We start from the raw sequence: 288,358 nt of genomic DNA, 5'->3' as shown, positions 1-288,358 counted from the left end.
CTTTATCCAGGGTAGGTTTCTGCTCCAATAACAGTTTTTCTTGCAGTTTGGAGCTGTTTGTTTTCATAACAATTTGATCCCTGATTGACATTTATTTACACTTTTTAAAATGAGAATGTACATTCCCTACAGAGAACAAACATTATCATATATATTATACAAATATTTTGATATTTTGATACCTAGCTCAGTTATTCCCCACTGGCAACTCAATTATTGTTTATTTTACAAGTAATAACAGAAGTAAATTGCTGTATTTCCAGATTCTTTATTTGTGATGTGGTGTCTTCGGGACACAAATAAGATCTCCCTTATAGTAAAGAGCACAGGCATCTGTTAGTGTTTTTTTGTTTGTTTAAGACAAGCAGATCTAGGATGCAGGGATGCAGAACAGAGAAGGGGATCACTTCTGTACTCCAAATCACCCCTCAAGTTGTTTTTTGCTCCATGGGGTTCTGTTGGATCCAATGCTCTCTGCTCTCTTTTATGCGTTAGATAAACACTGACCCCTTTCAGCTTGTTTCTTACTCTCAACCCCTTAAAGGGACAGTACATTAAAATCACATCACCACAGGTTCAGAATGTGAATTTTGGAAAGCAGGAGGAAAAATAGCTTGGGAGGGTAAGCATGGAAAAGAGTTAACACTTCTCCCCCACTTCTCCATTCTAAATTATCACCTACTGAAATTGCCTTTCTTTCTTTCTTTCTTTCTTTCTTTCTTTCTTTCTTTCTTTCTTTCTTTCTTATAAAAGAATCACCTCTCTGTGTTTGTGCATCACCTTGTTTGGACTTTTTAACAAACTGACAGTCCTCTCTCTCTCTCTTTCTCTCTCTCTCCTCTGAGCCTTCAATTTTCCTTACTAATAAACAGAAATGTCGCCTCATTTCATTTTCCACAACACAGATAGCAGCAATGCACACACTTCAACAACCACATCTCTTTAATTCCAATTGCTGTAGCATTTGTCTAATGTTATTCACACCAATGTCAAAATATGTTGCTTTACTTCCCTAGAAAGAATATTGACCTGATTTTCGAATATATTTATATAATTTCTGTAAAGGAAAATTAGAGGCGTCAGATCTCATCATTTCCCAAGGTTTTAGCCACTTTCTCTCTCAGGGTAAGGAGCCAAAACAAAGAGGGCAAACAATCCCAGCCTTCTCTCACATTTCAAAGTTTAAATTTTATGGACTTAGGAAGCGCTCCAGGTTGACCCAGCTATGCTCAGTTAAGGAGCAGCCTGGTAGCTCCCTTTGATTTCTCAGCACCTCTCAGATTCGCAAGCCAGGAATCTGTAAAAAGCTTGACCTGATTATTAAGCTACTGTTAAAGAACATAGACAATTTTTTCTGGTCATTTGGAAACTCAATACCCAGTCTGATCCTTGACATGATCCAGTGTATTCACTGTTCTTCCAGGCTTAATATATTTCTTTTTCTATGGGAGAGAGTGACAAGAAGGTGTTAGATATATTTTGAAAACATGGAAAAGAAAGCAATAATCCTGCCCAGGTTAAATGTGAGAGGCTTTAGACTTTTTTTTCTTTGATCGTTTTCCCCCCTTTCCTTTTTTTATTTTAATCCACTGCTGCCAGACTCTTCTGCCCTGCTCCGAAAGGGCCCTAAAGCTCCCAGACTCTCCCACCTACATCTCAGGGTCTGAGCCTCAGGTGACCTGGCAACTCTAAGGACAATGTGTCAGGATCCCCTTGTCAACAATGCTTTATCTAGTCCTACACAATCCTCCCAGTGTGAAGGAGCCATTTTAGTGACTTAGGAGAAGCTCCCAGTTGACCCAGCTATGCTCAGTTAAGGAGAAGACTGGTAGCTCTCTTTGATTTCTCAGCATCTCTCCGATTGACAAACCAGGAATCTGTAAAAAGCTTCGCCTGATTATTAAGCTACTGTTAAAGGACGTGGAGAAGACCAGACCATTTTTTCTGGTCATTTGGAAACTCTATGGGAAGGCCAGGATTCGGATATGAACCCAGCTAACTGAGATCACTGGAAACCCCAGTTCCTTCTTTCAACAGGAGCAAAGAAGCAAAGGCTAGGTGAAACAGATCTCAGTGCAACAACATATTTTATAAGTATTCTTTCAACTCATGAAATGTAGTCAAAGGAGTTCTCATTCATTACTGGACCCGGGCGCTTTCCAGATTAGTCCCTGCAACGGGGTCACGTCAGATATTGGAAGTGTGCTTTCACACTTCCTGCGTTGTGACACCGCAGTCCCTACCTGAACAGCAGGATGCCGTTCACATTGCCAATGCCTTGTCTCAAATTTGATCTCTGCGATACAGAGCGAAGACATCATATATCCGGCATAAGGAAGTTGCTGTTTTTTCAGGTTAGTTCCTGCAAGACTGCTCCCCCTGCTGTTTACATTTGCAATGTGACTTGCCTGAATGGAGGCATTTTGCTGCTGTTGATCAGCTAGTCTAGAAATCACCCTGGTGAAGAACTTCACCTATAGCAGTCAAAACATACCAACAGAATTGAAGTTACTCTACTCCTATTCTCTTCCTAAATCTGACTGATTGCTAGGGCACATGAGAAGGTGACTGAGTTAGACCATTGGTCCATCTAGCTCACTACTGTCTACACTGACTGTCAGCAGCTCTCCAAGGTTTCCAGCAGGAGTCTTTCTACTCCTACCTGAAGATGCCAGGTACTGAACCTGGGACCTTCTGTATACAAAGCAGATGCTCTACTACTGAACTACAACCCCATCTCCTAAGGGAAATATCTTACAGCAGACAGTAATCACCCATCCAAATGCAAACCAAGGTAAACCCTACTTAGCAAAGGGGATGATTCATGCTCCATCCCACAAGACCAGTATAATCCTCCCTTTCCTCCAACTTTTAGAAGGAGCAAATGAGCTAGACAGACTTTGCAATCAGTATAAACCCTGATTCTGGAAGTACTATCCCATAACCTGTTGGGGGTGGGACAATTCTTTTAATGATGCACCTGCAGGGTAACTTATATATCCAATTTTTGTATTAGCCCAATGTCCATGAAATACTTTGGAAAGAAATTGCCTTCATTCAGTTCTGCTCAGTCCTCTTAAACTGAATTCACAGAAGGAAAAAGGTTATCATAAATTTCTGCAGACTCAAGCCATCAATATTTATAGCATCTCTTTCAAGAATAAGTAGAGTTGCCAAGATGTTGGACTGTGGGGACACTGATAAGAGAACACTTTGGAAGAACTGCACTAGGACCTTGTCTCTGAAATGGATAGCTCTGAAAATTAGGTCGAGAGCCTTAGAGTTATTTCTCTGGATTGCAATTGATCACAAGCTGAATATAAGCCAGCAGGGTGATGCAGCTACAAAAAAGACTAATGCAGTTTTAGGCTGTGTTAACAGAACCATAATTTTCAAGTCATGAGAAGTACTAGTTTCACTCTGTTTTCCTTCTAGTTAGGCCTCATCCAGAGAACTGTGTCCAGGCAGACACAGTTCTGGGCAGTCACCTTTTAGGAATGTTCTAGCTCTGGATTTCCTTCACGATAAGATTTCTGGTTTACATATAGCAGTGGTAGACAGCTCTTAAGCCCCTTTTAAAGCCATCCAAGCTAGTGGCCATCACTACATCCCGTGGAAGAGAATTCCATAGATTAATTATGTGCTGTGTGAAAAAAACACTTCCTTTTGTTGGCCCTAAATTTCCTGGCCTTCAGTTTCATGGGATGACCCCCTGGTTTGAGTGTTGCGAGAGAGGGAGAAACATTTCTTTCTGTCCACTCTCTCCATTCCATGCATAATTTTATACACCTCTACATTTCAATTAGACTTAAGTACTTTTCTTTGCACCCGGACCAAAGAGGACATGAGCCAGGACACAGAGCTAAAGTCGGTGAACTGAGGAGGAGGATTGGCTCCCCATCCACTACAGTCTGGAAGCTAGAGTCGAGCTGCCAACAGGCATGAGAGTCCCCCTTGGATCCAGGCAGCATCAGCCCCATTGTGGATGCTGCCCTTCTTAACCAACCTAATGTCAAGCTACCTTCGTCATGGATCACCAACCCTAAGTTGTAAAGCCTTTAAGGTTGGTGATTCCACAGCAGGATAGAAGAAGTCCCAAGCCAAAGCTCCTTGAGCTGTAAAGCATCAAGGGACTGCCAAGGATGATTCCTACATGCCAAGCATGAATCTCAAGGTGCTCACTCACCCTACACTAGCCATTAAGCCACACTGTACCTTCTATTGTGAATGGGAGCTAGCTAACTAAGGGACAATAGTGTGATGTGGGCAAAAAAGACCCTCAACCAGAGCCAATTTGTTGGGAGCCAAAAAATTCTTACCCAGCCCCCACAAGGGGTTGCCAGACAAAGCCCCACACTATGCCCAGAGACTGGAGGGAGGTTGCTTCTCAAACATCGACTGAGGGCCCAAATACCCATGGGCAGCAACGTCCTTGATAGCTCCACCGCAAAGGACCCTCAGCCAATCAGAACAATCCCCTTACCTCATACTTATTTGAAAGAGGCTGGGGCACATAGCCCCATTCTCTGGATTGGGTCCAGGGTTTGTTGAACAAACTCACAAAAGACAAGAATAACTGGAACTGTTTTGCTTTTTTCCTTGAGGTTCACCAACATCATAATCCTATGCATTACTTGGAAGTCACACTGTGTTCAATGGAGCTTACTCCCTAATAATGTCATTTAGGAATTCAGCCCAAGGCCCATCATGATTTTAGGTAAAGGTAAAGTATGCCATCAGATCGATTTCAACTCCTGGCGCCCACAGAGCCCTGTGGTTTTCTTTGGTAGAATACAAGAGGGGTTTCCCATTACCTTCTCCTGTGCAGTATGAGATGATGCCTTTCAGCATCTTCCTATATCACTGCTGCCCGATATAGTACCAGCGGAGATTTGAACCAGCAACCTTCTGCTTGTTAGTCAGGCATTTCCCCGCTGTGCCACTTAAGGTGATTTTAAGATACCTCTAAAAATAATGTGAAGTTTCAGTGACTAAATCAAATTTATGAAACTTATCAGCTCCATATAGCACATTGCATGTATATGAGAATATCTGGCAAAAGAAAAATCAGATGTCTGGCAGCTCTGTGGACAAAGCCACTATTTTTAGAGGCAATAATTTAAATTTATTGTCAGAGAAAGTATACTTGGACTCTAACCCCATAATTTGTCTGCCTACTGCACCTTCAGAGAAGATGGCCCTTGAGCAAGACTTCACTATTATTAACAGGCTGCATGTCAATGCCTTTAAACATTTTAATATTGGAACACACACACACAAAAAGATGACAGAAGCAGCCGGAAATGATGAATAATGCGGGGAAATGTTATTTTGCATATTCCAGAATGTCATTTACCAGCTAATAAGCAGCTTCTTAAATCAGATCTGGATTCCCCTGGCAACCAGATTAACACAATTTCATCTAAGTCTACAAGAGGAAAAAGGTTATATTTAATATTTTTCATTACATTAGCAATTTGATGGAAAATGCATGAATGCCTCTGCCATTTCTGGTACATTGGATCACAGTCAAACTGTGATTTTTATCTGTACTTTTCAGTTGTTGTTCCAGCCCAAAGAAATGGATGGTGTTGAGAAATGTGATTTAAAACAACTTTGTTGAACAGGTGTTGTCACACCACAGAGACAAAGAGGGGAATAATTTTTACATATGTCTTTCACATAATGTGTTCATGGTGGGCTCAGTGTGTCTGTGGCAGAAGGCTCTCAGGGATGCAGAGCATCCTTGACACAGAGACCAGGTGTCCTGAAGCATGGCACTGAGGACCAGCTGACACACTGTCTCCGATGGCAGGCTGGGTTTGGCCTCACAGAAACAATATCCACAAGGGCAGCATTTGATTTTCATTTGGTAGTGCTGGATTAACCTAGCAGCAAAAGTAGCATTTGCTACGGGCCCTGCATTTTCAAGGGCCCCGCACGGCTTCCAGCTTGAATGCCCCTTCTGCTCTCTAAATTGCACCGCCCGCCCCCCTGTGCCACTTCTCTCTTCATTGTTGCCCATTCTCTCCCGAGTTGGCTGCCACTGCCCGATTCCAATTAGCTGCCTTGCCCTTCGCCCACATACTTCTCATGGGAGGGGGGGCTGATAGGTGTGGGCAGCCTGCCCCACATGCGCTCCCTCTTCATGCCTGTGCAACCTCCTTTATTCACTAAGCGACACGCGCATCCTTGCAATCACCCATAAGAGCCACGGGAGCTCTCTCTCTCACCACCCCTCTTTCCCCCTCTTGTTTCGTTGGGCTGGCTGGCTTTATACTCACAAAGACAACAAGTGTGTCTACCCGCCACTGCCCGCCATTCCCGCAGGGTGCTGCTGAACCTTGCACTAACCCACCCCTCAAAAAATGAATCCTCCTCTCTCCTTTCCTCGCCATGCAGGCAAAAGGGAAAGGCCAAAAAAAAAAAGGTGCATGCTCTCCTTTGGTGAGGCCATCATCCACTCCACTGCCATGCAAGCCAGCCTGAGAGGCACCCCATGGGTGAGGTGGCTGGGCTGGCGGTGTTGGCTGCCTGGCAATTGTGCGAGGCCTTCTCTTCCCTGGCTGGCTGAGTAGGCTAGGACCGGAGAGACCCGAGTTCAAATCCCCATTCAGCCATGGTACTAGCTGGGTGACTCTGGGCCAGTCACTTCTCTCTCAGCCTAACCTACTTCACAGGGTTGTTGTGACAAGAAACTTAAGTATGTAGTACTCTGGGCTCCTTGGAGGAAGGGCGGGATATAAAATGTAAAAAATAAAAACAACCTAAATAATTTGGGGATAGAAAGAGAATGATGCAGAATGGGGCTTGATCTTCAGAATGGTAACTCTGCTTATTTAGTTCTTTCTTTGGCCCATGTCAGAACCTTTAGTGGTGGTACAAGCAGAGCTGGCATCGAGGGCTGGCATCATTGGGCAACTGCTTAGGGCCCCCTGCTAATCCCTGAGTCCACCTCTGTGCCCATAGCACAGAGTGGCATTACATTGTGTGGTGGTGGCAGAGCAAACTCTTTCAGGGCCCATCTTCCCCTGAAAAACCTGAAGTCAGCCCTGAGTATGAAAATTGGAGAGTGTAAAGAGACATCACTGAGCTGCCTGCATTGGGACTATGTGCTGCACTCCAGCTTAGCTCTGCTGTTCAGCAGATGCACTTGCAAAGCACGAAGTAGGCTTTCATGCCTCAGATGCCTTGCAAGATATCTCCACAGCAACCACTTGTGATGTGTCACGCAGAAATTACTGTCTTTACATGATGAAAAAGAAGCAAAGATAAGTTAAACTCCTTAGTAACAAAAGCGTTCTTCTTTCAATGCTGTTAAAATGGTTCCCAGCCATTTTAGCGATAGTTCTCACCAATGAAAATTTGTTTTCATTCAGAACCATAAGGTCAGCACTCCTGAGGGACAGCCCATGTATGAATGGATTATAGACTGACTGGAATCCAGGGCCGGCCTTTGGGGTGGGTAAATTAGGCAGTTGCCCAGGGCACCTACCTGAAGGTGGTGCCAAGCTGGGCTTGGTGGTTTGCTGTTTGTTGAGTGTATTGTCTGCCGAAGGCCTGTTGAGACTTCAATGAGATCCTAGAACTAGAGTGGGGCAGCACTGGCAGCAAAGTAGCACATTAAGGGGACGCTCTGGGCCCTTTTCATGGGCATTCATGGGAAACCTGAAGAGAGTAGAAGGGCCTGTTATACTGGCTTGTTATGCTACAAGGTTTTGCAATCCCACACAAGCCATAAAACTTGGCAACACTGATAAACTAGCCACAGTATTTTTTTTTCCAGCCCACCTACACAATTAAAAGAGGGACACACCGAGAGCAGGCCCATCCTGCCATATTTCACAGACATTGTGACATCCCACCAGCATGTTTCTTTATCATGTTGTGGGGTGGGGGGACAGTTCATCTGAACTGCTGGTCGACACATGGCCCAAGTACTAGTTTAAACTAGTATTTGGCAAATCTTGTAGCTACAATTTGCCATGGGGAGGAAAGCTCCCATTGCCATCAATAGAAGCTTTTTTCCTCCGCAAAGAGCAGTTGCGGGGAAGGGGGAAATCCAGATCAGGAACACAGTGGAGGATAGAATAAAAGCTTCCTACCCCTGCCATGGTTCCAGTCCTTGGGAGCCCTGATCTGACTGCAATTTTATATTTTAAAAACAAACACACACTTCCAGGGATGTGCTTAAGTTAGTGAGGCGGGTCTCATGATCCACGAGACCCGCTTTTTTAGAAACTGTGGGGAGAGCGGGCTAAGCCTGCTCTCCCCGCAGACGAGCGGGCAGGGAGCCTTGGGCGCAGCTACTCACAATTGTAAAAAGCAGGTTTGCGGAGCGCTCGCTCCACAAACCTGCTTTTTACCAGGGGTTCCAGAGTGGGTTACCCGCTCTAGAACCACCAGGTTCGCAGCCAAGCCCGGTGGTTCTGACATTAACAAAAATCGTGAGAATAGCCCCAGTGTCTCGTTTCCCCCAAGTCATGAGAAAACAAAGGATCCCCATGCCTGTATGCACTGGTCCTTATAGACCTCTTTGTTAGATGTAACAAAGCCTGTTTTCTCTATAGGCATTCCCATACAGGGACCATCTTCTTCTACTCTTGGGAGATCCAGATGAGTTTTGTCCTAATCATCGCAAGAACCTTGCACAAGCCTTACATTTGTAGGCATTCTTCGCTGCTTGTTTTTGGCTCTAGCCAAGCTGCCCCTGCATCAGTGCAAAGGACTCAAGAAGCCAGTCGCAGGCATTTACTGTCATCCTGACTGGCACACTTATATCATGTTATGGTTGCACTTGGATCATTTGACTATAGGGCAGAGTCCAGGAGGGTCACCTGTCAGCAATGCACAATTCAGGAGGCTGTCTACGTAGCCCTGGGCGAGCTCTGCTAGCACATTCCTTTGCCAAAGAAGTTTAACAGAAAGGCATTCTCCTTCATAACAAATGAAATGCCATTTGTGGCTTGGGCCAACTTCCAAGGCTCATAGGCTGCCTAGAAAGTCACAACTGTCTATTTATGCTGCTACAGGTACAGTCAATCTTTAGGATCAAATTCTTAGTATGTCCCCGGGCATTGCTGGTCTCTTCATCTGTTGTCTGACTTCTCACTCTTCACAGAGAGCAGAGCAGTCAAGGCAGCTAGAATTGTTCATGATCTACTACCAGTAGTAGTCATAGTAGTAGTCGTCGTAGTAGTAGTAGTAGAAGTAGTATTAGTAGTGTCAACCCCAAGACTGGTATCAGAACACTGAGCTGCCTGCTACACTTCTACATGATTGGCTGCTCTGGCCATGCTTTCTTCCAATCAGTTTCCATTGTGGAGGGGAGGGGTCATTCTTGATGTAAGTGCATGTGACTAGATCACTTTGCATGCAGACACTCAGCAGCTCTAACTGCTCTCAGAGGAGGCTGCCCAATGTGTTGCTGCATGAAATTAAGAATCTGCCTTTGACTGAGCAGATCTAGGGATGTGCACGAATCATGATTCGTTCACTAATTCAAAGCACAGCCCAAGCACCTTTAAAAGGAGCAGCTGTGGCAGCATACCTCCCAGCTGCCCTTGCATACTGGCACACACCCCAGCTGCTCACACATGCCAGAGGCACGCACATGGCCTCTGTGCATGCTTGCTGACTATGCAAATGGCTGCCACACATGCGTGTTGTCATGTGCATGCCACTGCCATGAAAGGGCATCTAGGGGGAGCACCACTACCAGGGGGGCACCACCACCACCACAGCAGGAAGCTGTTGCAAGTGGCAGAGGAGAAGGATTGGACCTGCTATCCTCCTTCCTTTTAAAGTGAATGAATCATGATTCATGCACATGCCTAGTCAGATCATCAGTTCATCTGGTTCAGTATTGCCTACACTGACTGGCAGAAACTCTCCAGGATTTCAGACAGGAGACTTTCCCAGCCCTGCTTGGAGATGCCAGGGCTGAATCTAGGATCTTCTTCATGAAAGCATATATTCTACTGCTGAGCTACAGCCTTGTCCCTGTCAATGAAGAGGCACATATCGAACATGGTGAAATAGGCGAAAAGTGGCTCCTCCAAGGGTGGATAGTTCTTACATTATAAGGAAAACCTTTGGGAGCCATGTAGGGACCTGCCTTATACCGAGGCAGGCCACTGATCCATCTAGCTCAGTATGTCTATACTGACTGGCAGTCACTTTAGAGTCATTAAAGACAAAATTGTTACACATAAAGAAGAACAGGCCTTGCTGAAGGAGAACCAGGATGGCTTCTACAAGGGCAGGTCTTGCCTCACTAGCCTTTTGGAGTTCTTTGAGAGTGTCAACAAGCATGTGGATCAAGGTGATCTGGTTGACATAGTATACTTGGACTTCCAATAAGCTTCTGATAAAGTTCCCCACCAAAGACTATTGAGAAAACTTAGCAGTCATGCATTAAGGGGACAGGTTCATCTGTGGATTGGTAACTGGTGAAGGACAGGAAACAGAGGGTAGGAATAAATGGACAGTTCTCTAAATGGAGGGAAGTAAGAAGTGGGGTCTCCCCAGGGATCTGTACCGGGACTGCTCTTTAACCTGTTTAGAAGTTGAGGTAAGCAACCAAGTGGCCAAATTTGGGTAGTGAAATCCAAAACAGATCGTGAGGAGCTCCAGAAGGATCTCTCCAAACTGGGTAAGTAGATGACAAAATCACAAATGTGGTTCAATGTAAGCAAGTGTCAAGTGATGCATATTGGGACAACAAAAACCCAGCTTCACATACACACTGATAGGGTCTGAGCTGTCAGTGACTGACCAGGAGAGAGATCTTGGAGTCAGGAGTGGAGCCACCATTGTGCAAACTGGTTCAAAGAACCCGGGCTGCTGCCAATCAGGGGCCATGCCTCACAGCCCCAGACACACACCCTGCATCTGGACTATTTCGCTCCCAAATGAGGCTGCATGGCCCCGTTTGGGAGTTAGATCAGCCAGTGCTGCATTCGCCAGAGGCTCCCTCCACACCTGCTTGGAGTCATGGTGGACAGTTCATTGAAAGTATCAACTCAATGCTTGGTAGCAATCATTAGGAAGGGGACTGAAAATAAAGATGCTAATATTTTAATGCCCTTATACAAATCTATGGTGCAGCCACAGTACTGCATACAGTTCTGGTCACCATATCTCAAGAAGGACATTGTAGAACTGGAGAAGGTGCAGAAGATGGTAACTCTGATGATCTGAAGGCTACAGCATCTGCGGCTTTTGAGATTGGAAAAGAGGTGACTATGAGGAGACATGATAGAGGTGCATGGAGTAGAGAGTGTGGACAGAAAGAAATTTTTCTCCCTCTCTCACAACACTAGAACCAGGGATCATCCCATGAAACTGAAGGCTGGAAATTTTAGGACCAACAAAAGGAAGTACTTCTTCACACAGCACATAATCAACCTCTGGAATTCTCTTCCATGGGATGTGTTGATAGACACTAGTTTGGATGGCTTTAAAAGGGGCTTAGACACATTCATGGAGGACAGGTCTATCAAAGGCTACTAGTCTGGTGGCTATAGGCCACCTCCAGCCTTAGAGGCAAGATGCCTTTAAACATCAGTTGCAGGGGAGCAACAGCAGGAGAGAGGGCATGCACATACCTCTTGCCTGTGGGCTCCCCAGAGGCATCTGGTGGGCCACTGTGTGAAACAGGATGCTGGACTGTATGGGCCTTGGGCCTGATCCAGCAAGGCTGTTCTTGTGTTTTTATGAGTTTGGAACAAGGATCTGTCCCAGCCTTACCTGGAGATGTAAAAGATTGAACCTGAGACCTGCATGTGCTCTGTCATTTAGCTATGGCCCTTCACCAAGCTACCATTCTTCCTATGAAAGAATGACGTGTGTTTATATTTTTAATTTATAAAATGTGTAATGCATATCGTGTGTGTCAGCTACTCAAAGTCTGGAAACATAGCTTAATAGATTTCCCATCTGAAATCATGAAACAAGCCACATGTAGGTGACTTGTTCTGGCCCTTGGCAATCAAATGGAAGCATTTCTTCAAAGTTTATGAAAACAATTTCTTCTACTGCTCTTGGGACTTTCCTCTCCTCCTTTAGTGCAACCTATAGGTGCTGTTTCAGCTTCTTGAAGTCATTTACCCATTGATCTGTCTACCACATCTCTGAAAAGGTCAAGTACCACAAGAGACGTGTCTAGTGCTCTTTGAAAACACTCCATTCTCCCACAGAAAGGATGCTAACTCTCTCAGGTGACAGGCTAATTAATTAAGCCTTTTCAAATGGGCTGAACTGTGTGACATTTATAATTTATTCTGAAAGGAAAATAGATATAATTCTGCCCTGTTAAAAAGGAAAACAGCACAATTTTCCCTTCCAAAAGCCATGTCTTATAACAATCTATTCAGCTGACACATCAAGTTTCATTGTTATGTTAGCATTCACAGCTTGTTTGTATTCTATGCCTGCCTTGATTTATTTGTTTTCTATGCCTGCCTCCTCTATCTCCCCAAAAAATATGTTCCTGAGGGCTGGGCAGTCCCCTGGGACATACATCAGAGGCAGCAGAGTGGTGGTGGCAAAAAATGCTTGTGTTTATGAAACCATCTAGCACAGGAACAGTGTTACTCTAGAGGCTGCTCAGAGTTTTTATGGCAGATTAATTATCCCTTAACACACTCTGACCACTTTTGGAGTAAAAAATTGCTTTTTCTATCTTTTAAGACATTGGTTTACTTAATGTCTGGAGTATACAAGCAGAGAACAGCAAATGGGGATGGTTAAGGGATGGGAGGATAAAAGAGGAATTTAGCATAATTGTAAAACTTTTAAAAACCTTCCATAAACTGTTGATTTAAAAGGGGGTAGGGATTGCTGGAAGAGAAGAGGAAGACACGAGGCCATAGTATCATATCCCCTGCAAGCCATAGGATAACTTTTCTTGCCATGCCATATGGTATCACCTGCTGCCTTTCCACACCATTTGGGACTGCTCCCAAAATCTCAGGTGCTGGCAAAGAACCTCATTACATGGACTGGGAGGATCCACAAGGCTGCTCAAAGTACTTGTCACAACTGGCTGCAGACAAAATAGAATAGCCCTTCCTAATGTTTTAGAGGACTAAGGCTGTGATCCTATATAAATATCCTATATTATATGATCCTGTATACACTTACATGGGACTAAATACCACTGTTTTCAGTGGGACTTCCTTCTGAGTAGACACACATAGGACTGCAGTGCACTGTAAGCTGCTTATATAATTCAGTCTAATGGTGGATTAGGCTCACCTGACTTAGAGTTATACTACAATGCAAATAATCAGATAAATTAATAGATATATAAATAGCTCATGGATAAATATGCTAACAATCCTTAAATAATTATACTCCCGAAGATACAATACGGCAGGACAGGAATGTAAAACCTTCTATTTCAAATCCCTGCTTGTCAACAACATTGTATGTTTGGGATAAATGGAGAAAATATTTTACACCAAGGATTTCACCAGCTACTACCTTTCTAGGACAGCCATTTTTCCTTCCTAGGTTGAGCACAAAACACTTTTTATTATGGAAAGGAATGGTTTACATCCATTTCATAACTTATTGGTAAATGGCAATATGATAACTCAAGCTGAAATAGATAAAAAATTGGATATTTTGAGGTTAGGGACTTAATACTAAATTTGAAACCCTGTGGAGTTGGAGAGAAAACCAATGGGTTTTGAAAAACACAAATATTTTCTATACAAAAGGCTTAAAACCTATTCTTTACAAAATATTTAATAGATAGATAGATAGATAGACAGACAGACAGACAGACAGACAGATAGATAGATAGATAGATAGATAGAAAAAGGCAAAATTATATGAAGAAGTGGGAGCTACATTTAGATCCAGTTTTGGCATCCAATAGTTGGAAGAAAATATTAAATCACAATCTTTGGATATTAGGGAACTGATTGCGAAAGTGATTACTAGATAGTATTGAACAACACTACACTTATCACATATGTTTAATAATTATTTTTCTTTATGTTAGAGAAAATGCAGTGAAATTGGGTCTTACACTCATATGTGGTATAGTTGTCCAAGGATAAAAAAAAAATTATGGTTCCAAGTTTTGCAATATATAATATCTGTAACCAATATTCAATTACAACTAGATTTAAAGGTAATTTTATTAAATTGTTTAAATTTGAAATTGGTTGGTAGTATAAAGTGCTTGATTATACAACTAGTAACAGCTAGGCCTGTGTAAATTCAAATTAAAAAATTCAGATTTTATCTGAAATTGCCCAAAATTGGTAAAAATCTGTAGAATCCAGGTAGCTGTTGTTTTGAAATTGGACTCGTAAAGTCAGAATTAATTCCATAATATTGAAATTAATTTTGGAGATGCTTCAGGATTTCAGAATTAGCAAAATGGAATGGGATTTTTCTCCATAGAGGTGAATGGGGAATTTAAAAAATCACTAAAAATCACTGGTTGGCTCTAGGGCCTTGAAGCATGTCACACATGTGGGTAAGGTGTTCAGAGCCCTCTATAGTGAATTTGAAGATAATGTGTTAATCCCCTAATTAATGGTGAATTTTTGAAATATTTATGGAAATGACTAAAAATGGTGAAATCTGACTTGTTTCAAGTTAGAACTTTACAAAAATGTCTGAAACTTAAGGTCACTCTTGGACCATCATTCCACAAGCATGTGGAGGAATCTGCCTTCATGAAAAGGGGTAACAGCATGCTCCTTTTGCCCCCTTTTATATTTCCTGAAAGGATGGGCATACATTTATGAAATCTAGCACACATGAAGCCCACATTGGCAGGACTCTGCAATTTTTTTCAAAGCTATGGATCAACCCCCTGATTTTTGATGATTTTTAAATTTTAAAATGGTGAAATGTGGCTTGTTTCAAGCCAGAACCTTACAAAAACTTCTGAAACTGAAGACCCTTCTTGGACCATCATTCCACCCCCATGTGGAGGAAAAAGGACATTCCTTTTATTTCAAAACTGATCAAATATCCAGTATTAGAGCCCATGGAATCTGAATCCGATATTGTCACATTTGGATCAGGTCGGATCCAAATTTTCTGAACACGCACAGACCTAATAACAGCAGCAGAATTTGTTATAACAAGAAACTGGAAGACCAAAAAGCCTCCTTCTATTAGAACTTAGTTTGAAATTATATGGGATCTTTTTGTGCAATACAAATTGTCAGAACATATCAAAGAAACCTTAAATTGGAGTCATACTGATACGATTTTAGTAACATGATTACCATTTTTAAATTTTACTGACAGAAGTAGGATTAACTAAAAGAGACCTGAAAGACTGCAAGCTATTTATATTTTATAATACAACTTAAAATCTGGTTTTGTGTATGGATCAAATGGATCTAATGGGCTAAAGAAAAATATATACATCTTACATAAAGGGGTGTGTGTGTGTGTGTGTGTGTGTGTGTGTAGTCTATAATTATCTTATTGTTTTTGTAGCATGTTCAAACTTGAAAATTTGCAGACTTATAACGGATCTTATTTTAATTAAATTAAATTAAATTAAATTAAATTAATTCAAAATTATTTGAATTGTATATCTGTTTCTGAAAAATAAATGATTTTAATGTGTACACAAACACACAAACACATCTATGGGATAAACTCCATTTTCCTATTGAACAAAGAAATCCTTCATTTTTAAATGAACTGATGGTAACTTGATCATGCCTTACATTCCTAACATTTGACTATATTGTCTTCTATCAGTTTATATTTCAATATTTGCTTCACAAGGAAACTAGCTATGGTTTCACACAGGACACAGAGGCATGCTGTGTTATAATGGGACATATGTGTGTGGCATTTTAGGTCATTACTGCCACCCCACCTTGAGAAGAGGCATGGTAGTGTTCAGGAAAATCCTCAATGTTTATTTATTTATTTATTTACTTATTTACTTATTTATTTATTTATTTATTTAAACACATTTGTATACCACCCAAAACGCAAATCTCTGGACAGTTTACAACAAAACAATAAAAACAACAGATAAAAAGATTAAAACATTACAACAATTAAAATTTTAACACATTAAAACTATTAAAAACACAATTAAAACAATATCTAATTAAAAGCCTGGGTGAACAAATGCCTCTTGACTTCCTTTTTAAAAGTTGTAAGAGATGCGGTGGCTCTTATTTCAGCAGCAAGTGTGTTCCAAAGCCTCAGGGCAGCAACAGAGAAGGCCCATCCCTGAGTAGCCACTAGACGAGCCGCTGGCAACTGCAGACGAACCTCTCCAGATGATCTCAATGGGCAGTGTGGTTCATAGCAAAGAAGATGTTCTCTTAAATACCCAGGGCTCAAGCTGTTTAGGGCTTTATAGGTTATAACCAAAACCTTGTATTTTGCCCGGAAACATATTGGCAACCACTGTAGATCTTTTAAGATAGGAGTGATATGGTCTCTCTGAGATGACCCAGAGACCAACCTGGCTCCCGCATTCTGGACCAACTGCAGTTTCTGGACTATGTACAAAGGCAGGCCCACATAGAGCACATTGCAGCAGTCACGTTGGGAGGTGACCAGCAGATGTACTAGTGTTCTGAGGTCATTTATCTCAAGAAATGGACACAGCTGGCGTATCAGCCGAAGCTGATAAAAGGCACCTCTGGCCACTGCCTCAACCTGGGACACCAGAGAGAGGTTTGTGTCCAGAAGCACCCTCAGACTGCTTACCTGTTCCTTCTGGGGAAGTGTGACCCCATTCAGAGCTGGCAGATCAAAATCATCTACCAAGTTCCGACTCCACGCAATAACTACCTACGTCTTATCTGGCCGGAACTAGTGCAGAACTAGTTGCAATACGTAAGAAATTTAGTAGGGGCAAAGTCCCCTCAGCTCAGTTCAGAACAGGCTTGGTATTTACAAGCTTTTTCTGAAAGCAAGAAGGAAAAGTGTACCTGTTTTCCTACCATTCTCTCCCAGCTTATAATGTTGGTATATACATTATGATGATACTAAGCACATTTGCATTATTGTATTGCCCTGGGAGCTATAGTTTGACTATACCTGCCCTATACCCCTCCCACAGCACCATGGCAAAGAGCCACTTGGAAATTCAAACTCCCCTGAACAACAAGCATACCCAATAACAAAAGGACGTTGTGTTACAGACCAGGCCCGATTGGTATACCAAATATGCTCATTAGCTAGCATACAAAATTAGGTCTGGCTTCAAGTTCTTTTATATTAGTGACCATGGGTGATCTGGATTGCAAAGAAGGAAGGAGATCAAACCATTCAAAGATTCAATGGGCTTTATTGAGTATAAAAAGACTTAATCTAGCAAGGCAAAAAGCAGAACCCTCTGTCAATATTAGCAACAGTAATTAAACAGAACATCCACCAGTATCCATATTCACCGTGCACCTAGCTTATGTATGTGTAATTAAATCTTCCTAGATTCTAATACATTTCAAATATAGGCAGAAAAGGGGGGGTGGAGGCTGAGGGCTGATAAGGTTTTGGGGGAGATCAGAGATTAGTAGGAGGAAAAGGGGGGGGGAGGAGAAGGGAGAAGGAAAAGGGGAAGGGATGAGGGAATTCCAGGGTTGTAGCAGCAGCATATTTACCAGAGACTTGAACGTGGTGAATCTCTTCAGCTGAGGCCTTTGGCGGAGACAAGAGTTGTTGCAGTGCTCAGATCACGGCTGAGAATCAGAGCCCATGGCTGGGGGAAAGCCTTGACTTCTCACTGCTCAGTAGAAGCCACAGACAGTCCCTTCTCCCATGGCAAGAGTTCCTGCTTTTTAGCCCCGCGGCTTGGGCAGCAAACTCTGGGATCTTGTGAGCAGCTTTGCTGTAGGCAAAGATTGCTGAACGCTCTGTCTAAAAAGCCTCATTCTTTATAGTGTATTTTCTCTTTGATCTATACAAATCTCATCTTTTCCTGGGTTCCCCAGAAGGGGTGACAAAGCTGTTACTTTCAGGACAATGTCTTTTAATTACTCAGGATATTGGCCAGTTCAGAGAATTCTGAATCTCATCTTCTGCAATCTGTGCACTCAGGAAGGGGGGTTGGAAGCAAGTGTTAGTGGAAAGACTAAATCTACAGGTGTTCTCCCAGGGTGGAATTTCTATAGACAGCAACTGAGTAATCCCCCTTGGGGCATGGCAGAGCCAATCATTGACAATGATTAGCATAGATTTCTTCCACAGACATTATCTGATAGTGAGTTACATTTTAGCATATTGATTACCTCAGACCCAGCCTTTGTGTTATCTTAAGTATCCAGTTTCACAATGCAATGCTGGAATGTCTCACCCAGAGGCCAAGCAGGCATTTCACCCAGAGTTCAGGTGTGATTTCATCTCTTAATATAAAAATGAAATCAGACACAGGCCTATATTCCAGGCCTATATTCCACAAACTTCTGAGTGGTACACTACAGTTGTCGGTTGTAGATCTGGATTGGGGATGACAACAACATAAAATGTTTGTAAGATGCAATCAAGATTATTGTTCCTAATACAGAATATTCTCATCCAAAAAAAACACCACTGCTTGGTTGGGGTGTCTGGTCACATACTCATCAGGATGATAAATCTCTGCTACCAATACATTAACAGCCTAGGATTCTTACAGATAATAAAATGCCCACTTGATAATACTGCTGTTAGGTGGATTCACAAATGGTTGGACCATATCCAATGGGTGCTCATTAATGGTCTCACATCAGCCTGGAGGTAGATTAGAGTGCGGCAGAGCTCTGTCCTGGCCCCTGTGCTATTCAACATTTCTGTAAATGACTTGGACAAGGAGATGTTTATCAAATCTGAAGCCTATTTGTGGCAAGGGTGGGTGGGAATCACGAACACCTTAGAAGACAGAATCAACATTCAAAATGACCTGGGCAGGCTCGAGCATTAGACCACAACAAACAATATGAAGTTCAACAGAGACAACAGTGAAGTCCTGCATTTGGGTAATCAAAATCAAATGCACAAGTACAGGATGGAAGGGACCTGACATGCCAGCAGGATATGTCAAAAGGATCTAGGTGTCATAGTGGGCTACAAGTTGAACATGAGCTAGCAGCTTCCCCCCCCCCCACCCCAAGAGCTCATTTTAAAAGTGAATGTAATTTTGAGCTGCATTAACAGAAGGATAGTGCCCAGATCATGAGAAGCAATCATTTCAGTCTATGGTGCACTGGTCAGACCTCACTCGGAATAGTGTCTCCAAGAAAGACATTGATAAACAGCAGCAGGTTTACAGGAGGGCAGCAAAGATAATAAGCAACAGTCTGGAAACCAAGTCCTATAAGAAATGGTTGAATGAGCTGGGTATATTTAGTCTGGAGAAGGAACCTGATAGGCAACTTTATGTATCCAAAGGGCGGTAACATAGAAGATGGAGCAGATTGTTCTTTGTTGTTCCAGAGTGCAGGACTAGAACCATACACTGAAATTACAAGGAAACAGGTAAAAGCTAGATATTAAGAATTTCCTAATTGTAAAAGTGGAACAGTCTGCCTGGTGCAGTTGTGGGTTCTCCTTCACTAGAGGTGTTTGGAGTCTGAATGGCCATTTGTCAAGAATGCTTTAGCAGATTCCTACACCAAGCAAAAGGTTGGACTAGAAAATCTCCAGAGTCCCTTCCAACTCTAAAATTCTATGATTCTGTAAACAGAGTGGCTGGACTATGAAGAGAGATCTTCTGTTTCAGATCCTCTCTGTCCCTAAAGTGAACTTTTTTCTGCAGACAGACCTTTCCAGTCCTTGTCACAAATCAAAAACTGAGTAATTCTTCAATTGATGAATGACCCAGACTGATGGCTTCCCCTTAGGCTGAGACAAGATGTACATTTCATTAATTCACTATGTGACTTGTCTTGTCAGGAAGCCATGTCAATGATAAAGATGCTGTTGTACAAAGCGAGTCTCAAACCTTTTGAGAAAATGCCTGTCCTTCATCTCCAGTGTCTTTGTGTGCCTTTTAAAAAAGTACAGGCACTAGAAAATAATATCAGAGAGATAGCAGCGATGTCAAGAAATACATACAAACCGAACAATACTCCACTAGTTACTGAAAGGTAAGCCCTACTGAGTTCAGGTCTGGCATATACTCTTTGCGAGACTAGATCCCAGACCCATATGCTGAGGTCTCTACTACTGAACATATGAAGCTGCCTTCATATGTTCAGTCAGTCCCTTAGTCCATTTCGCTCTGTACTTCTACAGATGGGCAGTAGCTCTCCAGTGTTTCAGATGGGGGTAGTTTGGAGCCCTAATTTGAGATACCATATGCCTAGGAGTGAACTGGGGAACTTCCACATGCAAAGCATGTTCACTACCACTGAGCTCCAGCCCCTGCCTCAATTCTAGGATGTCAGAGAAATTTTGGAACCTTCCTGGCTTTCACAAAACCAAACAATGTGATAACTGAGCTTTCTCAAGCCCTCATTGATTCTTCAGCCTGCCCTTTAGATCAGCTGGAAGCCCCATACAAATGTATTTTTTCCTCCTAACAAGCCCCAACACTTTAGTAAAGTACTTCAGCCCTTTCTGTACCTTTCCCAATCCATTATACATATTCTAAGCATTTTCCCCTTCCATTACGGGTATCTACTTAGCATAAATATAGCATTAAGAGAAAAAGCAGGTTTTTAATTACTTGAAAAGGCTCTGATGCAGGGATGTATCTGAATGGTTGACAGGTTAATAATTGGTTTTAGCTGCAGAGGGCAGCAAATACCAAAGAATTAACTATGAGATCATTAACCCAAGCTATTCAGCTTGAATTAATGTAGAAGCAAGAAGGTGCTGAAATATCACCAATATAACAGAAAGTCATTTACAAACTACACAGGATTTCCAAAATTAGATAATTATACAGCACTGAGAAATAGGGCATTTTTTGTAGAAATTGAACCCAGACATGTTAACTTCAGCTGATCTATAACCCCCTTGATAAAAGGGAACTGCAAGGGAAAACTCGAAATTTCTGTCCTATCAATAGGTTGAGACCTTGCAGAAGTACTGATAGGGACGTGCCCGAACCATTCGTGCACATGTTCGGCACTGCCGAACCTGTGTCGGCTCTGACATGCTGACCTTGTCCGAACCAGTCCAGCTTTGAACCTGTGCTTAAATAGTGGTACAAGGCCAGCTTTACCTCTAGGAAGGTAGCTGCCTAGGAGAATGTTCTGTAGGGGTGACAGGGTGGAGTGAATAAAAAGTCAAAAGGACTCAAGGAGATGAGACAAAGAAAGAGGAACCAGAAGAGCTGAGATAACTGTTCAGTCAGGTGGCAAGGGACCTCAGAGGGAAGCTGCAGCAAGACAGTCCAGCACTCCTCGGGTGACACCCAAGTGACTTTTTGACATAGAAGTACATTCAAATAATGCAGGGGGTGGGGGACAAGACACCCATCCTGTGGAAATTCTGTCCACTTGCTTATCATTTACACTATCTCGAATTGGAAATGATATTAAGCAATTTCAATGTCAGATGAGTAGTGATGAGAGATTTCCGAGCTGTGGTGTGTGTGTTAGAGGTCAAACTCCCCCTTTTTGGAATGGCTCAGTCCAATACAAGGTGAACCCAGATCATTCTGAAGGCACATGATACAGCCACTTTAGTGAAGCTGAGAGGTGGCAAGAGAAAGAGAAAGAGAAAGAGAAAAAGAAGAGGGGTGGATGGCAAGGGGGGGGAGAGAGAGGGGGAGAGGGGGGGCTCAGTGAGGGAAGGCTTGGTTGGAGAAACAGAGTAAAGAAGAGGCTTAGTGGGGGGATTGGTGAGAGAGGGAGAGCGGGAGAGACAAGAGGCTTGGTGAGGGGGCTTGGTTAGAGAGGGGGGGGAAGAGATGGTGGGATGCTTGGTAAAAAGGGGGGTCTTGGTGAGAGTGGGGGCTTGGTAAGAGAAAAAGAAAATAGGTGTGTGTGTGTGTGTGTGTGTATGTGTGTGTGTGTGTTTGAGAGAGAGAGAGATTCTTGGTGAAGAGGGGGCTTGGTGTGAGAGAGAAATGTGGTATGGCAAGGGTTGGTGAGAAAGAGGAAAACAAGAGGCTTGGTGATGGGGGGCTTGGTGTGCATGCGTGTGACAAAGAGCGGGGCAGGCTTGGTGAAAGAGAGAGAGAGAGAGAAGGGAGGCTTGGTGTGTGTGAGAGAGAAAGGGGCATGGCAAGGACTGGAGAGAGAGAGTCCCACAATTGGCTCCGCCTCTTGCTATCCCTGGCTTGGTGATTGTCAATTGCATTCTGAGATTTATTTATTTTTTTTAAAAAACTTTATGTTTATTATATTAATCTGTTTTATTTATTAATCTGTGTTTTTAATCTCTCCCCCAGCTAAAAATGAGGACTCCATTATCCCTGTAGTGATAAGGATGGTGATTCTTCAAACAGCAGCATATGTATTTCTAGAATCATCAAAGTTGGAAAGAACCTTGGAGGTCTTCTAGTCCATCTCCCTGCTCCATCCCTGACAGGCGGCCACCCATCCTCTGTCTGATATCCTCCAGCAAAGAAAAGCCCACCACGACACAAGGCAGGCTGTTCCTCTGTCCAACAGCTCTTAGACCCTGGCTTGATAAAGGGCAAGTTATGCCAGGCTTTGCCCATCCAGTTAGGGAAGGTGTGCAGATCTAGTGCTCCCAATATTTGGAAAGAATTAGTGGGGGCAGGAACCAGTGGAGCTTGAACCAGGAACCCATGGCTCTGTACAGCTGCCCCATGTGGTGAATCACTGGAAGTACAGCTTGGAGCATCTCCCTGAGCAGAAAAGCTTTCCCAGATGTTGGACTGGCTCTGCCCATCGACTAAACTGTCCATTGACTCAGGTCCTAGGCAGGAAGGGCTACAAAGATTTCCTGTTAGGCTGGGACCTTGCCTGGGTAAAATGCTCCAAGTCTTCCTGGTGTTCTCTTCCTCCCTCCTGCTCTGACTCCTGCACAACTGGCTTCATTTTGACAGCTGCCTGCATTTCAGCTCTGATACAGGGTGATGTATCTTGCTGTAAAGAGGGCAGGTGGGAATTCTCCACACTATGTAGCCAGCACAGAAATGTTTATTCCACACGGCAGGTCATTCAAGGTCTTAATCAGCTATATCACTGGTGGGAGGAGGCTGGGGTTATATTTGCTCAGAGTGTTGCTCCTTAGCAAGTATAATCAAAGTCATGCAAGCTTAATTGTGAATGATAGTACAGTAAGAAATTCAGCAGTTTTCTCACTGCATTTATTGTGGTTCCAGCACAAGAAGTTATTGGAGCAGAAGAGATGTGGGGGAGGGGAGAGAAAGAGAGAGCGAGAGAGCAAGTCACCTTATGAGTCAGAAAGGGAAAGAAGAATGTCCTTTGTGCATGAGTGACACAATGGGACAGGTTCACTCCCTGGGCTGAGATCTTAGGGATCACTGAACACTGGTGCTTGTGCCTACATGCAAAAAGCCCTCCGTTCTGTAATATATCTACAGCTGCAAAATAGATGGAACCTGATGTGACTGGGAGAGAGGCTAATGGAGGTAACCAGCCCAACAGAGCTCCTTTTCTTCAGGCTTGGGAAGTCCCTTGTTTCATTTTGCAGGTGAATAGGTTGCTGCAGATCTCTCAAAGCCTCCAAAATACGGCTTGCCATTTTTGTAACAACATACGTGGGAGGATGATCCCAACAGAGTGCTGGCCCGCGGTTTTTCAACCACATTGCCTTGACCTGGTTTCCTGTGCCAGTGCAATACAGGCAGTGGTGCTGTATTGACACATCACCCATCCAGCCTCTTCCTAAACATGCATTTTGTCGTTATGCAGCTCATAGTAATTAAGCCAAAGTATCATCTTCGAGGGCAGATGGACCAAGAAATAGGGAATGAACATCCCTTTAAGAACTGGTGTATACTCCACGCCAATGAAATGCTGCAATTTCCCTCATGTTCACAGCACAATTTAATCTCTCCCCCTTTGTGTTAGCTACTTTAAGACTATATTCCTAGTTGCTCCATATTATGACTTGCAATGCTTGCATAGTTACTTTGGGGTGCACCAGTAGTTCCGCCAACATAATGGCCCACATGATGCACAGCATTACAGCTCGATAACACAGCACCCCAGGGCTGTTGTGGACTCAGAACGCAGCCCCACAATGCTATTAAGAATGGGTTAATGTTAGGGCACCAAATGAAATACCTTGTTGTTGGTAAAATGGGATTCCCCTGCTCAATGGTCTTTCGGCTACCTCTTTGGTATTGATTGCTGGTGCTAACTGGAAGGTGGGGCGGTGGGGGGGGAGAGAGAATCACATTTCCCCAATAACAAGGTATTTCATTTTGCACCCTAGGAAAATGTGATTGATCACAATATAGTGTTTCCTCAAGGGACAATGCCTGGAATGCCTGCAACAGATAAACCATTATCCATTCTTGTAGTTTAGAAGACACATATGTCAATTGGATAAGCACTTATACCAAACATCTGTGTATGGTTAACTCTTAATTGCTTTCAACTGCGCCTTTTTTTACTTGTGCTACTATAATAACATCCCTGCTGGATCAGACCCAGGGCCCATCTAGTCCAGCATCCTGTTTCTTACAGTAGCCCACCAGATGCCTCTGGGAAGCCCACAGGCAAAAGATGAAGACATCTCCCCTCTCCTACTGTTGTTCCCATGAAACCTATTGTGAGATTGTGCTTATAGTCAGTTGCTGCCAATATTCACAAATATAAAACTACCTCACTGCTGATTCATAGCAACCTTTTTTCTCCTTGCATGCACAGAATGAAGATGAAAGAAGCAGATACCTGTAAAGTATTTAATAAAGCTTAGGGGGGGGAAGAAATAAAGGGAGGTGGGAGAATAGCATTTGTCTGAATTCAGTCCCATTTGCAACATACCTTTCTCATAGAAACATAGGAAACTGCCTTATACCGAGTCAGACCATTGGTTCACCTAGCTCAATATTGTCTACTACACAGACTGGCAGTGGCTTCTCCAAGGTTACAGGCAGGAGCCTCTCTCAGTCCTCTCTTGAAGATGCCAGGGAGAGAGCTTAGAACCTCCCACATACAAGCATGCAGATGCTCCCAGAGCGAGCCCATCCCCTAAGGGGAATATCTTACAGTGCTCACACATGTAGTCTCCCATTCAAATGCAACCACGGTGGACCCTGCTTAGCAAAGGGGACAAATCTTGCTTGCATTCCAATAGAAATGCATGTGTTCAGCAACAATTACAGCTATAGAGCCACCCATTTCAAACTTGCCCCTATTCTTGATTTGTTTTGTCCTGTGCTGTCATTACATCTGACACTGAACTATAAGCTTTCTATCTGGCACAATAGCTGTGCATATTACTAAGCCTGAAATCTTATCCACTTTTAGTTGGGCCCCACTGAATGAAGTGGGGATTATTTCTAAGAAAGAATTCATAGAATTGGGCTGCATGAGTCATAGCATGTGGGCGGGGGCGCCAAATGATTCTGTGGCACTCTAAAGTCTAACATGCCTATTGGGACAAGATAGCTTTCATAAAAGAAAGGAAAGATTGTAGTGTAGACTCCTGGTGACCACAGAGCCATGTGGTTTTCTTGGTAGAAATACAGGAGGGGTTGACCATTGCCTTCCTCCCACAGAGTATGAATTGAGATGATGCCTTTGCCATTGTCACTGAAGTGAGTATCTCCCTCTAGCACCTTCATATATCGCTGCTACCCAATATAGGTGGCTACAAATATATTTTTACTAGGCACAGTCTGGTAAGCACACTGGCGGGGATTTGAACTATCAGCCTCCTGCTCCCTGGGCAAGCTACTTCCCCGCTGCGCCACCACAGCTGATAGCTTTCATAAGTAACAGCCTAAGGTACAGCCTAATTCATCAGATGCACAAAATGGCTTGAAAATGTAGCAGTTTTATCTGTAGTGGAGAAAAAACAGTTTTATACATGGGTAGTTTTGATTTAATATGCATGCAATATTGTTTTGTTTTTTGCACAACTATGAGGCTATTCTCACGATCGCCCAAAAGCGGGGTAGGGGAGCCTAGCCTGCTTTTGGGAGATTCTGTGTTGCAACGGGAGCTGTGTGGCTCCCAGCAGCAAACCTCACTGAGGACCCCTCCCCTTAGACGAGGTTAATGGAGCAAGTGCTCCATTAACCTCACCTTTTTGCTCATGTGTTGCTGCAGCATGTGGAGACACACGAGTAGACCCCAGACCGGGCTCAGTGGGTCTCTCCAGGATGCCCCGCATGCTCGCACAGGGCATCCTGGAACTTCTGGGGGCCACGCGGCCCCCGATCCTTGCAGCCCCCCCGGCTCCGTGACAGAAGCTGGCTGTTGCGTGGGCGGCCGATCTGGACGCCCAGGGCTACCTTTTGATCGTCTGCAGGGAAAGCGGGCTAAGCCCGCTCTCCCCGCAAACCCTCTTATGGCTCTTCACACTGGTCGTGTGAAGAGGCTCAATGTGAGCATTGATAGTGAGCATGAAGTTGGGATAGACTGAGGCTCTTCACACAAGCACCCAAGCCTCTGCCCCAAGCCCTGGAATTTACCCCAGGCATTAACCTGGGTTTAAGGGCGCAAGTGTGCCCTTAACCCCAGGTTTGGGGTCATGTGTGAGCCGGGTGGCAAGAGGGCCCAGCTGAGGGAGGATCCCTCAGTGCACTGCATTCCTGGTGTGGTGCACTGAGGGATGCTGGAGGACTTCCTTCTCTGGCTCTCTGCTCTGCTGCTTGCTGTGGCGGAGCTTGTAGGAAAAAAATCAGTTATGTCTGGAGCCTGCTGCCCTGCCAGCCTTCCACCCCGCCAGCAGTTTTGGCCATGTGTACGACCCTATTATGTAAAAACTGGTCCCAAACCATGAGTTTAATCATAAAATAACATGCTTTTTCATTTATTTGCGGCCCCTTCTTCAATTAATTATTATCTAAGAAAGAACTTAAGAATCGTTCTTCTAGCAACACCCTTAGGGCTCAGTCTACACATATTTAGACAAGTCCAGCTGGTTTTGATGGAAGAATTCAGTGTCTTTTTAAAAATCTCTCTCCCATTGAAACATATGGGATTTGTAACTGCTTAACTCTACCTCAACGGTGTCCTTAATTTTAATACTTCAAAATAAGTTAGAGTACAAGTACTGTAGGTATTTTACAACTTAAGAACAGTGATGTGTTTAAATGTCTTTTTAAAAAGGGGGGGGTCTATAAGTTCTACTACAAAAGTGGTTTGGCATTTTCAGTCTATAATAACCCAACGCAACATTTCTGTAACATAAGACCAGCCATTGCCATTATAGCCTAAATGACCATGGTGAATAATTACAGTAAACACAAGATGAGATATCTCAGATCAGAACAAAGAGTCCATCTAGTTTGGTATCCTGTGAGCATTCAGATGCTTTTTGCAAATGGGAAGGGGAAGCAATGGGAAGCTTTTTGCACAAAGGCAAACACCGTGCCTTAATGTTGTCCCCCAGCAACTGATATTCATTGGCACACTACTGCTGAACATGGAGGTTCCATTTAGTCATCATAGCCTCTGATAGATCAATTTGTTCTTTTTAAAGCTAGTGGAAACATTTCTGGCAATGAATTAGATCAATAAATTATGCATAGTTTGAAGTAGTACTTTCTTTAGACTGCCCTGAATTTACTGTTAATCAGTTTCATTGGTTGATACCGAGTGATACTGGAAGAAGGGGGGAATCTTCACTTTCTTCACACTATGCATAATTAAATCTCTTTAATCTCTCCCTGGTCATCTCTTTTGTATAACCTTTTCTCTTAGGGAAGATGTGCCTAAGAGAATTCATTTTGTTGGCCATTTCCTGCACCTTTTCTTGTTTTAGAATATCCTTTTAGAGTTAGGATGTTCAGAACTGTACACAGTTGGCAACATTCAGTCACAACTAAGCCCAATTGAAGTCAATGGCTGACATTCAGGACAACAAAATGATTTCAGAATGAAGGACTTTATGCTAGTACAAAAGTGTTGCACAAACTAGTAGCACTAAGTCTGGAGCTTTCAATCCAGACTAGTGTTATGCAACTTTGAAAGGCCTCATTTATTTCAATTGTTGCAACATTGTTGCAAGAGCACTATTGCACAATAGCTCACAACCCCTGTTTTCAGTGCAACTAAGATAACTTCTTATGCTACCGCCAATTTGCTTGTTCCATAAGCAGGCCATTGCTCTGGTTGTCAGCCAGTGAGATAAGTTAATCATGACTAATTTCAACCTTATTCATTTCAACTGGATGTATTCATGACTAGCTAGGTTTGAAGGTTATCCATTATTCCAAATTTGGTCACACCATAGATTTATATAAAGGTATGATGATACTGGTTAGCTTATTTTCTATCCCTTTCCTAATAATCCTTAGCATGGAATTGATCTTTTCAACAGCTTGCGTACATTGCTTGGATATTTTCACTGGACTACCCACCATGACTCCAAGACTTCTTTCATAGTTTATCACTGCTAGTTCAAAAATTAGTGTATGTATAAAATTGGGATATCTTTTATCCAATGTGCACCACTTTACACTAACAATGTAACTTAGTGTAAAGTCTCACTTATTTGCTATAGGCTGGAGAAATAGAATGGATTTTTCCATTCTAACTCTTTTGTGACAGCTACAAACATGGTCATGTCACTGCTCACCCCAATTCCAAATAAATAAAGTTAAAATGCACTGGTCTTAACAGATCATTGGACAGCCCCATTTCTTTTTCTTGTGCAAATTGCTCATTTGTTCCTACTCTGTGCTTCCTGTTCTTTAGCCATTTAGCAGTCATAAGAGTCATAGTCATATCCACCTATCCCATGACTCCTAAGGAGAATGTCAAAAGTGCTTTGGAAGTCTTAGAGAATGTTCTCAAGTGCATTCTAACCCAGGCTAGGGAAGCCAAGCCTGGGTTAGGCTGTGCATGAAAACCGCCGGGATCACATCTGATCCCGGCAGGGCAGCACTACCTAGCCCAGTTTCTTAACCTGGCTTTTCATTAAGCATCTTTTTACTTGCTTAATAATTTGGGCTTTATCCATCTTTCCCATCAATATACTGGAGCAGATGTTAGGCTGACTGAGCTGTTCCTGGCTTTCCCTGGATGCCTTTTTAAAAACGCCCAGAGATGAAAGTTTGGGGCAGTATAAAAATCTGACAGATTGATTGATAGAAAGATAGACAGATAAAATACTGGCATCGTGTTGGCTATTTTCCAATTCTTCATTAAGGAGGCCAATTTTAGTGGCAAAGTGAGTATTTTTGTCAGGAGATAAGCAAATTCACATTTAGTTCTTTAAGAACTCTCAGATTATTCCATCCAGCCTGGTGACTTGTTAGTTTTTAATTTAGACTTATAAAAGTCTTAATTAGATCAGGGGAGTTGAACTCAATTGGGAGGGGTGGGATGGATTTGATTCCAACATACCTCTGGGGTGGGGTGGGGGTGCACAAAGCACACTGAACAAAAATAACCATATATACTTACAAATGTATTAAGCATATTTATTAAATTACATTTATTGAGAATTTATTATTATTGTTGTTGTTGTTGTTGTTGTTGTTGCTTGAAAGGCATGTTGTACTCAACCAGATGACTAAACTGGGCAACAGTGCACAGTACCAACCTCTGGGTGGTGTGTACAAACTATATGGGATGGTCCAAAGACAACCAGCTACATTGGCTGCAGTATCCCAGTTCCTTGTAATTGTGATGTTAATGTGAGGGATGCACACCTGAGAGCATGTTGTGCATAAACTGACTTTTGGACAGGACAACAACATACATCAGCTCCTAGTGGACAGTCTTCCAATTACAACATGGCTAGACTTTTACAACAAACTTTTAAAAAATCCAGATCATCTTCCAATTTCATCTTTACCTTTAATTCAAACAGGAAACTAAGAACTACAGATATAGAACTGGGGACCAACTTCAGTTTGTGACTGTGAGCATGCACAAAGTGCATTTTCCTCCTGACCCTTTTCTGTGAGATCAGAAAGTACAACTTTCAGGTAGACTTCCTCATTTCAGAAATTAAACACTGCAACAGGGACTAGAAACATCTGAGGTGCCTGGGCAACTAAAACATTTATAGTAGTAACAGATACAAATTTGAATTATTCACCCCAGACTCAACCAAATATAAGCTTCTAAATGGACATAATATTTGATCCATGTTATCCCATCCCATGGTCTCTGCAAACCATGCCTCTCTGCTTGCACTTCATTTCAGTTTTCTCTCTCAGTTTCTGGGGGAGGAGGGGAAAAGAATGAGTTCCAACTGCCCTGCTCAGTTACCAGTCCCGTTTTATCTGTCCTCAGCAGAAGACAGGGGCTGATCACATGGAGGTTTCCTGTGTGGGCATCCTCGTTCACACCAGAATATCTTGCTCACCAGTACGATTACAGGAGGCAAAGAGGCAGCAGTGGGAGTGAGTCCTACTGTGAGTTACAAGACCAGGCAAATGGGTGTTCAGTGATAACAAGGGCACTCAGAAAGGCTAGACACCAAGTAGCTCCGGACCCAGGGAATAGAGGAAGGAGAGGGCAGTGGTGCAGGGGAGGGGTTTCTTTTCCAGGCAGGCTTCTCAGCCATGGAGCCTCTTATTCCCAGAACTGGTCTCCTGTACCAGAAGAGGTCACAATTAGGATTACAACCCTCTGCAGCTGATCTGCATGGAAATAGGTCCCACTGAACTCAGAGAGGGCCCAATTTCCGATGAGATATATCGTGCACTCTATATAACTGCAGTCTCTTTTTCTCAAGCTGCAGTCTCTTTTTCTCACTTTCTCTCCTTTGCCAGCCTCAGAGCGCTTCCCAGTGCTCACTTGCCAAGGTAGCTTCTTGCTGGCGGCTACCTTCTACCGGCCCCACCACAGATGAAGCATCTGGTCCATGCTGCTTCTTGGCTGGTGGCACCAATGGCTGCTTCTCGGCCACAGCAGCTTCTTGCTGCCTTCGCCACTGCCCGCCGCCAGAAGTCTGAAGCTTCTGGCCTGTACCAGTTCTCAGCCACGGTGGCTTCTTGCTGCGGGTGGCACTGCTTGCCTCCGCCACTTCTCAGCTGCACCAACAGCAGCAGCAATGGCTGCTTCTTGGCCTCAGCTACAATGGTTCAGGGCTCAGAGGCCAGACAATGGGGCTCCATGGTCCGAATCTAGACTGCGTGCCAGGGCGTTGACAGCCCTTAGAACTTCATCTCTTATCACCTCTACCAGAGTAATCCGCGTTCTCTACCCTGCTCTTAACCAAGGCAGGAGGAACAAAGAGCCTTCCTACCTTGATCTTCTGGTCATGTGAACTTAGAGCACCTAGGTAATTTTGGAACCTGGACCTAAAGGCCTTTGGAGCCCACCCCCCTGCTGCAAGTTGAGCATCATTTTTTAAAACACGTAGGTTCTCGAGGGCACAAACCACCCAAGACATACTAAAGAGGATTTAGGGGCCCTCAGGGGGTGTGGAGGCCCTGGACTTTGGCCCCAAAGACCAGGGGTAAGAGCACCTCTGTGTGAACTCAATCACCTTTTCTACCCTGGAAACAGGCCTAGAAAAAAATAGAGAGCTGTGGCTACAGGGGCTGCAAACCATGGATGTACCACTCTGCAAAGCACACTATGCCGCTGTTTCAGCAGGGCTGGTCCACCTCATGCTCCTCCTGGCCACTCAGCTGATGTCACAAGGCCTTCCAGTCTACTGGCAATGCAAATCATGCTGGGAAGGCCTACAAGGCCTTCCAGAGGACCCTCTGACACCAGTTTTAGCAATGGAGATCTCACCTGGCTTACTAGTGTGTTCCATGGATTTGGAGACCCAAACAAAGGTTCTGATCATCTGCTGTAAACCGGATAGGAGTTGCCTGAACACCCCCCCCCCCAAAATAGAGATGTGCACACAAAAATCATGAACAGGCTGGTGGGGCAGGGAGCAGTTACCTTAAGGAGTTGGTAAGGAGCTCCTTACCTGTTCACCACCGCCCCACTGTTTTTCCACCAGCAGAGCTTGTTCTAGTAACAGCCACACGAGGTTGCAGTGCTGTTCCCTGCAGCCTCTGCACACCATTGGCAAGCACATGGCCAGTGCACATGTACATCGGCCATTTGTGTGGTCAGCAACACCATGCTGGCCACACAAATGGCCAGTGCCACGCCGAGGCTGCAGGGAACAGCGCCGCAGCCCCACACAGTAATTGCTAGGGTGAGTGCTGCCAGTGGAAAAGCAATGGAGTGCAGCAAAGAAGTTAAGGAGTGTTCCTTGCGGGCTCCTTAAGGGAACCGGTCCATGCCCCGTCGAGCCGGTTTGACCGCCAATGCTGAAGCCGGTTCAGCACTTCCCAGAGGAGGCAATGAACCAGTTGGTGAATCTCCCTACCTCCAAACCACCCCCAAATGGTTGTGTGAACAGGCCTAGTATGTTTTATTGATCATTATCTACTATGTCATGTGCTGCTTGTGCCAAGCAAAACTAATAAAAGGGATTTACATTTTTTTTAAAAAAAATCCACAATATGCTTCAGATTTTCAGGCAAATGTAGGTCACCTGAAACTACAACTAAGGCAACTTCACAGTTCACTGCTTCTTCACCTGGACTTTACCTAAGGGAGTCTGTGATGCTAATGCAAAAGACATATATAAAACACTGTGAAACACACATCTAAAACTCTAAAAAATTGCCTTTGATCCCTACAAAAATGAAAATAGGGAATGTCACAAGCTAATTAAACATAGAATAAGATATTAAACATCTGTAAAGGGTGCGTTTTAAAACGAGAGATTATATTACATGTGGCCTTGTGTTGGGGACACCCCCCTGACCCCAACATGAAACCCAGAGCCACCAACCCAGAATTATATGGAACCCAGGCCTGTGTCTGATTCCATTTTATAAGAGTTCAATTAACCCTGGACTCAGGGTGAACTGACACCCAGACCTCATGAGGAAGAGGCGATCCAGCATTGTATTGTGAAATGGGTACTCAAGGAAGCACAAAAGCCAGGCCAGAACAATCCAAATGCTCAAATGTGACTCACTATCAGCTAATGTCTGTGGAAGAGGCCCTCCCCTTTCCTGTTGCAAGAAGTCTATGTTAATCCTTGTCAGTGATTGCTCTGCTATACTCAATTGCTCTCTATAGAAATTCACCATAGGTACATGCACACAAAGAAAACACCTATAGACTTTAATTCTTACTTTACTAACACCTTTACACCTTTTGGGATCAGGCTAGCAAATCTGGGACAAGAGAAGATGTCCATTTGCAGCTCAGAGATGCAGATTTGCCTTGGGCAATGTCCCCTCCTCAAGATAGCAGCTAACAGAAGATGAGATTAAGATCTCTTCGGACTGGCCAATATCCTGAATAATTAAAAGACATTATCCAGAAGGTAACAGCACTGTCACCCTTTTTGGGGACCCAGGAAAAGATGAGGAGATTTGAATAGATTCTATGGGGATCAAAGGAAGATACAACTATAAAGAATGAGGCTTACTAGACAGAGAGCGAGCAGTCTTTTGCCTACTAGCAATCTTGTGCCTACAAGCAAGATCTGCTCATGAGCAATCCCAGAGTTTGCTGCTAAGCCACGGGGCAACAAGCAGGAACTCTGGCCATGGACAGGAACTGTCTGTGACTTCCACTGCGCAGTGAGAAGTCAAGACTTCCCCAGCCATGGTACCTTCACTCTCTGCCTCGCTCTGAGCAAACTGTATGCTTGACCAGCCTGCTTGACCACCAGAAGCCAGACCACCACTCCCAAGTTCCTGTTCCCAGCTACAGCCTCTCTCCTTCAGCTGAAAGCCCCACTGCTCTCAAGCCTCTGATCCTGGTAATATGCTGCCTTCACAAGCCTTGGATCCCTCTTCCCTCCTCCCTACTAATCACTGCTACCCCCTTCCTAAGCCCTCCCTCCTTCCTTCTTCTCTCTAAATGTTTTTTTAGAATTTGTTAGATTATTAGATAGCTGTAATTACTGATTGCACACACACATGTTAGTTAGGCACATTACACTATACTTTGAATCGGAAACATGTTTTTAATGTGGATTATTTTATCCTGATGAGCAACTTTTTATAATAAAGCCCATTGAACTTTCTGAGTGTGTCTCTCTCTATCTCTGTTTGTGCGCCCAGATCCTACATGGTCATCATCTCCAAGAACCAATTCAGTTTGTGTATGATGTGACTTTGCCTCTTTCCTTCTGAGCATGTACAGAGTGCGAAATCAGGTGTAGTTCACAACACTTGCAATATTTAAATATGAATATATTTCACTGAACAGTAGGCATTCTAGATCAGTGTTTCTCAACCACTGGTCTGTGGATCAGTGCCGGTCTGTGCTGGTCCATAAGGAATTGATCCCAAAAAAAACAATTTCAAGCCAGTGGGGGCCACCACTGCTGGGAGCTCTCCGGAGCCCATTTCTAGGGAGGCAGCCCTCGCTGCTGGGATAACATTCATTTTGAGGAATCAAAATGAGTCTTATCCCAACAGCGAGGGTTGCCTGCCTAGAAATGAGCTCTGGAGAGCTCCCAGTGGCGGTGCTCCCCATTCAGCTTGAAATTGCTTTGTGAAGTGCCTGGGGGTGGGGGGTGACCCCTTTACTAGCTGCTGGTCCTGGAAACTGCCACGAAGGATGTACCGGTCCATGACATTGAGAAACACTGTCCTAGATTATCAAATGAAAATATCTTAGCTGATATCCTAACAAAGCATGTGCATTTAAGAGAACTTCTTCATTATGAATCCCACTGCCCACTGAGATCATCAGGAGAGGTCCGTCTGCATTCACCTCTGGCTCGTCTGGTGGCTACTCAGGGACAGGCCTTCTCCATTGCTGTCCCTAGGCTTTGGAATGTGCTCCCTCGTGAAATAAGAGCCTCCCCATCTCTGACAGTTTTTAAAGTCTTTAAAGACACATCTATTCACCCAGGCTTTTAACTGATACTGTTTTGATTGTTTTTAATGTTGTTTTAGAGCATTGTTTTTTTTAAAAAATTAATTTTTGTGTTTTAAATTTCTTATTTTGCTTTTAACTAATGTTTTAATGTTGTTTTTATCTGTTGTAAACCACACAGAGACGTAAGTTTGGGGCGGTATAAAAATATGTTAGATAGATAGATAGATAGATAGATAGATAGATAGATAGATAGATAGATAGATAGATAAATTAAGAGGGTCTGCAAGTATGTGCTGGGAGCCCTTGAGCAACTTCTGCAGTCCTCCTGGGCTCGTGATGATGTGCAAGAGGGCTAATACTTCTGAGTGCTGCTCGTGCCCTGGAAGTGCTCTGTAAGAACAGAAACACATTGCTGAGGGTCAGCAATACATTTCCACTCTTACAGAGCACTTCTTGAACAGCACTCAAGAAGTATTAGCCTCCTGTGTGACCACGTGAGCACAGGAGGACTGTGGGAGCTGTATGAAAGCTCTTGCACATCCCCACAGACCTTCCTAATGCATGTGCTTCATGAGTCAGGATGCCAGTCTGAGCTTTTGAAAAGCACATAAGCATACTGATGACACCAAATAGTCTAATGATCTCCCCTAGTGGCTCCATGTAGATGTTCCATCCAGCTGCAGAATACTTGTCCTAGAAATGTCACTGGGGCATTTTTCACATAGGGCTTTTCGCTCAGATCGCCTCCAGAACTTTTGACTGTCATTGCACATGCTATTATTTTCTATGTATTCTGCATTGTGAGAAGGCATTACTGTTATTGCACTTGTTATTATTTATGTATTCTGCATTGTGGTTGGTTTGAGTATTACTGCATACATTATTATTATTTTTCTTGTGGAATTATTTAGTTTAGATTCATGATTTTTGTTTATTAATATTATGGATTATTTATTATTGGCTTATTATTTCTGAATATACATTTCCAGTGTTTATATTTTCAGTGTTTGGTCATCATTATCTGCATTTTTTTGTTTTGTAGTCACGGTGGGATTTCCCTTTCTTCTCTTTATCGCTCTTTGGGGCTGGCTGTTCCCTTCTCTCTCCTGCCCCACTCTCCCTCCCTCCCTTCTGCCCCACACTCTTGCCTCTCTTCCCCTCCCTCCCACCCCACTCTCTCTTGCCCTCCCTCCCCCTCCTCTCTCTCACCCTCCCTCTCACCCTCCTGCCCCAGTCTCTCCTGCCCTCCCTCCCCTCCCCCTGCTCCTCTCTCCTGACCTCCCCCCTGCCCCACTCCTTCTTGCCCTCCCCTCCCCCCTGCCCCACTCCCTCTTGACCTCCCCTCCCCCTCCTTCTTGCCCCCCCCCTCCCTCTTGCCCTCCCCCCTGCCCACTCCTCCCCCTCCTTCTTGCCCTCCCCCTCCCCTCTCCCCCTGCATTTTTAAAAGTTCTACTTACCCGGCCGCCGCCACCGCTCCTCCTCCTGGGCGGTGAACTGGAAAGTCCCGCCACCCGGTTCCCTCCCACCCCAGTCTCCCACGGGCTCCTCCTGGCCTGGCCGGTGAGCCTGGCTGAGAGCCGCCTCCACGGCCTGTCCCACCGGCGGGCCCACCACACCAAGTGCTGCCTCCGCAGCCTGCTGTGCCCGCTGCCGCCGCTTGCCAGTCCTTGCGGACAGCGGCAGGCCAGCCACCTCTCCCCCCACCCCCACCTTCTGCCCTGGTATTGGGGCCAGCCACCGGCCATCTGCCTGGCCGCCTCACCGCCTTGGCCCTCAGCTGGGCCCGCCACCGCTTCGCTGCGGCTGTGCTGGGGCCGCCAGCAGCCATGGCTCACAGCAGCCAATTCTCCTCCTCCTGGGTGTGCCAGCCAATCAGGCGCCTCCACAGCCCAGCCAATCAGCTGGGCTGCCGGGAGGCATTTTCCCTGGCACACCCAGGAGAAATATATATATAGATACTTATGGGGCAATACTGGAACTGCCCTCAGACAATACTGGAGCTGCCCTCAGAGAAACACAGATCATCAACTCTGTGACTTAAGAGGTCAAGCAAATTTCTTGCAACATGTGTGGGGCCATTTACAAACTGGAAAGGCTCACAGTTGTCATGAACTTTTGGCACACCTATTGGGACTTCAGCCACGATACTGAGGTCCCACAGAATTAAAAGTGTGGGAAACCTCAACCCCAAGCCAGAGCCTAATTCTATAAATTTAGCTAGGGAGTCCACTAGGCAACAGGGTGAGTGATACATTTGTAGAACCCCTAGTTTTCCCTGGTGCCCACTGCAAAGAACACATATTCACTACCCTTCAGCACCTGGAACAAGGGTTGGTACCTCTACTGACAACAGAGTCACTCTTTCACTAACCTTCTTCCCTAGGCTGGTACACAACTGAATACCCAGCTGGAGTTAGCTCTGCAAAGACAGGCTCTCCAATCCAGCTTTCAGTAATATGCCTGGTGTTTTATGCCATTGTTTAGCTGTGATCTTTAATTTTGTTTTGGCTTTATTAGGTTGTTGTAAACAATGCCCCAATTCACACCTGGAAGTGGTGGAAACAAGGCTTGATCACTAGCCAAACAGTGGCTAACTCAGTCCTTTTTGTGGTGGCCATGTAGGATTTGGAATGAAAGGAAACACAACAACTTTCTTTAGTTCAATGGGCTTTATTAAGGCAGTTGGTTACACAGGCACAGATGCCAATTAATTAAGGCAAGCAAAGCAATCAATTAGTTTCCCAAGTGTAGGGTAGTTAGATCAGTCCACAGCTTATTTCTCAACTAACTTAGATGTTGTGTGTGTGTTTCCTCAGTGGCTATTCTACCTAATACAAGACAGTAATGCAAGCACACAGAGAGAGAAATGAGAGGGAGGGAGAAGAGAAGAGAAGAGAAGAGAAGAGAAGAGAAGAGAAGAGAAGAGAAGCGGGAGGGGGATGACAGAGTGCTGATTAATAGGAGAGGCTGGGACAGAGGCAAAACTTGCTGTTGGAGAGTCATATTACTGGATTTTGTAGTGGGTATTGGACATGGGCAGTGCTGAGGTGCGAAACCGCTATCATCTCTTCAGGTAGTCAAGGCAGAGCTGTCTATAATGGACAGAAGTCACCCTGGTCCCTCACCACATGGCAGGGATCGTCAGTGACTTCCTGTCCATTTCAGGAGCAGAATCTTTGCAACAGGTTCCCATGCTTGCTTTGCTCTCTCCATTTTTTGTGTTCAAAGGGGCCTCCCTTCTTATACCTTTTTCCAAGTCTCTAATCTGGGTCTCCTATCAGAGAGAGATACGACCATCTTTCTCATGTTTTCAAGAAATGTCAACAACCTCTCATCACAGGATCTCTTTTGCCATGTTTGGGTCGAGGATCCGGGGTGTGAGGGTCGTATCTAAAACTGTTTACCGGATCAAACAGAACTGTTTCTTTCACAATGTACTCAAAATATTCCTGTCTCCTCAGGAGTGACAGTCCTGTGGTCAGCTGTTTAAGCAGACCTGAGGAGCCTTTTTGGCCACAGGAATCATTAGTAAGATAAAATGCACAGAATTCAGCATTCACTTCCATGTGTATATATCATTTACCCCTAAAATATGTAGGTACCATAATCTATGCGTTACTTCCTAAGGCCTTTTAAATATGATTATTCTCAACATATGCAGTTTCAAAGCAGATATCATAATTCCACTTGGCACAGCAGAAATGCATAAACACAGAGCGGGGATGGACAAGCTTCTCCCCCTCAGTCAAGCCTTGACCACAGAACAAACAATTTCATTCAGTTTCTTGTGCTCAGCATCATTAAATTCACATTTCAGTTGCTGATTGATCTTTTCAATATGGCAGAGTCAGACACGGGCCTAAACTTTGCCTTTTGAGCTCACAACGCCGGGCCAAGTTCAGCAAGGATGTTCACAAGAAGATAGCATAGAAGCTCATCTTGCACTACTGTAAATTTAGTGATTTGGAGAAACCACCAAATTCTGAGATTTCACCTTGGGGAGAACCTTTAAATTTTCTTGTCCAAACTGTCTCATGAGCTCTATTGTAAACTGTGCTAGCATAAGGGCATACTGCACAGTCCTTGCATAAAGAAATCCACCTATATTCCAGTTTGGTTCTTGAGCTAGCACAACCTCTTGCACAACCTCTTGCACAAGCTTATTTGTGTGCAAATGGAGAACTTCTTGTGCAACATTGACTCTCTTCCTCTAGTGGTGTAACTTTGCAGAGCACTCCAACAATAAAAAGTATTTCTGTTTGTGCCACTGTGAGTGCTCAGTGTTGTATTTTGTAATTGTACATGTGTTTGTTAGTTGCCTTGGACACTGCTGGAAAAGCAGGATATATGTCAGGATAAGAATTAAATGCAAGCCAGATCTGCAGACTCTTCCAAAATTAAATTGTAGACCAGTATTGTTGTAGTAACTGAAGATATGATATTCAAGAGCATTTGCTGAATTGGAAAGGGACAGCTGGTCAAACATTCTGAATTCCCTTGCTTTGGAGTGAGGTCAGGCAAGGCAACTTTCTAAGGGCCAAAATTATATGTGCCATAGGAGATCCTATGCTTTTTTTAAAAGGCCAATACCAACTGTGGGACAGGGGCAATCAGATTTGATCTGTGGCACTGATGGGGTGGGGAGGTGTTTATCTTTTCCCCATGCCATTTGCCCAGTGAAAACCATCCCCTTCCCTGTGGTGCAAAACACAGACATACTTCATATCTATTTATTTTATAATATTTAACATATTCCTATTGGGTGGTTTACCAAAAAAACAGAAAAGTTAAAACATTAGTTAAAACAGATAAATGACAAGAAAGAAATTAAAACAATGGTTAAAATAAATGACAGCAAAAAGTTAAAACATTGCAACAATTTAAAATCTTAAAACGGTATTTAATTAAAAGTCTGGGTGAACAAATGTCTTTAAAGATTTTTTTAAAATTGTTCGCAAAGGGGAGGCTCTTATTTCAGCAGGGAGCGCATTCCAAAGCATTGGAGCAGCAACAGAGAAGGCCTGCCCTCAAGTAGTCACCAGACGAGCCGGTGGCAACTATAGACTGACCTCTCCTGATGATCTCAATAGGTGGTGGGGTTCATGAAGAAGAAGACATTCTCTTAAATACTCAGGGCACAAGCTGTTTAAGGCTTTATAAGTTATAGCCAGCACTTTGTATTTTGCCTGGAAACTTATCAGCAGCCAGTGTAGCTCTATCAAAACAGGAGTAATATGGTCTCTCCGAGATGACCCGGAGACCAACCTGGCTACCACATTCTGAACCAGCTGTAGTTTCCAGACTACATACAAAGGCAGCCCCACATATAGCGCATTACAGTAATCCAGTCTGGAGGTTACCAGCATATGTACCACTGTCCTGAGGTCGTGTATCTCAAGAAACAGATGCAGCTGGGGTATCAGCCGAAACTGATAAAAGGCACCTCTGGCCACTGCCTCAACCTGGGACACCAGAAAGAGGTTCAGATCCAGAAGCACCCCCAGACTGCACACCTGTTCCTTCCGGGGAAGTGTAACTCCATCCAGAACAGGCAGATCAACCTCATCTTCCGAGTTTCGGACTCCAACACCAAGCGCGAGACCAAGTCCGTCAGCTTAGTTAGGGGCTCCGTTGAGCAGCGGGGTGATCAGTACACCAACAAAAGTCCCAATCTATCCCTGGTCCCCAAACTTAGCTACACACATTCGATATGGTCCAGCACCTCAACAGGGATCCTGGTAAGGGAGATGTTATTCTTATAGACCACAGCCACTCCACCTCCCTGCCAACAGTCCCTCACCCGCTCTTCAATAGAGTACTCCGGAGGAAGAAGCTGGGACCAAACCAGGCCACCAGCCTCCGCCAACCAGATCTCCGTAATACAAACCAGAATCAAATCATGAATGGTTTCTGATTTGTTCTGGACCGACCTAGCATTACAAAGAAGCGAGGCGAGGTTCCAAGGGTGGTTGGCACTGCTCCCTGAGGTCAAAGAGCTGACAGGGTAGCCGGAAGGGGGGACAGCGATTACATTTCTGATCCCCCTTCCCCTGTAATTACCAGCTGACCTGCTGACGTTACTTCTTCTGTTCCCCACCACCACCGGAATTGCTGCCCCATAATCAGTGGATACAGCCCCTGTTTCCCCATCTCCAAATAAGTCCAGACACATTATAAAATAATCTCACACAGGTCTCAACTATAAACACAAGCCAAACTATTAAATGCCCCCCCCCCCACATGAGATTACTTGGGCCAGGAAGCCTGGCCCTCGCTCTTCCCCAAAGTGGATCCCCCAAAGGGGCAACCCACTTTGGTGTCATCCCTTCTGTGGCGACCCCGCTGCCACTGGCAGCACCCCATATGTTGGGAATTCTCTCTGGTAAGTGATACCCTTCTATTACAGCAGAGTGCACAGAGACAAAACGCAGCGGAGTCTGCCCAGGCATGCGTGTATGCTGAGAGTAAAAGAAACTTGGAGCCAGTTCATAGTTTCAAATCAATATAAAGAGCCTTTATTAGTGAACTCCATTCTAGATAGTAAAGTGGAGAGATAGGATCTCTAATATAGCTAGCTAGCTGATGCAGAGGGATGGTTTCTGCATCTCTGCACACATGGTGCAGGGAGAGAGGAGCGTGGGCGTTGCAAGGGAGAAGGGAAAAATAGGAAGTGGAAGGCAGACAGGCAGGAAGTCCCTAAGAGTAGCATTCTACATACCAAAGAGATAGTGTCAGAGCAGTAGAGAAGGGATGACCAATGTCTTGACCCCTCTAGCCCTCTGACTCACTAGTCTGTCTCCCTCTGTCATTGAGACATGAGACAGTGCAGAGTCCTTCACTTCCAACACTATATAGCCCTGAGCAGGCAGCTCTAGGCAGATGGAATCCAGAAAAATGCCAAGTCACCCCCCCGCCGGGCCCCAGTCCTGCAAAGCCTCACCTCAGCACTGCAGCCAGTCCTGGGGGGCAGATAGCACACAGGGAGGCAGAAGGAGAAGCAAACAGGCAGGCAACCAGTCCCTCACCCTAGAGTCGGCCTAGGAGCAGATGTTGTCCCTCCTCTTCTCTCTCCTGCACGCATATGGGTCTTTCTAACAGGGTCTCCCTCACAAGCTCCAGTGAGGATAATCCATGAATGTGCAACAGAAAGATTTAGATAATTGTATGCCCTGTATCAAAAAAGGGACAATAAAGCAAGTGAGTTTCATCTGTTACCTAAATTCTGGTGAGAAGCTTACAATATGTGGATGTTGTGCTAGGGAGAAACCCACCAAATATTTATCCTGGTATTTCATATGAAAGTGTAATAACTGAAAAGAACTTTGCTAGAAAGCAAATATGATACACACCATGGCTTAAAGGGTCAGCGGCTAAAGAGGATAAATGCTCGAGGAAAAACACTTACCGCAACTGCTGTACTAGATTTTTAAACCACAAGAGAAATCCAGTCTACAGTTCTGGCTGTGCAAATTGATACATATCAGTAACTACATGCCCACTGACTTCAAAGGGGTCAGTACTGCATGCCAAGCACACCACGCCAACAACTAAAAGGATATTCTTAAAAAGCAAAACCTGCCATAGATTCAGAGCCATTAAAACAGAAGCTGGAAAGCAGGAATAAAGACGCAAGCTGTAACAAACGTACCATTGACATCCATGGAATCATTTGGAGAATGAATTCAGAGTATGAATTCTACATATGCACAACACTTGCATGGATATTTGAAGTTATATATCTGACCCAAATCCAAGATTTGTCTTATGGCATCTCCTTTAACAAGATGCATGTACACAACCACCATAAAATTCCAGCCAATCCGGATACAAACTGTTACATCAGATCTTGCATTAAAGAAAAAAAATGCCAAAGTATATTATTTTAACCTTAAATGTTTTGAAGATACTGAGAATTCTGCTGCTTTCCCCCCTAAACAAATCAAATATGTCATTTGCAGACCCTGGAGCAGTAGAGCATCAGTTTTTATATTACTTTATAGAATAAATCAATAGCAAAGAACAACGAGTGTAGATAAAATGTTTGGGTTACATCTACAGATTCCCTTAGAAGTCTTCCTCCAGAGAAAGGAGTCTTTCCTCTTGAGAAAAGGAACCTTTGGGATGCAACCTATTTCTACCAATTGATAAATCAAATGAAGGAGAGCTTCAAACTACCTAAGAGTTGATTCAGATGAAAGCTCTTTCTTCTTTCGCTATGTCATCATGAGACAGAAGCAGTATAGAAATGGGCTGTGAAGAAAACTAATCATCTTGGCAGTCAGCACATACTTGCATCAAACCAGATTGTTTACAGTTAGTGGCACTAGGATCTTTTAAACAATCTAGTTTCATGGTAATTACAAAACTCACTGGATAGCTTCCAGATTAAGTTAACCATGACCAAGATCAATGAGACATGTTAGTCATTACTAATTTAAATCTATTTAATTTCAATAGCAGTTAGTCATGACTAACTCTGTCTACTATCCATTATGTGGTTGCACAAAAAATTATTAGGACACAATTCATCCCATGATACCCTAATTTAAATGGGAGTGTGCATAACACTCCCCACTCCCTTGGCCCAAATAACTAAGTGCTTAACTTTAACTGGTTTGTGACACAGTCTGATTTTATCCTCACACTAAACTTGGTCAGACTTTACTGTGACAATTTGCAGCTATGACAGTGATGAGCTATGACCTTTAGATGAAGCTGGTTAACATTAAGAGACACTTGGGTTTCACAAGGATCAGCTCATATTAAAAATTTGAGCAAAAGAACATACGTTTTATCTTGCAAAGGACAAAGTGCAGTTTTCCAACTGTTCTACATAAAAAGTATTGATTGATTAAATCTGACAATACTTTGCACAAACTACTGTATGTACCTAAAAACAAAGCATATTTCATGTGAAAATACCACCACATCCAACTATAAATACAGTTTCAGGCAACAGTTCTGAAATATGATTTAATGTTTTTTAAGGACTACACAGAGACATAAATCTTGGCAGTGGGGATTAAGCGCCAAACAGTGTAGTGCAGCATCAGCAACTAGGTGTTTTTTGGGGTTTAAAAAAAAAACTAACTAGGGCATTGTGGATTTATTCCATAACAATGTTCTATTCTGGTTGTTTTTTTAATCAGGATATTAAAGCAAGCAGACTAGATATGTTTAAACTGTACTGTTAAGGTTTTTAGATTGTTCTCTTAAATGAACTTTGTTAAACACAATGACATGTGCTTTCTGAAATGCTATGGAAGCTGTATTTTAATAGCTCCTGCTAACTGGGCAAAGAGATATCTTTTAAAGCTGTGGCTCACTTATATTTAATAGGGGGAGAACAAGTGTTTCTAGCCAATCCAGAATAGTGCTTCTCCTGTAGCTATTGCAAGCGTCTCCTTTGTATTTCATTTTCAACTGGGAATCCCTTTGGGGGAATGATTTTCTAATTCTTTTTCTTCTTTTTTATTTCCTTTTGCTGTGCTTTGTTGAAAAGTACTATATAATTAATGGCTGACCACTAGATAAAATTACTCATGAGTAATCCCACTGAAATTAGTGGGTCACATTAAAGTGTGTTGTGGAGTTGGTGTCGACTCCTGGTGGCTACAGAGCCCTGTGGTTGTCTTTGGTAGAATACAGGAGGGGTTTGCCATTGCCTCCTCCTGCGCAGTATGAGATTATGCCTTTCAGCATCTTTCTATATCACTGCTGCCTGTTATAGGTACCAGTGGGGATTCGAATGGGCAACCTCATACTTGCTAGGCATTTCATTTCCTGCTGAGCCATTAGTAATGACTAATTTGTCCCACTGATTTCAGTGGGACTACTCATGAGTAATTACATCTAGTCAGCCAATAATAAACAAATAATAATAATAGATGACATGAGGAAAATTACTTACAGTAATCCTATTGAAATCAAAAGGAAAAGTTAGACAATATTCTAAATTTCAATTGGGCTACTTTGAGTATCCTCATCATATCATCCAAACAAATAAAATAAATAATGATAATGATGATATAAGATCACACTTCCATTGATTTCATTGAGATGTTTTTCCCAGAGTTCTTCTGAAATCTACCCTCCAGTAACACAGGTCCATCAAAGCTCACCCTGCCCACTGGGGCAGCAGAAAATAGGCCTTTGTCCTCTGCTACATGGCAGGTATTTGAAGAGTGCTGTCATGTCCCCACCAAGTCTTCTCTTCTTCAGCTTAAACATATCCAGTTCCTTCAACTCTCCTCACTGACCTGTTTTCTAGAGCCCATGAAAAGATCAAAACGATATGAACTGACAGAAAAGATAACAAATTTGGTGCCTGGCAGGTCTCTCTATAGAAAGTGTTCCTCAGTCTGGGCACCACATCTGAAAAGGCCCTGTCCCAAGGCATTAAGTGGGCTGAATGTTGCAGAGCTGATTATAACTTTACAGAACCCAAATAGCCAGATTTCCCATGTAATGCTTTTATCAATCAATCTGATGCACAACTTTTTCAGAAGCTAATACCATTAGGTCTTCCCCAAATCAGTTTTTAATGTCACATATCTGCAATTAATAGCACATTTTAAACATCAGGAGTTTTACATCTTTTCTTTCACATATGTCCTGCTAAACTATGAAATAAATCTAAACCCTAAGTTGTAAGGCTACTGGATTTGCCTAGAAACACCACTTCTGAAACAGTAGGCAAGGCATGTTTCTGTGGTGGGGCAAGAAAACTCTGGATCATGATGGGTGCAAAAGGTCAGCTTCTTTCTGTGTTCAAACAGTATAGAAGGAGGTGCTGAACAGAGCAACACAGTAAGAGCATCAGCTCTTAATATTTAAAGTAAAGGTAAACTGTGCCGTCAAGTCGATTTCAACTCCTGGCACCCACAGAGCCCTGTGGTTTTCTTTGGTAGAATACAGGAGGGGGTTACCATTGCCTCCTCCTGCACAGTATGAAATGATGCCTTTCAGCATCTTCCTATATTATTGTGGCCCAATATAGTATCAGCAGGGATTCGAACCGGCAACCTTCTGCTTGTTAGTCAAGCACTTCCCTGCTGCACCACTTAAGGTGACTCTTAATATTAAATGCAGTTGCTATACAGAGCTGAAAAGACCAGACCTCCAAATGCACTTCCCATGTCATTATAAATGAGATGCTTTCAATCATGGTTCATAATGTCCTTCAAAAATTAATGAAGGAGATCCAGAAAACAGTGTGTCTGATGCTATAATTACAGATGGATTCTTAGAGAAGCCTCTATTAAAAGGCAACGGACAGTATCCAGACTAAATTACTCCTGAAGAGTCCAACTAAAATTAAGACATCCTAGAGAGTAACTCCTGAGTAGTACTACTAAGTAACTTGGTCTGAATGTTGCTCAGTGTTTATTTGCTTCCATGTTGTTGAAATGAAACTTGTACTGGGCAATAAATAAATAAATAAATAACATTAATGATGATGATGATGATGATGATGATGATGATGATAAATAAGATTATAATAAAATATTATAAAAGAGTATTAAAGATTATAATAAAAAAGCAGGCTGGGTGAAAGAGGTCGAAAAATGTAACCAACAAATGCAAGATCTAATAATAACACCAGAATTAATAAGTGAAAGAGCAAAGAAAATTAAAAATTGGACTGCACCAGGAGACGATGAACTGCATGGCTTTTGGCTTAAACACCTAACAAGCCTTCATAAACAACTATCAAAACAGTTCAATCACATTTTGCAAGGAGGTGATATTGAACAATGGCTAACAACTGGGAAAACTCATCTCATGATGAAAGACCCAGCAAAAGGTGCAGTTCCAAGTAATTATAGACCGATCACCTGCCTGCCAACCATGTTCAAATTATTAACTGGTATTGGAATAATAGCAGATGAAGTTATGCAACACTTATTAACTAACAAACAGCTTCCAGTTGAACAGAGAGGAAATTGCTCAAACACCAGAGGCACAAAAGACCAGCTGCTGATTGACAAAATGATTTTAGAAAATTGCAAGAGAAGAAAAACAAATCTAAGTGTTGCATGGATTGACTACAAGAAAGCCTTCGACCCATCGCCTCACACATGGATACTAAACTGTTTAGAAACAACTGGTGTCAGCAAAAACATTCAGATATTTATTTTAAAAAGCAATGAGCATGTGGAGTACAAAGTTAACAATCAATGGTGAGACACTTGGACAGGTTAGCATTAGAAGAGGCATTTTCCAAGGGGACTCACTATTCCCTCTGTTGTTTGTAATCGCCATGACTCTACTTTCACAAATACTAAACAAAACAGGCCTCGGATACCAAACATCTAAAATATCAAGTAAAATCAGCCATCTGCTGTACATGGACGATCTGAAGTTGTATGGAAAGTCCCAATCAGAAATCGAATCATTGCTAAACACTGTCCGTATATTCAGTAGCGATATAGCAATGGAGTTTGGACTAAACAAGTGTGCTGCATTAATAATGAACAGAAGAAAAATAACAAAAACAGAAGGAATAAAACAGCCCAATGGAAGCAACATCAAGAACCTGGAAGAGAAAGAACGTTACAAATACTTGGGCATTCTCCAGGCTGATAACATCGCACACACTGAAGTTAAAAGAAAAATTGGAAGTGAATACATCAGGATAGTGAAAAATCCTCAAGTCCAAACTCAATGGCGGGAACACCATGCAAGCCATAAACACCTGGGCTATACCTGTTATCAGATACACTGCAGGAATAATAGACTGGACCCCGGCAGAGCTAGAGACGCTAGATTGTAAGACCAGGAAAATAATGACCATCAATCATGCTCTACACCCCCGCAGTGATGTAGATAGGCTATACCTCCCTCGCAGCTCAGGTGGAAGAGGAATGCTGCAAGTCCATCAAACAGTACAGGAGGAGAAAAGAGGCCTTGAAGAATATATCAAGGACAGTGAAGAAGATACACTTCAAATGGTCAATAATGCGAAACTATTCAACACCAGTGAAACAAAGCAGGTATATAAGAAAGAACAAGTCAAGAACCGAGCAGAAAAATGGAAAAATAAGCCACTCCATGGTCAATATTTGCACAATATAAGTGGAAAATCAGACATCACCAAGACCTGGCAATGACTTAAGAATGGCAACTTGAAGAAAGAAACAGAGGGTTTAATACTGGCTGCACAAGAACAGGCACTAAGAACAAATGCAATAAGAGCCAAAGTGGAAAAATCCGCAACAAACAGCAAGTGCCGCCTTTGTAAAGAAGCAGATGAAACAGTGGACCACCTTATCAGCTGTTGTAAAAAGATCGCACAGACTGACTACAAAGGCATGACAATGTAGCAGGGATGATACACTGGTACATCTGCAAAAAATACAAGCTACCTGTAGCCAAAAATTGGTGGGACCATAAAATTGAAAAAGTTGAAGAAAATGAAGATGCAAAAATATTATGGGACTTCCGACTACAAACAGACAAACATCTGCCACACAATACACCAGATATAACTGTAGTCGAGAAGAAAGGAAAACAAGTCAAAATAATCGACATAGGAATACCAGGGGATAGCAGAATAGAAGAAAAAGAAATAGAAAAAATAACAAAACACAAAGATCTACAAATTGAAATTGAAAGGCTGTGGCAGAAGAAGGCCAAAATAATCCCAGTGGTAACTGGCACCCTAAGTGCAATTCCAAAACAACTTGAAGGGGCCACCCCTCAACACCATGGGGGCCACAGAAATCGCCATCGGCCAATTACAAAAAGCAGCTTTACTGGGAACAGCCTATATTCTGCGACAATATCTATAACAGCAACAACACTGATGATAAAATTCAGCCATCCCAGGTCCTTGGGTAGGACTCAATGTCTGGATAAAACAAACCAGTCAATAACACCTGTCTGACTGTGTAAACAAGAAATAATAATAAACTTTATTTGTTAGCTGCCCCATAACACAACACTAGAGGACAATTTTGAAGCATTTTCACTCTGAGTCCCTGAGGCACAATCCTCAGGAACATATTTTCAGATGGCACAGAGGCTTTTTGCAGAAGGGAAGGTAATCTTAAAAAATCACTATTTCTCCAGTGTACTGGTACAAGTAGTATGGAAGTGCTTTATTCTGATCCTCTCACAGCACCAGTACTTCCTTCGTCAAGATGTCATGCATTAAGGTTGTTCTCATGAGCAGCCTAACCCAGGCTAGGGCAATCTAGTCTGGGTTAGACTGCTCATGTGGAGCACTGGAATCGCCCTTGATCCCGGCGCTCCCACCCAGTCAAGCCCTACTTTTTGATCTAACTCTTAGTCAAGGTTAACATGCGAGCACACCCTTAAACCCAGCGCCAGGATCCCGTGTTTGCTCAGGCTGCTTGCAGCAATAGCAGACACAGAGACATGCACCTAGAGTGCCTGTCTGACAGGGGAACCCCCAAGTGCACAGTGCCTTGTGGGATATATGGAGGCTAAGAAAATGAGTCCTGGCCTCTGTTGATCCATGCTGCCGTGAGCAGCCCAGATAGTGATCCACACTGCTCTGTGCTGCGTTGATTGTGTGGGCGCATGGCAGTGCACCAAAGACATCACTGGCGATAATCTGGCGGGGGGTGGATAAGCTGTATTGTGTCTTCTCCCACTCCCACTATTCACACATGCCCTTGTGAATAGCCTTATTGTTTCTTTTTGTAAGCACGGTTTAAAGAAATGCCTTTTTACAGGTTAAACGAAAAAAGGGCTGTGTAATTCAATTTTCTGTCATAAAGCAGGACTGTCTACTTCCCTTTCCCAGTTCTCCCGCCTTCACAGAACAATTTGGCAGAATGCTGGTTAATCTGCAAAGTGCAATATTATGGCACAGTAATATAATTCATTTTAGCTTATGCTCTGTTATAAATAAGCCTCCTTATGACTGACAATGACCTTCAAGATGTACATGATCACACTGATAAAAGAAAAGCACTGGCTTGAGCACAGTTCAACCAATATTAATCATTTCAAAATCCCATTGAAGTAAGTGTGTTTATAATGATATTTTGGCTGGATCTTGCCTATTTTGTCTATCATAGGCATTCAACAAGCTAAGCAATTCTAGCTCTGAACACTCATATGCCCCATGTTCCTGGAGCATGGAGATTCCATTTTCTGCACCACCTTATTTGACAGCAATTCCATGTATTCCTTCGATTCAATGAACATGGTTTTCCACTTGCCAAGCAGAGTTTACCTCATTATTTCCATAGGTTCCCAATAAAATAGTGCTGCAAATTTCTCACTTTCCTTTTGGTCATGAACAATATTTCCTTATCCCTTTTTAGTATCACACTTACATTACATTTTAGTTTGGTCTCAAACCAGCAGTACTTTTCCTGTTTTATAAATATATTCACTGCAATTTCCCCAAAAGTGCCTTCATTCATATTTAATTACCACTTTCTTGCCAGACCCAGTTGCAATATGCTACAAATTTATATGCATCTTATTAAAGCAGTCCTGCTTTCTTCAGTGTCTATGTGCCTTTGACTACAATATGTCTCAATTATTATTATCCCTCCTTAAGTGGAGACAGACAAAGGATTTATGTTTCCATAAAACTATAGGAAGCAATCATGCTATATTTTGCAACTTCATTAGAAATCCTCTGATTTACATAAAGAGCTCTCTTAAGCTCTAAACTGACAAAACTATGGGAGATATAAACTGTCTTTATGTAAAAATATTTTGGCACAGAGGAGGAAAGTGAAACTGTAATGCAATTTACAGTAAAGAAAAATCCTATTCACATATTATATTCAACTCTCGTATTAATATACAGTGTACACAAGTGCAGATCTGTACACAGTTATAGTTATTCACCCTTTATGTTGAACACAGGTAGAGCAGTACACTTCCTATCTGTAACATGCATTTGAAGGACCTCTTTTAAAATGAACACAGGTACCATCATTCACACAAACACATATCCGAAACTACAGACATCTCTACACACGTACAACATAGTAAGGCAGTTCACATGATTATAATTAGGTATAACATGTGTCCTACCCCATTTGGGGGGCTGTTGAGTTGTGCCAAGTCAGGGTCGACTCCTGGCGACCACAGAGCCATGTGGTGTTCTTTGTTTACCATTGCCTCCTCTCGTGCAGTATGAGATGGTGCCTTTCAGCATCTTCCTATTAGGGATGTGCAAATTGACTTGGGTACAAATTGATTTGTACCTGAATCTAGCTGATTCAGGTGATTTGGAGACAAAACAAATCACCCCTGTGGTCCATTGGCTAGATTTGGGTACAAATTGAATCACGCCTGATTTGATTCAAATTGATTCAAGATTCAGATCCCTCCTATTAATTTCCCCAGATCCCCAGCTTTCTTTTTAAAAAAATAGCTAAGGTCTAGCCCTTGTAGAAGTGGAGTTATGGAGCGAAATGTGCAGTCACTATTTTTCAATAGTTTGGATTCTATGGTGCATAATAACTTTCCTTCAATGAACCCCTATGAGGATTCATTACACACCTTCATTTCTTCTATTCATTTTGATTGTCTTTTTGACAGTGCCAACTGTCAACCGCCATGTGCCAACTACACCCCATTCCCACCCACAAGGCAGTGGGGTACTACTCAGTTTAAGTTGTAGGATTTTTTTCAAGTGTTTAGGCTCTTTGGTGTCTAATAACCTTTCCTCATAATGAATCCCTATGAGGATTCATTATACACCAAATAGTCTAAACACCTCAAAAATTCCTAAAATATAAACTGAGTACCCAGGGGCTTGTGGGTTGCAGGGTAGTTGGAACATGGGATGCCACTAATTCACCACCACCACCTGCAAAGCAGTGGGCTCAAAATGAACAGAAGAAATGAAGGTGTGTAATGAAGACACCAAAGAATCTAAACACTTCAAAAATACCTAAAAAATAAACTGAGTACCGCAGTGTGTGTGTGCGTGGGTGTACAGTTGGCACATGGCAATTGACAGTTGGCACTGTCCAGTGATAGTCAAAATGAACAAAAGAAATGAAGGCGTATTATGAAGTCTCATGGGGCTTCATTATGAGGAAAAGTTATTAGACACCAAAGAATCTAAACATTTCAATAGTCCTAAAAATTAAAACGAGTACCCCACTGCCTTCCAGGTGGAGGTGGGAGGTAGTTGGCACATGGCAGCTGACAGTTGACACTGTCCAGTGATATGGATGTGCACAGAACCACGGAGGTGTGGTCTGGCACTGGAGGGAGTGTGTCTTTAAGGGTGTGGGGGGGTAGTTCTTACCCAGCTGGAGCCATGCATGTGCCCATTGCGGCGTGCATGCGCCTGTTGCCACTGCCGGCGCGCAAGCCAATGGCGGCAATAAGTGTGCATGACATGACGGGCGCATGCATGGCGCCAGCTTTTTCTGCTTGTAAACTTGGAGGACAACGACGGGGGCAGGGGCGGCAGGGAGGAACTCTGCCACCCCAAGAACATTTTAGAAAAGTCCAGTGCCATAGGGGGAAGAGCGGCTGGGAGGGGGGTAAGTTCTACCCCCCCCGCCCTTAAAGACACACTCCCCCCCCGAACCGCCAGATCGTCTGAATTCCGGACCGGTCCGGAGGCCTTTTGCATGGCCCCGGACCGGTCCGTGCACACCCCTATACAGTGACAGTCAAAATGAACATAAGAAATGAAGGTGTGCAATGAATCCTCATAGGGATTGAATGAATCCTCATAGGGATTCATTATGAGAAAAAGTTATTGTACACCAAAGAATCCAAAAACACTTGAAAAATAATGACTGCACATTTTGCTCCATAACTCAACTTCTACAAGGGCTAGAGCTTAGCTTTTAAAAGAAAGAAAGAAAGAAAGAAAGAAAGAAAGAAAGAAAGAAAGAAAGAAAGAAAGAAAGCTGGGAATCTGTTTTAGGGTTAGGATAGGGCAACTTGGAATCCCCATTGTTTCCTATGGCAGAAATTTTCAAAATCAGTAAAAACTCAAAAAAACCAACATTAAAAATCAACCAAGTGTCCCACTGCCTTGAAATTTGTGTGCGAGGTGGCACCCATGGGGACCTACCCACCCCCCAAATTTGGTGCCCCTTGTACCTTGTTAAGTGGTCTGAATTGGTCCAAATCCAAATCAAATCAAAGCAAACACAAATCAAATCTGGGGTGATTTAGAGGGGGTAGATTTGGATACAAACCAAATTGGGGTGATTTGTTTGGGGCACAAATTGAATTTTAAAAACTGGTTTATGCACATCTCTACTTCCTATATTGCTGCTGCCCGATACAGGTGTTTTCCAGTAGAGTAACATACCAGCAGAAATTTGAACCAGCAACCTCTTGCTCCCGAGGTAAGTAACTTCCCTGCTGTACCATTAGGTGGCTTCAGGAGCTGTACACACCACCATTTTGTGATTGTGAAACAGCAAGGTTGGAGGGGGAGGAAATTATTACCTGAAAAAGAGGAGCTGGATCAGATGGCATTGGCTTACCCAGCTTTCATACCCATCATTTTACTGAGGTAAAAGGGATGGCCCTGAAGCACTGATGGCCCTGCAGCAGTCCTACACATGATACAAATATGACTAATATTTATTAGTTTTCAACTTTTCAACAAAAGTTCCAAAGCAGTTTACATAGATATAAATAAATAAAATGGCTGGCTGCCCCCAAAGGGCTCACAATCTAAAAAAGAAACACAAAATAGACACCCACAACAACCACTGGAGGGGTGCTGTGCTGGGGATGGATAGGGCCAGTTACTCTCCACCTGCTAAATAAAGAGAATCACCACTTTTAAAAGGTGCCTCTTTGCTCAGTTAGCAGGGGTAACATGATAGTGTTGGGGCCACTGGCCCCTGCCCTAACATTACTCAGGGATATGCTAACATGATCATGGCACATCCTTTAATCATGAGTGAGGTGTGATCGTCTGAATTGTCCATCTACATGCATTCCAAAGCCCTGTTTAGGAGCATAGGAAGATAGGAAGCAGTCATATACTGAGGCAGACCATTGGTCCATCTAGCTCAGTATTGTCTACAGACTGGCAATGGCTTCTCCAAGGTTACAGGCAGGAATCTCTCTCGGAGAAACTAGAGAGGGAACTTGAAACCTTCTGCTCTTCCCAGAGTGGCTCCATCCCCTGAGGGGAATATCTTACAGTGCTCACACTTCTAGTTTCCCAATCATATTCAACCAGGGCAGACCCTGCTTAGCTAAGGGGACATGTGAGCTTGGTCACAATGTCCAAACTCACCAATCTTGGCCAGTGATGTGGCTGTAAGTTCAGAAGTGCAGCCGCTCTCCATGACAGTCCCCATGGCCATGCCCACCCCAACAGCCAGAGAAGCTGAGAAGTACCAGCACTCTGTCCCTGAGCATACCCCCTCCACTACACCTCTGATCTTGGCATATTCTAACTTACTTGCTTCAGAAAATCTGAGCCCCTACTAACTTAAACCCTAGTTTCAGACTTTGCAACCAATCTTGGCATACCCTGAGAAAGGAAGCAGACACTTGCATGGGGATGGGAGAGAGAGCACATGCTCCCATAGTGGAGGGACATGGGCATAGTGTCCATTGGACAAGCAGGGACAAATGTCCCTGGGCCCCGAGGGTCAGAGGGCCTCCAAGGGGCCCCCAAGCAGGCCGCTCCACTGCCACCCTGCCCTACCACCACCACCCTGCCCCGCCGCCACTTCTTATCTTGGCCTCTGGGTGTGGAGGTGAGCCGAGTGGGGCTGTCCAACCCTTGTGGTAGGAGAGGCCCTCCCTGCCCCCACTTGGCTCACACCCCACATTCCACAGGGGAGGCCAAGATAAGAAGTGGTGATGAGGCAGGGGTGGGGCAGTGGCAGCAGCGGTGTTGGGGGTGCCAAGAAGGTAGGAGCTACTGCAGGGACAGGGCGGTGTTGGTTGCCCCATCCCTTGCATCTGACATCAGATGCAGGAGGAGTGGCTTAGGCCACTGGGGTGCATGCACATTGTACATGTGATGGGGAGCCCCTCCACAGATTTTGCCACCTGGCCCCCAGGGAGTATCACTACACCCCTGTTGAGAGAGGTTGAGTGGCTACCCAGGTTCTATGTAATGTATGAAGCCACCCATAGAATATCTATCTGTCTATCTATCACACTTCTATACTGCCCTATCCAAAGGCTCTGGGAGGTGTATTGCCTGCTCAATGGTGCTACAGTTACCCAGCTGATAACAAACCAGCCCAAAGTTGCAGAAAGAATGGCCAAATATTCCTTCAGGTTAATTTCAAAAACTTTATTTATTTATTTATTTATTTATTTAATTTACTTGAAATATTTATACTCCACTCCTCCAGTTCACCACTGCTCGGGGCTGCATGCTAACAAATTCAATTAAATCAATACAATATAAAACATAAAACCAACAAAATAGAAACAAACTAAAAAATATCAATTAAAACCAATTGTCGCACACTTGCCTGGGATCTCCAACTGCCCCCCTTCCTCTGCTCCTGTTCATAGGCTGTGGAAGCAGCCTCAGAAGTGCTGGGAGGGGGATAATTGTTACCCGATTCCTCCACCAGCTGTCAGGGAGAGGGGTCAGATAGGCATATGAATGAACCCATCCGGAGGCCTTTTTAAGGACCTCCAAACCAGTTCGAACAACCAGCTGTCCGGCTGGTTCAAAGGTGTGTGTGGGGGTCGCACATCCAGTGAGTGTGACGTGTGCACATGAGCACCTGGCACATGCCTGCATAGCAGGTACTTTCCGCTACTTCTGGGCAAAGAGGGGACGGGCGGCAAGGAGGTATGCAGCCGCCCCAAAGGAGCCTTTGTTAATGGAGTGCTGGTGGGGGGAAAGTGGAGGGAGGGGTAGGTGCACCCTCCCCACCCTTAAAGTACAACCCCCCACCTTCAAACTTCCCCCACCCAGTTCCGTGTACATCTCTGGGGTCAGACTGCTCCTTACTGGGTTTCCCTCGGTCCAAGTCACTCCCATCTCTCCAGACCTCTTCATCCCTGGCCATCCAAACCTTAAATAAAGCCCTGCAATCTGGGCAATCCCAACCACCCCCTCCTGACTCTGCCCCCTCCAATATAGCTGCCTGCATCCTCCCTCCTTCAGCTGTTGCCTGTCTTGCCAGCTGTTGAGACCCTGCCTTCTCCTCTTTGCCACCAGGAGGCAACCTGCTGGGCCATGGTGGCCCATCCACAGTCCGTGGGTTCCTGGGTCTCCTGACTCTCCCAGGCAACTGTGCAAAGTAAGTCCCAGTTGGCTTTGCCTATACCCAGGAGCTGTACTGCCTCCATCTTCTCAGTCCCGTGACCAGCTGAGTACTCGGGTGAGTACTCAGCCAGTGAGAAGTCCCGACAACAATTAAAAACTTTTAAAACATGAAAAGTTAAGAGGTTTAAAACCCATCAGATATAGTTACAGCTAAAATGTTAAAACACCTCTCTAAAAAGAAGGGGTTTCAACAATTTCTTAAAGACCCTGAGAGAGCATGGTGGAGCTCTTATGGGAGGGTGTTCCAAATACATCTCTCTCTCTCTCTCCTTTCAGAATGCCACACCTCCTTAGCAACATAGGAAGCTGCTTTATACTGAGCCAGACCATTGGTCCATCTAGCTCATTACTGTCAGTGTCAACACTGACAGGCAATGACTCCCTAGGATTTCAGTCAGAGGTCGTTTCCAACCCTATCGGTCAGAATTGAACCTGGGGTGTTCTGCATGCAAGGCACTTGCTCTTCCACTGAGCTACAGATCACCCCCTCCAGAGAAATGGCCACCTTCCCCAGACATCATAGCACACACTTGAGTTCTATCACAGCTTAATCTTTTTTAAACTTAAGGAGTTTTATTGTAGTTCAAATCCTGTCTTAACTGCAATGGGTGGCAGTTGAATTACTGTTACATGAGAAGGTGTTTTTCTTCCTTGTAGAGGCTTTTTAAGCAGAAAGCCCAGGGCACCAATGAGGGAATATATGATTTAATTTATTGAAATATTTATATCTATATGTCAAGGCAGCTAACAATTTAAAAGCAATTCTGCCTTAAAAATAAAACACAAGCATGAGCTGTAGATTAACATTTCAAAAGATGAAACAAGCAGAAAAGGTCTCACTTCATATACCCGAATGGTCACAAGTCTGGGAGAACAACAACAACAAACATTTTAGCCATCATCAGAATGCTATCAAGGACAAGGAGGGGGCCAGACAGAATTCCTGAGGAAGAGAGTTCCACAGCCTGACAGCTACAGCAGAGAAGGCCCTCTCGCTCAGTGTCCTCAGCAACCACACCTCAAACATTTTTATCCTGATCTGAGTGGACAGGCAGGATCATGTGGGAAGAATTGGTCCATTACATTTCGTACCATCATGATAATTCATTTTATAGTAAATACGAACAATGAATAAGTTGAAGCCCACAGCAGCTTTTCAAGGCTCTTCTTACCTGAAGGAAAGGGTTTTGGATTAAAGGAAACGATATTGCAAAATGTTGTCTGGGTACCGCAGATGAAGCAAATAAAAGGAAAGAAGCGCTCTCTGCCTTCTCCCCACTGCTAAAGAACCAAGGGAAGCTGCACTCTTGTCTGGTGGGTCATGTGGTCAGAGCTGTCCTTAGAGAGCCCTGGCAGGGTGTAGGGCAAATCAGCCAGTGCAGGGCCCTCTTCCAGTTAATTCTAATGGGGGTTAAAAGAGTCGCCCTGCTTGCCATGTCCTAAGGACAGCCCTGGGTGTTGTCTGTTACGGTAAATCATAGTAAACTGCCTTGAGGACCGTTCAGTCGACAGACGGTGTATATACTTTATAGTATGCATGCTTATACTTTTCAGAGGTCCGATATTGTTCTATTTACAATCCTTGTTTTATTGGTTTCATGTAATATTCTAATTTTCTGGGATTGTGGATTTGGGGTTCTCATGAGCTGTACGCCATGATCATCACAATTATAACAAATTAAGGCTTGACTTATCTCGCTTTGCATGTAATGCGTCTATCTCATATATCAGTTTCACCTTTTAATTTGCATTACTGAAATTAATGAACTTTTGCACGATATTCTAATTTTTCGAGTTTCACCTGTACTTCCAATACATACATACCTAAATGTCTATGGTTGATCATCCAGGGGCCTATCTGAATGCCAAATGCTGGAATACCCATACTAGAATGGATACTAAAATAATATCTGCTGTAATGAGCTGTAACTACAAGCACTACCATTCTACTAAAGTGGAGTGCGGGTGGCATCTCTCTCCCACCATACAGGTATATCATATGAGCAATCTCTGAGAATGCAAAAAGTTATGGGATCCTTCGCAGACGCCTGGGCACACGGTGCTCAAATGACCTCAACGAGCATCATGAGCTGCAGGCAGGTGGAGGAAGAGGGCAATTGCTCGCCACTAATGTTAGATGAGACGAGCGAGCACAGGCTAATAGCCACCACCCTACCTGCCGTAGGGACCGGACAGAGAGGAGGGTTGGGCGGAGATTGACCGATAGCTGGCGTGCATGACGTCGGGAAGAAAGCGAGGGCTGACGACAATGTCTAACCGACAGCACCTTCTTTGGGTAGTATTCAGCAGCCCTCCTGCCCCCTTGCTTCCCGCTAGCGCGCATGCGTCCGCAGCTAGCGAGGTTTTACCTCACCACCGCGGGAGGCTGTTTAAGCCGCTTTCCAAGGTTCTGACAGGGGGCGGGGACCAAGGCCAGCATCCGGAAATGACGCCATCGGCACGGCGTAAACAGTTCGGTGAGACCCTGGTAACCGAGTGCGCGCCTCTGTGGCAGAGCGCAGCAGGGGGTGGCTGCGGGAGCAACAGTCGCCTCCTCCACCCCCATCCCCACCCCCTCTTTCTCCTCTGCGGGGCGAGGCAAGGCAAGGGTAGCGTCGGGAGGAGGGGGAGCCCCGTGGGCTCAGCGAGACGGCGGGGGGCGCTCCGCTCGGGCTCCCCCTCCCCTCGCGGGACCTGCAAGAGAGGGTTCCGCGGGCAGCGCTGCTCTGGGAGAAAGTGAGCGGTGAGGGGAGAGGCGAGCCGGGGTCAGAGCCGCTCGCCAGCTCACCTGCCCCGGGGACCAGGGGAAGAAAACGGTGTCAACAGAATCCTCCGAGGCGGAGGCTTAGTTATCGCCTCAGTACACTTGGAGCTGGTCTTTTTCTCCCCCCACCCCGCCCGTTTCCTTCCCCTTTCCCTGGACTGAAAGGGGGCCCTGGGTCCTTCCCCCGCACCCCAGGAGGAAAATGGTGCAGGAGGAGCCAGAGTGACCTTTTGGGGTGGGGGGGCGATATTGTGAATCCCGAATACTGTGTCTGCGTGTGTGTGCCTGTGAAAAGGGGTAGCGAGCTAGCTTGACCTGCCCCCTCCTTTCCTTCCCTCTCCCCAACTGGAGGTTTTCCATCTTCCATCTTCTCTTCTCTCCGGCCCCCACCCGCCCCGCGTTTTCTTGTCGCCCGATCTCTTCCTCCTCCCGGTCCTTGGCAGAGCGGTTGACGGGGTCTTCTTGCTGTGGAAGATGGCGACACCAGGGATGAGCTGGCAGCAGCACTACTACAGCGGCAGCTCCTCGACGAGCGCTGGGAAATTCACCACCTCGGCCACCTCCTCACTGCTCGGCATGGAGTATAACCAGGACCTCCATCTCAAAATGAGCAAGAAAATAGCTCAACTCACCAAGGTAGGAGGGCGCCCTCCATCCTCCAAGTCTCTTTCTCTCTCTTAGTGTCTTCATTTGTTGGCAAATTGGCCATTCTTGGCTTTCTTTCAGCTCTTCTTTATTTTCATATTTTGTTCTTAACCTTAAAAATGTGTATTTTAAAGTTGACATAGTCTGGGGGAAACCTCTGTTCTGCCAACCACTTAAATCTGACAAGAGTCATTTAACAGAAGGCTATATTCACTTCACAATGGCTGTCCTGTCATTTGCAGAGGGTACATTTAGGTTTCCTGGTAGAAGATAGATTGTCTCTGCTATGCTGCTACTTTCTCCGGATCTATTTATGGCAGAGTATGCAACAATAGTGACTTGTTTCATAGTGCCATTTTTAGATTGAACAATTTACAAATATTGTCCTTGGAACAGATGAATGGAACTGATGCTGTAATCTTATGCATACATGCCTGGGAGTATGTCCCATTGAATGTAATGAGATTTACTTCTGAGCAAATGTGTATAACATCAGGATGCACTTCTTCTATTCTTAGAAGCTATTTTTTCATATGTAGCCCTGATCTCACACACCTTAATTATCATCTTTTTCTAGCCCTTGTTTGTCTTTAGCTTGTAAATGCACTCATTGCTTCTATTATTTTAGCCATTGCTTTTTCAAGCTTCTATTGTATCACTTCCTTGCAGAATAGTTCTATAGAATGAATCATTCTAGTTGAAATTCACTGGTGAATTAGTGCCTGTAATGCTTTTTTTTTTTTTTTAAGGAACAAAACCTGCCTGTTACAGCAATCTATGCTTTAGACACTACTGGTGATGAGAGAATCTGTAATCTCAAGCTTGCTGTGCACTAATGTTTTTCTTAAATTACTAGCCAACCCTGTGTAATAAGGGCTGTGGACTGATTAATACATTATCTTTTAGGCCTACACCTAACAGATAACTGAAAGTGAGACTAACATGTTTGGAGATATGCACATATTGGAGAGCCAAGATTAGTTAAAGCTCTTTCCCATTGTTCAGTTGTGCACATAAGTTTGTTTATGTTAGAAATTTAAATCCTGACCTTCATAAAATGAGTCCATAGTGACAACTAACAACAAAGCAATATTAAGTTAACTGTATAATAAAATCACAGAATACAAATGCATCAGCATAAAAAGACCAAAATTTGACTGGATAAAACAGAATTAAAAGACTTTGTGCAATAAAATGTCTTCACTAACCACCACAAGATGGAAAGAGAGGGAACCTGTCGCATTTCCCTCAGAGAGTTACAAAGCTGTGTTCTACCAGCAAGAGGCCCTGGTTTTGGTTTCTGAGACCCAACAAATGGATCTCAGTTAAGAGTGGATCAAATAGCAGTAAAGGGCTTGAGATGCTAAACTAAGGACTGGACAGTTTCATATGGGAGCAGATGGTCTTTAAGATAACTTGGTCTTGTATAATTTAGGACTTTTAAAGGTCAATACTAGCACTTTAAGTTGAGCCTCAAAGCAAGTTAACAATCTATACAGGATTGTTGTAATAACAGCCAAGCATTTTGTTTGCCAGTAACCATCAGCTGCATTCTGTACCAGTTATAGCTTCTGGACTGTCTGTAAAGGCAACTCTGTATAAAGTGCATTGTAATAATCTGACCAGGAGGTAACCAGAGCATGGATAACTGAGACCAAGGGTGAAAGGGCCCTCTTCTGTAATGTTGCCCAAAGCTACCTAGAGAGCAGAGCTCTATTTGCAGAAGATTTCTGGGAATTATCCCCTTTCTGCAGTATGCTGTGCCCCTTCTTGAGGTTTTTACAACATGAGCAGATATTTTTCAGGAGCATAGGGGGCTGAGATAGATAATATCCTTTGCACAAGCTAGAATCCAGCCCATAGACATTATTTTGTCTTCTAAAATAGGTTAAGGAATGTTAGTACTTGTTAAACAAAGCATACAGTGGTCTCATACTGTCCATTAGGTAGACTTGTGTTTTGGCCACTCAAATTCCAAATAAAATGCACCATTACAGCAGTGCCGCGTGGAGGCCAATGTTCACAGTGCAGTCATCTCCATGTACTACTGCATGCTTCTGGAGTGGGGAGAGGGTTACTTTACGGGAAGCTGAGCTTTGTACTGCCCTGGCGGTAGTTGAGATGGTAGTATGCAGTGGGTGGTCAGGGCTGGACTGGGGGCACTGAGAGGGTGGTGGAATGTATGTGGGGAGAGCGCTGGGTTTTGAGCAGAATGGGTAATTAAGGGTGGGAGTTGGGAGATATCCCGTCGGTGGGGCACACCGGGAATATGCCCTGTTTCCCTGTGGGCCAGTCGGAGCCTGTAGGTGGTGTGCAGTGTTCTCTCTAATTTTTTTCATCTGTGTGAAGAATGGGTTTTGTTCTGGGTGGCAGTATCAAGGCAGTGTGTGCACACATGCATTCAGAGTGGGGCCTTCCTGATTTAACCTAAATGGGGTCTAAAATTAACTGAGTGGACATCAGAAAATGTGTGAGCACATGCATATGTGCATACCTTAGAGGGAACAGTGGTGGTGTGCATGGGGAACAATGGGAGTGGCAGTCCCTCCAAACATTTTCCCTGAGAATTCTTGGGGAAAGTGTTTGGAGAGACTAGCCCTCCCATTTCTCCCCATATATCTCCTGCTGCGGCCTACGGGCCATCTCAGCTGCTGCTGAAGTGGTATGGGAACTGGCATTCCATAAAGGAACCTCATATGCACACTGGAAACACGCACAGTGTCAGTTTTGCTGTGATGGTCAGCTCCATGCAGCACTGGTGTGACTATACACTTTATTTGCATTTGGAGTGGCTGAAACACAAGGCCTACTATCCAGGTTCCCTGTTTGTGGGAATGGATATTAAGGTACATGTTTACTAGACTCTGTTGTACACAGTACTAGTCTGTTCTGGTTTAAAATGCTATGGTACATCTGGTTTACTAACTTTTATACAGAGAACTTGCATTTTGGGCGGTATATAAATGTATTAAATAAATAAAATAAATAAATAGTACAGACTGTGTTGATGAAGCTTTAGAGAGTCTAGTGGTGTTGAGCAACTGTGTTTGAAGAGAAAAGGGGCATCACAGAATGGCTGAAAGGTCCAGTTGTACCTTTATTGTAAAGGGCATGTTAACTTCTGCGTTTATGAAAGAAGCTAATGCTTGCCTCTGATGTAGTAATATCCATGTTAATCCCAATGGCAATTAATCTCCAGAATGATCATCTTCGTAGAACCATAGAGCCCTGTCTGATAAAGGATACAAAGTAGCACATGTAATGGAAATACTTTGGAGATAGGTTGCTTGTTACAGGTCTGAACTTAATTTAATTCAGCTGAAAACTAATGTTTATGAAGAGTGTGTTAGCTCCTAATTAAAAATATATATACAAATACAAATCACTATAGAAAGCTACTGTAGTACTTAGTGTACAAGCATCAACTATAATAAAGTGCCTAGGAAGTCAGTAATTTTGTAGCTGCATATTCATGCCATGTGATGTGAGAACTTGGATGAACATTTTAAAGTAGCTGGAAAAAGCAAAATGTTTGACCATTGTGCAAGACAAAATGGAATCTGATGTGCCATGTGGAGAACATTATATTGGTATCTTGTATTGGTGTCTTGTGTTAGAGTTACCACAGAGAAAATACTTATACTCTGGGAATTGCCTCTTTGAAAATACGTTAGTCCTCTTCAGGCATTCAAAAGAAAAGATGCTGTTGTGTACAGCATCTCAAGAGTATGCCCAAGAGCCACATCTTGGCACTGACATGTTCAGAGAATCTGAGTGCACACACCCTTGCGCTGAAAACACACAGCACTTGTCTAAAGAAGCAAGTGCTGTATGCATGGTGAAGTTTATTTGTGTGATTGGGGTTCCTCAACCTTCCAATCAAACAAATAATCTTCATCATGCTTACAACATTTGCTTCTTCACCACCACTTGGGATGTTCCAGATCCAGCATTTCTGCCTTAGGCTAGTTTGCACTCAACTCAGAGTACCCTTTTCAGGGCTAGCAACAGGTTTTTCTGGGTACAGTACATTCTATGTAGATTTTATATTACATATCTCTAGAATTGCAGCTTACCAATATGGATGGGAGGAAAGCTTGCATGTATGTCCATGTGCACACTTCTCAAACTGGTTTGCGTTGCTTCTTGGAAGGCTGCTGAGCATATAATCCATGGTCTCAGTGCAGTTTGTGTGCACACTTCCCCTGTGTGTGAGAGAGAGAAGTCTGCCACTTTAGCTCCAGGAAAAAGAAATACTTGCTTCATGTTCCAGCATTTCCTCTGTTCTTTTAACCTGTTTAATTTTTCTTGCTGATTAGATTTTTTGGGTGGGGGGAGCTGTTGTTTCCCTTCAAAAAGGATTGTCAGGATATGCGTATCTTGCTGACTTCTTAAGAGATCAGGCAGTGTTGTGCTCTTTGCTTTCCACGCTTAGGGTGAAGGTGATGTATCATGACTATCTTGCAATTCAGGTACCTTTTTTTGGCTCACTGTACTTCCAACCTGGTACAGAAGACTTGCTTGTTCCCCTGTTCCTGTTGAACACAGTAGGACTTGTTTCTGCATAAATATGTATAGGATTGTGCTGCACATCTTGCAGCAGTTGCCATTACTTGCCAGGGAAAAGTTGCTGTTGCCAATGCCAAATAAAGGCTGCATTGTTAAACATACTGGCTGACATCCAGAGCAGCCATCAGAGGATGCCATAGAACTGTGTCCCTGCTCAGGGAGGCTGCTCTTAACTTGGTGTAGCCCTCGAGGATATATTTTTGGAAGGCAAAGAACACTTATGGAGGCAGGGGATAGTTGTGGAAATTGTTCCCCTCCCCCATGTGTGTGCTTTGCTGCTCAGCAACACTCAAAGAGTGAAAAAAGAACAGCTTCTCTGCATGGGCCCGATAACTGTTCTGGATGTCAGCCAGTGATTTGGAAGTAAACCCTCTTGAACATAGTGGGACATGGTTCTGAGAAAAAAAGTATGGGATTTTTGCTATTTTGCAAGTGATGGGGAAACATTTTTTTCTTAAAGATCTTCCAAACTGAAGTACTTTACAGCCCTTATCCACAGGTCTAAAACTTTTTAAAAGCATAGAACAACAGAGAGAATAGCCCAAAAGGAAGGGGAAATGAAAAATCTGTCCTGTGTAGATTGCTTAAGTTCTTATTAAACTGTAAATAAGCCTAAAGACAAGTAAAATTACACATATGCACATCATTCTTAAATTATGGAAAGACAGTACTATATAAATATGTATTTTATAAATGTGTTATGAATGTAATTATGCCTGCATTTCAAATGTTGTTCCATTAAAAAAAATTTAAATTTGAAATAGAGTACCTTTTATTCTTAATAGAAGAGCTGCACAAATAAATATATTTGCTATTCAAAGTAAATGTGTGTTAATCCCGCCCCCAACAAACAAATAGACACTAGATTAGATCTAGCAAGAACTGAAGAAAACCAAGCTAATATTATTATTATTATTTCTTGTTTACACAGTCAGACAGGTGTTATTGACTGGTTTGTTTTATCCAGACATCGAGTCCTTCCCAAGGACCTGGGATGACTGAATTTTATTGTCAATTGTTATAGATATCGTCGCAGAATATAGGCTGTTCCCAGTAAAGTTGCTTTTTGTAATTGGCTGATGGTGATTTCTGTGGCCCCTATGGTGTTGAGGTGCTCTTCAAGGTCTTTTGGAACTGCACCCAAGGCGCCAATTACCACTGGGATTATTTTGGTCTTTTTCTGCCACAGCCTTTCAATTTCAATTTGTAGATCTTTGTATTTGGTGATTTTTTTCTATTTCTTTTTATTCTATTCTGCTATCCCCTGGTATTCCTATGTCGATTATTTTGGCTTGTTTTTCTTTCTTTTCGACTACAGTTATATCTGGAGTATTGTGTGGCAGATGTTTGTCTGTTTGTAGTCGGAAGTCCCATAATATTTTTACATCTTCATTTTCTTCAACTTTTTCAATTTTATGGTCCCACCAATGTTTGGCTACAGGTAGCTTGTATTTTTTGCAGATGTTCCAGTGTATCATCCCTGCTACATTGTCATGCCTTTGTAGTCAGTCTGTGCGATCTTTTTACAACAGCTGATTAGGTGGTCCACTGTTTCATCTGCTTCTTTACAAAGGCGGCACTTGCTGTTTGTTGCGGATTTTTCAACTTTAGCTCTTATTGCATTTGTTCTTAGTGCCTGTTCTTGTGCAGCCAGTATTAAACCCTCTGTTTCTTTCTTCAAGTTGCCATTCTTAAGCCATTGCCAGGTCTTGGTGATGTCTGATTTTCCACTTATATTGTGCAAAAATTGACCATGCAGGGGCTTATTTTTCCATTTTTCTGCTCGGTTCTTGACTTGTTCTTTCTTGTAGGCCTGCTTTGTTTCATTGGTGTTGAATAGTTTCTCATTATTGACCATTTGAAGTGCATCTTCTTCACTGTCCTTGATATATTCTTCAAGGCCTCTTTTCTCCTCCTCTGCTGTTTGATGGACTTGCAGCATTCCTCTTCCACCTGAGCTGCGAGGGAGGTATAGCCTATCGACATCACTGTGGGGGTGCAGAGCATGATTGATGGTCATGATTTTCCTGGTCTTACGATCTAGCGTCTCTAGCTCTGCCTGGGTCCAGTCTATTATTCCTGCAGTGTATCTGATAACAGGTATAGCCCAGGTGTTTATGGCTTGTATGGTGTTCCTGCCATTGAGTTTGGACTTGAGGATTTTTCTAACTCTCCTGATGTATTCACTTCCAATTTTTCTTTCAACTTCAGTGTGTGCGATATTATTATTATTATTATTATTATTATTATTATTATTTACATTTATAAACCGCCCCATCCAGAGGCTCTGGGCGGTGTACAACAACTTTTTAAAAGACATAAAACCCACAACTCAAACACAATGCTAAAAACAATATAAAAACAATTAAAAATGATTAAAACTATTTAAAACCAATTAAAATACTTAAAAAAACAAAACAAAAACACTTTACAAATCTTGGAAGGCCAGGCCGAACAAATAGGTTTTTAGGGCTCTCTTAAAGGCCGACAGCGAGCCTAAACTGTGGATATTTGCCGGGAGTGAATTCCATAGACCAGGAGCACCTACAGAAAAGGCCTGATTCTGAGTCGCCACCAGACGTACTGGTGGTAACTGGAAACGGACCTCTCCAGATGACCTCAACGAGTGATGGGGATCATACCGAAGAAGGCACTCTCTAAGGTAGCCTGGACCCAAGCCGTTCAGAGCTTTAAAGGTAATAACCAGCACTTTGTATTTTGCCTGGAAACATATCGGCAGCCAGTGCAGCTGTTTTAAGACAGGCATAATATGGTCTCTCCGGGTTACCCCAGAGACGAATCTGGCTGCCGCATTTTGAATTAACTGAAGTTTCCAAACTACGTACAAAGGCAGCCCCACATATAGCGCATTGCAGTAGCCGAGCCTAGAAGTTACCAGCTGATGCACCACTGTTTTAAGATCGTTCTCTTCAAGGAATGGACGCAGCTGTCGAATTAGCCAAAGCTGATAGAAAGCACTCCTGGCCTTAGCCTCCACCTGAGATATCATGGTGAGGCCTGGATCCAAGAGCACTCCCAAGCTGTGTACCTGTTCCTTCTGGGGGAATGTAACCCATCCAGCACAGGAAGATCTAACTCATCCCCTAAATTCTGATCCCCCACAATGAGCACCTCCGTCTTGCTTGGATTCAGCTTCAATTTGTTATCCCTCATCCAGCCCAATACTGCCTGTGGGCAGGCATTTAGGGAGTGAATACCATTTCCTGATGATGAAGGTGAAGATGATAAGGAGAAATAGAATTGGGTGTCATCAGCATACTGATAACACCCTGCACCAAATCTCCTGATGACCTCACCCAGCGGTTTCATGTAAATATTAAAAAGCATTGGTGACAGAATGGAACCCTGAGGGACTCCATATAACAGCTCCCATTTTGAGGAGGAACTGTCACCAAGCTCCGCCATCTGGAATCTGCCTGAGAGATAGGAGCGGAACCACTGCAAAGAAGTGCCTCCTATCCCCAGTTCCTCCAGGCGATCTAGAAGGATACCATGGTCGATGGTATCGGACGCTGCCGAGAGATCCAAAAGAACCAACAGAGTCACACTCCCTCTGTCGATTCCCCGGTAAAGGTCATCCATCAGGCCAACCAAGGCAGATTCAACCCCATAGCCCGCTCTAAAGCCAGTTTGAAATGGGTCTAGATAATCGGTTTCCTACAAAACTGCCTGGAGCTGGTTAGCCACCACTCTCTCAATCACCTTACCCAATCATGGGAGTTTGGAGACCGACCTATAACTGTCCATCACTGAGGGATCTAGGGAAGGCTTCTTAAGAAGTGGTCTAATACTTGCCTCCTTCAAACAAGGAGGCATCCTACACTCCCTCAGCAATGAGTTAATGATATTAACTAAGCCATCCCCACCAATCTCCCTGCTAGATAAAAGCAGCCAAGTTGGGCAAGGATCCAGAGAACAAGTGGTAGGCCATACCGTCCCAAGCAGCTTGTCCACGTCATCAGTTTCATTGATTGAAACTGATCCAATCTAATACTGCAAGAGGGATTGCTGGACACCACCTTAATAGACTCTGCAGAAACAGTGGCGTCCAAGTTGGCCCGAATACAGGAGATTTTGTCTGCAAAGAACCCATTAAAAGCATCACAGCAAAACAAAGTCGGTTTGAATTGGAAGGAGCCTGAGTCAAACTCCTCACAACTCGGGACAGCTCCTCTAGACGTGAACCCACTGAAGCAATGCGTGCAGACCAGAATTGTTTTTTTTGCCGCATGCACCGCCTCCACATAAACCTTCAAATGGGCTCTATGCTGTGTCCTGTCACATTCAAGCCGAGTTCTCCTCCATTTGCGTTCCAGTCACCTACCTTAGGGAGGCGACTGGAATAGAGAATATTATTTAGGGAATGTTACTCAAATAACTTGCTTTCGTTGGAGTTAGAGGGCTACATAAACTTTAACAGGTGCTGGAAACTACATAAGTTATCTCCTTAGCTTTCTCTACCATGTGGCAGTTTGCGCAGGGATAAACTGTCCTCCACTGACCAGTTAGAGGGAGTATTATTGCTAGTCAGTTTGGTTGCAATACCCAGACTGTTCCATCAGTAGAATGTCTCTTCCATGAATGGAAGGGGTTCTTATGCAGGCACAACACTCCTTCCGTTTATGGAAGCAATATTCTGCTGACAGAACATTAGTCTGGATGTTGGCTAATCTTTCCAAGCATTGCCCAAACAGCAAGAAAATGTTAAATTTGAACAATGGCACATCTCCCTTATAATGGGTTGAATTCTAAGAAATGTGAGTGGACTTTTGCTGGCACTATGGGGTTTTCCTGCTTCTTTCTTCTGATGTAAGCTCCCTGCATTCCTTAAAGTCACTCCAGAATGTGATGTGATGTGTGGAGCCCCACACAGGAATCAAGAACTTCCCTTCATTTTCATGAACAGAAATGCCTTCTGCTTGTGCAAGCAACTCTTGAAGTCAACCCAATATGAACACTGCATTTGTTAATTATATGCTACAAATTTTTTGTATATCAAGCTTGAACAAGCACTCCCTACTATTACTGTCCAAGGTTTTCAAAAATAAAGAGACCTTGTGTGTTGCTAAATTGAATACATGTGGGGATGTGTTCTGAAATACCTTTTCAGTTACAAAGTCTTTTTAGGTTTGCTTAGCTAATATTACTTTTCCCTGTCTTGAGGGAGGAGGGGAGATGAATATATACTCTTGTTGTAGAGGGAATCTTTTTATCGAAGTATTCATTGGAGTGGAAATGCTGGCAACTTGCCTGGAATGTAACAAAATTATTTTAGATTGAAGGGCATGGCTACATGAAAATGCTTTATGATAAAGAGTTCCTTTGTAGTAGAACTCTTCCTTTATAGTAGAACTCAAAAGATTCGAATTTGAATGTGTCTGCAACACCACAAAGCTGTATGGCATCTTCTAGGTTAACTAATCACATCATCAGGATCTTTAATCAAATGAATGAATTGGAGAAAATGGAAGATTCCTCTTGCAGTCTGCCACTTTTCATCTTTCTCAGCAGTTACTGAATCACAAGATTGGAACTCAAAGTTGCTTTAGCAAACCAATAAAAAGCCTGTGTTCCAGAATTTTTGCTCTGTGTAAACATTTTGAGTGTTCCTCATCTTCAAAGTGAAGGAAACCATGAAAGAAGAATCTTTTTCCAGTCTGGTGTTTAGTGAAAGTGTGTTTCAGTTTGAGTACCTTGGTGAAATGTGTGGGTTTTTTTAGTTATGCTGCTGGGATACTAATTTGAGGGGGTATTCCTCAGAAAGGTATTCCTCAGAAAGATATTCTATTATATGCTTGTGTTTTGTACAAGATAAATTTAGTTCCTTAGCTATATGTAATGCTACAAGCTGTATTCTTCTTAAATGTAGACTAATTAGTTACTAGGAATGTGCACAAAATAGTTTTTGTGTCTTGTTTTGAGCTTAAAACAAAATGCAAATACCAAAATGTTTTGCCGAAATGGCTGTTTTGACTAAACAAAACTCAGAATGTTTTGAGTGTTTCAGCCATTGAAACAATGGGGAAACCCAAAACATCCCATTATTCCCCATGGGTGGCTCCTAGGGACACCAAAGTGGGTTATGTGGTAGGGCACAATGGGTGCTACCTACCTACTGACCCACAAAAGAAATTGTCAAACAGGTGATCTTTAACAATTTTCTAACCTTTCCCCAAAACCTCCATAGGATCCTATGGGGGTTTGGGGGGAAATTTAGAGATCTGTTAAACTGCCTGCTTGGCCTTTTGTGGGTTGAATGGTAGGTAGCACCGATCATGACATAGGACGCTGTCTTATACCAAGTCAGACCATTGGTCCATCTAGCTCAATATTGTCTACACAGACTGGCAGTGGCTTCTCCAAGGCTGCAGGCGGGAGTTGCTCTCAGCCCTATCTTGGAGATGCCAGGGAGGTAACTTAGAACCGTCTGCATGCAGATACTCTTCCCAGAGCTGCCCCATCCCCTGAGGGGAATATCTTACAGTGCTCACACATCTCCCAGCATGGACCCTGCTTAGCAAAGGGAACAACTCATGTTTGCTCCCACAAGACCAGCTCTCCCTACCACACAACCCACTTGGGCTGTTTCTCCATTGCTCCCTCTGGTGGAACAAGCTGCACCCCGAGAGAGTACACACAAGGTTTGCATTGCAATTGCAGTGCATTTTGCCCTCCTGCCTGGAAAAACACTGCAAAAGCACACAGTTAATGGGAATCTGCACGTCATAACACAGACCATACATTTATAACACAGACCAAAAATGGCCAAAAGAGAATCACTGACCCAAAATCCATGGCCAGCCACAATGCCTGCGCTGCAATAATGTCATCAGCACAAGTTGTGTTCTCTCACACAATTATGACTTTTTACTTCCTAGGATTGCAGTAGCTGCCACAGGAGCACCTTAAGCAGCAAGCTTAGCCATAAGCTCAACTTGAGCAACTTCACCCACATTTTGACTGAGTACACCTTGCAGTGCAGATTGCAGAGCATAGTGGAGCAGTGAGTGAAGCACAGGTTAGGCTGAAGGCCAGATATGGAGCTCATCACAGCAATCACCAATACATATTTTATATTTATTTATTTACATTTATAAACCACCCCATCCAAAGGCTCTAGGTGGTGGTGGTGTGTGTGTGTATGCGCGCGCGCACACACACACACACCACTGTCTATTTCTCACCACAACACTATCTCACAAACAAAACAAACCACAACTCAAGGAAGAAAGGCACCCAAGTTTTGTCTTTGTCCATCTGAGATCCAGCAAAACCAGATAACTGCAGCAGCAATAGCACAGCATATTACACTCAGTGTTGAGAAAACCACAATCATACCTTCCTTCCTGATGTATCCTCTTCAAGAGAGGCACACTAGAAGGCCTTTCTCTTCTGCCCAATCTTTATTCATGTTTTTTCTTTTTCTTTTTTCTTTTTTCCAAGATCTGAAAGCATTGGCTCTGTTAGCTTCATTTAGTGGGAACTATTTTTGCCCATTTGTTGGATTAAATTAAAAAAAAAAATCTCCCCTGGTCTGTTTGTTTTATGTTTAGACTCTTTTGGAAGAGGGGATAGTTTGTTTTGGTCTCTTTCCCCCCCTCAATTTTTATTCTTGTGGATTGCCTTCCAGAGGTGTGACTGTATTTTAATCAGATGGAGCACTGTTTGAACAGCTGTCTGGCAGACTGATTGCCTAGACTTCACGCCTTTTGGATAACTTGGTTTTGTTTGTTTGTAAAGAAGCAACAGATTATTTTCTTGCTGAAAAACAGATGTTTTAAGAACCCATTTAAATAATGAGTTCTTTTAAAAAGGGGTGTGTGTGGCCTGCATGCTTGTCCAGAAGTGCAAGGACAGGGAGAAACCGTTGAAGAGTGTACAGGGGAAAATGCTGAAGCAAACACATCTGGGTGGATTTATAACAAAAGATAACAAAACAACAAAAGAGACTGTAAGTTTGAGTTCTTCTGTCCTTATGTTGAATAGATATGTACTCTTAGAGCAGCAGGAGCTTGAAGTAGCAACAGTTATTAAAGAAAGACAGCTGCAGGGAGGGGACACCCTGGTAAATGATAAGTCTCTGAGTATATCACCTATACCAGCTGAAGGACTGGGTCTAGGAGGATGCCCAAAATATCTGAAGATTTTCTTGAAGATCAATGCCTGCTAATGGCACGGACAGTTGACTCAAATTTCCAAACCCTAACTTAATTAGCCAGAAGGTTGACTGTATTATGACTTCTATTGATGCCTTGGTGCAAAAGTATCCAGTTAATATAATAAGCTCCACTACACAGACTTCTGTGAACAGAAATGCTGTAGGTAAAGGGAGTAACTTTGGCAAGATGAATGATACCAGGATTTTACAGACTAAACAGACTGTACTGCAGTTAATTATAAACCGATATAATTTGGAGTGGCGTTGGTCCACTTGGGAGGTTTCTCTAAATACACACTAAGCCAGTTACTTCGTTCTCACCCTCAGACTGTTGACATTCTTGCTGTTGAATGGGTGCCATCTTCTCCAAAGTGTAAAAGAATTCAGTTAACATTCATTCAATCTGTTGTTCTCCTGATGCTGTTGAAAATGAGAACTTTCCTGAGTGGCTTTCAAATCCTGCCTGTTTGAGTATTTCAAAATACTTCCATCCACCCATTAATACCCTCAAGGATTAATACTGCAAGATCTCAGCTACCTAGACTGATAATACCTAGCACTGATAAGCTTACTGCAGAGAAAACTTCTCCCCAGCCAGCTGCTGACATGATCTTGCAAAAACAAAATGTGCCGAGCATCTCAGAAGACTTTTTGGATAGTCTCCAGGATGACAGTCTAACTTTTCTCTTTGATGATTTGGTGACGGAGATGCAGCAGAGAATTAATGGAATCAGTGGAAATCTGCTTCGTCTCAAACTGTCTACAGTACATGTGCTGGTGACTGCTTTTGCAAAAGATGACCAGCACCAAGCCGCGAGCAAATTAGCTGACACCTCTGGAATTAGGATTTCTGACCAAATGGCGATTGCAATGCAACATAATCAATTTGTAATAGCTGTCTCCTTAGATAAGGATTTCATAACTCTGAATATATACAGAGGGACTCCTTTTACTGAATATCCTTCCATGCCATAGGATGTGACTACTAATGAGCAGATATATGTGGGAGAGGATATTTTGAAATCTGCTGAGATCTTGGAGAGGTGCTCTATGAACAAAGCAGGGCTTTTAGCAGAATTACAAATGGAGACCATGCATCAAGAGAACCAGGAGATAAAAATGTGGATGGGTCAAATGTAGAAATATATAACCCTACAGTGCAGCAGTTGGAGCAGCTTGAGATTCAGGATGGAAAGTCCTCGGGAAGAACCTTGGCTTCTGATTTATCAGCTATTTCCCTTATATTCTCTGAAAATTATAAATCCCAGACTGGGGAAGCTCCAGAGACCTGAATTGCCTGATCCCTGAGAATTTTGAGAACCTCTTGCTTGTTCTTTCGTGGGACTGCGAAGTGGACTCGTGCTTTCTTGGAGTCTGGTTCACAAAATCTGAAACCTCTGGACCAAGAAATTAATGAGGCGAGTATGGGTCTAGAATCCCAAGCTTTGGGGTAATAGAACATATGGCATCAACTTATATCATTACAATTATCACATGGCAGAGCATATGAGTTTTATTACCTGGAATATTAAGGGGTTGGGGCCACAAAAAAGAACTGAAATTCTCAGATATTTAAAAAGACAAAAAATAGAAATGGTGGTTTTTTGTTCTAACAAGAAACACAGATTCACAGGCTTAAACGGAGCTGGGTGGGCCATGTATTAGGGGCTGATCTTTTCCAAATCAAGAGGGGCGGCAATTTTAGTTCATAAATACATCACATTTAAACCCTTTAATGTAGAAGCAGATCCTCTAGGAAGATATATCACTGTGAAAGCCCAGATTGGGCCCAAAATCTTCCTATTAGTTCATGTATATGCCCCCAATGAGGATTGCCCTTCCTTCTTTGCAGCACTAGATCTTAAGCTTCTTGCAAGGGAGAACAATAATTTGATCTATGGGGGAGACTTTAATGAGGTCTTGAACCCACTAATGCAGGGGTCCCCAACGTGTGGTACTCCAGATGTTGCTGAACTACAGCTCTCATCATACTTAGCTACAATTTATTGTGGCTGGGGATGATGGGAGTTGTAGTTCATCATCATCTGGAGTACCACAGGTTGGAGACCCCTGCCCTAATGGATAAAAGTGTGTTGTATCAAAATCATGTGTTCTCATAAATGCAGTGGTGGATTAAGCCTTTTGCTGCAGGCAGCCTTAAGGTAAAATGGGGGAATTTCCTCGCCCCACACCACAACCCTCCCAGTCTCCCCATTCCACTGCGCAGGGGCATTTTAATGTAAAGGCCGTGGGGGGGACTTGCCCCTTGTCCTCCAGCGCTTCCTGCAGCTGCCACAGTGCAACCTTCACTGGCCCCCATCCTGCCACTGTGGCGGCATTTAGAAGTAAAATGTTGGGCTTCATCCTCGCCACCCCTATCCGCCTCACTGCGGTGGTAGGGCAGCAAGAGGCTTAATCTCTCACCACCACCACCACCAGCAGTTTTAATTTTTTTTTTTTTTAAGAATTAAAAGTTCAAAACAAAAGAAAAAACTTCTCCCCTGTCCCAAGATCTGCTGCTTCTCCAGGATTCACCGCCGTAGGCAACAGCCTCCATTGCCTGTGTGATAATCTGCCATTGCATAAATGGTTTAATGGAGGACTTGTCCTCTATGATGCATTGAAACTATTACATCCCAACGGCAGGGATTATACATTCTTATCAAAAACTCATAAAACAAGCTCAAGGATTGACTTTTGGCTTCTGTCCCCAGCTTTGAGGATATATATAATTGCCTGTGAAATTGGCTCGCTTATTATTTCAGATAATCTACTACTGCATACACTAGTAGTATTAAAAATATGATTGACAGATATTGGAAACCAGAAGCAGAAACAGTGGAAGCTGAATACATCCCTGTTAAAGGACCCTAAATTTACTACAATGTTTGAGTCTGAAATCTAAGAGTTCTTGAACTCCAATAGGACTCCAGGAATCAGCTGTGCACTCCTTTGAGATACTCTTAAGGCATATTTACAAGGCAGGATTATTGCTTTTGCCTCATATATTTATATATATTTTTAAAACTGCTCAAGAGAAACTCAAAGCAGTTTGGTCGGAATATAATGCCAACCCATCTTTTTGTATCTATGCTAATTTCCTGAAGCTATAGTATGAAATAAATCTGATACATGCCAAGCTGGCTGACTTCCTCCTAGTTTGCTCTAGGCAAACATACTGGGAATCAGGAGAAAAAGCAGGCAAACCTTTGGCTTATAGGACCAAACAAATACAGAATTGCTCCCATATAACAGGCACCATGGACAGTAAAGAGCAATTACATAGAGGCAAAAAGGCAATTAATTTGGCATTTGAAAAGTTTTATTCTAAACTATATAATTAGGTCCCCTTCCATGATGGAGAAGAAATCTAGCAATCCAGATGCCAACCCTTACCAAATCACAGTCTGTACTCCTTGCTTCTCCTATATCTTTAATTTAAATCCAAGAAGCAATTAAAAAATAAACCCTCTGGAAAGGCCCCTGGCAAGAATGGTTATCCATTTGATTGGTATAAAACATTATCTGATAAATTAGACCCACTGTTAGCAGAGGTGGCTACAGAAGCCATGATTATGCATGAGTTGCCATGTACAATGTATGAGGCAAACATGTCTCTTATCCCAAAGCCACAAGGGGATCTGCGTCAATGTGATAATTACAGACCATTATTATTAAATGTTGATGTCAGAATGTTTGCCACAATTTTGACAACCCATCTAAATAGCTGTGTACATACTATTGTACATCCAGGACTGGTTGGCTTTATGTCTAGGTGGCAGGGGGTGGACAATATACGTTTAGTACATAATCTTATTAATTTTACGTCCTGGAGGAATGGACAGGCCCTTCTGCTGTCCCTTGATGCAGAGAAGGCCTTTGGCAAATTTATAATAAGTACCATTAAGAAGACAAAGGGAGACGAATGTCTCCTGGCCCACAGTCTCTGAGGTTCCCTGTGACTTCCAATTTCTCTTTTGTCAGTAACAGCGGAGAGTGGCTGCAGAGAAAAGAAAGGCTTAAAGCAGCCTTTGTCTTCTCCCAGCCTTGTCTTCAGCACCTCACCCTTCTCAGCTGGGTGCTAGCTGTTCAAGTGGAAGGGAAACTTTGCAGAAGCAGCAACTCTCACTGTCCCCCCTCTCCCCTGTAATCCACTCAGCACTGCAAACATAGCTAAATGAATAACCACTGGCTCGCTTGCTCTTGCTGCAAAGCCCAAGCTGTCCCACACCTAAGATTTGAGCTTCCTTTGGGCTGTGCAGCTTCAGCGTGCTCTTTGGGGACCCCAGTTGAATGTGCAGTTTCTCCCCCAGTACTCTCGTTGAGCTCCATGAGAGCTCCTCAGAACTGCTTTTCTAGGCCATGTGACTGTGTTGCTAAGAGGCTGCCCTTAAAGCAGGGATCCTCAACGTTGGGCCCCCAGATGTTCTTGGACTTCAACTCCGATAATCCCCAGCCAAAGGCCACTGGGCCTGGGGATTATGGGAGCTGAAGTCCAAGAACATCTGGGGGCCCAATGTTGAGGATCCCTGCGAAAGCAAAGACACAGCTTTTTTCAATTTACTTGCTTGCTTCTGGCTATTTGTTGAGGATTGAACCCTGTAGTCCACACTGCCTGCTTTTGGGCTTGGACTGAACACTGGGAGAGCCAGCCACAAGCTAGAATTTATGCTGTGAGTAGGTAGACCCACTTAGGGTAATTTGGTGCATGCAGTGGGGTGGGGGGAATTAAGGGCCCACAGCTGATCTGAAACTTGGGGAATCCTGCTTGCTGTTTGAAAGCTGCAGTGACTCCTTCCTGCTATGTGAAACATGCAGTTATATTGGGGGAGGGGGCAAATACACACAAGAAAGGAGTAGATTATCTAGTGTTACTGTATTTCTTTAAACATCCTTTGCTGGTCAGTGACCGAATAAACTTATCTGTCTTTAAACATCCCTTAAAAATCACTGTTTGGACTGCTTCAATTCAAATTCCACAGATCATGCTAACATAATTTGGAACTACAGTATAGATTTTTGAGAACTTGCTTTTTGCTCAGACATGCTGGAATTGTATTGTGGGGTGAGGTGGAGTTAAATCCCCAAAGCTGATCTGAATATGTTAAGTTACATGTTGAAATGTTTCTGATAATGCATATATGCATGAATATACTTGTTACATCCTCGCATTCTTGTTCGTCCAATTGCTGTTTGGGCCCTCAAGAAACCGCACAGTATTCTGGAATAGCTGGGAAAAGTGGATTTTATAGTGCTACTGCATTTTTGTGCCATGGAGAGAGTGGGCAGGGGGAGTTTTTCACAAAGCACAATGTTAAAAACTGAGACTCTATCTGAAGTCTGAAGGCTTAATAGACTTGTTTTGCTAGGTTTGAGATGGTCCTGCAAAAGTCTCAAAGTGGTTTGCACTCTTACATATTAATTGAAATGTTAAGGAGCATAGGTGTAACTATAGGGGGGGCAGGGGGGGCACGTGCCCCGGGCGCCACTTGGCAGGGGGGCGCCAAAAAGTGCCCCCGCCGATTTGCCGGAAAAATTTGGGGGGGGGATTTTTTTTTCAGAGCAGTCCCCCGGTCCCGGCGCCCCCCCCCCCCATTGGCATTGCTCATCCAGCACTGGGCGCCGCGGCGTCTTCGTAGTCCAAGTCTCTGACTCTCACTCCCCGGCGCGCCCTGCTGCCCCGCCACCAGTCCCGCATGCGTCGAGAGGAGGACACGCACCAGAGCAAACTTCCTGAACAACTCCCTCTTCTGAACAACTTCCTGAATGCCCGAACCAGTTCCCCTTTTTGCTCATTCAAGTCCTTCCTCCCCTATAATCTAACTACGTTCTAACTGAAAAGGTTCAGGGAGGGGGAGAAAAGGGAAAGTCAGGAACAGAACCAGGGCATGAGGGAGGGGCATCATAATCATAATAATCATCATTGCATCATAATTCCGATGTTTGAGATACAAGCCAACTTCACAGGGTTGTTGTGAGGAAAAACCTAAGTATAATGTAGTATGTATCATCATTGCATCATAATTCTGATGTTTGAGATACAAGCCAACTTCACAGGGTTGTTGTGAGGAAAAACCTAAGTATGTAGTGCATTTTGAAATTTTTGGTAATTTTTGTAATTTTTGTAATTTTTAAAATAAAAGTTTTCTGAAACATGTGTGTCAGTCAGATGTATGATGGGGGGGCGGGGCGCAATTTCAGTGCTTGCCCCGGGCGCTGTTTTCCCTAGTTACGCCTCTGTTAAGGAGGCCCCCGCACATGCTGATTTGCCAGTTTTGGGACTGTCCCACAGTGCAAAGCTTTTGGAGGGAGGTTACTATGTGTATTAATTTAGTGATGGATTCATCTCTTGCACTGAAGGATTTGAATGCAATACTGGGGTATATCCCAACTGACTGGGGGATAAAACCAAGTTCTAAACAATGGCTATGGAGTGGTTTACTAGTAAGCTAGAGATGTACATATCAGGCGATATAAAAATATGATAGATAAATAAATAAATACTGTGGCAATGGAAATCTCCTATTCCCCCCTAGGATTGAGGAATGGGTGCATGACCTGATCGAGTTAGCGGCACATGAAAAATGTGCCCTCATAAAGATAAATAAACCTGACAAATGTCAGAAATCTGGGACAACTTTTTTGAATTATTCTTAGAATAAAAACTTTTGAATCATAAAATAAAATAAAACTCCCAGGCATTTGGGTTCTTCTAACAGGACCTGTTCTGAATTTCATCTCATGTGGAGGCTAGATTATCCTCCATTGAGAGTAGAATCTTTTTGGTAGTGGCCCTGAGTTTTGGAACTCTTTTTAAAAATGAGATTTATATAACCCTTTCTCTATCTTTTTAAAAGTTGTTTAAAATTTTCAGAAAACCTTAAAACTGCTGGTTGAGATAATGAATGGCCATTGTGAAGCTCTTCACGCATGGCTCGCCCAGCAGCTCCAGAGGTTGGGCAAAGGGAAGCGCTGCTGTGTGGCACCCCGCCCCCGGAGCTCCAATAATGCAAGTGCATGGTGCATTACTGGGAGCCCTCGCCCCTGAGTGTGTCCGCCACGGCTACAAGCAACCGTGGTAAACACAATAGGTTTTGAGTTAGTTAAGTGGTAGGCTACATAAGAGGGCTCGCCATTGTGCTGCCACTGGGAGCCACGCATCATGAGCAGCGAAAATGGGGCCGGGCTTCCCTAGCCCGGTTTTTGCTGCTCATGAGAATAACTTCTGTGTTTTGTTGTGCTGCATTGTTTTATTGTCTGGTTTTAATTTTAATAGCTTTGTATTACTTTATGGATATCTTTATTGTTTGTTTTTGATTTCTGATCTACTGCTGTAGAATTTTTCGATGAGCAGTGAATAAAAATTTAAAAAGAAACTCCCTCCTTTTGTGTCCCCCCTCTCTCCTCTCTTCCCCCAGTCAATGGGGCACAGTTCCTCATGACAAAACAATTTGTGTGATAAGCCAACCAAGAAGCAAGGAGATTGGAAGCCAGTGCCAGAAAACCAATCAGCAAGGGAAAAACAGGGCTTCAAAATGGTGCTTGAAACGTCAAAACATTTTGACTTGAAATGGGGTTGTCTTGCTCCGAACTCAAAACAGGCCCCATGTTTAAAGGGCATTTTGTTTCGAGCTCAAAACATTCAGTGGCCCATTTCAAATCGAAACATTTTGATGCCATAACATTCTGCACATCCCTGTTAGTTTTAAATGTACATACTTGTCACCTCTTCAAATTGTTTGCTTCCAAATGCTGTAATCCTATGCAACTGGTGCATGTCAGTAGTAACTGAGATTTGTTAATTCAGATCGGACCTCATATGGATTGGCCCCCTTATCTTTTCTTCCGATTCCCATTACTGTGGTGTGTATTGTTTTGGGGGTTTTTTGCAGAGAAGGTTGGGTTAATTTGGCTGAAGTTTGAAGGAAGCAAAGGTTAGGGTTTGTGGATTGAGGGCTCACCTACTTCTTCCCCTGTAGACTGAATATTTATTTTCAACATGGAACTGTCTGGAAGTGCGCAAAACTGAAGTCTAGCTTGTGCTTGCCAGTGTGGTATTTAATCTCCTCCCCCCACCCCCATCTCTAAAATTTGTGGAAGAAGCAAGCATCTGTAATGTTCTTAGATGTTGGTGCAGTGCTTTCTCTCAGTCAGGCAGTTGTCTTTTGTATATAGTAGGCATGCTGTGCTCATGGATCACTGGTTCAGCAAATGCAACCCATACTGTATCCTGCTACATATGTGAAATGAGCAGATCCAGATTTTTTTCTTTCATTTGTTGAAAGTCTGTATAGAAACCTGTTGCATGCAAATAAGTAGTATGTTTATTGTTAGTATGTTTTGCATGCAAATAACAAATACTGTGTTTATTAGCAGAGTTATCTGTACATCAATTCCTTCATGACCAAGATGTTGTACATGGTTAAACATGCACAATGATCATGCAATATGAATAGTAAGTATTTCCCAGTCTGGTTATTGGTAACTTAAGGGCAAATAGATATGTACTGAAGTACCTAACTTCATCCTATGTTTGTACAATACCCTTTTGTATTGGTATCTCTGGATCAAGTCATTATGTTTCTAGAGTGCTAAAACTGGGCATGCAAAATTTTAATGGGATTGACTGCTACAGATAACTAACTGAAGAAAGTTCAAGCATTCTGGAAACCAAAACTTTGTTTCTATGCAAAGGAGATAAATGGATCACAAAGCATTTTTGTTGGAAGCTTCGAAGTGTTTTTTTAAATTGCTTCTGTTCTGTGGTGAATAAATATTGTAATTGGTAGGATGCTTATTTCCTCAAACAATGGTAGGATTTAGGTCAGACAGCCTTTCTAAGATACTAGTATTATCCTTCTTTCAAATAGTTCCAGCATAGTTGGTAGAGCTGATCATCCGAGTAAGGAGGTCACACTCCCTCTGAAAGACAAAGTCCACAGCTTGGGGGTGCTTCTGGACCCAACATTGTCCTTGAAGGTGCAGGTGGCGGCGGTGTGCAGAAGCGCCTTTTATCAACTATGGCTGGTGTGCCAGCTGCAACCTTCCTTGAAGAAGTCGGACTTGACCTCAGTCACTCATGTGTTGGTAACATCCAGATTGGACTACTGCAATGCACTCTACATGGGGTTGCCCTTGAAGACTGTTCAGAAGCTTCAGCTGGTTCAGAACGCTGCCGCAAGGATGCTCATGGGTACAAGTCACTTCACGAGTATTACACCCATCCTAAGTTAGCTTCATTGGCTACCGGTCCGCTTCTGGGCTAGATTCAAGGTGCTGGTATTGACCTTTAAAGCACTACATGGCTTAGGGCCGGGGTACCCATCAGATCGCATTTGCCCATATGAATCTGCCAGGGCCCTCTGCCCATCATCTCAAGCCCTGCTTATGACTCCGCCACTAACAGAGATCTGGTTGGCGGGGACTAGAGACAGTGCCTTTTCGGTTGTGGCCCCTTGGCTTTGGAACGCCCTCCCTGAAGAGCTTCGCCATGCTCCTTCCCTAGTGATGTGCACGGTCCGGAGAAGTCCGGACCGGCACCGAAGGGGGGCCTTGTTTTTAGGGCGGGGAGGGCTTGCTTAGCCCTCCCACCTCCTTGCCCCCGCCAGCGCCCGTATTGAACAGTATAGGGGCGCTGGAAACCAGCCGCCCCCCCCCCGCCGCCGCCGCGGCGAAATAACCCCCAAAGCCAGCCAGCCAGCCAGCCCTCCCTCCCTCCCAGCTAGCTACCCACCCACCCGCTCGCTCACCCGCTCGCACACTGGATAAGAAACAAGAGGAGCTCCGGCACAGAGCTCCTCTCGTTCGGAAGGCCTCCTGCAGAATGGCGGCTTGCGCGCGCGCGCATGCGCGCGCCGCAAAGCACGCCGTTCTCCGGAGGCCCGGTCTACCCGCCGGGAAAGGGCCGGGTAGACTGGGCCTCCGATCGCTGAGTAGACCGGGCCTCCGATCGCCGGAGGCCCGGTCTACCCAGCGATCGGAGGCCCGGTAGTGCACTGGAGGGGCGGGGTATAAATATTTTAAATAAATAAATAAAAATAATAAATAATTAGGGCAGGAAATTCCAAGTTATTTTTTATATAAAATGAGACATGTCAGATCATCTAGCAAAGCTGGGCAGTTGTACTGAGCCTGTATATATTTGGGAATCCTCAGTCTCTGAGTATGAATCATATTCCAGTCTATCTGCTGCTCTACCAGTGCTTGACAGCCCACTGGGGAGCGTAGAGTTAAGGCTGTTTCTGAAATTTCCTCCTTCCAGTTGCATTGTACTGTATTTCCTAGGGATGTGCATGGTCCGGACCGGTCCAGACCGGCTCCGAGGGGGGGTCTACCTTTAAGGGTGGAGGGGTAGAACTTACCCCTCCCGCCGCTCTTCCCCCTCTGGCGCTGTAGTTTAAAGCGAAGTTTTTGGGGCGGCAGCATTCCTCGCTGCCGCCCCTGCCCCCGTCGTCGCTTGTTAGTCTCCGTAATAGCAGCACGCATGCGCGAGTGGCGGCGTGCGCACACCTGTCGCCGCCGTGCGCACGCGCCGCCTCTGTCACACGCACGCTGCTATTACGGAGACAGTAATAAAAAACTAAACAGTTTTTTTCCTTATCAATAAATCTTATCCCTGGTAGGATAAGCTTATCCTGGGTATTTTGTCCTGGGTAGCTTGTCTCACATAACTGGTGGCCCTGATGTGAATGTGTATTCCAATGTGGATCACAACATATCCAGCAATTTACATGGATCATGGACTACAGTGTGGTAAGGGATTTGTAGCCAGATGTACATTTGCATTCTCATTGACTGGGGTAGCTATTCTTCTGTAGTAATTGAAACATGGTGGCATAATCCATGTTGGAAAAACAAGTGTTGGGTTTAAAAACATTTATTTACATGGTCAAATCAGTGGTTGCATTTTTCTGTATGGGTCTGGCCATTGTGTTCCAGCTGTTGCAGAAAAGCCACCACTCTAGGCTGAAAGAATATAGGAAGCCATTGGGTCATAATGCCTGCAGCAATGTTGCCCTCTCCTGCTGCTCCAAGTGCATTCTTAGGCTGCTGTTAGGATCCAGAAGCTTCTTAGTTTCTCTTAAGACCCAGGGATCCATTTACTCTGGCATTCTGTTCCCAACAATGGCCAGCAAAATACCTCCAGAGGTTCATAAGCAGGGCATGATGGCAACAGCCACCCCCATTTGAGAGGGATTTGGACAAATATTCAGGGATGTGCTGTCGCTGAACATGATTCATTTAACTATTGGTGCTAATAGCTATTCATAGATGTGTTTTCCTCTACTCCATCCACATTATAATCAGTGTTCCTTGTACCACCCTTTGTAATGCTCCTCTTAAACTAAATACACTAGCTATTCCAAGATGCTTGCTCTTGTTTATCATTCTAGTTCACCTCTCCATCCCCAGAGCTCAAAAGTGATCTCTTGTTATAGATGGATAAGGTTGCTGCTTAGCCCTAAAATCTTTCTCTTATATGGCAGACAGAATTCCTCAGTTTTAATTTACTCCAGAATTTGATTTGAACAGCTCTTAATCACTCTGTGTGTGTGTGTGTGTGTGTGTGTGTTGTATGAATAATAGTGTGTGCATTATGAACTGCAATCAAATGCACGAATGTGCTTGTACTGAACAAGACTTGGAGCTCAATTTTACACATTTTTGCTGGAAAGCAAGTCTCACTGCATTCAGTAGGGCTTACTCCCAAGTAACCATGAATAGGATAGCATAATGCTGCAGGCATTTACCCAATAGCTTCCTATATTCTTTCAGCCTAGAGTGGTGGCTTTTTTGCAACAGCTGGAAAGAGTTCCACTTTCACTAGATGTGAAGTACTCTAGGGATAGAGAGAATTCTTTCTGGCAGCTTTATTGATTTAGGGAAAAATTATTAAAAGTCAGTAGATTGACTAATCTGCTTCATATTCAGTATGCAGAGTCCACCCGCCCTACCCTACATCTGTGCCTGATATCAAAGCCCTATGCGAAGCCATCCTGTAACAACTCTGTCGGATGCAGAGATAGTCCCATGCAGAGACCAAAGGACTCCAATTTGCAGGAGCATCCAGTGCAGTCTCCCTGCAGCAGTTCCATGCAAGGAATGCTCAAGGCTAATGATTTCATCTTGGTGATCCTGGACCCATGGTCCAGTGTTCAGTTTGGTGCTCAACAGCCCAGTTTAGGGGGAAGGGTTTTGAGTACACGTTATTGTGCTACCAAAACTAGACAAAGAGAGTACCAAAGTGGAATTGTAATGTCCAGTTCCACTTTAGTATGTTTCATGTTGAACCAAGATGCAAACCTTACTCTTAACGGAATGCCTAAGCACCTTCATTAGTTAGCAGATGAATGTAAACTAATCTGAATTCATTCCAGACAACTACTCTTGGAAAATTTATATGGAAAATTCTAAACATCATTAATCACTGCAAGAAACAATATTTATGCAAAGAGGCACTGGCTGGCTGCTATCCCCTCTTATTTTTGCATTATCCATAAAGCTACTTACAGAAGGAATTGGAAGCAACAAGAAGATTCAGGGAGTATTGGTAGACAGTAGTACACATGTTATAAATATTTTTGTGTGGATGATGTCACAGTGTTCCTCGCAGACCCTGAAAGAGCCTTATGTGAACTAGACAACATGCTGACCAAATATGGTGAGGTTTCTGAATAGACTATACCAAGTCAAAGTTGCTAACAGTTCACCTGCATTCAGAAGCCCAGAAACACATCGGAACATCTTTTAAATACTATTGTGTGGAATTCAGCTTGGAAATGCCCAGGAATTCTAACAGTAGATATAAAAACATTGATTGATTGATTAAATGCCGTCAAGTCAGTGTTGACTCTTAGTGAACACATAGCTAGATTCTCTCCAGGATGATCTGTCTTCAGCTTGGCCTTTAAGGTTTCTCAGTGGTGCATTTATTGCTGTTGTAATCGTGTCCATCCACCTTGCTGCTGGTCATCCTCCTCTTCTCTTTCCTTCAACTTTCCCCAGCATTATGGACTTCTCAAGGGAGCTGGGTCTTCACATAATGTGTCCGGAGTATGATAGTTACTTTGAGCCTAGTCATTGTGAAAAACATAGTGGACAAAAATTACACCAAACTGTTAAATTCTTCTCTACAGATCAGAATACTTGCTATCTCTCATGGCTACAGAGGATACAAAAATGATTGTCCTTTCAAAAACTTTATTCTTTTTCCAAGTCTGAATATTTCCCCAGACTGAATTCATCAATGGCAAAATATACCATATATGAGGACATTTTTTTGAAAAAGCAGCAGGAATCTCTGCATTAGTAATGAAAAGCCCCATTGAAAGAAGAGGCTTGAACATATCAGAACTGCCAACATACTATGAGGCTTTTTATCTTAATTCCTTAAAATGATTGATGACTGCACCCCTAATTCCTCAACTGACATTGAGCATGGTTACACGGAAGGTTATTCTCTTAAGGAGATAATCTGTCAGGACGAGAGAGAGAGAGATTTTGAAAACTCAGGACAACCTATCCTTATCTCACATACTTGCAGTCTGGGATAAACTGAGGCATATCCAAACTCCTTCACAGTCACCAGTGGCCACTACTTTGGATCAAAAACAATTTCCACCAAGCCTGCATTCTGATGCTTTTGCTGTCTGGCATTGTAGAAACATTCATGGATTTTCTGCAATCTTAACTCTGTCCTGGAAAGAAGTTTCTCATCTACTGACAGTGAAAGCAAGTGGTTCTTCCATCTCTTGGTTTGAATATTTATAAGTATAGCACTTAATGCATGCCAAGGATATTTTGACTGCAATCACCAGACCTTGTTCTGAGCTTGGGAATCTAATTGGCAGGGGACTTTTCTTTATGGTGACAAAATTGTCATAACTTTTTGAGACAGATGCTAAGCATTATACACTAAAAATGCAATATATTCTGGGAACTATATAGTGGCTTTCATGTCCCGCAGTTTAATGAGGGTGTTGCACAACCATCCACATTATTGCAAGGCTCTAATACACATGGCAGTGGTGCTACTGGAACTACTGGCCTCTTGGGTGATTGCACGTCGTATCTACGTCAATGTTCCTAATGGAAGTAGCATGCAACATGCTATTACACAAAAGCAAAGTTCCAGTAATGCTCACTTGGGCAGCAGCATTGCTGCATGTGTTAGAGCCCTGCAGTAACGTGGGAGGTTCTTCAGCACCCACATTAAGCTGCAGTAAGCCAGTGTAAATGCTTTCTTGTCCCGAATTGTTGATGGTCTTATAAGTTCCAATCATACCTTTGTTCTGAGAAATTAAAAAAAAATTGAGGGGGGAAATGGTCTTTCTTTTTTAAGGCTTGTTTATGTCAAACATGACTTAGAATACTGCTCAGTGTATATGGAGAATTGCATTTAGCAGAGCTGAAGTGTCACAATGAAATATGGCAACAGTTGTGTGTACTAGTCTTAAATGACTTATATTGACTGTGACATGATGCAAGGTCCCTCCTGCTTCACTCTAGATTTTTTTTTTAATCTGACTTGTGCCAATCTGGTGAATTTTTTTTTATTTTAAAGACACACACACCCCAGAATCACTTGCCCAAATAAAATTCCAGGTAGCTGATGGTGACCGGCGAGTGATTAGGGACAAGACTGATGTTGTCACCATGATTTGACAGAATTACAGTATGTAGATTTGTGATTATAACTCTGTCCATATTTAAGCATAATAGAACAAACATCTTCAAAGGTATTGTATTCCCAAAACTGTTACTACTCGTATACTCTTAAAAATACTGATACAGTTCATCTGTCTTGTGGTGCTCTTTATTATGTGCATCTGCATCAAACTTTAATTACTACTTATTCAATAGTATTATAAACTAACTTCTTAAAACTTATTATAAACTTAGCTTCTTAAGAACCTCAACACAGTACCAGTGATTTTTCTAGAGCAAATAAAAATGGTATTGTGGTTGAGAGGCTTGTGTTACCGTATTTTATGGACTATAAGACTCACTTTTTTCCTCAAAAAATATCCGCCAAAATTCAGGAGCGTCTTATATGTTTTAACAGTTTAATATGTTAAAACTCTGAAAAAGTGGATTAAAATTAAGGTGCGTCTTATAGTCCGTAGCGTCTTATAGTCCGTAAAATACGGTAACTGATTTTTGTCTTTCAAAGAGGCTCCTTTCCCCTTGGCTTTACTACAGTCTTAGCTTTCCTTGCCTACAGGCAGGAATTATCTGGATGGATTGTTTCATGTACTGGAGAGGCATATGAATTGAGATAATCCATTTTACTTTTTCTGAGAAATCATTCAGCTTGATGAATTCACTTTTCTGAGTATCATTGGAAAGGAAGGTGCGTATCCTTGGAAATATTGGCAAGCTTGAATTGGGGCAAATGTATACTGCATTTGTAGCATAAAGGCTCCTTTTTCGTGTTTTTTCATTAAATTATTGTTCTGTCTCTCTTCTGAAGGCTTGAGTAAGTTACACTTTTTAAAAAATCTAATAAATCCCAGTTTAATTTCAGCTTCTCCTCTGAGGTAAAACTGAAAGCCCTGAAAAACCCAGGAAAATCCAAGAATGAGCAATTGTTCTTCATTTGGAAAGGCAATCTGGCAAAAAAATAGAACCTGTATCTGTGTGTGCATGCGCATGCACACTTGTTTTCCCCAACACCTGCATTCAGTCCTAAATTTCTACATAGGCAAACTGAGATTTCCTTGAGCAGCTAGCAGTTGCTCTAATGACTAACTATGCTCTGGATAGGATTAATTAGGAATGAGAATTACATAATATTGGGATTTTATACAGACAAATTGAGACTTCCTTGAACAGTTAGTGACTCTTAAGACAAAGCAACCAAACAACTTGCTAAAAATGTGCTTTATATTGGACTACCCTTGATGATTGTCCGGAAGCTTCAGTTGACACAAAACACAGTAGGTCAGCTTCTTACTGTGCTGGTTTTAATCCATAGAGCTATGCATGGAAGCTTCCATGTGGGATCTGAGGATTTTGAGAGGTTCAATTTTACATTTACAGAATACTTTGGTATAGGAAGCAGGTCTCTTGAAAGCTCCTGTACATTGATTTTATTACTCAACACGTCCTGGAAAGCATTTAAAAAGAAAATTGAGCCATGGTGTCATGATTGTCATCCCAGTACATGCTGAACATTCACAGAATTGGGTCGCAAAAGACCTTTGCAAGACATGATTGTATACATTTAAATTTTAAAAAGGTTGAATAGTATTCATTTGTAACTGCATTCATTTTCTGAGCATGCTTCTTCATGGAATTTAGTCTCTCTTTTTATTGCTGTATGTCTTACTTGTCAACTGATTAGTATCCTAGTTCTTAATACTGGATTTTTTTCCTTAACAGTTTTTGCAATATCATTCAGAGGTAGGAAGATCTGATCCATTTGTGTTACCCAGTGGTGTGAAACTCAAAGCAATCTTGTATTTCCTGGCTACTACAAATTTTGGAGTGAAATATCCATGCTATGTCTCTAATAACCTCCAAATTTGCCAATAACCAAGGGCAAATATTCCAAAAATAACACAAAAATAACTTAACATTCCTAAATAGGCCAAGCTGTTCACGATCTCGGCCTACTTAGCAGACAGTACCCTTATGTCCTTTCTCAGTTTTATGTGTTTTTTGAAAAGGCTATGAGGATATGCTCCTTGAGTTTGTCTTAGGCAAAACATTTTTTTAAAAGATAGATAAAAGTCTTGAATATTTCTTTCTGTTCAAGTACTCGTTGACAATATATTTGTTTAGTTAAAAAAAACACAACTGTGATCTATTGATACTGTTAAGAAACCAAAAGAAATTTTTAGAGTAAGCACCACTGGTTTAGTAGGCACATTGTATGCAAAGGAACAGAATGGAGTTGGGGTGAGGGAAGAAAGAGAATCATGTTTTCTTACACAATGGTTGAATATAGTTGTCTTCAAACTGTGTAGATTGTTTTGTTTTCACATCTCATTTGTGCAGAGAAGCACTGGGATCAGGGCTGATCCCAGTGCTGCCTGCCCCGCAAGCCCAAGTTTTTAACCTTGCAAGTAGGTGAGCACACACAGTCAGGCGTCGAGAGCACCCTACTAACAGGGGCATCCTCAATGCACTGTGCTGCTTGTGTGATGCATTCTGGGATTCCTGGAGGTCAGGACTTGTTTGCCTGGCCTCCAGTGATCTGTGCTGCTTGGAGCAGCATGAATTGTGTAGACGCACAAAGGTGTGCCAAAAAGGAGATTGTAGATCGTCTGGGGGGAAGATACGTTCATCTCTGCCCTCCCCGCCCCGCTCATGGTCATGTGTATTGTATTATCATGGTGTATCAACTTATTGGTCTGTGTCAGCCCTGTTGTTCTCTGGTAGATACAGGAACAGCAGAGCTGACAGACAACTAGGCTGCTACCGTTGCAGATATGCCAGATTTCTCTGTTGCATGCTAAAGAAGAAGGCCCATGCTAGTTAGAGTTGAAATGACATGATTGAAAAGTCTTTGCATACTGTAAAACAGCTGGCACTCCTCCCCCATCAGTGTGTGTATTTTTTCATTATCAGTTAAAATTAACAATGTAATTACTTAGTGTATTTTTTAGTTTGCTTAGTATACCAACAAAGTACATGGTATGGTTAACTGTTTACCACTTCTGTGTACATTACAAATGATATTTTTCTTTAATAACAATGAATGAACATCGTTGAACAGTACAGAATATACTTTTTGACAAGATCAGACATTATGCTATGTATATTTGGTTTACCTACAAAAGAAGACTTTATAAGCAACAGCTCAAAATGTTGTCAAGTTATCGATTTATTAACAGCATTCATAAAACTGTGCCTTACACTTGGGTGTGCAAGACACACCCAACATATAATGGCAAACAGCATCTATAAAACTGTGTCTTGAAACAAAAGCCCAAATTCTTAAATAGAATATGTTGCCTTGGAGCATTTACTCAAGCCACAGTTCAGCAATTCTATTATGCTGATTGATAAAGTTGTTCAATTTAGACATCTTGTTCAAATGTATAAATACCATATTAGATCTCAACTAGTACTTCTGCAAAAGCAAGAAGTTATGTTCGCATAAGGGAGAGGGGAGACTTTCACCAGTTCCCCCATCTGTTGCCTCTCCCGTGATAACTGATAAATTATGCCAATTATTTGCTGTATAAAAATTAATGCCAAAAACTAACTGTTTTGTTTTCTGCAAAAAAGTATATGAGAAATGCCACATACAAAAGACTACATATGGGTGTATGTATCTTGCATGACAGATACTTGTAGGCCGCTAAACATTTCCCAGTAGGCCAGTGCATCCTTTTTCAGTTTATAACCTTCAAATTTAAAGCTAAGCTTGTGGTGAACTGGAAAGAAGTATGACATAAGCAGAAGTGACTATGACACCCGAAACAACTTGCATAAATCTTTCTGGAGAACTGAGCAAATGCTGTATAAAAGTAACAGTTCAGAGCCATATTTACTTAGAGCAATGGGTTTTTTATAGTTTTGCTTGCATAGTATATTATGTCTGAAATTGCATAAATCCCCCAACTATAATGGAAGAGTGTGTGAAACAGTGCACAAATCCATGCAATGGGATATAGCCATTTTAAAATTTACCAGCACTTAAACACAAGCCACCTACAAGCCTTAGTTTCCTTTGTTCTTGAGATTGTTACCCTGTATGGGGACTCCCCTCTTGAGGAGCACTCCTCCATATTTAGAACTACAAGCCTGTAGTTACCACTGTTTGCACTCTGGACCTCACGGGATCGTGAGATCTTCATTTTGTTTTGCCTGTAGTTAACTCCAAAGAGCATGTCACTTTGCCATGTAGCTTGGGAGAAGAAACTCCTAGGTCAAGTTCAAAGTACAAGACCACAGGAGGACCTCCCCACACCCACACTGTCAACCCCCTGATTACTTACAGGTGGGAAGCTGTAGCAGATGTGATTTAATCAAGAGCTATTCTTTAAAGCAGTGTTTCCCAAACTGGGAGCCTCTAGATGTTGCTGAACTACAGCTCCCATCATTCCCAGCCACAATAAATTGTAGCTGGGTTTGATGGGAGTTGTATTTCAGCAATATCTGGAGGCTCCCAGTTTGGGAACCACTGCTTTAAAGAATAAGCCAAGTATTTTCCCTATACTGGCATAGCAAATTAGGTCAAGCTAGCACCTTCTCAGGAAGGAGTGATAAGAAAGCAACAGGTTATTTCGTTTGTTAATGAGCATGCGAATGGCTAGCTCAAAGCCACTGGAAGTCTGCTGGTTTACATTTTAGTTACTCACAGATATTCTGACAAACAGGAGAGATAAACTTTGATGCGTTAATCTGGCCTCTCTTTACACAGGTCTTTTCAGAACTTCCCTAGCCTTCGTCCAAGAAGAAACTCATTCCCCCCAGCTTTTGTCCAAGAATATGGGGTCTCCATGAAACCAGTATGCCCAGTTTGAGTCTGAACTGGACTTGAATGGAACCGGGCATGTTCGGTTTGTGCACGCCCCCACCCCCGGGAACAGACTCCCCCGTTCGGCTCGAATTCATGCCAGTCTGAGGGGTTCAGTGGGAGGAATTTTTAAAAAGAACTCACTGCCTCCAGGAGGTGCTGCCATGGCTGCAGGGGAGGTATCTGGCAGTTCCTCCCCCGCCAGGACTCAAATCGGCCCAATGCAGGCAGTTTGGGGGCAATTTTAGGCTGGTTTTGGCCTGTTCTGGGCCTCTTCATGCTGGTGGTGGCCATTTTGGAGGCCACTATGCATGCACACTGGCCATCTGTGTGACCCTAGACTGCATATGGCTAGTGCGCATGCTCAGCCAAAAACGGGCTGAAAACCACCCGAGAACCATCCAAATAGGGTCAGTTTGAGACGGGGGGAGGCCAGTGGGGTAGGGGGAACTACTGTATTCTCTCCCCCCCCCCCACCACCACCACCATGGCTGTATCACCCGGAGGTGAGTTCTTAAAAAGGAAAATTTTAAAATCTTTGTTAGAACCCCTGGATCAGCTAGTGGGGTTCACTCAAGTTGGAGCTGAACTGGGTCTGATTCAGCTCAAGGGCAAGCCAGGGCGAGCCCTCAAGTCGGCCAAGTTTGATGTTGAACCAGCTCAAGGGCGAGTCGGTTTGCACAGCCCTACAAGAAGAGACTTACTCTTAACTTCTGAAAAGAACAATGTGGTATCCTGTCCTTTGTGCTTATTGTCCACCTTTTCAAGGTGCATTTAGCATAACACCCTCAGTCAAGAATTTTCCTATAATTGTTGAAGACACCATCAATCAGTGCATCTTCTGGGCCACCAGTACCTTCTGTGTACCTCAGAACTACCATTCTTTTCTCCACGTCTTGGCATTGGCGCTTCCATCTTGCCCTTGACTTGTACCTCCATATCAGCTTTTAAAAACCCAGTCTGCCCCGGTACTCATGGCTGCAAGGTCCCGTTCATTTTTTGATTTACTTTTGGTTCCTGGACCCTTGCCTGATCCCTGCTCCTGCCTTCTTGTCCCAAAGAAGAGAAGCCTCTCCATAAAGACTGAGCTGCAAGGTTTTGATGCATTTCTCTTGGAAGGAGTGAGGTAATATATGGCCCCTATCCTTAAAACTTTACTTAACTTTTCCCTGTATTCGCCTAAAATCCAAATCTCTTAGGTTTACTCAAGGCTGGCTAGAGAGAAACAAATTTGAAAACCCAAGCCTTGTGAGCCGTAACTTAGTCTTTATAATTTATTGGTTTGCTAGTCTTGCTAATTAATATTGTTGCTCTTAACCATTATTTTCTCTTCCTGTACTCCAAAGCCCTTCAGTAGACCTCATTTTATTTTGAACTTTAATGTTCAGTTCTCTCCGCAACCAAAGCTTTGAACAAATTTATTATGAAAGTAGGACTTCTCTGTTTAAGATAACTAATTTTCCCCACACAACCTCAAAATGTAGCTTAGGGTCCTCACCAAGTCCCTGGGATCAGTTTCATTAACAAGATTTCATCCAATTTATTCCTCACACTTAATATTCTGAGTCCTTCCAGGAAAAAATCCCCCATCAGATTCTGCTTCCAGAAGACTTTGGAGAAAATAACACACATTCTTGGTACTGTACAGAATATTTCCATATTGGTTGGAAATTTGAACATGCATCAGTTCTAATGTAGAGATTGTACCAACTTGTTATGGGGAAGACTTCTCCTGCTTAAGAGAATGGAGTGAATGTATTAGGTAATGTGGGAACCAGTGAAGCGGTGGCTATCAAAAGGTTGAAGGCCTGGTTTTGGGGGAGATCAGCCATTGGAGGAAGAAGTGTAGTGCACTCTCTCAATGTCACCAGCTTTAGAATTTGTATAGATGACTTACTGTGAAGTGATGAGATAAATTATTCACACAGTTATAAAGCACATAAGGAACTTAAATTTTTATTAAATAAGCAAAGTGTGAAACACATTAAATAAGCTGAGGTTAAATATGCCAAATTAAACTTGTGCATTCTACAGTAAAGAAAACAGAATATGGATAAACATCATCCTAATATTTTTTCCAGTAACAAACAAATAAAATCCACTTCTTCATCTGATGTACACATAGGATGCTTGAATGAATTTGATATTCTTATGGGGGAAAGAACATGCATGAGAAAAATGAGGGGTTATTTATTGTGTAAATTAGCATTGCATTTATTTCTTGTGGAAATGGACTTCCTTCAAGCAGAAATGTCTGCATATCCTTGCAGGTGTGTAGCTTTACTTGCTATACTTCTTGTAAAAATAAAGATCTGTCAGGTAAACAATTGAAGATTAAGCAATGTTTTTAAAAACTCTATGTATGGAATATTTCAGTGTAAAAATATAGGCCTATATTAATAAATTTAAAGAATAGAAACTGTGTTCCCTACTGATGCAAAACTTGTGAGGGAAAGCTTTGGTTTTATTCTGTAATGCTATAAAGGAATGGGAAATTCTGTCTTTATGAACATAGACGATAGTTTATCACTAGTAATGCATGAGGTGATCTGGATTGCACAGTTGTAATAAAAACTACATGTAAGGATAAAATCTTGTTAGAATAAAAATATCTCTGGACTTGAATAGCAAATAATGAAGAAAATATACAAATGTACAATATGTGTATTAGAATGCAATTGATGGTATAGCTAACATTGGTGGCTTCAAAAGAAAGCCTCTGTACTACTAAATAAATAAATGATCCTGATTTATTGCCTTCTGCCCATAGAACATGCTCTGTGCAAAAGGATCCTGGGTAACAGATAAGCAGTACTCCCTGTCCTCAGCACGGTGTGCCATATTCCTTTTACCAGCAGTTGCAACATGTTGGAATATGATCCCTCAGTTGTATGGACTGCATCTGGGCATGGTGCTAGGGAACAGCAGCACATTTCTACTTCCTGCTTAGGAGGACTGCGTCTTGCTCTACATTTGGAATGCCATATCACTCTTAGGCAGAATAACACACAGGATTTAGTCAGGATAAAAAGAGCATGATGCTGTTGGGATTGCTAACAGCAGATAATGGCCCTTGTACAGTTGATCATGCAAGAATATGCCATCTGCTCTGGAGTCAAAATTGTTTCTCTGCCAAAAAAAAAGTGAGTCTTAAGACCTTTAGCTGCAGTGAATGTTAAAGCAAATAAATCACTTTGTATAGAATAATATCTGAACGCACAGCAATATAATGGTCATCATATAAAATAATATTTCTGGTATTAGTTTATCATGCTGTATGCAAGAATTCTACATTGTAACTAGTGAGAGGATGTACAGAGCATGCATTTTGTCAAAAATGTTTCTGTCATCTTAAACTAGATTCTAACAGGACAATTTGGAACAAGTGATAAAATATATTAAAATGCTGAACAGTGTATGCACTGTAAAGCCTGATATACAACAGCAATGTCTGCCTGTTTTTGTTAATCATAGGAGTGAACATAAGAACAGCTCTGCCAGATCAGGCCAAAGGCTTATCTAGTCCAGCATCCTGTTTCACACAGTGGCCAACCAGATGCCTCTGGGAAGCCCACAAGAAAGAGGAGAGGGCATGCCCTCTCTCCTGCTGCTCTGCAACTAGTATTCAGAAGCATCTTGCCTATGAGGCTAGTATGGTGGCCTATGGCCACCATACTAGGAGCCAGCGTGGTGTAGTGGTTAGAGTACTGGACTAGGTCCGGGGAGACCCGAGTTCAAATCCCCATTCAGCCATGATACTAGCTGGGTGACTCTGGGCCAGTCACTTTGCTCTCAGCCTAACCTACTTCACAGGGTTGTTGTGAAAGAGAAACTCAAGTATGTAGTACACCGCTCTGGGCTCCTTGGAGGAAGAGCGGGATATAAATGTAATAATAATAATAATAATAATAATAATAATTAATTAATAGACCTGTTCTCTGTGAATTTGTCTAAGTCCCTTTTAAAGCCATCCAAACTAGTTGCCATCAACATCTTGTGGCATCAATATCTCGTGGCAGAGAATTCCATAGATTGATTATGCACTGTTTGAAAAAGTACTTCCTTTTGTTGTTGCTAAATTTCCTGGCCTTCAGTTTCATGGGATGACCCCTGGTTCTAGTGTTGTGAGGGCAGGGGGATTCTCTCTGTCCACTCTCCCTACTTGGTGCATAATTTTATGCACCTCTATCATGTCTCCCCATAGTCACCTGTTTCCAAACTAAAAAGCCCCAGATGCTGTAGCCTTGCCTCATAAGGAAGTTGCTCCAGGCCCCTAATCATCTTGGTTGTCCTTTTCTGCACCTGGCTTTTCCAGTTCTACAATGTCCTCCTTAAGATATAATGACTAGAACTGCATACAGTACTCCGAATGTGGCTGCACCATAGATTTGTATATGGGCATTATAATATTAGCATTTTTATTTTCAGTCCCCTTCCTAATGATCCCTAGCATGGAATCAGCCTTTTTCACAGCTGCCATACAATGAGTTGACACTTTCAACAAGCTGTCCACTACGACCCCAAGATCTCTCTCCTGGTCAGTCACTGACAGCTGAGATCCCATCAGTATATAGGTGAAGTTGGGGTTTGGCTTGCTTTGAACTGCATTTGCCATTTTGTCACTCATCCAGTTTAGCGAGATCCTTTTGGAGCCCCTCAAAATCTGTTTTGGATTTCACTATCCTAAATAGTTTAGTGTCATTTGCAAATTTGGCCCCTTCGCTGCTTACCTCAACTTCTAGATCATTTCTGAACAAGTTAAAGAGCACTAGTCCAAGTACAGATCCTCGGGGGATCCCACTTCTTACTGATACATATAAAGGCTGTTGTCACGAGCAGCCTAACCCAGGCTAGGGCAGCCCATGTATGTTTTTAAATTTTTGTAAACTGCCTTGAGATTGTTTTTAATGAAAGGTGGTATATAAATTCAACAATCAATCAATCAATCAATCAATCAATCAATAAATGTGCAGTGCTAGGATCCACATGGATCTCGGCCCTGCCTGCCCACCTAATCCCACATTTAAACCTGGCCTTTAGCCAGGGTTAAGTGTGTGAGTACACCCTTAGTCCTAGTGCTGGGATCATGAGTGTGCTCAGGCTGCTTATAGCCCAAGTGCACACAGAAACGAATGCTTAGAGTTCCCATCTCACGGGGGTATCCCCCAATGCACTGTGCTTGTTGCGCGGTGCATTGTGGGATACATGGAGATTCGGTCACATTATCCCAGCCTCTGGAGATCTGTGCTGCATGCAGCAACGCAGATCATGTGGGAGCCCGATCTGCACTTCTCACCAATATTGAGGAATTGTCTGAGGGGAAGATAAGCTTAGTGCAGCCTTCCCCCTGCCTGCCCGCCCGCCCTCCGCACCTCCTGGTCGTGTGGATACCCTTATTATTTTTACATGGAAAAACAAGGCTTTAGTAACAGCACACACATTCATAACGTCTGAAAGGTCAGGTGTGAGTCTTACCCACAACATTTGTAAACCAGTTGTAGGAACATGGAAGTTCACTACGTCTGGTTTATGTATTTGATCACACACTCAATCTCTTACTTCTCTGCTTGCCTTTTAAAAGCAATATAGAAAAGTAACATTTTAAACTGATTATTTTGCTGTATGCTCAGAATGTGACTGGCATTTCCTTGTAGAATTAGAAGAGATAAAGAGCTATTTTATCTCTGTAGTGTTAATCCTTGAAGGATGAGCAGCAAGGAAAAGCAGCAATACTCACACTGGTTTTTACCAGGCAAGCATCATCTTAAAGTATTGTGTTGAGGAGCTGAACACAGGCATACTTGAATACTATTGAACTTGGTCTGATTATTACTTTAGTTTAAAATTCTCCTCAGCCAGGAAGCTCACTGATTGACTTTAGCAAGTGGGTTTTTCTCAGTTCAGTCCCCCCCGCCCCCCGAGGTGTATTGTGAAGTTAAAATGGGATAACCTCCACAAAACTGCTAAAGGTTCTGGGGCAGAAACTGAAATACAAAATGATTGACAAAGCTGAGGTGTGAGAGTTGGCAGCCTCCAAGAAGACTTGGTTTAGGGGACCGTAGGTTGCCAATATTGAGAGAAAATTGGAAAAAATATTTGAGTGAACTTTCACAACTTCTCAGATAACTCTTAAAACCAGATTCAGTGTGTCTTTCCCATCAGAACAATTCTGTTACCTCTTCACAGTTTCAATTTCAAATCTGGAATTGGTTAACTATGGGGATCCTTTCCTAAGGGTACACTAGATGTAATGTGGAATATGTTACTGCATCTAAAGAAAAGTCTCTGGGTTGTTATATGGACTCATTGAGCTAACCCTTTCTCTTTTCATTATTTTCTGGATTAAACTTATTAGAATCAATAGCAGCTTCCCTACTAGAGTAAAGGGAGGACATGGGGAACAATGGCTAACCCTCTTCACCACAGTTCTAATTTAAGTTGCACCTTGTTCAGTAATGAATTTCACTCTTGTCTAGTTTGACCCCAAGACTAACAAAGGAGCCAAAGAGAAGTTATTTAGACTGCCAAACTACTGTCAACAACTTCAATTCTAAACTGAGTTTCCGTGTGTATAACCAGCCATTTGAGTCAAAACTGAAAACATCAAAGTTTTGTTCTACCAAGTTGGCTAGAAAAGCATCCTTAAGCAACTGAAAATTTCCTCTCTAAAGATTTCCTCTTCATAATTATTTTCCTAAGCATTATTTTACATCTTTATATGTCTGCTCATGAGAGTTTGAGTATTCTCTTCTGCTTTCAGATCTAGGTTCAAGTTTAGCACGCCTACAACTGTGTTATACACGTAAGGAGCTCAAGCTTGACTTGTGGAGGTGGTATAGGAGTGATAGATGAGTTTGCTAAATAGCTGAAACCTAGCTTGCTGCCTCTGCTCTTCAAGAATGGGTGGCTAAGGGGTTCATACATACATACAGGTGAAACTCGGAAAATTAGAATATCGTGCAAAAGTCCATTAATTTCAGTAACGCAAATTAAAAGGTGAAACTGATATATGAGACAGACGCATTACATGCAAAGCGAGATAAGTCAAGCCTTAATTTGTTATAATTGTGATGATCATGGCGTACAGCTCATGAAAACCCCAAATCCACAATCTCAGAAAATTAGAATATTACATGGAACCAAGAAGACAAGGATTGAAGAATAGAACAATATCGGACCTCTGAAAAGTATAAGCATGCATATGTATTCAGTACTTGGTTTGGGCCCCTTTTGCAGCAATTAATGCCTCAATGCGTCGTGGCATGGATGCTATCAGCCTGTGGCACTGATGAGGTATTATGGAAGACCAGGATGCTTCATTAGCGGCCTTCAGCTCTTCTGCATTGTTTGGTCTCATGTCTCTCAGCCTTCTCTTGGCAATGCCCCATAGATTCTCTATGGGGTCAGGTCAGGCGAGTTTGCTGGCCAGTCAAGCACAGTACACTGTATACTTTTCAGAGGTCCGATATTGTTCTATCCTTCAAACCTTGTCTTCTTGGTTCCATGTAATATTCTAATTTTCTGAGATTGTGGATTTGGGGTTTTCATGAGCTGTACGCCATGATCATCACAATTATAACAAATTAAGGCTTGACTTATCTCGCTTTGCATGTAATGCGTCTGTCTCATATATCAGTTTCACCTTTTAATTTGCATTACTGAAATTAATGGACTTTTGCACGATATTCTAATTTTCCGAGTTTCACCTGTAGAAGGAAGCAGGCCTGCTGCTGGCATTAATCAGAAGTTGATTTTAATAAACTATTAATTTTATTATTATTTTACTTTAATCAATACAAATGACACACAAAAAACTCAGTTTTTTGTATTGCCCAAAGTTATTGGCTGCTGTAGTTTTAAGTTTTAGTTTTCTTGTTTCAGAAACCTAAAGGCCCTCCACACAAGCAGTCTGAAGAGCCTAAAGGGGTTTTGTGGGGAGAGCGAGCTCGACCCGCTCTCCCTGCAGATAAGCAGGGAGCCCTCCCTGGGCAGCCAGATTGGCCACCCAGACAATTACTGGCTCCATTAGGGAGCCAGTTGGGGTGGTGGGGTTCAGGGGCCTCCTGGCCCCCAGAATGCCCCGTGCAAGTGTGAGTCTCCTGATGTTGGAAGGCTTGTTGTAGCCTCCTCGTGGGGGGGGGGCTACTCGTGAGTCACTGTGGTGTGGAGCCATGCCACGGTGACACACAGCCCTCTAACCCGCTTTTCAGGTGCTCTTGTGCCCAAAACCTGGGTTAAACTGCGGACTACCAAAGAGGGTGATTGCCACCATGCTGCTGCCAGGAGCCACATGGCTCCCAGCGATTCTCACATGCAGTGGAAACCAGGGTGCGCTGCCTTAGCCCATGATAATAGCCTCCTAGTCTTCTTTCCAAATGATGATCCTGTAGAGCGCAGTACCCATGCCCTTCCCTGTTAGAGGTGTGCAAAGTGCAGGAGAGAACATAAGTTTTCTTTGTTCTGGGTCCTTCTGTCTATACATGAGCAAAATCTGAGTCATATGAAACACTGGCCCTGCCACAAATGAAGTTAATCATACTTCTGTGCAACTAACTTTATTTTGAGTGGTCTCTGTCCCTCTTACAACATGACTCTGTGCCTGTGTGGAGAATGCTTTGGGAACCTTCCAAACTTTCTCTTTTCTTTTTGATGGCCTGTATCTGTATTCAATATTTTTTTTGGAACTCTTTTCTCATCATCAACAAAATATCAGTACCGTGTTTAACATTCTCTGCGTGTCTCCTCTTGTCTGTCAATGGGCAGTAGATCAATATCCATGAGAACAAATTCTTGATCTGAATTTCTTCATGAAAATATATTTTTCCAATCTTAAGCATTTTTGAAGAGGGTATTTCTAGTTCATTACTTCTTTTAGGGTGGGTTCTGATGTCACATGGAGTCTCTGTTAATGGCAAGCTCTGTGCAACATCAGTTAACCTTTGAGAGTGTGTGCTCCCCCCTCCCATCGCCACTCAAGTGTCTACTTCCTTTCTAGGATAGGATAATCCGAGATTGGTGATGATGTCCAAGCCAACACAAATCAACTTGTTCTAATCTATTTGCTTTAAAGAACCCAAGATTTGAACCCAAAAGTTTAATGAGTTTTGGATTTTGGATTATCTGAACCAAATAATAACTAATCTTGGTTTATCCTAACAATGAGGCAGATTCTTGTATAGGGATGGAAGGGGGAGCACGTGCTCCCCAGGCCTGAGGAATGTTATGTGGAGCTTGGCAGTAGCAGAGGTTCTGTGTGGCGCCCTTACACTTTTTAGCCCGTTCATTGCAAGGTCTTTGGGCGAGTACCAGTAGTTAAAATAACTTAAAATAATTTGTTTTTCTTGAAATCAAATATAAAATCTATAGTTATATTTTCACACCACTGTTCAGACTGGCATCACTCTTGAAAGCCAATTCAAATAGAAAGGGCATACTATGCTTTTAAATGGATGGGGTGCTGAGTCTCCAGCAAATTGAATTGTGTGGCCATGGAGCAGACATGGAGAACGTCTCCTTACCCTGCCTTTTATATATGTTGATTACAGAAGGTATACATAAAGGTATCCTTAAGGCTAGACCAAATGAAACATGAGAGCCATTATTGGATTTCCAATATTTAAAAAAATCATGAGAGGCTCCACATTTTATTAGATCAGAGGCACTTGGAGAGGGGGATTTAGCCTTCCCTGCACCATTTTCTGCTCCAGAGATCTGCCCACCCAAGCCATTTGCCTCACTGGAGAAAATGTGTGTTTTTCCCAATGGGGTAAACAACAGTTTGGGGTTGTTTTTGATTAGGGAAATGACCTGACTGGGCCTACTATATTGACCCTATCCAACCCCAAGGGTGATTCCTCGCCGTGGGGGCTGCTGGGTGGAATGGAGCACCAGCCCCGTTTACCCTTAAAGAAGCCGCCCGCCCCCCACCAGAGGCGTGTTCACGGCCTGCACCTGGATCAAGGTCCACCTAGCTCAGCGTTTTTTGCAAGAATCTCAGCAACCAGTAGGCACTAGCTATTTTATTAGAAATTAACCAGTGATCCACCAGTAGATCAGGATATATCTGCTACCCACCCCAGATTAAATGTATCCATAATAATTGAGTTAGGGCTAGGAAAAACTATTCAGAACATTTTGATCTTGCTAATTAAATGTACTCATTTTTAATATTAATATTAATATTAATTTATTTATTTAACATTATACACACACACACATACATATTTAATATATTCATTGTATTTGCAGACATTTTAACATCATTGCCAAAAGAGTCTGGCAAAAGTGCAGATGAAATTTCACTTTTAGTGAACTGTACATAACATTCTAAGGCCACAAAATACCCCTTGTTAATACTTGAAATACCTGAAATGCTTTTCTATGAGTCTGATGGACCCATGTAATAAACATGTATATGTTTATATGTGCAGGTAATATATGCTTTGAATACAAAGAATGATGAACATGAAGCTGCTATCCAAGCGCTTAAAGATGCTCATGAAGAAGAAATCCAACAGATTCTTGCTGAAACCAGAGAGAAAATTCTTCAATATAAAAGTAAGGTTTCTGAGGAAATTGATCTGAAAAGAAAAATTCAGGTTTTAGAAGAATCGTTGGAAGATCATAAAAAGATGAAGCATCAAGCCTTAACAGAGTTTGAAGCATATAAGGACAGAGTCGAGGATATGCAGCTTTGTGCAGAAGCTCAGCATGTTCAGCGTGTAGTAACTATGTCACGAGAAGTAGAAGAGATTAGAAAGAAGTTTGAGGAGAGGTTACGGAGTTTTATACAACTACAAGTGCAGTTTGAGAAGGATAAACGTTCAGCTCTTGAAGAGCTGAGGGCTGCACATAGACTTGAAATCCAAGAACTTATGAAAACCCATCAGAATCAGAATGCTAGTTTAAATAAGGGACAGGAAAAGCTAGAAGAATTGCACAGACGGGAGGTGGAAGACTTGAATGCCAAAGTTGAAGAGCTAAGATTGGAAAGAAAAAAGCTAATTGAAGACTATGAAGGTAAACTCAGCAAAGCTCAATCTTTCTATGAACATGAACTTGATACTATGAAAAGGTCGCAAATGTTTACTGCTGAAAGCCTGAAAACGTGCAAAGAGAAAGAAGTGGAATTAAGAAGGGAATTCCAAAACCAAGAATCTATTTTACGAAAAAACTTGGGAAAGCTTAAGACTGAATTGCAGATGGTACAGGATGAGGCAGGCAGTCTAAGAGAAAAATGCCAGAAGCTTCAAGTAGCACTAAACACAGCAGAAAACAATGTACAGGTAACATAAGTATCATTACACTATTAATTTCTTTAGAAAGAAAAACTAGTATAAGGTGTGAAAAATAGTGATTAGCTATTTGCATGTGTTTATGTTTCAAGTCTATGGCACCATTTGACTGGTAGTTTCCCCTTTGGTACCTTAAAAACAACAACATTGTGTTGAATTTCCTAGCCAATTCAGACATTAAGCATTTTCTGCATTCAAAGTGCTTCTGTGTAGGAAAAAAGCAGGAAAACACTTGTATATGTGATGTGCTGACTTTTCATTATGTACGTTGAGAGTACTTTAAAATGTGATTGTTTTTGTCTCCACTATATTGTAAGAATAATAACTTTTTAAAAGACTCCCTGGATTTGAATCTCTCTTGTGTGAGTGGAACCCTGCTCATGGTTCTCTGGATCCAAGTCATTGTGAATACTTTATCTGGCTCTTTCACAGAGATAATAGACATTGAGCTTGTCTGTCTATTTAAAGACATGATGACGTGTTACTGTAAAGGAGGGTATTCTGTGATGAAAGAGAGTATATTTAAAAATCTGTTACTGTCTTTGAAATTAAGTTGTAGGCTGTGCGGCGGAGGCGGGGGGTGGGGGAGGTTTTTGTAGGCTTTTGTTCTGTGTTGAATCTTGCTGTCTTCTGCTGAAATCAACAAAACGTTTCACTCCAAAATCTAAAATAGCACTCTGAGTTCTTTCTTTTGCATTCACATGGGTTATCTGGCTAATTTCAATGATTACATATGAAAGTCCCTTCAAGCTTTCAGGCTCACAGTAGAATCCTATGCACGCTCATTCAGAAGTAAATCCCAGTGTGTTATGTGGGACTTGTGTTCAGGAAAGTGACTGACATCCTGAGTAATGAAGCAGGTGCACTTCAGGGGACTGCCAAGATACACTAGGAGCCTTCGTGCAACTCTCCCAGTCCCCCTGTGTGCGCACTGTTGCACCAAAGGCCTAGGAGTTCAGAGTGCTCCTCGTGCTCTTGAGGCACTCTGTAAAATCAGAAACATTTTGCTGAGGGTCAGCAATGTATTTCTGATTTTACAGAGTGCTTCTGGAGCACAGGGAGCACTCTGATCTCTAAGGCCTTTGGCGCAACAGACTGTGCATACAGGGGGCTTGGAGAGTTATGTAAGGGCTCTGGCAGTCCCTCAAATTGTGCCCACTTCATTGGTCAGTATGTCAGCTAGTGTGCATAGGATTGAGCTTTAATCATGAATACCATAAGTTCTTGATCACATTTTAATAATTGTCCATGCCACTTAATATGCTTAATCAATCCCCCTGTATGCTACTGATAAGAAGCACATATCTATGTTTGCGGGTTGTTTTTTTAAAAATCTGATTGCCAAGTTTATTTGCCTTATTTTCTTACATATAAATATTTCTAGAATGTGAAAAGTGAGGGACTTTCATTCTTCCTGTGAATTCAGCAAATATTGTTGTGCTAAATAATGCAATCATTAATATTTAGTACAATGACATTTTCAGTCTTCTGTCTCTATGCATTTTAAGCACTTATCAATTTTCTATGACTGTCATCCTACATAGCTTAAGGCTTGAAGAAAGGATAAAAAATGTATATTGTTCATGCATAATACATGACAATGATTTGCAGTCGGTGACAGATAGCGTAGTCACTCCATTTTTCTTTTTGCTTGTAAGATACTTTTTGAATTGACATATTTTTCTTTCATTTTTTAAAACTGGGAATATCTTGCTCTAATTGAGCTGCATTTTTTCTTGTCGTTTAAAATTAACTTTTCTTTGTTAGGTCAGAATGCCGACGTGTCTGTAGTCCTAGTATTTATTATCACTTGTCTGAATAGTCATAGAATTTTAAAATCATAGCTAAAGTGAAGGTGAAAGCAAAGGATTGCATTTATCAGGGCCTTTCTGCATGCACAAGGGGGCTTCCACTCAGAAAAGGCTGATCTGTACTTTGCTCAAGGAAGTGAAGCTAAATCCATAAATGTCCTCCTGCATATGCAAGCAAAAGCATGGGAACTGCTATGGAATAGCATAGTTTAAACTCTTCTGCAAGCTTTTGCAGAACATATAGTGACTGTTTTCCTTCTTTGGATAGAGAATCTCTTTCTCCTTCTTAGCCCATTATGTGGAAGAATTTATTAGCCATCCGTTGATTAATTTCAAGTAATAACAACACTGTGATCAAAATCACATATACATATTTTTACAAGAATATAAGTAAATGTTTATCATAAAAAAAGTAAAAGTAAGTTCAGCAAATGTGTGTGCAAAAGCCACACACAGCCTGTGGAAATCACACCATGCTAGAAAAATATGCAGGCTGATGATTAATTCTCTTTGTATTCTAAATTGAGTAGTAATATTTCCATGCTCAAATGCCATCTGCATTGGTAAATTTCATTCGTTCTTGCTCATTTTTTAAAAAAAAACTAGTTTATCATTTTAATAATGTATTCTGTTCTCTTAGGCTCTTCAAAAACAGCTAGATGATGTCAAAGAAGAGGAGATGTCATTGTTAAGCAAACACAAGGAGGTTGAAAGTGAGCTAGCAGCTGCTAGGGAACGCTTACAACAGCAGGCCACAGACCTTGTACTGAAAGCCAGTATGTTTATCTATATTTGTATGTGCTTAGTATGTAATCTATCCAAAACATTTATTCAAAATGGCAGCTTATGTTCAGTTTTTTAATTTAAAATATGTGGCAAGTTTGATACATATCCTATGAAAATGTTTTTCATTTTTTGTTTTTCTTGAACATAATTTGTGGCATGGTTTCATTTTGAAATGTTTTATCAGTCTCAATTTCCATTGTTTTTTGAAATATCATTTAAACTTTTAACTGAAAAGCACAGCCCAAGAGATAAAAGTTCATAGCATAACTCTTCTGTTTTGTTCTAGAAGACATTTCATACATGTCTTCCAGAACTTATGTTAAATATACAGCAAAATGCATATTGGGGTAGAAAATTCCAATTTCACATATACACTGATGGGGTTTGAGCTATTGGCAGCTGTGAAAAAGGCAAATTTAATGCTAGGTATCATTAGGAAGGGGATTGAAAATAAAATGCTAATATTATAATGCCTTTATACAAATCTGTGGTGCAGCCACATTTAGAGTACTGTGTACAGTTCTGGTCACTGTAATGTATAAAGGACATTGTAGAGCTGGAAAATGTGCAGAAGAGGATAACCAAGATGATCAGGGCATGAGAAATCTTCATTATGAAGCAAGGCTACAGCATTTGGGGCTTTTTAGTTTGGAAAAGAGGCAACTATGGGGAGACATGGTAAAGGTATATAAAATTATGAATGGAGTAGAGACAGTGAACAGAGAGAAAAATTTTTCCCTCTCTCACAACACTAAAACCAGAGGTCATCCCAGGAAATTTAGGACCAACAAAAGGAAGTACTTTTTCATACACCACATAATTAATCTATAGAATTCTCTGCCACTGGATATGGTGATGGCCACTAGCTTGGATGGCTTTAAAAGGGGCTTGGACAAATTCATGGAGGACAGTTGATGGCTACTAGTCTGGTGGCTAAAAGACACATCCAGCCTCAGATGAAAGATGCCTCTGAATACCAGTTGCAGGGGAGCAACAGCAGGAGATAGGGCATGCCCTCACCTCTTTCCTGTGGGCTTCTCAGAGGCATCTCATGGGCCACTGTGTGAAACAAGATGCTGGATTAAATGGGCCTTGGGCCTGATTCAGCTTGGCTATTCTTATGTTCTTATATTGTTAAGGCTGTAATAATAAGAGACAAATGTGCATATTAAGTGAGGGCATGTACAAAACATTCTGGCTATAATAATAATATATAAAATAAACTTAATTGGTCTCTGGGTGGTTAACAACAGTGGATTAAAATATACAATAAAAACACATAACACATTAAACCATAACAGACAAAAGAAGAAGAAAAGAAAATACAAAATATAATACAAAGCAGCATTAAAAACTCATTTTAAAATTATTTTAAAATCAGATAAATCTGAAAAGCAGAATTTAAAAGGCCTGAGTGAACAAAAAGGTCCTTACCTGGCATCTAAAAGAACAAAGTGACAAAGCCAGGCAAACAACACTGGGAAGGCTATTCAATAAACAGGGTGCAACCACCAAAAGGCCCTCTCCCTGGTAGCCACCCACTTTACCTCGTTTGTCAGGGGCATCCAGAGGAGGGCCTCTAAAGAAGTTCTTAAGGCTCAGGTACGGACATATGAGGCAAGACACTCTCTCTGGTAACCCGGTCCCAAGCCATTTAGGGCTTTAAAGGTTACATCCAACACTTTGAATTGGGCCTGGAAACGGACTGGGAGCCAGTGCAGCTGACGAAGCACTGGCATGATAAGATCAGAACATCCAGGCCCAGCTAATAATCTTGCAGCCCTATTTTGTACCAGCTGCAGTTTCCAGACCATTTTCAAAGACAGCTCCACGTACAACCCATTACAGTAATTTAAGCGAGAGGTTACCGGAGCATGAGTAACTGGCCAAGCTATCTCTGTCCAGGTAAGGTTGCAGTTGGCGTATCAGCCAAAGCTGATAAAAGGCACTCTGAGCCACAGAGGCCACTTGAGCCTCTAGTGACAGTGCTGGATTGATGAGTACCCACAAACTGCAAAGCTGGTCCTCCAGGGGGAGTGCAACCCCATCTAGAACAGGCTGAACACCCAGGCAGAGGAACCACCATCCTGCAGTACTTCTGTCTTGTTTGGATTGAGTTTCAGCTTATTCACCCTTATCCAGTCCGTTACCACATCCAAGTACAGAGTCAGGACAGTCTCCACTTCACCTGCAACTGATGAAAAGAGATACAACTAAGTGTCATCTGCATATTGATGACACCTCAAGCCAAATCTCCTGATTACTTCTCCCAGTGGTTTCATGTAGATGTTAAACAGCATAGGGGAAAGAATGGAAACTTGCGGAACCCCATAACATAACTGCCAAGGGGTTGAGCAGTAGTCCCCCAGCACCACCTTCTAGGAACGGGTCTCGAGGTAGGAGCGGAACTACCTCCAAATAGAGCCTCCCACACCCAACTTGGCCATCCTATCCAAAAGGATACCATAGTCGATGGTATCAGAAGCCCCTGAGAAATCAGAGAGAATTAACAGTTGCACTCCCGCCGTCTCTCTGCATAGCTTATTCCACTGAGCAACCAAAGCAGTTTCTGTTCCAAAGCCAGGCCTGAAGCCTGATTGAAATGGATCTAAATAGTCCATTTCCTCCAAGAGCGTCTGGAGCTGGTCAGCCACTACATCTCAAGCACTTTGCCCAACATTGGCCACAGGCCTATAGTTGTTTACATCCTCTGGGTCCAGTCTGGGTTTCTTTATGAGTGGTTGTATTATAGCTTGCTTCAGTGAAGCTGGGACCACTCCTTTCAATGAGATGTCTAGAACCTGCTGGACACAGCAAAAAAATTCCCTTCTTACTAGATGTAATAAGTTATGAATGGCAAGGGTCAAGCATGCATGTGGTTGGCTGAACTCGACTGAACATCTTGTCCATATCCTCGGGCACCAATGATTGAAACTCCTCCAGCAAAATTAGACCAGGTTTTACTCTGAGCACCTCTCCAAGTGATGCTGACTCGGCCATAGTGTTCAACTCATGGCGAATGCGAGCAACTTTAGCCTCAAAGTGCTGTGGAAATGTGTCACAGCGTGCTACCGAGGGTTCTAATGCATCCCACCCAGGGCCAGATTTCAGAAGGCCCCACACAGAAGAGCCCCACTGGATGACACTGAGAGGAAGCAATGGTGAATGGGGAAAAAGTGTTTCTTCTGTTCCATCACTGCCTCAGAGTAGGTTTGATAATGAGCTCTAACCTGTGTTCACTCAGACTCACTCCGGGTTTTCCTCCATTTACATTCCAGCCATCTCCCAGGTTGCTTCATTGACCTCAGCTCAGGTGTATACCAGGGTGCTGCATGGGCTCTGCTTTGTGGGAGAGGGCACTTGGGAGTGATAATGTCGACTGCCCAAGCCACCTCTCCATTCCAGAGAACATCTAGAGCTTTGACAGGAGCACCTGCCATACCAGCTGGAAAATCTCCCAGAGTCCTCAGGAATCCATCGAAGTCCATCAGTCTCCAGGGGCAAACCATTTTTATAGGTCCCCCACCCATGCAGAGAGATGTAGTCACTAAGACTCTAAACCTCAGAAGGAAGTGATCTGACCATGACAAGGGCATAGATAACATATCTCCCAAAGGATATGACCCACCCACGCAAATGGCCAGGGAGCATGTGTTGCGGCCTCCGAAATGGCTGGCACCAGGAAAAGGGCTGGAACGGCCCAAAAACAGGCTGAAAGGGCCCTTGCAGGACCAAGGGGAGAGGGAGACACTGCGGAGACACACACAAACACCCCTGTGGCCATGCCAGCACCCCCCTGAGACTACTGCTAACTGGGCAAAGAGGTACCTTTTACCGTGGTGATTCTCTTTGTTTAGCAGGGGGAGAGTGACTAGCCCTGTCCACCCCCAGCACGGTACCTCCGGTGACTGTTGCTGTCTGTCATGTTTCTTTTTAGAGTGTGAGCCCTTTGGGGACAGGGATCCATCTTATTTGCTTGTTATTTCTCTGTGCAAACCGCCCAGAGCGATTTTTGGAATGGAAATCGAATAATAATAATAATAATTAATAATAATAATAATAATAATAATAACCAGCTGTTGTAAAAAGATCGCACAGACTGACTACAAACAAAGGAATGACAAGGTAGCAGGGATGATACACTGGAACATCTGCAAAGAATACAAGCTACCTGTAGCCAAAAATTGGTGGGACCATAAAATTGAAAAAGTTGTCGAAAATGAAGATGTAAAAATATTATGGGACTTCCGACTACAAACAGACAAACATCTGCCACACAATACACCAGATATAACTGTAGTCGAGAAGAAAGAAAAACAAGTCAAAATGATCAACATAGGAATACCAGGGGATAGCAGAATAGAATAAAAAGAAATAGAAAAAAATCACAAAAAACAAAGATCTACAAATTGAAATTGAAAGGCTGTGGCAGAAGAAAACCAAAATAATCCCAGTGGTAATTAGCGCCCTAGATGCAATTCCAAAAGACTTTGAAGAGCACCTCAACACCATAGGGGCCACAGTAATCACCATCAGCCAATTACAAAAAGCAGCTTTACTGGGAACAGCCTATATTCTGCGATGATATCAATAACAGCAACAACATTGACAATAAAATTCAGCCATCCCAGGTCCTTGGGAAGGACTCGATGTCTGGATAAAACAAACCAGTCAATAACACCTGTGACTGTGTAAACAAGAAATAATTAGTAACTAGGGGGCCCGGGCACAGAGCATCTGTGCCTCTAGCTGGCCCTCCACCGCCGCCTTGCCTCCGCAGCCGCCCAGCCAGGCAATTCTCCTGAGTGCGCCAGGACCAATCAGGCGCCCCTGCAGCCCAGCCAATCAGCTGGGCTGCCGGGATGCATTTTTCCTGGGCACACCCAGGAGAAATATATATATATAGATACTGGACCCACAAGGTGTCTGTGTGTGCGTGTGCGTGTGTGCATGTGTGTGTATGTATGTAGCATATATCTATAAAAATAACCCCTCCAAACCAGCTCATATTCGAGTCGGGCTGGTGCAGCGGGCTGGTGTTCAGTGCCACAAAACCAAACCTGCTCGATTGGGTTCAAGTCTGATTTGGACGTGAACCAAACAGGGCAAACTGGTTTTGTGCACACCTCTACCTTAAGGATCCCTTTGACAGATTAAGGATCCCTTTGATACATTTGTTGTATCAAAAGTTGTCAACATTTTGACCCAACATTTTAACAGATACTTGATCTAATATAAACTTCACAAGGCCAAATATGCTGATGTTTTAATTATGTTCCTGACTCTTGGACATGGATGTGATTCTGCTTTCTTAGTCCCTGTTGTTTATACTGAAGAGGTTTTGAGACAAAGTAGTGTTTCACTTTTTAAAAGAGATAGTGAGACAAAGTAGTATTTCGCTTTTTAAAAAATGAAGTGTCTCACTGATCCTTTTTTTGGATTAGCTGACATGATGAGAAAAATTACTCAGAGTAGTTCCATTGAAATTAGAAGTTAATAAGGTCATTCACACAACCATTACTGGGGCGGCGGGGAGGAGGCAAGGTCGAACCTACCTTCCTCCCAGATGAGCATGAGTCTTCTGTGTGGCACACGACTCGCACCCCTACACGATTTGCCCTGCTCTAAGCAGCATGGACCGCTGGAGGCCGGGAAAATGAAGCCCAGCCTCCAGGTATCCCTAAATGTACTATGTGAGGAGTGCAGTGCATTAGGGGATTCCCCCCTCAAACCAGGTGCTCTAGGCGCCTGGCTGTGTGTCTTCTTGGGCTGTCTGGAGCCTGAGCATGCACACAACCCAGGTAGAAGCCTGGGGAAAAATTCCAGACTACCAGGGGAGGTAGCGCCGGGATTGGCCTCGATCCCGGTGCTTCACAAGACCAGAGATGCAGTTCGATAATTTGGGAGCCTGGACCTATTGAGCTTACAGCGGAGGGCTGGGGGGTTGCAAAATAAGTATCCTCTCCACTCTCACACACATGCATCATGTTTCACATAGCATTCTTAAGCACTCAATTTCCACAGTTTAATTTTTTTAAAACATTCAAAAATTAAAAATCAATTGATAGAATGGATCTGAATGCTTCAGATTAAATATACAGAGCCCTCTCATCCTGCCCTACATCTGTTCCAGATATCAAAGCCTTAGGCCAAGGCATTCCAGGAGATCTAAAGGGTTGGGCAGAAAAGTGGGATCCTTCACCCTTTTTTATGAAGACAAAAGGCAGATTCTTCCACATGGGGGGTGGAATGTTGGTCCAAGGGGGGGCTTCAGTGTGAAGTTTTTGTAATTTTCTGCCATAAAACAGACCACTTATATGCCTTTCATGAAGTTTACATACCCCCACCCCCCCAATAAAAATAAAAGGATTGGCCTATTTGCTTTAAATTAAATATACATCCATCTGTACCAAATATCAAAGCCATAGGCCAAGCCATCTCAGAAATACACAAAGTGGGGGACAACCCATAAAAGTACCATATAAGTACCATATAATCCCACAGTTCCCACCCATGCACCTTCTGGGTGGCTCCCACAACGAGACAGGCACAGCACACAGTGGCGGGGGAGGCAGAGCAGAGGGCTTGCACAAGTCGGGGGGCAGCCAGCACTGTCCCCTTGCCTCTCAAACTCAGCCAAACCTCTGCCTCTCAAACTCAGCCTCTGCTGCTGGGCAGCCTTCATCCCATGCTGCTGAAAAGCCATGAGGCAAGAAGATGTCTGCATGCTAGCCCTGCCCACCCGGTGGCAGGGCTGATCAGTGGATGTGGGGAGTAGGAGCAGCAGCCTGCTGGGAGGCAGGGAGAGAGTGAGGCAGGGAGGCATTGCAGAGCCCATGACATTGTTCATGCGGAGAGAAGATTCTCAGTGCTGGCCGCTGGCAGGCTTGCTGCTGGTGTCCTCCAGGGTAGCAGGGAGGCTGGGGCTTCGGACTTGCACCCCAAGATCCGGGCCTAAGGGTGCCTCTGTGCCCAAGCATTGGTAGGGCTGCTCGTGTGAAGAGCCTCATTGCCTAACGTCATTTTCATTGGGACTACTTTGAATAATTTTCCTCAATATGTCTGCCAATGACATCTGTAGAATCTTATCCTACTACTTGTATCGTGATGATGATGCCAAGGAGGCAGCTGATCTTCAGACCCTATCTGGTTGTTCTGGATTGGATGGTGGCAAACAAGCTGAAACTTAATTCTGACAAGACAGAGATACTTTGGGTCAGTAAATCTGGTTTGGATGGGGTTGCACTTCCCCTGAAAGATCAAGGGGTTCTCCTGGATTCAACACTATCTCTGGAGGCCTAGGTGCTGGTGGTGTCCAAGAGTGCCTTCCACCAGCTTTGGCTATGCCAGCTGCAACTCTACTCAGAGAAACCAGAACTGACTGCTGTTACTCATGCATTAGTCACATCCAGATTATACTACTGCAATGTGCTTTGGTCAAGCTTCAGCTGGACCAGAATGCTGCTGCAAGGATGCTAATGGGCACTAGTTGCTACACAAGTATTATCCCTATCCTGCGGCAGCATCATTAGTTGCCAATTTGCTTCCAGGCTATATTCATAGTGCTGGTTTTGACTTTTAAATGCTTACACAGTTTGGGATTGGGTTACCTTTTGAACTGCTTATATGGATCTGCTTATATTTGTCTGCCAGGGCCCTCAGATCATCCAGTTGAGCCTTTTTCTCTGCCCTACCATTGACACAAATCCAGTTGATGGGGACCAGATGTTACCAGCTGAGCTTATTCTGCTCGCTTCCAGAAGCCTCCCTGGTTGCAACTGCATCTCCAGGCTTGGAGATGCAGACTTTTGCTATGCTCAGGAGCTGCACCACAATGTGAGCTCCCAGTCTATGTTATACATGGGGACAAGTCGCTTATTTGGCAGTGGACTGGTCACCCCTAGATTTGGCTGCAAGCCCCACAAATTGGAAAGGGGATTAGATCCACACTCCCTCGCTCTGTGCGGGGGCCCTGGCTAAGCAGACTCCAGAACTAGGTACTGCAAGTGTCTGTCATTCAAGATCATTTCGGACTTGGAATGAAATCTAAACTCCCCTCTTCCTCTCACAAGAGAGAGAACACCTGTTGTTAACGAAGCACTCAGGCCAGCAAGGCAAGGAAGATAAGACAACAGACTCCATTACAATAGGGATGAGTCGTTGATATAACTTTGAAGTGGTGCCCATCAAAACTCTTGATAGAATTATTGGGAAGCTCTTCCCAGAACAGGCTATTCTTTAAACGCACCTGCACACTCCAATTGTCCTCATAATCAGCCTAGAATAAAATAGGTGATTCACACACCTTCCTACTTAGGAGGGAAGATCAGACGCAGTGCATTCCAAAAAGGTTGTCTTGGTTCCCCTGTTCAACAGAGCAGGACAAAAGAAATGTGCCCCCAAGGCACATTTTGGGATATAAGTATCCCTGACTCCATTACCCAGCATGCTTCCTCGTGCATCCCACTGTGAAACATCTCAGTACCTCTCACTCGGGACCCCATCAGACTGCAACAAGAAACTCCAGCAGTTTGGAGTTCTCCTCTCCACCTTGGTGTTCTCCTCTTCAGGACAGGTGATATAGCCTCTTGCCCAGCTTCTTCAGGGTTGAACTTATCCCTTTATCTTATTTCTGAAATCTTGCCCCTCTGTCTTAAAGTACCTATCTAGCCCGCCTGGGAATTTACACATAATTTGGAACTTTAAGCTAAATGTGTCTTACCATAGTCTATTTTCAAACATATTTGCATTGCTTTTATGTTAGGACCACCTAGTAAATTATATTTATTTCAATAAACTCCTTTTTGTTAATTAAAACCTCTCTCTCAAACCAACTTTCTTGAGTTCATACTGTTGCACAAATTAAGGCTGATTGGACCTGTCTCCCGGTTTGAGCTTAATTCCCCACATTTGCCTGAACTGGGGGTGCCGACCAAACACCCTCGAGGCAGTTTCATCAACACAGAGAGGGCTTTCTCAGTAGTGTCCCCCAGTCTTTGAAATGCCCTCCCAGAAGGGCATTCCTTTGTCAGTCTCCCTATTTGCTTAGTTTTAAAAATAAAAAGAAGCTTTTAAAGACTGGCTGTGATAATTGAGTCATCTAGTTTACTAACCTTGCGAAGACAGAACTCTTGCTCCACACTCCTAAGGTTGCATTGCATGTCAACCATTGTTTCTATATTGTAATAGCATACAAATACTTGGGGTGGGGAGATGGGTTTACCTATGTCTGAGTGGCATTTGATAATTATGGGTTTTGTTTTGTTTTTGTTTTGTTTTTTAATAAATTTTTAATTATCAATACAAAATGCTCAATCCAAAAAATGTGATACAACATGCTTTCTAAACAATCATATTGTTTTGTTTTTACTAGGATCAATGTGTCTACATAACACTTGAACTGTATATGTGCATCTATTCTAACACAAGAGGTGCTGGAGGTATGTGATATTCTAAACTAATACTTGATGTTTACAGGCCACATTGGAATGCTTCAAGCTACTCAGATGACCCAGGAAGTTACAATAAGGGATTTGGAATCAGAAAAATCCAGATTAAAGGAGAAGCTGACTCAGTTAGAAGAGGAAAGAAATCTTTTGCAAAGCAAAACACAAAGTCTGGATGAAAGACAAAGGCAGCAAATTCTTGCACTGGAAAAGGTAAAGGAGGAACATCCTTTCCAAAAGAAAAAATGTCTAAATAAAATTATGTATCAGAAAAATGTGAGCTTCTGAACTGGCAGCCACTGTGAAACATAGGTAGCAGTTAAAATGATATAATTTTTCATGTAGTAGCATCTGCAGTGGTGAACAGTCTGGATTATCTACATTAAAAATGAATTATTTCACTAAGTTAGGGAAGAAAAAAGAGAAAGAAGGGAAGTCCTGCAGAATAAAATCTAATTAGCACATAATAACATCCGCTGAGTTTTGATTTTCATTCAGAATGCACTGGAAGTAACAAAAATTTGAAAAACCACAAAATTTTGTAAATGCAACAGTAAAAGCATCAAGCTAAAATTTGACGTGAAAGATTAGTACTTTACAATCTAAAGGTTGGCAGTAGAGAATATCACAGAGTAAGAAGAGAGTGATAAGCCGAGGCAATATGTGCTTGGATTTGTTTGTCGTTGAAATTAAGACAAAAACATATTAGGAAAAGTTGGTTTTGAGAAGGGATCTAGAGGGGGAAAGATTGGGCATAGCATATGTTTAGGGCAGGAGCTCTAGCCATAAGGGGGTGCAGCAGGGAATGGGTAGAGTACATTAGGGAGCATAAAGCTTTAGGATAGCTGAAGATGGTAGAGATGCCAGAGCAAAGATTAGGATTAGGACTACAGTAATTAATAGATGTAATCGATCCTAGTGCATGTGATTTCTTGAAACTTATTCATTCAGTTGGCACTGATGATCTTAAAAAATGTGCATTATTTGAACAGAAAGTCAATGAAGCAAGAGAAACACAACGAGAATATTATGAGAAGGAGCTGATAAAACTACAAGCAAGGCTAGAAGGGGAGGCTGCACAATTAAATGAGGCACATTCTAAAACCTTGGAGGAATTGGCATGGAAGCATCACACTGCTCTGGAGGCAGCACATAGCAATGCTAACAAGGAGAAAAGGAGACTGCAAATGGTAAGAGAAATCTAATGTGAGGACCATTTCTGGTTTTGCTATATAAACATATTTTAAAGTATAATTTTTAACTAACTAACATATGTTGATTGTTCCAGATGTCTTTTTCACTAAAAGGGTTGGTAAAACCTTCAGCTACACAATTATTTTAGAAGAAGAGGGACTTTGTATATTAATATCACTTCAGTAAAAGACAGACAGATTTCTCATTGGTTGTAATAGATACATATCAGGCTGCCTGGCCCAGTATTGGGTTCCTCTTGCCCAGTTCTTCCTACTCTGAATGGCATCAGCTCTCTGGGGTCTCACGTAGAGATCTTTCCCAGGAGCTGCTGCCTGACCATTTTTCCACTGGAGAGGCCAGGGATTTAAGTTGGGACATTCTACATATAAATCTTGTGTACTACCACTAAACTGTGGCCCTTCCCTAATTTATTTATTTATTTATTATTTTTATTTATATTTATTACATTTATAAACCACCCCATCCAGAGGCTCTAGGCTGTGTACAACTTTTTTAAAAGACATAAAACCTGCAATTCAAACACAATGCTAAAAACAATATAAAAACAATTCAAAAATGATTAAAACCATTTAAAACCAATTAAAATACTTTTAAAAAAACAACACCACTTTACTAGCCTTGGAAGGCCAGGCCAAATAAATAGGTTTTTAGGGCTCTATTAAAGGCCGACAGTGAGCGGTTATCTGCGGATATCTGCCGGGAGTGCATTCCATAGACCAGGAGCAGCTACAGAAAAGGCCTGATTCTGAGTTGCCACCAGATGTACCAGTGGCAACTGGAAATGGACCTCTCCAGATGACCTCAACGAGCGATGGGGATCATACCGAAGAAGGCACTCTCTAAGGTAATCCGGACCCAAGCTGTTCAGAGCTTTAAAGGAAATAACCAGCACTTTGTATTTCGCCCGGAAACAAATCGGCAGCCAATGCAGCTGTTTTAAGACAGGCATAATATAGTCTCTCCGGGTTACCCCAGAGACCAATCTGGCTGCTGCATTTTGAACTAACTGAATTTTCTGAACTACGTACAAAGGCAGCCCCACGTAGAGTGCATTGCAGTAGTCAAGCCTGGAGGTTACCAGCTGATGCACCACTGTTTTGAGATCATTCTCTTCAAGGAACGGACGCAGTTGTCGAATCAGCCGTAGCTGATAGAAAGCGCTCCTCCACCTGAGATACCATGGTGAGGCCTGGATCCAAGAGTACTCCCAAGCTGCGAACCTGTTCCTTCTGGGGGAGTGTAACCCTATCCAGCACAGGAAGATCTAACTCATCCCTTAAATTCTGATCCCCCACAATGAGCACCTCCATCTTGCTTGGATTCAGCTTCAATTTGTTATCATTCAGCCCAATACTGCCTGTAGGCAGGCATTTAGGGAGTGAATGCCATTTCCTGATGATGATGATGAGGAGGAGGAGGAGGAGGAGGAGAAATAGATTTGGGTGTCATCAGCATACTGATAACACCCTGCACCAAATCTGATGACATCACCCAGTGGTTTCATGTAAATATTAAAAAGCATTGGTGATATAATGGAACCCTGAGGGACTCCATATAACAGCTCCCGTTTTAAAGAGGAACTGTCACCAAGCTCCACCATCTGGAATCTTCCTGAGAGATAGGAGCGGAACCACTGCAAAGCAATGTCTCCTATCCCCAATTCCCCCAGCCGATCCAGAAGGATACCATGGTCGAAGGTATTGAACGCCACCAAGAGATCTAAAAGAACCAACAGAGTTACACTCCCTCTGTCAATTCCCCGGTAAAGGTCATCCATCAGGCCAACCAAGGCAGACTCAACCCCATATCCTGCTCTAAAGCCAGTTTGAAATGGGTCTAGATAATCGGTTTCCTACAAAACTGCCTGGAGCTGGTTAGCCACCACTCTCTCAATCACCTTAACCAACCATGGGAGATTGGAGACCGGCCTAACTGTCCATCACTGAGGGATCTAGGGAAGGTTTCTTAAGAAGTGGTCTAAAAATTGCCTCCTTCAAACAAGGAGGCATCCTATCCTCCTTCAGCGATGAGTTAATGATATTAACTAAGCCATCCCCACCAATCTCCCTGCTAGATAAAAGCAGCCAAGTCGGGCAAAGATCCAGAGAACAAGTGGTAGGCCGCACCGCCCAAGCAGCTTGTCCACATCATCAGGCATCACAGATTGAAACTGATCCAATCTAATACTGCAAGAGGGATTGCTGGACACCACCTTAATAGACTCTGCAGAAACAGTGGAGTCCAATTCGGTCCAAATACAGGAGATCTTGTCCACAAAGAACCCATTAAAAGCATCACAGCAGAACAAAGTCCCCAGGGATTGGTTTGAATTGGAAGGAGCCTGAATCAAACTCCTCACAACCCAGGACAGCTCTGCTGGACACGAACCCGCAGAAGCAATGCATGCAGACCAGAATTGTTTTTTTGCCGCACGCACCGCCTCCACATAAACCTTCAAATGGGCTCTCTGATGTGTCCTGTCACATTCAAGCCGAATTCCTCTTGCAGTATTAGATTGGATATCTGAGAAAACAGATAGCGGTTTTCAGTCACTTCCAGAAGTGATTGCAGAGAGTCCCAGTCCTCCCTTTAATTTTTGTGTATCTCTCATTGAGGACTGCAATAGAGAGCGCATGTGGGGCTGTGGATTACAAATGCTGAGACTTAAAGCTGGTTGCAAATCCTCATGTTCTTGGCCACATAGTAGTACTAATATGTGGTCTGAGTATTAGTTGCCTGAATAATTAGGATCTGTATGCCTAGAATGATGGGTGAAACATTTGTGGTTTGCCTTCTTTAGACAGTTGTATAACATCAGTTAAAAATGTGAGCTTTTATACTCCATGCCAGTCTCATTCTCCTGGTCTCTTTTGTCTGCCTGTTTACCCCTGTGGAGACATTGTTTTATTCTTGTATGCTATGCAAATGCAAGGGACAGAGAGATGAGCTTACCTATGTCTGATCTTCTAGGCACAAGTCAATGTATATATGGTAGGATGGGAGCTGGTGTTCATCCTTTACTTTTGTCTTCGTACTGCTGGTTTTTGTTTCATACTGTATATGTTGGTTTATTCTGGTTTTAAAATGGTTTTTATGATAAAATGTTATTTCCTTTTTTCCATTTGTAAGCCACTTTGAACATCCTTTGTGACATGAAAAGTAGCATATCAACAAATATAAATTAAAATTATTTCCAGAGTAATAGATGAACACCCTTATCCAGCAAGAGCATTGAAATAACCTTCAGATCCTTCTTCTGGATTTGGATCTGGATCTGCATTCACAAAATATCCTTAATTGCAGTTCTCGCACTGTACATCCAATATTTTGGCTGTTCCTAGCACCAACAGGAACAACAGCAGCAATAGCTGCTAGTGTTTCTAAAACCAACATCCTGGGAGATGGGCAAGTTATTTTGTTTTAACCATTTTTTCTTTTCTGTTGTTATTTATTTACTTACTTACTTCTATTTCTATACCACACTTCCAAAAATGGCTCATGGCAGTTTACACAGAGAAATAATCAATAAATAAGATGGAACCCTGTCCCCAAAGGGTTCACAATCTAAAAAGAAACATAAGATAGACACCAGCAACAGTCACTGGAGGTACTGTTCTGAGGGTAGATAAGGCCAGTTACTCTCCCCCTGCTAAATGAAAGAGAATCACCACTTTAAAAGGTACCTCTTTGCCAAGTTAGCAGAAGTATTTATTTTGCTTTATTGTAAACCACCCAGAGACATAAGTTTCGGTCATTATAAAAATAGGTTAAATAAATAAATAATAAAAACTGACAGCACTAACCATTGTTGAGTAGCTGGGTACATAGAAGATCGCATAGATATTCCACTGCTGTACACATTTATATCTGAATCACAGCCTATAGAGAGAGAGTAACATCCTAGTTTTGCAGTTGTGTAAATTATGTTGCACTTGAGTAAGAATGCAGTGCACATCAGGCGCGTAACAATGATAGGGCAAGGGGAGACAGTTGTCTGGGGGCCCCACTGCCTGGAGGGGCACCCCAGAGGCACCTCATGTGACTCCCCATTGCCCCCTGCCCAGCCCCAAGGCCCCTCAGCCCCTTGCCCTCTTCGCCGTCTCTCCTGCTTGTTCTCCTGGCCGGCAATTGAGGCAGCAGACAAGCTGCAAAGAGCTCCTTTTCTCCCGCCTCTCAGCTGATCGGCGGGTGGGCGGGGCTTCCACGGAGGTCTGGTATAGGCCTCTGTGAAGCCTGAACTCCAGTAGGGCCCAAGCCAGCCAGGAAGGAGGAGGCAGCCAGAGAGGCCTCCACTGTTCTCTGCAGCAGAAGACCCCCTGCTGCCAGGTAGAGTGTGAACTCCTTTTTGTGGTTACCTTCCCACCCCCCCACCCGGATATATAGGGATCTGCTTGCCATAGGGCTTTGATATGGGGGGGGAGGGACTGAGAAGTCTCTGAATATTTATTTTTAAACAGCTTGGAAAATTTGCTGGCTTAAAAAAAACTATCTAAAAAGTCCTATAAGTGGCTTGTTTCATGGCAGAAAATTACAAAAACTTCTGGAAGAAACAGTATTATATTTATTTTATTCATTCATTTATAAATGCACTTATGTTCAAGATGTTTTGTAACCCAGAAGGTCTGAGTGAGAACTGTGAAGCATGTCTTCTGCTTTTATTTTATTTTATTTTTCTTGTGTGTGAACTGCTCCCCAATAACTTGCAGGGACTTCAGGGTAAATCTGGCCAACATGTGAATGCAGCACCTCCATTCCAGAGGAGATGTGTGTTAAAGGGCTTTAAAAGCCTCCTGTGAAAAACCTCCTGGAATCGAACTTGACTGAATTTGTTCAGAATTCTGAGAAAACAAACATAGGTTCACCCTGCATGGTTGAAAGGCTCCTTGGCTAATCTGCAGCGAGGGGCCCATTTTAATCATTCATCTTTCTAGTGTGTTCTAGGCATTAAAAGTAAAACAAATGTATAGTACTCAATGTATATCACTATATATTGTGACGTGTGCGTGTGTGTATTCAGTGAAATGTATTTCCGGGCAGCATACTTATTTTGGAATATCAGACTTAAATCCTTGGGGGCCTGCGGTGTGTGGAGGCCCTGGACTTTGAGTGGGGGGCCCCCATTTTAAAATCTTGTCTCTGGGCCCACTCCAACCTTGCTACGCCCCTGGTGCACATCACTGAATGAAGAAAATAACCTCTGCTTCCGACTAGTTCTTGACTTAGCACAATTGTTGTGCAACTTCTTACACTGGGCCAAGCTCATATATGTGCAAATGGAGAACTCATTGCACAACCTGCATTTGTGTGGTTCCTCTTCCACTAATGATAGTACAACTTTGCAGTGCCCAACAACTGCAGTAAGTCTCTGCATGGGTGTCACTGTGGACTCTACCAAGAGGAAAGAATCTAATGAACTGCTTAGGCTCACCCAAAGGTTTAAATGAGGTCCTGGAACTTTTTTGAATGGCTGCTATTCAAATGATATCACAAACTACATCTGAAATTGTCTTGCTTTAATTTTTGAATATCATTTTAATTTGTCATGGGATGTTGGCAAGTATTGGGAGAAGAACCAATCTAAAGTTGTTTTAGACTGATGAAATTAGTTTTTGGCATTTTGAATTCCAGCTAAACGTTTTAAGTTCTGCTTGAATGGTTTGGAACTCCCTTGTAACATGTTCGTTATAATATTTCTTATTGTTAGTAAGTCTCCCACTAAAAAAATTCTGGGAGGCATGTACTGGTAGGGAATTATTATTTTTGCTGCATTGTTTTTATCAGGCTAAGGTTAATACTTAGCTGACAGTCCTTTTGAATTTATGCAAGGCTTCAGGCTCAGTAGCATGTAAGTAGCATGGCTATCTTAAGCATCCACACTCCCTATCAGTGTGTTTTATTGAGTTGTCTCATCACAGTATAATATTTTGTAACTAAATACTTTTATTAGATCAGAGTTTTTAAAATCATGTATGAAATTTAAATTTGGGTCAATTGTTTGTTTTTTTAGAATTACTCCTATGATTAAACTTGCTATATTTTGATAAATGTATTAGTGTGCTGTCACTTAAGGGTGTTGAAATGAGATATTTGAGAAGAAAAGGAGACTTGACATCTATAGCACTTTGACTTTTCTTTTCTTTCTTTTTTTATAAATAATGACTTATGTGAACAAGTACACAAGTGATACACTGAACAACCATGGCCACTAGAAAACATGTCAACATTATCTGTGTTACAACCCCAGCACAGCATCTTTCCAGTGGCTGTTGCTGGCATCTACATTGTGTTACTTTTTGGACTGTGAGCCTTTTGGGGATAGGGAACCATCTTATTAGTTGACATGTTCCTCAGTGAAATGTGGATTGTTGTGAACTGCCTGCACTGCTGCAAGCACCTAAAGAAAACACCAGCGCTCTTGCGCAACAGCACTCTCATACAAATACTTAAACTTGTGCAATCACAGTTCTACAATGCTACTTACATTGGAAATAATGTAAGTAGTGTTGCAGAAGTGTAATCATACAATCGCAAGAGCACTTGTGTCTACTTTAGGTGCTTGCAGTGATGCAGGCAGTTCACAGCCACCCACATTTCACTGGGCAACATGTTGGCTATTTTTCCCCAATGAATTGCTTTGAGAATGTTTTTTTGAGAAAGCAGTATATAAATCATGATAATATGGAAATGATAATGCAGTGGAGTTCTGCAAGCAAATGCTTTGTACAGTATTTTTATAAGCATATCTTCAATATGTAATGAATACTGAGCAGCATGAAATTTTATTCTATTTTTCATTGTCTTAAGGAGCTAGAGCAGCAATTTGAAAAAGAAAAGCTGCATTTGGAAGACGAGAAGAATCAGCTTCGACAGCAGTTAGAAAACCTGAGGGAAGAACTGACAACCAAGCTGGCTTCATCCAATCAGGAGGCAAGAATCAACTCAGTCATATCACCTAACTGTCATGTGTACTAGACCACATTTAATCAATAATGATATTTTTCTTAGTTGACATTTTAGAATTGTATATTAAGATTTTGTCTGTGGTGATTTTGTACATTAAGATTTTTGTCCACTCGTATTCATTGACTCTCATCTGGATTTTGGGGTGGATTTCCACCCCCAGCTGTGTAAACAAGCAAACCACTGCACTCCCAGAAATGCTCATGTTGGTAAACTCTTACCTGAACTCTAGTACATGATATATCCACAATTATGGCCCCTCACCACTTATGATACTTACGTTATTAATAAAAATATGACTTAGGATAGAAAATTACCCCAAAATGAATGGGTTCACAATGGTGGGGTGGTTTCTGTCCCATTCCCATGTTGTCATTTGGGAGAAACACCACCCCAGAAATTAATGCGCTTTTTATGGTGGGGTAGTTTCTATCCCATGCCCATTTAAAGCCATTTGGGATGGGAGAGAACATCCTGTTTCTCTTTGGAAACTTCAGTTTTGTTTCCCATGATGATAGTATCTCAAAACCAGCCTAGACACTGCTCCTGAGGGCAGATGAAACTAGCTCCTCCTACAATGTCAGACTGTGTTTGGAACAAGTAAAACATTCAGAAGCATCTGACTTCTGAGAGAGATTTTAACCAGCAGTAGCAGCCAATGAAGCAGTCTGTCAGGACTTCGGGGAGAGCGGGCTTTGCCCACTCTCCCCACAGATGATCAAAGTGCAGCCCTTGGTGGTCGGATCAGCCGCCCACACAACTGCTGGCTCTGTCATGGAGCCGGTGGGGGCTGCGGGGATCAGGGGCCACGAGGCCCTCGGAAGTCCCAGGGTGCCCCATGCGAGTGCACGGGGCATCCTGGAGAGACCCCAAGCCCGGGAGGCTGGCTGCAACCTCCCGGTTGGGGGTCCCGGTCAGTGGCAACACACAAGCAAAAAGATGAGGTTAATGGAGCGCTCACTCCATTAACCTCATTTAAGGGGAGGGGGAATTAGGTGGGCTAGCCACATTGGGAGCACCGGGCTTGCCTGCGAGCCTGGTGGTTCCCATAGTCACTGGGAAGCGGCCTAAGCTCCATTAGCCTGCTTCCCAGTGATCGTGGGAATAACCTCAATATATGTCAGCTTCATTATGCCTGGCATTCGTGGATCAACCATCCTCAATACACCTCTGGTCTTTCCCCATTTCTCCTAGTGAGATACAGCCCAGAAGGGGTGGGGTTGGAGCTTGGTTCCAGGTGAAGAGAGCAAGATAAGGTACTATAGAGATGGGATGTGTGGCAGTGATCAGTCTCCTGAACCTTACTCACTTGCCAGTGTAGTTACCAAGATAGTGGATTAAATGATAAGCAGAAATGGTGGTCTACAACTAGTCTATCACTTGCCCACTGCACAGTGACATGAGGTCTGGGTCCTCCAGTGATAGGCTAGACCAAGAGAAGTTTAATCCAGCAGGCCAAGATAGGTTCAGTCCAGCAGGAGGAGGCAGTGAGTGAAGCAACTCCCTTCCCAGCAATCTGAGACCAAGAGAGAGGGGCGGAAACCATCATGGACCCTGAGGGAGTAATCCAAATACTGCATGTACTCCTGGAGAGCCACAGCCAGTCAGAGTAGACAATGCTGCTTTATTATTTTATGTATTTATTCATTACAGTTATAAACCACCCCATCCAAAGGCTCTGGGCTGTGTACAACAATTTTGAAAATACATAAAAACACACAATTCAAAACACAGTGCTAAAAACAATATAAAAATAATTCAAAAACAAATAAAACCATTTAAAACGAATTAAAATACTTTTAAAAACACTTTACAAACCTTGGAAGGCCAGGCCAAACAAATAAGTTTTTAGGGCTCTCTTAAAGGCCAACAGCGAGCCTAACTGCGGATATCTGCCGGGAGTGCATTCCATAGGCTAGGAACAGCTACAGAAAAGGCCCAGTTCTGAGTTGCCACCAGACGTACCGGTGGTAACTGGAGATGGACCTCTCCAGATGACCTCAATGAGCGATAGGGATCATACCGAAGAAGGCACTCTCTAAGGTAGCCCAGATTTGGATGGACCAAATGTCTGACTCAGTAGGCAGCAGCTTCCTATGTTCCAGTGGAAGCACCTTGACCTAACAGAACTGAAACTGTATCCTGGCCTGCTAGTCCTGGGTGGTGTGTTTCATGTCAAACATGAAGTTTGGAAGGAGCTCTTGTGAAGTCAAGAGCCACACCAGGGGAGGCAGCAAACTTGATGTCTTTCTAAAGACTTCTTGATTTCTTTCTAAAGACAATATGAAGCAAGCTAGAAAAACAAACAAACAAACAAATAAAGCAACAAGAAAACAAGGGGGAAAGGACAAGGTGAGCTTATCTGGGCTTCTTAGGGCTAGGCTTTCCTAGGGCTTGATTCTGATTGGCTAGTGATGTGTTTTTGACAAGGCAGTTTTGGTTTCAGTTGTTCTTGAGAGCCAATGATAGGGGATTAGCTGCAGGTGAGTCACAGATTGTGGGTGGGGCCACATTCCTGAGTTTTACTCAATTTGGAAGGAACTCTTGTGTAGTCAAGAGCCAAACCAGGGGTGCTTTGCTCCCAGGAGCTTTGCGAATTGCACCGAGTGTTGCAGCATGTATGATTATTTGCCCGAGGGGCAGAAGTTGGTGTGTGCTCAGTGCAAAGAGCTCCAGGCTCTCAGGGAACAAGGCTGTTCCCTCAAAGCCAAGATGGCTGACCTGGAGAAGCTCAGGGAGGCAGAGAGGTGTGTGGGTGAGACTCTCAGGGATGTGATAGAAGCATCCCACTACCAGGTGGACAGCCCCTCTGCTGCCATGGAAAATGAAGGTCTTGGAGAAGGAGGACATCAGTCTGAGGAAGCCTGGAATGCTTCCTTAGAAGGGACCACTTCCTTGGGTGATGCGCCCATATCCTCTTGCAAAGAGGAGACTCCAGGGGGTGGGGGCCTCCTAGAAGAGGGTGATTCTATTGTTGGGGCATAGAGAGATGGGTTTGTGACCCACATGAAAACTGCATGGTGATTTGCCTGCCTGGTGAAAAAGTTGCAGACGTCACACAGTGTCTAGAGAGGCTATTAGGCAGTGCTGGGCAGGAGTTCGCTGTCATGGTGCACGTCAGCACCAACCATGTTGGGAAATGCAGTCAAGAGGTCTTGGAAGCCAAATTTAGGCTGCTAAGTATCATGTTGAAGTCCAGGACCCCCAGGGTAGCGTTCTCTGAAGTGTTACCTGTTCCACATGCAGGGCCAGCAAGACAGGTGGTGCTGATTGGTCTCAATGTGTGGTAGAGACAGTGGTGTTGGGAGGAGGGATTTGGATTTGCTAGGCACTGGGATACATTTTGGGGCAAGCAAAGCCTGTACAAAAGGGATGGGCTTCACTTGAACCATGATGGAACAAGACTGCCGGCGCTTAAAATCAAAAAGGTTGCAGAGCAGCTTTTAAAATGATGCATGGGAAGTTGCCAACAGGTATTGGATAGTATTTTGTTCAGCAAGCAAAGTCTCCTAAGGTACAAGGTTGCAAACCACGTTTCCAATAAACGTGAAGGGAACAGAGTAGAACCAGGAGTAGAGCAGACAGAAACACATGACAGCTGGTCAAAAAGGTCAAATAAAAGTAAGGGAGATAGCACATGCTAGTGCCAGGTAAGAGACTCAGTGTCTAGGTGTTTATATACCAATTCCAGAAGCCTCTGAGCCAAGATGGGTGAGCTGGAGTGCTTGATTGCTAATGCAAACATAGATATAGTGGGCATAACAGAAACCTGGTAGAACAGTGAGAACCAGTGGGCCACTGTTATTCCAGGATACAAACTCTACAGAAAAGACAGGGAAGGGAGGATTGGGGGTGGAGTAGCACTTTATATTAAAGAAGGGATAGTATCCAACAACTTAGAAAACCTAGGAGGACCAGAGTCCTCCACAGAATCTTTATGGGTGACCATACAAGGACTGAAAGGAAATGTGTTACTTGGGACATGTATCACCCTCTGGATCAAAACGCTGAGAGTGACCTGAAGCAAATCAGTGAGGCGTCAAAGACAGAGAGAGCTGTAATAGTGGGTGACTTCAATTACCCACGCATAGACTGGATAAATTCAGTTTCAGGTAATGACAGAGAGGCCAAATTTCCAGACATACTAAATAACTGTGCCTTAAAACAGTTGGTTGTAGAACCAACCAGAGAGAAGGTGACCTTAGACTTAATCCTAAATTGTGCCCAGGACCTGGTGTGAGATGTCGGAGTTGTAGAACCATTGGGGAACAGAACTTCTCAAAAATGAGGAGACTGAGGAAGCTGAAAAGGAAAGTCAGGAGGATCAAATCACTCCAGAAAGCATGGAACTAATTTAAAACCACAATAACGGAAGCTCACTTGGAATGTATACCAAAAAGGAGGAAAGGTACCACCAAGTTAATGAAGACGCCAGCATAGCTAACAAGTAGAGTCAGGGAAACTATACAAGGGAAGGAGACTTCCTTCAGAAAATGGAAGCCCTGCCCGAATGAAGAGAACAAAAAGGAACATAAACTCTGGCAAAAGAAATGCAAGGAGCATATAGCTAGAAGTGTCAAGGGGAATAACAAAAATATATTTTTGTTGTTCTTCTTTAAATATTTCAGCAGCAGAAAACCTGCCAGGGAGGCAGTTGGACCTTTAGATGATGAGGGCATGAAAGGGATTATTAAGGATCATAAGGAGATTGCAGATGAGCTGAATGAATTCTTTGCATCTGTCTTCACAGCGGAGAATACTGACCACATACCCTCTCCCGAACTGAGCTTCTCAGGCTCAAAGGCTGAAGAACTGGGCCAATTTGAGGTGACAAGGGAAGATGTTCTATACTGTCTGAAAAACTAAACCAATCACCAGGACCAGATGTAATCCACCCAAGAGTTCTGAAGCAACTCAAATATGAAACTGCTAATCTCCTAGCAAAAATATGTAATTTGTCCCTACAATCGGGAAATTTCCAGTACCAGAGGACTGGAAAGTAGCTAATGTAACACTGATTTTCAAGAAGGGATCCAGGGGGATCCAGGAAATTACAGGCCTATATGCTTACTTCTGTGCCGGGCACATTGATGGAAAGCATGCTTAAGGACAAAATTGTTAAACATATAGAAGAAGGGGTCTTGCTGAAGGAGAACCATCATGGCTTCTGCAAGGGCAAGTCTTGCCTCACTAATCTTTTGGAGTTCTTAGAGAGTGACAACAATCATGTGTACAAAGGTGATCCGTTTGACTAGTATACTTAGACTTCAAAAACTATTTTGACAAAGTTCCCCACCAAAGGCTCTTGTGTAAAGCAGTCATGAGATTAGGGGACAGGTTCCCCTTCCTAATGCAGTCATGAGATAAGGGGACAGGTTCATGTGTGGATTGGCAGTCATGGTATAAGGGGACATGTTCCCCTTCCTAATACAGTCATGGGATAAGGGGAAAGGTTCGTGTGTGGATTGGAAACTGGTTGAAGGACAGGAAATAGAGGGCAGGAATAAATAGACAGTTTTCACAGTGGAAGGAAGTAGGAAGTGCTTCTGTACTGGGACCCATGCCCAAGGATCTGTACTGGGACCAGTGCTCTTTAACTTGTTCGTAAATTATCTAGAAGTTGGGGGTAAGCAGCCAAGTGGCCAGATTTGCAGATGAAACTCAACTATTCAGGGCAGTGAAATACAAAACAGATCGTGAGGTGCTCCAAAAAGATCTGTCCAAACTGCGGGAGTAGGTGACAAAATGGCAAATGCAGTTCAATCTAAGCACATGTAAAGTGATGCATATTGGGGCAAAAAAAATCCAACCTCACTTATACACTGATGGGATCTGAGATGTCGGTGACTGACCAGGAGAGGGATCTTGGGATTGTGGTGGACAGCTTATTGAAAATGTCAGCTCAGCGTGCGGGAAAGGTCAGGAAATTCAGGACTGACAAAAGGAAGTACTTCTTCATACAGCACACCATTAACTTACAGAATTCTCCGGCACAGGATGTGGTGATGGCCACTAGCTTGGATGGCTTTAAAAGGGGCTTAGACAATGTTGTTGAGGACAGGTCTATCAATAGCTACTAGTCTCGTGGCTATAGGCCACCTTCAGCCTCAGAGGCAAGATGCCACTAAATACCAGTTGCAGGGGAGCAATAGCAGGAGAGGGTGCAAGCAGAGAGGGTGCAGTGCTTCTCGGAGGCATCTGGTGCTCCACTGTGTGAAACAGGATGCTGGTCTATATAGGCCTTGAGCCTGATCCAGCAGGGCTGTTCTAATCACTGCAGGTACCTTGGCAATGCATCTGGGGCCCTCCTATTTCTGTGCCATGATGCAGCTGGGATGATTTGAGGACATCACAAGTAATTTAAGATTTGATGAGAAAGTCACATGGAGAGAACAGAGAAGAGTGATTGCCAAGCTGGCAACCATTACAGATGTCTGGACCTTGTTTGTGTGGGAGCTGCAGTACAGCTACATTCCTGGGTCTGACCAGCAGTTGATGAGCAGCTGTTAGGGTTTCAAGGTGGCCAAGCAAGCCAAAGAAGAACTGTTTGAAAATATGGTGCTGGGATGCAAAAATGTCCTACCCACTGATAGGGAATGTTTACCTTGGGAAGCAAGCTCGAGGATTGTGTACAGCCATGGACTGACACTTGGGGCCACTTGTTGAAGCACGCGTGGAGTGGTGATTCAGATAAGCACCCCTGTCATGTGGTTAAGGGATGTGCCAAGCACATTGGCATAGCCGCTAGTGACATCAGAGCAGGTGAGTTCTTTCCACAGACCAGATGTTCTCGTATGTGGATGGCAATGTTCATCTGAACCTGCTCTCAGAGAATTGTGGTGGGGGATAACATTTTCCCCAGTGTATAGCTGGCACTGGCAGAGGCTCTCCTGAGTTGATGTGTGTAGGCACTATGAAATACAAGAAGCCAGATATACCCGTAGAGATGCAACCACATTCACAAAGGGAAGCACTGTCATCTTTGTTTGGCTTGGACGGACAGAAGACATTGGTATTGTATGTACCCAGGAAGTCTGTGCCCAGGTCAGCTGACAAGAAACCAAGCAAAATATGTGGTGATTGTGGGTTACTGGTCTGTAGAATGCGCTTGACCAGCTCCCAGATTGCCTTTAGGTCAGTCACAGTGTGTCCTTTCAGCTGAAATTCTTAGAACAGAGATGTTGACGTATGGTTCCTCATTAGTATGGTTTGAAATGTTCATTTTTCTTTGCAAAGAGCTCCCATTCTCCATTAGTTGTGCAGTCACTCAGGGCATGATCCTTGGGATGTAGGTGTTGCCACTGCACTCGCTTGGAGTGAAATGTTAAATTGTTGTGGGTTCTGTGGTCTGAAAAAGTTGTAGGGCATCCAATGGGACTACTTAAGAATAGAAAGTTCTACTCATGTGTAAAAAAAATAAATCATGATTCTGGATGAGGGTTAAAGAGACCAGTTTCCAAATTTGGTTTATACACACAATACTTTGTATGTAACTAGGTTTACTTTATGAATGGTACAGAAGGAGGGAAACTGTTGCCCCTTTCTCATAATGCTAGAACTTGGGATCATGTAATAAATCTCTTTTCCCACATAATACATACTTTACATGTGGAATTCACTATTACAAGGTGTGATAATGGCTACTAACCTATCATAGCTCTTTAAACATTATTGTACAAATCTATGGATAGCCTTATCAATGGCTATTAGCAGTGATAGCTAAAAGTGAAGGCTCCAAGTACAAAGGCAGTATATTTCTGAATACCAGATGCTAGAAACAAAAGTTATGACATAGCTATGCTGAGAATGATTGACTTAATATCACCACTGAGCTTCATGTCTGAGTTGCATGGTTTCCCCATTTTCTAATATTTTCTAATATGAACAAAAATATTTAATATACCATATTTATATTGATACATCACTGTCCTGGTAGGTTTTCTGGAAGGGCAGCTTAGAAATTAAAAAAATAATATTAAAAAGTCATTTAGTATAGTTTTGCTTTGTAGGCCAGGCTTTAATTTTGGGCCTTTGGTTTTATAATTAAGCTGATGCTTTATACTTCTTTGTACTTTTTCAATAAAATTAATGCTAACATTTTTGAGGTAAAGTAACATGGGGCTTCACAGTTAGGAATACAGTAGGGAGGTTTATGGCTCATAACCCACATACTTGGTAGTTTACAGTCTATTGACCCCAATCCAAAGTGCCCCACTAGTCATATCCAGTGAGGTGTTTTGTACAGTATTTATTTCAGTATAGTTTTGTATAGTATTTAACATTGCAGAAGAGAGATCCACCCCTCCTTAGGAAAGCAGCATTGCTTATTTGTAAATTAATGCATAAATAAAAGTCTGAGACATAAAGAATACTGTTAGTGTGTTATGGGGAAAGGTTTTTACTCCTGTGTACCAGGAAATATGCAGTGCATTGGTTTTTAAAGTTAGTAAAAGAAAATCTAGTGTCATGTTATTGCTGTCTCAAAAATCTCATAGAAACAGAATACATTATTGAAATATTGCTGTTTTTCATAATTTTATTGAAGCTACTCTGACCTTATAAAAGCTTGTTTTTATTATTATCTTCAGAGTAGTAAACTGAAAATTTAAAAAGCCAGCCAGCTTTGCAAATAATTAAATAGTTCAATTTGTCACAGGAATTGTATTATAATTCAGTACACTGAAAAAGCCAATTAAGACAATCCATCCTTTCCTAATTTTATTATGTTATTCATTATTTCATACAAATACTAGAAAACAGTTTTTACATGGATTAGAGACTTGTAATGAAAGCTGCTTATTTGATCTTGAACTTCTGTTGCAAAACAGTCAGAGTAATAGTTTCATTGTGCAGTTGTGAAATGCTGCTTGAGAAAACCATCCTGATTCTTTAAAGCTATAACCCTTGAATCTCTGGTCCCAAAACAACTCTTTCTCACTTCCAAACCCTCAATGTTAGGCATAGTTTCATTATCAAGAAATTTACCAGCAAGGGATCAGAAAACTCTCCAGGCACGTCTGATACTTCAGATCATATCCAGACAATGGGGCGGCAGGGAGGTATGCTACCGCCCCGATGGGATTTGACTAAAATGGACGCTGGTGGGGGGGAAGCGGCGGGAGGGGTAAATGCACCCTCCCCTGCTCTTAAAGCAGCACCCCCACTGCCTTTGAGCCTCCCCCACTGGTTCTGTGCACATCCCTAGAATGGACAGCTCTTGCTGATCAGGATCTAGAAAGGTCCATTCACAGTGGGATGATAGCTGACTTTTCCATTCTAGTAGTAGCCCTTGGTGCCTATTGGATTTCTGCTCCAGAGGGTCCCTATCTTTGGGGGGACTTATGGGGATGTCAAGGCCTGATGTCAGAAAGAGAGCTGAAAGAAAATAATTATGTGTATTCAGCTTATCATGTACAGTGCTTTCGAACCTGGCCATTGAATGGAAAGGTGGAAAAGAACTGCAGTAAGTTCTTGCCACTGATGAGATCTAGATCGTGATTGCTGAAGATCTATGGTTAATGAGAATACTTCCTACTTAAATAATTTCTTAGAAAGTTATAGTTCTATCAGATAAGTAAAGTCAAGGAAGTAAAGTCAGATAAGAAAAGTCAAGGAAGTTATAAAGGGAAAGAAGACTTCCTTCAGAAATTGGAAGGCCTGTCCAAATGAAGAGAACAGAAAGGAACACAACGCTGGCAAAAGAAATGCAAGGAGACAATAAAGGAGGCGGAAAGAGTTTGAGGAACATTTAGCTGAAAGCATCAAAGGGAATAACAAAAACTTCTTTAAATACATTAGAAGCAGGAAATATGCCAGGGAGCTGGTTGCACCAGTAGATGATAAGGGAGTGAAAGGGTTTATTAAGGAGGATATGGAAATTGCAGAGAAGCTAAACATGTTCTTTGCATCTGTCTTCACAGCAGAGGATCCTGTGCCTGAACCAGAGCTTCTCAGGGACAGAGGCTAAAGAAATGAGTCAGATAGAGGTGACAAGAGATGATGTTCTAAACTTTCTGGAAAAATTAACAAATCAGCAGGGCCAGATGGCATCCATTAGGGATGTGCACAAACCAGTTCAGTGGTCTTGTTACGGACTGCCAAACCGATTGGGAGCTCCAGCATTTGGACCAGTTTAGAGGCGGGGGTTACCTTTAAAGACCAGGGGAAACTGCTCATCCCCACCACCACTCCCCCCCTGGCACTGTCTCCAAAAGTGCTAGTGTGGACCTGCTGCATACTTCCTTGCAGCCCCGGTCAGCATCGTACCAGAAGTGGCTGGTGCGCATGTGCAACGTGCACATGCACGCACACCGGCCACTTCCAGTACGACACTAATCCGGACTGCAAGGAAGTATGCAGCAGCCTGCACCAGCATTTTTGGAGATAGCACCGGTGCGGGGGGGAGGGCACCCTCCCTGCTCCTTAAAAGTATTCCCCCGCCTCCCAGGAGCGCACGAACCCGTTCGTACACATCCCTAGCATCCACCCAAGAGTCCTTAAAGAACTCAAATGTGAAATTGCTAGCCTCCTTGAAAAAATATATAACTTATCCCTACAATCAGGCTCTATACTGGAGGACTGGAAAACACCCAATGTAACACCAGTTTTCAAAAAGGGATCTGGGGGATCTGAGAAATTACAGGCTGGTTAGCTTAAGCTTGTGCCAGGCAAATTGATGGAAAGCATTCTCAAGCATAATATTGTTAAGCATATAGAAGAACAGGCCTTGCTGAAGGAGAACCAGCATGGCTTCTGCAAAGGTAAATCTTGCCTCACCAACCTTTTGGAGTTCTTTGCGAGTGTTAACAGGTGTGTGGATAAAGGTGATCCAGTTGACATAGTATAACTGGACTTTCAAAAGGATTTTGGCAAAGTTCCCCACCAAAGACTCTTGAGGAAACTTAGCAGTCATGGGATAAGGGCACAGGTTCATGTGTAGATTGGTAACTGGTTGAAGGCCAGGAAACAAAGGGTAGTAATAAATGGACAGTTTTCACAATGGAGGGAAGTAAGAAGTGGGGTCCTCAAGGGATCTGTACTGGGACTGGTGTTCTTTAACTTGTTCATAAATGATTTAGAAGTTGGGGTAAGCAGCGAGTTGGCCAAACTTGCAGATGACACCAAACTATTTAGGGTAGTGAAATCCAAAAGAGATTGCAAGGAGCTCCAAAAGGATCTCTCCAAACTGGGGAAGTAGGTGACAAAATGGCAAATGCAGTTCAGTATAAGCAAGTATAAAGTGATGCATATTGGGGCAAAAAAACCCAGCTTCACATATATACTGATGGGGACTGCACTGTCAGTGACTGACTAGGAGAGAGATCTTGGGGTTGTGGTGGATAGCTTGTTGAAAGTGTCGACTCAGTGTGCAACAACTATGGAAAAGGCCAATTCCATGCTGGGAATCTTTAGGAAGGGTTTTGAAAATAAAACTGCCAATATTATAATGCTCTTATACAAAACTACGCTGTGGCCATATTTGGAGTACACCTTACAGTTCTGGTCACCATACCCAGAGAAGGACTTTGTAGAACTGGAAAAGGTTCAGCAGAGGACAACCAAGATGATCAGGGGCCTGGAACACCTTCCTTATGAGGCAAAGCTACAACTCCTGGGGCTTTTTAGTTTAGAAAAAAGATGACTGAGGGAAGACATGATAGAGGTCCATTAAATCATGCATGGTGTGGAGAAAGTTGATAGAGAACAAATTCTCTCCCTCTCGCATAACACTATAACCAGGGGTCATCCCATGAAACTGATTGCCAAGAAATTTAGGACTGACAAAAGGAAGTACTCAAACTATGGAATTCTCTGCCACAAGATGTGGTGACAGCCAACACCCTAGATGACTTTAAGAGGAGTTTAGATAAATTCATGGAGGACAGGTCTATCAGTGGCTCTCTCGTCTGAGGGCTATAGGCTACCTCCAGCATCAGAGACAAAATACCTCTAAATACCAGTTGCAGGGGAGTAACAGCAGGAGAGAGGACATATCTTCAGCTCTTGCTTGTGGGCTTCTCAGAGGCATTTGGTGGGCCACTGTTTGAAATAGGATGCTGGACTAGATAGGCCTTGGGCCTGATCCAGCAGAGCTGTTCTTATCAGGAGTGGCCGGTGAGGGTAGCACCAGCAGGGGAGGAGGAGGCAGCAAGAGGCACCTCTAAGGACTAAAAAGCAAGTGCTTACCAGTGTGCAAGCAGCACCTGCAAGCTGCTGTGCTCCGCCCACAATCCTGTGTAGGGTGGCAGCACTCCTCCCGGCATCTGGAGCGGCTGTAGCATGGCCCTAGCCTCTGTGTGTATGTGGAGCCTCCATGCGTGCAGAGAGACCAGGACCCCGTCACAACCCCATGGGACTGTGGGCGGAGAGCAGCAGCTTGCAGGTGCTGCTTACACACTGGTAAGCAACTGCTTATTACTCCTTAAAGGTGCCTCTCACTGCTGTCCCCCGGCACTGCCCTCACCAACTGCTCTTGATTCTTATTATTTCAGGCCTAACAATTTGACTTTTTAAAAAACACTGCCCCACCCCCTTGCTGGCCTCGTACCACACCAGCCCAGGTGCCACCCCTCTTCTCCCTCACTGTCAGCCTCACCTTAGGAACATAGGAAAATCGGAAATGAATCGTTGGCACTCACCTGAATGGTCATTCTCCTCAGACGTATGGATTGTATCCGAGGATCATGGGTTATCACGACCTACTGCTCCGAGACAGGGCCAATCAAAAACGATCTTGCTAGCAGGAGGAAGGGACAACCCCCTCACCCTCTCAGTCGATAAAACAGCGCTTTGATGCTCCAGACAGTACTGGGGGGGGGGGAGGGGACACTGTAGAACAATAAAAAAGGAGAGGCCAGGCAGCCACAGGGACAGAAAAGGTCCAACACGTAGAAATAGGCGCCTCCAACAAACACAGAACAGGAAACTGGTGAAAAACCAAGTACTAAGCCTAACTCTGAATCACCCCTTGTAGGTACGCACAAACTGACGGAGAAAACGCCACCCCACAGAAATACAGGGGACAGAGGAAGGAGGATAAAAAGCGGGTAACAGGATCGGACAAACACCGGGTGGGTCGGATACAATCCATGCATCTGAGGAGAATGACCATTCAGGTGAATGCCAACGATTCATTCTCCCTCAGACGAGGATTGTATCCGAGGATCATGGGACATACCCAAGCCGTTACCACGGAGGGAGGGCAAACAGACGGTCCGATCCTAAGAAGGGACCACCCGCTGCAACACGCGATGCCCAAAGGACGCATCCGCAGAGGCCCAATCGTGTATTTTGTAATGCTTTACAAAAGTTGAAAGGGACGCCCAAGTAGCGGTCCTACAAATGTCAGCCAGGGGAGCCAAGGTAGACAGAGCCGCGGAGGTAGCCGCGCTTCGGGTGGAATGGGCAGTCACGCCTTCAGGCACGGTCTCCCCCGCCGAAAGGTACGCATGCTGAATGGCCTGACATATCCAGCGCGACAGGGAAGAGTTGGAAACCTTCCTACCCAAAGAAGCTGCACGAAAGGAAACGAAGAACAAGTCAGAAACCCTGAAGGGTTTGGTTCACCTCAAGTAAATGCGGATTACACGACGAACATCCAGCTTGTGCCAGTCCTTCTCCTTAGGAGAGGAAGGACTGGAACAAAAGAAGGGAAGCATCAGTTCCTGCGCCCTGTGAAATACTGAATTCACCTTCGGAAGGTAAGTTGGATCTGTAAGCAGGACCACATGGTCCGGAAAAATCAAAAACAACCCTTTCCTAACTGACAGGGTGCCCAGATCGGAAACGCGGTGAGCTGACGTGATGGCAATCAAAAACAGGACCTTAAGGGTAAGGATGCGCAAGGAGACAGAATGTAATGGCTCAAAAGGAGCTCTTGTAAGAGCCCCGAGTACCAAATTAAGGTCCCAGGTAGGAAAACGGTGAATAGGAGGAGGCTTCAGCACGGAGGCCCCTTTCAGGAAACGCTGTATGTGAGGGTGCCCGGCCAGGGAAGGGTGACCCGGGACTTGAAGGATAGACGCCAGCGCGAACGTCTGACGACGTAAGGTATTGGGGCGAAGGCCCTTATCAAGACCCATCTGCAAGAATCCCAACACCTGTGCCACAGAAAGAGTGATTGGATCTGCCCCAGAACTATGACACCACCTCGAGTATGCCTGCCAGGTGGATTGATAGATACGGACCGTAGAAGAACGCCTAGAAGCCAGGATGGTATCTTGAACTGTGGAGGGATAGCCACAAACCTCTAGAGATTTCTGCTCAATCTCCAGGCGTGAAGGGTGATCCACTCCGGATCTGGGTGCAGAACAGGACCCTGATGAAGGAGATGTGACCGATACCCAAGAGGCAGAGGAGGCTCCATGGAAAGGGCAACCAGCTCCGAAAACCGCGGCCAGCACGGAGCCACCAGGATGACCTCTGCCTGCAGGTGACGGATCCTCCGCACCGTGCGAGAGAGAACAGCAAAAGGCGGGAACGCATAAAGTAGACCTTGTGGCCAGGGGGACAACAGGGCATCCACCCCTTCCGCCCCCAGAGACGGATACCTTGAGAAGAACCTGGGCACCTTGGCATTGGCTGGGAGCGCGAAGAGATCGACCAGGGGAGCCCCGAACCGTTAAACAATCTGCCGGTAGACTTGGTCGTCCAGAACCCACTCCCCCTGGTCCAGCTGAGACTGGCTCAACCAGTCCGCCAAGGTGTTTTCTTCTCCGCTGACATGATCGGCCTCCAGGGAGCAGAAGTTCTGTTCTGCCCAACTGAACAAGATTTCGGCCTCTCACATAAGGGCCCAAGACCTCGTCCCTCCTTGACGATTGAGGTGTGCCTTGGCTGTGGCGTTGTCGGTGCGAACTAGAACATGCTGTCCGTGTATCTCGGGAAGGAACTTGAACAGAGCCAACCGAACGGCGTGAAGTTCCAGCCAGTTGTTAGATCGGCGACGCTCCTCCTCTGACCATTGACCTTGAGTCACCTGGCGGCTGCAATGACCTCCCTATCCCAGGAGACTGGCGTCGGTGGTTACCACGACCCTGTCAGCTGGTAGAAAACTTCGTACAGAGCTCGGGACGTCCACCACCTGAGAGACAGACGTGCCCGGGGCGTCAGGGGTACCCTGAGACTGGACCTGGTGGCGACCAGATCCTGGAGAGGTAGGAGGCACCATTGCAGGGGTCGAGAATGAAAACGTGCCCAGGGCACTATTCCAATCTTTGATACCATCAGACCTTGCAACTGCGACAGGCAAAGGATGCTTGACCGAGGACGACTCAGCGCACTACGGCAGGCAGCCTGCAGCCTCCGCCTCCTCTCTGTGGTCAAGTGGACCGTCCCCTGAAGGGTATCGATGACCGCCCCCAGATGCTGAAGCCTGGACCCGGGAACGAGGGAGCTCTTCTCAAAGTTTACAAGGAAACCGTGAGCTGATAACACTGCTAGCATCTCCCTGATGTCTGACTGGGCCTTTGTCCAAGACAGCGATCTTATCAAAAGGTCATCCAAATACGGGTACAGATGGACCCCCTTGGTCCTCAAGTGTGCCACGAGTGCCACCATGATCTTGGAGAACACTCTCGGCGCAGTCGAGAGACCCAAGGGGAGGGCCCGATATTGGTAATGGGCTCCCGTGTAGGTGAACCGGAGGTACCTTCTGTCCAGGGGGTGAATGGGGACATGGAGATAAGCCTCCTTGAGATCTATTGAGGCTAGGAGGTCCCCTTTCTGAAGAGCCACTAGGATGGATCGGAGGGTCTCCATTCGAAACCACCGTCGTTTGAGGAAGCGGTTGACGAACTTCAAGTCCAGTATGGTCCTCCATTCCGAGTTCTTTTTTGGCACTAAAAAAAGAATAGAATAAACTCCATGCCCCTTGTCCCCTGGAAGCACCTGCTCGATTGCTTTTATGCTGAGGAGGTGGTGAATGGCCTTGAGCATCAAGGAGTGCTTGAGCAGGTTGTGTGATCGAGGAGAGGATAGAAAACGATCTGGCGGACGCGAGATGAACTCCAGGGTATAACCCTGAGAGACCGTGTGGTGGATCCAAGCGTCCGCACAAGTCTCCACCCACTGCTGAGCGCAGAAGGCCAGCCAGCCGGCCACCTGCTGCTCCAAAACTAAGTCATTGTGGAGCGGGACGCTTGAAGCCAGACTTTGGGTACTGGCCAGACTGTTGGAACTTGGATTGAGGGCGGTCACGGGTAAAGCCTTGAGGCCTGGCCCACGTGGACTTGTCTTGTTTACCCTGACGGGAACGAAAATTGGAACGAAACCCCCTATTTCCAAAACTACCTCAGGAATAGGAGGAAGAAGAAGGGGCATATGAGAAAGACCTGCGGTCCTGTCGCTGTGCTGAAGAAGGCATAGCCTTCTTCCGGTCCTTAGTCTCCACCAAGACGGGCTCCAGTGCTTCTCCAAATAGTTTACCCCCCTTAAAGGCTGAATTGGTGAGATTGCTCCTAGACTTCTGATCTACCTTCCAGTTTTTTAGCCACAAATGGCGTCTAACCGTGATGTCAGAGGCCATGGCCCGCGCGGAAAGTTGGACGGTATCGAGGGAACTGTCCGCCATAAAAGCCGAAGCTTTACTCAATTTATTAAGACCCTGCCTAAGGGCCACCAATTCAGGAGGAACCAGGGGAAGAAGCTCCTTAACCCACAGTACCGAAGCCCGGGCAAATATTGAGGTGGCCACAGAGGCCCGCACGGTGAGTGCAGAGGCCTCATGCGAATGGCGCAGGGAAGCGTCACACTTTTTGTCTTCTACATTGCGCAGAACCTCATCCCCGTCCCTTGGCAGGACTGCCCCGGTAACCAGGGAAGCAACCTCCTTATCCACAGGGGGGACCTGGAGCTTGTCCATAACCGCCCTGGAGATAGTATAAAGGCGGCGGACCCCAGGAGGGGGCCCCTTGCTTTCCAAGGGCTGGTCCCATTCATTCTGTATAATGTCCAGGAAAAGTTGGGGACACGGGACTGTCACTTCTGGGGCCTTCAGGGACGGCAAAACAGCGGGATCCCTTTCAGGATTTTCCTGAGGAGCAGGCACAAGCCCCTCCAAACGAAGCAACTTTCGCGCCTTGTGGAGCAGAACAGGAAAGTCTGCTTGGCTAAAAAGCCTATAGGGGGCCTGCGATGGCAGCAAACTGCCAGCTTCGTCGCCGGAGAGCTCCCCTTCCTCCTTGCCAGAGTCAGACTCCTCAGAACGCTCCCCATCGTCAGCTGGATACAAAATCGGCGCCGATGGAGGGGGACCCTGGGCAGCGGGGGGAAACGGAGCACAGGGAGTCAGAGTGGGGAGCCCCAAAGGTGCTCGCGATAGCCCAGCAGTGGACAGCTGCAGCGGCAGGCCTACAGGTCTTCCCACCTCAGGCGGAACTAAAATGGCGGCCGGAGCAACGGCGGCAGGGGGAATCTGGCGGGCCAAGTCGGGGACGAGCTTCCCGAACTCTTCAGCCACCACCCGCCTGAGGAGCGCGGCAAAACTGGGGGGAATCTCCTCCTCAACTGCCCCGGCCGGCCCCGGTACCCGGGAGGGAGGAGAGGGACAAGCGCGCTTGGCAAGCGGCTCACCCGACGGCGGGTTCTCTCGCGCCCCTACCTGACCGTGCCACCGGGCGCGGGCCCAGTAGCGTCCCCCTCCTGCAGCAGCGATGCGGGATGTAGCTCCCTGCTTGCCTCCCCCTCAGCTCGGGCAACAGCAGATTATTGCGGCCCCTCAGTTGCTCGCAGCACGCTGCATTTGGCCGCCCGCGCCGCCGCCTTGAGCTCCTTAGAGATCTTCTTGTTTTTCTTTGCCTTGCGGGGCTGAGATCTGGGTGCGGGTGAGGTGGCTGCAGCCCACTCAGCGTGGCACGTAGCCGGCGCCACCGAGTCCTCGGAGAGGGAGGGAGAAGCCTCCCTCTCACAGCGCGGAGCTTGGGCTTCCATGGCCCTGAACAAAAACAGCCAACGCGAATGCAAGAAAGATCGCGAGCTGTGGTGCTAGGACACTCCTCTCCCTAACTGCTAAATAGCCCTGAGCAACAAGGAAGAACAAACAGCCAGGAGACAGGAGACAGTGGAGCGAAGCGGAGAGGAACACCTGCTCGGAGCGAGACAGAGCAAATGACAGAGAGGGTGAGGGGGTTGTCCCTTCCTCCTGCTAGCAAGATCGTTTTTGATTGGCCCTGTCTCGGAGCAGTAGGTCGTGATAACCCATGATCCTCGGATACAATCCTCATCTGAGGGAGAACTGCCATATACTGAGTCATACCATTGTTCTATCTAGTTCAGTATTGTCTTCACAGACTGGCAGCGGCTTCTCCAAGGTTTCAGGCAGGAATCTGTCTCAGCCCTATCTTGGAGAAGCCAGGGAGGGAACTTGAAACCTTCTGCTCTTCCCAGAGCGGCTTCATCCCCTGAGGGGAATATCTTGCAGTGGTCACACATCAAGTCTCCCATTCAGGCCTAACAATCAGATGCAACCAGGGCGGACCCTGCTTAGCTATGGGGACAAGTCATGCTTGCTACCACAAGACCAGCACACCTTCTGGGGTGTGCTGCCACTGCTTTTGTTTGCACAGTTTGCGGAAGCATGGAGTATGCCTCCGGTAGCACAGTCCCTAATAACAAGCATGCTTCATTAGTCAATATGTCAGCCACTCTTTCCATGTCATAGATGTGGTTCTCCATACTTTGTTTTCTAAGGGGTTTGGAAAGAGGAATGGAAAAGTTCTGTTTTGTGGTTTGGTCTTTTTTGAGTGGGTCTGTACCTTTTCTTACTCTTTTCCTCAGCTGAGTTGCAGCAGTGGAGCTGAGAACTCTGATGGCATTGGTTGATTCTGTAGTTCAGAGACAAAGTACATACAATGGTTCTGGGCAAATCTTTTTTCTCTGCCCTGGCTGTTGAGTATTTGCTATTTATGTAAAATGCTTCCTTTCACCAAAGTGCCCCATCATCAAAGTCTGTACTTCTGTGCTCATAGCTTATAGACATGATAGCACAGTGATGTATCCTCATGCCACACATCTTGATATATGAGATCCTTGCTCCCTTGCTGGGTTACAAATATTGGTGGGCTATGACTGGTTGCCAGACTGCTTGGATTCAATCTTCTGCTGTGGTTGTGTGGGCAAAAAGTAGTGGGGCAGTTATTGGGCTCTCCTTTGACTCCAGTGGGTGTGTATTTAACAGGTGTTTTGTTGGCATAATGTTACCTCATTGCAGGGGGCAGGTGTAAACCCTGGAGGAGAGCCAGCGTGGTGTAGTGGTTAGAGTGCTGGACTAGGACCGGAGAGACCTGAGTTCAAATCCCCATTCAGCCATAAAACTAGCTGGGTGACTCTGGGCCAGTCACTTCTCTCTCAGCCTAACCTACTTCACAGGGTTGTTGTGAGGAGAAACTTAAGTATTTAGTACACCACTCCGGGCTCCTTAAAGGAAGAGCGGGATGATGTAAAAATGTGTGTGTGTGTAGATATAGATATATTCCTCCTAAATTTCACTTCTCCCTCAGCTTTTCCCACTCCACTCATCATTTTTCTCCTTATGCTAGCAGTGACCCACTGACATAAGAATTCTGTCAGGGGTAGCCTGTACCACTGTAAAGAAGTTGCTATGAAAGCATAGATTTGCTATGCCAGTGTATCTTCAGGCTCCATGGCAGAAAGGAATTTAAGAGTGATCCTTTCCTTACCCAGCAGGTGTAGTAGGATTGTGCTGTAAGTCCTTTTAATACTATATTTTTTTACTCTGATCTTCCCAAAATTATCTTTCAGCTTAGACAGTTTGTGGCTGGCTGATTGAGGACCAAAGGCCAAATAATAGCTCATGTGGGTACTGAATTTATGGAGTCAACAAAAATAAATGCAAAATCCAACTATATGGAATCTGCTTATGAGTGCTTCTTTAATATTGGATGAAGTATATTGAAAAATTCTAGGTTTTACGGTATTTAATTTGTGCAGATTATAAATTGATTTACAAATGCTATTATGAAGGGGTTCTTTGTATTCAGTGATTTAATAATGAGACTGTCATGTTAAACAAACATGACAATGAACAAGTTGTTAAATGAATTTTAAAAAGCTTGCTTTCTTGTTTTCACCACTGCATCTCGTGTGTTCATCTTCCCATGCCTGAGATAGTATATAGCGCTTTAATCATATTTTTCACCTTCCTTTTTTCTTAAATTTTATTTTCTTAGCTGGATCTCTAGGAAGTAGTTTAGAAAATATTTACATGGGGAATAATTTTGATTAGAGAAAAAAATGCTTATTTTAGATATGCTTATCACACTACAGCTAGAGCTGCTTGGATGAAACAGGTTGCACCCACATCACTTCATGTTATCAACACTGGCCTCACATTCACATCAAGAAAAATTAGAATATTGAAACTGTGGGTCACCAAGTGGAAGGTCTGAAAGAGGTGACGAACAATGTCATCTGACCATCATCTGCACATAATCAATTGCTTGTTTCCTAATCTTGGCTGAAATTCTTTGTCAAAGGCTGCTGAAATGATTAGTAGGGTAACATTTCTTAAACTAGTGTCTAGGCTGAGATAGTCAGTTCAGACAACAGTTGCAATCTTGGTGCGTATCCAGATAGGTGAGGTGCCTAATATTGCAAACTGATTTAACAACTTTTCTAAAAAAATTGAGTTTGGTACTAGAAAGGTAATTAGATGGAAATTGAATGTCAAAATGCACTGATAGTTAAATAATTGTATATGTGAGATATGAAGGGCGGTACTGGTAACCCCATGTAACAAACAGCAACGCAGATTTATCTAGTCGGGTTTCAAACATAGTTATCAAGCACAGGCAAAAGTTCATGTTAGAGAGGATCAAATTAAGTATGTTAATTTCTCTGACTGGTACTGAGATCAGCACTGCAGCAGTGTAGCAGTGCTGATATCCAAATGAGCTAAAATTCCCCCTCTCCCCGCTCTCATGCCAGTACAGCAATAGTCTGGATATCAACACTGCCACACCAGTGTGGTGTTAGTCTGGATGTCAGCCTGTTTTTTAAATTTTATTTTTGTGTTATAAATAAATAAAATTTATAAACCACTTTTTCCACCAAGGTGCTCAAAGTGGTATAAAACAAATAATACACAAAAGTAGAAATAAAAACAATTGGTCATTTAAGTCTATACCGTTGTTTTTTATAACCCTTGGTAAAGAAGGGGAGCTAGACCTTAGAAGTTTGTGAGACTTCTTTTAAATGCTAGACGTATATCGCTTCTTTTTAAAAAGAGAGTGAATAATAACTTTCTCTATATCAAAATGATATTTAAATGAAGAAAAGATGTAAGAAAAGATTTCTGAGAAGCTGAATCTCATTCAGCAAACATCAGAATATAACCTGCAATTAATTTCCGTTAAGTTGTCAGTCTTTTGTCTTTCCTTGTTATAGATGGGTCGTCTACAAGATCTCGTAAGAAAAAGTGAGCAGGGCCTAGGTACTGCTGAAGGGCACATCTCCAATCTCCAGGAAACCCAAGAAATTCTACAAAAAGAACTAGAATTAACCAGGGCAAGACTGAGGGAGACCACAGATTCTCTTTATAATGTTGAGGTAACCTTATGGCACCATAGGACACATCATCTCCCTAATTCAGATGCTCATTGAAGTCCCAGTGTATGTATTGAGCCCTATTCCCACACACAGAGAAGCATAACTATTTATTTAAGTGTTATGTATTGATATTACCACAACTCCACATGTGTATCATTCACTGTGTGAATGCTGAACAGAACAAAACCCATTTGTGAAATAATTACTTCAGTTATCTACTTATCTTTGGGGTGGCTTTGAAAACGCTTATTCTTTTTATGGATAATTTATGAGAAAAACAACTCAATTCATATGTGATCAGGATATTATCAGTTTTAATGAAAAATTGTCAGGAATCATGCTTTTAATAAGGTAAATATATAAACTAAAACCTATATTTAACTAGCTAATGAAAAAAGATTTGTATGCCTTTAGGAAGGACATTAACATTGCTTCTGAACAACATATTGGCATAGAATGTGTATTGTTTTCTTCTGTGAACTACTTGTTTCTAGGGAGAATTAGACCAGGAAAGACAACAACATGAGGCAATGATTGTAGCCATGAGGGAAGAGGAGAAATTCAAAGTTGACAGGATGGCCCGTGATCTGGAAATAAAATGGACAGAAAATCTTCGGCAAGTTTATTTCTCTATTTAAAGCAAAACATTATTAAATTCAGTAAGATAGTGTTGGTGAAAGGTATGTATTTCAATAATCTTTTCCTAGTGTTAAGACAGGCCAGAATATATTTTAGTTTTTTCTCCTTTTCTTCTCAGACAGGAATGTAGTAAACTACGTGAAGAGTTGCGACTTCAGCATGAAGAAGATAAAAAGTCAGCAATGACTCAACTCTTGCAACTAAAAGAGAGAGAGAAAAATGCTGCCAGAGACAGCTGGCAAAAGAAAGTGGAAGATCTCTTGGATCAGGTAACTTGACTGATTACTTGCAAATGTTATTACATCTAATGAAGGATATATTGTTGCAGAACTAATTAGTTTAGAAGTTGAGGAATGAGAAAAATTCATATGCATAGATCTGTGGCCAATAGACAACATCATGTCTGTAATGTTGAAAGTGTCCAACATCCAGAATAGTGTCATGTGGGTGCAGCAGTTCTGATTTCCAGACTACCACTTTGCTTTTGTGCAAGTGCGAAAAGGGTGATTTTTGCCAGTCTCCCTTCCCTCTGAAGCTCACTATGTGTCACACAAATAGTCCCTGAGGGTCATGTGACAACACAGTGGTAGTCTGGAACTCAGCACTGCTGCAACTGCACAGTACTGTGCGGTTTCATATTTTTGTGAATCACCTAGAGCCTTTGGAGTCAGGCGGTATATAAATGAAATAAATAAAAATAATAAATAATACTAATCTGGTAATGGGCATTTGGAGGGAGGCCAAGAGCCCCCCCCCCCCATCGAGGTAGTCCCATTGCATTCAGTGGGACTTATTCCCAGGTAAGTGGGTATAGGATTGCTGTTTTTGCCCCCACCCCCTTCCAGGAAAATGTCCTGCAGATGCTCATGATCTGATTGTCGGCCACTTTACATATTTAAAAATATGGGTGTGCCTTGTATCAGTGACTAACTGGAATAGCGCTATAAAGAATAAGCCATGATATTTGCCCTTTCCCATGTACAAATTTGGACGAGAAAAACAGGCTGCGAAACCTGTGTGACTTATGTCATATTTGAGGGGGATCCAAGTTAAAATACTGAAAATCATGTTTTGGTTCACCAGCCCATTTTTGCCCAACAGTCAGTGCTCCATACCAACTTCCTGGAACTCCTCATGGTCTTCCTAGCTCTAAAGTCTTCTACCCATGATAACCACCACCACCCCCCACTGCATAATTCAAGTGTTAATAGGCAATACCATAACAACTGCCTGTATCAGTCAACAAGGCAGGACAGTTTCCAGGTCACTTTGCAATTTGGTGATTCAGCTTTGGGTTTGGAACATTCTGCACAAAGTCTTTGCTATAGCTCTCCACATAAAGGGCACAGACAACTCTCTCACAGATGCCTTGAGCAGGAAAACAAATCCTTTTCAACAATATGAATGGGAAATCAACCAATTGATTCTGAACAATCTATTCCAACAATGAGGGGACCCCCCCCCAATAGACCTCTTCACAATACTGCTCAAGAGGGGAAAGGTCCTAGGAAAAAGGTCTCTAAAGTAAGCTTTATCTTACTTCCCTGAAAGAGTTAGGACTTCCTAGTTTTTCTATTAAAGTCCACATAGCAGCCCTTTCAGATACTCACCTGCGTTGGGATGCTAAAACACTCTTCTCCTACCCTGGCTCCAAGAGGTTTCTAAGAGGTATTGACAACCTGTTTCCCCCAGTGAGAAAACCTATAGAACCATGGAGCCTTTCCTTAATATTTTCTTCTTTGACAGAGGCACCATTCAAACACCTTGCCTCTGCCTTGCTGAAATTGTTAATCCTAAAGGTGGCCCTTTTGGTAGCTATAACATCTGCAAGGAGGGTTGGTGAATTGATTGTCTTAAGGTTAGACCATCCTTTTACTAAATTCTTTTCTGATAAAATAGTAATGAGGACTGATCCTTCTTTTATGGCTAAAATAGTTTCTGACTTCCATATCAACCAGGATATCGTTCTCCCTGCATTTTTCTAGAATCCTACCTCCACTCTGGAATAATCCCTCCACTCTATGGATGTTCGTAGAGTGCTTCTTTTCTATATGGACAGAACCAAAGGCTTTTGAAAGGCAAGAGACTATTTGTCACCTTCAAGGGTCACAATAAGGGCAGTACTATTTCCAGACAAAGTTCGTCTCATTGGCTCGTAGAGCTCATTTTCCTGTGTTATAAACTTCAAGGAATAAAACCTGCTCCAACTATCAAAGCCCATTCCATCAGAGCCATGGCTACCTCTGCAGCACATACTGTATGTATCCAATTAAATAATTGTCTGCAATTAGCATTATGGACATTTGTAAAGCAGCCGCATGGTCTTCTAGCCCACTGTTCATAAAGCACTATGCCACTGATATCTGAACAGTGGCTGAGGCTAATTTCGGACGAGCAGTTTTAAAGAAAGTTCTTTTTATAACATCCTCACACCCTTCCACCTCTTGGTGAGCTTGTTAATCACCCATGTAGGGAATGATCCCGGATCACCATAAAGATAAACAGGTTGTTTACCTGTACAGGTGATCTTTAGGTGGGCTGGGATAATTCACAACACCAGCCCCGCCACGCCACTGCTTGGATGCCTAGTTGCTAATTTTCAATGCTTCCAATGAACAGACCTCTTGTAGTCGACTAGGAACTGAGCTACAGGTGCTCTGCTGCCCAAGATACTGAGCACACTTTGTGCATGAACGGCAGAGCTTCAGAGTGCCCAGTGGAGCTATGAAATCCTTCTGCAGGGCTACTGTGCAGGCACATTACCCATGTTGTGAATGATCCCAGGTCACCTAAAGATTACTTGTTGCAGGTACTTTTATCATGACTCCTACCAGAGCCAGAGGAGGTGGAGGGGAGTTCACTGGGGTTGAATCCTTGTCTGTAAGGGATTCACAATAGGCTGCCACCATCCACTTTATTTTGATGTGGGAAAACCCACTCTCCTGGGGGTGGGGGGTGTAAAGTGGCAAAACTCTCTCAAATGGGCTGAGCAGACTTAGACCTCCAAAGGCATGTGACTGAGGCAGAACCAAAATGAAGAGTAGCACACTTGAGCAATAAGGATTTATTATCAGATTAAAAGGAAAAGATGTAATAAGAACAATTTTCTTTTCATAAAACAGATTGTAAGAGACTTTTCATTAACCTGGCAACACAGATTCCAAGCAATCAGTAAAGAAAAATAACTTCCCTGGTGTGTTTAACTGACTTGGTCCTAACTTATTATTTACAGGCTGCAGCCTTCCCATAACCCCAGCCAGGGGTGCACCAAAGTAATTTGGGTACCTGGACCGCCCAGCCACGAGGGCCCCCCGCCCTGCATGAGGTCCCCCTAATCTCCTTTGGGGGCCCACACCCGCCAAAGTTCCACTTTTTAAAATAATGCTTACCACGGCCAGGGGGTGGCTGTGGGGGAGGGGGAGCAGAGCAGTCCTTCTCCCTCCCCCCCCCGGGTGGTGGCAACCGGGAGAGATGCTAGACCCATCCATTCGGGCCAATGTCTTTAAGAAACTGCGAGGTGCACCTGCGCAGAAGAGATGGTCGCAAACTTTTAACCATCTCCTCTGTGGAGGCGCACCTCGCAGTTTCTTAAAGACGGTGGCCTGAACGGATGGGTCCAGCGTCTCTCCTGGTTGCTGCTGCTGGAGGTGGGAGGGAGAAGGAATGCTCCGCCCCCACTCTGCAGCCCCCCCCCTCGGCTGCAGTAAGCATTTTTTTTTTAAAGCGGAACTTTGGCGGGTGTGGGGCAGCTGCCAGAGGCCCCCGGCCTCGACCATTTGGAGCCCCCCCCCCGATCTTGGACCAGACCGGGTCCCCAAAGTCCGGGGGTTAATGTGCCTCTGTCTCTAGCAGCTCTCAGCCTGCTGCTTCCTCAGGGTCCTCCTGGGGCAGACTAACAAACAAGCCAAAGCTTCTGGTGGCTGAGCCAGAAATCCCCACCCAGTCCTCTGAAATAGTCCCTTTGATTTGAACTTTCTGGAATTTTTTCCTTATTAGAAAAGGCTCACCCTCCCAGCAATACACCCCCTGCTTAAAACGAGACCCAAGGAGTGAAGGGACATTGACAGTTACTGGAACTCTCCTCCCTGGGCAAATAATTTCCCCATTAAATTCTAGCAGAGCAGGGCTAGTCTTCTCTGTTCCCCCTTCTGAAAGGTGACGTACATAGTTGATATGGGCCACTGCTCAGGGACAGTCCTTTTTTAGGTGCCCTCCCCACTGCATCTGAAACATCAAGGGGGAGGTGTATCTGCATGGTGGCCTTCTGGTGGGGGAAGCTCCTCCCACTTGGGTGTGTTAGGATGTACAGAGGCCCCTAAGCCTGCCTGGGCCGGGTGTTGGTCCTCCTGATGCACAAAGTATATTGGAGAGTTTCTTGAGCAGGTGTTCTAGATAGATCTGGAACATAACTCAGCGTCAGCAAAACTTTCAGCCAACAACCTTGCTTCAGTAATGGTCTTTGGAGCTCAATTGAACAGTTGTTCATAGAGTGAATCTGGAAGTAGTCTGAGGAACTGCTCAAGTTGTATAAGTTTCACCAAGTCCTCTAGGGTCTTTACCTCGGCCCTCTCCATCCACACTTCACTCACCCTTCGTACTGATGCACAAAGGTCTGGTATGTCTCACTGAACGTTTTCTGGAGGTTACAGAACTTTCTGTGGGCATTCTCAGGGGTAAACCCCAAACTGGACTTCAGTCTTTGCCACAAAAGCTGATAGTCCTCTATCTCCTCCACTTTCATCTCAGCAGACACTTTACCCCACTGAAGTGTGGTCTCAGATAATACATGTACTGTGCCTCAGGTATTTTGTAGCTAATGCAGGTTTTCTCACAGTTGGCCAGGTATGCATCAGCCTCCTCCCCTTCCCTATATTCAGGGAACTTGTGTTTTTCCACTGGTGCTGCTGGGATAATCAGTTGGGGAATGAGTTCTTTATTAATCCTTGCCATCAGAGCCTCATGGGCCAACACAGCTTTCCTCTGTTCCACAGCCAGTCTTTCCCTTTCCTGTTCCATAGCTAGTTTTTCCTTTTCTCTTTCCCTTTCTGTCTCCATTGTCTTGAGTTCAATTTGGTACTTCCAATATTCCAGCTTTTGGGAAGTTGCCTCTGGACCTCCACCTGGCCTTGATCCGGTTCCCAGGCCACTGTGTGTCTGAAGCTGGTCTTCTTCCCCATTTTCCCCTGCAGCTAGTATTTTGGTTTCAGTGGCCTCCACTGCACAGTTGGCATTTAGTACACGTTCCAAAGGAGCATACACGCTGAACCTTATTCCTAGCACTAGCTTGACTGTCCATCGTTTCATGAGAGCTAGAAATAAAATAAACATATATTAGCTTTGATCTGGTTGCAAAATAAAATCCGCCCCCCTCTCTCTTAATGTATGAGAAAAAATAAGTTCCGATTTTCAAAAAGCCCATGAGCGCGGGGGGGGGGGGGGGGGCAATACTGTCATTCCCATTTACTCAGGGTTGCCTTAATATTCTAGTTTTCTTTCAAACCCTAATCCCACTGTGCTGCCACCATTTCATGACTCCTACCAGAGCCAGGGGAAGAGAGGGGAATTCACTGGGGTTGAATCCTTGCCTGTAAGGGATTCACAATAGGCTGCCAGCATCCACTTTATTTTGATGTGGAAAAACCCACTCTCTCTATAAAGTTTGGGGGTGGGGAGTGGCAAAACCCTCCCCAAAAGGGCTGAGCAGCCTTAGGCCTCCAAAGGCATGAGCCTAAGGAAGATCCAAAATGAAGAGTAGTGCACTCCAGCAATGAAGATTTATTATCAGATTAAAAGAAGTAGGTATGCAATAAGAACAGTTGTCTTTTCATAAAACAGATTGTAAGATAGTTTTCATTAACCTGACAACACATATTCCAAGCAATTGGTAAAGAAAAATTACTTCCCTGATGTGTTTAATTGACTTGGTCCTAACTTATTACTGACAGACTGTAGCCTTCCCATATCCCCAAAAGCTTTCAGCTTGCTGCTTCTAGGGGTATGCACAGAACTGGATCTGGTTCGAGATCCGTCGATGCCCATAAGAATGGTTCTGCGCCTGCGCAGGAACCACACGGTAGCCATGCCTGAGCTCGTCGAAGCGTCTAAGCCACGCCCCACGCTGCTGCGTGCTATTTAAGGCGCGGCTAAGGCGCGTAGTCCCTCAGTTCTTTTCCGACCGCCTTGTGTCTTGGACCTGCGGTCTGTGCCTCTTCGTCGTACATAGTACCTCTTTCGTTCATCCTATCTATCCTCTTGACCACGGACTGGAATTTTGGACTTCGTTAACTCTGACTACGGAACGGCATACGGTGATTCTCTGGCTTTGACTCGGACTGTTTCTTGGTGACTTCTGGTGAGCGGACGCGGAACGGCTTTGACCACTGACTATGGCTGACAGAAAGAAATCGTTTAAATGGTGCGAGGGTTGCAGGGCTAAGTTGCCTTCTAAAGACCTCCACGACCTCTGCCTTTTGTGCCTTGGTGAGGAGCATAACGTCTCCTCCTGTAAAATCTGTCTGTCCTTTTCAAAACAGACACGAAAGAATCGGGCTCTTCGCCTTCGTGCGGCAATTTATGATAATGTTCTGAGCCCTTCTACACCTGGCACACCTCGACCTTCGACGTCTACCGCGCGTGCCACTCCGACACCGAAAACGCCGAAACTCTCATCGACGTCGACTGCGCGTAAACCTTCTGATGCGGTTCCCGCCAAAACTGTGTCGACGTCGAAAAGCCCCTCGACATCAGAGAAAGGCTCGGTGTCAGTACGGTCTTCATCGAAGAATTCCTCTTTCACCTCGAAGTCCTCCCGTCACTCTAAGGAACGTGACAAGGCTTCCAAACATCGACGCGAAGATGTCTCCACTCCGAGTGGTTCTAAACGTCAGAGAACCCGGGAGAGCCCACGGGGCCATACGCCGTCTCCCTCCTCGGCTCAACCATTGATACCGGTTAGTACGCCGAGACCTTTGACATCGACCGACTCCTCGACGCATACGTTGGTCCCACAAGTATTGCCGACTCCCTCGGCATCGATGGTTATCGATATTGATGCCCCGGCTCTCCAGCTTCCCATTTCGGACACGTCGACATCGATAGTAATCGACGCCGAGCGATCCGCCGCGACTGTCTCTGCACATGCGTCGACCTCATGCGACGTCGAACAAGATTTGGTCCTTCCTCACTCTTCACAGCCTTCGATGCCGACAGCAAGGAGTCTTTCTCCAGCTCCTACGCCTTTGGCATCTTCTGCTTCGCCTTCGACACCACAAGCTTTGATACTTGTTCCCTCAGCATTGCACACTCCAGTCCTCTCGGCTTCAACTCAAGTCACTCCTCGGTATCGAGCGCCGATACCACCGTTCCAGGTGGTCGATGCTGAAGCTGAGGAATCTTTACCAGCTGCAACTCGGTCGCTTTTATCACTTTTGGACTCGACATCGAGCGGCCGCTCGACATTCACTGGTTTCCCGTCAATTGGCTTAGATGCTCAAGAAGTGACAGCTCCTTCGTCTCGACCTCCTGCTTCTTCATCCTCCAGCCGTTTACCTCAGACACCTTGGCATTCTTGTGGGTACCGCCACCCTTCATTGGGAGTCTCTTCTCCAGCTGGTCCTTATAGAGATGAGACGAACCTGCCCTGGAGACCGGTTACACCTTCTCACCCCTTCACCACCTTTGGGACAGTGTCCACTCAAACACACCATTTCGCAGTGATCCACCGTGCCACACAGACGTCGTTAACCCAGTTTGCGTCTGCGTCCACACAAGCGAATCTACTGCCGCTTCTGACTACTGCTGCTACTCAAACTGCCCGTCATCGCGATGAGGGTGACCAACCGCCACCTGCCTCTCCCTCAGAACATTATGGATCTTCTGATTTCGAATCTGATCCGGAAGACGCTGGTTCTATTGTCGAACCTCCGACTGACGTGGCCCCGGTGACCTACGTTTCACCAAACGATGAAATGAAAGCGTACCACAAGCAAATTCGGGCCATGGCCGATGCGCTGGGCTTGGATGTCCGTTCCCAGCTGGCCACTATTGATGACCCTGTGTATAATTTCATGTTGAAAATACAATCAACGGCTCCAGTAGCCCTACCAATGTTACCTGTAATTACAAGGGCGGCTAAATGTGCTTGGGATGTACTCCATACCTCTACCCCGACCTCAAAAAAACTAGCAAACCTCTACAGAATTCAGGACAAAGATAACGGCTATCTCCTTAAACACCCGGCACCTAATTCATTGGTGATCGATTGCGCAGCGGCATCTAAATCTGGCAAGAGATTCACTGTGCCTCCAGACAGAGAGGGCAGGAAACTTGACTTACTAGGAAGAAAGATATATTCGACTTCCTGCCTTTCCATCAAGGTGGCAAATTATGCAGCATGCACTGCTAAATATTCGCACGGCCTGTGGGAAGATTTAGAAAATGATATAGACTGCCTCTCCTTTGAAGACTTTAAGAAGAAGTTCCGCCAAACCCTGGAGAACTCCGGAGACTTAACGCGCAGACAACTCAGTATTGCCAAACATTTGGCTGAGAGTGAGTCGCGAGCAATGACTGCAGCAATAACATTAAGAAGACATGCTTGGCTGAGATCTACCAGCCTCCAGATGGACATGAGAGAAAAGATAGAAGGCTTGCCCTTCGACGGCACTGGTCTCTTCAGTGAAACAACTGATTCTACGATGGAGCAGCTTAAAAAATCTAAATTCACTGCAAAAACCTTTGCCTCTCATCCTTCTACCTCTACCTCTACGTCCTCCTCTTCATACCGGAACAACTACGGTAGATTCCGATCTTCTTACAAACCTCAAGATAGACGTGACTTTAGGAAGCCCTACTCCTCTTACCAACGCCGCCAGTTCTATCAGAGAAAGAAGACTCCTCAATCCCAGCGACCGAAGACGCAAGATGCCCAAAAGCGTCTTTGAAATTTTGGTTCGCCCATTGACACCTGCCCGCCTCCTCTCTCCGCATATCCCCCCTTTCCCGCCAGCAGGGGCACCTCCATCTGCCTTGACGGATCTCTCCATCCTTCCGTTCCAGCCCTTAATCAGGCTGGCAGGCCATGCCCCTGCGTGGCACCATATAACATCGGACCGGTGGGTCCTAAAAATAGTATCCTCTGGCTATGCGATCGAATTCAGGACTCTTCCACGTTTTACGGGGATGAGACTCACTCCGGCCTCGGAGCCGCTGCTTCAGGAAGTGAGGGAGCTTCTGGAGAAAGGGGCTATCGCCCCGGTGTCATGGGCAGACAGGCAAGCGGGGTTCTATTCAACATACTTTCAGATCCCGAAACGGGATGGGGGTCTCCGCCCCATCATGGACCTCCGACGCCTGAACAAATTTATCCACACCAAAAAGTTCCGTATGATGACGTTGCAACAGATCCTCCCGCTGCTTCAGGGGGAAAAGTGGCTTGCGACGTTGGATCTCAAGGACGCCTATTTTCATATCAATATACGTCCATGTCATCGCAAATACCTGCGATTCACTGTCGGCGACAGAGTGTTTCAATACAATGTATTGCCCTTCGGATTGTCCACCGCCCCAAGGGTCTTTACGAAATGTATGGCTGTGGTGATCGCACATCTAAGGACCAGGGGTGTGTCAATCTATCCGTATCTGGACGATTGGCTCCTGTCTGCAAGGGACGAAAACGAGTTAGTTTCGCACGTCCATTATGTAGTGAACCTGCTCCACGACTTGGGTATCCAAATAAATTGGAAGAAATCGCACCTGACGCCGACACCCGTACTCTCCTATATAGGAGCACTCCTAGACACGGCGCAACAAAGGGCGTTCCTCCCGGCAGACAGATTCACCTGCATCCAGAATCTTATCTTCCAAATTCAAGAACGTCCTCTACAACCGGCCAGGGTGATTCAACGCCTATTGGGTCTGATGGCATCTTGCAATACGGTGATCTTCTTTGCCAGACTCAAAATGAGGAAACTTCAGCTCTGGTTTCTTTCAGTTTTTCACCCTATCAGAGACAATCAATCGAGACGCCTTCTACTTCCATCAGAAGTCCTTCAATCACTCACCTGGTGGACAAACCACAGGAGCTTACTCGAAGGAGTGCCCTTCCAGTCTCCTACCCCTTCGGTGTGGATGGCCACAGATGCCTCTCTCCAAGGGTGGGGAGCCCATTGCGGCAGCCACAAGATTCAAGGGAAATGGTCCCTCCAACGGTCCAAGCTGCACATCAATTTCCTCGAGCTTCTGGCTGTCTTCCAGGCCTTGCAGTCCTTCCTGCCAATACTTTGAGGGAAGGTTGTCCAAATCCACCTGGACAACACAACTGCTCAAGCCTATATAAATCGACAAGGAGGAACTGTCTCCCGCAGTCTGTGTGCTCTCAGTGTACAAATGTGGCACTGGTGTATTCTACACCGCATCTATCCCCTGGCTGTACATATCAAGGGTCTGGACAACACTCTGGCAGACGACCTCAGCAGGGTCTTCTTGCAGGACCGCCAGCACGAATGGGAAATCAGGACAGACGTGATAACTCCTTTCTTCAACCAGTGGATGAGGCCCTCTGTGGATCTGTTCGCTTGTTTGGAAAATGCGAAATGCGACCGCTTCTGTTCAAGAGCAGGCCACGACAATCTTTCACTGGGGGATGCCTTTCAGTTGGATTGGTCTCTGGAGACGCCATACATGTTCCGCCCCCTGCCGTTAATACCCAGGGTGGTAGCCCGCCTTCTTTCCAACCCGACCAACTGCATCCTAGTAACTCCTTGGTGGCCAAGACAACCTTGGTTTCCTCAAGTACGCAGACTGGCAAAGAACTGCTACAAGCACCTGCCTTATTATCAAGATCTCCTCACTCAGGACGGAGGTCTCGTTCTGCATCCAGACATTCAAACCCTTCATCTGACTGTATGGAGGATAATCTGTTAACTCATATTCTGCTCAATCAGCGTAAGGAATCTACGCGCCGAAACTACAAACACAAATGGAACCGTTTTAGGTCTTATGCACGCACCAAAGGATTTCTCCCTCGGCGAGCTTCAATCCGTGAAGTTCTACGATACCTTACATCTTTGAAGACCAAGGGTCTTGCTAACGTGTCCCTGAAGGTCCACTTGGCTGCCTTATCCGCATACCATCCTGGACACGATGGAAGTACGTTGTTCTCACATCCACTAAGTAAAGCCTTCCTGAAAGGCCTGTCTCGAGTATATCCTGCAGTCAAGATGCCGGTAGAACCATGGAGCCTATCATTGGTCCTGTCTTCACTGACTCAGGCTCCGTTTGAACCCATGGCCACGTCCTCCCTCAAACTACTTTCCTGGAAGACAGCCTTCCTGATTGCAGTCACATCAGCAAGACGTGTTAGTGAACTGACCGCTCTTAGAGTTGACTCGCCTTACACAGTTTTTCACCCAGACAAAGTCCGCATGCGCCTCGATCCGGCGTTTCTACCAAAAGTTGTTTCTAACTTCCACTTAAACCAGGATATCATCTTACCTACTTTCTTCAGGAACCCCTCCTCTGCCTTGGAAAAATCATTACATGCTATGGATGTGCGTCGTGCCCTCCTATACTACATGGATCGCACGAAACCCTTTAGACTTTCCACTCGTCTATTCATATCCTATACGGGACCGAACAAAGGTTCTCCTATCTCCAGGCAAAGATTGTCCGGATGGCTGGTGGAACTCATTCTGCTAACTTATCGTCTACAGGATAAATCACCTCCTGAGGCCATTAAAGCCCACTCCATCAGGGCTCAGGCTTCCTCTGCTGCTCACCTTTCCGGGGTCTCATTTGGAGACATCTGCAAAGCTGCTACCTGGTCTTCAGAATCCCCGTTTATAAAACACTACGCCATAGACGTACGCTCTGCTGCGGAGGCTACCTTCGGGAGAAGTGTATTAAAACAGGTGTTACATTAGCCACTACTGCTCCCTCCTCCTATTGGAGCTTGCTAAACACCCATTCTTATGGGCATCGACGGATCTCGAACCAGATAAACAGGTTGCTTACCTGTAACTGATGATCTGGTAGAGATCCGTCGATATCCATAAGACCCTCCCGACCTTCCCCTCTGCAGTAGTGCTACGTCTCTGTGCGTACTGGTGTGTGGCTTCTCCTCTTCGGATCTTCTGTCCTGTGTCATGGATGAACTCACCTGATAGATGATCGTCCTCCGCGGCGGTCGTCCAAGAACTGAGGGACTACGCGCCTTAGCCGCGCCTTAAATAGCACGCAGCAGCGTGGGGCGTGGCTTAGACGCTTCGACGAGCTCAGGCATGGCTACCGTGTGGTTCCTGCGCAGGCGCAGAACCATTCTTATGGATATCGACGGATCTCTACCAGATCATCAGTTACAGGTAAGCAACCTGTTTTTCTGTGCACTCCCGGGAGGGTGGGGGGTTACTTTAAGGGGTAGGGAGGGTGCCTCCTACCTGCCCATCCCTGCCTTGCCGCTTTCCCCCCACCTGTGCTGTCCCAAAAAGCAGGGCTGCAGTGTTGCTCCTTGCTGCCTCGTTCAGTGTCACAAATGGCCGACGCATGTGCCATGCACACACATGTCAGCCATTTGCGTGGCGACACTGAATGGGGCTGCAAGGAACAACGCTGTAGCCCCACACCCACACTTTTTGGGAGAGCGCAGGCAGGGGGGAGTGGCGGGGCAGGAATGGACAGGGAGGAGACACCCTCCCTGCCCCTTAAATTAACCCCTCTGGCCTCCGAACTGGCTCAAACACTGACACTTCGAACCAGTTCAGCGCTCCAGAAAAGGAGTGCCGAACCGGTTCTGTGGACATCCCTAGCTGCTTCTTTCTGGCCCTCTGGGACATACTAACTAACAAGCCAAAGCTTCTGCTGGTGGCTGAGTCAGAAATCCCCACTCAGTCCTCCAGAATGGTCCCTTTGATTTCAACTTCTCAGGCTTTTTTACTAATCAGGAAAGGCCCACCCTCTCAGTAGTTGTTTTAAATGAGGCCTAGTCCTCCCCTGTTTACTTCCCATCACTACAACTTTGAACAAAGTTCTTACTTTTTTAGCAAATACATGCAGAAGGAAAGGACATAAATCAGTCTCACTGACCCCTGATTGGTTTTACTGAAAGATGAAACAATGTGGGAAACTAAAATGACTGATAGCTAAATCATAAATCATATATCCAGCAATGAAACTATCCATCATTCACTTTTAACTATTGTATTGATCATATGTTGCAACGATGTATATGGTGAAGTACCACTTATACATGCTGACAGTACATTTTCAGCTTGTTAGTAAATGGCCTATATATTATTATATGTAAAATGTAATTTTGCTATGGATCTTCAGGAAAATTCATATCTAAATCTAAAAAAAGATTCAGTTTAATTAAGCATCTTGATTTGGGATAGCTAATAAAATAGGCTTATATGCTTTATGATGTTGCAGAGTTGTTTAAAAACAACAGCAAAAATTCTGGCAGTGGATTTCAAATATATAGCTGAACATTTGTTTTAAAATATTTAAAGAGAGGTGCTAACGAATATTAACTGTGAATAGATATTTGACTATTTTTCCAGACAACGTTTACTAAAATATTAGATGTCTCAATTTGGATCAAATAAAAAATAATTTGTATCCTGGAACATAATAAAATTCTTAGAATATATGCCAATTTTCATTCTTTTCCACTTTTAATTTTTAAAAATGGGACAAAAATACTCTCACTAATTATGTGATTCCTTATCTGTTTAGTGGATTTATATAATAAGCCATAGCAAAACTTTTGTATGTCAGTTCCCCCCCTATCTTCTACATATTTTTCCTTGTCAGATTAATCTTAATGTTCTGTGTTATACTGTCCCTTCTTTATCCCATCTTCTTAGTTTTCTGAATGTTTCCCTTTATTCCTGTGATCTTTCCTTCATAGCGGCACTGTCTCGGTGAAGCTTTGCATAAATCTATCAGCAATGTAAGTGAGTCGCACTTACAATTTGTACATGAGGGCATGCTTGCACTTCTCAACTTGCATATTGACCAGTGCTGCTTCAAAGCATTAGCCTTTGATTTATTTTTTTAAAGTGTGTGGGTGGGTGGGATTACGCATTAATTTCATAAAAAGCTCTGTGCTGCATTCATTAATTCATATGTGTATATTCGTATCATATGGCATCAAACATTACACAGTCATTTTATGTGATGTAAAAACAAGCTTGCAGGCAGTACATTTGTACATTATAAAGCTTTTTATAAAGCATGGAAAGTGTGGTACTATATTATAATTTAAAATAATAATGTAACTTGGTTATAGCTGAGCTCCTTTATTTCGTTCTTGTTTCTATAAAGCACTACAAAACATGCCTGGGATCCTAATAGGCAAGTGTATAACACCACATGTATACCAGAGCTTTTTCATCTCCACTTTCTGCAGTAGACCCTTGCCTCTCATCTCCCAAAAGCCTCCTGAAGTAAGAGGATCCTCTGGAGTGATACACACTTCAGTATGGTGGGATGCCAATGTGGAGTGGAGATTAGAAATCAATGACTTTGAGGTGTGCGCATGGAAATGCCTTTTACTTGCATAATGTTTTGATTCCAGCCAATATCTAAAAGTAATGATTAGAATAAATCCAAGAATACTAATGCCCTGCATCTTCAGGACTGTCAAAATAGTTAAGCTCCTCTAAAATTTCATAATGGCCCCTTTTATTTGGGGGCAAGATAGCAGCCATGGGCCATAATCCTAGACAGCCATATATATGGGTAGATAAGAAGCACATGTGCTGATGATGATGACAAATTCTTTTAGAAGGTTCTTAATACAACTGAAATAAAAACCTTTTAATTCTTTATCAAATAAGTGATAAAAGAGGGAGAAATAAATTCTAACCAAATAAATTCTAAAAACTAACCATGCTGAATAAAATCTTTGAATTATTTCTTATGCTCTGTGCTGTTTTGCAGATACACCTCTTCACTTATGAATATTAATCAATAATGCTGTGCAAAATTAACATTTTATATAGCTTTTTAAAGGGCTTTTAATCTGATGAGATACAGATATTAATCATTAAAAACTTTATACAATTAAAGGATTTATTTTTATTTTTAGCAGAATCTCTTATCAGATTATTGTAGGTCCATTGGAATTGTGCCAACAGTATCGTCTAAGAAAAGGAAATTAGATATATTATTATTAACCGACTAGAAATAGTGAGTGAAAGCTTAAAGTAGCACATGTTCATATTAAGAGTTAGGTAACATTTACTATTCAGGGCACATATTTAGGTTCCCAAATTGAGTGTTTTTTTCCTTCCTCCTCCTCCTCTTCTTCAAAAGAGGATAACAAGTAAGTTTCTAAACTATGTTTATTTGGGGTAAAACAACTTATTTCATGCATGTTTGCATTGTACATAAACGTTTGTCCTCAGTTCTTCTACTTTTATGGAGTTGAATGTAATGCATCTCTGTTTTACTTTTTTTTTTTTAACTTTTGTTTACAACAAAATATATTATTTACATACCAAGTAATTTGCCCTGATATGTTAAAAATTGGTAATGGTTATCTTATTTCATATAATTTTTCAGGAAATATTTTTAGAGACCAAAGCTCATGGCCAAACCTGGTCAGCGCTGAGTGATTAGACCTTTACCATGTATCACGAGGAGACTTTAATTATAGTGCTTAGAATGCAGGAGCATGAAAGTCAAATTCTTCGCAAGCACTCTGTATGTCACCTCTGTCATAGATGTGTAGGAGGCAAAGTAGATTTTAGCAATGAAAGGGCAGGAGTAAAGTAAGGAGTAGGACCAATGGTGAGATAAGTTGTGATTAGGGTGGAGAAGAATTTCAGAAATGTGAGGGTGAAGGTTCAGAAACAGATTCTCTCACTTTGAAAATTCCTGAGCCATTGTAAGCTGAGCCTACCACTACCTCAGATCAAAATGACTTAGTGACACTCCTTTTATCTGCTAATTTCCCTCCTTCATCGTGCTTTCCACACTTTTGCAAATGTAAATTGTGAGAGGCAAGAGGAAAGAAAAGAGTAGTCAAGGCTAAAACAAAGAGTGCTTCTAAGCTCTTCCTGCCAATGCTGACTCTGGAAAGTATCGTTGTTTATTCTGCCTACTCATGAACAGAAGAAATTTTTTTAAGCTCAGTTTTCCCAGAGTTCCCATCAACAGAGGTTCTCAGCATGCTCAAAGGCCTCTGGAAACTTAAGGACTTACCATTTGCAACCTCAACTTTTGGAACATGTGGGATGGCAGGAGGGAGAATACACAATGAATGGGCTGGCAGTAATGGTCCTTTTACTGTAAGCTTTAGTGAATTCTCAGGAAAAGCCGATAGTTTCCTGATAATTTTCCGAAAGACTCCAAGAGATCTAGCCCATTTTGAATAAAATTGAATGACTTTTGCCTCCCTCTGATTATAACGCAATAGCAAAAACTCAGCTTTCAATCTGTCATACTTTACTAGTACAATATTACTTTCTATTTGCTATAAGGGCATGCCAGCCTTTGGAGTAATAAGAGGATATGGTGATGCTATTGGAACATTTAGCAATAATAGTGCTAAGTTAGGCTGTTTTGTTCGGTTGTCAGAGCTGCTATCGTGAACTGTAGGATCTGGATTGTGATCCATTGTATCCATAAGAACTGGGTTCTGCGTCTGCGCAGGGACCTCTCGGGCTAATTAATTAGCTCCTCTCTGAGCCCCGCCCGCCTGCACGTGCCTTGCAGTGACCGTTGAAATTGGCGGTTGGGGCGCCTCTCTCTCAGTTTTCTCTTGACCGCCAAAGCGATCACACCTCATAGCTGTTGCTCCTCGATTGTACTGTTTGGACTTTAGGTTTGACTCGAATTGAATTGGTTACTGTTCTTCTAAACGGACTGTGTATTGTACTTTGTGGATTTTTGGCTTGACCTGGAATGGAAAACGGACAGTGTTTGCCTATTCTTGTCGGATTTGTCAAAGGATCGTTTACCTCGTGTTGACTCAGAACGGACTACGGATTTAGTTACTCTGCGGAGTTATTAGTGTGGAGATGGAAGTTAAGAAAACTTTCAAGAGATGTGAGAAATGCCGTGCTAAGCTGCCGTCTATGGACTACCATGACACGTGCTTGATGTGCCTCGGAGAAGAGCATAATACCGCAGCATGTAAAATTTGTTGCTCGTTTTCCAAGCAAACGAGACAGAACAGAGCGTTGCGCCTTCGAGCGGCGTTATACGAGGAGGCTCTTCGCCCACCAACGCTGCGACCATCGGCGTCGTCCAGTTCCGGGTCGATGTCGGGAGCCCCGTCGACGTTGAGTATGTGTGTGACGTCGAGCTCCCCGAGGCCGAGTGCCAGCAGGTCTGCAATTCTGCAGTCTAAAACCACTGCCGATACTCTTTTTAAGAAGCCGAAGGAGGTTTCTAAGAAGCGGAAGCACAAGGATAGAGATCGCTGATCCAAGGAGGTGGATAATCGACAGCGCGAAGCGTCTTGGCATCGAACCCCTTCTCCGGTGGTGGCGCAGGCTTATGATGAGGACTCGGACGAGTCTCCCACAGCCTCGACGTCGGCGGCATCGACGTCAACAGTCCTGGTCTCAACATCGACGGCTCTAGCCTCAACGTCCAGAGCGGGCCAGCAGGAACTACAGCCAGCTTCGGCGTTGGAATCGACACATTCTGTTTTGTCGACATCGGAGTTGACGTTGGCGTCTCAGACAGCATATATCGTCCCGCTGTCGACGTCAACAGTGCCGGAGCAGATTTTGAGTGCGAGGCGGCACCGACGCTGGTCTCGGCTACACCAGCGTTGAGGAGGATTCCTCACTTACTGTCTCCAGCATTAACTCCAGCCCAGTCCCCTTCGACACCGAGGACTCCAGGACTGGCTGGGCAAGAGGAAGGACTTCGTGAGCTGCTAGGCTCGGCTTCGAGCACCCCTTCGGGCTCGAAATTCCAAGGTTTCTTGACCGCGGGCCTGGACGAGGATCCTGATGGCGGGGAGCCAGCGGGGTTGCCTCAAACCCCTTCGTTCTCCCCTGCGCGCATGCGGGGTTTGGGGGCCGAGGCGGGGCACGCACCTCCTGCATTTCAACCGACTCATACCTGTGGCTTTCGGCATAATTTACCGGAGGATTATGCGGAATTTCTACGATGGAAGGCAGTACACAGGCCTCCAGCCCCTGATGTGCATTGTGAACCGGTTGCAGCCATTCCTATGCAAGCTGTGCATATGGACCAAGCAATGCTTCCACACGGGCCTCAAGCCCCTGTGCAGGCTTCACATATGAACCAGCTAATACTTCCGCACAGGCCTCAAGCCCCTGATGCTCATAGGGAACTGGCCGCAGCTGCTCCTGTGCAAGCTGCATTTGTGAACCTGTCAGTAATTCCTCAGGTAGTCCAGGATCAGCCACAAGTACAAGGGCAACCTGCATCCTCCGTCCTCCATGCCTTGTCCTCCGTGCCAAGCGCCAGTCATACAAACTTACCTTCCAGGGGATCCGCTGCAACCGTTGATGGTCCAGCCGCCGCAGGCCTGTGGGATGGTGGTACAAGCTCCAGAAAAACCTGCAGGAAAAAGGAAGCGAAAGTCTACGCCTCCGCCTTCGGAGCCACCTTCCTCCCCCTATGACAGCAGCGTGGATTATGATTCTGGGGCTAGTTCTGGGACAGACAATGTCAGTTGCCGGTCAGACACACACACCCCTCGGATGTTCCCCCTAGGCTCTTCACTTCACCTACGGAAGAGCTTAAGGCCTATCATGCATTGATAAGAGACATAGCAGAGGCCCTGGGGATGGACGTAAAGTCGCTGGACGCAGATGTTGTGGACCCGGTCTATAACATGATGAGGAAGTCTAAGACTTCACACCCGGTTGCTCTCACTATGATTCCTGGGATAAGCAAGGCGGCAAAGGCATCATGGGAAGCGATGGGTGTCGGGGTACCGACTTCCAAGCGCATAGAGAACTTATACAGAATCAGTGAGGAAGAGAACACTTACCTGCTGCACCATCCGGTACCCAACTCGCTGGTCGTGAGTTGCGCTTCGTCCTCCAAGAGTGGCCACCGTTATACGACACCTGCTGATAAGGAGGGAAGAAAGATTGATGTATTGGGTCGAAAGATATACAGCACCGCTAGTCTGGTGATCCGTATCGCTAATTATGCAGCGTGTATGGCTCGTTATAACCACCTGCTTTGGGATGCTCTATTGCAAGACTCCACTTCCATGACACCAGAAGAGTTTCAGTGGAAGTTCAGTGACACATACGAGAAAACTACTGCAGTGACACGGCAGCAGTTGAGTGCATTCAAGCATCTGTCTGAGACCGAATCCAGGACAATGGTTATGGCAGTGAGCCTGCGCAGGCATGCGTGGCTTCGTTCTGCTACCCTTCAGCCTGACATGAAGGACAAGGTGGAATCTCTGCCGTTTGATGGAAAGGGCTTGTTCCATGAGGACACGGACACCTCGATGGAGACTTTGAAGAAATCAAAGTTCACAGCCCGTACATTTATGGTGCCTTCAAGTGGGTCCAGTTCAACGTCGAGAAGTCAAAATTATTATCGGCAGAGGCCCAATAAATTTCAGGATAAGAAGGAATATAGGAGACAATATCGGCCCTATCAGCGCAATAGGGGATATAACCAAAAAACGAAGGGAAAGATGACACGTCAAAACGATAAGGATACCGCGAAGCAGAGCTTTTGATGGGACTGTTCGTCCACCGCACTGCCTTGGCAATTTTCGCAGCCAAATTGTCGGTCTAATTCCATCACCACCGATCGACCAATCCAGGACCCAAACCATCGGCCCTGTAGTTGCCAGAATCAACATCAGACTGGCAAGCCATGCCCAAGCATGGCACAACATAACATCCGATCAGTGGGTCTTGCGGATAGTGCAGACAGGATATGCGTTGGAATTCGAAACCAAGCCTCCTTTCTCGGGACTGGTCTACACTCCAGCCTCGGAGATACTTCAGGAGGAGGTCAAGGTGCTGCTGGAGAAACAAGCGATTACACCTGTGCAGTGGACGAACAGATTAATGGGTTATTATTCCCGTTATTTCCAAATTCCGAAGAGAGACGGCGGGATAAGAGCGATAATGGACTTGAGAGGGCTCAACCGCTACATTCAGGCCAGGAAGTTCAGAATGGTCACTTTGCAAGCTATCCTGCCCCTGTTGGTGAATGAGATGTGGGCAGTAACGCTGGATTTGAAGGATGTCTATTTTCATAGGCATCCAAGAGAGCCACTGCAAATACCTCAGGTTTACGGTGGGGGCTCAGATATATCAGTACATGGTGCTCCGATTTGGACTCTCAACTGCACCCAGGGTTTTTACCAAGGTGATGGCAGTGGTAGTGGCCTACCTACGGACACAAGGACTAAGGGTCTATCTGTACTTGGACGATTGGCTCGTGGTGAATCACGACAGGGCGTTGTTGGTCCGACAGGTGCAGCAGCTGGTGAGCTTGTTGGAGCACCTCGGGATCAACGTAAACTGGAAGAAATCAAAACTCGAGCCAATGCCCCGGGTGAATTTCATCGGAGCAATTTTAGACCTGGAAGCGGCGCGGGCATTCTTGCCTGTGGAGCGCATTGCCCAGATACACTATCTCATCCACCAATTCATGAGAACCCCGAGGCAGCCGGCAGTTCGGATTCAGAGGCTGTTGGGGTTAATGGCTTCATGTACCACCACCGTAGAGTACACGCGACTCCACATGCGCACACTACAGCAATGGTATCTCCGCAATTTTTGCCCCAGTGTGGACAATCGGCATGCGTTTGACACTGCCACCGCGGATTCTGAACAGCTTGCGGTGGTGGCTGGAGCGGCGAAATCTTGTCCAAGGAGTTGAATTCGCGTCCAGGATTCTCACGTGTCAACGACCGATGCATCCCTGACGGGGTGGGGAGCACATTGCTCCGGCCACTGTGTCTAGGGGTCGTGGACACAACCGCAGGCATTCCAGCACATCAACTATTTGGAGCTGATGGTGGTGTTTCTGGGCCTCAGGGCGTTCGAACCGCTGATTGCGGGAGCAACGGTGCAGCTGGAACTGGACAACACGACAGCAGTTACCTATGTCAATCACCAAGGTGGGACAGTGTCCCTGTCACTGTGTCTGCTGGCCCAAAGGATTTGGGATTGGTACATTCAACACTCAGTTCACCCAGTCGCAATCCACATAAAGGGTGTGGACAATTGCTTGGCCGACAGGCTCAGCAGGAGCACTGACTTCGACCAAAGGCATGAGTGGGAAATAAATTCCGTGCACCTCAGGGAGGTGTTCAGAATCTGGGGGGTCCCATAGATAGACTTGTTTGCGACACATGCCAACAAAAAAGTGTGTCAGTTACTGCTCATGTGCGGGCATAGGTCAAGGGTCCCTAGGGGACGCATTTCAACATACCTGGAAAGTGGGTCTGCTGTACCTCTTCCCACCACTTCCGCTGTTGGGGCGAACAATCGCACGTGTGATGAGGGACAAAACGAACTGCATTCTTCTGACTCCGTGGTGGCCGTGCCAACCATGGTTTGCACCGCTTCTGGAGATGTCACGGTCGATCTTCCACAGGTTCCCTCGGGTTGCGGATCTGTTACAAAGGGAACAGGGAAAGGTATTACATCCCGAGGTCCAGTTGCTGAAGCTGACTGCATGGAGAATCAACTTCGGAATAGTATATTACTGAATAGCAGGCATGAGGCAACTAGGCATAGTTACGCTTGCAGGTGGAAACGCTATCGGTCGTATATGAGAGGAAAGGGGATCAAGCCCTTACGTGCAAATCCGCGTGAAGTGCTAAGGTACCTAACTTCACTTAAGATGAGCAGCCTCACCAATGTCTCAATGAAACTGCATTTGGCTGCAATTTCATCAAGGCACAAGGGATGGGATGGATCTACAGTCTTCTCCCACCCAGAGTGCAAGCGTTTCCTTAAGGGCATTAACAATTTGTACCTGCCTGTGCGTCGCCCTATGGAACAGTGGAGTTTGTCCTTAGTACTGTCAGCCCTGACGGAGGCCCCGTTTGAGCCACTGGCGACTGTGCCGATGAAATATCTAACGCTAAAGGCGGCGTTCCTTGTGGCGATTACTTCAGCGAAGCGCGTAAGTGAAATGACGGCTCTGAGGATGGATAGACCTTACACGCAGTTCTATCCACACAAGGTGGTTATGCGTCTTGATCCAAGGTTCCTAACGAAGGTGGTGTCGGAGTTCCATTTGAATCAGGAGATAGTTCTGCCTACCTTCTTCTAGGATGCAGAGACAGACTTGGAGAGGGCACTCCACACGTTAGATGTGCGGAGGGCTCTCTTATATTACTTGGAGCGGACTCATTGTTTTCGGAAAAGTAGAAAGCTATTCATCTCGTTTAAGGGACATGGTAAGGGCCGTCCAATATCTTGCCAATGCCTTGCGCACTGGCTGGTGGAGAACTCATTTTTCTCGCCTATAAATGCCAGAAGGTGACACCGCCCAAGACGGTGTGAGCCCACTCTACAAGGGCTTATGCGACGTCAGCAGCGCATCTGTCGGGCATCAGGATGGCGGATGTTTGTCTGGCGGCCACGTGGTCTTCTCATCTGCCATTCGTCAAGCACTATGCTCTGGATCTGCAGATGGCGAGAGAGGCGAGTTTTGGGAGGACTGTTTTGAAATGGGTATTGGTGTAGCTTAGGGTCTTCTGCACCCGCCTCCATATGGGGTAGCTTTCTAATCACCCAGTTCTTATGGATACAATGGATCACAATCCAGATAAACAGGTTGCTTACCTGTAACTTATGATCTGGATGTGATCTGTTGTATTCATAAGTCCCTCCCAAACCGGCCCCGCTGCAGAATTAATGGACGCTAGAGACTGTTATCGTATGGATCGTCCCAAGGGGGTGGTCTGCGAGAAATCTGAGAGAGAGGCGCCCCAACCGCCAATTTCAACGGTCACTGCAAGGCACGTGCAGGCGGGCGGGGCGCAGAGAGGAGCTAATTAATCAGCCCGAGAGGTCCCTGCGCAGGCGCAAAACCCAGTTCTTATGAATACAACGGATCACATCCAGATCATAAGTTACAGGTAAGCAACCTGTTTTTATTCATTTCTACAGATACAGAAACAAAATATTAGTAGGGGGAAGCTTAGATTTAAAATGCATCACAACTTTAAGTGAATTTTAGTGCAGAACTAGAATTGCTGTAGTAATCTTTCAGTTTGCTAGAATTTCTATATATCATTTCTACTAGCCACTATATCTGTGTGGTACAAATATAAAATCTGATCGGAAGTTTGATTCAGCAACTATTCCAATTATTGCTTAATTGTGTCACCTGTGTCACAATGTAAAGTTGGTTTTAAATGCAGCTTCATTTATACATTTACTTTAGTTTCTCCTTCTGGGAGTTCAGCCATGATTGTAAATACTACTGCACATATATCATTACATTTGGTATGCTGATGTTTATTTTATTTTGTGCTATGAATCATCAGAATCTAGGTCAGAACACACTGATAATTGCACTGGTATTATCAGCCAACATGGGTGAAGCATTCCAGACGGGCCTCTGGGCCATGAGAGAATAGTACTATCAAGCCAAAATTGTGTGACGTATCTGTAACGAAACTGCAGATAACGAAACTGCGAATAATGAGTAATTGAGTCTATGGGAATGCGGTGGTTATGTTCCCAGAATCAAAACACACACAAAAAAACACAAAAACCCCGCCAACCCCAAAAGGGGGAAATATAGTGCCCTAATGCTCCACGGGTCTCCTGACATCCACCAATGCCCCCCAAATGCCCAAACTGGTCCCCAAAATCATGATTTTTTCCCACCACCACCACCCCTTTTTTTTTTGCCCACCCCTTTTTTTTTTGCTGAAATATGCCACAAAATGGCTGCCGGAAATGACCTCCACGGTCATTTCTGGCCTTCTAGGAACGACAGATATGTGGGTTTTAACCTATTTGTAGCTGCAGATAAGGAGGCTGGTTGTCTATTTGACAGCACGGATACATGAAACCAGGAATAGCAGTTCCACGTACAACAAGGTCTGCCTGTATGGACATAAGAGATTATAACTGAATGAAGAGAACTTGTATTTTCTTTAGAAAGAGCAGGAGAAAAAGTATTTGAGTTGGTTGGCACAGCAGGACCTATTTGATGCAAATATTTTTAGAACTATGAAAGTCTGATATTTAATCTTTTGAATGTTGTGTGGAATGCTATTTCCACCCACCCACCCACCCCTACTCCAAATTACCAGTAATGTAAGTCTGTTTTTTTTTTAAATCTAAAAGCTGGATCTTTTTTCAACTTGTGTCTCAGATGTATAACAATCTCATAGAAAGAGTTGCTGCAGAAGTAGTTTACATAATGCAAATGGGCAACCTGTCTGGTAGCTTTCCTTCTCTTTTATAAATGGCTGTTACCTTCTAATAATTTATTTGGTATAGAGTGTACCTGAATTTCTGTTAACAGGAATACATTATAGAACAAAATGGGCCACAATACAGAGAGAACATCTGAGGAAGTGAAAGAGTTTTTTTTGTTTTTTGTTTTAAACACAGTGGGCCTCTGGCTAGGGTTGCCAACATTGAGTTGGCCAAAATTGGGACACAAGTCGGGGGGGATGGGGAGTCATGGCTTATTTTAGTACCTTCAGTCCATGCGCGCCCACCTGCCAAAACCATGGCAGGCAGCAGGTGGGTTACTGCAGGTGGTGGCGGGCTGCAGGCAGCCGAGCGTGCTGGGAGAAGCCGAGCAGGACAGGCAGGGGCAGACAGACTCACTCAGACATCGACGAGGGAGCTCCTCCCTCATTCCGGCCTTCCTTCCAAATGAGGCAGAGCAGCCTCTGCACGTGCGCACTTGTGTAGAGGCCACCTGAAGTCAGCTTGCTCTTATCATTGGAAGGAAGCCCACCTGCTGCCTGCCATTGTTTTGAGAGGTGGCTGCCGCCACCGAGCTCTTGCTGCTATTCCCGCTGTGCGTGCCTAGGAAGTTTAAATTTTTTTTTTAATCATTTAAAAAGCGGGATAAATTGAATCCTGAACAGGATGATAATTTCTCCCCAGGAATGCGGGACAGCCTGCAAAATGCAGGACAGTTGGCAACCCTACTACCCACCTCCCAAACAGCAGCTCCTTTCACCAGATTACAAATTACCTGCTGCAGTGAGGGGAGGTCTGTGTTGAGGAGGCAATAGATATTCTGTGTTTATAAACTTTTTTAGATTGTGTGGCTGTAGACAAAATCTCAACCTGTAAATAAAAAGAAATATAGTGTTTTCCTAATATGACTCTAGTACTGATGTTTGCTTTTGCGTGAATTAGATCTCCCTGCTAAAGCAGAATCTAGAAATTCAGCTTTCCCAGTCCCAGACTTCAATGCAGCAACTTCAGGCACAGTTTAGTCAGGAGCGACAGAGGCTTGCCCAAGAAATTGAAGAACTGGAAGAAGAACATCAGCAAAGGCATAACTCCATGAAAGAAGCACATATCCTTGCTTTTCAGAACATGGAAGAAACAAAAGAACAAGAGCAAAAGGCAAGCTTATTTCTTTGAAGCATCTAATATGTTCAAGTGACAGAACAGGAGATTTTTTGTTTTATGACAAAGTTATTTAACTTCTTGTGAGCACCCAGCAGATTTGCCACAGTAAATAATTCTTCATTCCCCTTCCTCCTATGATCTCAGAAAGTTATGTAACCTCAGAAATTGTCCCAGCTGCACAGTGGGCAAGATTAGGGGGTAGGGGTGAGGAGGCAGAAGGAACTGCATCTGTGTAATCCGTCTTGTCCTGAACGGTAAAGAAGAGGAAGTGTAGAGATGATCCTGGGTATCCTTCTAGAGGTATATGAGATTATCAGTTGTTTGAGACAGGAATATCTGAGATGGGAAGGACACTCGGAGTCTGCAAGGACAAGAACGAGGCAGCTTTCTGCTATAAATTGGCTGTAGGGCCAGTATTTGGAAACTGAGGCCTGAAACTGCAGACAAGTCTAGCATCTACTTCATTATCCATCTTGTGGAATACAAATCTATGATAATCCTTCTTTACATCCACCCTTGCAAACAACAACCATCCAGCAGGGAGGCGGGGTGTATTAATGAATTTGAATAATTTGTTTAAATTGATTTATAAATATTATTGATTAGCAGTATATTATTTCTTTTCGTAGCCTCTGAGTTCATTTCTGGGTTGGTCTCTGGAATATGGACTCTGGGACAAATTGTGCTGATTGTAATTGCTGAGGTAACAGCACATCATATGCTCAGAGGCACATGCTGCTAAATTCTTCTAAAACATTGCTGTAACACTAATACCCAGCTTTTGCTGTTGCCACCAGCCTACACATGTAGTGGATTGACTTAGCCAAATTGTGTTTCCATGGTTATAGTTTTGTAGAAACACCCAGAGACAAATGTTTGGGGTGGTCTACATAGCCACCTAATGGTGCAGTGGGGAAGTAACTTGCCTAGGGAGCAAGAGCTTGCTGGTTCGAATCCCCACTGGTATGTTTCCCAGACTATGGCAGCAGCGATATAAGAAGATGTTGAAAGGCATCATCTCGTACTGCGCGGGAGATGGCAATGATAAACCTCTCCTGTATTCTACCAAAGAAAACCACATGGTTCTGTGGTCGCCAGGAGTCAACACAGACTTGATGGCACAACTTTACCTTTACAGTAACTCAGACTGTACATCAGGTCTCATGTCCTCATGGGCCACCAAATCTACTCGCTTTGTGGCGCTCCGTTGGAGCTGCCACACCAATAACTACCCCTGTAAACAAAAGAGGTTTTTTTCCTTTAACTGAATATGTTTTTATATGTTGCTGTGAGCCATGTTGTCGATTGATAAGTCATCCAGTAGAGAAAAATAATCCTGCCTAAAATATTGCTAAAATATTTCTATACAAATATAGAAATCATTTATCCTGATTGCTAAAATATTTCCATACACATTTTTCTTTTCAAATTTCTTAGGAACTTGAGGAGCGTTTACAACAAAAGCATTCTGAAGAACTTCAGGCACTAAAAGAAGCACACAGGCAAGCTATGGATGCTTTCAAACTTGAAATGGAACAGGAATTGCAGACTCTTCGTTTTGAACTTGAGGATGAAGGAAAAGCTATGCTAGGTACAGCACTTGCATGTTGTTATTTAAAACATATCCCATTACTTCTGGTGCAGGGGGCAGATAAACAGATGCTGCCCAAAACACAGAGAGACAAACTGGACATTTTCTGCACATTACAGTACCTTGGGCCTTCTTTAGATTCAGATTCTGCCTACTGTCTGAAAGGTAGCTGATACATTGTAGTTTACAGCATGATAATCATTGCTTTAATGATTTAACTTTGCTTTTAACCTATGCTTTATTGTAAACTGTCCAGAGACATGAGTTTGGGGCAGTATACAAATAAGATGAATAAATAAATGAATGCACATTTTATGAGCACTTCTATGCAGCAGAGTCTACATCACATCTTGTGATTTTATTGTCATCTTTTGTTCTTGTTGGAAAATGCATACCCAGGTACAGATTTTATTAGTACTTGCCATGCTATTGTCAATGCTTCCTGACTTGAGTGGCACAGTAGGAGAGCATTCAGCCCCTACTGAAATGAAGATAATAAAAATGAAAATGAAACTTTGAAGGGTCAAAAATGGTGTGGGTTTAGGAAGGAGAAGCCAGATGATTGATGTCACAAGCACTACCAGTAGAGACCACTGATAACCACGGTTCATGCAGTACTCACAATTGCTAGCATTTTTCTGGCAACAAAACAATACTGTCTGGTTGACAAGAAGATAGAATAGTCTCTGCCAAAGAAATTCTGTTATGAAAAAGGACATTAGGTCACATGCAACAAGCTAATATGTCCCTGATTCTACAAATTTCCAATATTTAATTTGATATTCAGTACTATGTCATTAAAAGTATCTTTCAGTATTATCCTATTAAGTATTTTCATGAATTCATTCATTCCTTTATATAACAAAGTTGACTAATATTTTCCAGATAAGAGAGGGAAAATGGCAGGAAAACAAACTTGTCAGACACTAAAGGTTTTGTCATTTCAAAAATTAATTCTCCACCCTGAGCATTTTTATGGAAAGGATAAATAAATACATGCATATAATAAATACATACATAAGTGATAGTATAAATCCATGGGGGTGCGGAGGTTGGTTACTATTTGTAGAGCTATAGAAAAAAATCTCATTACTTGTATCTCCCAGCCTCTCTGCGCTCAGAACTAAATCATCAGCATGCAGCAGCAATTGACCAACTGAGGCACAATCATCAGCAAGAACTTGCCACTGCTAAAATGGAGCTTGAAAGAAGCATGGACATCAACAGGCACCAGGTATATTTCTTCTTTATAACCAAGAGAATATAAAAAAATATTTTATCGTAATCTTTCAAAAAGATACCCAGCTTAAGGCTTACTAGTCCATATTAAATCTCCTGTTTAGGCTGGCCATTTTTTTAAAGTTTGATTGTTTTGTGGGGTTGAACAAGCTGTGTTTTTTTTAATATATCTCATTCCATTTATGTCCAGATTCTCTGTGGTATACCTGCTGATGTGCTTAATTTCAGGTGGGAAAGGGGTGTGTTAGCTGTTTTCTTCACCCTTGAAACTACCTAAGCTATTTTCCCCCATCTTTCCATGTGAATTTCCTCTATAGATATGTTAGGACATCACCAGTGCCTAAATTGGGAAGGGATACAGGATAGGAGAGGATCAATTCCAATGGTAAATAAGCTAATAGAAAAATAATGAGAGGGGCAGACCACTTCCTCCCCCAAACCACCCTGGGTGAAGATTGCATATATGTGCTTCCCTCATGCTGCTGGGGAATATCCCTGATGGCATAGAGTAGTATGCAGTAGCTGTAGTGGAGTGCAACACAGCAGAAACTGAGGCTTGTAAAGTTCACTGAACAAAGTTACTATGGTATATTACCATATTTGGTTTATAATTACCAAATTATAAACAGTCCTATTCTGAGTGAAAGATCATCCTAACAGAAAAATAACAGTCTCCAGCATCCAGTAAGAAATGCCAACTGACTAATCAGTCTACAGAACTGATTATTGACACAAACATTCTAAACTCTACCCTAAGCCTATACACAGATATACATGCAATACATCAAGCCATTAAGCAAGAACAAAGACAATATATATACACATACTTCCCAACACTAGCCCTGAGCCTGTAGGAACTGTGTCAGCTGAGAAGCAAGTACATCTCTCTCTCTCTCTGCCAGATTGCTTCCTGATAATCATTGATCAGCCCTTCCTTCACCTCCAAGCCGAGCACAGAGCAGGGAGGAATGGGCTCAGAAGCTTTCTCCAAGTCTAATCTGCCCTCCATTATGTCAGGGTGGGGGGAGTAGGTAGTGAGTTGAAGGGGGCAAAAAAGAATCCTTGCCCATCCTTATAGGTTCCCCGCTAGTGACCTCCCTAAATATCATTTAAATGAATACAGGCAGACCTCAATATTCATGGGGGTTCCGTTCCCAGCTGCAGCCACGGATACTAAAACTATGAATATTGAGGCATTGGGGGCAATGGGATCGCAGGGGTTAGGTTCTTGGTCAGCTCGAAAATGTCTAAAAATAGCTGAAAATTGGCCAAATTTTGGGGGGGAACACAGAGGGGAACACCTTACCATGCATTGCTACTCCCCAAGTCTTGCTGTGCACCAGAATACCCCCAGATCAGCCAGAAACCACCATTTTGTTTTGTTTTTTCCTTAAATTGAGCCATTTTGAGGCTCAGAGAAACAAAATGGCAGCCAGAAATGACCTCCACAGTCATTTCCGGCCACCTCCAATCTGTAGATATGCGAGGTCCGAGTGCTTCACCCCCTTTCTCTGTGTATGCGGAGGTCGGGCGTCTTTTTTCTGATCACGAATCCACAGATAATGAGGTTTTCCTGTACATAGAAAGAGAAAAGTGGAAAAGTAAATTGTTTGTTCAGGTTCAGAAATGTGTGCTGCATATTAATGTTTAAAAGCATTAATTGTTTCTTGATACTTGCTTAATAGGAAAAGGAATTTGTGTGTCGGACATCAGATCTACAGGAGGAACTGAGGCATCGAGGCCACCATATTTCTGAATTGGATAAGGAGATACTTGCTCTGCATGAGAACATAAGTGCTCTAACCAAGGAACTGGAGTTCAAAGGGAAAGAGGTTCTCAGAATACGCAGTGAATCCAACCAGCACATTAGGTATGAATATTTGCAGTGTCAGGTAACGTGCTCTGACTTAACTAGCAACTAAAACCTAACAAATGACAATATTTCCAAGACTTGTTGTGTAGAATATATTATGCCAGGGCTGCACAACTCCAGCCCTTTAGCCGTTTTTGGACTATGGCTCCCATCATCTCCAGCTACAGTGGCTGGAGTGAGGGTTGTAATTCAACAGTAACAGGAGGGCCAAAGTAATGCAGCCTGTAATCTGTAGTGTGATCCGTTGCCATTCATAACCCTGGGTTCTGCGCCTGAGTAGGACTCCATGGATAGAATATCCAAGCTCCTTGTGGCACTCATGCTCCACCTCTCACACTCAGCATGACCATTTATTTTGGTGGTTAGTGCTCAACTTCTTCAGTTCCACCTCGTTCTGTTTGTGTTTCTCAGTTTTTGGTTAGGTTCTGTGAGTGAAAGAAACGGATCGTTATTTTCTAATCTTTGCTGACTGGATGCCAGATTCTTTGTTGTTTTTGATTGTTTGTGGACTTTGTTCCTCAAATGGATGTTAACAAAACATTTAATGCATTGAATGTGGTGGTAAGTTATCATCTACGGACTGCCATGACTCATGCCTTTTGTGTCTGAGCGAAAAGCATAATACAATGACTTGTAAGATCTGTATATTGTTCTCCCTCCATACTTTGAAATATAGAGTGCTCAGGCTTTGCACAGCACTTTGCAAGCAAGCACTTCAATCACTGATGCCAATGCCTCGATCCCCATCTCTGTCGCTGTCAAGGTGAATGTCAGTGACTGCAGCGGCCTCTCAGTCTAAAACCTCAACACCGACTGGTACTTTGACTGATCATATCTTCAAGCATCCGACTGATGTATCTAAGAGATCATCCTCAATGACATCATCGAAAGCACAAGTGCAAGGCATCTGAGGAACAGATGCCTGCTTCTTCTTCTGCAAAACTTGATCAGAGCACCACTCCACGCTCAAGGTTGAGCATCCACACCATCCCCAACTGGACCATCCCTCTACAGGAGCTGGGCATTCTCGCTTCCACAAGGATATAAACATTGATCCTGAGAAACTCTGCCTCCCTACCATCAACATTGAGCTCAATGCCAACTCCACAGACCAAGAACTCATCTTCAATGTCAACAGACCAACTGCATCAACACCATAGACAGCCATCGCCATCAACAGCCACACCTCACCAGTCCCCCTTGATGCTGGCACCAGGGACACCTCAGTCACCTTTGATTTTGCAGGAAGGCACCCCTTGACACCAAGACACAATGTCTCCTTTGTGGTCAATTTCAATGTTCAGATTGAACAGTCAGGCGCGTGAGCTAGAGGGTGCTTGGACGCTTTAGCCACAAGATCCCCAATATCTCTCCTAGACTCCATCAGCCTTGACATTTAAAGGCTTTCTCAGTCAAGGGCTGGATGTCAAGCCTGATTTGGAAGAGGAGTTTGTGGCAGTACCAAAGACACCCTCTATGTCTCCTTCGAGATTTTATACTCCTCGACCTGCATCTCACACTAGGAGTGTATCTCAAGAAGCCAATGCTGGGAGAGATACTCCCACGACACATTTCATTGCAAGTGCTCCAGTCACTGGGAGTCAACAGTTAGATATAACTGCCCCATGATCCTAGAGACTAGGGAGAGCATAGGGAGTACTGCTGCACAGCATCCCTGGGACTCCCATATGATTAGGAGGAACACCATTTGTGGAAGGCGCAGCAGGTTTCCACTCTGAGCCATGCATCTCCATTCTGTGGATCAAGAGGCTTCCCAATCACAACAGAGGGCCTTCATTTTTAGAGCCCCAGTTTCATTGGTGGGTTCCTCAATTCTCCCTCAAACTCAAGTCAACCTTCCATTTCTTATGACAACCACCTTGGCTTGGGCACCAGTGGCAACGCTGGTCTCATGCTAGGAATGTGCACGGAACTGGTTTGGAGGCCCTTTACGGTCCTCCAAACCCTTTACAGTCCTCCAAACCGGTTCAAATGCCTGGCAGTTCTGCCGGTTCGAAGGTGGGGGCATACCTTTAAGGGTGGGGGAGGGTGCCCTTACCTCTCCCACCACGTTTCCCCCGCTGGTGCTCCATTTTAAAAGTCCCCATTGAGACGGCAGTGTACCTCCCTGCCGCCCCAGTGTCCTCGGCTGGAAGTAAAAGAAAGTACCCGGTGCATGTCCGCGCGCCACGTGCACGCTCATGCCATGCTCGCTCTAACACACCCAACATGCACATACGCACCAGGTACATCCTTCTACTTCCAGCCCAGGACACCGGGGTGACAGGGAGGTATATGTGTCAAGGTCTGGCCAGCTGCTAGGGAAATTCACGAGGCAAGCGGAGCTGCTGAAATCGGATACGACTTGGCTGAACGCTGTCGACAAGGATGTTTGACAAACGTTGATTCTCAGCAATGAGTAGGAGGCTGGTAATGTGATTTATAGAGCAAGCCGAGAGCTCCCAGCTGGTAGGAATTCAAGGCTTGTCAGCCCTCAGCAAGAGGCGTTTGCTCCTCCTAACAGCCTCTAATTGCGTTCTACGTCTCGTGAGCCTGTGCTGTTGTGGAGTCAGTGGTGTCTCATTGCATAGCTCTTATTCGGATTGGTCCCTCACGCTTTCTGCTGACTCAGGTTGTTGTGCCTGCTCTAAATCATTAGTTGGATCTACCACAGCCATTTCATGAATGCTGACAGCCGGGCTTTGCCCCTCAGACAGTCCTGAATCGGCTGTAAAGTTGACAGCTTCCCCTTCCTCCTCGCTGTCGGAGATCGAGGGCATGACAATATGGGGTAAGTGCACCCTCCCCCCACCCTTAAAGATATGCCCCCCACCTTTGAACCACCCCCACTGGTTCCTTGCACATCTCCGTCTCATGCTACTCAGAGGTGCACCTAGGTAATTTTGGAACCTGGACCTAAAGGCCTTTGGAGTGCCCACATCCCCTAAAAATTAAGCAACAACAGGCTCTACTGGGTGACCACACCACCTAGGACAGACTAAAGAGGATTTGGGGGCTCCCAGGGATGAAAGCAACTCTGCCCCATCTTTCCCACACGATAATATCTTTATTCTTTCCCACACACTTTAAGATCTTTATTGTTTCAACCCGGAAGTGTAACAATTGGATCCCAGAAATATAAATAAATGCTCAACAAAACCAATAGCTGCCAAGAATCAGTTAGGTATTGCTTGGCCCCAGCACCCTATCTTACTGCCCTGGAGGTGCCCCCTCTTAGAAAAGCTTTCACCTTGGCAAGATGTAATGCCTTGCCTTCAGCCCTTTTAGAGGGACGATACAGAGGGATCCCCTATGGGGAGAGGCTTTGCCCATGCGGCGAGGGTCAAGTTGAAACAGTTACCCATGTACTATTGGAATGCCTGCTCTACAGAGACCTGCGCCGGGATTTCATTCACCCTCTGACAGTCAAATTCCCAGGTCTCGATCTACCTCAGATGACTGCCAGGCTCCTGGAAGGAAGTAATTCCTCTTCCACTAGACAGGTAGCCAAATTTTGCAGTGCAGCCCTTCGCTTTCGGAAGAGCCTAAAAATGGACAAATAAACGACACAATGCCAGAGCAATTTGTACTCATATCTCGGCTAGTTGTAGCTGGGCATGTGGGGATAGGTATTGCCAGCTTAAAAGTAGCTAATTCAATGCTAACACTTTATAGAGCCCCTGAATTGTATATCTCCTCCCAGATTGGGAGCTGAGCTGTGTTTGGAGTTGTAATTGTTCAATAAGCAGGAACAAGCTGCCCTTTTATTTTAATCTATTTCACTAGTATTTTACTAGCATTTTCAGTGACTCTGTGCTGAGCAGGACCCCATAGAATGCTGATTATCCCCTCTTTTAAATTTGTTCTGATTTTATACTGCTTTTTGACTGAAACAAAGTGTTTGGCTGAGTGCTTTTTAGCTTACATGCATTTTATCTATTCTGTTTGTGTTTTATATCATGTTTTAAAATTTTGTATTTTTAGATTCCCTCCCCCTCAGTCTTAATGCTACATCAATTTTAATCCCCGTAATACTGCAACACTTTCCTCATATTGCATTTACTGTATAGTATTACTGTTTTACAATTTGTGCTGGCCAACGACCGTAATAAAGATTATTATTATTATTAAAACCAATAGCAGAAAATCCAAAACATTATCAGAAACAATGATTATGATGAATCAAAGCAAAAAGCCACTTCCCCTGCCCCTTGAAATTTTTATGGATTTGCCGCTGAACCTGAAGCAACGGCTGTCATGGGTAATGGCCTTGTTGGTATCTTCCACCAGAAAGTACATGAGTGAGTACTTGTGAGTACATGGTCCCTATTGTCTTCCAAAACGGCAATCTCTCCAATGAGAACTGGTGTGAACTTCTTTGATCGACCACCTGAATTGTAGAATTTGCCCTCCAGAATATGGCGAGGACAGTCCTTGACTGCAACAGAACCACACATTCACAAGCTAGCCTGGATTTCAGAAAAGTGTCCTCCTGGTACTTAACTACTGTAGGCATGGTTTGAAATCTAAGCTGTGCACTGCACACTGCCGTCCCCATACAACGCCCTTAGCAATGGAGCTGTCTGCTCAATGTGCCCAGCTCCTCCAGTCGACAGACCGATCACAGAGTGTCTTGAAGTATTGGCAGGCAAGCAACCTCTGCCCATGGGCAGCTTCTGCTGTGACTCCTCCTTAGAGACCTTCCCCAAGACTTCGGGGATCATGGGAGGGAAGGCAGGGCTCACTCTTCACGTTCAAACTTAGAAGGAGGCAGCATGGAACAGGGAGTCAAATATGGTCTGTGTAGTTCTTGGCTCTCAGGCTTGCCATCTGACCAGTGCAAGAGGAATTTCTCCCAGTGTCCCTGGGGACTGCCACAGGGGCAGCTGCAGCTCACTCAAATGGAGGGAGGGAGCGTTCAGAGGCACTCCCCCCCCCGGCGGCAAGGACCGGGCCAGATCCCCGTGGCCCGGTTCTAAGAAAACTTTTGATGCTATTGGCTGTGCAGAGTGGGAGGTAGCCATAAAATTATACACAGGGTTCTTTATTTCTCTAGTTTCTTAAGTTTGAGACCCAGGGTCTCAGCCATTTCTGATATGTATCCCCTTCAGTTGGGGATATTGATGGCATAGGCTGTACATTTTCCCCAGGCAAGGAACCTGATGGGTGTTCAGTGCCTCCAGATTCAGAGTCTGATGAAGAACCATAATCCTCCTCCTGAAGGTCTGTCTCCTCCCTGTACTGAATGTGCAGAAGCTGCCAACAATGTAGCTGAAACTTAATCCGGATAAGATGGAAGTGCTCTGGATTGGTAGAACTGACCATCTGAGTAATGAGGTCAATCTGGATTTGAACAGGGTCACACTCACCCTGAAAGACAAGGTCCGCAACTTGGGGGTGATTCTGGACCCGATGCTATCGTTGGAGGTACAGGTGGCAGCAGTGTGCAGAAGTGCCTTTTACCAACTACAGCTGGTAAGCCAGCTGTGATCCTACTTGGAGAAGTTGGACCTGACCTCAGTCACTCATGCGTTGGTAACATCCAGATTAGACTATTGCATTGTGCTCTATGTGAGGCTGCCCTTGAAGACTGTTCAGAAGCTTCAGCTGGTCTAGACTGGTGCTGCAAGGATGCTTGTGGGTGCAAGTCATTTCATGAGTGTCACACCCATCCTGCGGCAGCTTCATTGGTTACTGGTCCGCTTCCAGGCTAGATTCAGGGTGCTGGTATTGACCTTTAAAGCTCTACACGGCTTAGGGCTGGGGTACCTGTTGGACCGCATTCGCTCATATAAACCTGCCAGGGCCCTCCACTCATCGTCTCAGGCCCTGCTCATGGCTCCACCACTTGCAGAGATCCAGTTGACGGGGTGTAGAGACATGGCTTTTTCAGTTGTGGCCCCTCAGCTTTGGAACACCCTTCCCGAAGAGCTTCACTATATTCCCTCCCCCAGTGTTTTGTTTTTTTAAAAAAAACTAAAACCACATCTTTTTAAAGAGGCTTTTTAATGCTCCATCGTTGGTTATATCTGGTAGGTTCTTTAGTTTTTATAATGCTCAATTTTTACCTTTTAAAATAACTTTTAATTTGAAACTTAATACTGATTGTGGTTTTTAGCCTGACTTTTAACTTGTTTACTTGATTTGGTTAATTTTATAACTTTTATTTTACATTGTATCTATTCTATTGTTGTGAACTGCCCCAAGCATTAGTGTACAGGAGGGGCAGGATATAAATAAATAAATGTCCATTTAGCTGCATTCTCTTCTAAACTCATGGGTTGGGATGGTAGAACTGCAATTCCCCATCCTGAATGCAAGAGATTTCTCAAGGGAATAAATAATCTATATCCTCCAATGAGACAGCCTATCGAGCAATGGAGTTTGTCATTAGTACTATCAACTCTGACTGAAAAAACCCTTTGAGCTGATGGCAACAACCACTATGAAGATGGCTAGTCTGAAAACTGTTTTTCTTGTGGCCATAACCACTGCAAAAAGAGTTCGCGAGTTAACAGCTCTGAAAATGGAAACAACTTATACTAGATTCTACTCTGATAAGGTGCTCATGCTGATGGACCCATTGTTCCCTCCCAAGGTGAGATCTTATTTCCACCTGAATTAGGATATAGTACTGTTCACTTTCTTTAGAAACCCAGCTACACCTTTAGAAACGTCTTTACATGCATTGGATGCAAGGAGAACACTCCTGTTTTACTTAAAAAGAACTAAAGACTTCCGTGCATGTAGACAATTCTTTGTGGCCTATAAGGGTATACCCAAAGGCCAATCTATTTGTAGACATCTACCTCACTGGCTGGTAGAGTTAATTTCATTAGTTTACAGGGTACAAAATATAGAACCTCCACATACTATAAGAGCCCATTCTACCAGGGCTTATGCAACATCAGCAGCACTTCTATCCGGCATCCAAACAGAAGACATTTGTAAGGCGGCCACTTGGTCGTCAGAGTTTTGTGAAGCACTATACTACTGATCTTTGCTTTGCTGCAGAGACAAATTTTGAGAGGAATGTTTTAAATAGGGTCTTACCATAGCTTACTACACCCTCTGCCTATGAAAGCTCACCAGGCTTATGAATGGCAACGGATCATGCCAGAGATAAATAGGATATTTACTTGTAGTGATCCGTTGACATTCATAAGACCCTCCCATTCTCCCCACAGTAGTAAGCGGAAAGTTTTTTGTTTTTTTTAAAAGGACTTATCTGTTATAAGAAATTTAGGATGATTGTCACTTCAAGGCGGTCGTCCAGGAACAGAAGTGGCGCTCTAACCGCCAAAATAAATGGTTATGTCAAGTGCAAGAAGTGGAGCACAAGCAACACAAAGAGCTTGGAAATTCCACCCACGAGGTCCTGCACAGGCACAGAACCCAGGCTTATTAATGTCAATGGATCACTTACAGATCATCAGTTACAGGTAAGCAAACTGTTTTTAGGCAGTCAAAATGAAACTGCTGCACCTCATACGGGTGTATTAATGTCTGTTGATGTAGCTGTGCAATTTAAGGCTTGGACTGTGTGTCACACAGGATATTGCAAGTTGCACAGTTTAGAGACTAGCTATTGCTGAAGTGCAATGCTAACCAACCAATTAAGCTTAGACAAAATATTTTTATGTTTACATTTCAACATATTTATAAAGCATTAAAGGAGATGATTTTTAGTGAAATAAACTAGAAGATAAATGCAAATAGCAGAACTGGGTTTTGTAGCACTTGTCAGTTATGCTATGCACAGAGCCTTTGCAAACATGGCAGGAAATCAAGATGAACAAAGCTGACTGATGTAAGAATAACTTTTTTGACAACAAATAAACAGGCTACATGAACAAGATTTAAACAAGAAACATGAGAAAGAGCTGGATGTCATGACAGCAGACCACATCAGAGAGAAACAAAGCATGCTGGCAGATTTTAATAAGACTCAAGAGCTGCTCAAGGAAATTAATTCAGCTTTGCAAGTTTCGTAAGTTTTATTACATTAAACAATTTCGTATTTGGGCTGAGTTTGAGTGGAGTGATCTATAATAAATTATAACTGACATTTGAGTCGCAATACAGAAGTAGAAGCACTCTTAAATCAAAGGCCTAAATCTGTTTTCAGTGGTGTACCCATTAACTTCAGTGGAAATATTTGGGCTTGCATTAGTGCAGGATTTAACCCTCAGATAAAACACAAAAGAGGCCCAACTCTTGGCAAATCGGCAGGGCTAAGCGATATTGGCTGACATCCGGACTAACCCTGCGCTAACATTCCAGGGTTTTTCATTGTTTGACAGGGGAGGGGCGATTTTTGCTGATCTTCCCTTTGCAACTGCCTGTGCTTCCCAAAACTATGACCGTGAAGGTTGACTCAGGGAACATGATTTCAGGAAGCAAGGGGAATTGATGGAAAACACCCCTCCCCCTCACACAACAGAAAACCCTGGCATGTCAGTACAGCATGTCTGGAAGCGGGCCAGTGCTCTATTCCAGGCTGGAGCCTACAGGGACATTCTGACCAGGCATGGCAAAGGTACAGGCTGAGCAATAAATGGTCAGAAGCACAGATGGCTCACTCAGGGAGCTTGGAGTGTTGATTTAGCATTGGCCAGGAGCTAACTGAGGGTTCAAGTAGTCCTACAGCAGGAGTATGTCTGAAGCCCCATGTTCCTGGAGGCAACCTGAGAGTTAAAAGGGGCCGTGCTTTATTATGCAGGTGTGTGTTCAGCAGAGCAGTGTCTCCTGCAACCCTTGGGTTTCACATGTAGATGGAAGGGAGTCCTCCAGGACTGCAGGCAGGTGTGAGAGGAGTCATCAGAGTCAGAGGATGGAAGCTGAGCTAACTTCTCAGGAACAAAGCCTCACTATTGACTAAGGCTCCTTTTCCTCCTCAGTAGTCTCTAGAAATCTCTAGCGGGGTGGCTGCTTCACTGACTGCCTTCTGCGGTTGATTAAAAATCCAGTCCTCTGCATCCTCTTCAGTCATTGGGTGTGGGTGTGTGCATGGGTCCTGAGCTATGACAATTCTTCTATGCTAACAAAATGGTTAAAAATTAAAAATGCCAGTTTATAAGCACCACACAGATAAAGGACAACCAGGATTCTTTGCAAACAAATTTAACTTTTTAAAAACATTATGAAAATTCCTGTGTTAACTGGAAAGTTCCTCTTTGAAAGGGACTTTTGCTTTAAGCTCTGGGCAGCTTCACACATACAGGTGGCAAGTGATATGGAAGAGCCACACTGCCAAGTGCCTGCTCCCACTACTGCTGCCACTTTCATGAAGTCTGAATCCATCAGTGTCAGGTGGAGAATGTCAGTAACCCACATCAGCCCAACATTCAGAAGACATTTGAAGTCAGCTTGACAAAGTTGGGCAAGCTGGTTTGCTGACGTTTCCCACCCAACATTGGCATGTTTAGCAATAGCTCTTACATTTATATACCGCTCTATAGCTGGAAGCTCTCTAAGCGGTTTACAATGATTTAGCATATTGCCCCCCAACATTCTGGGTACTCATTTTACCGACCTCGGAAGAATGGAAGGCTGAGTCAACCTTGAGCCCCTTGGTCAGGATCAAACTTGCAACCTTCTGGTTACAGGGCGGCAGTTTTTACCACTGCGCCACCAGGGGCTCAGTTTAGACATCATGGAAGTGGTAGCAGTAACAGGAGTGTGGACTTGGCAGGAACCAGCAACTCTTCCATATTACTTGCTGTCGTTACATGTGAAGTCGTCTTTTCTTACTCCATTCTGTAACTGGCATGTAAGTATTATAGCACTCATTTCCAGAAGTATTACCAATGGAGCAACAGCTAGGGAGGCAATGGAGATGTGTTTTTAGCCTGAAAGGTTATTTTCATTTAAAGATGTATATGGCTGAACCATTTCAATGTGACTGTACTTTTCACTTATATTGTTCACATCATCCTTATCTTCATCTCTTTCCTTGTCTCCTTCCAGTGTTCTTTATCCTGCTAGGGCAGTAAAAGGGTAAAGTGGGGATGGGGGGTAGGGTTCTAGTTGTTTTGCTTTCATTCTGAAGGAGATTGTGAAAGTTAGAGTTTGCAGCTCTTCAATAGATTGTTTCTCTTTTAAAATTAGTGGCAGACATGTTCCGTAGTTACATGGACGATTCTGAGCTGCCCGCACTGCTGCAGATTCCTAAGGAAGCACTAGAGCACAATTAAAATTGCACTCGCACACTTCAGTGCTCCTGATGTTCAGATGAACTACTTCCAGTATTTGCATTCTTATGCAAGACAGCTGGTCCTTCCTTAGGAGCCTGCAGCAGCACAGGCAGCTCAGAACTGCCTGTATTAAGCTGCAAAACATTTGGGCCATTATCATAAAAATACATGCAAGCTCCCAATCCAAATGTATAACAGTATTTTGAATAATTGTTCAGCCATAGGTACCATGGAATCCTTAGCATGTTTGCATGCTCTGTGTATATATGTGTACACACACACACACACACACACACACACACACACACCCTGTGCTCTTTGAGGAAGCTAGGATTCCCCACATCACTCTTTGTAACCTATAGTTCAGCCTAGCAGGTTTTGTATTATGATTTGTCATTTGTGCAGACTAGCTCTATGTCACACCAGAAAAAGCCAACACAGAGATCTGATCCACACACATTAAAATATGGTGCCCAGTGCGAAAATATCAGGGCATCACAGAAATAGAATGAACCCTAACTAAGCTTCAAACGTGTCTGCATAATATTCTGCTTAATATACTGGCTGGCACACATACTATTTAAAATATTACTTTGGAAGGAGCATGTCATCATAGAAAAGCACACACAGCCACATTACTCCTCCATTGCTTTGGTTTAAATGTTCCCCAGTCATCATCCTTCCTGTACATAATACCATCTCTCTCTCACTCCCATACCTCACTTCCACACCCACCCAATACATCATTTTATTTGGCACCTTCATACAGTCTTGCTGGATAAGGCCAAAGGCCCATTTAGACCAGCATTCTGTTTCACATAGTGGCCAACCAAGTGCATCATGGAAGCCCACAAGCAGGGAAAAGAGGGGGCCCTGCCCATTAAGTGTTCCCTAGCACCTACTGTTCAGGGTCTTGCCACCTCTGATCCTGATGGAAATATATAGCTGTCAAGACTAGTAGCCATTGATAGACCTATCATCAATTAATTTTTCTAATCCATTGAAAAACCCATCTAGATTGGTAGCTAGCTGTTACCCCATCCAGCAGCAGAGAATTCTATAGCTGAACTACACATTTAGTCTATACACATGATGGGGAGGGAGGGTGGGCAGGGGGAAGGCTGTACCAAACTTACCTTCTCCCTAGAGGATCTTTCAACAGTGGTGGGAAGCATGGACTGTGCAATGCATGGATCTCCAGAGGCCTGGACAATGCATCCCAGCCTCCATATAGCCCACAATGCACCATTTATTTATTTACATAACACATTTTTATACCGCCCAAAACTTGCGTCTCTGGGTGATTTACAACAAAACAAAATAAACAACAGAAAAAGTTAAAACATTCGTTAAAGCAGAATGAATGATAACAGAAACAGTTATAACATTACAACAATTAAAAATTAAAAAACAATATTTTAAAACAATGTTAAAACTATTAAAACAATATTTAATTAAAAGCCTGGGTGAACAAATGCATCTTTAAAGAATTTTTAAAAGTTGTCAGAGATGGGGAGGCTCTTATTTCAGCGGGGAGTGCATTCCAAAGCTTTGGTTCAGCAGCTGAGAAGTCCCATCCCTGAGTAGCCACTAGACAAGCCAGTGGCAACTGCAGACAGACCTCTCCTGATGATCTCAATGGGCAGTGCAGTTCATGACGAAGAAGACATTCTCTTAAATACCCAGGGCCAAGCTATTTAGGGCTTTATAGGTTATAACCAGCACCTTGTATTTTGCCCAGAAACTTAGCAGCCAATGTAGCTCTTTCATTATGGAAGTAAAAGTAACATGTTCTCTCCAAGATGACCCAGAGACCAACCTGGCTCCCGCATTCTGGACCAACTAGTTTCTGGACTACATACAAAGGCAGCCCTACATAGAGCGCATTGCAGTAATCCAGTCTGGAAGTTGCCAACATATGTATTACTGTTCTGAGGTCATTTATCTCAAGAAGTGGGCACAGCTGGCATATTAGCCTAAGCTGATAGAAGGCACTTCTGGCCACTGCCTTAACCTGGGACACCAGGGAGAGGCTTGGATCCAGCAGCACCCCCAGACTGTGTACCTGTTCCTTCCGGGGAAGTGTGACCCCACCCAGAACAGGCAGATCAATCCATCTTATCTGGATTCAGTCTGTTAGTTATCCCACATCCAGCCCATCACTGCCTCCAGGCAGGCATTTAGGGAGCTTATGCCCTCTCCTGATGTTGTTGACATGGAAAAATAGATTTGGGTGTCATCAGCATACTGATAACACCCTGCACCAAATCTCCTGATGACCTCTCCCAGTGGTTTCATGTAGATGTTAAACAACATCGGAGACAATAGAGAGCCCTGAGGGACACCATACAGAAGTTCAGATTTTGAAGAACAACAGTCTCCAAGGGACACCATCTGGAACCTGCCTGAAAGGTAGGAGCGGAACCATCGCAAAGCAGTGCCTTCCGCTCCCAACCCCCTCAGACGCTCCAGGATACTATGGTCGATAGTTTCAAAAGCCACCGAGAGGTACAAAAGGACCAACAGAGAACACTCCCTCTGTCAATTCCCAGTTGGAGATCATCCATCAGGCCAACCAAGGAAGTCTCCATCCCATAGCTTGCCTGAAAGCCAGTCTGAAATGGGTCTAAATAATCAGTTTCTTCCAAGACTGTCTGGAGCAGGGAGGCCACCACTCTCTCAATTACCTTGCCCAGCCATGGAAGATTGAAGACAGGCCTGTAGTTGCTCAACTCTGAGGGATCCAAGGTAAGCTTCTTCAGAAGTGTTCTAATAATTGCCTCCTTGAGACAAGGAGGCATCCTGCCTTCCTTCAGAGAAGCATTTATAATCTCTACCAAGCCTTCTACAACAACCCCCCTGCCAGTTAGTATAAGCCATGTCTGGCAAGGGTCAAGAGAACAGGTGGTAGGCCACACTGTTCCAGTCAGCCCGTCCACATCCTCAGGAGTCACAAACTGGAGCTGATCCAACGTAACCACACAAAAGGAGTTAGATACCTTCACATCAGACACTGCAGTAATTGTGGAGATGGAGTCTAAGTCAGCCCGAATACGAGATATTTTCCCCACAAATAATTCATTAAACACATCACAGCGGGTAATCGATGGTTCCAGATTGTGATACAAGGGAGGAGAAGCAAATACTATTTTATGTATTTATTACACTTATATCCCGCTCTTCCTCTGAGGAGCTCAGAGCGGTGTACATGGTTATTTTTCTCGTCACAACAACCCTATGAGGTAGGTTAGGCTGAGAAATACATGACTAGCCCAGAGTCACCCAGTGAGTTTCATGGTTGAATGGGGATTTGAACTCAGGTCTTCCTGTTTCTAGTCCAACACTCTAAACACTACACTATGCTGGCTATATATACACATTCTAGCCTTCTCACAACTCTGAACAACTCTACCAGAGTGAACTTGCGGATGCAATATGGGCAGAAAAGAATCGCTCCTATGCCGCACGTATTGCCTGAGCATAGATCTTCAAATGTGTTCTGTGTTGCAACCTGTTGGATTCTAGTCGAGTCTCCACTTGCGCTCCAGTCGTCTACCTTGCCACTTCAGCCCCCATCGTTCTTTTGTATACCAAGGGGCCAGTTTTGAAACGGGTCAGAGAGGATGCTTAGGAACGATCATGTCTACTGCCTCAGTGAGTTTGCTGTTCCAGTTCTCCACCAGGGCAGGGCAGGATTACCGGCAGAGCAACATTAAATCCCTCCAAGGCTTCTTGAAATCTATTGGATCCAATAACCTTCTCGGGCGGACCATCCTAATAAGTCCCTCACCCCTGCGAAGGTGGGAAGTGAATGTGAGTCCAACCTTAACCAGATGGTGGTCTATCCATGACAATGGGGAAATCACAGGAGTCCCCACCCATGGAACACTACCTTGTTCAGAGTGAAAGACCAAATCAAGCACGTGACCAGCAATGTGCATCAGTCCCAAGACCTCTTGGTATAGGCCCATAGTTGTCATGGTCACTATGAACTCCTGAGCCACCGCAGACAGATTGGTCCTGAAATGAACATTGAAGTCCCTCACCACCACAAGCCTGGGGACTCCAACACCAAGCCTGAGACCAAGTCCGTCAGCTCAGTTAGGGACTCTGTTGAGCAGCGGGGCCATTGGTACACCATCAGAAGTCCCAATCTATCCCTGGTCCCCAAACTTAAGTACACACATTCAATATGGTCTGACACTTCAACAAGGATCCTGGTAAGGGAGATGTTATTCTTATAGACCACAGTCACTCCACCTCCCTGCCCATGGTCGTTTACCCACTCAACAGAGTACCCTAGAGAGAGAAGCTGAGTCCAAACCGGGCCACCGGCCTCCCCCAGCCAGGTCTCTGTAATACATACCAGGTCAGTGCCTTCATCTAGAATCAGATCATGAACCATGTGACGAGTGCTGTGCATCGGGGGATACCCCCATGTGATGGGAACTCTAGGCACCCGTCTCTGAGTCCAATTGGGCTTGCAGCCCAAGCAGTCACATGATCTCAGAACCGGGCTTAACCTTGGTAAAAGGCTGGGGTAAAAAGCTGCATCAGGCAGATGGGCTGCTCCAGGATCCAATACACACGAGCAGCTTAACCCAGGCTGGGCTGCCCTGCTCGTGAGAAAAGCATTGTTGTGTAAAGAAATACTTCCTTTTGTTTGTCCTTAATCTCCCAGCATTTAGCTTTAACAGATGACCTCAGGTACTAATGCTGTGAGAGGGAGAAAAACCTCTCCAGCCACTTGATCCACACCATGCATAATTTTATACACCACTGTCATGTCCCCTCTTACCTCCCTTCTTTCTGAACTAAAAAAGTCCCAAACCTTGTTATCTTTCCTCATTGCAGAGTCACTCAAAGTAGGGATGTGCACAAACCAGTTCGGAGGTCCTTTTCCAGACCTCTGAACCGGTCTGGTGGTTCAGCCGGTCTGGCGGCGGGGAGGGGGGGTACCTTTAAGGAGCAGGGTCACGCACGTGCACCAGCCACTTCCAGTCTGACGCTGACTAGGGCAGCAAGAGGGTATACTTGTGCCCTGCGCCAGTGATTTTGAGCACAGAGCCAGCGGGGAAAATGTGGTGGGGGAGTAAGAGCACCTTCCCTGCTCCTTAAAGGTAAACACACACAAACACACACACCACCGAACCGGCAATCTGCTGGTTTGTGCACCTCCTTAACTCCAACCCCTTTATCAATTTGGTTGTCTTTTCTGTACCTTTTCTAGCTGTACCATATCTTTTCTAAGGTGTAGTGACCAGAACTGGTCAGTCACTGACGGCTCAGACCCCATCAGTGTATATGTGAGTGGGGTTTTTTTTAACCCAATATGCATCACTTTCCACTTACTTATACATTCACTTACATTACTTTAAATGTGCTTCTGAGACTTTTTTGCATTATTTGTGTGAACTTGTGTGAACGTTCATTCAAAAGGATTGCTGGGATACTCCTGTGGCACCTTAAAGACTAACAGATTTACCATGGTTTGAGCATTTGTAAGTACAAGCCATTCAGTAAGTCAACAAGTCAAGATAAAAGGCATTATTGACATGGACTAAAATTTGTTTTGTATATTTCCGTCTTCCATATTGGGGTCTAGAAGTCTGAAATCTCACTAAACAAAATAAAACTTAAGGCTCTTGTTTCCCAAGCAATTCACTACAATCCTGGTTAGTGGGCCAGTGTTTCTAAGAATATTCCTGCCTAAAAATAGTCTTAATATCTTTTGGTAGCCTATTAAAGAAGCTCTACCCATAAGGAAATATTCTGTCAGAATATTGCCAGAAAGGGAACATAAGAACATAGGAAGCTGCCATATACTGAGTCAGACCATTGGTCTATCTAGCTCAGTATTGTCTTCGCAGACTGGCAGCGGCTTCTCCAAGGTTGCAGGCAGGAATCTCTCTCAGCCCTATCTTGAAGAAGCCAGGGAGGGAACTTGAAACCTTCTGCTCTTCCCAGAGCGGCTTCATCCCCTGAGGGGAATATCTTGCAGTGCTCACACATCAAGTCTCCCATTCATATGCAACCAGGGCAGACCCTGCTTAGCTATGGGGACAAGTCATGCTTGCTGCCACAAGACCAACTCTCCTCTGAAAAAAGGGATTTTTTGAAGTTGTCAGTTATGAAATCCGATCTGTATGGGCCCTATGTGGCTTTCCACACAAGCAGGTTAACAACATTTAGCCAAGGGATGACAGTTCAATGCTGGGGTGTGAGATGGACTGAATAAGCAAACTTTTGTTCATAAGCTGCCATTCATCTGAGCCTGACTTTAGCTAGGACTACATGACCAAAATCAAATACCTGCTTCTGAAGAAGTGGTCCTTTGAAAGTGTGACATCTAGTTCAAGAGCCCTTTGAAGTCCAATTTTGACTGACTAAAGGCCTAATACAGGGCTTTTCCAAGGCATTTTCCTCCACTTTTAAACCTGTAACCTTTTATTGATTGATTGATATTTGTATTTATATGCCACCCTTCATCCTAAATCCCAGGGTGGTTAACAACAAAATAAAAATAATAAATTTTCAATAAAAACATCAAAATACAATAAAAACTGCTAAAATTAAGAGAGAACAGGGACAAGTCATTGGCTGAATGCCTGAATCCCTTTCCTCCTAAAGACTGGGAGAGAGGGAGCCATGTGGATCTCAGCTGAGAGGGAGTTCCATAGCCTGGAGGCGTTAACTAAGAAGACCCCATCCCACATTCTCAACAAACAAGCCTCAACAGGTGTCAGCATGCGGAGCAGAGTCCTCCCAGCCAATCTAGTCAGGTGGGTAGAGTCAGCTGGGAGTAAGCAGTCCCTAAGGCCACTTAGGGCCCTAAGGCCAAGCCATTTAGGGCTTTAAAGGTATAACCAGCATCTTGAATTGTACCCAGAAAGAAACAAATTGGCAGCCAGTGCAGTGCTTTCAAGATTGGAGTAATGTGCGTACTGCAAGCAATCCTAGAAATCAATCTGGCAGCTCCATTCTGCATCATTTGCAGTTTCTGAATACTTTTCAAGGGCAGCCCACGTAGACCACATTGAAATAATTCAAACGCAACATGACTAAGGCATGGATGACAGAGGCCAGATCAGCCTTCTCAAGGAAGGAGAAGGGCACCAGCTGGAATTGAGCAAAAGGCGCTCCTGGCCACCAGCTGGAATTGAGCAAAGGCACTCCTGACCACCACTGCCACCTGATTTTCGAGGAGCAGCGCTAGATCCAGGAGGACCCCTTGTGAAGATCTGAGTTTCTTATCTAAAATTCAGAGTAGTAATTTGATTCTAGAAGAATTATTTGCCAGACATAATTCATTATTTATTTATTTATAGTTCAATTTCTATACCGCCTTTCATAAAACTCATCCCAAGGCATTTTACAACAGTTAAAATACAGAAAAAAATCAATAAAAATTACATTAAATTGTTAAAATCAATTAAAAGCAATAAAAATAATAAAAAACCCAAAAAGCACCCGCCACAAAAAATAAAGAAAAAGACAAAGACAGAGCAGTAGGAGAGCAGAGAGAATGGCAAACCCTAATGAGTAAAAGCCTGAACAAAGAAGTCTTTTTAAAATTTTAAATGTTTTAAACAAAGCCACAGAAGTCAGAGAACTGACATCCACCAGGAGAACATTATGGAAGCTCCGAGTAGATTACAGGGAAGTAGATAAACCGCAGCTTGCTCCTGTGCACACCCTGCCCCCCCCCCCATGATCTGTGGGAACTGCTCCTAGGTTTTTATTATAGTAGTAGTTGATATTATGAACCTGACTGATCTTCAGTGAATGATCAATACTAAATAGTAATCTGCTTTTGAATTCAGAAGTTATCACCCTTTCTAGAAATATAAAGCTTTATTTTCTGGGGGTTTGCCCTATAATTTTTTCTGTAAGTTGGTATGCTTACTTCCATTCTCTCCTTTAATGCTTCTTCACTCCGTTTAAAATCTTTTCACAATTTTCTTGACTTTATTTCTGTTCCCCTTTGTATTATTTGTACTGTTTGTGCTAAATTTTCTCAACAATTAGTCTCATCATGTCTTTCATGTTAACTGATTAATTTTAATTTTATTCATTGTATTTTTAACTGAGGAAGAAGCCTCCACTTGTTGTGTGGCTCCCATTGCTGAACATGACAGGTGGAGCTGAACAAGACCAGAGCACTTTTACCTCTGTTATGGGCAACAATGGGAAAGCCCTACTTCTATGTGGGAGGCTATTCTGTGGTTCATTCCTTAATTACATTGATTTGATACTATGATTTTATGCTATTATACTTGAACTTTGAACTATTAACCCATAGGTGATGTTTTTGTCTCTGATAAAGTTTAGAAGAAATGGAAGAAAAATATCAAAACAGGGAATCAAGACCAGAAGATTTGCAGCTTATTGCAGAGTTGAAGGACCTGATTGCTGAGAGGGATCAGCTGATAAAGAAACTGATTGTAAGACAGTTTGAAGCTTGTCCTAGTATGAGCATGCCAAAGGCTTGTAACTTTTGCCTAATTTCCTGAAAAATAAAGTGGAGTTTGTTATAAAGTGAAGTTTCAAGTTAAAACTTCAATATAATACAGTATTTCTTACAAGTAGATATGTCTGGGGGAAATAATAATAACTTCAGAGTATTTTAAATCTTTACTCCAGACATCCCAGTTAACCTTGGTTTTGATTCAGATAGCTGTGAGCAGCATGACGCTCATGAAATGGGGATTCCTTGCCCCAGTTCCACCCTACAGCTCCCAACGCCTCCATACAAAGGCAATCCTGAATGTTGAGTGCCCCTCAGGAATAGCGTGGGATAGAACTCGGGAAGCTGCCAAAGTAGAGGAGGAGCTGAAATCCCACTCTGCCACAAGCAGGAGTGCTATTCTGCTTGCATAAATGCTAGTGGGGATTTTGTCTCACTATTGTGTTTAAGAATACAAAAGCAAGAATGATTCCTATTTAAAAGAATTGTTTTTCAGGTCTTAAAGTATAGGCCTAGCCATGCAGTAATCTGTGGCTGACATCCTAACTTAGGCACGCAGTGGGAAGTGGTGTTCATATTGCCGACTATCAAAGCATCGGCACTCACACAGGTGGAACAAGTTCAACTTTTGCCTGTCTTCCCTTCCCTCAGAAGTGCCCTGTGCCACCTGAAATATATCCCCTGGGAGCTATGTGACCTCAGGGAGGGCACTTTTGAGATCAGCAAAAATTGTGCACACGTACAACCTGCACAGGTTCTGTAGCTGTGGTAGTAGAAGCCATCAGCTACATGAACACATCTCACCTAACATGAATGTAATCTGGCCAGGATGACAAATGCAGGGTTAGGGTAAAAGTAAAGTGTGCCGTCGAGTTGGTGTCAACTCCTGGTGACCATAGAGCCCTGTGGTTGTCTTTGGTAGAATACAGAAGGGGTTTACTATTGCCATCTCCCACGCAGTATGAGATGATGCCTTTCAGCATCTTCCTATATCGCTGCTGCCAAATATAAGTGTTTCCCATAGTCTAGGAAACATACCAGCGGGGATTCGAACCGGCAGCCTCTGGCTTTCTAGTCAAGTCATTTCCCTGCTGTGCCATTAGGTGGCTAGGTATTGATTAAATAATCTGATATTTGTTCTGTGCTAAATAAAAAGTTGAAGATCTTACTTGGGAATCAGTGAAGACTATTGCAGACAACTTCATTAGTATTTTAGCACTTATTACAGTTTACATTTTCATTGCTCACAAATAAAGGGAAAGTTGTAAATTATTCTTGTTATATGCTTGAAAGAATAAGTTTTATTGCTTATTCTTTATTAGGATGACAAGAAATTCTATCAATTGGAACTAGTCAATAGGGAGACTAACTTCAACAAAGTGTTTAATGCAAGTCCTAATGTTGGTGTTATCAACCCTCTGGTGAAGGTATGTATCACAGGTTAAATGTTAACATTGGGAAAATGTGGTTTGCCAGTATTCCCTCTGACAATCAAATTTTGCTGAAGTCAACACTCATTCACGTTATTCTAATTAACTGTAAGTAGCAATGTGCCACCCAGTTTCTTTCTAGAACGTGTTAAGATTAAGTTTAGATAAGACAGTATAATAATGTCAAAATAGGCATTTCCACAAACTTTCTCAAATACCTCTTTAATGTGTAAAATAAAACATAAAACAAATGTTCAAAATTAGCAGACATTTTGATGTGACACATCAGCTTCAGTGCTATACTCTAGTGGCTGAAGCTGCTCTTAAATGTTTCAGCCACTACTGTATAGCACTGAAGCTGATGTGTCATATCAAAATGTCTGCTAATTTTGAACATATCTTTTATGTTTTATATAATGCATTAAAGAGGTCTTTGAGAAAGTTTAAGTTTAGATACGTTTGTAAGACTTGTAAGAGGTTTCTTTTCTCTTTCTTCCTGATCTCCACGTTGTTAGTCTTTTCTGCAGCTTGGTCTCTTAGAGCCTTTCCAGATTATCATTGCATTCTGCATGATGTGTACAATCATTACTAAGTTGTTAACATGAGATCCAAATTACTTTCTCCCCGCCAGCATGCCTGCTAATTGCAGTTCTGGCTTGATATATAAAGCAAAACAATTGTTCATTTTTGCAAAGTGATAAATCATTATTGCTAATATATTATCAATGACATCACCAGTTCATCTGTCTTTAATTTTTATAGATAGTAAAGAGTTTGCTTCAATTTGAAATATAGATTCATGTGTGCCATCTAGTGGAAAGAACTATGAATTTTATATTTCCTGGCAAGGAGCTGGAATAATAAACAAAAACTAGAACATTAAGAAGATAGAACTTCAGTTGGAAAATTCCAAGGACAAACTGGGCATGCCTAACTTGTCCTTTTAATTTCATTAGGGCTTTCTTGAGTAAATTTAGTTAAGATGTCAGTCACTGTTCTTACAACCTACCTGAGGATGCCAATAAAGAATTGTGTGAATGAGGCCTTTTGTTTTCCACCAGCCATGTTTTTAACTAATAAGTTGCTTGATACATTGCCTGAGCCAAAATACATAGGTGGGAGACCACAAAAGCTCTCATTGACATGATTCTTTAATTGAATCAACAGTGGAGAAAGTAACATTTTGATTTGCACAGAATGCTTTTGAAAGAAGGAACCTGCACTGTCCCTGTTCCATACAAATCTAAAGGTTGCTGTCTTCACCAATACAACTGGTCAAATCAAAATACTTGTATTTGATCCCTTCTGATGCAGTTCACACATTCAACCAGGGGTGAAACTGAAACAACATGGTGAAGTGGCATGGTTCTCTTCCCTCTACCATGAATAGCCTCCAGTATGAACCTTACCTTCCACATGACTCCCAGTAACTCAAATGGAACCCTCCAGGCAGTCTACACAGAAGACCTGGTTCATATTAGAAGCTATCTTCATGGTGGAAGGAAGGCTAGCAGCTCACACCTTTCTCTACCACTCTGTTTTAGTGCTGCCTCTTAACTGAATGTATGGACCGTTGACTACATTTTCTCTTCAATGAATTTAAGGTTATATCTGAGAGAAGAATTGTTTTATCCAAAGTCATCATTTGAAATGCAAATGTTAAACAAATTGAAATACTTCTGTGGAGAGTTTCTCTCGCTCTCTCTTTCTTATGTTAACCTTAAATGTGAAGAACTGGACCAGAAGCTGCTTATATTCTAAAAAAAAAATGTTACCACTCTAGTAAGTTAGTGTGGGATTGGGAAAGGTACTGTAATTAGGCAAGGAATTAACAGGCTTTTCTTCAAAGTGAGACTCCTCTACTACATTTGTACAGTTGGGTAGTACTGGATTTGGGCCATGGTAGCATTAATAGGGAAATAGCTTCCATTCTCTGATAATTATTCATGGAATAATAATTATATAGCTTGAATCTGCCAAAGTTATTTAAAACTAAGCCAGGCGCCATAATATTGCAACAAACTGGCTGAAGCGGTTTGCTTTTATATCCCTCCATACTGTAAATGCAGCAGATATAACATTTAAAAAGCAAACTTTGTTTCCAGGTTAAACAAAACAAAACAAAACCCAGCAACTTCCTCATCTGGACTAATGTAATGTAGGGCCCTACCTTACATTTGTTATTTTTAATGCAGCAAAAGAAGAAGAATGATAAATCAGCAAACAGGTTTGTGAGTGTCCCCAATCTAAGTGCTCTGGAATCTAGCGGAGTGGGCAATGGACATCCTAACCGTCTGGACCCTATTCCTAATTCACCCATCCACGATATTGAGTTCAACAGCAGCAGACCACTTCCACAGCCAATACCACCCAAAGAGCCCAAGACGTTTTTGAGGTGAGCACTGTCTCACCAGTTTCTCCCCCACCCCTAACTTGGAGAAAAAATTGATTTCTTTTTAGCTGAAATCCACATGTCAGGAACACCTCAGGAGTACAAATCATACTGTGGAATTTTGATTTTCACACCCTATTTTAAACCTCTTTACAGTATTCCTTTTTATTGTAAATCTTGTTGAAATGTGCCCCCCCCATCCATTATCTTGAGCCTTTCTTTTAAAAAACCAACCAAAAAACGGGGGGGGGGGATGTAAGGAGCTAAATTATCAATATGGTTCATGTGCTTTCAATTGTTTACATTTATGAACAATTGTGTTAAATGTCGGTGTTATTACTAGTGTCCTTTAGGAATATGTTATACTCCCTTATTAAAATTATTGTGCAATAGTGGTTTTTCCCCAACAAGACTGTTTTCCGTGTTAGATGAATGTGTTTTAATTTTCTCCCTTTCCTTACCTCAGAAATTCTTTTTTAAAGCAAGTCTAGAGTACATGGGAATATATGTATGCATGATATGTTGTTTAATGCTGTGCTTCAGCATTAACATACCTAAGACTGACTTTACTTAGAAAGTGATGGCATGAGTTTGACTAGTGGACTAAAACAAATGTATAATATTTCATATTCTGAATAATAAAAGCCCTTTCTATTTTGCATTTTTACTTCCATTTTGATGCTACCTGAAAAATATAGCTAGGGAGTGGGTATAACCAGTAAGATTACAAAGTAATAGGATTTTATTTCTAAAGGCAAAGTAGAGTTTCCATAATATTTAATGTTCCTTATTTTTCCCTATGCATGTGGTATGCATGTATGTGTTCAGACGTCAGTAACATGCATGTGCATGAACTCGTGGATTATGATGCTGGAGTTTCCATTGCAAATTATTTGGTGCCTTGTATTGCCAAAAACCGGTAGGGATTATTTTCTTAATTCTTGTATCCAAAGAACTTCATTTAACTAAAGCAATAACGTTTATATAGGGATTACATATTTGGGATTACGTATCATGCATGTTTACTTGGGAATTATATTCGTCAGTGAAAAGTGTGCTTGCTTTCCACTGAATTCGTTGATATAATGTATTGATCCCCATGTGCATGCAGTTGAAAAAAAGTAAGTCTGAGTTACGCACCATTTAAAATATGTAATTGTTCAGTTACTTACCAGTCTTTGTTCAGCACGTCTTTAAGAATATGATGCTTGCATCATACGTCTGACAACTAACTTGACCAGTAGAAAAGGATGCTAAAAGAGGATCTTTCAAAAAACCATTTCCCCCACCACGCTATTTTTTCTTTTTCTTTTTTTACAAAAGCAGTGCCATTTTTTTTTCCTTCAAAAAACATTTTTGCACCTTGTCATGTGGCTTAGTGACTTTGTCTGTGCTGCTGATGCTCTCCAATGGAGTGGATGATTGGAGGTATTAAAAAAGGCATTAAACTACAATTGCTACTTAGATAAGATACTTGATTCATAAACAATGTGCGCTGCATATTGGCTTATCTATGCTTTTTCCAGGCCTTTTGTGCTTTTGCTTTAGGTTATGGGTTAAACCTGTCTTTTCTCTTTATGAATTCAGCCATCCTCAGACTGAAGCTTCTCCAGTGGCTTCACCAGATCCACAACGCCAGGAATGGTTTGCCCGTTACTTCACATTCTGAGAGATTATTTGTGTGTGTGGCACAGCGTGGTGTGGACTGTTCATAAGAGCATGACCTTAAAATAAACCCTTATGTGAACAAGCTTTCCTGTAATATGTCAAACACTGTGAATGAGAAAGTATTTGTCTCTCTGATTTGAAAATGCACTGTATTTTATGTGATATTTGTTGGAATCACTTGACATGGTATATAAATGTGCTTAATGACACTTATTTTTATTTAAAATTGAAGAGTCTTTAAACTTTGTAATTACTGCATAATAAATTTTCATAGAAGAAACTTAATGCTTCCCTTCTTTTCCTATAAATACATATTTTCTTTGGTTTCAGGAAGGGCTTTCCCCTCCTGGCTTCCTTCCCAGATGCAATTAATTGCATGATTCTATAGCAAAATAAACAGTCAGCAGTTTTAAAAAAAATCAGACTGTGGCAAGATATGTTTTAACCCTTCTATTTTTATTTAGTTATCTTGTAGAACTTAACTTTGAAAATTGTGTTTATTCTTAAAGTGGTGAAGAATGCAAAATAAATCAGTTTATAGTAGTATAGGTGATGGCCTTTAGAGCACTGAGTGATTTTTGTCAAGATCATAGTAAGAAAAATGGCATCCTTTTTTCTTGTCTACAACTGATCTGTCCTCTAGTAATTATAATTCATATATTTTAATGTTGAATTTCATCAGAACCTTGTCATAAATGTTTTATAAATACCTTGAAAATAATGCTCTTTAGAACATTTGGGTACTAAACTATGTATTGCTATATCAGTGAAACATCATTTATGGGAATCTGCATTTTGAGGACATTATTATCCTTGGGCAAAACTCAGGCTTTACAAAAATAGTGCTAAGCCAGTTATGCATAATGAAGCATGTAAATCTTTCATTAAAGCTCCAGCATACTTAACTTACAAAGATGTTTCTTCTTCCATTATGAAATTAAGCCAGGGAACCACATAACCTTTTTCATATGGAGAGTGAGCCTGATTTTCCATTCTTTTACACTTGTGTTACAGTTGTGCAAATCCTCTGACAGAAAAGATGTAATACACTAGCAAATCTGATTTACACATTTTTTGTTGATGCTGTTGTTGAATCCAAGATTACCACCATGTAACCAACACTGGTAATCTCAGGGAGAATTTTTTCTTTGTTTTATGAATGTACTTTAAAACCTGATATTTGTATCTTGAAAAGAAGGGAAATGTGCTTGATTTTAAATAAGATTTTTATCCTTAGATAAAAGTATAGCTCTTCATTATTTCTGCTGAAGCCCCAACTGAGTCTTCCCATTATGCAAAAGCATAATTTAACCAATTAAAGGTACCGTATCTAGTTAATAATAAGTTTTATATGTAGCATATGTATAAAAGAATAATTTGTATGTTTTCATATAAATATAAAATATTCTAAATCAAAATTTAAAAAATGTATCTCCTGTAAACTCAGCCTGAAAGCTTCACTAGAAGCAGTGTTCCAATGCTCTGCTGTTAATCTAAAGCAGTATTTGGCAGATACTCTATGGTTGATGGATTTAACTATAGGTATATGCAGCCTTTACATTAGAAGAAAGCCATATTGAGTCAAAGTCAGATTTCTTGGCTATTACCTGAAATAAAACACACTGGATAATTTTGCTATGATGGTCTGAAGTATTTGTTGTGTTTTGTTTCTTTTTCTTCTTTGAGGCCACTGTATCAATTGGTTAGAAAAGTCCTAAGGGTAAGGTGGGCGAGGGGGGTTGCTCTTAGAATGGATATGTAGAGCAATATTTAAAAGTAAATTTTAACCCACCTGAGACTTTGAAGAGTTGCTTCCAGTCCATGTAGACAATACAGTTTTAGCTGAACTCAGTAGATGAACTCTAACTCAGTAGAAGGCAGCTTCATGTTAGGCCTGTTGGGCCTAAATGTTACTGGTAGAACATGCCCAATATGCGGCTGTGGCTGATAAGGGACGATCAGTAGTAGTTGGCATGACATATTTCAGAAATCCTGTTTACTGAAATATACAGTAAGAAATATACATCCTTCTAAATCCTGCTCTCAGATTCCACTGATATTCCACTTTCTAGAAAGACGAAAGCATTTTTTAAACCAGAAAACTGAAGGCGATATACCATTTTTAAATACTGCTACATTTATTAACTCCAAGTACAAGCCCCTCCACCACCCTTGTTACTGGTATATCCAGACTTTAACACCAGCCGATTCTCTTCTCCCATCCTACATAGGCGAAACAGCAACTACCCTATTAGATAGGTGTATGTCTGACCATACGTTCTGTGAAGCAAATATAAACGTGCAAGTGTGTGTGTGTGTGTGTGTGTGTGTGTGTGTGTGTGTGTGAGAGAGAGAGAGAGAGAGAGAGAGAGAGAGAGAGAGAGAGAGAGAGAGAGAGAGAGTACTCACACAAGTGTAATACACCTCAGAGAATACTGTTCTCCATTTTTTCCAAAGAAGCTGTATATCATTACATCATGGGCAGTATTTGCTGGCAAAAGTGGATTGACACAGTAGCCCTATTCACATTTGTTCAATGCACATACAATCTATGTGCACACATACAGAGCTGTACGCTTGTACAGTTATTCACAGATTATGCTCCACACACATACAATAATACACTTCCTATCTCTACTATGCATTTGAGGGGGGAAATGAATGCATGTAGAGTCATTCACACAAACATGTACAAGTGTACAGACATCTATATTCATGTACAATATCATGGCTGAATAGAATTAGAATGACAGTGCCTTCCCTGCAAGGTTCTCCACAGGCTTGCCATACCTGGATGTATATGTTGTTGTCAATGATCTTTGCTTCTCTGACTCTGTCCATTAACTGCCTGGCTCACTTTCCCAAACACTTTTGTTCATGTTTTCTTATTGCCCTTTATGCCTGTAACTCTTCCCCTACCTCTGCTGTTGAACACCGAAATCCCACTTTTCTGTGAAACATTTGACTGAACCCCTTGTGATCTCCAGCTCTATCAAAGTATGAGTAACTGCATTTCCTCATCTTAACCTTACTATCATTTTCTGTCATTTTCCCCACCCCATTGTCTTCCCCAGTGTCAACTATTTGGGGGCAGGGACTTGTCTTATTTGCTTATGAAACTCTGCACAGCATATGCACATTCATAACAGATGGTGCTGTACAAGTCATCATAGCTTGCTTCAGGAATGCCAAGAATACAAAATAGACACACAAATCTAATCAATATGAACATTCTCTGTGAAAAATTCACTTCTCATATATACACACTATATTTCTGAATTCTGCTACTATTCAGTTGTTGCTGCTTGTGGGACATCCAGTAACGCAGATTTCCATTATAGGTTTCCAAAAGTACGAGACAGAATTGTTTGTGGTTTAAAATCATTCAAAAGCCTAAGAAACAATAGATCTGGATTGAGATACATAAGAATGGGGTTCTGTGCCTGCGCAGGACCCTCGCAGTAGAATGCCACAGGTCTTCGAGCCCTGCCTCCACGCCCCAGCATGCTATGAGCTGGTCACCACGTTCTTCAGTTCTTTTCCGACCGCCATTGCGTTTGGGCCTCAGTCTGTTGCTCCTCGTCAGTTAAAGTTCTTCAGAAAGTTTATTTGCTTCGCGAGTTCATCTTTTTTTAAAAAAAGGACTGTTATTTCAGTTATTTGACTTGTTTTCTTGGCTTCCAGACAACGTTGCCATTATTTGACCCTTGGAACGGACTTTGGACTACGTATTGATTATTGATATGGCTAAGGACAAATTGAGCTTTAAGAGGTGTGAGGGATGTAAAGCTAAACCCCCCTCTAAAGACCTCCATAATTGTGTCTCATCTGCCTTGGAGAGGAACACAATGTTTCTACTTGCAAGATATGCCTGTCTTTCTCAAAACAGATGTGCAAGAATCAGGCTCTGAGGCTTCACGCCGCCATATATGATGGGGTGTTAAGTCCCTCAACTCCGGGTGAGCCCCACCCTTCAATGTCGATGTCAAAATCGTCATAGAAGACAATCTCAATCTCAAGTCTTCAAAACCATCAACATTGACGCCTACAACTTTTAGGAGTCCTAAGCCACCTTCGGGTGTGGGCTCGACTTTGAAGCAATCGAAGTCCAGGACCAAACGGTCAACCTCGGAAACTAGCCCATCATACAAATATGACGAGTATTTATATACCAAAAGTTCAACCAAAGTTCCCAAAGCAGTTTACATGCAGAAATTAATTAATTAATTAATTAATTAATTAATTAAATGGCTGCCTGTCCCCAAAGGGCTCACAGTCCAAAAAAGAAGCCTCAGAAAGACACCAACACCACTGGAGGGATGCTATGCTGAGGTTGGACAGGGCCAGTTGCTCTCCCCCAGCTAAATAAAGAGAATTGCTACTTTTAAAAGGTGCCTCTTTGCTCAGTTAGCAGGGGTTCATCTCCAAAACCACAGAAATCTAAAACTACAGATCTAACCAAGGACCATACACCGTCGCCGTCAGATCAACAACAGCTAACATTGGATGTACGGCCCTCGAAGTAGGTTATCCTCGTTATCAACCTTTCAACATCGACTTCCTCAACACTGAAAAAGTCTCCTGATCCATCAAAGCCGTATAAGCCTCTCGATGCCGACCACCCTTCAACACCATTGTGGTCAACACTGAGGGCTCGATCTCTGTCACCAACTCCAGTGCCAATTGATTCCATAGCACCTTCAATGCCTGCTGATTGACACCGAGACGCACCGTCAACACCAGTGACTCCTACTCCTTAATTTCCAATTGTGATGTCGACGTGGCATATACCCATGCTGTGGGCATTGAGGCAAGTCTTGCCTCGATATCAGATGCTGATGCCAATGTCCGACGTCAACAAAGAGGATTCAGATAGAGGGGCCGGATTGCATCCCTCAACAGCACGCAGATTACTGTCAATCCTAGATTCATCCTCCAGCACTCCTGTGTCCATATTCAAAGGGTTTCTCCTGACGAGTGCCGATGGATCACAACTATGCACAACTGTACCGTCAGGATCTGTCCCTATTCATTTAGTAGACCAGCCATCTTCTTGTACCCTGTCTGCTGCCCACTTAGAGGGGCCATCTGTTTGGCACTCTTGTGGTTTTTCTCATACTTCAGCTGTGGGTTCAATGCTAGCTATGACTGTTTGGGAGCCTCCTCTCTGGTTGTTCTATATGACGATCAGGAAGGAAGACCATGGAAGCCAACTTCTGCAAAGTCTCACCATCCCCTTTCTTCTTCAATAAACACCTTAGCAAGTGAGGATATTCCTGCTTTACCAATCAGACCCGTTATACTAACTTTGTGGCTATGCAGACCATTGCTTCAACCTCGGAGTCTATGGCAACACAGAAAGCTCCACCACTACCAAAACCTCCATGCTTGGATGTGGGGACTCAAAGAGGTTCTCAACCTTCACCACCTGTGAAATCTACTTCTGAGACTCAAACATGCATCCCACTTTTTCCCCAGCTGGGTTCACCTTCAGACCATCATGGCTCTTCCAACTTCGAATAAGATCTGGATGATCCGGACAGTTTGGTGGAGCCCCCTAGTAATGTGCCACCCTCTACCTAACAAAAAATTGAAAGTCTACCATAAAAACATTAGGGAGATGGTGGAGCTCGGGGCTTGAACTTGAAATCCAAACTAGCCACCATAGATGATCCTGTTTATAATTTTATGGTCAAGTCACAAACAACGCAACCTGTGGCTCTTCCTTTTCTCCCAGTAATCTCCAGGGCAGCAAAGTGTACGTGGGAGGTTGCTCATGTTGGAAGTGAAGGACTTTGCACTGTCTCATGTCTCAGTGACAGAGGACGACAGACTAACGAGTTAGAGGGCTAGAGAGGTCAAGACATTGGTCATCCATTCTCTACTGCTCTGACACTATCCCTTTGATGTGTAGATTGCCACTCTCAGGGACTGACTTCCTGCCTGCCTGCCACTTCCTCTTCCTCTCTTCCCTTCCCTTCCTTCTCCCTTGCAACATGCAAGCTCCTCTCTCCCTGCACAGTGTGTGCAGAGATGCAGAATCCATCTGCATCCAGCTAGCTAGCTAGATTAGAGATCCTATCTCTCCACTTTACTATCTAGACTGGAGTTCACTAATAAAGACTCCTTATATTGATTTGAAACTATGAACTGGCTCCAAGTTATTTTACTCTTATCATACACGCATGCCTGCGCAGACTCTGCTGTGTTGTGCCTCTGTGCACTCTGCTATATTAGAAGGGGATCTCTTACCAGAGAGAATTCCCAACAGTTCATACAGCAACCCCAACCTCCAGAAGTTTAGGAAGTTTATATCGCATCCAGGAAAAGGACAATACCTACCTACTAAAGCATCCTGCTCCTAACTCCCTGATCATCGACTGCACCACCTTGGTGAAATCTGGAAGATGTCACACAACTCCTGCAGATAACGAGGGGAGAAAGTTGGATCTTTTAGGGAGAAAGATCTACTCCACATCATGTCTGTCGATTAAGATTGTGAATTATTTGGCCTGCATGGCTAAGTTTAATCATGGCCTGTGGGAAGCCCTTCAGAATGACTTAGACACTCTGTTGCCTGAAGAGTTTAAAAGGAGATATGAACAGACCTTGGATAAATCAGCTGTGCTCACTTGACAAGAACTGAGCACAGCAAAACATCTTGCAGAATCAGAGTCTTGCTCCATGACCGCGACAGTCTCACTAAGGAGACATGCTTGGCTCTGCTCTAATTACCTTCAGAGCGATATGAAAGAGAAGGTTGAGGGCTTACCCTTTGATGGTAATGGCTTTTTCAGCGAGGCAACCAATTCCACAATGGAGCAATTAAAGAAGTCCAAGTTTATGGCTAATACTTTCACCACCTCAACTTTAACTTCTTCTTATGGGGCAAAATATCATTATAACTCTAGACATAAGCCCTTGTTCAGATAACAGGAGTGCCGTGATTTCAAAAAACAATACCACACATATCATAAGTGCTCCTATCAAGGGAAAGGCAAAACTGCCCAATCCCAACACACAAAACAGGCAGAGCCTCAGAAACATCTTTGAGGAACAGGACCGCCCACCGTCACCTAAACACTCCTCCCCCATCCCACCACCAGGGCCATTAACATCTTGGCAAGTGAGCAACTACACCAACCTCATAATCCCATCCCTTCTGCTAGTTTACAATTCCATCAGGCTGGCACACCATGCCCCTGCATGGCACTGCATAACAACGGACCACTGGGTCCTGAAGATCATCTCTTTGGGATGCTCCACAGAGTTCAAAACAACCCCATACTTTTCAGGAATGAAGTTCACTCAACCATCCATCGTTACTGGAGAACATAAGAACAGCCCTGCTGGATCAGGCCCAAGGACCATCTAGTCCAGCATCCTGTTTCACACAGTGGCCCATCAGATGCCACTGGAAGCCTACAGCAGGAGCTGAGGGCATGCCCTCTCTCCTGCTGTTACTCCCCTGCAACTGGTACTCAGAGGCATCCTGCCTTTGAGGCTGGAGGTGGCCTATAGCCCTATAGGAGGAAGTGAAAGAGTTGTTAGAAAAGAGTACTTTCTTATTGGTATAAGGAAACATCACAGGAAGTGTTTAAGATTTACTGTAGGCGACCAAGTGTACCAATACAAGGTCTTACCCCTTGGACTTTCTACCACCCCAAGGGTATTTACCAAATATATGGCTGTTGTGGTGGCTCATCTGAGGACACAGGGCATAGCAATCTACCCATATTTAGATGATTGGCTCCTGATGTCCAAAGACCAAGGAAAGTTACATTCTCAGACACTGTATGTTTTAAATCTCCAAGACTTGGAATCAAATGGAAAGAATCCCATCTGAAACCATTATGTATCATCAACGACACTGGAGCGATCTTGAACACAGAGACCAAGAAAGCTTACTTACCCAAAGAATGGTAGGAGTGTATCAGAGACCTGATCCACAAATTCTGACAACATCCATTACAGCCGGCTCAACTCATTCAGCTACTCTTGGGGTGTCCTGCAACACAATATTATGTTATGCACGTTTGAAGATGCAAACGCTACAACTTTGGTTTCTATTGGTTTTCCATCCAAACCTGGACAATCAGCACAAGTGTCTAGAAATTCCAGTTCAGATACTACACTCCCTTTCATGGTGGTCAAACAAACAGAATCTCTTAGAGGGGGTTCCTTTTCAGATTCTAACTCCCTCAATTTGGTTGACGATGAACGTGTCTCTACTGGGTGGTCACTACGAGAATCACCAAATTCAAGGCAAGTGGACCCAACAGCAGACTCAGTTTCACATCAAGTTCTTGGAGTTGCTAGCCATCTTCCAAGCAATGAAGGCCTTCCTATGACTTCTACAAGATTTCTACAAGTTGTGCAGGTGCAGTTGGACAATACCTTTGCTCTGGCTTACATCAACCGTCAGGGTGGAATAGTGTCACAGACCCTTTGTGCTCTTAGTCTCCAGCTGTAGCACTGGTGCATCAGGCATCAGGTTTACCCAATAGCCATGCACATAAAAGGCCTAGACAACATCCTAGTGGACGATCTGAGTCTCACGTTTGCGCAACAGCAGCAACACGAATAGGAGATCAAGACAGAATATACTGTTCCCCTCTTCAACATCTGGATGAGTCCCACGATAGACCTGTTTGCAACTTCAAAAAACACAAAGTGCACCCGTTTTTGTTCAAGGTCGGGTCATGACCCACAATCACTGCAGGACGCCTTCCAGATGAACTGGCCTCGAGAGATGCCATACATGTTCCCACCACACCCATTGATCAGCCATGTGGTGGCACATCTCCTGACTACTCCAATACCCTGCATTCTAGTGACTCCATGGTGGCCAAGGAGGTGAGTACCACAGGTACTCAAACTATCAGAAAACCAGTACCAGAGATTGCAACAAGAACTAGATCTTTTGACACAAAACAACACCCAGATGTACTCACACTCTGTCTGATGGCATGGCGAATCAGCTTCTGAGTAACATATTACTCAACCATAGGAAGGCTTCCACCAGGCGTAACTACTTTGGCAAATAGCTACATTTTAAGACCTATGCCAGGACCCATGGTTTTCACCCTAGGCAAGCTACCATTAAGGACATACTCTTCTATTTGACTACCTTGAAATCGCAGTTTGGCTAATGTGTCCCTTAAGGTTCATTTGGCAGCACTCTCTTCTAAACATCCAGGCTGTGGTGGTAAGACTCTTTTCTCTCACCTGGAAAGTAGAACCTTCCTAAAAGGCCTCATGAATTCCCACCTATTCTTACTCCTGTAGAACCTTGGACCATATCCTTGGTTCTCTCAGCATTGACTCAGAGCCCATTTGAACCAATGGGTACTACTTTCATCAACTTGGTAACTTTAACAACAGCCTTCTTACTGGCCATAACTATGGCAAAGTGTGTTAGTGAGCTGACAGCTTTGAGGATTGAAGTCCCCATACACCAGGATCTATCCTGATAAGGTGCTCATGTGTTTGGATTCCAACTTTATAACCAGGGTGGTATCTGAATTCCACCTCAATCAAGATATTGGACCAGGTCTCACAATCAGTGAGACCCGGTTTGGGGCAGTAAGCGGGAAGAGTGGGCTAGGCACGCTCTCCCCGCTCATGAGCGGGCAGGGAGCCCTGGGCGGCCAGATCGGCCACCCACACGATGGCGGGCTCCGTGACAGAGCCAGCAGGGGTGGGGGGAGCGGGGGCCATGTGGCCCCCGCAAGCCCTAGTATGCCCTGCACGAGCACACAGGGCATACTGGGGAGACCCCTGGCCAGGGGTCTACTCATGAGTAGGTGCAGTGCGAAGGCGCACCACAGCTACTCACAATCCTAAAAAGCAGGTTTGCTGGAGCGCTCGCTCCGCAAACCTGCTTTTTAGCAGGGGTTCTCGAGCGAGTTACCTGCTCAAGAACCACCGGGCTTGACTGCGAGCCCGGTGGTTCATACGGTCAACAAAAATTGGGCTAGCCTCTGCTAGCCCGATTTTTCTTGAACGTGAGAATCGCCCCATTGTTCTCCCCACATTCTTCAGGGATCCTTCTACACCTTTGGAACACAAGATGCACTCTTTGGATGTGCGCAGAGCATTTTTATATTACCTAGACCGTACTAAAGACTTTAGGTCCACCAAGCACATTTTTGTAGCATACAAATGTCCTAATAAAGGCACCTGCATTTCCAGACAAAGAATGTCCAGGTGGCTAGTCGAGCTTGTTGCGAACAGCCTGGCTGTCACAGACACATTGCAGCCAATCAGACTGCTTCAGATTCTTTTTCCGTGAGTTCACATGCATTTTGGGGGAGGGGGAGATAAGAGGCGTCCCACACAGGCTGTAATTTAAAGCTTTATTGAAAATCTAAATGATTACATATGGCAAGCAGAATGATAAGAGAAACAGATCAGTTTCCCCAATAGCATGTCTAAAACACAGAGCAGTACTTTGGCAAATCAGTATATATGCAACTGAGTACATAACACAAGCAGTTGAGACATTTTGGGCATAGAGTGAAATGTGAGGCAGTTTCAATCCTATCTGGCTAAAGTAACGGTGATATAGAGGCTTCTTGCACTGGGAGAATGCTTCTACAGAAGCAAAGTCCCTGTGTGTGTGTCAGCCCTTCCCCGCGTCAGCTTAACAAAGAACGATTTCTACCTCTTGCCCAGTGCCATCGACAATTCGACATGCTTCCTAGCAACCTGGGCTCTTATCTAATTGGCAGCATTCTTGGGGGGGGGGGACTGTTAACCGAAGAGAGTTAGACTGAGTCAAGTTCAGAAAAATCAAGGAAGGGAAAGGAGGAGGAATGGGCTAAAAATGTGTGTCAGACAAGTTCAGAGGTGGGAACTTTGCTGGAAGGTCCAATCAACAGGCAGGGATCAGAAAGAACAGGCACAGAGGAAAACGGGGAGAGATGCATGTTGGGAAAGAGAGAGACTGAGCCATGGTGTGGACGAAAGATTTCTACTTCGCTGGAACTTGGATAAGAGAGGATCCTGGGGACAGAAGGGAGAGGGAGGAGAGAGAGGAAGAGAGGGAAAGGGGGAAGCAGGGATGTTAGTAGGAAATGGTTAGCTGTGAAAGGCATGGTGTGGGCAATAATTACCAGTTTCCAGGTGGGCTGGTATGAAATCTCCACTGGCTTCTCCGGTGGGGGGAGGGGGAGGAAAGGGTGACCAGGCTCTGAAGGTGCAGGGAGAGGGCCGCACAGCACTGCCTTCAAATAAAGTCAGCATCTAGCATTCCCCTTTATAGGTAATAACCAGGACCTTATGGGCAGCTAGTGTAGTTCTTTCAACACAGAAGTAAGATGGTCTCTCCGAGATGTCCCAGAGACCAATGTGGCTGCCACATTCTGTACCAACTGAAGTTTCCGGACTACATACAAAGGCAACCCCACATAGAGCGCATTGCAGTAGTCCAGTCTGGAGGTTACCAACACATGTACTACTGTTCTGAAGCCATTCATCTCAAAAAAACAGATGCAGCTGGCATATCAAAGCTTAGAGAAAGCACCTCTGGCTACCGCCTCAGCTTGGGACACCAGGGAGAGGTTCAGATCCAGAAGCACTTCCAGACTGTGTACTTATTCCTTCTGGGGGAGCATGACTCCATCCAGAACTGGCAGATCAAAATCGTCTCCCTAGTTCCGACTCTGTACAATAAGTACCTCCAACTTATCTCAATCCAGCCTCAGTTTGTTATCTCTCATCCAGCCCATCACCGCCTTCAGAAAGGCATTTATGGAGGTTCTCCCCAATTTAGGGAGGTTCTCCCCAATTTAGGGAGGTTATTCCAACCTTCTCCCAATGAGGTTGACATGGAGAAACAGATTTGGGTGTCATCAGCATATTGATAACACCCTGCACCAAATCTGATGATCTCTCCCAGCAGCTTTATGTAGATGTTAAACAATCCTCTATATTTCCATATGTTGATGTTGCATTTTCCTTTATTCTCGCACCCCTCAACAATCAGAGGACAATTACTCCTACTCACCTTATGTACCCCCTTATGACTCTGACGGAGTCTCTTCAATGCATAACCTGAAGAAGTCACCTGACTCTTCCCAGGCTCGAGGCTCACTGAGTAGGAGCCCTAGCCTCCCATCCAGGCCTGACAAGTTGGAGCACAAGAGACAAGAGACTGGTCCCGAGGGCGATCTTACTCACAAAGTGGGAATACGCCTAAGCATTCAAGATACTCCTTCTCCTGATGGTTGCTATTCTTTGCATTCATGGGAAAATCCTGAGTGGTATGACAATCGTCAATAGATACTATAATCCTAGACTTCGCCTTGCACCCTGTTATGACCCTTACCTCCCAGAACAACATCTCTCCTCAAATATTTACCACATTACTCCCTCCTGGATAGAGAATATGTTGCAAGAGGGAATCATGCTACTCCTCACGGGATTGCCATGTATTCAAATCTCACCACAGATCGAGGTGTAGGTCCCATTCCAGGACTCAGTCCAAAACTCCTCACTGCTATAAGGCAAAGCATAGATCTCTAAAGTGGTAAGTCCCAATGCATGCTTGGCTCAGCGCTCCCCTCCAGTGCATACTGCCACATCCTCTGCTGCAACACCAACCCCAGTATTGCCTCCAGCTTCACTAGCTCCAGCTATGCCAGTCCCTGCCCAACCTGCTCCTGAATCACTACCTCCATGCTCTTCTCCAGAACCAGGAACTACTTCTGATGCCACCTCAGATACTTCCAGATCAGAGGCCACCCCAAAAAGGGTGATTGCAACCTCCCCTAATGAAGAGGTAGGACAGGAGCAAAAGGAGGATCCTTCTCCAGAAGAATCAAAACATTATGCTGAACAGCTTATGTGTATGGCCTCCTCTTTGTGCTTGGAGATTCATCAGCAAGCACCACCTTTAGAAGCATACAATTTAAAACTGATTCAATCAGACACCCACATTCCTGTGGCATTGCCTCCGGTTTCTACTTTGGCCCAAGTTGTCAAGGCAACATGGGAAAAGCCAGCCTTGGTTTTGGCTATAAAAAACTGGAAAATATGTATAGGATACAACAAAAGGACACTATTTTCTTAACCAAACATCCTGTACCCAACTGTAATGACCTGCATTGGCCAGCTGCCCAGCAGCTCCGAAATCACTCCTTCCGGGGGGAAAGGAGAGCCGACAGATGCAGTCAGACAGGAACATAGATGAAGCGTAGTCTAAACATTGCACAAGGTCAGCACTGGGAATTCCACAGATGTCAGGATTGTGGTGGGTGGGGGGAGACACAAATCATAGTCAGTGAAAACAAAACAGGTTCAGATTCCAGGGTCAAGGCAGCTCAGGGTAAAGGCTGGCCACCACAAACATTGTTTTCAGCCTGCTCTCAATAGGCTGTGTGCTGAGAGCCCCACCCATTACAGCAGCTGTGCCTTGTCAGGGAGATGCAGCCAGGTCAGAGCTGGAACACCTGTTCCTTCTGGCCAGTCTCTTTGACCTGCAGCGTTCCTCCCTTTGTGCCTGTACTCTGGCCACACATCGCTGCTGAGGATCTGGGACAGGCATCTTGACTTCAGAGGCCTTGGAGGCTTTATCAGGAGGAGGAAGGGAAGGAGACAGAGGGGCCTGCAAGCCTGCTGAATCAACCGGAGTTTATTATTTATTTATTCATTCAATTTCTATACCGCCCTTCCAAAAATGGCTCAGGGCAGATTACACAAAGAAATAATAAATAAATAAGATAAGATGATGGCTCACAATCTAAAAAGAAACGTAAGATAGACACCAGTAACAGTCACTGGAGGTACTGCGCTGGGAGTGAATAGGGCCAGTTACTCTCCCCATGCTAAATAAAGAGAATCACCGCGTTAAAAGGTGCCTCTTTGCCAAGTTAGTAGGGGTTTCAACCTACTCCTCCTGCTCTGGGTCTTCATTTAAGGAATCCTCCTCCACGATCCCCATGGGGGTCATCACATCAACTAATTTGTTCTTGAGCCTGGCCAATCAGCAATGCCTACTGTTCACTCCCTTTGAAAAAGAGGGGAAGAAATTGGATGCCTTGGGCAAAAAGGTTTATTCTGTTGCTTGTCTTCTTGCCCATGCTGCTAATCACCAAGCTTGTTGGGTGCGCTACCAGCATTTCATCGTGGAGAAACTGGAACTGTTCCTTAAACAACTTCAACAGGATCAGAAAGAGGCTGTTCTGGTCTTTGTGTGGTCAAACAACTTCATTCCACGAGACACTGCATGGTTTGCAGCTCACACTCTATGTCTACTGCAATCTTTCTGAGGTGCCATGCTTGGTTAAGATAGTCATTCCTGACCCATGAGGTCAGAGCTCAAACTGAGGACTTACCCTTCAGAGAAGCACTCTTTGGCTGGAAAATCGATGACACCTTGGAATGAGTCCAGAAACTGCATTCTACTGCTAAGGCTATGGGCTTCTCGCAGCCTTCGTCATCTACCTCAACTTCTACACAGAGGAAATTTTGGATGTGTCAACCACAGCCCAAACACTCATGATCTCATTACAGTGACTCCTTTCATCACCCAACAGCATTTCTAGCACCACAAGCCCTCCAACTCATCTTCTGGTGCCCAATCACAATCTGCTATCAAGCCTAAGACACTTGAAGACAGGAGACATTGAAGCCTCAACACCTCCCCTCTTGCTATACTACGATGCATGAGCTGCCATAACTACAGATGTATGGGTCCTGGCTATTATACAGAATGGTTACAAGATCAAATTCCAGTCTCTACCTCCCTATTCAGGGATTCAAGCTACACACCCCTCTCAACATCTTTTGCAAGAATTCTGATCTCTTCTTCAAAAATGGGGACATCCAAAACATCTACAACCACCAGCATGTAGGTTTTTACTCCCACTATATCACAGCTCCCAAGAGGGTGAATTGAAAGCCATCCTCAATCTAAGAGGTGTGAATCGCTTCATCTGTTACAAAAGATTTTGTTTCATTGGAAATATCTAATGTTCTATATCAGCCTTGGTTTGTGTCCACTGACCTGAAGGATGCATATTTCCATATCTCCATCATGCTCTATCACTGGAAATACCTGAGGCTTTGTATCGGCCCTTGTACTTCCTAATATTTTGTTCTCCCATTTGGAATGGCCTCCGCCCCCCGTGTTTTCACAAAATGTATGTCAGTTGTAGCATCCCATCTTTGTCTCCAAGGTGTGAGGGTGCTTTCATACATTGATTGACTTCTAGTGGCATCTTCCGAAAACCAACTTCTCCTTTACATAAAGTTGACTGTGTGCCTTCTCTACTCTCTGGGTCTGCAAATAAATTATGAAAAGTCAAAGCATGCACCTACTCAGGCGATAGAATTTCTAGGCACACTCAAGAACAGCTTTCGCTTACCTTCCCAAACAAAGAATTTGCTGAATACACCTTGCTGCTCAGAGCTTTTGTGCCAGGCCAAGACACACTGCGAGATCTGTGCAATGATTTCTAGGCCTCATGGCCTCAACATTATAGTTTCCAAAAGTATGAGACAGATCTTTTTGTGGCTACAAATCATTCAAAAGCCTAAGAAACAATAGTTCTACCTCATTTATCCCTCTTTATATGTCTTGGTACAACTGCATATACTGTACAGTAAAGTGCTTGGAACTATACACAGTTACACATCTTTAAGTCCCACTTATGTCAGAGAAAGAGATGAAAGCACATGTTTAATATCCCATTGAAATCAGTGAGGCTTAGGAGTTATTTGGGGCTGGATTTCTTGCTTTTTTACCCTACTTTCCTTAAGGAACATAAACGTATGAGATCACTCAGAGTGTGTGTCCTGCCTATCAACTTTGCAATGCCTGAACCAATATGAACCAAATGGGGTACAGTTGTAGGGACACATAGGGACATCTCAACAGCACAGTTTGTGATGTCATTCACCCCAATTCAAGATGGTGGACATGTGAACATTTAAGGCTGAAGTGGACTAACTTGTGAGGATGGTAATTCTCAATTAAGATTATAGTAAAAGGAAAGTAGGCAGATTAGTTTTTACCAGAACAACTTGTTCATTTATGCTTAAATGAAAGAAGATAATCAAGTTACTGGATTCTGTGCCCAATATCAGTTCCTGCATATGGTGATGTGAGTAGCAAATACAGGCAGGGAACCGACTGCAACTAAAATACCTAAGTTTGCTTGTCAATATATTTTTTGGAAAGAAAATTCCTTGTGTGTGTATTAACCAACAGTAGCCTGCCTTCTCCTCCACAGCTATTGGGCTGCTCTTTCACTTGGTGGTGGTGAAAAGGAGGCAGATCCTGCTAGGTTTTTTTTTTAGAAATAACATTTACAAAAGCAGAGGCAGGGTAGGGAGAGTCTACTTTGTGGAAATAAAGATGTCTACATATATGCAGAACATGTTTTCTTATGCTGTTCCTCAGAAACAGACAAGTTTCTTGTCAAGACCATTCATGTAATACATGAACATATGGGATGGGATCCAGACAGTGCCTTGTGTGAGCAGATAGCTCACTCAGAGAAAATGGGGTATCTAATTTCTGCCAATACGATTCTACTCTGTTTCAAAAGGTCCCCTCAACTCTCAGGAACAGCTTTTCAGGGGAATGCAAGGGGTTGTAGCAGGGAGGAGACAGGACAAACCTTATTGCTCACAAAATCCCAACCCCGGTGACCAAGCATCTTAAGAACTTGACTTTACAGAGTCATGTACAGGTGAAGTCACATTTTACACCATGAGTTTTCATGTAAAAAGGCACTAAATTGAGAAAAAAGCATGTGTAGTACATTTCTTCCCTGAAAATATTATTTTGTGCATTGTAAATAAAATTTAGCCTTTCATATTTATTTCTGTGTTCTATTCATAGCCCTGATCCAACAAAGCTTATACATCAGCCAAGTCTACAAGGATGTAAGGTAACGTGTGCCATCAAGTCGATTTCAACTCCTGGCGCCCAGAGCCCTGTGGTTTTCTTTCGTAGAATACAGGAGGGGTTCACCATTTTCTCCTCCCACTCAGTATGAGATGATGCCTTTCAGCATCTTCCTATATCACTGCTGTTTCCCATAGTCTGGGGAACATACCAACGAGGATTCGAACCAGCAACCTTCTGCTCGTTAGTCAAGCATGTAGGCAGGTTAAAAAAACCTGGCATCCCATCAATCAGCTGTTCATCAGGGAAGGGACAGTAGGGAGAACAATCCAGCCCCTTTTCTCACTCCTGAACAGGTAACTGGCAGGACTCCCTTTTTATTTTACCAAGCCATTTGCCTATAGTCACAACTGCTGAGTTGGGCTGAGGAATGATGCATGCAGCAACTATTTACCTGCATGATTCTGTTCCAGCATGGGATGTTGTATGGCTGGCTTATTCTATGTTGGTTTAGACCTAGTTGGAACAGGGCACAATTGGTCTGGAAGTGGTATGACAACTGGTCTGCCTTATCTGCAACATGTTTATTTTAATAGGTGCAAATATTTTATATAGAGAGGACAGTGGCTGACACCCTGACTAAATTACCCAATAGTACTACTCAGGAATTCCTCTAAAGGACTTGATTTCAATAGGACTTCTGCTGAGTAATTCAGGATGTCAACCAGTGTATCTCCCTGCAATAACCAAAAAGGGTTTAATGTAATATTTAAAGAATTGAAGAAACATTTAAAACTTTCAAAGAAAAAGATTCTCAGGGAGAGAATGAAAAGTATTTTTTGTTTCTATTTCTCCCCCCAACTTAGAATTGATTGATTGATTGATTAAGTGCCGACAAGTCAGTGTTGACTCTTGGAGACCACATAGATTCTCTCCAGGATGATCTGTCTTCAACTTGGCCTTTAAAAGTCTCTCAGTGGTGTATTCATTACTGTCGTCATCGAATCCATCCACCTTGCTGCTGGTTGTCTTCTCTTTCCTTCCACTTTTCTCAGCATTATGGACTTCTCAAGGGAGCTGGGTTTTCACATAATGTTTCCCAAGTATGATAGTTTGAGTTAGAATAGCAATACAATATACTTGCTCCTCTCTCCACCATCAACATTTGTCTGCACAGTATGTGAACAATCATCATCAACTTATCAAGCACTATCTGTATGTTAAAAGTACTCTATAAATAGCAAGCTGCTTATCTAAAAGACTGCAGGGATATGCATCTCTCTTCTCTACCTACATCATCTGAAAATAAATGGATCCAAAATGTGTCAAAGGCAATTTTTGAAAATGTAATACATTCATTTTATAAAAAGCTTTGAAGTATGTTTGATCAGAATATACAGTCTGAATCATGAGTTCACATACTCTGTAAAATCCCAAACCAAGAGCATCAGTTTTTCTTAAATCATATTGATCAGATTCAATAGAGTACTATACAAACACAAATGTGGCAAGTTGTAAAATTTGGCTATTAACAGAACATCTTTCACATTTCTGAGAACTCCCAATTTCATTTATGAAAATAAGTTTGTTTTAATATATGCATGTTGGCTGTGTGATTTGTTGTATATAAAAATCTGCAGAACGTTAAAGCCAATGCACATTGAAGGGCTCAGTTCCTATATCTCTTTCCCGAAACCCACTCCCACATCAGTAACTGGCTTCACAGGTTATATTTTTAATGAGTCTAGGCTAGAATCCTATGTAATGCTTGAAGCAGATACACATTTCTTTTATCACAAACACACACAGTAGTGTGCTAAAAACCTAACATGTGAACCAGGTCATGCTGCAAGGAAGAGTAGTTTCTGGTTCCCAGCCTTCTATGCCTTCTGCAAAGTTGTTCAATCCACCCCACCCCCACTGCTATTCCTCCAATAGCATGGGATTATCAAGACTAAACCTTGGTGGGACAACTGTAAGAACAAGAGGGTAAGAAGGAAAAACCTTCTCCCATTTTAGATGAAGTGAAGTGACAAAGCAGCAACAACATGTGGAAACAACTAGGAGTAAGGGCAAAGAGAGGAAATTCTGAAGTTTGAAGGGATGGTCTGAGCCAGTCAGGTCCAATAACATGTTGCACTCTCCCCAGCCTAATTCTTTCACCATCCCAAAAGACGGAACGGGCCTGTTTTGCTGTGGGTATTGAAAGGGAGGATCAGTCAGGAAATCCGAATCATGCCACATGACAGGAAGGGCCATTCTGGAAATACTAGGTGCTACTGTTGCCAACTTTGTAGTGAGTATGCAAGTTAAGCAACCCCTAAGAAACATTTTCTAGATGGAGGAGGGAAGGCAAGCCATGACTGATCTTCCAACTTACAGAACTCCTACTTCAAGTAGGTAATCTATTATCGAATTTGGCAGTCTGTTATCCAGCTTTCCTCTCCCAAACCTGAACCAAATCAAAGCTATCCAAGCATGCTAGAAGCAGAATTGGCTCCAATGATAGCAGGAGCCTAAACAAATTGATCTTTTCTAAAGTCCTAGTTACATGCCCTGTTCCACACCCATTTAGAACCCCTGTTCAGCTGTATAGCCAGACAGCCGCATCATAAGAGGCAGAAGTTTGCACAGAGCAGAGAGAAGTTACTAGCACACCAGGTTAATGTGTCCAAAGCCACAGGAAATCGATTTGGAACCACAGCCTCTAGCCCTGTGTATGTTTTAAGACTGCAAGCCATATGTATGTGACATGAACCTAGTTTATGATGTAGAAGGGTTGGGGCAACACAGGGGTACACTGCTGTATCTGTGGCCAAATTTGCAGATGACAATGAACTATTTAGGGTAGTGAAATCCAAAACAAATTGTGAGGAGATCCAAAAGGATCTCTCTGAACTGGATGAGTGGGCAACAAAATGGCAAATGCAGTTCAGTGTAAGCAAGTGTAAAGTGATGGATATTGGGGCAAAAAACCCTAGGTTCACATATACACGATGAGCTGTCAGTGACTCACCAGGACAGAGATCTTGGGGTCGTGGACAGCTCGTTCAAAGTGTAAACTCACTGTGTGGCAGCTGTCAAAAAGGAAAATTCCATGCAAGGAATCATTAGGAAGGGGATTGAAAATAAACATGCCAATATTATAATGCCCTTATACAAGTCCAAGGTGCAGCCACATTTTGAATACTGTATGCAGTTCTGGTCACCGCATCTTAAGGAGGACATTGTAAAACTAGAAAAGGTGCAGAAGAGGGCAAACAAGATGTTCAGGGGCCTGGACCACCTTCCTGAAGAGGCAAGACTACAGCATCTGGGGCTTTTTAGTTTGGAAAAGAGGGACTACAGGAGACATGGTAGAGGTGTATAAAAGTACATGAGAGAGTGGATAGAGACACTGGAACCAGGGGTCATGAAACTGAAGGCCAGGAAATTTAGGACCAACAAAAGGAAATACTTTTTCACACAGCACATAATCAATCTATGGAATTCTTTGCCATGGTGTGGTGATGGCCACTAGCTTGGAAGGCTTTAAAAGGGGCTTAGACAAATTCACGTAGGACAGGTCTAAACCACTGAGCCATTGATAATGGCTACAAATCTGGTGGCTTTAGGCCACCTCCAGCCTCAGAGGCAAGATGCCTCTAAATGCCAGTTCCAGGGGAGCAACAGCAAGAGAGAGGGTATGCCCCCTCACCTCTTGCCTGTGGACATCTCAGGGGCATCTGCTAGGCCACTGTGAAGCAGACTGCTGGACTAGAAAGGCCTTCAGCCTGATCCAGCAGGGCTGTTATGTCTGCTTTCTTACAAAAATGTAAGCACTAATGAAAACTGTGACATCACCCATCTTACCAGCACCTATGAGCCTGGAATGGGATGGCAAAGGAAATTTTATTTTATTTTTTATTTATTAAAACATTTCTATACCGCCCAAAACGTATGTCTCTGAGCGGTTTACAACAAAAAATTTTAAAAAAACAGCAACATTCATTAAGACAAAAATTGGGAGGGGGGGGAGGGAACACACACATTACAACAATTTAAAAATTTAAGATAATATTTTAAAACAGCATTAAAACCAATTAAAACAACATTAATTAAAAGCCTGGGTGAAGAGATGTGTTTTTAAAGTCTTTTTAAAAGCTGTCAGAGATGGGGAGGCTCTTATTTCACTAGGGAGCGTATTCCAAAGCCTCGGGGCAGCAGCAGAGAAGGCCCATCCCTGAGTGGCCACCAGACGAGTCGATGGCAGCTGCAGACGGACCTCTCCAGCAGATCTCAGTGGGCAGTGGGGTTCATACTGAAGAAGGCGTTCCCTTAAATACCCAGGGCCCAAACTGTTTAGGGCTTTATAGGTTATAACCAGCACCTTGTATTTTGCCCGGAAACCTATCGGCAGCCAGTGTAGCTCCTTCAATACAGGAGTTATATGGTCTCTCCAAGATGACCCAGAAACCAGCCTGGCTGCCGCATTCTGGACCAGCTGTAGTTTCCGGACTACGTACAAGGGCAGCCCCACATAGAGCGCATTACAGTAATCCAGTCTGGAGGTTACCAGCAGATGTACCACTGTTTTGAGGTTGTTCACCTCAAGAAACAGACGCAGCTGGCGTATCAGCCGAAGCTGATAAATGCACTTCTGGCCACCGCCTCAACCTGGGATACCAGGGAGAGGCTTGGATCCAGAAGCACCCCTAGACTGCGTACCTGTTCTTTCTGGGGAAGTGTGACCCCGTCCAGAACAGGCATATCAAAATCATCTCTAGAGTTCCGATCCCAGACAATGAGTACCTCCATCTTAGCCGGACTCAGTCTCAGTCTGTTATCCCTCATCCAGCCCTTCACCAACAGGAATGACAGTCATTCACACTCAAACCTAATCCAGCAGACAAGAGTTAGGGTTTACACTCTCCTTTTCTATTAAATTTTAGTCCAAGCTCAGGAGTGGTGTGTAAATTTTCATCTGTCCTCTGCCCATCTGCCAGGGGATGCAGCTGTAGCTCAATGGTAAGAGCATCTGCTTTGCATGCAAAGATCCCAGGTTCATTCCCTGACATCTCCAGAAAAACTCCTGTCTAAAACCTTGGAAAGCTGCTGCCAGTCAGTGTAGACAGACAATACTGAGCTAAACCAACTCATGGTCTGACTCTGTATAAGGCAGCTGCCTATGTTCTTCTTACAGTTCCAAGCAGCAATGTACAGCAATTCTGCTCATGCCACATACATGGTTTCCTTGCGGGAACCCCAGCAGTGCTTTACAGCAAGATTTGGGGGAGGCGTGTACTAGGAATGTGCAAAACATTTCGAGTACAGAACGATCTGTACCCGAAACTGCCCGTTTCGGGGATTTGTCGCCGAATCAGAGAGTGGATTCATGGTTTGTACTGAAAATCTCATTTGCTACAAAATAATCTACACACAGAACACCTCAGAAACAACAGAATCCTGTACCACATGGGTTAGAAACCCATGGGGGTGGTTGGCACCCTATGTGCACTACACCACCACTCATTCTGGGCCACCCCAGAACCCCCCAAATGCAGTTATAGGGCTGCTGAAACCTCCATGATTCCCTATGGAGAAAAACCTTAAAAACACGTAAACTTCAACAAATCACCAAAAATCAGCCCTCTGCCCAATCCTTTGAAAAAATTCTGGTAGTTTCCTTGCCCCCATTGGGCACTACCCCACACTGCTCTAGGCCATCCCTTTTCCCTCCCGACATGAAACAATATACCTCCATTATACCTTATGGGGAAAAACCTTAAAGAAGTGTAAATTTCAACAATTCACCAAAAATCAGCCCTTTGCCCAATCCCTCTGCAATTTGGGTGGTAGCCTCCACCGATTAGGCACTACCATCCCTACCCCACTCTTTTGGCCCCGGGACCCGTTTTCTTGATCCAAATAGATTCAGATTAATTCAGATCCAAATCGAATCTGGGTTGATTCGGATGGGTCAGATACGGACCCAAAAAATGAATTGGGAGTTTCGATTCGGATCTGAATCGAAACATCAAAAATCTGAATTGCACACCCCTAGCGTGTACTATCATGCCCACATTGTAGGTTAGAGCAGAGGCTGAAAGAACAGCACATGAGTTCCATGATGAAGTGAGATTTGATTCAATGACTTCCTGGTGCTCACACACTTAGCTACTTTAGATGCGGGGATCTCAAAAAAGGGTACTGCACAGGGGCATAGCCAGCCCACCGGCGACCTGTGTGCAGCCGCGGCGGGCGCCCCAATAGCCCCGCCCCCAGTCTGATGTCAGACGCAGAGGATTGCCACGCCCCCACGTCTGACATCAGATGCAGGGGGCGTGATCTGGCTCCTGAGCGGAGCCTGCAGTTTAACTGCTGAAGGGGCCACGTGGCCCCTTTGGCAGTTAAACGAAGGCTGGAGCTGCCTTCGCAGCGCAGCCCAGGAACGGCTCTTCCCTGCAGGGAAGAGCCGCTCCTGGGCTACGTTGCGAAGGCAGCGCCAGTCTTAGCTCCTGAAGGGGCTACGCGACCCCTTCAGGAGCTAGTTAGGCTGGCGCTGCATTTGCAGGGCACAGCCAGGAGCGACACTTCCCAGTGCCAGCCTTAGTTTAGCTCCCGAAGGGGCTGCGCAGCCCCCGCTCGGGAGCGAAACTACCACTCCCGCAGGCTGACGTCAGACGGGGGGGCGTGTCGGGGCTGTTCTCTTTGAACTCGTTGGCCCAATGGTAGCTCCGCCCCTGGTACGGCAGAGACGGAAAAGATGCAGAAGTTAGCAACACAATATTCCAAATATTGTAGCAATGCAGCATACTATCTAACGGGGATTATTTAATGGTGAGAAGAGAACGCTGCTTTCCAAGCACTCAGATACACCACTCCTCCTGCTATATCCCATGGCCAAGCAAGTTCCCCAGATCTGAAAACAGGCTGTGTGGCTCAGATCAACTCTGACCATTGCTCCCATTTCGAACAGACTGCAGAAATTTCAAAATCGCATCAAAATAGGTGTTGGTTACGTCAGCTCACCCGCATTCTTAGTTGGTAAGAAGCGGTCGTCGTGGTGGCCCTAAAGCTAGAAAGCATGATTGTTCTCGTTTCACGTAGAAGACTGCAAATTCAATATTTTGTTACAGCACAATCGTAACCATATTTACTGCGAAGTAAGTCCCCCAAAGGACGCGTGTACACAGGAAACCAGCTGCCCATATTACGAAATTCAACTGAACTCGGATCTCCCATGCTTAGAAGCAAGAACTTTGCATGACAATTTTACTCCCTCCTCCCAGAGGAGCCATACAATCGATTCCATCCGTTTGTTTTTAGTAACTGGTGCTCACACACTTAGCTACTTTAGATGCGGAGACCGCTAAAGGTTCTCCCCTTTCCTCAGCTTCCCTTGCCTAACTTTCAGAGACGGCTTATTAGGTCCCCCACCGCCCATTCGGCCCTGCTTTGGGTACATAGTAAACCCCCTACGCTTCAGCGGGCTACAGGCCCTGCCAAACCAAGAGGGGCGGCGGAAACTGAGCCGCGTCCAGCCTCGAGGCGGCCAGTCGGGCTTCTCTCCCACCCAGACAGCCGCTGTTACTACAAGAGAAGGAGGTTTGCAACAAGCCGGGGCCGCCTCTACCTCGCCCACGGGGAAAGGGCGACGCCTCGCAGAGGAGGAGCCGTTTGCCGCTTGTGGTTTCCTCCTCCTCCTCGGGTTGGTCCCTCCTCTTGCTTAGATTGCCGCCCGACTGTTCCCGCCGTCTCTTAACTTCGCACAGCTAATGGTAAGTTGCGGGATGGAGGGAGGAGGGGAGGAAGCCATTCTTCACGTTAAGGCTGCGTCTTGCTACTCGGCGCGGCGGGACTGCCTTCCGTGCAGGCTTGGTGATATAGCTGCTGCGCCTTGCTTGCTTGCTTGCACGCACACACACTGCATCAGTTGAGCGGCACTTCTGCTTTCTAGTTCGCGCTCGCGGTACTGAGCAATCAAGTCACGGGGCGATTGGCTGCTGCAGCGCAGAGGGGCGGGACTGGGGAGGAGGAAAGACGTTGCCGCGGTTAAGCAAAGCTCTCCTTTTTGGAGAGAGGTAGAGAGGAATGCCCCATTCTTTGCTCGGAAGAGTAACCGGAACGCGTTCCGGAGGCCTCCCAGTCGAGCCCTCTGCTTGCTTAAGGCGCCAAACGACCTGCGATGTGGCCCCTTCGAAGGTTTCCGTTTCCAGCAGCTGGAACGACTCAGTCCATAATGCTGAGACTCCTCAGTGCAGAAGCTGCAGCGCCCACCTTCTTACCTGCCATGTTTGCCTCTTAAAGTAGGGCTTAGTTGGGAATCGTCAGGCCAGGGTCAGGATTCAGCCGTGGGGGGTGTGAGGAGCAGCAGCAGCACTTCGGAACATATACAAAAGCGCCTTTCCCTCAACATGGGAGTCACATTCAGCAACGGAGAGCAGAACTCCTGTGCCTTTAAACGTTACGGAGAAACGGGGATTTGGACAGGTGTAGCTTTTAAGCCGCACCTGTCAAAATTATCTTGTTTTCATAACAAAGGTACATGAGCCATGTTTGGGTTATCTTACCCTACAGTTACACACCCACACGGGATGGGATTGGGGCAGCAGTTAGGACACACTCTAACCCCAACAAAATAACTATTGCAAACGTGTGTATATTTAAGTTATATGATCAGTGATGTAGTTGCAAATTCAGAAGTGCAGGCACTCTCCTTGACTTCCCCCATGGCCATGCCCACCCCAACAGCCAGAAAAGCCAAGAAGTAGCAGTGCTCCGTCCCCTCCAATACATCCCTGGATGTGATACAAATAACTCAAGTCTGGGCTTGCTAGATCAATGAAATTGTATGTAAAGCACCTAAACAGAATTCAGATTTTAAGGTCCTTCCTGCAACAATCCACTGCTAAAAAAGGGAGGAGAGGGAACAAGGGGCAAATGGTGTTGGAGAGCACCAACATTTAATAAATTGGTTCAAAGATTAAATCCGAGCGACTACATTTCTATCCCAACCTTGCTCTGTAGAGCTCGGGGTGGTGTGCAAGATTCTTTACCTCTTACCTACCCCCACACACCCCTAAGGGAGAATTACAGGTGAAACTCAAAAAATTAGAATATCGTTCAAAAGTTCATTAATTTCAGTAATGCAAACTAAAAGGTGAAACTGATACATGAGATAGACGCATTACATGCAAAGCGAGATAAGTCAAGCCTTAATTTGTTATAATTGTGATCATGGTGTACAGCTCATGAGAACCCCAAATCCACAATCCCAGAAAATTAGAATATTACACGAAACCAATAAAACAAGGATTGTAAATAGAACAATATCGGACCTCTGAAAAGTATAAGCATGCATATGTATTCAGTACTTGGTTTGGGCCCCTTTTGCAGCAATTACTGCCTCAATGCGGCGTGGCATGGATGCTATCAGCCTGTGGCACTGCTGAGGTGTTATGGAAGACCAGGATGCTTCAATAGCGGCCTTCAGCTCTTCTGCATTGTTTGGTCTCATGTCTCTCATCCTTCTCTTGGCAATGCCCCATAGATTCTCTATGGGGTTCAGGTCAGGCGAGTTTGCTGGCCAATCAAGCACAGTAATCCCATGGTCATTGAACCAGGTTTTGGTACTTTTGGCAGTGTGGGCAGGTGCCAAGTCCTGCTGGAAAATGAAGTCAGCATCCCCATACAGCTCGTCTGCGGAAGGAAGCATGAAGTGCTCCAAAATCTCCTGATAGACGGCTGCGTTGACCCTGGACTTAATGAAGCACAGTGGACCAACACCAGCAGATGACATGGCTCCCCAAATCAACACAGACTGTGGAAACTTCACACTGGACTTCAAGCATCTTGCATTGTGTGCTTCTCCATTCTTCCTCCATACTCTGGGTCCTTGGTTTCCAAATGAGATGCAAAAGTTGCTCTCATCAGAAAAGAGGACTTTGGACCACTGAGCAACAGACCAGTTCTTTTTTTCTTGAGCCCAGGTAAGACGCTTCTGACGTTGTTTGTTGTTCAGGAGCGGCTTGACAAGAGGAATACGACATTTGAAGCCCATGTCCAGGATCCGTCTGTGTGTGGTGGCTCTTGATGCACTAACTCCAGCCTCAGTCCACTCCTTGTGAAAGTCCCCAACACTTTTGAATGGCCTTTTCCTGACAATCCTCTCCAGGCTGCGGTCATCCCTGCTGCTTATGCACCTTTTTCTTCCACACTTTTCCCTTCCACATAACTTTCTATTAATGTGCTTTGATACAGCACTTTGGGAACATCCAACTTCTTTTGCAATTACCTTTTGAGGCTTTCCCTCCTTATGGAGGGTGTCAATGATGGTTTTCTGCACCACTGTCAAGTCAGCAGTCTTTCCCATGATTGTGATTCCTAATGAACCAGACTGAGAGACCATTTAAAGGCTCAGGAACCCTTTGCAGGTGTTATGGATTGATTAGCTGATTGGAGTGGGACACCTGGAGCCTAGACTGGTGAACCTTTTCACAATATTCTAATTTTCTGGGATTGTGGATTTGGGGTTCTCATGAGCTGTACGCCATGATCATCACAATTATAACAAATTAAGGCTTGACTTATCTCGCTTTGCATGTAATGCATCTATCTCATATATCAGTTTCACCTTTTAATTTGCATTACTGAAATTAATGGACTTTTGCACGATATTCTAATTTTTTGAGTTTCACCTGTACTGGCCCCAAATCACAGTGAATTTAATCTAGCACTCTCTCTCTAGTGGTCATCAGATTCTTTCTTCACTGTAAGGCCTGGAGGCCAGAGCTGGCCCCTTTGTGACTAACTGTTTATTGGGCCTGTGTGAAACTTCAACCAAAGTTGAATGCTTTGCACAGCCCCCCAGCATCATACAGAGAAGAACATTCTCATCATGCAGTGCTGGGCCCAGCACTGGAGGGCTCCTTTAAGGGAAACAAAGCCCTCTTGAGCCCCTTCACCATCTTGGAAGACATGCACAGGTTGCTGCGAAGGGTAGCCCTTCCCAGTGCTTAAGACCTCCTAGAGCTGTTAAGAAAAGACTGCCTCTCTTAAAAGGCCTCCCAGCACTGAAAAGCACAGTACTGGGCTGAGGATGGTCAATATAGTGCGAAATGGCTCTCATTTACATTGATGGTATTTTGCCAAAGGGGCTCCCACTTGAAAAATAGTGAAGATCTCTACTCTAGAAGTTCATAAACAAGGTGTGATAGAGTCTGCAATTCCCAACCGTTTGTCTTCAATATCTAGCAGTTAGAGACCCTCTTCAATATGGACGCAAAGTTAATTTTGAGCTATATAATAACCACTGATGGACCTATGTATCCTCTGTTTAATTGTATAAGAGCCACCTCTAGTAGGCACAATAGCCTACATCATTGTGTGCTGTGTCAATGAATCCCATAAATGAAAGTATGTTGCCTGTGGATTTTATTGGGTGATCATGGGTTCCATTGCTTTGAGAGAATTTAGCTGAAGAACTGACTCATGGATTTTATATATCTATATCTATCCTTCTATCTATCTATCTATCTATACACACACACACACACGGTAAATACATGCCACTTACTATTCAGTAATATTATTGCCAGTGTGTAAGACTAGATAAAATTTTGGAGAGATTTCACATCTCATAGGTATACCAAAAAAAAGTGCTAAACAGAAAACACAATTCAAATTCTCAGCAGAAGGTCCCCTAGACCAATTATAGAAATAAAAGCCCAGGATTTGTGTGTGTGTTTTTCAAGACATATTGTGGTTGTTAAAACCATGTTTAACTGTATTTTTAGCATGTTTTTATTTTTTAAATGAATTTTGTGTTTGAATTTAATGAATTTTGTTGTAAGGTGCCATGAATTCATTCAGGCCTTCTCCGTTGCCCAGAGAACTATGTTTAGGGTGGTTATATAAATTTGTTAAATAAATGAAATAAATAAATGAAGAATGGCAGCAAATAAATATTTATAATAAGTAAATAAAAAATAATAATTTAATAATTATTCTTTAACTGTTGTGCAGTTCAGTCCTATTGTTGTTTACTCTGAATTAAGTAATGCTAGATTCAATGGAATTTACTCCCAGATTAGTGTGGATAGGCTTGTAGACGTAATGTAATTTTCTCTTTCTTCTAATGTTAGGTTCACCATGCTTCTAAATACTGAACAAATAAACCTAACTGGACAAGTATTTGAGTCGTATATTTTGGAACACCACAAAAATGATCTCTTGCAGATTTTAAGAGAAAAAGATGATGATGCTCATTACCCAGTCATTGTTGATGCTCTGACACTTTTTGAGACCAACATGGAAATTGGTGAATATTTTCATGCATTTCCCAATGAAGTACTCCCCATTTTTGACAATGCAATTCGCAGGACAGCCATAACAATTTTTCAGTCTGTTTCTCAAGCTCATGACTTCACCATTAAGCAGAATCTTCATGCCAGAATTACCGGTAAGATATATTTTATCAGATTACAGATTAGGTATAGCATTGTTGAAAACTCTCTGGATTATATCACTGGACTATCAGTGTAATTTCTTTTTAAAAGATAATTATACTGAGAACAGCAAAAATGAAAAAACTTGTACTTTGCAGAAGAGGTACAGCAGCAAATAGATTTATTTTTGTTCCATCCTTTCTCCCAGGAGGAGCATACATGATTTCCTACCCCTACTCTCTGGACTCTATCTTTCCCACCCTCTGAGGTAACTCCTAATAGATCTCACTGGTTCCTAGATTTTGCAACAAAAAAGGGGGGGGCAGAAAATGTATCATTTTCCCCTCATCACATTTATCTCATAGGAAGCTCCTTTTACTAATCCGACTATTAGACTATCTACCCTGACCAACAGCAACAATCCAGGGTTTCAGACAGCAGTCTTTTCCACTCCTACATAGAGATGTCAGCTTGAACCTAGGGCCTCATGCATGAAAAGTAGATCCCCACCATTGAGCTTCAGCTCCATCCCATTTCCCTACTGTATTCCTTTCCTTGCTGACCTCCCTATCTCTTACCTTAAATTTCATTTTCTTTCATTTTTGAATTTTCAGTCTGCAGTAGAGGTGTGCACAAGCCGGTTCGTGCAGTTCGGTCCGAATGTGAACCGAATTCTGACCAGACCTCGAGTTCAGTTCAGTTGAACCAATTGGCTGGGCCGGTCGGTTCAATGAACCAGCCCCAAGTTATTCTCAATCAAACCGGTCCAGTTTGCAGTGGTCCAGTTCAGTTGCGAACCGGTTCTGCACATCCCTAGCCTGCAGTTTCAGCCAGTTCACTCTCTCTCCACTGGCTCCTTATATCCACTTTAAGCTTCTCCTCTTGTTATAATGACTCCATTCTTTTAGACCATCTATGTTTCCTGTGCTCTGTGTTTTATGCTCCTTCTTGTTCTTTCTTACCAGATTTCTTCCTGTTTTTAAGATAGAAGAGTTCTTCTTCTGTCTCATTGCTGGCCATTTTCTGTAGCTGTGCATGACCAGTGGAACTCATGTACTGTAGCACCTAGCTAATGATAGATAACAAATGAGATCTAGTACTGTTGTTCACAGTGTTTTATGCAAAGATGAAGCAACCTAAATTACTAACCCACTCTGATTTGCTCAGGGGCATGTGTGCATGTCAGGCAGCAGTCCTGCAAAACGAACAAGACAAGGCAGACTAATTCTTCAAATACCGATATTTTACTTTTGGGTCCCAATTGTCTGCTTCTCTTGTGCTTTGTCTGACAGTCATGCCAAAAAGATGTGCAGTAGCTCATTGAAGTGCTGTAGCTCTCTCTGGCTTGAGGTATATACATTGAGTTTTAAGAAGGTCGTAGAGTTTAGGTCTATTAATAGAAAAAGAGATGGTGAGAGCAAAATTGTGGTAAACTTTTTAATTTTTGTCAAATATAGAATGCATCTTGAATTACATAAACTATATGGGATTTAAAAAAAATTGTAGTCATCTTGAGTTGTGAGTGACAGAGCTTTTTTTTTTTTTTTAAGGATGTGGTTGTGGTATGTTTTTATATTCAGTCAGTCAATCATTCTAATAAATAAAATGTTTTCCTCCCATAAGATGAGATGCATCCCAAAGAATACTGGGAACTATGAGAACTCAGCACCTTATAAGTCTTGTATATACCTCTGCTTTAAAATGAGTACTAGATGCATGTCTGAAGCACTATATCCCCAAGACAGAAGTGTTTAGGTTTCCAATATTCAAAGCCAACTGCATTTAGATAGATATTTTGCATGCTGCGTTTGAGTTTGCATAAAGTCAGGTGCAATATACCCAAACATGCATTTCTGATGTACTTCACTGAAAATAGTTTTTGGTGAGTTAGTGGATAGCATGGCTACCATAGGCAGAGAATACCCATCCTGCTGCAGATATCTGGACATGAATATCTTTCCCTTTCTCACTTTCCCAAAAAGCAGAGATTGATCAAAGTAATAAGGTAGAATTGAGCATATGTCAAAAACTAGCCATAATTCTCTTATAATTATGGCTAGTTTCTGATGAGCAGTTTTCTTTAGTACTGAAATAATAATAATAATTATTATTATTATTATTATTATTATTATTATTATTATTATTATTATTTATTCAATTTCTATACCGATTTCTATACCACCTTTCCAAATATGGCTCAGGGCGGTTTACACAGAGAAATAATACATAAATAACAGAGAAATAATACATAAATAAATGTACTATTTATGTAATACATAAATAAATTACATTGGATTACTGAATTCTAGAATCATGCAACATACATTCTGCATTTGCATGTACAAATATAAATGAAAAATGTACCACCTAATTAATTGAGCTGAGAGATTGAAACTAGATTCTAAAAGTCATGCATGTTTTCTAAAAGTAATGTTTTGGTTACTCACATGATCAGTCAGCTGTTATTAAAATAATATGGACGGTATCCAAACCCCATCCTAAATTCACACTAGTTCTCAGGCAAGAGAGGGGAGATGATTTCTGCCAATACCCTCCAGCCCCCTGCACCCAAGAAAATCTGCAGCTGAGGGCCCCCCAGCCAAATGTGAGAGATTGTTCCCTTGCTTTATTGAAAGATTGTGTTGCACTGCTGTGGAATTTACTATTCGGCTTTAGTGAAATTTGTCAGTGACAAAATTGAAGTCATGTTTTCTTGTAATTTGTCTGATAGATATTGTCTATGTGCTGATTTACCAGGCTTACCTGTTTGCCCGGAGCTAACGAGAGAACACATCCCCAAAACCAGAGATGTAGGACACTTCCTGTCAGTCACTGGGACTGTTATTCGTACAAGCCTTGTGAAGGTTCTGGAGTTTGAGCGGGATTACATGTGCAACAAGTGCAAGCACGTGTTTGTGGTCAAGGCTGATTTTGAACAGTACTATGCTTTCTGCCGGCCATCAGCCTGCCCTAGTCAAGAAGGCTGCAACTCATCTAAGTTCACTTGTCTCTCTGGAACATCCCATGCTCCCAACTGTTGCAGAGACTACCAAGAAATCAAGATTCAAGAGCAGGTTTCACAAATATTTAAATGCATTTTATTAATTTGTTGGGCCCCAATTTACTGTGGTGACTGATAGATAAACTCATTGAAATGTCTGTTCCCTTTTTGATATTGCTTGTATGTCTTCTCATCAGGGGCGTACCAAGGTTGGAGTGGGCCCAGAGACAAGGTTTTAAAATGCCCCCCCCCAACTGAAGCTCAGCTCATGAAATAAAGAAATCTTAAATGAGGCTGAATAGTGATAACAAAAAGCATAGTAAATGTGTGCGTGTGTGTGATGTTCTGTTGTGACACATAGGTTTTTATATATCTCCTATGTGTCACAATAGAACATCCTAAATTATTTTTAAAGGTTTTGTAAATTGTGGATGATGCAAGTCATTGAATGGTACTAGAGAAAGACATGCTGTTCTGGTAGCTCCAGGTCTTAATACTCACATCAATTTCGGAGGATGAATACTACTGAAGGAAGCCCGGGCGGATGCGTGGCTGGGGGAGTCAGTCATGTGACTTGCCTCTGGGGGCCCCCCAAGGCAGTGGGCACCCAGACAACTGTCTCCCCTTGCCCTTTTATAGTTACGCCCCTGCTTCTCATGGTTCTGCACAGTGGAATCTTAGTTTGTTTCATGGATAAACTGAGAAATGGAAATTTAGCCTTTTAAAAAAACTGGTGTGATGAATTGCTGCTTACCTATTCCACAGTTGGTCTAAGAATTACAGAACAGGCAGCTCCCACTAGGGTTTGGACAAGTTAGCAAAATGCATAGACAAGCTTTGTGCATTGATGGCTGCTATACTTGCAATGCTGTTCCATTCTTCTACCTGTGTAATATCTAATAACAATTATAGTAAGCTTCAGATATACTGTGACATGATTACACTGAATTATCTCTGGAGGAGAAATGCAATGCAATAATTACCAACATGCTCAATGTGGATTACCAGCTCAATGTGGATTTTTCCCTGCTGTGTGAATGTTGATGTAAAGTTTTCCAGCATGACCATTTCAGTGAGCTTCCTAAAAGAGAAATTGAGCTTTTGCCAAACTTTTTACTAGTTTGGTACTTACACGTTTCAAAATATGAAATGTGGATTGTTGACAGGAACTGGGTGGTATCTGGTTCAGCATGCAAAATTCCCTAAGGTGCAAACTTCTCAGATAAACCAGAAGGGGACAGAATAGAACCAAGAGTAGAGCAGATGGAAGCATATGACAGCTGGTTAGAAAGGTCAAATGACGGTAAGGGAGACAGCACACACCAATACCAAGTAAGACATTTGGTGTACAAGTATTTATATACCAAAGCCAGAAGCCTCTGAACCAAGATGAGCGAGCTGGTTGCTAATGAAAACATAGATATAGTGGAGATAACAGAATACTGGTGGAATGATGAGAACCAGTGGGACACTGTTGTTCCTAGATACAATCTCTACAGAAAGGATAGGGAGGGGTGGACTGGGGGGTGGAATAGCATTGTATATTATATAATCCAACAAACTAGAAAACCTAGGAGGACCAGAGTCCTCCACAGAATAATTATGAGTGACAATACAAGAACTGAAAGGAAAGGTGTTAATAGGGACGTGCTTTCACCCTCCAGATCAAAAAGCTGAGAGTGAATTGGAGTTGGAGAAGCAAATCAGAGAGGTGCCAAAGAGAGATTGAGAGCTGTAATAATAGGTGGCTTCAATTACCCTCATATAGACTGGGCAAATTCACATGTGGGTATTGACAGAGAGGCCACATTTCTAGACTTGCTAAATGGTTGTGCCTTAGGACAGCTGGTCACAGAATCACCCAGAGACAATGCGACCCTGGGTTTAATCCTGAGTGGTGCCCAGGACCTGGTGTGAGATGTCAGAGTTGGGGAACAGTGACCATAGTGTGATCCAGCTCAGTGTATATGTGAATGGAGCATTGCCATGGAAGTCCAACACAGATGCATTGGGCTTCAGAAGAGGAAACTTCTCAAAAATGAGAGGATTGGTAAAAAGGAAGCTGAAAGGGCAAGTCAGGAGGGTCAAATCACTCCAGAAAGCATGGAACTCATTTAGAACCACTATATAGAAGCTCAGTTGGAATACATACCAAAAAGGAGGAAAGGTATCACCAAATTCAGGAGGATGCCAGCAGGGCTAACAAGCAGAAGGCTTCCATCAGAAAATGGAAGTCCTGCCCAAATGAAGAGAACATAAACAGAGCCTTTGGATGGGGTGGTTTATAAATGTAATTAATTAATTAATTAATTAATGAGAACATAAACTCTGGCACAAAAAAAAAAATGTAAGGAGACAATAAGAGAGAGCCAGCATGGTGCAGTGGTTAGAGTGCTGGACTAGGACCGGGGAGACCCGAGTTCAAATCCCCATTCAGCCATGAAACTAGCTGGGTGACTCTGGGCCAGTCACTTCTCTCTCAGCCTAACCTACTTCACAGGGTTGTTGTGAAGAGAAGCTCAACTATGTAGTACACCGCTCTGGGCTCCTTGGAGGAAGAGCGGGATATAAATGTAAAAATAAAATAAAATAAAATAATAATAATAATAATAAAATTCAGCCATCCCAGGTCCTTGGGAAGGACTCGGTGTCTGGATAAAACAAACCAGTCAATAACACCTGTCTGACTGTGTAAATAAATAATAATAAAGGATGCAAAAAGAGAGTTTGAGGAGCGCATAGCTAGAAGTGTCAAGTAGAATAACAAAAACTTCTTTAAATATATCAGAAGCAGAAAACCTGCCAGGGAGGCAGTTGGATCTCTAGTTGATGTGGGTGTGAAAGGGATTATTAAGTAGGATAAAGAGATTGCAGAGAAGCCGAATGAGTTCATTGCATCTGTCTTCACTGCAGAGGATACTGACCTCCCTCTGTTCCTTATGCCCACTCTGGAACTGAGCTTCTCAGGCTTGGAGGTTGAAGAACTGGGCCAATTTGAGGTGATGAGAGAGGATGTTCTAAACAGTCTTGAAAAACTAAAAGTTAACAAATCACTAGGGCCAGATGGCATTCACCCAAGAGTTCTGAAGGAACTCAAATGTGAAATTGCTGATCTCCTAGCAAAAATATGTAACTTTTGACCCTACAACTAGCTCTGTACAAGAGGACTGGAAAGTAGTAACTCCAGTGTAACTCCAATTTTCAAAAAGGGAACCAGGGGGGATCTGGGAAACTACAGGCTGGTTAGCATAACTTCTGTGCTGGGTAAATTGATGGAAAGCATATTAAAGAACAAAATTGTTAATCATATTAAAAAAAAACAGGCCTTGTTGAAGGAGAACCAGCATGGCTTCTCCAAGGGCAAGTCTTGCCTTTCAACTCTTTCGGGGGCATCTTTGGATTCCTGAGGACCAAATGGAGCATAGTAGGGCCCTTTATTTGGCCAGTTTTCTCATTTGGGGGCAATTTTTGGTGATTTTTATAAAAGTCTGGGAACCTAACCACCCAATTTACATAGACTTTAATGCCTCGTTATCCGTGGTTTTGCTAACCGCCCCCATTTCCATAGAAATGGAACCCCTGTGGATAACAAGGTTATCCTGTACTGTGAACAGTTCTGGTCACCTTATCTTAAGGAGGGCATTGTACAACTGGAAAGGTTGCGTAAGAGGGCAACCAAGATGGTCAGGGGCCTGGAACACCTTCCTTACGAGGCAAGGCTACAGTATCTGGGACTTGGAAAAAGAGGCGACTATGGGGAGACATGAGAGAGATGTATAAAATTATGGATGGAGTAGAGAGTGGACAGAGAAAAAGTTTTCTTCCTCTCTTTACAACATTAAAACCAGAGGTCATCCCATGAAACTGATGGCCAGGAAATTTAGAACCACAACAGGAAATACTCTTTCACAATATGCATAATTAATCTATGGAATTCTCTGCCCTGAGTTGTGTGGATGGTCACTAGCTTGGATGGCTTTAAAAGGGGCTTGGAGAAATTCATTGAGGACAGGTCTATCAATGGCTACTAGTCTGTTGGCTATAGGCCACCTCCAGCCTCAGAGTCAAGATCCCTCTAAATACCAGATGCCCTCTTTCTTGTGGGCTTCTCCGAGGCATCTGCCTGGCCCCTGTATGAAACAGGATGCTAGATAGGCTTTGAGCCTGACCCAGCAGGGCTGTTCTTATGTAATTCTAAGGCTAATACTATGATGCATAAAATCCATGAATATGGTATCCATTGGGTGACAATTAAGTTTCCTCCTGATTTTTTTTCTATTCAGAGGAATGTAGCCACTCACCCGGTGTCCCATCACCATCTTATTTCGTGCTGTACTTATTGATTTGACATAATGAGGAGTCTCCATACTGTATGTGGCTGATTGAGTCTGTAGTCCTATACATACTTCAGGGCTTAGAGCCTGTTTACCTTCAGGACCGTCTCTCCCAGCCAGTCCTGCCCCATCCTGTGAGGTCTTCTCAAGTTGCCCTTCTTTGGTCCCTGGTCTCAAAGAGCTCCATAGTACTAGGGCCCATGGAAGGGCTTTCTCTGTTGCTGCCCCTTCACTTTGGAATTCTCTTTCTCCCCCCACCCCCACCCCAACAATTCAGTCTGCCTCCTCCATTTAAGTCTTTAAAACTGTATTGAAGACATTTCTTTTCCGCCAGGCGTTTGCCCTTTAAATCTTTGTGTTTTTTAAAATCTCAGATGCTGTTCTTGTTTTGTACACTGCCCTGAGTCTGTGGATTGGGCAGTATATTAAATCTTTTAATAAATAAATGAATACATACTTGGGAATAAACCCAGTGGAAGACACTTTCTTGGATGTGTTACTTGGGATTTGCTTTTGATAAAACTTGCATATGGTCAAGCTTGGGAAAGCACTATTGTAATATACATTCAGGATCTGGTTGAAATGTAGATTGTCTTAAAGGAGACATAAGTACTCACCTAATCACTTTTGACAAGTAAAGATCCTTTCCAGCTGACCAGGCAGGGAAGCTTTTCAAAAAGTGGTCACAAATGACTTGTGAAGGTGTGTACGAGCAGGCAGGCTGTAGCTTTATTTACAAGGCTGGTTTAAAGACTTGAGCAGGTTCACATAACGTGGAACCTAGTCCATAATTGTCTGAATCCACACCAAGGTGGGAACCTCTGGCTCAAGTCAAGGAACAGCAACTGTCTTCTGGAACCACAATTTAAAGTTGGCTTAACAAAGTAGATATGGTTCCACCTCAGGTGCAAGTTATAGTTATAGGCCAATCTCCAATCTCCCCTGGTTGGGTAAGGTAATCGAGAGGGTGGTGGCTAACCAGCTCCAGGTGGTTTTGGAGGAAACTGATTATCTAGACCCATTTCAAACTGGCTTTAGAACAGGATATGGGGTTGAGTCTGCCTTTATTGGCCTGATGGATAACCTTTACTGGGGAATTGACAGAGGGAGTGTAACTCTGTTGGTTCTTTTGGGTCTCTTGGCGGCATTCGATACCATCGACCATGGTATCCTTCTGGGTCGCCTGGGGGAGTTGGGAATAGGGGGCACTGCCTTGCAGTGGTTCTGCTCCTATCTCTCAGGTAGATCCCAGATGGTGGAGCTTGGTGACAGTTCCTCTTTAAAACGGGAGCTGTTATATGGAGTCCCTCAGGGCTCCATTATGTCACCAATGCTTTTTAATATCTACATGAAACCGCTGGGTGAGGTCATCAGGAGATTTGATGTTGGGTGTTATCAGTATGCTGATGACACCCAAATCTACTCTCCTTTTCATCTTCAGGAAATGGCACTCATTCTCTAAATGCCTGCCTACAGGCAGTAATGGGCTGGATGAGGGATAACAAATTGAAGCTGAATCCAAGCAAGATGGAGATGCTCATTGTGGGGGCTCAGAATCTGAGGGGTAATTTAGATCTTCCTGTGCTGGATGGGGTTACACTTCCTGTACTGGATGGGGTTACTACAAGGAGCAGCTGAGCAGCTTGGGAGTACTCCTGAACCCAGGCCTCACCCTGGTTTCTCAGGTGGAGGCCATGGCCAGGAGTGCTTTTTGTCAGCTTTGGCTGATTCGACAGCTGCGCCCATTCCTTGAAGATAATGACCTTAGAACAGTAGTGTATCAGTAACCTCCCGGCTTGACTATTGCAATGCACTCTTCGTGGGGCTGCCTTTGTACATAGTTTGGAAACTTCAATTAGTTCAGAATGCGGCAGCCAGATTGGTCTCTGGGGTAACCCGGAGAGACCATATTACACCTTTTTTGAAACTATTGCACTGGCTGCCAGACAAAATACAAAGTGCTGGTTATTACCTTTAAAGCCCTGAACGGCTTAGGCCCGAGTTACCTTAGAGAGCGCCTTCTTCTGCGTGATCCCCACCGCGCATTAAGGTCATCTGAAGAGGTTCATCTCCAGTTACCACCAGCTCATCTGGTGGGTGCTCAGAGGCGGGCCTTCTCTATGGCTGCTCCGGGGCTGTGGATTGCACTCCCTGCGGAAATCCATAATTTGAATTCTCTATTAGCCTTCAGGAGAGCCCTTAAAACTTATTTGTTTGGCCTGGCTTTCCAGGGTTTTAAAATCGGTTTTAATATTTAACCCGAGTTCGGGGTTTTAATTACTGCGATTGTTTAATTGTTGTTTTAAAACATTTTTAAATTGTTAATTGCTGTTATAGTGTTTTTAATTTTTGTTTTAGCTTTATACTGTTTTAGGGGTTTGTTTTAATTGTAAACCACCCTGAGCATTTTTGGAAGGGCGGTATACAAATCAATTAATCAAGCAATCGTTATGTCATAGGAACATAGGAAGCTGCCTTATAGTCAGACCATTGGTCCCTCTAGCTCAGTATTGTCTACACAGACTGGCAGCGGCTTCTTCAAGGTTCCAGGCAGGAGTCTCTCTCAGCCCTAACTTGGAGATGCCAAGCAAGGTCCCAGCAAGGTCCTGGATGTTTGCTACCTCACAGTCATTGGTCCCAGTGGCAAAGGGAACGAGGCTCACTTGGAACTTGGGAGGGAACTTGGAACCTTCTGCATGCAAGCATGTAGGTACTCTTCCCAGAGTGGCCCCATCCCTTAAAGGGAATATCTTACAGCGCTCACATGTAGTCTCCCATTCAAATACAAACTGGGGTGAACCTTGCTTGGCAAAGGGGACAATTCATGCTTGCTACCTTAAGCATGTCTTAACCGACACTCCACATGAACCAATGGTTTGTTCCAAGTGAGCCTCGTCCTCTTTGCAACTAGGACCAATGACTGCGAGGAAGCACAAGGCAGACTGTGATAACATCCAGGACCTTGCTGGGAGGCCCAGCTAAGGGGTGTGGCTCTGACTCAACTCAGCTCCTTCCAGCAAACTGAGATATGTGATTGTCTGCAGTGCCAACCTCAGGTTCCCTCTCTATCTCAGACTGGGGCAGTGTTCCTTCTAAAGTGTGCGTGCGCTCACACATTTTTTTGATGTTAATTTTAGTTCATTAAAACTACTCAATTAATTTTAGATCCCGCTCAGGTTTAATAAAAAAGGTCCCACTCTGAATGCATGTGCGCGCGCACTGTCTTGATACTGTTGCCCAGATCAAAACTCATTCCACACACAGTTGAAAAGAAATAGAAAGTACACTAGGCTGGGGTAACCTCAGGTTCTGCATTACGTATGAATCCACCCATAGTCTGCAAACTAGACTTTTGAGCGATGTTTATCTTTCAGTAATATAAATATATTGCTTGTCATCTAGGTTCAGAGACTGTCTGTTGGAAGTATTCCTCGTTCTATGATGGTTGTCCTTGAAGACGACTTAGTTGACAGTTGCAAATCTGGTGAGCTCTTTGTCAGATTTCCTTTCAAACATGCCTTCTTTTTTAGAACTGTGCTTATTTGGAGGAGGACTCGTGTTTTAGTGAGGTTGGTGCTTTGAGAGCTTGTTTCATAAAATGAATCCATGTGTCATGTTGTTTTCTTGATGTTAAAATCATTGTGGTCATACAACATCAAAATATCATCAACCGATGTCAAAACATCAAGTCCTTTAACTTCTGCCATTTAGAGATTGCAAGCCCCAAGAGCCTATTCTGTGGACACCACAGGACACCCCAGCATATGCCGAACATTTCCTCATGATTTAGGTCCATGTTTTAGGACCAATGGAACTTTGCTCTCTGGTCCTGTGGCCACATTCTCTGTATTCCTATATAAGATGATAGATAGATCTTTTAAAATATATTGTATATATACATTTTTTAAAAATTCCCTTTGCAACACCATGAATAGGTTTATTCTGCAACAACATTTATAGCTTTACTCTGAGGTTTCTGCCTGTGTTACACCAACAAATGTGGAAACCTCTGGTTTCCTGATCTCTTCAGCTTCTCCTGTAGCTGACACATGTCCCAGACATCTTGTATCAGAAAACTCCCAAGAGGTGGAGATTTACATGTGTGTGTCTGGATTTGGACCAATGTTTTTTTTCAGCCCTAAAGGGAATTTGATGCTCTTCCAAATAGATTGGGGAAAAATCATAATGGCTGACATCCTAATGAATGAAGTATTTGCATAAACAGCAAAATTGTGCTAGCACAAGAAGATCACATGGTTGCACTATAAAATATGGATTTGCAGAATTGTGCTGTTGCACTAAAGTTCCCTTTAAAACAAATGAGGCATGCTGCGGGTTGCAAGCATGCTTGTGGTAGCACAACACTAGTCTGGAATGCAGGCTCCAGACTTAACACAAGTAACTAGTACCTCAACTTTGCTTTAATGCAACATCCTCCCGCAGGTGCTCCATTAGGACATTGGCCAGTATTTAAAAATAGCAGTGCTTGCCACATTCTGGTTGACATCTTGGCTAACAAAGTGTGCACAGAAGGAGGCTCTGCCAGGCCACAACAGGGCCTGGCAACTCTTCCCCTCCGCCAAGTGCTTCTCCGCACGCACTGTTTTAGAAGTGGGCAGAACTTCCCAGATCTGCCAATGCTTCAGAAGCAATCTGTAAGAGATGGAACACATCACTGCGACGTGCTTCCTCTCTTACATATCGCTTCTGAGTGCGGGCAAAGCTGGGAAGTTTTGCCAACTTCCAAAACAGCGTAAAGACTGGGGGAGTTGCACATGGGCGCGTCTCATGTCCTGCAGAGTCTCATACTGTGTGCACGTTGTTAGTCAGGATGTCAGCCACTATCTTTATTATTCATTCCTATAATTGGTTACTAATTTTGCACAGATTTAAACTGTCTTTTTAGCAAGAATTGCCTCTCTCTCTTTTTTGTTTTTGTTTCTATTGACTTGAGCTATATTGCCTTTAAGAAATTATTAGTGTAAATATTTCATAACATTAAATAATATTTTCCTAAAGAAAAGGTTGTGGAACATTTTATTTTGTAAATCTTATTGATCTTATCATTGTCTTTTATCTGAGAATGTCTAAAACATTTGGCCATTAAACAGTTGTCTATGGACATTGACCAGCAGAGAAGTCAGAGCTCAGTGCACATGCTTTGTATCTGGAAGGTCTTTCCCATCTGGTTACTTGAGATCACCAACAGCAAATGCCAGGGAGTTTTGTTACCTGGCATTCCAGTTAAAGAATCTCAGGTAACCAGAGATTACTTCCTGAGATCTTGGAGAGCCTCAGACAGTCAGAACACACACTCTTGGCTAGATAGACAATGGCCTAATGGCATACAGGAATTCACTATATTCAAACTTCATCATACATGAAATATTATTGTGACCAGTCTTGTTTTTATCCTCAGGTGATGACATCACAGTTTATGGAGTAGTAATGCAGAGGTGGAAATCTTTTCACCCAGATGCACGCTGTAATGTAGAGATTGTCTTGAAGGCCAATTACATTCAAGTCAACAACGAGCAGATGACAGGAGTTATAATTGATGAGGAGGTCCGCAAGGAATTTGAAGAGTTTTGGGGAAAATACAGAAGTGATCCCTTAGCAGGTTTGCCAAAAAAAAAAAAAGATTTCTACACACAGCTGCTGGCAAAAGAAGTGCATGTGAACAGATCCATTTTGTACTTTTCCCCCGTTGAGATTTATTGACTGGTCTTTAATTACTGAAGTGCCTCATTTTTGTGGTGGTTCAGTTTTTATATCATTTGGATCATATCGATATTTTCAGATCCTGCCCAGATAAGGCAAATCTTTATGCAACCTCATGAATGTTCATTCTCTTAGGGATTTTCTGCAATATCTGTTGATTTCGGAGTATGTGTATATTTGATTCTTGTACTGTCTGCAAGTCATCCTCATAGTAGTAGTTGGTTTTGGAAATATAATAATTTCTGAGCACTCAAAGCACTAAAACATATACTTGAAAAAATGGCATGCTTTCCCTCAAATAGTGTGTCCTTTCCTAATTTTGAATACTGGGCAGAATGTGGTTCTGCAAGTGAAACAGACAGTGACTGTCATTCAGACAAGAGTTGTGCATGGGAAGTGCACAAATAATAGCCAACATCCAGACTAAGAGCTGTGAGCGGAGAGTGGCTTCCCGTTGCATGGAATGGAAGGGCAGTTTTTGGCAAACCCCACCCTACTTCCCTCTGCAGCTGCCCATGATTCCTGAAAATATGTCTCTGAGGGTTGCTTCCCCACCCCCACCTTTTCTAAAACCAACTGTAGCAAACTCTTAACTTAAATAAAGGAGAGCAGGTGGTTAATAAGATCCTTGCTTGGGAAGTAAATGGTACTTCAGATCTAGCATGTTTATCAAGTGTACTAATTAGTCTTTCCCCTCTCTTCTAGGGAGGAATGAAATTTTAGCAAGCTTGTGCCCTCAGATTTTCGGGTTATATCTTGTGAAGCTGGCTGTAGCCATGGTGCTCGCAGGAGGTGTGCAGAGGACAGATGCTGCAGGCACTCGCATTAGAGGTTGGTATATAAAACCTCTTTTCTCTTGTGTGCACACACTGTAATATATCACTCCTCTTTCTTACAACCCTTGTAAAAAATTGCCTTGAATCACAGCACCGTATGCAAAGTCAAAGAGTTGATAGGAGATTAGGAATATGCACAAAACTGATTTCCCCAGTTCAATTCAAATCCAAACTGGATTTGAACCAGACCAGGCATGTTCAGTTTTGCCCCCTCAAACAGGGGAGCCTGGTTTGACTCAAATTCGAGTGGATTCAGGCCTGGTTCGGAGGTGGTGGAGGGCATTAAAATAGTCTAAAATAAGGAATGACTTACTGCCAACAGCAGGCGTGGCGACCACAAGGGATGCTGCGGCAGCTGGGGGGGTGTCGTTGGGCAGTTCCCCCGCTGGCCTCCCTCCATGTTTCCTGAATTCGGCCCTCTGCGTGCTCACGGTGGCCATTTGGGGGGGCATGGTCATGCAAATGGCCCATGCACATGCGTGGCAGCCCAAAAAATGGCTGCTGTGCACACCTAGAGGGCCGAAATGGCCCCAAAATGGGACAAACCGGCCCCAGGAGACTCGGGGGTGTGTGTGGAGGCACACACAGCCACCATAGCACCCTCCCGGGCCACTGCAGCTGGCGGCAGTAAGTCATTCCTTATTTTAGACTATTTTAATGTCTCCCCGCCACCCTTGAACGAGGCCAAAACTGGCCCAAGATGTTCGGTTCAACCTCGGAGCAAACTGGGTCTGCTTCGAGGTCAAGCATCCAAACCAGTTCTGTTCGAGTGCGAACCGGTTCTATATTGACCCGGTTTGCACTTCTCTGTAGGAGATGATATAAAGGAACTACATGCATGGTGGGAATTAACCTCCATCATTTTGAAGCTCATTTTGATGCTCATCCACATTATCCACCGGACCTGCCATTCACCAATTCCCTAATCCTGTCTAGAACAGGAGAAATTGACATTTTGCACCCCACCTACCCAGTGAGGATGTAATTGAAAACCCTTTTAACTACAGACAGGTGCCAGGCCCACAATTGCCTCTACCCACTGATCCGTCCATTGGCTGAGGAGCTGTCAACTTGAGCCCTTGTGGCCTACCTCTGATTGGTGGAAGGGGCTCTCTACCCTTCCAGGTGCTTTGCCTAAGAAACTCTTTAAAAGTTGTGTGTTGCCTTTGTTAAATGTCAGCCATTTCCCATCTACTTGTTGGACCATTCTTCACCAAGATATACAAGTGCTTTGCTTTAGACTTTGGAATATGTTAGAAGCTAGAAGTCACTTTTGCTTTATTTTCCTAATTCCTACCTGCTCCCCTTCCCTACCTTGGTTCCTGTAGATTAATAAAGTAATCTTTTAGAGAGAACAATCTCGCCTCTTGTGTGCGTTGCTCAGAGACTCTGGCGTTGCAGACCGCTTGGTTGAGCTACTTCAGGGCTGTTCAACTTTGGCCCCCCTGCAGATGTTGGTCTATATGGAGGACCCAGCTATCCCACCAGACTATCAAGTGTGGGGAACAGCCCTCTAGTCCTCCTGACTCCTTAACCTCTGCCACCAAGTGGGCTTTTGGTAAGGCTGAGTCTCTCAGCCTGACTCAACTGGACTTCAGCTGTTTTTAGCAGACAGCTCCAGACTGAACTTCTCCAATTCCACTGCACTCAATCCCTCTCAAACTTCTCCAAGATATACACTTCTTTGATCACATCGAACTCAACAAAACACTCCCTTCATAATTTAAAATCACTAGCTGACCCACACAGAGCATCTGTGCGCTCTTTGGGGCTGGCTGTTTCCCCTCCCTCCTGCCTCACTCTTCCTCCCCCTACCTCCCTTCTGCCCCACTCTCTTGCCCCTCTTCCCCTCCCTCCCACCCCACTCTCTTTCCCTCTCTCCCCACTCTCTCTTGCCCCCACTCTCTCTTGCCCCCTCTCCCTCCCGCCCCACTCTCTCTTGCCCCCTCTCCCTCCCTCCCGCCCCACTCTCTTGCCCCCTCCCTCTCCCTCCCGCCCCGCTCTCTCTTGCCCCCCCTCCTGCCCCACTCTCTTGACCTCTCATTCTCTCTTGTCTTCCCCCTCCCCTGTGCCTCACTCTCTCTTGCCCTCCCCTTTGCCCTGCCCCCCTCTTGACCTCCCCCTCTCTCTTGTCCTCCCCCATGCCCCACTCTCTCTTGACCTCCCCTCCCTGCATTGAGTACTTTACCTCTGCTGCCAAAGGCCAGGCTCTCCTTACCTGGTAGTGGGTGGCCAAAAAGGGCCTCTCCACTGCTGCCGTTCCTCCTCCCGGGAGACGAACAGGGAAGTTCTGCCGCCTGGTCCCTTCCGCCCCGGCCTCCCATGGGCGCCTCTGCGGCCGGGCCTGCCGCCACTGCCTGGCCTCCGCGGCTAGGTCAGGCCCGTGGCAGCCATGCCTCCACGGCCAGGCCCTCCGCAGCCGGGTCCACAGGCCCGCCGCTAGGCTAGGTACCAGCTCCGTGGCCTGCCACTTGCCTCCGCGGCCGCCGCTTGTCTCCCAGTGCCAGCCAGTCCCAGTAGGCTGGGCCCGCTGCCACCGCGCCTCCACGGCCAGGTCCGCTGCCACCGCCTGGCCTCCGCAGCTGGGCCCACAGGCCCACTGCCGGGCCAAGTACCAGCTCTGTGGCCCTCCACTTGCCTCCGCGGCCACCACTCTCCTCCCAGTGCCAGCCAGTCCCAGCAGGCAGGCCTGCCGCTGCTATTGGCCTGTGCCTCAGCCAATCAGCTGGGTTGCCAGGATGCATCCCCACAGGCACGTCTACGAGAATTAATATAATAGATTTTTCCCTCCAAATCCCAACTGATAGATTTCCAAAACCAAAAGTGAAACAAGAAAAACACAACCAAACTTTTGCCCTATACAGAGAACAACTATAATACAAGACACTTTTACAAGGGAAAGGGGGTTTGTAAGCACAAACATCAATGCGGGTTTACAATTCATTTAAGTGGGCTTATTTTTTAAAAAAACAACAGGAGGTCTAGCCTCATTCTTTCACAGCCTACAACTCCCATAATCCTGGCTATTGGCCATTGTATCTGGGGATTATAGTAGTCTAAAAACAGCTGGGGGGCCTAAATTGAGCAGGCCTGAGCAACTTAAAGGGAAACTTAACTGAAGGGATATACTAAGCCCAGCTCCTGCTCTGTAGAGATAGGAGATTCTCCAAAATTTGGTTCGGACCCAAACTTGAGTACTCTCTGGAAGCAGTGAGTGGTGGCAGTGACTACTGGAAACTGCACTGGAGCAGGGGTGAATGAGTAGAACTGCCCAAACTCCAGTGGGGTAGCTTTACAGATGACATTTCTCTCTTGGTACTCTCTTTGTGAACAGCCTTCATGTGGTAAAATTACAAGCTGTGTTCTGAAAAAATCTAGAAAGCAAACTTTTCATTTTTGGTGCTGTCTTGGTAACGTGCTTCTACTATTCAAGATATAAAGGAAAGGAAGAGGGGGCAGCACAGCGAAAGGACAAAATGGCTCTGAAGCAGTGGAAGGAAACGGGCGTGGATTCCACTGAGTCAAAAGTTTGGTGTGGACAGTGGGACTGTTGTGCATGGAGGAAAAAATATTTAAAAGTAATAGGAAGTTTTGAATTCTTCATAATGTTTTGATATTTAGGTGATTTGGTCTTTAAAAATTTAGCACTAAAAATTGTACATAAAAATACAATTTTAAAAAACTTAAATTAAACATCACTAATATATTGTTTTCGCCTCAAATAGCATATAAAATAAATGTTCAGCCAGTGTTTGGAGGGAGAACAGCACAATTTTAAAATATTTTACAGTGTAATTTCATTTTCTGGTTTTAATATAATTCCAAATTCTGGATTTAATTTACACTGCCAGCCTTTACAGTGGAATTTTATAAAATATAGGATATCGATTCTGTTCTGCAGGGGACTGTTCTTGATAAGTGAGATGATTATGTAGTATGTTATAGATAAGTTTAAAAGATGCATACTTGAAATCAGAACAAAAATTATAATCCTTAGAGCAACAAGTCAAGGCCTTCTCAGTATAGCTGATAACTCACAATCGTTATCCGGCAAAATGTAAGTTTACATATTTCCGGTTATTGGGCCTGCACATATTGGACTCCACATATACAAGTTCCTCCAACATTTTGCATATCATGCATGTAAGCAGGCCCAGTTCAGGAGGCAGAGGGGTTGGAATGGCCAGGACAGATGGATGCGGTCTTTCTGCCCCACTGTGCTTTGAGTATACATGTACTCAATGACACATGAAAAGGGCTTTAATTTAAACTAGCCGACCCCCACACAGAGCATCTGTGTGCTCTTTGGGGCCAGCTACCTCTCCCCCCACCACACCTGCCCCAGTCTCTGGCTGAGTCCTGCCGCGGCCGGGCCAGCCGCCACCACCACCAGTGCTGATGGGCCGGGCCACCCCCGCCGCTGCCGCACCACCATCACCGGGCCGCCACCGCCAGCCCCAGAGTGCCGCCACCGGGCCCGCCTCGCCTCCGCGGCCCGCCCCGCCTTGCCTCCGCGGCCGGGCCCGCTGACTCGCCTCCGTGGCCGGGCCCGCCTGGCTCCCCGGCCATGGCTGCCGCCGCCTCGCATAATTCTCCTGGGTGTGCGCCAGGACCAATCAGGCACCCCCGCAGCCCAGCCAATCAGCTGGACTGCCGGGATGCATTTTTCCTGGGCACACCCAGGAGAAATATATATATAGATGATAGAATCTATCTTATTTTTATTATTTAATATACCACTTTTAAACAAAAGAAGCTCTCAAACATAGCAGAAATAATGAGAAAGTGGTTCCCTTACCCAAAGGGCTCGCAGTTCAAAAAGAAACACAAGGAGGGGACATTGTGCTGGGCTGAATAGGGACAGCTGCTTTTGTCCCGCTAAAATGAGAGAGAGCCACCACTTTAAAATGTGCTTCTTTGCTCAGTTAGCAAGAGTACCCATATAGATGGGTCCTGTTTCAGATTTCTGCAGTTTCATATAAAACTATTGGTCCTCTTTAACAAACATGTTTGTTCCCATGCAAGGTGAATCACATCTTTTATTGGTTGGAGACCCTGGAACAGGAAAATCTCAGTTTCTAAAATATGCAGTAAAGATTACTCCACGATCTGTACTGACAGCAGGAATTGGATCTACAAGTGCAGGTAAATAATGATTCTCAAATTTCAGGGGTATCAAATACAAATAAGTTGAAAAGCCAAAATCCAAATCCAGCTGCACCAAACATATTATCTATGTTGACAGAGAGAATCAGAAGTTAGCTAAATGCCAACCACCTTCCAGCTAATAAGTGCTACCTTGCTACATCTTGCTTGCCAAATTCCTTTTTTTAGCGCCACTACTGGCCCCACCCACCTGCTCTCCCCACCTCCCAAAAGCTAGAGCTCACAACTCCATTTCCCACTTACCACCACTAGACTTCCAAAATCCTTTCCCCAAACACCTGCCCATACATCCTTGCAGCCTAAGCATCCCTTTAAAAAACTTTTTCCACTGATCAAAAACTACTATTCATTCAACACCCTCAGCTAAAATTTTGGGGAAATTGGCATTTACACACTGTCTCATTGGTGCTTACACTTCTAATAGAATGAGGAAGATGTGAGGCAAGCAGTCGCAGCTATTGGTAGGGCAGCCCCTGTCCAATAGCATATTAGAGTGGATTCATGGTGTCTCATTGACAATCTCATTTGCTATCATAGAATCCACACTCAGAATACCTCAGAAACAACAGAACCCTGTACCCCATGGGTTAGAAACCCATGGGGGTGGTTGGCACCCTATGTGCACTACACTACCACTCGCTCTGGGCCACCCGAGCACCCCCCAAGTGCACTTATGGGGCTGCTGAAAGCTCCATTATACCTTATGAGGAAAAACCTTAAAGGTGTAAACTTCAACAATTCACCAAAAATCAGCCCTCTGCCCAAATCCTTTGAAAAAATTCAGGTAGCTTTGTTGCCCCTACCTGGCACTACCCCAACCCCACACTGCTCTAGGCCATCCCTTTGCCCCCGACGTGAAGCTATACACTTGCTGACACCTCCATGCTTCTTTATGGAGAAAAACCTTAAAGACGTGTAAACTTCAAAAATCACTTAAAAATCATCCCTTTGCCCAATTCCTTTCAAATAATTCTGATAGCTTCCTTGCCCACCCTAGGAACTACCACCCACCACACTCCACTCTACGACACCCCTTTCCCCCCAACGTGAAGCTATACATTTGCTGCAATCCTAATTATTCTCTATGAGGGATTCAAAAATACTTTAACAATTCACCAATAATCAGAGGAGTGTCCAATTGCCTTGGGGTTTTGTGGGTGGTAGGCACCCCTGTCTGTCTACCACCCACCCTGCTTTTGTGCCCCTAAGTGCTCCACAATAGGGGATATGGACTAGTTTGGGTCCCATTATACTCTATGAGAAAAATAATTAAAAATATTTCAAATATTCATAAAAAATCGTAGGCCTGTCCTATTGCTTCGGGGTTTGCATGGTTGTTAGCACCCATGGGTGCTCCACAATAAGGAATAATGGGCTGGTTGGAGTCCCATTATATCCTATGAGAAAAAAATAAAAATAATTTTCAAAAATTCATAAAAAATCGTACGAGTGTCCGATTGCTTTGGGGTTTGGGTGACAGGTACTCCTGGGTGCCAGCTACCATCCTACCAATTTTTGGGTGTCTGAACCAGTTCTAACCGGTTCGAACTTGAACCAAACCAGGGGGTGGTTCGAACAAAACCGAACCACTCCCTCCTGGTTCGAACCCGGTTCGAATTCGAACCGAACCAGGCGAACCGGTTTTGTGCACATACCTACTCAACAACCTGCAATAAGAGTTGGGACAAACAATTGGATGTATGAATAGTACCATACTTATTTTAGGAGCTATAACAACAAGAAGTCTACAAAGGCAACAAAAGCTAATCTCTTTTAGAAGTTTTCTGATTTGAAAACATTTCAAATGCTTTCTCATTTGAAAGCAAGTATTGAAAATGAGAGGGACCGACTGAAATTGGTTGGACTTTTCTTCCAAGTAAGTTGTTTTTACCAAGCAGTTGTTTTTAGCCTACTTTCCTTAAGGAGTGTAAGCTTATGAGATCACCCAGCATTCTGCGTGTGAACTGAATTTGGTGCAGTTGTAGTGTTGTAGAAACTGTACAATTTTGGTACAGCTGTAGCCTTGCCTCACTAACCTTTTGGAGTTCCTTGCGTGTCAACAGCTGATCAGTAAAGGTGATCCGGTTGACATAGTATACTCGGACTTCCAAAAAGCTTTTGTCAAAGTTCCCCACCAAAGGCTCTTGAGTAAACATAGCAGGCATGGAATAATGGGACAGGTACATGTCTGGATTGGTAACTGGATAAATGACAGGAAACAGAGGGTAGGAATAAATGGACAGTTTTCACAGCAGAGGGAAGTAAGAAGTGGGGTCCCCCAGGGATTGGTACTGGGACCAGTGCTCTTTAACTTGTTCATAAATTATCTAGAAGTTGGGGTAAACAGTGAAGTGGCCAAATTTGCAGATGACACTACATTATCTAGGGTAGTGAAATCCAAAACAGATTGTGAGGAGCTCCAAAAGGAGGAGATCTCAAAACTCGGTAAGTGGGTGACAAATTGGGTCTGTTTTAATTCATTTATTCATTTTTATTGTGAGCTGCTCCAAGTAGTATTTAACCAAGTAGTATTTTGCCAGGACATAAACATTTTAAAATGAATAAATCTCTCATTAGGAAGCCAGTAATCATGGAGCCACGATCCCCATCTGTGTTATACCAGATGTCCAGGCCAAGGAGCATAACTATTTACTTATTATTTAATATTTGTAACCTGCTTTTCTTTCCTGAAGGAAATCCAAACCAGTAGAATAATAAACAATATAACAAACACAGTAATAAATAGTGAAGAGCAATTCAGTAAGCAGTTCAGAACAATTCATGTCATGCAGTATCAGTAATGCAATAAACATATTAAACCTATCAAGATTTGTCCAAAGTACAGTCTAACAATATAATTCATTTCAATAAATAGAATGACGAACATTGCAAAATCAATAACACAGAAATAGTACCAATATTTCATAACTTATAATACAAATTCACTTAAAGAACAATAATAAACAACACTGCAAAGAAAATAAAAGCAATTGCACAAATAAGTAATTAAACCAAAGCAACAGCTAAACAAACTAGGCTGCTACAATCTCTCTCTATATTTCTCTAAGGTGTACCCATCACTAATCCCATGTGTGGCAGCTCTCGCAAGAGTTTGTGAGCGAGCTGCCGGCAGGGGAGAGGGAAGCGGCAGTGCCAGCGGACAGGCTTGCGGGGGGGGGGACAGCGGTGGGCAGGGGGGGAAATGGTGGCTGGTGGGGGGAACCTCCAGCGGCAGCCAGGGAAAGAAAGCACTGGCGGGTGGGGAGAAAATAGCAGTGGACAGGCAGGAACTGAAAACGGCGGTGGGAGAGTTGAGAACAGAGAGGAAACCGGGGTGGGGGGGAGAACTAGAGGTGCGGATGCTCTGCGCCTGGCCCAGCTAGTATAAATTAAATAATAAGCCACAGCCATTGGACTTATACTCAGCCCCTTAAAACGCAGCTCTTATTCAAGTAATCCCACTGGGCACTGTGATGACTCTCATGGGGGCCATGGAGAAGGATTCTTCAGATGAAGACCCGGTGCATGAGGAGCAGGCTGAAGCTCCGGTCAGCTCAACAGAGCCAGAGCTGACAGGCTTGCAGGCCCCTCTGCCTCCTTCCCTTCCTCCTCTTGATGAAGCCTCCAAAGCTACTGAAGGCGAGGTGCCTGTCCTAGATCCCCTACAGTGACAGGCTCAGAGGGAGGAACGCCATAGGTCAGAGAGGCTAGAAGGAACAGGTGTCCCAGCTCTGGCCTGGCCATATCTCCTTGATAAGACCCAGCTGCAGTGATAGGTGGGGCTCTCAGCACTCTGCCTATTTAGAGCAGCCTAGAAGCTGGGTCTGTGCTGGAAACATCCGTAGTGACCAGCCCTACCGTGAGCAACCTTGACTGTGTTTTGTGTGTACCCCTTATCCTGTGGACTTCCCAGTTTAGACCTCTGGCAACGTTTGTGACTCTCCAATTGTCCGTCCTCTGGTGTTGACTCCTGCCTACGTCTGGCTTTCCATTCCTGGCTCTCCTTTCCCCTTTGAAAAGAGTGGTTTCTGCAGCTGCTGGGCAGCCGGCCAAGGCAGTTCATTACAGGCACCAGCCAGGTCTCCCCAACCACCTGTCACTGCTCTCAGCTGAGCAAGCAACTACCCTTGTCTCACAATACAACATACAAAGAATCGCTAGTTTTTCATTGGCTTTTAAGTGTCTCCATCATCAGTGGTTCTTCTGTTCCTTCCTACTCATCCTTATTCTTGATCCTGTTGTAGCCATCCCCTGTTGCTTCTGCCATCTTGCCACATCTTGTCTCTTCATTCTCCCTCTTTGCCTCAGCCGCTGCACCAGAAGTTCCAAGGTGGATTACATTTGAGTAAGCCTACATCACTCAAGCATGTGTCAATGCATTCATGGCACATCCTTTACTCATATGTAAGGGGTGAACATCCAAATTGCCCCTCTACATGCACTGCAGCATCTCCCAGCTAGTGAGCACTTCATTTGCTGGCTGGATACTTGCTTTCTCTTGCCCACAGGGGAGAGAAAGGAAGTATCCAGCCAACAAACAAAGTGCTCGCTGACTGGGGGACCCTGATGGGCAGCACATCTGTGCCCCAATGCTGGCCACGCCCCTTAACATTGATATGCCAATAGTATCAGGGCTGTGGGGGTGGGCATGGTTGGAGGTCCCAGGACTGTTCAAACCTTGGTACATCCCTGGACTGAGCTTTGGCAAGCCTTGCTGGAAAAAACCTCTGAGCCAGGGTGTTATGCTTTAAATGCATTTGTTATTTTTAGCTTTCTAGTAGGCTTATGAGATCACTCAACATTCCATGTGTTGGGGGGTGGGGTGTCCCTATCAACTTTGCAATGCCTGGACCAATAGGAACCAAATTGGGTACAGTTGTAGAGACACATAGGCATAGTTTGTGATGATATCATCCACCCCAATTCAAGATGGCGCACAACCTTTTGAGGCGCAACCTTTGAGGCGCAAGTGGGCTAACTTGTGAACCACCTAACCAATTTGAACCAAATGAGGTACAGTTGTAATGAGTGACACACAGAAACACCTCAATGGTGTCATTTGTGATGATGTCATCCACCCCAATTCAAGATGGCGGATGTGTAAAGTCTTACAACGCAATTGGGCTAACTTGTGAACTACCTAACCAATTTGAACCTAATTTGCTACAGCTGTAGGGACACATGGGGAAACCTCAATGCCGTAGTTTGTGATGATGTCATGTACCCTGATCCAAGATGGCAGACGTGTGAAGTTTTGAGGAGCAAGTGCACTAACTTGAGGACTGTCTAATCGATTTGGACCAAATTTGATTTAGTTGTAGTGAGTGACACACAGAGACACCTCAATGGTGTAGTTTGTATTGATATCAGCCACCCTGATCTAAGATGGAGAATGCATGAACATTTGAGGTGCAAGAGATCTAACTTTTGGACCTCGACTTGAACCAAATTCAGTCCAGTTGTAGAGACAGTGAAAGGAAAGTAGGCAGATTAGTTCTTTCCCGAACAACTTGTTTACTTTAGAGCTTTTTAAAACACACACACGTACCTTTTTTTAAAAAAAAAAAAAGGTTTGACAGTGACTGCTGTGAAGGATTCTGGAGAATGGAATTTGGAGGCTGGAGCACTGGTGCTGGCTGATGGAGGCCTTTGCTGTATTGATGAGTTTAACAGCATCAAGGAACATGACAGAACCAGTATCCACGAGGCAATGGAGCAACAAACGATCAGTGTGGCCAAGGCAGGGTAAGTAGCTTTTCAGTATGAGTGATGAATTCACAACTGTATCCTACTTTTGATCTCTCCACCTTGTGCAGATGCTGTGTTTTAGTGTACTCTCTGAGGTCAGAGATTGTTCTATCAAACTTCTAAGTAAAGGGGGAAAGGCCCCCTGTAGTTTGGCCTCAAAGTAGTCTGAGTTGCACTACCTCATAGATTTTACAAATACCACTCCCCCACAAGAACATAAGAACAGCCCTGCTGGATCAGGCCCAAGACCCATCTAGTCCAGCATCCTGTTTCTCACAGTGGCCCACCAGATGCTGCTGGAAGCCACAGGCAGGAGTTGAGGGCATGCCCTCTCTCCTGCTATTACTCCCCTGCAACTGGTTCTCAGAGCCATCCTGCCTTTTGAGACTGGAGGTGGCCCACAGCCCTCCGACTAGTAGCCATTGATGGACCTCCCCTCCATGAAGTTATCCAAACCCCTCTTAAAGCCATCCAGGTTGTTGGCTGTCACTACGTCCTGTGGCAGAGAGTTCCACAAGTGGATCACGCGTTGTGTGAAAAAGTACTTCCATTTGTTGGTCCTAGACCTCCTGGCAATCAATTTCATGGAGTTACCCGTGGTTCTAGTGTTGTGTGAGAGGAAAAAGAATTTCTCTCTCCAAATTCTCCAAAACATGCATGATTTTATAGACCTCTATCAGGTCTCCCCGCAGTCATCTTTTTTCTAAGCTAAAAAGCCCCAGGTGTTGTAGCCTTGCCTCATAAGAAAGGTGCTCTAGGCCCCTGATCATCTTGGTTGCCCTCTTCTACACCTTTTCCAGTTCAACAATGTCCTTTTTAAGATGTGGTGACCAGAAATGTACGCGGTACTCCAAGTGTGGTCGCACCATAGTTTTGTATAAGGGCATTATAATATTAGCCGTTTTATTTTCAATCCCCTTCCTAATGATCCCTAGCATGGAATTGGCCTTTTTCACAGCTGCCACACATTGAGTCGACACTTTCAACGAGCTGTCCACCACTACCCGAAGATCCCTCTCCTGGTCAGTCACCGACAATACACTGACAAACTGTATTTGTGCACTGCACTGGCTTAGAAGAATTTTTTAAAGGAACCAAAGAAAAATAAATCAAAATAGGAAAGCAGTATGTATGTACAGCTTCAAACTAAAAGGAGCAGAGTTGCTTTAATGTGAGGAGAACATAGCTGATTTTCTCTTCCCATCCTCAGTTTTGGTTATAGGGGATAGTGAGTGTGCCTGTAACACTGGAATTAATCCATCGTTTTAAAGTGATTTGAGTGGCCATTTCTCATGCATTTGAGAAAGTGGATTGCAGTAAAATAAATGTATTAGTCTTTAAGGTGGTACAAGACTCCCTGTTGTGTTTGCTGCCAAATGCTAACATGGCTACTACCCCCGCCCCCAGAAGTTCATTTCCCATGGTGTACACTATTGTTGCAAAATCTGGCAGAGGAAAAGGTGGAATGAGTGTATGCACCAGGAACATTGACCTGTGTTTCTAATTGCCTTCATATCTATGGAAAAACAAATCCTCTGCCTCTAAGGTAGTTGTACATGCTCAGTATTGCACATAAGACCAGGAAGCTAAGCGACAGCTATTGAATTAACTATGATGACTACTAGTACATCCTTCCAGCAATTTCCAAATCTGTCAAGTAGGCAAAACAACTACTGTTGATTAACTAACTGTTTACTCCGCCTTATCTTATTACCTTCCCAATATACAGCAGTGCACTGGTGAAACTTACAGTGAAAATGAAAGAGTTAAATTATGCTACCCAGTTTTTATTATCCGGAATGGTATATATAAGAAACATTGATGGGAACAATGTTCTTTGACCTTATGTTTACTTCCTTGTACTGGATAAGAACACAGCCTTAAAATGGTCAGTTGTGGGTACTATTTTCAGTAAAAAGAGGAAACCATTTTTAGTCAGGAGAGCTATGAAACAGTTGTTTTGTGCTGCAGAGAGAATGTTAGGCCCTTCTTCCATTCAAAGTATGTATTCTGGGGCTTCAACCTTCCACTTCCATATTTAGAAATCCTTTAGGCTTTACAGATTAGGGTCAACATAGATTTCTTTTTTGAAACTGTTGTTACTGGCTAAGAGTCAAAATACTTTTCCCATGTTACGTATTACAAATAGGAGTCTTGGTGCTATACTTGTTGCCCCTCAGTACATGAGGTAATAGCTAAGATGGCACCAACTAGAAATAGACCACTTATAAGTCATATTTAGAACAGCTGTCTTGATGTCTGCATTGAAAGAGTTATGTTATGACTACTTGGACAAAAACACTCTTCTGAAACTCTGAAATCAAATCTTAGGTCAAGGTCAAATGAATTAAGGAAGGGGGGGAATGTACACGGTACCAAATGTTGTCTCAGACATCCTTCCTATAAGGAAGGCTATATTTGTACAGTGCAACGTGTGTGTGCGTGCACACACACATCTGTGTATGTGTTTGTGACAGAGCAATAATTTGTGAATGGCAGAGAATATGAGAAAATGTTTGCATACATGCCTGCTTGTGAGAGAGTATGTACATATTTTTAAAGTGTTGGTTAGATTTGTCAACTTTCAGTTTATAAAATACTGGGCCCCTGGGTGAGGCCAAGGAGTAGAGCCAGATAAGACCTGGGTATGTTGGGGAGGATACCTGATGAGTTCTGGCCAGAGACTGTCTGGCAGTTGTTTTCAGATTTTAGCCCTATCCATCCCCAGCACAGCATCCCTCCAGTGGCTGCTGCTAGTGTCTGTCTTATGTTTCTCCTTGTGAGCCTTTTGGGGACAGGGAGCCATTTAATTTGTTTATTTATGTAAACTGCTTTGGGAACTTCTGTTGAAAAGCGATATATAAATATTTGTCATATTTGTATGCTGATTTTGCAGAATTCAGTTCTAGTTGCCTTGCAGAACACTTCTGCTGGTTGAATTGGTAAAATATTGGGCAACTGGCAACTCTAGTGTCAGTTTTCAGTTGGCCTCTAGTCCAGGGTCCTCTAGTCCAGACAAAAGGCCCTTTCTCACCATCAGGGACCTGGGCGGGAGGGCACACGGCTGGGGGTGGTGGGCAAGGCTACAGAAGCTTACCTCTCCTGCAGACGACCAAGTCCCAGTTGCTGGGCAAGCAGATTGCGCGCCCAGATGACCCGCTGCTGCCATAGGCAGCGCGGAATTGCGGGAGCAGGGATGCAACATCCCAGCCCCCCCCCATCCCACAATGCACTGCACAAATATGCAGTGCATTCTGGGGGGACCCCCCCCCCAGTGATGGGCAGGTGCTTCTCAGGATCTCAGCACCAGCTGAAAGCAGCCTGCACTGACACATGGACAGTTTAACAGGGTTAAGAGAGCGCTTTTTCCCTTAACCTCGTTTAACAGCCAGGCTTCATAGCCAGGTCTGCCACCAGGAGCCACATGGCTCCCGGTGATTCTCACGGGTGGACAAGCCCAAGCTTGGTGGCCTTAGCCCTATCTTGGCTGCTCGTGAGAACAGCCTCAAAGTTTCTTACTCTGATATTGCCCATTGCCTATATCAGTGGTTCTCTTTATACATACAGACCACAGTGCATATTACACTACAGACCTGTCCAACCAGTTTCCACACATTATCTCAATACTTCATTGTGTTTGCAATGTGTGGAGTGCTTTGTAGCTGTGCAAAATAAAAGATGCTTTGTCAGGTATCTAAATTATTCTCTGTTTTTGAAAACCCTGCTCAGAATTCAGCTCCTGAATCAAATGGAATTATTATTGATCATCTTTCTCTTCAGTTTAGTGTGCAAGCTGAACACAAGGGCTACTATACTGGCAGCAACCAATCCAAAGGGCCAGTATGACCCTAATGAATCGGTCTCTGTGAACATTGCCCTTGGCAGTCCTCTGCTTAGCAGATTTGACCTTGTCTTGGTATTGCTGGATACAAGAAATGAAGAATGGGATCGTATAATTTCTTCTTTCATACTGGAAAATAAAAGTAAGGGTGGCTTTACATTCATTCTGTAAAATGTATCTCAATCTGTACATTAACAAGGCTGTTTCCTGTTGTGGTCAAACGGAATGTTCCCTACATAAGCACACCAAACCAGTAAAACTGAATAACAAAGTGATTAAAAGCAAAATATGATATAATGAACCAAGGAGACCTAGCTGGTTTTCACATGCTTAGGAACTTCCTTTGGCTCCCACTCCTTTAAAATAACATTTGCTAAGAAACATACTTTAGCAACTGGCTTATGTTCGAGGGAAGTAGAATAGACAAAATTACATGTCCTTTTAAAGCATTCTAATTTTGAACTTGGTAGACTTCCTGGCATCAAGAGTGCTGTGTTTTATATTTCAATAATGAAAGAATTTGTGGTTGTAAAAGCTTGTACAAATATTTGATTGAATTTGAATCCAAGGTGTAGTCCACATTTATCTTTACACCAGGTGAAGATGGTTATTCGAAGGTTCAGAATAAGTAGTTATAGTGGCTAATTATGTTGATTTTACTTGCATGCTCAGAAAATTGATCTACTGCTCACAGTCTGCATTGACATTCTAAAAACAAATGAAATAATTAAACCATGTAACAAAATGTTTAAATCCCTATAATCCTTACAAGATGAACTTTAACTATGGATTTCAGCCAAAGCAGGAAAATAGGATTGCACAACCTCACACACAGATATGCATACAAGGATATTTGGATCAGGATTTATTCTAGCATCTGGTAGCTCATAGGCATTCAAATCATGTGATCTTATGATTGACCAGTAGTGAAGAATTAATGGTACCTGGCGGGGTGGCAGGTATTGGACCTGATCCCACTAAAACTGGGCAGGGGCTGTAGCTCAGTGGTGGAACATGTGCTTTGAAGGTCTCAGTTTAACCACTCCTAACTGAGCAAAGTTTTTAAAGTGGTGATTCTTTCTGTTGAGTAGGGGGAGAACAGCTGGCCCAATACATCCCCAGCACAGCATATGTTTCTTTTTTAGATTGTGAGCCCTTTCAGGACAGGGAGCCATGTGTCTCTGTCTGTGTGTGTAAACCGCATTGGGAACTTTGATTGAAAAGCAGTATATAAATATTCATCACATTAGTGTTCAATCTATGGCATCTCCAGATAGGGCTGAAAAAGACTGAAACCTTGAGAGCCTCTTGCCAGTCAGTGTAGACAATACTATGTCTAATCATCTCTGTATCATAAAGCATAATGAAACTTATATTTACATGAAATGCAAGTTCATTACATAATGTGTCATTATTGATGTTGCTGCTTTTGAAAACACTTTGTATGTAGGCTGCCCAGGCATTTCTGAAAAACACTGGACCATGGAAAAAATGAAGACATACTTCTGCTTAATAAAGAGCCTACAGCCAACATTGACTGAAGCAAGCAACCTGATCCTTGTCCGTTATTACCAGATGCAACGACAAAGTGATTGCAGGAATGCTGCCCGAACAACCATCCGCTTATTAGAGAGTTTAATACGATTAGCAGAAGGTGAGAGCTTGGAATTTCCCCCCACTTTTTCCAGTATTTGAGCTTATATGAATATACGAAGTCACATTTATATTGACCATTGGTCCATCCAGTTCAGTATTTTCTGCACTGGCAGTGGCTCTCCAGGGTTTCAAATGCAGATGATTCCAGCCCTATACAGGTGGCCCTCATTATTCATGGGGGTTCCGTTCCCGCCAATTAGAGCAAATATGGAAATTGTGAATAATGAAACCTTAACTCTATGGGGATTGGGGGGTTAGGTTCTGGGGGGAGGGGGGCTAAAAATGCCTAAAAAGTGGGAAGGGGAAGAAATAGGAGTAGAACTGCATAGTACCTTGCTTTTCAGGGCTCCAGAAATGCCTCTGAAACGCCCACATCAGCCAAATGTTTGGCAAAAAATGTATATTTTTAAAGAAGCCTCAAAATGGCTCCAGTCTCTAAGATGGCATCCAGAAGTGACAACAGAAGTCATTTCTGGCCACTCTTCAACCACAAATAGGCACATTTTAGCTTATTTTCACACCGCAGATAAAGAAACTGGTTCTCTAGGACCCGTCTGCAGATACTCAAAACTGTGGTTGCCGAAACTGCGGGTGATGAGGGCCACCTGTATGGAGATGCCAGGAACTGAATCTGAGATTTTTTGCATGTATTGAGCTATGCCCCCTCCCCTAAACTATTTGATGGTTACATCACACAAAATAGATTACAAAACATTCCAGGAAGTAGTAGAGTCACAGTTCATGCTGCTCTGTAGTCTTATCTTTAAATAAGAGTTTGACACAACTGAAAACAAGTTTAAAAGTCAGGCATTCGTTACAGTTAATCTTATCACATCCCAGACTTATTAACTTTAGAAACTTTTTGTTGTTGTTTTAATTGTCTATTAGCACATGCTCGGTTGATGTTTAGAGACACTGTGACTGTGGAAGATGCAATCACTGTGGTTTCAGTGATGGAATCTTCAATGCAAGTGAGTACAGATATAATCAAAACAATCCTCTGTTGTACATGTGACCATGAGCTATGGAAAGGGGCACTGCCCAAAACTTTGAGAACTAGTTTTATTGGACCCCTGAGGTTTGCATGATTGCTCCCCTCCCCACCCCCAGTGAGCTCATGAACTCATGCATTCCCCCTCCTCTTTCCCTCTCATACTACCCCTGCCCTTTCTTTTCTTTCCCTGATCAGCACTATTGATAATGTTATGATGTATGCACCAAGTTGAACTCAACTATAACTTTTAATTGAAGTTTGAAATCCATTATGATTTCAAACTCTGATGTAATGGAAACCATGGGCCAACTGGATGTTACAGTGACAGTTTTTGTGTGTGTAAACACACAACTACCCCAATCATATAGAAAGAGGGATGTGATCAGATTTTCAAATAGGAAGGGCAGAACTCTCCCCCCAATGGCTTCTCTCCTCTCTGTACAAGCACTTTAAGTCTTCCTTTGCATGGCTCACATAATTTCAACCTTATTTGATTTAAAATATCCTTTTCACATTTGTCCATTGACATTATTGATACACACACCATTTATCGTTTCCCATTTAATCTCCAGCTGGCATTTTTGGGAATGTGTGTGGAAAATGGAAATGAGCAGTGGCTGACATTCTGACTAAATTTACTTAAGGAAGCCCCATTGAAATTAAAAAAGATAAGTCCAGCATGCTTAACTTGTCCTTTTTATTTCAATGGGACTTCCTTGAATAATTTAGTCAGGATGTCAGCCAGCATCTTTTGCATGCAAGTCTTTCTTGAGCAACAATAGTATGTTGTTCCATATGCATGCATGCACACACTAGATTGGAATAGGAGAAAAAGATCCTGCTGTTAGGGCGAGGAGAGAAAAGGAACCTACAGGCCCTCCATTTAAAATTTAAATGTTTTATCTGGCAAAGAAGGCAGCACATGGTCTCTGGGTCTAGCAGCTGTCTGCACTGGAATCCACTATTGGAGGGAGGGATGTCTGTACAGTATGTCAGTTTTGCTTCACTAGAGGCTGTAAACAATTTTTAAGAGATTGAAAGTGATGGGAGGGTGTTCCTTATCCTAGTGTACATACTTCTGCCTCACTGTTGGCTCTGATAGAACAGGTTATGCAAGTTTCTGAAAATCCTGCAAAATCTGCTTAGCAGAGGCAAAAGTGAATGAGTGTGCATACCACAAATAGTGATCTCTTTTTCAAAGCTCCTTCAGTTCCCTGGAAATAAAGAATGTCTCTCTCCAGTCTTAGCTGGTGTTGCTGCCTAAAACAAGATTAAACTGACAAGGGAGCTTCTCCTAATATCTCTCCCTCTGCTTGTAGCTCTCTCAGTTGTGTTACTAACGAATCTGTTTTATCAGAGAGTTAGGGCCCGAGTAGACATGATGCATGAGAACTGTGGCTGGATCTCTTCACTCCCCCCCCACCTAAACTTAAAATCAATCATCTGTTGGGAGGAGCAATTTGGTTCTGGGTAGAGGTATTGGAAGAAGGCTGTTGAGCTCTTTTGACCCATACAGTTTTTTTGATCAAAATCTTTTCTTTTTCCTTTCCCTCCTCACAAGCTGCTGTTAGCCCCACTGGGGGGAAAGGCAGGTACCTCTATTGTACATGCAGCTTCGAGGGGGGACTTAATCCCTCGTTCCAGTTTAGGTCATCCTGTAGCTGCTTTCAGAATTTAGGAAGTGGCAAGCAGATTCCATCACAGTTCTCTTGCATCAGGTCCATTTTGGCCCCAGGTCTTTCCTATTTACTAGGGATAAGGTTGCCTAGGATTTAGGAACCATATCTGTAAATATAACAGCAGCTTACTTTACCAACTCCTTACAGAAAGGAGCATTCCACATGATTTCATTTGTCATGGCTTCACCTTTAATGATGTATGCTTTAATCCCAAATATATTTGTTTGGAAGGAATTTGTGCTAGGTTTCATTGAAACCACTTTCAGATTAGTGAACTTTAATCTCTTATGTGTGGATCTTGCATCAGGAACTAAGGGATTTTGTAGGTTATCACATTAGGAGAGCAAATGACATCTGAGATGCTGGTCTTCAACCATAACAAATAAATCAAATGTCATCTGAGGTTTAATCTTTTGAAAGATGTCACCACTACTGGGAAATAAATGATCATACATCCAGTCATGTTGGAGTCTGAAAATAAGAACTATCCTGTTAATCATAATGATCAGTATGTAATGATCTATATTACATCTAAAGTATATATCTCCTGAAACTGTATGTCCTAGCTGGATAGCTGTTGGGGCTATCCACATGACTGGGCGGGCAGGGAGAAGGCTGCACGAAGCTTACCTTCCCCTCAGATGATCCAACTGTCATTGCTGGGAGCGTGAACTGTGCTCCCAGATGATCCTCTGCTGCGCTAGGCAGCATGGAGCTCCAAAGGCCAAGATGGTGCATCCTGGCTTCCAGGTATCCCACAATACACCATGTGTGGTACATTGGGGGATTCCCCCAGGAGACGGGCACTCTAGGCACCCCTCTCTGTGTCTTCACAGGCTAAACAAAGCCAAGGAGACACACAATCCTGGAGCCTAGGCTAACAGCGCATTGGTGCTGTTAACCTAGGCTAAAAGCCAGGCTAGGCAGCGCTGCCCCACCAGGATTGGTACCAATCCCAGTGGTTCTCATGTGCAGCCTATCCCAGACTTGGCTTCCCTAGCTTGGGTTAGGCTGCGCATAAGAACAGCCTCGTTGAGTATTCCAAATAAAGCTGTCAAAAGTTCCCTACACATGAATGTATTCCATCTATATCTTAAGAGCTAGACAGGTATTACAATTCCAGATATACAGAGAAAATTAGTCACAGAAAGGCAGAATTGCAGGGGAAACTGGATTGGGTAGCACAGAAACTGGATAGCCTGCCTTACATTCCTGTGTCTACATTATAAGTCAGGCTTCTTCTCACAACCTTTTTGGGGTTATAAAACGTATTCACAAAAAAGCCAGAATTTCCTCAAGGCCTACAGAGGCTTCCTGTATTAATTAGTGTTTTCTTTATAAGCGAAAAATCCAGTCTCTTAAAAACTTACATGGGTGAAAAAGATTTTCTGTGCTAGAAAACCTGCAGACTTTCAACTCGTACACATACTGTGCAGCTGCTTAAATTAACTCTTGAAGTTTTCACAGATGCACCCAATTAAAGGGCTTTGCATTGTATTTCTTTCTTTTTTTGCCCTGTAGGGAGGTGCCCTTCTTGGAGGCGTCAATGCACTGCACACTTCATTTCCTGAAAATCCAGTGGAGCAGTATAGAATGCAGTGTGAACTGATCCTGGAGAAGCTAGAGCTTCCAGACCTTCTGCATGAAGAACTCAGAAGACTTGACAGGTGACACGTGTATATAGGAAGGAAAAAAGATTTCCATAGCAGGGAGGATTTGAGTATTAAATCCTCAACTGCACACGGACAGTTAAACGAACAGTGCCTTACAGAGGCTGCTAGTAATTTCATCGTGCAGCCAGGTGTCTATAGAAATTAATTGGACAGTGAAGTCAGTAGCATTGCATCCATGCTCCCACTTGGAAATGTGACTAACAAGGATTGTATTGGTCTGCTTCATTGCATGACCAGTCACTGCAAATGATGAGCTCCACAAGTAGATGCAGCTTTTTAATATTAAGATTATAAGCAGCTACCATTGGGCATTATGTCATCTGAATTCATCAGAGGATATTTTATGAATCTAAGAAACAAGCCTCATACTTGCATACATTCTGACACTGAGGGGGAGTGTGACCCTGTTGGTCCTCTTGGATCTCTCAGCAGCTTTCGATACCATTGACCATACTATCCTTCTGGACCACCTGAGGGGGCTGTGGGTGGAGGCACTGTTCTGCAGTGGTTCCGCTCCTACCTCTTGGGTAAATTCCAGATGGTGTCACTTGGAGATTGTTGCTGTTCAAAGTGAGAGCTATAGTAAGGAGTCCCACAGGGCTCAATTCTATCTCCAATGCTCTTTAACATCTACATGAAACCACTGGGAGAGATCATCAGGAGATCTGGTGCAGGGTGGATGGGGGAGAACAAACTGAAGTTGAATCCATACAAAATGGATTGTGGGAGGCCGGAACTTAGGATCTGGTTTAGATCTGCCTGTTCTGGATGAGGTTACACTCCCTCTGAAAGATCAGGTATGTAGCTTGGGAGTACTTCTGGACCCCAACTTCTCCCTGATATCTCGGGTTGAGGCAGTGGCCAGGAGTGCTTTTTATCAGCTGATATGCCAGCTATGTCCATTTCTTGAGACAAAAAACCTTAAAATTGTGGTGCATATGCTGGTAACATCCAGGCTTGACAACTGCATTGAGCTCTGTGTTGGACTTCTTTTGTACGTAGTTCAGAAACTGTAACTGGTGCACAATGCGGCAGCCAGATTGGTCTCCAGGGTCACCTGTAGAGACCACATTACTCCTGTTTTAAAAGAACTACATTGGTTACCAATTAGTTTCTGGACAAAATACAAAGTGCTGGTTATTACCTATTAAGCCCTGAATGGCTTGTGTCCAGGGCATTTAAGAGAGTGCCTTCTTCATGGGCCCAGGGTATTTAAGAGAGCGCCTTCTTCATGGGCCCAGGGTATTTAAGAAAGCGCCTTCTTCATGGGCCCAGGGTATTTAAGAGAGCGCCTTCTTCTTCTCCACCACCTATTAAGATCATCGTGGGAGGTCCATTTCTGGTTGCCACCAGCTCACTTGGTGACAATCCACAACTGGGCCTTCCCTAAGGTTGCCCCAAGGCTCTGGAACACACTCCCAAATGAAATCAGAATCTCCCCATATCTAGTTGTTTTTAAACTATTCTTGAAAACATAAAGTTCTGAATGGCTTGGGACCAGAGTATTAACTTCCTACTCCCATGTGGATCTACCCATTCATAAAAAATATGTGTTTTTGTTGGAATTTGAATGTTAGGTACATTTATTTGATGTAGTTAAGGTATCTTGAGATGGAAAGAGAGAGTAGAAATATTTTTAATAACACCAGTAAGTGAATTGTCATCTCTCTCTGGGTTGAAAATAACTTCATATGACCATATTCATCTGGGCCAGTTATTACTTTCACCCTGGGGGCAAAGCACAATTCTGATGTTCCCTCCGTCTCCTACTTGGTTCACAAGCAGAGTTTGGCCTATCTTTACCTTCTATAGAATGGAAAGAACTTCAGTAATAATTAACTGCATGTTCAATGGCTGGAGCCTTTTAAAAGTTTACTCTTAATCACAGTGGACAGGACTGTGACTTATTTATTCCATGTATGTGGCACTAATCCTGTATGAATAAGAGGAAATGTGTTTAAAAGTTTGTTGATAACTATCTAAAAGAAGCTTGACATTAGAAATTAACAACTTGATGTTGAGTATTATAGCTTACCATCTAAATAGAAAAGAATTACCAAGATATTATATATATAATATTTCCATTACTATCTGATGTGGCATGCCACTAAATTCTGTAGAAGAGACTTGCTTCTTATCAAACCATTAACTATTTACTTATTTTTAAAAATTTCCTATTCTGCTTTTGATTTTTTTAAGAGAATGGCTTTCAGCCATCCAATTTTACACAGTCTTTTAAAAAGTTCGTAGTATTGAAATTACTGTCTGAACAATTACTGTAAATATTTAATCACCAACATCAGTATAAACAAAAGCATATTCTAGTGTGTTTTCACATGCATATGAAATCCTTTTTTCATTTAAGTTTAATTAGCCTACTGGGTGGGCTAATTTGTTCCTGGGTAGACTAAGTGTTCCATCAGTGGAAGCTTCTTCCATGAATGGAAAGAGCACTGCAGTTATGCAAGGTGTCCCTGCACAAGCAGAACAACCCCTGGTGTGACTGCAGCACTCCTCCCATTTACAGGAGGAGCTTCTACTGGCACAGCAGCACTCTGCAAAAGATCTGGAGACCACCCACTGCTTTTAACTCTCAAATATGTGAGTTAGTGGTCAATCAACAGGCTCTACATTTCAAAGGCACTAAAAATTGGTGCTTGCTTTTGTAAAATGTATATTGTGGATTGTTTTATTCTGTAGACTACGGAATGAACATTCATGTCAGTTTCCACAGTCCAAAGAGACAAGCAGAAATACTACTGAAGGATGTTCAAGTGATCACATCTTTGGGAAATCAGAGCAAATGCCTCAGCAACATCCAGGTGAAGGCAATAATATTCAGTTGCAACCTCCCTTGGCCAAAAGAAACCTTGAAGCTGATACACATCCAGTAATCTTAAGCAGCCCAGTATCAGATGATAGCAGAGTAATGGAACAGCAGAGCAAACAGAGTGTGAACAGCGATGATAGCAGCTTGAAGTGGTTTGACAGTATGGGTAGCAATACTGGAATGGAGAAGAACATTTCTGAGTCTCCACTTGCCAAAACATCTCAAGATAGTCAGCCTTTGAAAGCACCAAGCAATGAACCTTGTTGTGAAGAGAAAAACTATTTAAGAGAAGCCAAGCAAGCCAAGGAGGGGGACTCATTGGCAAGAATAGCCCCAGGGAGTCCCTTTGGACAGACTATGGTTTCTGGTCTTGAGAGGAAAAAGGCAGAAAAGCCTACCAGTTTCCCTTCAGGAATTGGAAGCAAAGATTCTGATGCAGTGTATCCTACCCTGTCCAACTTGGTGATTACTGAAAGGGCATCTAAGAAGTGGCAGAGAAGGAACATAAAAAGTGTCCGTGGGTTTTGTACAAGTACTCCAGATCCCAACCCTGGGGAATCTCTGACTTCACTATCTCCTCACCCAGCAGTTGTCCCGCAGTTTCCTGCAAGGGATTCAAATGCTTCCCCATCTCACAGGGCATCTTTAATCCATCAGAAGTTGGAAATTCCAAACAGGAAACGAAGTAGAGACCAAACAAAGCTAGGAGCCGTGGCAGGAAGCTCTGACAAACCTGAAATCCTTGAGAACTCAGGAGCTACTACTTCTAAAATTGCTAAGTTTTTATTTAGACAGAAGCCCAAACTTGCTAGTAGTTTTGGAAATCAGGATCATGCCAAATTGCCTGAGACTGTCTGCGGCCCTCAGAAGTCTACCAGAAATGTATCAAAAGGAGAAAGACCAAGGGAAGACTCTTCTGAAAAAAAGCAGAAGGAACAAAATACGAATGTAGGAAACAGCAGCAAGACGAAACAACCATCTGATAGCCAAAGGGAGGAGGAGGAAAATAAAGGTTTATCTCCATCCATTAAAAATACTATAATGGCAGAAGAAATATTAGACAACCCAAAAACAAAGAAAGTGTGCTCCAGTACATTAGCAAAGTTAGCGATGTTCTCTTTCGTGCCACCTCTTGAATCCACATTAAACAGCCCAACCTCCTTTAATGACAAAGAAAGGCAGAGACAGCCACTGAAGACTCACACTGAAAGCACAGGCCATATGAGGAAGACCTTTGAGCTGGGGAAAGTCAGCAGAGTACCAGGAAAATCTTTGTTCTCCATAACAGATTTTGATGATTCAATGCTAGACTTTGACTGGGATGAAGAGATTAAGAAAAATCCAAAGTCTTAATACATAACTTAATACATAAGAGTGACTGACATACATGTTGCAGTGTAAAGTTTGTGCAATTCTGCCAGAGAACTCTTGCGCAAGTGCAAAAACTGCACAAATGCGGCTGCACAGCCCTATGGCCATTATTTGCAACACCATTTTCAATTATTTTATGGTTCAACACTGCACATTTAATGTTCTGCAGTATGTCAGCCAGTACTTCAAGAGTTTCATTATCAGTTTAATACTGGCAAAATGCTGTAAATAAAATCTAATCTAATCTTGCCTAAAACAATAAAATAAAATTGATCATAGGATACCAATTGGCCTCTTTGCAAATATGGTAGCTCAGGTGCTGGTAGAGTTAGCGGCAGCAGGGGAGACGGGACTTCTCAGCCTTAAAAGCTTAGCTACCTAAATGTGGTGCTTTTAGATCACTCAGACTCTTGTCCTCAAGTAGAATAAATCTACTGAAGTTAGCAGAACTATTATGGAGGATTAATTTGAGAAATGCACTCTTCAGTAGGTCAGATACTCTTGTAGCAGACTTTTCAGGATATTATTTAGCTGAGATATTGTGAGATAATGGTAAAATTGTGAGAAATAACCTTGATGATGATGCAGCATTTTAAAAAATCTACTCCTTTGATCACTGCACATAAGCACCTGATTCAACAGCTCCAATTGTCTTTCTTCCAAATTAAAACTGAAAATCACTCTCTCTAAATTGTTTCCATACCCCCAATCTTCTGTTAAATGATTGCTCTGTCAATTTACTTAGGCTCAATCCTCATATTAACTCATACCAAACTGGTCCTATTGCAGAATATGACTTTAAGCCAGGTGTTGCTGCTTCCCACCCCCCGCCAGCCATTATAATAATTATTGTGTGTCATAAGTAACATAAACTTTTTAAAAATCTGTTTCTGTGCAGCTTTTCATTCAGAGAATATGAATGATCTGTGTCCGTGTAGTAATGTAGTTTTCTTAGTTCAAAATATATTAGCTACAGAATTTTGTTTCTTTTCCTACTCTGGGCCTGTTACAGACCAGGCCTGACTTATATACTAAATATGCTCATTAGCCAGTATACAAAATAGGTCTGGACCAAGTTCTTTTATATTAGTGACCATGTGTGATCTGGATGCATGGAAGAAGGAGATCAAACCAATCCTCAAAGAGTTCAATGGGCTTTATTGAGTATAAAAGACTAATCTAGCAAAGCAGAAAGCAGAACCCTCTATCAATATTAGCAACAGTATTTAAACAGAACATCCTAACCAGTACCAATATTCACCCATGTGCCTAACTAGCATATGTGTGCGCAATTAAATCTTCCTAGAGCCTAATACAATTAAGATACAGGCGGAAAAAGGGGGGGGGTGAGAGAGGCTGAGGCCTGGCATGGTTTTGGAATTAGTAGGGGAAAAGGGGGGAGGAGAAGGGAACAGGAAAAGGGGAAGGGATGGGGGGGATTCCAGGCTTGTAGGAGCAGCATATTTACCCAGGACCAGAGACTTCTCGTCAGCTGAAGGAGTGAGGCACTTGGCTGGAGACAGGAGTTGTTGCAGTGCTCAGATCATGGCTGAGAGCCGGAGCACCATGGCTGGGGAGTCTAGACTTTCTCACTGTGTAGTAGAAGTCACAGACAGCCTCTGACCATGGGCGGAGTTCCTGTTTGTTGCCTCGCGGTTTAGCAGCAAACTCTGGGTGTGTGAGCAGATTGCCCGTAGGCACAGAACTGTTTGTAGGAGACAGTTCCTGTTCATGGACAGAGTTCCTGCTTAGCCCCGCGGCTTGGCAGCAAACCCTGGCATTGCTGTGAGCAAATCTTGCTGTAGGCACAAGATACTCTCTGTCTAAACTCTCTGTCTATTGGCCTCACTTTTTATAGTGTATTTTCCTTTGATCTTTGAATAAAATCTATTCAAATCTCATCTTTTCCTGGGTCCCCCAAAAAGGTGACAACTGCTGCTATCTTTTGGACAATGTCTTAATTATTCAGGATATTAGCCAGTCCAGCAAGTTCTCCATCCCATCTTCTGTATACTGTGCGCTCAGAAGGGAGGAGGGGACATTGCCCAAGGCACATCTGCAAATTACATCCTGGCAGTCTGGCCCCAAAAGGTGTTAAAATTCAGGAGTTAGTAAGAGAATTGATCCTATTTGGTGTGAGACAGCCATTATATTATTTCTTGTGTATCTCTACCTAGTGTTTTTCTTGTAGTTGAAAACTACAAGAGAATACTTTTAAAGTAACATGAAAAAGGTGTGTGAGACCTTCAATACATTTGTAGCATCAGTGAGGTAAGTTTTAAAGTCTACAGGCGGATCTCTGTTGGACCTCTATAGAGAGCAGTTGAGTTAATCACTGACATTAACACAAACTTCTGCAGCAGGAAAGAGACATTCAGCCCCTGGCCTCTTCCACAGACATCAGTTGCATTTTAGCATATGAGTAGCCCAGGCCAAGCCTTTGTGTTTCCCTGCATATCCATTTTTACAAAACAATACTGGATTGCCTCCTCCCTTCACAGAGCAGGGAGCAGTAAGCCAGTGCACCTCGAGTTCAGGTATCATTTCATTTCTTAATATAAAATGGAATCAGACACAGGCCTATACTTCTGAGCTGGTACCTCTAGTTCTGATATGTTATGGACTGTTCATAACAGGCCCACAACATAAATAATTATTCCACTGTTGTATTATAAAGAAGTCTTCATGTATGTTAATTTATTAAGGCACTTGCATTTTGGATCTGCATAAGGATCCAAAGGCATTAGAATATTTAGGCCATAGCATGGTTTAAACGAATTGAGGGTGTATTATTATGCCACCATACTTCAGTTAACAGATGTGGTCTCCTTTATTCTCCTTCAGTAAAAGTAAATTAGAAGCTTTCTTCATCGCCTCGGATCCAGTGTGTGAGAAAAACCCTAAATAAATATTATGCAAGTAACTTAAAGGAAATGCTTTAAGATGCTTATCATTTCATTAAAGCTGCATGTGAGTATGTACTTGTTACTCTGAGAACAGAACCTGATCCTGTACTCTTCTGTGTAGTGGCAGCAAAGCAAAGGGCACATCTCAAACTGGGATCCAACCACATGCAATGCATTTAAGTGTGTAGTGTCAGCTCTTAGTATTGCTGCACCCTCACTGGACATAATTTTTTCTCAGTGCAGGAACACATTTATTGGTCAGGGAGGTGGTGGAGATGGTTGCGATTTGTGCCCCATTTAAGGGCCACTGCAGCTCCAAGTTCACTTTTGTGCTAGCTAGAAGTTAAAGCAAGTAAGTCGGGAGAATAGGCCTGCAGAGTGAAGAAGAAATTGCAGTCATCCCATTTCCACTACCTTATCTAGTTGACATCCTAACTAACAAAGCGCTGGTGCAGCAGCATAGGAACATAGGAAGCTGCCATATACTGAGTCAGACCATTGGTCCATCTAGATCAGTATTGTCTACACAGACTGGCAGCGGCTCCAAGGTTAGAGGCAGGAGTCTCTCTCAGCCTTATCTTGGAGATATCAGGGAGTGAACTTGGAACCTTCTGCATGCAAGCATGCAGGTGCTCTTCCCAGAGTGGCCCCATCCTCTAAGAGGAATCTCTTACAGTGCTTACATGTAATATCTCTTTCAAATGCAAACCAGGGTGGACCCTGCTTAACAAAGGGGGCCATTCATGCTTTCTACCACAAGAGCATTGTGTTCCAGGCTAAGGTTGATGCAGAGCAGAACAATCTCCCCATACTTTCTTAGTTGCTTGCACCACCCAAAATAGGCCCCTATGCCTCAGGGACATATTTTCAGATGCTGCAGGCAGTTTAGGAAGGAAGGGGATATTATTCCCCCCCACCCCACGCTTGTGTCACAGTCTTAGTCTGGAATGCAATTATATGTGAAGAACCCCAAATAGAATTTAAATTTTCAAGTACAAATCCTTATTTAATCAAGTATATAACATATAGTATAAAACACACTCATAAATCATATGCTAGAAAAACCTTCACAAATGACCCATATGAAAAAGACAATAAACTCCTCTATAAACCATACACATACAATAAATCTCATGTTCATAAAAGTCTAATCAATTGACTGTGGTGTTGGAGAAGGGTGCCAATAAAAGCTTCCTATGAAGCTCTGGATGGATGAAGTCCAGTCCAAAGAAGTGTCCCACAAGCCATACACATTTTGGCTATCAATCAGCCTTCTTCAGTGGCTATAACAGGGAAATCCCAAACTCCTTGCTAGTCATTAAAACATTGTAATACATATAATATAATTCCATATAGTACTGGGCAGAGCAATAATCTTCCTGCTATCTCTCCTACTGTGCATCAGTGCTTCATTGGGATGTCAGCCACTGTATATAGAAGCAAATGGACAGACTTGAACATTCTGTCCCACTTTCTGGAAACAGGCTTTGATTGTTATTATGCAAGCCTCTATGTGCCTCAGAGCAGCTAAAGCTACAAAGATGGGACTGCAATAATGACTTTAAAATGGTCATTCGAAAATTGGACTTCCAGCTTTTTAAAGGGTTGTGGGCATTGCACTGGTCCAAACCCTTGTCCCACTGACTGATACTTTTGCATGGTGGTGGAGTAAATGCATGCTCCTTCCCTCCCTTATACACCTAACGTAAGATGTGGTGTGGACCATTCATACAGAGCAGCATGCATTCAAAGACCCAGTTTGTATTATTTATACCCTGGTTTTCTCCGCCAAAGAAAATGCATCACATCTTAAATTATGCAGCCAGGTAAGTGTCTGAACCAAGAGATTATCTAAGTGCTGATGTGTTTTAGGTTATGTGCTCTTTCTCACCAGCGAATTCTTGCCAGCGATTGCAGATCACCACCAATAGCTTCCCAGCACAACTCTGTGAAACTTGCCCCTTCCCAAAGTATAACTTTGATCAGTCACAAGACTCTTTTTCTGTCTTTCTTTTCTGGTATTGAAGTTGTTGGGGTTTTTTTTCTTTTATACTTTTTAAAAATTCAGACATGGGCATCTTTTTGTCATATCTTAGATGAAAGAGACTCAGGAAGAAACACAAGACATTATTCTAATGCACTTGCTCACAGGGCAGTTCATAAATTAGTACAGATACTGCAGTTGAAAATTCACATGTATTGCTTTGGTTATGAAGGACACAAATATTTCAAAAACAGTTGTTCCTTTTGCATACCCAGAAGTGGAGGCTGATCCTTTGCAAGTTTCCAATTCTGTGTATTTTAAAGAGAAAAGCTGTGTGTGACATACATGCACCACACAAATAAAGAATGGTGTGCCTTTGTTCATCGTACAAGTGTCTCACAAGAAGCAGACCTCATATAGCAAATGAACACAGCACACTCTCCTCATGGTGCTTCTGAGCATAGAAGAAAAGATTGGTCAGCTAAGATTTTTTGAAGCAAAGATTTAAAAGCTCAAAGATCACAATTTTTTTAAGTATATGTGTCATATGCCAAATATATCTTTAATTCACCATTACAGTGTTTTCAGTCTCTCTATTCAGTCCTACAGCATTACATGTTCCCATTTTATCTGGTAAATTCCTAATTAAGTGGGGATTTGATCAGAGCCAGACTAGATGTGACAGGGCAGCCATATGTGCTTTATTCATGTGCCTGCCCTGTCCATGTACACATTGAAGGAGAGTGGCTTGTCTTTTACATGATATGGAGTATGCAGCCAAGGGAAGCAGCTAGGCAGTTGCTCTTCTGTTCTCCACCCACACCTTACTTCACTGCACTCCATTACTCCAAGAATGGGACTCAGGGGGTTAGGTTCCTGGAGGGCAAAAAGACCTCACCCAAAAAGGATTTAAAATGCCATGCAAGTCTCCAGGTGTCCGGCAATGCCCCCCAACAGTCCCAAATCCAAGTTTTTTCACGAAAAATTGTGAGTGGTGTTGGGGACCCCCCTGACCCCAACATTAAACCCAGAGCCACCAACCCAGAATTATATGGAACCCAGGCCTGTGTCTGATTCCATTTTATAAGGGTTCAATTAAATGCCTGAACTCAAGGTGAACTGACACCCAGATCTCAGCACTGCCTCACTATCAGATAATGAACCTATTCTCACGACCAGCAAAAACAGGGCTTGAGGTCTGAAGGCGGGGTTAGCACTACTGTGTGGAACCTCGGCAAACTCCCAAACAGGGCTCTGTCAAAAGAGGGTCACCCAGTTCCCAGCCTCTCCTCTAAAACCAGGTTCAGCAAGCAGGGGAGGTTGCCTACCCCCTCTCAGTGCCCGTGTGGAGCCACGGAACGCAGTGGAATGCGGCTTGAGGCTCCCTCCCCCGGGATACCATAGAGCCTGGATAACAGAGTGGGCTGCAAAGCACAGCAGAAGTTTGTTTGGGGAAAGCCTGTCCCGCAAACATCACTGAGCTTCCTTAAAGTGACAGGCACCTTGCAAATGAGCCCAAGGGAAAATATGAACATAGGAAGCTGCTTTCCATTGAGTCAGACCATTAGTCCATCCAGCTTAGTACTGTCTTAGTCCTGTCGACACAGACTGGCCGTGGTTTCCCGAGGCTCTCAGGCAGGATTCCTGCTCAGCCCGACCTGGAGATGCCAGGCAGGGAGATCAAATCCTTCTTCATATAGCAGCCCTATCCCCTAAGGGGAATAGTTGCACAGACACATATCATACTATTCATTTATTTTACATTTTACTAGCTGACCCTGCACAGAGCATCTGTGTGGTCTTGCACTGAGCATGTGGCATTGCACCCCCACAACGCTCTCGCTCGCTCTCGCCCCCCGCAAGTCTCTCGCCACCCCCGCAACACTCGCTCGCTCTCGCCACCCCGCTCGCCCCCCTGCAAGTCTCTCGCCACTCCCGCAATGCTCTCGCTCGCTCTCGCCTCCCCTGCAAGTCCCCCCCCCCCGCAAGTCTCGTGCACGTGCTCTCTGTCCTCCGTCTTTCTATCTCTTGTCTTGCAGTCCTTGCTTCCCCCTGCCACTGCCAGGGACTGTCACCTGCTCGCCTGACAGCCTCTGAGCTCCCTGCCGCTTCACAGCGCCCCTGCCCACAATCCAACTGTCAAACTGCTTTCCAGCCGCCCCGCAGGGCGCATGGCCCGTCTAGAAGAATTAATAATATAGAATATCCCACTCTTCCTCCAAGGAGCCCAGAGCAGTGTACTACATGCTCAAGTTCTTCCTCACAACAACCCTGTGGAGTAGGTCAGGCTGAGAGTGAAGTGACTGGCCCAAAGTCACCCAGCAAGTATCATGGCTGAATGGGCATTTTTGTGCTCCTTCCTGTCCACTGCAAGTCACTGGACAAGAGCAGGAGTGTCCCTGCCCTTGCCTGCAGCTGCCCTTGCCTGCAGCGTGGTGTAGTGGTTAGAGTGCTGGACTAGGACTGGGGAGACCCGAGTTCAGATCCCTAGCACCCTTGCTCTATCCAGGCAGAAACTGCACTGGTGATGGGGCTGCTGCTCTCCCCTTCCTGGTCCCTGTGGGGGGGGGGAGTGTTTCTGCTGTAGCTGCTGCTGCTGGGAGCCAGTTCAAAGGGAATTGGGCTAGAGATGTGCTCAGCAGAGGTGCTGAGGGAGCAGCCCAAGAATCAAGTCCCTGCCCCGCTCAGAATCCAGGGAAAGGCAGGGTAGGGAGCAGCAGCAGTCTTGCCAATGCTCTGCTCCTTCCCAAGCAGGCGGCGGCTGCTCTGGGTGGGTCCAACAACATCTCCAACAGGCAGGGAGCGGGTGGGATGGCCGATGAACTTTCTGCAGGCAGGGGATCCCCTTCTCAAAGCACAACGGGCCCACCGCACATCTCACCTCCAGAGACTCCCAGAGGTTCAGCCTGCTGTCACGCTCGCTTCCAGGTTGGGCCATGGCGGTGGCAACAGAACTGGCCACTGCTAACCAGGGCCGTTCTGCGGCACCCCGCTGGAGGATGGGGCTCTCCTTCCTGGGCGTGCTCCTGCCCTCACACCTCGCAGCTGCGCGAGAGGGAGCCCTTCGCACCCTGTGGGGGGGTGTTGAAATGCGCTCCATGCGGGGAGTGTGTGGGGCCCTCGAACATGTGGGGCCGTAGCATATGGCCAGTGGATGTGGTGGGTGGACGGATGTTCAGCATCAGCATCACCCACCCGCCGCTGAGCCAAACTGCTGATCTTTGCAAGTATTCTAGCCACCATGTGTGCGGGGGGGATGGGGCGGCTGGAGCTGGCTCCCGTGGTGGCGGGGGGGTGGAACAGGAGTGACCGCTAGACTGACAGACTGCGCACGCAACGGTCATGGAGGCAGATGGTCAGCCCAGCAGCCGCTCCCGCTCCCCCCGCCACTGCCGGGGGGGACAGTGCGCACATGGTGACTGGGATACTTGCAAAGTGTTTCGGCCTCATGGTGGCAATAGCAGCGGCGGCGGAGGCTTGTGGTGGCCGCAGGGGGCTCAGCGGTGGGCAGAGCAGCTCCTACACCCACTCGCCTGGTAACGTGAGTGGCCTCTGTGCACGCGCAGAGGACCAAAATGGGTTGCAGATTGACTTCCCTGTTATTTGTGAGGCTGCCCCGTCCACTCAGGGAACTGCTCGTCATGGGCGTGGCTGGAGGACGAACAATGCTACCTGGGGCTGGAGGGAACCTCAAAATGTTAACCGTGTGTCGCTCACACTCCCTGCCGGGTTTGCAGCATGTGCCCCTCTGTTTGCTATGAGGTAAAAATAGAGTTCTATCTGCTTTCAGGAGGTAACCCTGTTTTCTGCACGTCTGAATAGCTTCAATGTCTGTGGAAGAGGCCAGGGGCCGATCTCTCCTTTCCTGTTGCAAGAGATCTATGTTAATCTTTGTCAATGATTGCTCTGCTATACTCAATTGCTCTCTATAGAAATTCCACTCTAGTTAAATGCACACAAAGAAAACACCTGTAGATTAAATCCTTGTACTAACACCTTTTTAACACCTTTTGGGATCAGGCTGGCAAATCTGGGACAAGAGAAGGGGCTCATTTGCAACTCAGAGATGCAGATTTGCTTTGGGCAATGCCCCACCGCCTTCTAAGATTACAGTTTACAGAAGATGGGATGCAGATCTCTCTGGACTGGCCGAATAATTAAAAGACGATATCCAGAAGGTAACAGCAAGTTGTCACCTTTTGGGACACAGGAAGGATGAGGATATTTTGAATAAACTCTATGAGAGATCAAAGGAAGATACAACTATAAAGAATGAGGCTTACTGGACAGAGAGCTAGCAATCTTGCCTAACAAGCATACTTGCTCAAGAGCCATCCCAGAGTTTGCTGCTAAGCCACGGGGCAACAAGCAGGAACTCTGTCCATGGACAGGAACTCTGTGACTTCTGCTGTGCAGTGAGAAGTCAAGACTTCCCCAACCATGGTGCTCTGACTCTCAGCCTTGCTCTGAGCAAACTGCATGCTTGATCATCGCTCTAAAAGCTCCTGTCCCCAGCCATAGCCTCACTCCTTCAGCTGAAAGATCCACCGTTCTCAAGCCTCTGATCCGGGTAAGATGCTGCCTTCACAAGCCTTGGATCCCTCTTCCCTCCTTTCTACTAATCACGGCCATCCCTCTCCTAAGCCCTCCCTCCTTCCTTCTTCTCTCTAAATGTTTTATTAGGATTTGTTAGATTATTAGATGGCTGTAATTACTGATTGCACACACATATGTTAGTTAGGCCGATTACACTACACTTTGAATCGGAAACATGTTTTTATTTTATCCTGATGAGCAACTCTTTATAATAAAGCCCACTGAACTTTCTGAGTGTGTCTCTCTCTATCTCTGTTTGTGCGCCCAGATCCTACATGGTCACCATCTCCAAGAACCAATTCAGTTTGTGTATGATGTGACTTTGCGTCTTTCCCTCTGAGCATGAACAGAGTGCGAAACCAGGTGTAGTTCACAACGGGAGGGTGTCAGTCTTGTTTAGACAAAACGAACCACAAAATGGCAGTCAGAAATTACTTTGGGGGTCATTTCCAGCCACCCCAAACCCACGGATACACAGAATTAATCCCTTTTTTGCCAGGGGTTTTCCGCATATACTGAAGTTGGGTGTAAATTATCCGGCCACGGATATGTGAACTGCAGATGCTGGATCCGTGGATGGTGAGATTCTCCTGCATGCATGTATTTATATATTTATTTCAACTTGGCTTTTTGTGCCTTTTGACAATAGCACAATCTATATATTTAATTCTCTAAGGGATACCCATGGCTAATCTCATGTGTGGCAGCTCTCGCAAGAGTTCAGCAAGCTGCCGGATAGGCTAGCCATGGGACAGGTGGGAGAGAGGAAAATGGCGGCTGCAGCCAAAGAAAACTGCAGCAGCCAGTGGCAGGATGAACAGGAGGACAAGACAGTGGTGAGCTGCACACCACATGGGTGGGCAAAATGGCAGGGATGGCGGCTGGGGAAGAAGGCGGCGATGGTGGGTGGCAGGCAGGCCAGAAGGAAGGGGAAGGAATAAGCAGCGGTGGATGAGTGGATGGGAGAGAAAAAAACAGCGACAGGGGAAACGGCAGCGGGGGAGGTGGGGCAGACAGCTAGAGGCACAGATGCTCTGCGCCCAGCCCAGCTAGTTACAATTTAATGCCCTGTGTACAAGCATTCATATTTCCTCTCTCATCAAATCGTTGGTGCTGCAATCTTTATCATTTGCTGTAATTCCAACTTTATCACAGACTTCTCTCTTTACCTGCTTCACCTACCCCCCACCCCACCCCCATTAATGGCATCTACATGTCCTGGCCTTAACAGATTTGCTGCCATTTGCACTTTGGATATATTTGACTTCCTTGAGCCCACAACACTATGCACGGCTGGCAGAAAGCCTTTATTCATTTCAGTGGTGCTCATGTTGGGAGTTCACTGACATCCCATAGATATGAGAGGGCTGCAACACTGCTTAGTAGATTATTCTTCCAGGAAACTAATCCAGAGATGAAGAAATAAAGGCATTAGTTAAAGTACCATGGATATATGGCTTACTGTCAGGTCCATAACACTTCTCAGTGTGGTATGCTTATTTATTTTGCATGTGATTCTGCTATTACTACAAAAGGCTAATTAATGAAAAAACATGGACCAAGTGCAGTGTGAGAATGTCCTTATTCCAGGTGAGAACAATACAAATGGAGTTGTTCCCTGCTTGAGAAATGAGGTGATTATATGTGACAGGCACAGCCTTATTGTATCAGAGTGTAACTTGGGATATTGATTCCTAAGACACCCTGTGTATTGAATATTAATTGGCTGAAAGTCTGGCATCTTTGGCATTCTATCTTATAAGCCTGGGATAGGTTATTTTAGCCTAATTTCCTTAAGGGAAGTAAGCTTATGAGATCACCCAGCTTTCTCTGTGTTTCTGTGCATCCCCTTATTCACTATGCCTTGACCAATTTGAACCAAATTTTTGTACCAAATTTTGTAGGGACACTCAGTGGCATAGTTTGTGATGATGTCATCCACCCCAATTCAAGATGGCAAATATGTGAGCATTTGAGGTGGAAATGGGAACTTATTTCAACTAAATTTGGTACAGTTGTAGGGAAACCTCAATGGCGTAGTTTGTGATGTCATCCACCCCAATTCAAGATAGCGGACACATGAACATTTGAAACAGAAATGGACTAACTTGTGAAGATGATAATTATCAATTAAGAAACTTGCGTTTTGGGTGATATACAAATATGTTAAATAAATAATACATAAATTTTATTTATTTATTTGATTTCTATACCGCCCTTCCAAAAATGGCTCAGGGCCATTAAAATAAAATAAAAACATTAAAATAATCTTTTACATTAAAATAAAAAACAATTAAAATCAATTAAAAGTTAAATTCAAAAACTATATAAAACCAATTAACAATTAAAACAGTTTTAAAACCCTAGAAACCCAGGCCAAACATTTACAGTTTAAAAGCAGTTTAAAAACCTGGAAGGCCAGGCCAAACAGATAGGTCTTAAGGGCTCTCCTGGACGCCAGTGATGAATTCAGCTACAGAGAAGGCCAGCCTTTGAGTTGCCTCCAGACGTACTGGTGGTAATGAGATGAACCTCCTCAGAAGACCTTAACATGCAGTGGGGATCATGTAGAAGAAGGCACTTATAAGTAAGATTATAGTGAAAGGAAAGTAGGCAGATTAGCTCTTACCAGAACTACTTCTTTTAGTTTACAGATATACAGTTCTGAGTTTGAACGTTTAAGAGATTTCAGGAAAGGACAGAACAAAAGCCACCAGCCTGCCCTGCCCCACTCCATCATCATCATCATCATCATCATCATCATCATCATCATCATCATTATTAATTCGATTTCTATACCGCCCTTCCAAAAATGTCTCAGGGCGGTTTACAAAGAGAGATAACAAACAAATAAGATGGCTCCCTGTCCCCAAAGGGCTCACATTAATGAGTATGTACATAAATACATAAAAACATACAAACATAAATACATAAAAAGGTACATAAATACATATAAAAGGGGAGTTCAGTCACTAGAGCTTTTCTGTTACCGGGTAGTAATGCCATTATTATTATTATTATTATTATTATGTAATAATATCACTTAATTTGTAAAGTGCTTTACAATCTTTAGGGCAATAGAAACTAAACTTAAGTCAGGACCTAGACTAACCCATCACAATTAAGCACCACTTAAATCAGACAAGTCCCATTAACTTCAATGGGATTAGTTCCATCACAGTACCATAGTATTTTACATTTGGAAGGACCTTGGAGGTCTTCTATTCCAAGCTGCTGCTCGGTGCAGGGAACTGCTGTAGCATCCTTGACCAATGTCTGTCCAGCTGCTGTTTGAACATCTCCAGCGGAGAGCCACCATTGCAGACCGTTCTCCAGTTGAACAGCTCTTGCAGTTAGGAAATTCCTCCTAATGTCTAGTCTAAATCTGCTTCCTTGTAATTTCAACCCACTGATCCTTATCCTGACCTCAAATGAGGTCTTAGTGCAGAATAGAGTGAAATAATTACTTCTCTTGATCTGGACACTAAGCCTCTGCGAATGCAGCCTAGAATTGCACTAACCTTTGCTGTATCACACATAAGAACAGCGCTGCAGAGTCAGGCCCAAGGCCTATCTAGTCCACAGGGGCGTAACTATAATAGGGCAAGGGGAGACAGTTGTCTGGGGGCCCACTGCCTTGGGGGGGCCCCAGAGGCAAGTCACATGACTGACTCCCCCAGCCACACACCTGCCCGGGCTTCCTTCACTTGTATCCATCCTCCAAAATTGATGTGGGTGTTAAGACCTGGAACTACCAGAACAGCATATCTTTCTCTAGTACCATTAAATGACTTGCATCGTCCACAATTTACAAAACCTTTTAAAAAATAATTTAGGTTGGTGTTCTGTTGTGGCACATAGGGTGTGTGTGTGTGTGTGTGTGTAATTGTACCATGCTTTTTGTTACCACTCCTCATTTAAGATTACTTAATGAGCTGAGCTTCAGTGAGGCAGGGGCACCATTTTAAAATCTTGTCTCTGGGCCCACTCCAGCCTTGCTACGCCCCTGCTAGTACAGCATCCTGTTTCACACAGTGGCCCACCAGATGCCTCTGGGGATAATCTGATGGGCAGGCAAGAGGTAAGGGCATGCCCTCTCTCTTGATGTTAGTCCCTTGCAACTGGTATTGAGAGGCATTGTGCCTCTGAGGCTAGAGATGGCCTATAAACACCAGACTTGTATTGATAGGCCTCTTGGCTCACGTTCAACTTATTGTCAGACATTTTGGCCCCTTTTACATGTACTGTTGTCAAGCCAGGTCTCCCCCATCCTATACTTGTGCATTTAATTTTAATAGCTAATACATCAGAAGACAGAATCAAGAGTCAATCCAATCCAATCCAATCCGGACAGACTAAAATATTGGGCCAAAACCAAGAAGGCAAAGTCCCATAGAGATAGACATAGTCTGGATCCTGTGCTTAATGGTTTTTAGAATCCCAAACACTTTACAAAGCAAGTCTGATCATTCATAGTTTTGCATAAATAAAATCATTCCAAGATAGAAAAAGAACAAAGCTCTTCTGCAGTGTTTGAGCCACATGGGAAGGGAAGAGAGCTGGTCTCATGGTAGCAAGCACAACTTGTCCCCTTAGCTAACTATGCTCTGCCCTGGTTGCATATGAAAGGGGGACTAGAAGTGTGAGCACTGTAAGATATTCCCCACAGGGGATGGAGCCGCTCTGGGAAGAGCATCTAGGTTCCAAGTTCCTTCCCTGGCATCTCCAAGATAGGGCTGAGAGAGATCCCTGCCTGCAATCTTGGAGAAGCCACTGCCAGTCTGTGTAGACAATACTGAGCTAGATGGACCTATGGTCTGACTCAGTATATGGCAGCTTCCTATTTTCCTATGTGTTGTGACAACATAGGGAATGGGATTGGGGAGATAACTCAACTCTGCATCATTTCTTCAGGTCATTCTATGGCTTAGCATTGGTTTCCAACTCTAAAAGCAATTTCATTAAACTACTAGGTCATTTTCATATTATTTCCCTTAATTGAACATAATGCAAATGGCCTGCTATATATCTTGGTCTGCTTTTGGATATGACAACAGAGAGGACTTCAAAGCAATCTCATGTCCTAAGCACATTATTTATTTCAAAGGACCTTTGGAATCTGGGCAACTGTATTGGAATGTCTCTTATTAAAAAGGATTTTGCAGAACAGTGAAGCTTTCAAGGGCATAATTCATGTCCCTTAGTTCAATTGGGGGATATATCATGTTGGGTTACGCAGCCCTATGTTTGATCATTTGACTCAGTATAAGCTGTTTTATACTAAGTCAGCCTATGAGGGTATTTCTCTGCTTTTCCTGAAAATGCCAAGGATTGAGCCTGGGATCTCCTACAAGCAGGGCCAGCCTGTCTACAAGGCAAAGTAGGTGACAGCCTAGAGCACCAAGAGGGGAGCAGCACCAACAGCCTGGGCGCCAACTGCACAAGTGCCCCATGCCCCCACAGGTGGGTGAGCAGCTGCACCTCCCGTCCAAGCGAGGCATATCTTTGGAAAATAGCGCCTAGGGCAAGCACTGAAATTGCACCCCCTGTCCAAACATCTGACACTCTTCTTTCAGATAACTTTACCATAATATCAGCTGGAAAATACAAGTCAAGCTCGTTAATCTTTTAATATTTCAAAAACTATTTCACAGTGGACGTAGCCAGACCAAAAAATGCTGGAAAACTACCAATTTCAGTATGCGGGGGCTCATGAAATACCCAAATACTATGTGGAAGTTGGAAAACTAAACAGAAGTGCCTGTCAAATTCTCTACTATACTTGTAGCATCACTATTACATAAGTTTTAAAAACAGATGAAGAATTTGACTTTTCCCAGATACTCTGATAATAATTAAAGGATATGCAGAGTAAACTGTGTCACTGCTTGGAATATATTCTAGTATTTCATAAAGACAGTTAAAATGAGAGAAAGAGAGCAAGAAACTCCCAGTGGCCTTAATACTAAGGATTTCACACTGATTCAAAGACAAACGTACCATTAATGGCCATATTCTTAAGACATGACATTTAACTCACTTATCACAAGAAGCAAAGTAAGAGCAAATGAATACAATCCTAGCTCATAATCTTCATCTCAGTATTCACAAGCCCTGATTCTCTGTACATAGTGCCAAACTGAATATGTGTACAGTGACTTATATTATATTAATTTTAAAAAAATTACCTGTAGCCCCTTTGAGGGGGGGGCTTCCTAAAGGCCATGTGGGGGGGGTCGTCTGCAAAGGTTCCCCCTCCCCTCAACAACCTCTTAATTCACTGCCACAGCCCATCCCGGGCTGATTTTTGGGCCAGTTTGGGCCTAAAAAGATCGGCATAGTGGCCATTTTGGAGGTTGCCACACATGCTCAAATGGCCTCTGCGAGGCCTGGCATGGCCTAGGCCTTGCAGGGACCATTTGAGCATGCATGGTGGCCATTTTGTTTTCATCAGCCAATTTTTTAAATTTTTTCATTTTTAAAAATAGCACCCCCCCTTCAAGTGGCACCCAGGGCATGTGCCCTGCCTGCCCTACCATAGTTACGCCACTGTGTCCAAGCAGTGGGCAACCCAGTGGGCACTCCCATCCCTGTTGCCCACCTGGCCACCCACTTGCTCTCCTCACCACCTCTGCCCACCACTCATAGCTGCTTCTGGGAAGCTGGCCCACTACAGTATAATAGCATTATAACCACATTGCTGCATAACATAGCAATGTCATTATAATGTGCTTTGGCAGACCGGCTTCTCAGAAGCAATTGGCAGCAGCAGGCAAAGGCAGAAGAGTGGTGAGGGGAGCAAGTGGGTGGGTTGGAGGGCAATGGGGATGGACCTCCCGCCTGATGGGAGGCACCTGCCCATGTGGGTGAAAGGGACGGGGAGTGCCTGCTTGGTTGCCCACTGCTTGGGCAGGAGGTGCACCTGCCTACCCACCTGTGGAAATGTACGGCACCTGTGCAGGTGGCACAAGACGCAGGTTGTTGGTGCCCCTCCCCGCTTGGTGCCCTATGCAACCGCCTAGTGGACAGGCGGGCCCTGCTTGTAGGAGATCTAAGTGTGGACTAAGGGGGAGGAGGTGCCAGCACAGGTGAAGGGGCAGGCAGCAAAGCCAGGCTTCACCTGGAGTGCCAGCAATCCTTGGGCCAGCCCTGCCTACAAGCAAAGTATGTGCTGTACTACCAGTGGTGGATTTAAGGAAAGGCACAGTAGGCACTTGCCTATGGTGGCAAAATTTGCAGAGTGGCACATTTTGCCACTCCTCAAATTGTGCCATGCCTCTCTGGGGGCGGCTGCAGCTGCAGCAAGTGGGAAGGGAGGAAAGCCCCCCCCCCCTTTAAAATGCTGCTGCCTGCATGGTGTCAGCAGGATGGGGCGGCAGCTGCAGTGGGGAGGGTGGTGGTGGGGTGAGGGGAGCGTTCCTCCTTTTAGCAATGTCCGCTATTGCATGGAGAGACGGGGCGGCGAGGACAGCGAAGGAGACCTCCTTCCAGCTCCTGTCCTCCCATGACTGCACACTCCAGCTGCAGTCCATTATGGGCCTTTCTCTTAATGGACAGCAGCTGGGGTGTGCAGTCATTTCGGAGGAAGGAGGGGAGCTGGAAGGAGCTTTACCTCACCGCCTTTGCTGCCCCATCGTGCACAGCTGCGGGAATTGCTAAAAGGGGGGGGGGACTTTCCCCTTGCACCACCACTACCCTCCCTGCTGCAAGGATTGCCGCCCCATGCTGTGGGTGCTGCACAGTGGCATTTTAAAGGTAAATGGGGGGAACTTCCACACACACACACACACACTCACTGCAGCCGCTGCTGCCCCCATCCTTCTGCACAGTGGCAATTTTCAGAAAGAAAAAAGGGAGACTTTCCCCTTGACCCTCCTCCACCCTCGCTGTGGGCCAGTGGCCACCCAGAAAGGGGCGGCAAAAGGCTTGATCTGCCCATCTAGTACTGTGCTACAACCCCTCATGGTGGGCATCTGTAAGACTGTTGACGGGAGAACAAAAGCTGGAATCCTATACTCCCTTACCAGTACAGTAAGCCCAGTGAATTCAATGGGACTGGTTCATGGGGGGGGGAGGGCAACAGGATCCCTTGCCCCCTTCCAGATGACCATGCCCCTCACCTCCACTTAAAACTGAGGAACTATTTAATGCCATGAAGTCCAGCAGCAGTATAATTGCTCTTTTGATACATGCATAAATGTACCGCTGGCCAAAAATCTAGTTCAGGAAACCAGTTACATCTGAGACATTGTGACTGAACATATTTGAGAATATATAAAAATTACAACATTTGTCCTTGTTCTTTCATTGGCCAGGCTTCAACCTGCATGCCTTAGTGATTCTGTGAAATTCAGTATCAAAATGTTATCTCTGCTGTTAAATTAGAAATAAATTAAGATATCACAGTTACACCAGACTGATCCTTGAAGCACTCTGTCAGCACAAGATCCATTAATGAGCATGGATGTCTATGAATGAAGGACTTTGTGGATCTGGTTCAAAGACAAAGCTAGACTTTTTAGTGGGTTAATAAAACATTCATTGGGCCTCCCAAGTGATCCTGAACAGTATTGTGTATCACAGGGGATGCATTTATTGATGGAAGGTGAGGTATTTAAGTGCTCAGTATTTATTATTGATGAAATTAGTCATTCCATTGCAACATGTACTAAATGCTTTTTTTATCCATTGGCTACTGATACTGCCTGTACTGTATTTTCAAATTTTGGAAAAGATTTTTCTTTGTTACATGTGAGACTTGCAAGTCTATGGTACTGAGAAATTGCATCCTCAAAACAACTTTGCATTCATTTTGTCAGGAATAGGAACATAGGAAGCTGCCTTATAACGAGTGAGACCATTGGTCCATCTAGCTCAGTATTGCCTACCCAGACTGGCAATGGCTTCTCGAAGAACGGCAGGCAGGAGTCTTTTGCAACCCTATCTTGGAGATACCAAGGAGGGACCTTGGGACCTTCTGCATGCAAGCATGCAGGTGCTCTTCCCAGAGTGGCCCTGCCCCCTAAAGGGAATATTTCATAGTGCTTACACATGTAGTCTCCCATTTAAATGCAAACCAGGGCAGACCCTGCTTAGAAAAGGGGATAATTCATGCTTGACACCACAAGACCAGCTCTCCTCCTTAGAGGCAAAGTCTCAAGCAGTTTCTGTATCCCACTGACTTCTCCTGCATGCCTTTTCTGTTACGTGCCTATTTAAGGGTGCAACCCTATGCATATTTTATTGCCAACAAGCTCCACTGACCAAACAGGACTTACTTCTGAGTAGTGCATAGGACTGGGCTGCACAGCTTTGTGTAGGCCAGGAAAAACTTTGCAGGGTGTACCTGTCCCTGTTGCCCATCTCTCAGAAAGTGATAGAAAAGTGACACCAGCTGAAATAGCCCTTCCATACAGCTTTGTGACGACAGAAGAACTTATTTGGGTCAGACAATGGCAACACTTGCATTGACTGCCTCCTTCACTCTGCCTGTGAGGCCCCCTTGAACACTCAACCTGCTGAGAAATGCCCCAAACTTTCGGTCCATCCCCTCTCACTGCTCCCCCCCCCCATTGGTAATACACAGGAGTAAATGTCTTAGATAGCCACTTTATGGATAGAGATCCTGCACCAGACAAAAAAAGAATAAGGAACAGCCATAGATGCCCACTGAATACAAGAAAACAGCTGACAGGCTCAGTGTTTCTTATTGTTTCCAACATGTTTCAATTTAGAAACTTTTATCAAAGGAGTGGTCTATGCAAGCGAAAGAACCTTCAGCAAAATATACTGGGAATAAAAAATAAGGAACCCCTATTCTGGCACTATTTTCCTGTATTCAGGTTATATCGAAGCTCTGCCCCTTTACTAGCTGCAAAACAGGCAGAAATCACAATCTGAACTCACAATCTGAAGGGTTTTTGTTGTTGTTGTTGTTTTAAAGACCATTGCTTGATGCATGGCTGGACAGCATTCATTCTATCCTGACTGCCTTGAGCCCCCACACTTTAAAAACCCTCCCTGGTTCCTGTTCACTGTATCATATTTACATGTATTTACGATAATAACAGTATTCAGAGTATGACACATAATATTGTTATGTCAATGGATATTATTAGGCCCAAACCTGTCTCTGTCTTCTAGCCTACATTGGTGTGGAACAATGACATACCATTTTGCAACTGAGGGAAGAGTTCACACATGCATGTGTGAAACAGTAATCAGAAACCACACACTGCAGCTAGGGCTTTCAAAGCAACTGATATCACCTTAAACACCACATTGTCTTTGGTAGGTCTTCTTTCTCACAGCAGCCCCTTTTTAAGTGTTAAATAAGCATTGGGCTGGAATTTAGAAATGTAGTGCTCTTTTTAGGAAGTTGTCTTCTGGCCACCAGAGAGCACTCTAATATTTGCAGTCTTTCGACATGCTGCAGTTGGGCTTCTCAGTTCCTTGAGAATATCCTGTGAAAGGTTGTTCATCTGTCACAATCAAGCTGGAACTTTTTGTTCTTTTCTGTCTCCTTCCTTTTCTTTTGTGTTTCAGAGTTCACAATACTTTTTCCAAAAATAATTCTAGACAGGCCTTCAAAAATCATTGCTACCTTCTCTTTTAAACGGTTTCTAATTGCTTTATTATAAGATTAACTCAGTTGGTGTATCTTAATCCTATCATTTTCAATGGGTGGCTGTTCTGATCATGCTTGCAAAATCACCTATTGAACATTTTATCAAAACATGTCACCATGAACAAAAAAAACCCCCAAACTTTTCACCTAGTTTGTGCTCATGAAACTTGGAAAATGGAAACAACACTCGGCCAAAGTTTTGTTACTGAGCAACAGACAGTAAGGGGCATAGTAACTTATGGCATCAGTGGTTTACATAC

At 43.8% G+C, this 288,358-nt stretch overlaps 2 protein-coding genes and 1 long non-coding RNA gene across 13 annotated transcripts; 2 read left to right on the top strand and 1 right to left on the bottom strand.

The window, feature by feature from the left end:
• The first annotated feature begins 58,458 nt into the window (after window positions 1–58,458).
• Window positions 58,459–201,487, top strand: FAM184A (family with sequence similarity 184 member A). 8 transcript variants are annotated; one of them, XM_053282918.1, is made up of 20 exons: window positions 58,459–58,586; window positions 59,317–59,509; window positions 102,168–103,022; window positions 105,483–105,618; window positions 115,106–115,287; window positions 116,067–116,264; window positions 123,094–123,216; window positions 144,652–144,813; window positions 145,308–145,429; window positions 145,571–145,721; window positions 159,359–159,400; window positions 170,775–170,987; window positions 172,431–172,584; window positions 173,691–173,818; window positions 175,509–175,693; window positions 183,540–183,686; window positions 194,219–194,336; window positions 195,682–195,786; window positions 197,985–198,184; window positions 199,769–201,487. In XM_053282918.1, the coding sequence occupies exons 2-20, from the start codon at window positions 59,348–59,350 to the stop codon at window positions 199,848–199,850; spliced, it is 3,465 nt and encodes a 1,154-aa protein (XP_053138893.1). In that variant the 5' UTR covers window positions 58,459–58,586; window positions 59,317–59,347; the 3' UTR covers window positions 199,851–201,487. The 8 variants fall into 8 exon arrangements, 7 of the variants coding, with proteins under 7 accessions (XP_053138893.1, XP_053138902.1, XP_053138916.1 ...); XR_008312948.1 differs by lacking the exon at window positions 58,459–58,586 and adding an exon at window positions 199,010–199,100 and having other exon boundaries at window positions 58,594–59,509; XM_053282927.1 differs by lacking the exons at window positions 58,459–58,586; window positions 159,359–159,400 and having other exon boundaries at window positions 58,594–59,509.
• Window positions 201,488–201,652: 165 nt separating this feature from the next.
• On the bottom strand, window positions 201,653–224,832 carry LOC128339323 (uncharacterized). Of its 2 annotated transcripts, none has more exons than XR_008312992.1 (4): window positions 224,323–224,832; window positions 207,762–207,857; window positions 206,192–206,270; window positions 201,653–203,475 (listed from the first exon to the last, which is right to left on the bottom strand). It is a non-coding gene; the product is annotated as an uncharacterized LOC128339323 (long non-coding RNA). The 2 variants fall into 2 exon arrangements; XR_008312993.1 differs by having other exon boundaries at window positions 201,653–201,917.
• Window positions 224,338–269,313, top strand: MCM9 (minichromosome maintenance 9 homologous recombination repair factor). Of its 3 annotated transcripts, none has more exons than XM_053282991.1 (13): window positions 224,338–224,467; window positions 228,833–229,149; window positions 231,893–232,209; window positions 239,873–239,954; window positions 241,890–242,090; window positions 242,897–243,022; window positions 248,053–248,172; window positions 253,764–253,938; window positions 257,722–257,924; window positions 259,233–259,436; window positions 260,327–260,409; window positions 263,633–263,778; window positions 266,485–269,313. In XM_053282991.1, exons 2-13 carry the CDS (start codon window positions 228,840–228,842, stop codon window positions 267,965–267,967), a joined length of 3,450 nt encoding a protein of 1,149 aa, XP_053138966.1. In that variant the 5' UTR covers window positions 224,338–224,467; window positions 228,833–228,839; the 3' UTR covers window positions 267,968–269,313. The 3 variants fall into 3 exon arrangements, with proteins under 3 accessions (XP_053138966.1, XP_053138958.1, XP_053138974.1); XM_053282983.1 differs by lacking the exon at window positions 224,338–224,467 and adding an exon at window positions 224,603–225,230; XM_053282999.1 differs by lacking the exon at window positions 224,338–224,467 and having other exon boundaries at window positions 229,022–229,149; window positions 231,867–232,209.
• The last annotated feature ends 19,045 nt before the right edge of the window (window positions 269,314–288,358 follow it).

The sequence above is a fragment of the Hemicordylus capensis genome, chromosome 1 (assembly GCF_027244095.1).
Source record: "Hemicordylus capensis ecotype Gifberg chromosome 1, rHemCap1.1.pri, whole genome shotgun sequence".
NCBI classification, from domain to species: Eukaryota; Metazoa; Chordata; class Lepidosauria; order Squamata; family Cordylidae; genus Hemicordylus; species Hemicordylus capensis.
This window is presented reverse-complemented; position numbering and strand designations above follow the sequence as displayed.

Coding starts and splice junctions, on each gene's coding strand:
- FAM184A (XM_053282918.1), top strand. CDS start 59,348: ATGGCGACACCAGGGATGAGCTGGCAGCAGCACTACTACAGCGGCAGC. Junction 116,265..123,093: donor AGAAAAGGAGACTGCAAATG/GTAAGAGAAATC, acceptor CATTGTCTTAAG/GAGCTAGAGCAGCAATTTGA. Junction 183,687..194,218: donor AATTCAGCTTTGCAAGTTTC/GTAAGTTTTATT, acceptor TCTCTGATAAAG/TTTAGAAGAAATGGAAGAAA.
- MCM9 (XM_053282991.1), top strand. CDS start 228,840: ATGCTTCTAAATACTGAACAAATAAACCTAACTGGACAAGTATTTGAG. Junction 257,925..259,232: donor TTTCATACTGGAAAATAAAA/GTAAGGGTGGCT, acceptor CTTTGTATGTAG/GCTGCCCAGGCATTTCTGAA. Junction 263,779..266,484: donor GAACTCAGAAGACTTGACAG/GTGACACGTGTA, acceptor TTTATTCTGTAG/ACTACGGAATGAACATTCAT.